Below are 288358 nucleotides of genomic sequence, written 5' to 3'. Positions count from 1 at the left end.
AGTGTTAAGGCAGCTAACAGAGGTGTCTAAAAATGGAAAGAAGGAGAAGAGCTGCCCCAAGGGATCCTTTTTCAAAGCCAGTCAGCATTAATATTTACTTCTTAGAAAGGGCTCTTTACACAATCAGCAAATATGGCCAAATTTAGTCCTATGTGGATTGAAGATGATTCTCTCCCAGGGGGCTCTTCATTAAGAATCTTTAAATATAAAACTGCGAAATCAAATCCAGAAATAAGACAAATAAGCAAATGCAATTAATACCCAGGTATGATGTTAACATTTCCAAGGATTCCTAATAAATATTCAGTACCATTAAATTATTCAAGGAAATCAGTAAAGAAAATATGGCTAGCTAGATTTTAACATTTCACTCTCACTCTTTATTCTAGCTCTTTATTCTAGAGACATCGTAGCTTATATTTTACATTTTCATAATATTTAAAAATAAGAACCTATCAATTGCGGCTCCTGGGTTTAAATTTTTCTATGTAAAAAATAATTTATTCTGAGCCAAATGTAATTTCATATTTTCTAGGTGTAGATTAACCCCAGGAAATTGTGTTCAGATATCACCATTCCATTGCCATCATCCAAAGAATACATCAATATTCAATTAAATGTAAATATAATTAATTTTTTTCCTCCTTCTTTTCCCCACTGGGACACATAAGTAAACTGTTTGAAATGTATTACTGATGGAAATTAAATGTAAATTACTTATTTCTTAATTTATAGAGCCTCCGTGCACTGAAAACTGATCTAGGTCCTGGGGATACAGCCATGAACTTGGTGAAAAACACCCAGTCAGCCTAATAGGGGAGGCTGGTGACAGCCCTGTAAATAAGCAAATGAACAAACAAGACCATTTCAGATGAGTGCTGTGAAGGAAAGGAAATCTGTTCATGGCATAGAGGGTGCCTGAGAATGGGTCAGGGGCAGGGCACAGGGTATTTGGGAAATCAGAGAAGGTGATATTTGGATCAAGACAAGAGAAAGAGTCCACTGTGCAAAGAGGCTGGGGGAAAGCATGGCAGGCAAAGGGAACAGCTAATGCAGGAAAGAGCTTCCTGCGTGCTCATGTGACAGAAAGAAGGCCCGAGGGGCTGGATTGGAGGGCGGCGCTGGTGGAGGGGCCAGTGAAAGATGAGAATCAAGGTGTTAGGCAGGGCCACATTAGGTAGTAAAGATTTGGAGTTTATTCTAAGAGTGAGAAGAAGCCACAGAAAATGACCGCATTGTTTAAAGGTCACTCTGTCTCCTGTGAGGCAAAGGGATGGGCAGGAACAAGTGTGGAAGCAGGGAGACCAGTTAGACTGATGCAGGAGTCTAGGAGAAACACGACGGTGGCCGTAAGCAGAGTGTTGGCAGCGGGGATGATGAGAAGTGTTCGATTTCAAAATATATTTTGGAGATTCAACCCGAAAGACCTGCTGGTAGTTAATTGTATTTTCTTGAACTATTAAGTTCTCAATTGAGACACATTTCCAAGGCTTTTCTGAAACAATTTTAGATCCAACTTCCTTGCCCTCATCTCTCTACTCATACATCTATGCACTCCTTTTAGATCTCAGAAAAATACCTCCCCCCACCAACTCTCTCAAATCATATTTGGTCCAAACGCCTTACCCAGCCATTTGTTCCAGCATGCCGAGTGGGGCTCAGCTGCTACTATGTCTACACATCTAAGGAGTGACTCTCCAGACAGCCTTACTGTGTGTTCTCTCCTACAGGCTCCTAGAGAAATCTCCAAACAGTCACTTCATATTTGTGCATGGCTCTTCACATGCCCGAGACTTCTGCACCATCTGGGGGTCTGCTTAGGCTGCTACAGCAACCCCGATAACATTACCAACACCCAGCTTGATACTAGGGTCTTTATATGCCTCCGCCACTTCACAGAGGGCAAAAGCCTCAGCAGCAGGTTGAACGATATTACCACAGAGGAAACCAGGACATAGACCCAGTCTGCAAATTGTGAAACAATAAGAATTAAGCCAGGTGAAGCTCAACTGGGCCCTTAACCTGTGGCTGCTGCCCCAAGAATGCCCACCACCACTCTTGGTTAAGCATCATAGTTAGAACATGACTCCAGAGCCAGATTTCCTGGAGTCAAATCCAAATGTCACCATGTTTTAGTTGTATGGCCTTGGACAAGACACTTAACTTCTCTGTGCCTCTGTTTCCTCCTCTATAAAGGAGAGAGAATAATAATAACTGCCTCATAATGTGATGATTGAGTGAGTTACTATGTATCAAGTGCTTAGAATGATACCTGGTATAGAACAAGTGCTATGTAAGTATTAGCTCTCACCATCATCATTCTCCTGTCCCCGCTCGCTAATATATCACCTTCGTTTCATGTTTGTACAACAGAAATTCAGCTATATGATCATTGAGCCATTACAGAAAGCCCCCTAGGTAGGTGTCCAGGTCAGCAGGATGTTAGGTGAGTGCATTCTGAGGTCATTACAAGAACAGCTTGGTGGGGCAAAATGATGAGGCAAGTGTCAGAGATACTAAAGAGACACTTAATAAGTTGTGATTAATTTACTCTGAATAATGCATTGAAGTGAAGACATTTTTAAAGCATTTAAATTAAATTATTTACCATTTCGAGGCTCATTTCACTAACTAGCAAGTGTGTGGAGCCTGCTCTTTCCAGTAACTGTGCAGTTTCTCAGAGTTAAGTTCTGCATCTCAAATTCTTGACTTCACTTCACTGTTTTTAGTCACTACAGCCTTTAGGATGTTTACCAGCCAAACTAGGCTAGACTTATCCGTGGTAACAAAAATAAACAAATTTCAGCTGCTCAAAATGATAAAGTTTATTTCTTGTTCATGCTACGAGTCTATCATGGAAGGGACAACAAGGCCCTACTTATTGTAATTATTGAGAACCAGATTGGCAGAGGCTCTGTCTCAACATGCTTCCCTGACTGAAGGGGCAGGGGTGAGGGCATGTGGCAAAACACAGGCTGGCCCTGGAAGCTTCTGCCCAGAAAGGACCCAGCATGCTGCTCATGTTTCCTTGGTCAAAGCAAGTCCTAAGTCGATGTCTGGGCTTAAAAAGAAGAGCGTGTACAATTTTTCTGTGTGGAAGTACCCCAAATCTTTGGAGACAAGCTACCACAGGAGTTAACTGAAAGTAAGAAAACCATCTAAAAGCAACATGAACTATTAATGAAGGGGTTATTTCTCACACAATAAGAAGTCTGGAGGTGGATCAAAGCCCAAGGTGGTAAATCCATCAACTCAGGAAAGTCTCCAGGGACTCACTTTGTTTCCATCTTTCTACTTTACCACCCTCGGGATGGCAGCAATACCTCCCTTCATGGTCACGAGATTCCTACAGTAGTGCTAGCCATCGCATGCAGACCAGCAAAATCCAGAGAAGAACACTAGTATTTCCTCCTATGGGTCAAATATTGAGAAAGTCTTTCCAGAACCCTTACATTACTTTGCTTCCCATTTGCCAGAATAAAATCATATGGCCGTGACTTAGGCAGTCACCGACAAAAAGAATAAAATCACCTCCTGGGATGAGAAAAGGCTTATATTCCCTTTGCACGAACGACTCTGATTTCTGTAAGAAATATGCCACTGAACATAAGAAATCAGGAGACTGTAACCTAGTTTCGCCTAGTATGGTAAGCTCCTTTATTCAGAGGGACCACAGAGTCCCTTCATGAAAAACTTTCATTTGTGCTTACATAATCATTCACAGTGAAATAACCATGGGCAAATAAAGCAAGCAAAACAGGCCTATAATAGGAAGGATCATTTACCTAAGGGTCAGGGAAATAAGAAACTACTTTGGATTGTTATTACATCCATCTCAAAAGAGTCGACCGAAAGAATTCACCACTCCCTTCTTTGTGTCACCCCGGCCCCCAATGACAGCCTAAACATCCTTTCCTCATCATTTTACCTGCCACACTTTATTGCCTGTATCTGTGTACCTGTCTGTCTCCACCTGGAAGACTGTAAGGTCCTTGAAAGATACGGTGTGTTTCATCTATTTATTCCCGTGTGTGATAAAAATAATAGTGAATAACATCAAATGATCACCCACAGTGTACCAGAGCACATTCTAAATTTTAAATGATTTCATTCTTGTAATACTCAAAACTGTCCTATGAGGCATGTGCTATTATTACCTATGTTTTATAGATGAAGAGACAAAGGGTCAAAAGATTAAGTCACTTGACCAAAAGTACACGACTATTAAGTGAGAGTTAGATTTCAAATGCAGGCAGCCTAGCTAGGTTATGCCTAGCACATTTGCCAGACAAATGGATGAATCTAATTTACTTTAACATAAAACACTAAGGTGAGAGAAAACGGAAGTGAAAAACAAGTGATATTGACTTTTATTTATATGTAGAATCTGAAATCAAGTATAATTGACTTAAATTCCCTGAGGATAGAAATCATGTATGTTTCCCTTGCCCAGTGTGTTATCTCTAACTTCTAGTACAGTTCTTGGCACTCAGTGGGTTCTCAAGTATTCTAGGAAGTAGAGGAGGGAGGAAGGGAAAAACTGAGTGAAGGAGGAAGGAAAAGAGGGCAGGAAGAAGGAAGACCGAATGAATAAACACAACTAGTGTCCTTCTCTTGCCCCTTATGTTTTCTATCTTCCCTTCCTCTATTACGTCCATGAGTAACTTGGCTTTTGAAGTCTGCAACGTTTGAGGTAGGATAGGAGAAAGCGTTAGTTTCTAAGTATTAAGTGTTCTGGAAAAGAAGAGTTTACATGCAGCATTGTTACAGAATAGCAAGGCCTTTCTGCTGCCCTATAATTCATTTGGCTTTTGAAACAATGTGTCTTGTGTAAAGTAGACTTTTCATCAAACTGAAACATTTTTTAAGAATTTGGACTTCTGCTTTCTCTTCTAATTGTGTGCTGCTTGAAATGTCAATGCAATGCAGGGATGACAGTTCCCACATGGACATATTGATTTATTTTTAAAAAATCAATGCAAGGCCATAAGCAAATGAACAGCAATAATTAAAGGCCAGGAAATGGCCACTGTCAGCTGATGGATTTATTTCTCCTGCTGTCCCTCCACCAGCAATGTGTTACATTCGATAATAGGCTACAAACATTAAGTGTGATTTTTCTTCTTTCAGCGCCATTGTCATAGGACTCTGTTTTCATAGGTTGCTTCAAACAGCAAGACAAATTTAATATCTAAGATCTAATCCTTAGACTGTAGAGACTCCCCATTCTAGTTTTAATCAGCAAAGTAAAATCATAATGAAATTGAAACATTGCCCTTTGTCACAAGTACATTTTAAGTGTTTTTATTCCTAACGGGTGTCCAAGGTTCTGTGGTTGAGTTTGTTATTTTGATTCCTATCCAAAAGCTAATTTTAAAAAGTGTCTCTCTTTGGTCTAACCTTGAACTAGAACTTGAGTCTTTGAATATCCTGAAATGTTTCCTTTGCTTTTTATTCTCAGACTTTATTCAAATTGTTTTTTTATTAGAGTATTTTTTTTTTCAGGTATCTCCTTCAATTTCAACATATCCAAAAATGAACTCACTGATTTCTCTGGCTTTCACCTCCTGAGTTCTCTTTCTTGATTGAAGGTACCATCATTCACTCTCTGATCCAATCCAACACTTTAGCCACTTTTGATTGTTCTAGCTTTCCCACCTACATTCAGTTAGTTGACAAGTCCATTTATTCATTCTCCAGATCTATCTTTGCCTTTTTATTCTCGTGCTCAGTAACCTAAGTCAGTCCCTCATCATCCCCACCTAGAATATTGCAGTGACCCCCAAACTGGCTTCTATTATTTATCTCTTATCGCTCCAACCCAGTCTTTATATTTCTATTTAATTATTTTCCAAAAGAGAGATGTATTGTATTTCTCCTCTGCTCAGAAACCCACAACGGCTCACTACTGCCGATTTTTAAAAAGCCCAAATTTTTTAACTACATTCAAGACTCTTCTTCAGTTAATCCCAGCCTACTTTAGCAGCAGCATCTCCTATCACTGCCTACCATCGGCGTCATTATCCCCACGCATATATGAATTTCCCCCAGATTTATTATGACATTCCTCAATTCCACTTACCTGGCAAATCCAAATTACCCTTCAAGGCCTAGTTCAAATACCCTTCCTTTTATGGAAACTTCCTTTATCTCTAAATAGATGTATTCACTTCTTCTGTGTTCTCATAGCATTTTGTTTTTATTCTTATCATGCCCCTTGTCTTGAGTCAGGTTCCCAGAAGCTGATCCTGAGAGGAAGATTTGCAGGGAGGTGTTTTATTAAGGAAATGCTTTCAGAAGAGACCCGCAAGTGAGTGAGGGATGTCGGAGAGGGAAAGGAAAGAGACTGAGCAAGGGTGAGTTCTAGAGGGAGTAGACAGCCTACTTCCACAAAGACATCAATTTATGTTCTGCTATAAGGTGAAGGAGCTGAGCTTCCTTACTCCCACACTGAGCAGTCATTGGTTAGGAGCTAAGGTCCCAAACACTTCTGCTCTCTGCACATGTGCATAGTACTTAAGGGCAGCAGAGTCATAGGTTCAGGCCATTGGAAACAAAAGCATATCAGAGCTGATAGAAGGGCACGTGGAAATGGTAAAAGGATCCCCAAGCATCTGAGAGGAGTGTCAGCTACACATCTTAGTCTATAGACTGTCCGTTTCCACCTAAGCATCTCCCAGCCACTAGATGGTGAACTGCTGGAGAGCAAAGACCCCTTCTTAGTCATCCTTATGTCCCTAAGGCATGGAGGTTATCACTTCACATCTGAAAAATGCTTAAATAGCACTTATTGGTTTGAATTAAATACTCCTTTCCTAAATCTTGTGTGACATTTTGCTACTACTAATCATATTGTGGAGATTTTGTTCCCTAACTGGTTTAGTTGTATAATAACAGATATATGGTTTCAAAACCTAAGGTTCAACTTTTCACCTCACACTTTTCTTCCTGGAGTAATAACTTGCTCAGCACATCTCTTCCTAAATTCCAAGACAGGATGCTTGCTCTGTTCAGTCAAGGCTGCCAACTCAAGAAACATTTTTGAAAGATCACAATCAACATCATTGCCAAGAGAAGAAGTTCTTGGCACACAAAGAACCTGGTTCAATATGAGATGCCAGATGGTGATTTCAACTTCAGCTAAATTCCTGCTGAAAATAAAGTGTTTGAACTGCAGATGAGAAAAGCTTCTATGACAAATTTCCAAGTGTTAGAAGCTTCAGAGGGAAATGGCAAGTGTTGATACCACCCTATCCCCCAAAACCACATGCACACATACCATAAAACAACTACCTGCATCTGGTAGCTAAGATTCCCGATTCCCACAAAGATGCCTTTGGTCTTTAAGAAGACTATTGGCCCTGATTTGATTTTTACTAATATTAAAGTGCAAAAACAGAGTCGATTTGATTTTTACTAATATTAAAGTGCAAAAACAGAGTCCAATAACAGCAAATACTATTTAATTGTGTACAGTATTTTTTCAAAGGGTGTGTCCCCTTAGCACTTGCTGTGAGCTTTCTTGGTATCTGGAGGTAGCTCTCTTTCCTATCTGCCAATAATTTCATTATTAAGCCAATTAATAATCAATGTATCTCCCCTCCCTAAATACTTTTAAATTACATGGGATATATGTAAATACAAGCTGATAGTGCTTGGCCCAAGCATCCTTGGATTCTTGACTCACTGGTGCAGGAACTTGAAAGCCCAGGTTGCCTGATTCAAGTCAGGGCAAACACTGAGGTGTAGTGAATGCCCCAGACTCCACTCAGGATTTGGCTGACACTAGGGTTCTGTCCGAAATCGTGCCCTTGCTGGCTTCTCCTCTTCTGTTTACTCTGCCTTGCTCTTCCCGCTTCTCCTCCCCTACCACACCCCCTTGCGGGCTTCTCCTGGGAGCATCTCTTTAATAAAACTCCTGCACACAAATCTTCATCTCAGGGTCCGTTTATGGGGAACTGACCTAAAATTCTGGACAATGGAAAATTCAAGTTATTTTAAGCTAATAGAAGGGCCATTGTTTCTGGAGCATAAAATGTATACACAACTACTTCATCAATCAAGATCTCAGAAGGAAACAGTGGATGAAATCCAATTAGGTACTTGGAGAATAGTTAATAAAAGGACTAATTACAAAGGGGTCAGCTGGGTGCAGAGAAACAAGGATAACACCTGCCCGGAAGCTGTTGTCTGGGATTTTATTACCAATCTTAGGCCACATTGGCAAGAGGAGAGCTAGTGACAGAGTTGTGTGGAGACGGCTATGCGACAGAAGGTATGATCTTAAGATGGTACAGAGACTCCAGCCTACAGAGACCCCATAGGGAGCGAGCTAGGTGAATAACTAACGCCAACCTCATGCTCCTTCCTCCTTCCAGTCTTCCGTCAGTGATTTTGTCAGCTGGACCAAATTAAACACCAGTTTGCAAGGGAGCCCCTTAATGCAGTACATCTAGGTTGACCTCTCAGGAGGAGAAGGGCAGAGAGGACATCTGAGGGAACAAACAGAAGCAATCCAGCACACCTACTTACCTCTCTCTCTCTCTCTCTTTCTCTCTCTCTCTCTCTCTCACACACACACACACACACACACACACACACACACACGCATAGTTTGAGCTGTTCTTGACTTTGACCTGTGACTGGGGACATATAAATAGGGACTAATTTTTTTTTCTCTGCTGACATTTTCTTTTATCTTGTTTGTACTTCTGGGTACCCAGAGAGAGGCTATGTGATATGGGAGAAGAGACCTCAATAATCAAGAATTAGACAAAATACATTTTTATTAAAGTCTGAGTATGGCATCTGGGCATCTCAGCATTAGCCCCCAAACTTCAGTCTTGAAAATGTCATTTTATATAGATTTAAATAGGACTCACAGAGCTCACTGCCATAAGATTTATCGTCATTTGACCTCAATATTTCAATATGAAGAGGCCTAAATTATATCCTTTTAGAACCATGCCTGTTCTCTCTCCATTGATAATGCAATGCTAACCAAAGAGTTATGCTGCTTTCTAATTGCTTTCTCAACAATCCAGGTGCAAAGATACCCTCATTATTCAGTTTACTCCCAAATGTCATTATCAGAAGCAACGCTCGTCCTATTGGTCTCACTTTTCAGTTTTCGACACAATCATTTTCCCTGAATTGAGCTTTGGCTTGGTTCAGGAAGCCCTAGAAAATGTCCAGAGTAGAAGACAAAAAGTCACTCTGTTATTTCAAGGTCTTTGAAATTAATCACAGAAAGCCACATGGGTCCTCAGGACACCAGCGGGAGCTGATGTGAGTGGGATGAAGGATGGAGGATGGAGAAACACTACTCCGACACACCCCTGGGGAACAGGCATTGCACAGCAGTGACTGCCTTCTTGTCTCCAGCCTTCTCTCTGCCGGGTACCCTGCAGAGTCGGATACAGCTGAGTAGAAAGCAGGTAGGCTGCGGGGCAGGCATTAACTCATGGCTCACAGGGGTGTCATTTCTAAGTATTAACATAGTACGTATTGGGCTAGTTTCTTCTGAAATTTTAGTTTTTAAAATACTTTTGGGAGTCTAAAGGTTTTAGAGGGTGGTGATTTTTAAAAATGTTTTTAAACACTGTGTTTCATTCCGAGGTAGCTATTTGCATCACCTACGAACCCTCACAGAAGACAAGTCTTAGGGTGCATGGGCTGAGGCTAGCGGTCTGATGCAGTCACTGTGTGGTCGTTTTGAGCAAGGCACCGAACCCTCCTGAACCCAGGTTCCTCGTCACAACAAGGAAGTGGGGATGATGAAGTTGGAATCTTCTTTTTTTAACATTGCACTGTCTGATACATGTGGCCAGTCTGAATCTAGATGTGCTGCAAATACAAAATACACACCAGATTTCAAAGACTTCCTATGATTACTAATGTAAATTATCTCATTAGTAATTTTTGTATTGATTATATGTTGAAATGATAGGATTTGGGGATATATTGGTTTACATAAAATTAAAAATTTTACTTTTCAAAATTTATCTACTGGAAATTTTTGAATTACACATGTGGCTCACATTATATTATTTTATTATTTACTTATCTATTTCTGGAACTATTTTCACATATGTTTCTGGGTTCCCATTTCTTTTGTGTGTGCATCAAATTCCAGAAGACTTAATCTTGTTTGAAAAAAAAAATGGTACACCATTTTCTAGTCAAAGGTCTTATTTTTTGTTAAGTAAAGATTTCATGTCATGATGGCTAAGTGTGCGGGGAAAGAACACCAATGTTCCTTAAACTAGAATTTAATTTCCTTCTGCTTTGAATGAACTGTGGTGTCAATCTTTGGGCACTTACAGTCTTTAGAACAGTGGAATATTTCTAGATTTCAGCACATGAAAAGAAATAGTTCTAAAAATGACGGTCGGCCTCCCCATCCCCATGCACACATATGCAACATCTCTTCTCCATGTGACTGCCAGGTATTTGGAAAGTACCTAAATGATCAGCTCATGAGCTCCAAAGACACACTTGCTGATGCGCATTATCTACTGGGTCAAATAAAGAACCGTGGACAGAGACAGGGCATCATATATGTCTTTGGGCTGATGATATGGGCAGAAAGAGAAGCAAGGGGAAGTTTTAAAGCATATATGAGCAGAGTGGAAGGAGAGTAGGTTGGGAACATTGAAGGGACATACATGTGCATTGGTCAAGTACAGCCGTGCGTGCTCAGGAGATCTAGGATCTGATATGAAAAGCAAAAAGGCTGAATGACCTGCTCGAGGCGATGTTTTAAGGAAACCACCTGTCTTCTCTGCCATGCTATATGTATGTGTGTCCCCCAGCTGGAGGATCTGATTAGAATCAAATGCCACCTCACATTATACCCTTACTCTCTTGTGTATGAGAGAATGATACATTCTTCAAGGGCAACAGGTAAGAATGAAATGTGGTCTGTAAAGGGTATTAACACAGGGTAAACATTTACATTTTTTTTCCATTTTTCCTTATATTGCATATAATGTAGAATTGGAGCTTGGCTACTATTCCTGTTGCTGTCTTCATTTTTGTTTAACAGAGAAAAGTTCAAGTGATAGGTTCTAAGGTAAGTCCCTGTTTTCTTCCACTGACCTGAGGGGGCTAAAACTATCTTTCACCCTGTGCAACCTAAACTGCGAGCGCATTGTGTTAAATTTCCTACCTTGGTAGGACTGCTCTTGCAAAGCTACACCATACTTCCCCCTCCTTTTTAGGGAGGTTGGAGGTTGAATGTAATTTCTAGTTTCTAACCCCCAGCATTAAACTACACCCCATTCACTCCTCTCAATCAAGAAGAGTATCTTACTTTCAAATTATATAACCATCGCCATTTCTGAACTTCCTCCACAGAGAGTGAGTGACTGCTGCTTCCAACATCTCTGCCCCCAAGAATCACTTCTTTAAACTAATGAGCAGTCTCATCCTTAAGGACTCTTGTACGTTGAAAAGAGATGTTTAGAGAGAAACCTAGGCAGGTGAGGCCACCATGGCAGAGATTAGGTAGAACAAAAACATCTCTTCATTCTTGCCTTCTAAGACTTTTGTCTGTTTAAGTCCCCGGAGAACATTATACTCTTATTTATAAAATGACACCTCTGTAAGTATTCTGGTAACAAGGTAGCTATTGGCTTAACAAACAGTGTCCATGTGTGTTATATAATTATTACTGGTCTGACCTACCATGCATAAAGTACATGAGTGTGGGTGTACACACGGAACATGAACCTCTCCTCTATCTTATTTCCCAGGTGCACCATGTTTAAGGAAGAGAGCTTGGGTTCTAAAATAAGACTGATCTGCTTTATTTTAAAAACAAACAAACAAACAAAAAAACCTTTTATTTTGAAATAACTATAGATTCACATTAAGTTGTAAGAAATAATATAGAGGGATCCTCTAAAGACCCTTTACCCAATTTTTCCCAATACCATGTTGCATAACTGTAGTACACTATCACAACCAGGAAACTGACATTAATACAATCCTAGGGCCGTATTCAAATGTTGCCACATTCACATACACTCATTTGTGTGTGTACTTAGTGCTCTGCAATTTTATCATATGTGATCTGCTTTTGAATCCTATTTCTGCCAAGTACTAGCAAGGTCCTTAACATCTCTAGGGCCCAGTTTCCTCCTCTGCAAAATGAATATACTTATGTCTGCCCCCTAAAGGTGGTGCAAGGATTAGGTCAGATCATTTTTATCGAGTTTCCAGCACCCCGGAATCTCAAACGCTAGTTTTCTTCCTGCCTATCCCTTGTTCTCTCAGTAGCAAGGGAGCTTTCTTCAGTTTCTTGCTGAAACAACCAGACTTGTGGATTATAATAAATCAGGCGGCTCCTTCTTCAAGAGCAACACATTTAACCCTGCAGCTCAGAGAGCCCTGGGTATCTCCCCAGCCCACAGCTGCCGCCGCCTCCAGGCCTGATCTTGGAATCCTGTTTGCATCCTGATCAAAAGGGTAGGGATACGGGAGAGAGAAAGCAGAGAGACTTGGGGAGGCGGGGTGCGGTGGAGACCGAGTGAGGCGGTAAATGTTGAGCAATGGTTGGCCGGAGAACTGCCAGCTCCCAGGAGTTTCTGTCTCTTGTGGCGAGGGACCGAGGTTTGGATGTACCGCAGAAGGCTGGATAGGGAGTGGGAGGGAGCCTATGAGGACAGAGTGGGCAGGTGCGAAAGCTCGTGGGAGGGTTGCATTCGCCCCAAAGGATCGAGAGTCGAGTCTAGAGCCCTTCAGCTCCCCTTGACCCTTCGTGCACTGACAACCAATGAGTGCTCGAGGGCTGAGAAATGAGGCCCGCCTGGGGGCAAGAGAGGCACCAGATGCCCTACCCTAAAGTACCACGGGCTGGAGGGGCGGGGAGGGTCCTTTCCTCCACACCTAGAAGTGGCCGGCCGGGTTTCCTGAGCGTAACCGGGTGTGTGCGGGCGCGTCTGGAAAGAAAGGAACGCGAGCCGGCAGGGGTTCGAAGGGTAGACGCGCCAGCCGCTGCCCGGCGGCGACCCTGGGGCGCTGGCCTCCTCTACCCGCACCCCACAGAGCCCTGGCGTTTCCAAGTTAAAATCTCCCAGGCGACCGCCCCAGTGTCACGCGCCAGCCAAGCTGGAACCGGGCTCCTTCAGGCTCCGACAACCCGAGCAGTTGGGCCTGGGGCGCAGTCCGGGTGGAGGTGGGGGGGGGTGACAGACCCCCCTCGAGCGCCGGGTGGAGGTGGGGAGCGGTGACAGGCCCCCGCGAGCGCCGCGGAGGCGCCCGGCGCTCCTCCCTCCGTGGCCCCTGCGGCGCGGACCGAGGAGGAGGAGCCGCGCCGGGGCCGGCACCGCCCTGGCTCCGCCTCCGCGCGCGGGCCTGGCCTTTCCAACCCGGCGTCCAAAGCTCCGGGTGGCCGCGGCGGAGCCGGGAGCCGAGCGCGCTGGGCGCGGCCGTCCCGCTGCTGCTGCCGCCGCCTGCGAGCCCTGAGCGCGCCCGCAGCCATGGTACCCGCGGCGGCGCCGGGCGCTTAAGCCCCGGGACGCGGTAAGCGAGGATCCCGCACCCGGGACCCTGGCCTTAGCGGAAGCCTCGCTCTGCCCCCGCGCCGTCGGCGGCGCCCTGCGCGCCCGGCACCGCGACAGGCTGGGGCTTCCCCTTCGGGGCCCGGGACCAGGGCGGGAGCTGTCCCCGAGGGCTGGGCTCAGGCAGGGGCTGCAGCGAGGAAGCGGCTGGCTGGGCCGCCGGCCGGGCCGGGACGCTCCCGGGGGACCAGGCGGGGAGGGGGTGGCTTCGGGGGCGGGAGGAGGGGCGGGTCGTGGAGCAGCGGCAGAGGCTGGCGGGGGCGGGCCGGCTCCGCGGAGGACTCGCGCCGTAGCCCCTGGGAGCCGCGCTTTTGTAAAAGCTGGCTCCTTACATATGGAAATGACGCTCGCGCGGGTCCCCACGCTCGTCCTTTTGAAGGACGCCCGCCCAGAACCTCGGCGCCGCCTGCAAAGTATTGTCCCGCTTCTTGTGCCCTAACAAAGCGTCCGCCTTCGCTTTGCAGAGCACTGGAGGCAGGCGGCCGGCCGTACCGGCGCAACGGAGAGGCCGACAGAAGGTAGGCGAGGACGGCGGGCGCCTGGCGGTACAATGGGGTGTCTGAGGTTTCTGCGGGTGAAGTGAGCAGGCCGGTCGGGGCGCATCGGCATCACAAGTTGCCGGGGACGTGGGCTGCGCGTCCGCCCTCCGGCCGCACCGCGGAGCGCAGCCGGGTCTGGGCGCCTCCTCTACCCGCGTGGTCCCAGCCCGCAGCTGCCAGCTAACAGCGGCTACTGTGTGTTCGTCCAGGAGTGGACTTGAGTCCCGGAGGGAGCAGAAAGGGTGGTGGTTCTATTGCCTTGTGCCAGCCAGGCAGACTTATGATTAAGAAGCTGAAGAGAAACCTGTCTGGGGAAACCCGGGGTGTTAGCCTGGGCTGTCTGGGTAGCGGAGAGCTACTCTTAAAGTGGGGATTTTCGAAGGTGTGTGAGATCAATGCTTGTAGAAAGACTTTCTCTGGGCAATTACTACCAAGAAAGAGTTAAGAACAAAATGACACTCGTTAGTTGTCTGAAAGTCTCGATCGCCAGACCAGCAGGATGCAAGTGTGGAGAGTTGCGGGAGAAGCTTTTAGGGTTCCAGAGGCTGGGCTTTTGCAGGCACCAAACCGATCCTTGACAAAAGGACAAAGCTGATGGAAACTGTTCATTGCTGAAAGCTCTTTCTGTGAAGTTGAAAGAGAGAGAAAGAGGAAGAAGCGATCTCCTAGCTTCAGCCCTGCAAATAAAATAGCAGCCGGAAAGGTCGTTCCATAATGTACCTTGTGTCTAGACGACTTATCTATTATGAGGTCTTCGGCTTTCTTTACTTCACTGGAGCAGATCCTCTCCTAGTGTTGAGGGACTCCTGAGATGAGCTTGCCATACAATTCAACTCCCGAATTTATGAAATCAAAACAGATTGTGTGGCTGTCTTTCTGTGACTGACATCATAGCTTTTTAGGATTAGAATCCTAACAATGTCCACTGTAGCACATTGGCTAAGCTCTTGAGACTATCCAAGATTCTCAGTTGGGCTCCCTTGCATACGTTAACATAAATTTATATCTTTACATGTTTCCTGAGGCTTGACAGTCTGTAAGGAAATGTATTTTTTCTGTGTCAGCTTAATTTCATCTTGAATCTTCTCTAGTGACTAACATATTGGTAGCTGACCTGGAATACTGGCAGAGCTTGCTCTGGAGTTTAAGGGGGCTGTGAAAAATCCCAGACTGTGTGTAAAAGTGACATGTCAGGTTGGCTACAAAACCAGTTTGTTGTGGTTTCTTCAGCTGTTGTCAGTGTCCTTAGGGAGGTTAAGTGAACTGCTAGGGAGTTTGTTTGTGTATCTGTTTATTTTTACCTACTCTCTGTTGATTCTGTAGAGAAAAGAATTCCTAACTGCAGTATAGATAAAGGGTAGGAATGAATTATGGATGTTCCAAGTGGGTTGAACATGGGGCAGAGGCAGGAAAAGTCTTTACAGGGGCCAACAGAAAGGAAGCCATCATAGGCACTGTTTTTGCATTAAAATGTCAAGGATCAGTCATTTTAATAGGTACTTGCTCAGAATGTCATGGGTGTCTTTTTTCTTGTTCTTTTTTCATTTTAGATATGTGATGACCCTTAATATCAAAAGATGTTAACTGTCACAGAGGGGGAGAACAGAGCTCCAATGAATTCTGAACAGCCAATCTTAATTTAATAGGCAATATTCTTATCATAAGTCAAATGTTGTTTAAGTAAATTGTTTTTAAATGTCACTGCAAATGACTTTCTAAACTAACATTTCACCAATCTTGATGCTTCCATTTTATGTTGATAATGAAAATACATTCTATCAGGTTTACATTGATAAAGGGTTGGCAAGTTTAGCCAGAGCGTTTTCCAGGGATTCAAACAGCCTAAAGCCTTTTCAGGAGGTTTATTTTTATAGATGCCAATTCATTTGTAAGCCAATAAATTATGTGGTGTGAATTCTGGCTATTGAACTTACATCTGTTGGGCAGGGTCTTGTAGAAAGACTTATTGAAGCTTGCAAAAAGATATTTTTATCCTATTTACAAGTAAAATAGAATTTTTAAAAGATTATGGGAATATGCAAGTGAGCAACTTTGAACTTAGATTGCTTTTTATTGCAACTTATATCAGCAATTAACCATTTATTCCAGCTTTTAGGTGGAAAATTACATATTATGTTCTAAGGCTCACTTCAGAAACAAGGTTTGGAAAATCTTTTGTTTATAGATGCAAAAAGAGAAGCTCTTTTACATCAGGGATCTGTTCTAATAGCTACAGGCATTCTACATTAATTCGAGTTAATATGGCTCAAGAAGCGAGAGTTGTTACAAGCAGGCTCTTTTAAGAAAGTAACAAACAAGCAGCTGTTTTCTGCTTCTGTAATTTCACTTAGTAGCTGATTACAGGTCCTGAACCCAAAGTGGTAGGCTAATGATTTTATTCCTCCAGCTTTCCTAAGTGAATGACTTGATGGGCTAACCCACCTAGCTATCAGGTTTAACAAAAGCTTGACTTTTCTACATCATTTGGGATAGTAAAATACTACAGTTTATTTATGTTTTAGAATAAATTCTAGTGGGTTATCCTTAGTTAAATTAAATTTTATAGTGTAGTTAGCAAAGGTTATTTTCTTTCAAATTTGATGTGACTTTTTCCTTGTGTGTGGTGGCATTTAAGCTTTTGTGTTATATTTTTATATCATGATTTATATTCTTGGTGATATTCTTGTGCTTTTGGTATCTAGCTAGAAGTGAGGTGCTGAGTAGAGAGGAAGCAGTCTGACAGCAATCAGTTTGGACAGCAGTAGTTTTTGGCAGAAACATTCTATATAGATATATAAATGAGGACGATTGGTTTTTCTATTAAGCTTTTGCTAAACAATTTTATTCTTGTCACTATTTCATTTTATACTGAAATTAGTCCAAGATAGTAGGACTGGAAATCTGTGCAGCAAATAAAGTGTGGAAAAAAAGAAGAAACATTTAAATTTGATCATGGGCATTATGGGGCTCTGACTTACCAAAATGGTGAGAGCTGAAGGCGTGAATGAAAAGCTTTGCCAAAGCAGGGTTTATGCCTGTTTATCACTTTAGTTATAAAGTAACAAAATTAGTCACTTGGTGGTCACTGCTTGGTCTGTGGACCTCCAACAGCTATGTCTGAATGCGGATCCAAAAGCATCTATTATAATGCCCAGCGAAAGCGGCTGAGCCAAGAGGGACATCCAGACATTCCTCGTAGCTGTTCAGCTGCTTGACCATCTGGAGGGGAAATAAAAGGCTTGGGCTAGGGGGTCTGGCATTGTGCTTATTTATTATTTGGTTTTCCCTTGCCAGGCTTTGTCCCTTTTTCATTCCCACTGACGGAGAATAGACATCCCCTTTGGCCATGGTGCCATTCTTACAAGCTCTTTTCTATATCTTGGATGCTGGAAAGTTCATAAGTTCATGTATCCACTTCATGCTGGCCTTATGTTGGGGAGTTCATTATTCCAGCTGCACCTCCACCTATCTCTTTTCCAGTCCCAGTTGGCACTGCGATTTCATCATCCCGGGTTGCCGAGTGGAACACAATGACACAAATCAGTAATGGACATCCTTGTCAGGGTCTGCACATGTTGGCAGCCTTGTTTTCAGTTATTTGGAAAGAAAATGCTCCGAATAGTTCTCATTATGAGTGGTTACTGGGTGGTAAATGTTTTGATTAATGGCTCTGTTCATCTGCCTCTTATTTAACCACCCCTAGTAAGAACTCCAAAATATTGCTCACGCACTGGCCCTTTTATTCCAAAGGAGTGGTAAAGGCTTCTGACAGTTTGAGAAGGTGGATGATGAAGGGAGGCCCAGGTTTATGACAGGCTTTATAAAACTAGAATTGTTCTTTGCCATTTAAAGGAAGATTTATCACTCCAACCCAACTTTCTTTATCTCTGAGAAAGATTCCTGCCACTGATGGATGTCATTTAGGCTTTGACTCTGGAAAGCCTTGAACTGTACAGATTAGACATAAAAATGTTTGGAGGAATTAATTTAACAACTGTCAATTCCTAGACTATGCCCATTATTGAAGATATGGGACTCTTCATGATCGTTTTTATATAAAAATTTATTTTTTCCTTCCCTAAATCCTACAGCAGCTTTAGTGAAAGGAGATTACTTATTCTGTGTATCCCTAGTGCCTTGTAGGTTATAATTATTCAATATGTGGATGAAGGGAGGGAGGGAGGGAGGAAGGAACCCCACTACTCCCATTCCAATTTTTGGGAGTTTGTGGCCATCAAGTGTTCCATGGTGGTTTCTAGTAGTTGGTACATGTGGTTAACACATAAAGGTGTAGATAAGTGCTTTGCCAGTAACATTTCAGTTGACCCCATTTATGTGTTCTGTGTACGTGAATAGGATTGAGAGACAGTATGGTTTAAAGTCAGACCAGGCCCCACCCCCATATTAGCGCTGGCCCCTTGGACAAGTTGCTTGATTTTGCCAAGCTCCAATTTCCACATCTTAAATGGTAATATCTCTACTTTAAAGAATGAAGAGGATTAAATGAGATTATATGTGTACACAGCATAGGCCAGAATTAAATGCTTAGAAGTTTAAAAAGAATTTCTTCTGAACCTTCAACTATAGTTCAGTCTTTCGGCTTTTCTTTGACATTAAGTTTATCAATAATCTCCCTTAAAAGATAGAGGAAGCGTTGAACATGATCTCCTGCTATTACCATTTAGTAATGTGTTTTAATATATGTAATATGTCCACCGCCCATTCTGGCATTCTGCAGCTCTCCCTCTGCATCTTTGAAGGCAGACCTATGTATGGCCGATTGACCTGTATAAGTTACCTCTCTTCAGTTTACCCCTCTTTTGTAAGTTGTAGGTATTTTCTTGGTTTTCTCAGTTTCCTTCCTGTATCAGCTTTTCCTAGGATTAGCTCTCTTACTTGCTTGCCATATAACCCTCAGGACAACCCTTCCAGATGGGTATTATTCTTCTCATTCTATAAACCAGGGGACCAGGGATAGTATTTAGTACAGATTCTCCTCCAAAGTTACATCTCATAACAACAAAAACAATGCAGCTGAAGTTTGTGAATCCTTTGGCTCCCTTACTAACTCCCTGAACCAAACTTTAGATAGCTCTCATAGTTCAGTTTGGCAGTGGGTGTTGACTTTCTGCTTCTGCTTGATTATATTTAGAACTGTAAATGTCTTTGAAAAGGGGTTGGATGGGGGAAGTAGAGGTGTGTTTGTGGAAGAAATAGGCATTTCAAAGTCTTCGTATGCTTATTTCTATAGCTCTTATTCAGGTTAAATTTCCACTCAAGGAATCTTCACTCAGTCCACAATGTTGACTGTGTCCTGGTGTGAAAAACACACTGCACTGTACTATGCATTTGGAGGGAGCTAGAAAAGAAATAGAAATTGTGGACCTTGCCTGTAAAGAAATTTATGGCAAATAGGGGGAAAAAAATTCTTGCACATGAAATTACTGATGAACAGTTGGGGGATAATATCAACCAGTAAAAATGCATTCCGTGCCAGAAGAATACTGACAACTTGTCGCCATATGTAACATCTTTTAGATATTTCCTTCCGTACTATCATGTGTTCTACAGGGGTGAGGCGCTGTTTTCCCCTTCCATCAAAAGAATGTTTTCCTAAGTATCTTGGGAAGGATGGAGATGAAATAAAGACATGAAAGAAAAGAAAGCTGCCATAAAATGAAAGAGGCTTGATTTAGTGAAAATACGATGACCTCCCAAAGAGCAGGGCATGTTTAGCTTATCAATTCAAAGCTGTGGATAAGATCGGGATTTCTCAGTGCACTGTGAGTTTTACGGCCCATTTATGTTGCTTTAGATGGACAAATCCTTACCCCTTAAAAATAAATTTAAAAGTTAGAATTCTTTCACTTTTGAGGGGTTTTTTCTGTTTTGTTTTTTGTTTTTTAATATGAAAAATCAAGCAAAAACAGAGTTGCCTGGCTTTTGTAAAGTTGGTTAGATGACAGCTCGGGGGACGGTTAAACTCAGTGAGTCTGAGAGCTATGGCAACCCTGAAGATCTCAGAACACCTTGGGGATTCGCAGATCCCAACTGACAATTAACTTGCAGACTCTAGGTGAATCTCATTAGCCGAGGCTTGGCCTTGTCTAAATTCCCGAGTTTTGTGGCTTTGTTTAACACCTTGGGGTTTCTTTTCTGATGCTTTGATGTTTATATAGCACTCTCAACTTATTTTGAAAACATTTACATGATGATTAGTTAACCCAACAGACCAATTCTGGGAAGGTAGCCAGAGCCAGCAGCACCTTAGTAATAGAAAAACTGATAATTACGAGAAGAGACTTTCTGAGACCAGGAGTCTGGACCAGAACGGTGCCACTTCGTGTTAATGAGTGGCCCCAATAAAAATCGAGCTACACGGTGGAGCTGTTTGAATCCATCTTCTGGGTCCACCTGGTTCTACTGAAACCTTTGGGATGGCCGGGGCCCTATTTTAACTTGTCATGTTTTGAAGAGTTGTCTATGGAAAGAAAGCCAGGCAACCTAGAGCAGCACTGATTTGTTCAGGGCTCTCCTATTTTAACTTCTGGCTGGTTTCAACATTTTAACTTGCGCGTTTCCCATATTGTAATAGTCTGCTTCATGGAAAATCACCTGTAAGTTAGAGTTTTCTGACCAAGAGCTTCGTTTAAAGGTGCTACTTTTAAAAGCGGAATGGTGGTTGTCAGGGGCTGGGAGAGGGGGAAATGGGGAGTTGCCATGCAGTGGGTATAGAGTTTGTCATGCAAGATTAAAGAGTTCTAGAGATTTGCTGTAGAACAATGTGCATATGGTGAACAGTACTGTACTACACACTTAAAATTTTGTTAATAGGGTGGATTTTATGTTATGTGGTTTTTATCACAATGAAAAATTGTGATAAAATAATTGACAAGATGAATTTCTTTAAAGGTACAGCTTTTTATAATCAAGAGCCGTTTTTGAGAGTCATGTTTCATTTGGATGAGGTCACCTTCTCAAGGGCATGTGTCGTATTTGGCTTCTATTGCATCATGATGAAGGTACCTTCAAATGTGCAGGTTTCAGGTTTTCGTTGGAAGACCCAGCACATTAAAAATGAATTATTGTTCAAACAATACACATGATGTACCCAGTATTTTATAATATATATTTTTAGCAAAAATGATTTAGAGAGTTATTGATGACTCCATGTTTTTACGGATCCCATGGAAAATGGAAAAACAGAAAGCCTGGGGTTTGGGTGGGTCACAGAGATGGAAGACAGAATAAACAGATGAACAGAGATGAGATGGTCAATGGTGGAGGTTTCCTGAGATCCTGTATGATTTATATGGCCTGTGACTCCTTCAGACCTCACAGTCTGAAAGGTTAGAGCGGTGTTTTCTCCTTTCTCTAGGCAACTAGGCATTACCTAAACCTCCCTGGGACTAAAACAAGCCTCAGGGAGTATTCTTCCTGTCACACCTCCTGTAATTGCACCAATGAAGTTAATTGAGTTGCTTTTTGAGGAACTTGGGTAAAAGGCATTTGGTCTCATGTAAACAGGGAGGTGGTTTTGTATCAGATGGTTTTGTGCATCGCCTCTTGCTGCAGCCTTCCAGTCTAACAACAGAAGGGGGCATCTAGGCTAAAAGAAGAGAAACCAAACAGCTCATCCAGGCCGGCAGATTACAACATCTGGGCAGGTCGTCTGGAGTTTGCGGACTTGTGTGAGAGCTCTGGCCCTGCAGTCTGTTGCTGCTAACAATTAGCTGATTTAAAAGGACTGGATGTCAGAAGTGGTCTTTCACCATCTGTAAGTCCTGGGCCAGATGAGCTGATAGAGAACGCTCTCAGTTTTGAGTTTGATAGATTGGCTGCTGGCCTGAGGGCCAGGCAGGAGAGGAGGGTGCCTTTCTGCTTAGGAGACTTACTCATTCTGGTAATGTTACCCCACGGTGACCCGACCTCTGAGTGAGCTCCACTGGCCAGGGTCCTGGAGACACCCATGGTCTTACTGGGAGGTGTGCAGTGTTACCTCTCCTGCTGCCCTTCATCAAGATCCTGATCTATCAGCATGAGGGGACCAGGACATACAGAGCATTCCCAAGGGGCTAGCATGGGTGGGGGTTGTGTGCCAAGGGGTGGTGGCAGTAGGACTCTTGGGGCTGCCACAACCTGTTCTTGTCTCTGTCCCACACAGGTGAGCGCTGTGGGCTATGGGATGGATGAGGTGGAGCAGGACCAGCATGAGGCCCGACTCAAGGAGCTGTTTGACAGTTTTGACACAACGGGCACTGGGTCCCTGGGACAGGAGGAACTCACTGACCTTTGCCACGTGTTGAGCTTGGAGGAGGTGGGCCCAGTGCTTCAAGAGACGCTGCTTCAGGACAACCTCTTGGGCAGGGTAAGGCTTGGAGCGAGAGCGCCGGCAGTGGGAAGTGGGGGCAGTTTCTGTTGGGGCGTTGGGGGGTGGGGCAAACCACACGTACTGCAACTTGTTTCTAACATCCTGGCTGTGTGTGCTTCTGGCTCTTAACCTGATAAACAAACAGAACGTAATGGCTGTGCCACAACACTGCAGTTTGCTCAGGTGAGGAGGGCCTGCTGTAATTTGTGCTCTGGAAAGAAGGTGAACACAGCAGCACATCTTTGAGAAAAATAGATAACAAGAAGATGTTTTCCAACTTTTTTCTTGTTCTTTGTGAATCCTTTTATGGACTCCACTTTCATCATTGAGACAGAAGAGAGGAGGCAGATTTCCACTGAGGAAAAGGGAAATGCAGTGAGAAAACTGCCATTTACAGGAAAAGCAGATTGCTGTTATGACTTTTACTCCCAATAAAGCTATTCTTGTGTGTGACTTGTTTCTAGAGTCAGGTATTAATTAAACTCTTCACCCAGGAAATAAGACAAGAGGGTAAGTAAATACAGTGCAGGTTCAATTAAAACCCAGCACAACTTGCTTCTGGCAGGGATGTACATGTGTGCTGATGTTAACTTCTGTGTTGACAACAAATAGTCAAGTTCTCTCCAGAGACTGAGTCACAGATGAGTAAAAAGTGAGAAGGGGTCCTTTTTTTCCTCTTGCTGTTAGTAGGAAAGATATTTGAAGATATTAGGACCTGTTCTCATGATAAGAGCATCATGTGTATGGCTTTGCTTAATTTTTGCTGTTGATATTTCTGAATGGATGAGAGTTAAAAATGAGCAATACTTTTGGAGTTCTATAGCTGTCATTGAAATGATAGTTTTTATCATGTGGTACAAATTGGCAAATTGAGGAAGCAGTCATGAAGCTCAATTTTATGCCAGTGACTGAACTTCCTTTTTTTTTTTTAAATTTCATTTTCATTATTCCTTAGTTGACAAATTGAGTAAGTGACCTTATATACAGTACGTACAATCTATTGGCTCTCTGTGACCTGGACAGAACAAGAGTAGCGATCATCCTGAAATTAATGCACAAAGAATGATATTCTCAGAGGGCTGGTGCCATGAATGTGGTGTTTACTGGGGGCTCACACTTAAAGGAAAAAATTGAGTTTTCGCAAATTCGGGACCATTCTTAGTCACTTTGGGAGCATTAGCTGCTTGTGAACATATGTGATTTCTGAAGAATGCTAAAAATCTTGCTTTGAAAGCACTAGCAATGAGGGATTTGAGGATTAAACTATTTTCTCCTCATGATGCAATGCACTTGTGTTTTTTAGTTCTGCCTCAATCTCAGACACTTTGGGGAGCCAAGAGTAGTGTTTCCCTCTGTGGTCCTCAGAGATCTGAGGCCTTTTGGTGTCTAAGGAATCGTATGAAAGAGTAGATCTCTTTTAATACTTATTAAAGCGTGAGAGGACATAATGCAACTTAAGGTTTCCTGGAGAGACTGTGTCAGAGTCAGTGTAAATATGGAACCCTCTGCTGTAAACAGATCCACCTAGGCAGCAGATTAACAGTTTGCTCTCCAGATGTTGCACACCTTTGCCCTCATTTGGCAAACTAAAAGGGGGAGCAGTTATCGATTGATTTGTTAATAGCTTGACACTACCAAACTGCTTTTTACATTTGCTATTTGCCTCTGAATAATGAATACCTAAGCGGTCTATAGCTTGATATTTACTTAGTGAGCCTGTGATAAAAGTTAAATAGATATGTGCATATTGATTTCATGAGGGAGGTCCCTGGCGATTGTCTTGAGAGCAGTGTTGGCATGAATTAATGCACTACTGTTAAATTTGCATTTTTTATGAAACTGAATTATTCTACTCAGATGAGCACAAAACTTTGCCATATGCTAAGATACTCTCTATATGGCCTATATTTCCTTTTAAATATAATGGAAAAATTCCTTATAAGTCACAGAAGCAATCCAAGTGCTATCACCTTCTTGATATATTGAGTAGGGTCATAGTTGAAAATTATGATTTTTTAATGCCAGTCATTTTTTTCCTCTTTAGATAGTATTTATAAAGAACTTGTAAAGGTTAGCAGTTTGTTTTAATAAAACAGGTGAAAGAAATAGTAGCATGAGAAATCTAAGTAGATCCATGTATTCATTCATTTAACAAATATGTATTATGTGTGTCCTGCATGTCAGATGTTAGCCTTATGGTATGGCTGCAGATTGTTTATGTTCATTGTAAACTAACGTTTCTCATAGAATTGGCTTTTGGATACATTAGTATCCAACAGCTTCCTGGATAGTTATGGTTTTGTTATCTTTTAAATCTTAATGAGTATAGTTTTTAAATAAAACAGAACTTCCCAGTTTACTTTTAATGGAATTGAGCTGAATTAACCATTTTTCCTTAAAAATCAAATAAGATAAAAAGCATTTGTACCCCTCAACTAAGAACATGACCGTTGTCATGTTTTTTTTTTTAATTTTAAAATCCACCTTGAATAACCTATTGTACTTTTTTTCTTAAAATCTAATGTTTTTTTTTTTTTGATAGTTGTTAAGAAAAGTAATATAAATCAACTTGCCTTTTTCATGTATTTTAATCATAGGCCATTTACCCCCAAATTATGTTTAAATTCATCTGTCTAGTCTTGCTTTATAACTTAAAGCCCTATTCCCCTGAGCACAGTGGATACTGTATAAGTGTTTGAAATGCCTAAAGATGTGATCAGTGATTTCAAAGAAAGAGGACATTGCTAGTAGGGATTTCTAACTAGTTTATCAAAGGAGCTCCATCCATATTTTTGTTACAGTTGAGCACCTGTTAGGTGGTGAGATCCCAAGACAAGAGACTTTTAAAGACACTGAAGAACTAGTAGTGTGGTCAGGTAATGGACACGGCAGGTAAATAGTACTGGGAGCAAATACTACAGACATTTAAGAAAGGGAACCATGTTAGCGCTTTTATTTTATCCAAGCAACTGATACCTATTGTAGGTGCTGCCAGTTTTTGTGTCTTTTAAATAAATGTCTCTGTATACCTATCTTTTTTTTTTTTTACTAGAAATCAGGACATAAATATGATAATTTACCTTGGCTTTATTGAAATCTTTAGTTATATCCAGTTTAAAAAATACATTTTCCTTTCCCGTGGAATATACGAGCTTTGACAAAAAACAGCCCCTGAGGTTCTGATGAATTTCCTTGCGATACTCTTTAATATGAATCTGGATGCTGAGGGCCCCAGTGTCCTTGCACTCTTCAGAATCAGAACAAGCCACCTGGTAGCAGAACTCACCATTGGCTTCTGAAGGAGTCCAATAGGTATGTAGACTCCATAGATAATGTGCTATGTGTACTTCAGAAGTCATCAAAGACACCGAAATGTTTTAGTATTAAAATTTGATAACTGTACAAATGTATAATTTAGCTCAGCTTTCCTACATTTCATTTTAAAGTACTTGGGGTTCTTTTATGAATGTCAAGATTAATTTCATATGGAGGATTTTCTTGTTGTTTCCAATTCATTAAAAGCTTTTAAAGATTTTATACATGTTTTAACTATTTGAAAAGTAAATCAGAAATACAGAAGTATTTTCTTGTGGCGATTATTTGGATTTGTTCTCTACGCCTATATCATCAAATAGTGCCTATTTATAGCTACCCTGTGTTGATGCTCCTGTTTTTAATTTTGATCTGAGGCTTATTGAATGCATTGGAGGGAATGTTGAAACATTTCTCATTGCATCTCTTAAATGTCTGAACCTTCACTGTATCTTATTATTTAACCACTGTAGAGTAATTTGAAATAGTGAAGGATATTTTCTGATTCCTATTTTGGTCTCGTTATTTGGGGTGTCTCTCCATCACTCATTTTCTTTTTTCCTTTTTATTTTTTTTCTTTTTTAACTCCTATAGTACCTGGTATTCCTAGGTGGTCTCCCATGCAAAGTACTATCCAGGCCCAAACCTTGCTTAGCTTCCATGATCGGATGAGATCAGGCACGTTCAGGGTGGCATGGCCTAGACTCACTCATTTTCTTTACAACATTCTCATCTGGGGTTGAATTGAATGCCTAAGGGTCTGTGGTTCCCATTTATACACAAGGAGACAGTCTGAGTAAGAAGTTACAAGACTTGTTTCTATTCTGTGTTAACATTTCCTGTTTAAATTCATTGCATAATTGACTTTAGCTTTGCATACTGCAAACCTTCAGTGTTTCAGGCATATTTAGCCTGACTGAAAGCAAGGGCCCAGGGGAAAGTTACGTGGTTATTCTCTTCTACCTACTTTGCTTTCGCCAGAGGAAGAATGGTCAAGAATGCTCATTAGATTTCTAAAATATTCCACTGATACTTTTATGAGTAGCTAGCTTCTTGTGTAAATGAGGGGACTTAAAGTTCTTCAGTGTCCATCTGTATGATGGAGGAACCTGCAACTTGGAAAAGTACAGTGACTTGTCCAAGATCAGGCAACTCATTTGAAGCAGCACCAGAATGGAAACTCAGATTTCTCAGTCCTGGAATGTGGACGCGTGTCTCCATAGCCTCCTCAGACTCCAGTTATGCAAAAGGGAATCTCATTCTCCATCTCTCCTCAACCTACCATCACACTGGGACAGTGTACATTGGCGCAGTTTCTGAAGTCAGACCTGAGTTCATATACTGACTCTTGCCACTTTCTAGCTATATGGGCGTTTTATCTTAAATACTCTAAGCCTTAGTTTCTTCCTTGGTATAATGGGAAAAATAATGCCCTCCTTATAAGACTGTGGTGAGGATTGACTTCGATTGTGTATATCAAAGACATCGTAGAGCCAGGTACACAGTTAACCACCATGTTCTGTATCTCCCTCCATCTCTTGCGCACCTAGAATGGGTCTTCAATTAATAATGGCTTCCCAGTAACAATTTTCTGAGAAATCTCATTGGAGTAGAGAATGGATTTGCTAAAAACTTGTGTGTGGTGATGGTTTGCATCTATTTCCATCCATAGGCAGGGCTCTTTAGATCAGTGTTGGAGCACAACTTCACACAGTTGCTTTAGGTTTTTAGAACCTGCCTTTTTAAATGGCCTTTGCCTCTCTCAGGATTGTCTGCAGTAAATGACTACTAAACTACAATAAGCTAAATGCTTTATTTAGAAGACAACATATCATAACTATGTCTTTCATTATGAAACTGTGTTTTTTGTTCATCTGTCATTTCTCTTTGCATAATGCCACAAACATCATTTTCCTTGACATTGACCTTCTGATGAGTCCATGTTTCTATACCCATTTCAACTAACACAATGTTTTGAATGTTCTCTCATTGATTTCCCTTTGTATTACTAGATATAAACCTCCTAAGTGTAATGACAGTCAGATAGGCCTTTGTCTTATTTAACGAGCTCACTTTATTGAACACTGGCTTGAGCTCTCTTATCTTCGGCCTGTTTGAAGTGCTGCCTGCATACATATGGAAACTGTATGCATTTGATCTCCAAGATTGCACAAGATGATTTTATGCAACGTTAGTTTCTTTATTCTACTTCCTGTTACAGGGTTCTTTTGTGGTTTAAAATAGCATTTGTTTCTTATGTGATGCTTAAATTCTTTTTTTAAAAAGACAAATCATGTCCATAAAAAAAAAAGCATTTATATGAAATTTGGAGAGCAAAGGGATGAGGTAAATTTCTATTAAGTGGTAGTGACACATGACAAAAAATATCAGACTTGACTAGTCTTCCTGTTAATTTAGTTTAAATGTCATGTGTGTTTTCAGTCAGTCATGTAATTTTCCCATTGCTGCAAACTGCCCTTTGAGGCATACAAGATATAGGAATGCTTGTAAAATGAATGGCAGCAATTATTATTCAAATGAGGAGATACCAGCCAGGGTACGCACAGCTGGGAAGCTTGTTACCTTGTGAGATTTAATTGCATCGTATATTTCTGAAGATTTCTAAATTTTAGCATAATACAATAGTAAAACTCCCTTGGAGGAGAAAAATAGTACTTTAAAGATTCCAGTTATTGAACTTCGTGAGCCCACTGATGCATGTTTCTTCACAATAGAGGGCATTTATTAACATTTTGGTTCTGGGTTATGCCCTAAGGGGCTTTTCCGCCACATCAGTATTCATGAGCATTGATGGAAAATAGCAGTCACCTGCCTCTATTAGAGAACTATCTTCTCGAAAGATGTGAAATTTACTGCCGTTTAAAGTGGAGGATCCAGTGTCTATATGCCCTTACACGAAGGAAAATAAAAATCAAATTAAGACTTAAAGCTGCTCTAATATTTTTTTAATTGCGGTTGCATTAATTAATGATATATAAGTATCAAATGTACAGCATTATAATTCACTATTTATATACACTATAGCCTGCTCACCACCAAAAGTCCGTTTTCCATCTGTTACCGTATAATTGACCCCCTTTACCCATTTCACCCTCCCCATACTGCTCCACTTGTTTTGATCAGTTTGCCAGGTTTTTGTTTTTGAATTTTTAGATTTTTTTGTCGTTGTTGGGGAAGAATGGGTTACCTAGAAAGACACCGTTGGATTTTATTTTGAAGAACCTCCAAGTTAATACTCATGTTTAGTCTTTTATAGAATCTTTTTTTCTAAAATATGGTGGATTTAATATAAGTCCATTTTGGAAACCTTCGAGCTCTGCCTGTGAATATCTTGGAGAAGTCAGTTGTCACAAAATGTCCCCATTTTCCTGCCTGCTGGCCGGGTAGGATATGCTCATTTGTCAGAGGCCACTACAAGCCTGTTTTTTCTCACTCAGAATACTTAACCAGATTATACCTTGTAGTTACTAATAAACTTCTTTCCTTCCCTATTCCACCCTCCCACACTCTAGACTCTAGAGTACATTTGATAAACTCCTTGAGGGCAGAGGTTATGTATCTTCTTGATTATTCCCTGAACCCTAGTGGATGGTTTTATACCTAGTGGCTTTGTGTGAAGTTGAGGATTTGACCTTGAGAGGTCAGACCAGGAGTGGAGCAGGCCTGGGGCAGCAGAGCTGCTGGACTTTAATGTGTCCAGTTAGAAGGCCTGGGTTCTCCAAGTAACTCCATCACTTCAAGATGTGTGGCCTTGGGCAAGGCACAGACCTTCTCTGAGCCTCTCTCAACAGTTCTCAGGAGGGGGCCTGCCTTGACCATCTCACATGACTGTTGTGAGAGCCAAATGATCAAATGCCCAGGAGAGAATGAACCTACACTAATACCCCCATCCATCTAGTATTATCCAGGACCCACATCAATAAAATTCTCTAATAACTGGATCTCTTACCCCAATTAGTGTCAGATTTAAAAAACAAAATGTTAACCATTGGGGATTGAAAAAATTTTAATGTTTTGCCCTATCAAAGAGTTATTAAACTTCATAAGGTTGTTCTTGATCATTTAAAATCTTCTTGGTCTTTCACTTATCCTTCTATAAGAATGATACCTTCAGGATTTATTTAGCAGTACATAGAGCCTTGACCCAACATTAAATAACTCCAACATAGTAAGTTTTTGAGTTCATATGCCTTTTTTTATAGTTTAAAAAATAGCTTGTTAAAGTGTTAAAAATTATACTTTATTTTTGTTTGAGGGAGGATAGTTCATGTCTTTCCTCAATCCTAATATGTCAATAGTTAGAGTGCCCTTGTCTTTCGTTTGCTGCTTCTAATCTGTAGAGGATTGGGAGACAGGCTAACGAAGCTTATAATAAGTCAGGTAGAGTGAAAATAAATAACTCCTGAGTTGCATCTGCAGCATTTGCTGTGAGAAGAGAGTGTGGGCTTTATGCCTTCCTCAGCTTTGGACACCACTTGTTTCCCAATTGTCTGCCGTACTCTAGACCACTGAGGTTGAGAGATAAGCAACTTCCACATAAATGAGGATAATACTGTCGTCAAAAGTTGGTGTGTTTGTATGAGACCTGAGTAACCCCTTGAATGTGGCATATAGTAAAGCTTTAGAAGTTGATTAAAATGAACTTCCAGGTTATAGCTGTTTTTGTCACTTTTTAGGGGGAATAAAACTAAGGTACAGAGACCCCTGGGTGATTTTCATATCTAATACTCACTGAATTAAACTGTTAGGATGAAACTCAGAATAACTCTTTCCAGTTATCTCTATCAAAACTTATGCCTTTAGAAGACCCTGCAGAGACCCATGGAAACAAGGATAAAAGATTTGAAAGTCTCGAGGCAAGCACCTCCCTTTTGAAACAGGAGCCCCTTTTTTTGTTCAACTCATAATTGTGGCAAGGAAAGACTTAAGTTTCATTCAGGTCATCTCCATTAATATCTTAACTGAGAGGAGAAACTTAAAGGTGGGGTCCCTAAACAAAGCAGACAGGATCAGTTTCTCCAATGCTGGCCAACTGCACAGATCCTGGAGGCAAAGCAGGCTCCTGGGCCTCCCTGCTGTCGCCCCTCCCCACCGCACCCCCACGCACACACAGCTCCCACTTGGCTTCCTTGGTTACTCTCATGGCCAGTTGCTTTGCTTGGGAATATGGCCCTGTTTCTATGTTAAAGTGATGGGAACAGCTCTGTTACAATACCTGCCAGTAGTATTAACTTACCGTCGCTGAGTACTTCATAAGTGCCAGGAAGCTCTAGGTACTTTATATAAGTCTCATATTATCTCCTTAACACTGCTGTGAGAGTGGTGGTACCATAAATAACCTAAAATACATGCAGTGCTCTTAGCACTGTACCTGCCTGACTCACTGTGACATTTCCTCAGAATTTGTGCTCTATGGCAGCAGAGATCTGTGTCACACTCTTTCACGGCTATATCACCAGGGCCTAGGAAAGTGCCTGGCATACAGCAGGGGCTCAATAAGTATTTGTTGAATGCATCATAAATATCAGTTGTTAGATAGCCCCATTTTTTACAGACGAGCAAACTAAAGCTCAAAGAGGTTTAGTAATTTAGCCAGTTTGCAGAAGGAAGTGAGTGGCTGAGCCAGGGTCAGAACCTGGATTCAAGTGGTTCCAGTGCAGAGCCTGTGCTGCTAACGCTTCCCCACCCTCCCTGAGAGGGAGACCTGATTCTGGTAGGAAGTAGTAAATACCTGCAAGTGCCCCTGAGGGGAAGTGGTGTCTAAACTGGTTGAGAAGATGGCCTTGCCTCAGGAAACTGGAGCGGGAATGCCATGGTACCTGAAACCCACTTCTGACTCTAGGACACAGCAGGACCCAGTCCTCCTCCCTTCCACAGGCTTCTCAGCAGTTAGTCATCTGTGAAACCTAATTAGCACGGCTTACATTTCTACAATCTTTTAACCCTTTCATTGATTGTATAGTTTTGGCTCTTGAGCAGATGCCTCACCTCCCTTGACAGATTTTGTCTTTGGCCCTATAGATTATGCCAACTTTCAGTCTATGTGATCTAAAGGAATATGATTTTGGAATGTGATTCCAATTAATCTAATGTGGTAGGGAAATCACATATACTTTGAGAGAGTATTCTTGTCAGTTGCAAGAATACTCACTTTTATGACATGGAAATCTCAGTGGATTTTTCTTTGCATGGGTAACATTGTATGGTTTCCCCCCTCTATTGTTTAGGTAACTGTTGAGGTTCGTTGCCTTTCTAAATTTAATTTGAAAGCGTTTTTTATCTGTCACCTATATTTAAACTTCTAGGTGATGTTTTGTTATGATACCCAAAGAAACCCAAGACAGCACAAATTACAAATGTAACAACTTTGTATTTACATATGGGCTTCTGTATAAATAGACGCCACATCAAACTAGAATAATGGTGAGAAGAAATATCATCTCTCCCTTCTGCCTCAGGGTGAGATCACATAAATTTACATTATAAAAGAATATACTTGGCCATAAAGAAATCTATTTTACCCCTTTAACGAAATTGATATCTCTATTCTGAGCATTTACTTAAATAAAACTCAGGTTCTTTCCTACTTTAGTTGAGGTAACTGTGTTTTTAAGAATTCAGAAAAATGCTTTCCAAATTCCTTTTATCCTTTGTGTTTGTTATTGATTTCTGCTTGTTTATAGAATCATAGGGGCCTTGGGAGATAAATATTATGTAACTGCCCCAGGCAAGACTATATTCAAGTCATCCTCAGAAGATGAATTACTCCTTTCTGGAATATCTTAAGAGACAAAAGCATCTTTGAGGTATCATTACAATGGATCATTTTTTTGGAAAGTTTTTCCTAATACTCAACCTAATATCTTTCTTTTCTGGGCTTATTCAGATAAGGAAAAGAAGAATTCAAAACATCTTTTTCTGAGATTATAAAAAAGGTTTTGCTATATAGCTTTTCTCTGCAAGGTTGAATAAATATTGACATTAGTGTTTATGACACTGGGATGTCAAAAATAATTAGCCCATTTCCCTTTAGTGCTTTAGAGAAATTAAGAAAAAATAAGGAACAAAAGCAGGTTATGACTTACTTCAAGACTCTCAGGATGCTAAAAATAGTTCTGGTACTTTGTATGTAGATGGATTTGTTTCCTTAAGATTGTGGAAACTATTTTGAATTTATTTTTAATTCCTTATTTTTAGGTACATTTTGACCAATTTAAAGAAGCATTAATACTTCTCTTGTCTAGAACTCTATCAAATGAAGAACATTTTCAAGAACCAGGTAAGGACACTAACTTGTCTTCTCTACATTCCCCTTTAAAAGTTGTACAAGGAAGAATTTGGGGACCTTGAAGCATGTCTATGAAAAATTTCGGACACTGCCTTTCACAGATTGAACAGTTATTTTCAGTGACTTGTCTTTTGATATTATCATAAAAGCCTTGCAGCTGTTGAACACTAAAATGAGACTTCCCTCCAACAACAGTGAATTATGGAAGAAATAATTGGATTGTTCCTAGGCGATATGTCAGGTGGTGTGGTGATAACTCACTCCTAAATGAGTAGAGTGAGGCTGAATGATACTTCCTTTATCCTTATTTCCTGTGGACATGGAAGGATGGGAATTGGGGGTAATTTTGGCCGATAAAAGAAGGGTGGCCTACCTATCTAGAGATTATTTTATTCAGTCCTATTGAGTGGATAACCCTCTGCTGTAGGTATTACCACATTATATTATAACTGTTTATCTCCCCCTCTCAAGTGATAGTTCTGAGGACCATGTGGTTCAATTTTTGTATTTCCAGGGCCTAGCACAATGCTTAACACATAGTAAGTATTCAATGAATGTTATGACTTTAATATACTTCATTGATTTTTTAGAGATACCATAGATTATAAAACACATTATTATTTTATGTATCTCTAAAAAATTGTTGCAAGTTATGGTAAAATGTCATTTATTATAAGATATCCTAATTTCAGTGTTCAAATCTAGGTTTGTTTGTGTGTATGTGTCTTCAAATTGATGAAATCTGGTAAATATTTAAGGGGACATCTAGACACTTTTGAGATTTGTATTGCATTTATCACATCAGTAGTTGTCAGGCTAAGGCTAGGTATTGACTATAAAGGGGCATGACGGAATTTTGGGGGTGATGAAACCATTTAAAATATTGAGTGTGGTGGTAGTTCCATATTTTATGAGTTTTTTCAACCCATAAAATTGTGTACTGAAAGGGTGAAATTTACTCTGTAAATTATACCTGTCTTTAGAAGAAAAAGATCAAAAATATAGTCCAGTTTTTGAGACTGAGGAGAAATCATTAATATTTTGTCGCTACAAGGAGTCATTCAATGTGACCTATTTAGATGAAGCACAGATGGGAACTCATTTCTTACACTCACTGGTGATCCAGTTCTTCATTGCGCCTTCTAAAATGCTCCAGGTTTGTGGCATATGTATGCATTCTGTGTTTAGCACTGTTTGGATTCTGGATTGAATCTCCCTCTTTTTTGCCTATGGTGGCCACCCCTAGGAAGATCATTGTCAACTCTGAGTCTTGCCAGTGCTCTTGGAAGCCGACATGAGCCTGGGAGGGAGGTTATTGCCGTCTTAAGATTTTCTAGACTAACATTAGAATTTCTGTAGCTGCCTACTGCTGGAATATAGACTTGTTCTTATGGGGGGTCTCACATTTTTTTGATGCTTTTCCTTATTTAAGGTTGTCTGTTATGTTGAAATCAATAGTGCAAGATCTAAGGACCCTGAAAAGAGCTATGGTGACATCACCACGTTTAGTTAACGTGAACATAGGAAATATAAGCATAAGTTCCATGGTCTTTTGTAGGCTGATAATGTGCTTTGATGTGGGTTTGGAAGGGGCAGTCCTGCCACTATGTCTACATAATCCTTTTGCTGCCCTTCAAAACCTGTACTGTCACCTGCCAGAAAGTTGTCATAATATACAGATTTATGGTGACCACAAATGTGAAGGGTGCGCCCTAGAGTTGTACAATATTGAGACTTAAATAATGGCACGAGGACATAGACAATGGCTGACTGAGCTTGGTAACAGCTAGGAAGTAACGTTTATGAATCTGGCTCCAGATGGTGGTTTCAGAGTTATGTGTGTCCCTCACTGCTATGCAGGCCCAAACCATAATTTGGACAAGTCTTCTGAGACAACACGCAGAAGGGATTTTTATAGTTTTGCTGTGTGCTTCATCCTTTGGGTAGGCTGGAGCAAACCTTTGTTATAGAGCTGCCCTAAATCCATGTAATGAAGCAGCAGCATACTTATCATAGCATTTCATCTTGCATTTATGTCACATCCCTGATGTTTGGTCTGGCAGGATAAAATCTAGGATTGAGCCTGTGCCTTAAGTGTTTTATCTAATAGGAGGCAGTGAGTCAGCCCTTCCTCCCACGTTCCCTTCTTTGTTCCCGACCTTCTCTGTTTTTTCTTTTTCCCATCTCTGGCCCTTTCAGTTATGTCTGGGGATCATGCAGTTCTTTCTGCTTGACTGTTCCCCCACTCACTCTAAAATGTGACTCCACCTGCACAGGCTGACTGGCTTGGCTGGCAAGAGACAGAAAGAAGGGTCAGGATTCAAATGCAGTATATCAAGAGGCCACCCAAGTTTATTCTCTCCTTCCCCTTTATGAAAATGACTATCCCTTAAGTCATAGACCATATCATTGTCAGGCTGGAGAGGACTCTGCCATTTTATCCATGAGCTACCTGAGGCCTGAAGAGAGACATAGCTTACTTGAAGTCTCACAGATAGTGACAGAGGAGGGTGCAGATGCTGTATCACCAAGGGATGTGATGCAAGGAGCCTGTAGTATAAGGTTGTTAACCTTCAGATGGATGAGCTAGAGGCAACCAGTCCTCAGTCAGTGCAGCCTGGCCAGAAAGATGCTGACAAGTGGCTAGAGGCAGCAGGAAGGAGTGAATAAGAACAAGTTTCACCTGGTCATTAGTGACAGGCCTGTGTCCTCAGCATTATTTGGCTGTTCAGCACATAATTCATCTTCTACTGTAAGGGGCCAGGGCTGTGCTATTTTTGTCTTGCCTTTTGAAATCAGTGGGTCTCCTAGACTTTGAGAGAGAAGATTACCTTTAAATTATGGAAGGTGACTGAAAACATAGGCAGGCCATAGGGCATGGCCTTAGAAACTGAATAGGTCATGAGCTGATGTTTTATAACATCTAGGATTTTTATACATTTAAAATACTGGCTGCTCTACCAGATCATAATATAGAAAAGCCAGCTTGATATGGTAGAAAGAGCCTTGAGCCAGGAGTTAGGAAATCCATCTCTGCCCTTCTAATTGGGTGGCCGTATGTGTTATAACCTCTGTGGCCTTTGATCACCTCGCAGTAAAAGTGGTTGTACTAGAAAATACTTAAAATCTGTTCATCTCCAAGATTTCATTGTGATGTCTCCTAATATCTAAATGACATTATCTAATTTTATGAAAAAACTTGGTTTTCTGTAAAATCTTACCTAACATAAATTGACACCAAAGTTTTGCTTGCTAGAGACACATGACATGCTCTCATAGTCCCCTAATAAAAGGCAGTTATATATAAAAAATACAAAAACAAAGCTATAATAGGATTTGAGAGGAGATGAAATTAACTCATTTCCATAGTCTTGGGTTCTACCATTTATAATTTCTCTGAGGTAAAGTTTCTTTATTTTGAAAATTAGGGGATATGGACTAGATTGTTTTCATCATCTTTTTAACTCTGATATTTATGATTCTAAATCTTAGGCAAGTGTTTTCTTTAAAAAGCAAAAATAACAACAATAACAAAAATACAATGAGAAACCCTGAAATTCACGTAAGGTCCAAAAAATGGATTTGAGTGGTAGGGAAATCCTTTGTAAATTCCAACCTGATTAATATTGCCCATGGCATAACTCCCTCATATCTACATGTACAATTTAATTTTTAAATTGTTTTCCTGGAATAAGTGAGGGGCAACAACTTAATTATTAGTCATTTATTCAATTTGCTGCAGCCTTGGATGATAGGATTTTTGTGATGGAAATGCTGGCACATGCTCTAAGCTACGTGGCATCCACATGCAGTTCGGATCTGCTCCCCAGAGATTTTGTCCTCGTTTCATGCATCTGGCATTAGAGTTCTGTTCTGTAGTCAATGCTAACATAATGCAGGTAGCCCTTTTTTTCCTGATATAGTTAATGTGGACTATCTTTTCTTTGTTAATCTGGCTAGGGAAAACTCGGATTTGCAAAAGCCAAATCACTAGAAAAATAAGACTAGGCATGGTTTTTGGTGCAGATGATTGGAGGTTTTTTTTTTTTTTGTAATAAGCATTCCTAACTCCAGGAACCACCCTACTTTTTCCCCCCCTCTTTCCTTCCCCCCTCTTTCCACCCCTGACCTATGGATATTGTTGTTTCTCCTTAAGAACTGGATCTCTGAAGGCAGGGCGTCTCCTCCCACATGCTGGTAGTGTGCTTCTGGGGCCTGGTGCACCCGGGGCCTGGCGCACCCAGGGTATGGTCCGTGGCTCCACCTGGGGCACGAACCCAGGACCTTCTGTAAAGCAGACGTGCCAACCACTACACTATGGAGCTGCCCTGGAACCACCCTAGTTTTCATTTTTTTCCCTATATTTTGAGGCAGCTATAAATATAGTAAACAGATAGCTATCTTTTCATTCACTCAGGAGATGTGCATTGAAGTGGTTCCTATGGACAGGCATTGGGCTAGATCCTGAATTGCAGTGATTGAAGATGGATGTTTGCAACTTCAGAAGCCTTAGGCCAGGCACTCCTGCTTTTAGGAGTTATTATACACAGATGGCCCAACAGGCGTGTTCCGTTGTTCTCTCTTTTTATCTGAGTAAGATAAGTAAGCACTTAGTCTCCTAATCCTTTGGTATCTATGAGATGTTGACAGTGAGGAGCAGAACTTTTCTCTCTAAAAGCAAAATAAAACCACTACCACTATCACCAGTACCAACAAAAGAGGGTGTGAGGAGTCAGCGCAGGAATTCGAGGGGAATTGAAAACTCATACCCACTGGTGGTCAGGTAACATGGTAGGACCTTTCTGGAATGACATAAAAACAATAATCACCAAAAACTATAAAAATGCCTTCGGGTAATGAATGCCACTTGGATTTTATGCTATAGAAATAATTATGATGCGCACGAAAATAGATCTCGGAAGCTAAGCAGGGTCAGGCTTGGTTAGTACTTAGATGGGAGACCACCTAGGCAGACCAGGTGCTATAGGTGTAAAAAATTAAAAAATAAGGGATTGTAAACTGACAAGGTCCTTGCAATCTGTCAGTCAGCCAAGGGTTGCCTCACCTTAAACAAACAAACAAATACATAAATAATAAAATATGAAAAAATATGTATCAAGCATAAGTATTTGGCAATGTATTGATTAGGCAAATTATAATGTATCTGAAATTAAAGGTTAAACAGCTATTAAACTGTGCTATAGAAGAATACTTATGATGATTTTACTAAGGATAAAAAGGCAGTCTTTAAAAATGTATATGTGCAGAAAAAATACTCATGTTATTTAAAACTAAATAGGACTGGTGAGAATTTTGATAATGAAACAGTTTACTCATGAGTTCTGATGTAAGTTTATTTCAACTGCAGTGTATGAGAAGATTTCCGAACAGGCTGTGAAGTCGCTCATTTTCTGCAGAGAGTGTTAGAGAATTGGTATGTCCCTCTTACTTCAGCCCATTGGCGAAGGGAAAGGAGATTACAAGGAAAAGGGAAGGAGGGCAAGAATGAGATGGAGGAAGCTCTAGTTTCTGAGATGACAGACTGGATAACGTCATTGTGTGTGTGACTGCCACTAACCTTACCCACCACAAAGAATGAGCTTAAGGCAATTTGCTGTGGGATTTGAGTGCTGTGAGACTCTCTGGCTTTGTTCTGCTGCGGGGCCCCATGTGGGTGCCTCTCCCTGGTGTGCTGGCTCCTCCCAGGAGCAAGCTGGAGAAGCAGTCAGTGTTATTATCAACTCAAAGAGTTTTTCCTTTTGACTGATCTTTAGCTGCCTTAGGGCTTAGATAGACTGGAGTCAGACCAGTCAGCTCTGGAGGTTGCCTTCCTTAGGGTGCTAACCGTCCCCTGAAAACTCCCTCCCAGGCTAGGTTATTCTGAGCCACCCCCAGTACCTTTGTGTTCGGAAGAAGCTGGTAGGAGCTGAAGTAGAGACAACTAAAATTCTGTCATTGCATCCAGGGAGGACCTGAAAGCTCCAACTGAACATGTGCATCAGGAGAGAGGAGTAGTTGGGAGCAATGTGACATCGCCCCAGAGGCAGCTGCCTTGGAAGGGCTGTGCACATGCGAATGTGGGGTGATGACCTTGCCTGCTGACACCTCCCGCAGAGGCAGGGAGCATACTGGGGGCAGAGAATGGCTGATCACGTTGGAAGGCTTTCCTGATGTCTTTTTTTATGTTGTTCATTCTCTCTTGGCCTCTCTTCTCTCCTTCCCTCCTTCGGACATCCCTCTCCTCGCCACCTTTCTTCTTTCCACCACTCCAGCTCACCTTTACACTCCTGGCCTCCTTGCTCCCACCCCACACTCTTCCTTACCTCTTGGTCCCCTCACCAGTCTGTTCCTCCCGGTCCCCCTCCACAGGCCTCTGGGTCTGTGCCCATCTTCTGTTCCCCACCCTCCATCTCTCTCCTGGTGTCTCTCCCCTCCCCCCAGCCTCTCCCTCCCTCTCAGTCTTGATCTCCCCTTCGATTCTTTCTCTCCCTTTTCTCTTCTGGAGAATCAGGCGAGTTTGTGCTCTTGCTGCGGAATCCTGTGTAAGGGCACCGTCAGAGAAGGCAGGGACATGGGGATAAGCGGTGGGCCGGTGGTGCTTACATGCTGCCTAGGGAAGCTAACGAGGTTCTTGTCATGAGATTTGCACGTGCTTCGTTTTTGACTCCATCTTATTTTCAGATGGATTCTGGGAATCTTGTGAGCTCAGCAGAACTATAGTTTGGAGAGCCTCAGATTGGCGGTGCCCCTGTGCTGAGGTCCTTTGAAAGGGGATGCTGTCTGGGGAATTTTCCAGGCTGACTAAATGGGGTAGGAATGGAAGCAGAAAACAAGGCTTTGCATGAGCAATTCCAAAATAAAGATATCAGGACCATAAAGGCAGGGCTTTCTTTTTCATCATGGAAATATCCTCAGGTCATTTTTGGGAACTGGGAAATTTGATTCAAAAATGATAAAATATTCATTATTCCTCAGCAGGTACAGCATAATGACAGGTGTTCATTAAATGTGAGCCTAATACTGGAGTGCACCTTTGAAACTCTCCTTTAACTTCCCACATAGATGCTGTGGATACCACTTCCCTCCCAGTCTAAGCTTAGATTTTTTGCAAAGAAAGCATTGATTGAATAAATAATATTTAGGTTTCAGGTAACTCTTTCAGTTTCCTCTTGGGTTCTCGTTGCTTTGTCTGTGGCCATCAGGAGAGCTCAATGTTCCAAATGGCAATCTGCATCACACTGGTGGCTGCCATCAGTCCCTAGGAGAGAGTTACTCATGCCCAGTTAGAGTCGGGGAAGGAAGGGAGTTGGGAGAGGTATGGGGAGGGTGCAGGTCAGTTGTTTTCCTTGCCTGCAGCTGGCTTATCTCCTTAGTGGTCATTCTCACTGACATTGCATTTCAGTTTTCCTTTTATTGTACCTGTAAGGCCTTCTGGTCATGAGTCCTACACATGTATGTTGGTTCATCCTGATTCTGGAAGGTGAACATTGTTACAGTTCTGGAGTTGGGACAGATGAGATTCAGAATAAAGAATATGGTATCTGAGCATCCAAATTTTGTTTAATTTCTAAGGCTGAAAGGAATTTGTTTTGTTTTGTTTTGTTTTTATCTTTTGAATTTTAATTAGATTTTTCTTTTTTTGACTATTGGCTCTATAGAGACGGTTATTTGCTTCTGTATGACCCTAGCAGTCTTTAGAAAATCGAATCAAACCAAGCTTTTTTGTTTATGGACTAAAGCTTAGATCATTCAAACTAGATCAGGTAGAGCTGCCTCTAAGCCACCTTAGTATGATTGGTGTACCTCATAATAAGCTCTCCAGAAATGGGGTCCAAGACTTCTCTAAGCGGGAGTCTTGTCTGATTTCCTTCAAAGCCCATTTTTATTTTTATGTAGTGATGACAGATAGGAGAAACAGAAAATGGGAAAGAAGGGAAAATAACTCAGAAGCTTGACAATCTAGGTAGAATCATAACTATATGTTCAAGGAAATAAAACCCTGACAGCACAGCAGCTCTTTATATTTTGTTCGTTTCATTGACATTTCACATCTCTCCTTGGAGCTCGTGACTAGAGCAGTTACTTACATTATAGAAAGCTGTGTGATGTAAGTTATTTTATTTCTTAATCAAATGACTCCGTATTATCTGGCACAGATCAGATTGTTCCAGTATGAAACCCTGAAATATGTAACTTACATCTGGATGCTCTCGTAAAGTAAACTGCCTCCGCCGCGGTTTTGCAAGTGTTCATTCGGCATGGTAAGGAAAGGGGTCTGGCATTCGTTAATTTGGATGTGTAAGAGTGTCTTAAAATTTCCACCGTGGCCTCCTGCTTAGTGGACTGCTGCTGTGGACTTCTAAAGGCCTGATTGAGAATGACAAGGAGAATCGCAGTTTTCAGATAGTAAACATAGCAATGGCTGTTGACTATGTATGTTCTCTCTGGACCTCCTTACTTTTGCTGTCTTTTTTTTTTTTTTTCTTGTTATGTAAGTACAATGATGCTGATGTTCCAAATAGGAGAGGGACATGTGAGTGTGTAAGTCAAAGAAGTAACTGTTTTTAATTGGTGTGATTAGTCTAATTCTTTACTGATCACATGGACGATTTGGGACATTCAACATGAGGAAACCTGAATACCCATTCGCCCTTTGTGTGTGCTAATATCTTTATTCCAAAAAGACGATACAGTTTAATAAATTTCTCTAGAAATTTAATTTGCGATATATGTACATTCTGTGAAAGGTGTTCACTTAAAAGTTTGTTCAAAATTAGTTACAATAAAATGTAATTTAAAAATTTCTAAGTTCTTGGCAATGCAAAAATACGCAATAAATCAACGGGAACCCCACAGGGCCCCTGATGGTTCACAGTCTATTACCTTCCATTGCTTAGAAAAAGAGCTGTTTCAAATCCACCACTATTCCCTACACGGCATGGGGTATTTAGTGAAAAATAGCTAGGGAACCATTTCATCCACAGGTGGGTTTTGGATTAAATCGCAGTGAAATTTTTAAGGTGATTGCTCTGTCCCACTGCTCCTTTTCCTCTGAAAAAGTGCAGCGTGCATCAAGACCTCCTCCGCCACTGCCCTCTCCAGACCACGGCTGTGTTCCCATACTGGGAAAATCCCATGTTCCATTTTCTGGTGTTATAAGTTTTCCTTTTAATCTTTTCCAAGCCCCCATCATCATTAATGGTGTATCTTGTTGTCTGCTGGTAAAATGTAAGAATATGTCATAAATTAAGGATGGTTCTGCATTGCCTCTTATCTGACTAGCATCTGTGAGTGTCAGCTGCCAACAAGTAGCTCGGGTGTCTGGGCCACTCCTGAATACTCACAAGCTGACACACTCTCTTCTGATAAAAGGTACCTTCAAATATGCATGTAATTTTCACTATAAATTTTGTATGCTTAAATACTTTCCGTAAGAGAATCGCTCGACCTAATACAATGACTTGGCTGGGACTTTTAAAAAGCTGGTTATAAATATCGCTAGAAATTATAGAGCAAGCATAAATACTTCACTCTGAGCTTTGCTGAGCATTTTCAGGATGCATCTGACCACATCTGTGAAATCTGAACTTATACCAGAGGAAGGGCAATGAGGCGAGGAGAGGCAAAGTATGTCACTGTCATCCCAGGAAAACTACCAAGTGACGTGGTTTCAGTGATGATAAAGCAAGGATTTTGTCCTTTTAGTTCTTATCTAATCAACCACCCTCATTTTGTTGGTATGTGTGCATACCTCACCTAAAAATCTACGTGTCTGAGTTCAGACATATCTTGTTGGATTGTGTTCAAACAGCACACATATTATGTTCTCCAGAGAGACAGTGTGTCTGTGTGGATGATAAGAATCAAAGTGTTGCTGGCCTTTTGCCTGTTAATAGAATATTTTATTCTCCTAATTCTGTGCAAGGTGCTAAAAAAAAAAAAAAAAAAATCTGTATCCATGAAGCCATTTGCATAGAGTGAAGTATTTATTTTATTGCTTTAAAGCTATCCGTGGTAGACGGCTTAGTGGCAGTGGTGATGGTGGTGGAAACAGTGGTGGTGGTGGAGGTGGCCAGTGTCGACCCTGCGGCACGTTATGTCAGAATGCTGCAGTCCTTTAAGGTCAAAGGATGACTCTCCTTATGCACAATTCTTTTTATTCTGTACAGCACTGAAGCTCATGAAGTAGGAAAAAACATAATATACCATTTTTCTTAATGCAGTTTCGCATTTGCTATTTTATTCCACAGCTTTTAATTTTATAATGAGCTCTTGATGCCAGGTCGCATATAAGCGATGCGCTGTCATTCATTGATTAGGATCCGCCGTGTCAGTTTCTTTGTTCTGTCATCCTGTTTATCTGATAGATCAGAAAGTGGGATGGTTAACAAAGGAGTCACTGAGGTACGAGGGGTGTGTTTCAAACTAATTGGTGTGAACACTAACTTTACAGTGCTGATACGGTGTGTGTTTTATCATGATTTTCTAAGACTTCCCCCAGTGTGTCTCCTTGTTAGTGTGATGGCATCCTTTCCCTTTCTCTGCAACACACTAGCTTGAAAAACAGAAGAATAAATAAGACCCCTTGCTTTGTCCTGTTCTTAATTCTGCGCTTTTAAGTCAAATCCCTCCCCGATGACATTGACTCTCTCCCCTCATGTACAGAGATACACTCGGGGTGTTGTAAATCATTCAGGATTAGAAGCTGTGCTCTGCATCTGACCTGATGGCTCACATACGCCCACGTCCACCACAACTGGCAAATGGTGACGGTTTATTCTGGGGCTGATATAAGAGGCTGTGTCTGACGGCTGTGAGTGTCAGCTAGGGGCTGAGATCGTCATGTAATGTGGCCTCAACTCTTGTCTCTTTGCACAGACTGCTCACTAGAAGCTCAGCCCAAATATGTTAGAGGTGGGAAGCGTTACGGACGAAGGTCCCTACCTGAGTTTCAAGAATCCGTGGAGGAGTTTGCAGAGGTAACAGTGATTGAACCATTAGATGAAGAAGCACGGCCTTCACACATCCCAGCTGGTGACCACAATGAGGTAAGGACTCAGACAGGCACATCCATCTGGACTGCATCACGGATTCCCACATCACTGTGGTGTAGAGACGGGAGAACTGAGGGAGTTTATGGCTTTTCTAAGTTACCATCTACTTGCTAATCTTGTTTCTTGGTTTTTTTGGATACATATGGCTAGTTTTTCTATTGTTTGAATGTTTTCATCTCTGTTTCAACTTTGAGAGAGCTCACATTTCTAGGCATGCTTTATGTTTACACATTTTTGGATTCTTTTTTTTTTTTTTTTCAGATAATCTGGGGTCTGCCACTTATAGGTCTTCTTAGAAGTAGATCTCTCCTCCATGGCCCTGTCATTTTTAATTGTGTGAAAAGCCACCTGCCCCACTCCCCCAACTATAAAACAGCGTCTGTGACAGGTAGGAAGTGAAAGCAGCGCGTTTAGGCATTTTAGGAACCGGCATCTTATCTTTTGTGGTGGAGTCAAGCAGCTTTAAAACTTGATTCTTGTTGCAGCAACTCAGCAGTTGCCACAGTTCTTCTTACTGGTTCCATGACACCCAGGCACATCCGGCTCTCCAGCAATCAGAGGTTCGCCTGCCTCACTCATCTCCCTGCTTTTCATTTTACACGTTGCCATTATGTACCAATAAAGGAGAAGCAGTAACATTTTCTTTATTCTTTCTTTATGGCTCATTTACCAGCATGCCATTTATAGAACATGATGGAAAATGCCATGCTGAGCAAGCTCTAAATATGTCTTGCGCATCCCAGCCCAGACTAGGGATGCAAATATTTCAGATACCAATATAAACTGGGAAAGCGACAGAGTGCCTCAACTTTCTCAATGTTGTCTGTAGATTGTAGGTTGATTGGAGGTATGCATGTATATGTGTGTGTGCGTGCGTGTACGCCTGCATTGCCATCTAACATCCATGTTCAGCATACTAAAATCTACAGAAAGTTTGCTTCAGTAATTCCCCCAGAAATCAGACATCTAGCATCGTCAACTTTCCAGAATACCTACAAACTCAAAGGTAACTAGAAAGAGCCCAAGGACGGAACAGAAATGAAACCTGCCATAAGTATTGCAGTTTAGAAGACATGTACCTGGTCTGTCATTCAGGAGTTCGTACCATTTTTTAAATAAAAGCAATGCCTGGTCTCACCCCAGCAGTGACAGAGCAGTGTCAGAAATGTGAGCCAGAAGAGAGGAAGAAAAGCAGCTAGAGAACAGAGAGAAACCACGAAAATGGTGCAAGAGTAGCGTGGGAGAGAAGTAACAGCTGAAAAGAGAGAAGGCCATGAGAAGCAAGACGGAAACGCTGCCTAGAACATCACATCGCTGGGGGCCAGTCGGCCTGAGGCAGAGGCTATTTCCTGTCTTACTTCACTTGGTTTCAGACTCTTTCCTGGGTCCATCAGAGAACGAATTTGCATACTTTGGTTATTGCAGTATTCATAATATTTATCTTGCTCTCAGGAAGGCTGTCATTTTATTACAGAAAGCCTGTTTGGTAGCCTTGACTTGTAACCCTGTGGAATGTATCCAAGATACTTCTCTATGAATAAAATGATGAAAACATGTCTCAACACTTTCAGAGGCAAGCTTTTGTTATTTGGAGAACACTTTTAAGTCTGGTGTCTCCCTTCTCCAACTATTTTTACTACCCGAGGCATTATTATTTGGTGCTAAGAAATTAAATGATTACTTATTTTTCGCTCAGGTAGTTTGTAGTTGCCATCTGAGGATACTTGGGCAGAACTGATTTTGTTGCTGGCAGCATATTTCTTATATCCTTGTTTTATCTGACTACCAGTGAGATTTACTGTTAAAAAGTGAGACTTTGGTTTTATGTCTAAAGATAAGAGTTGAGGCCTGAGTGGGCAAAATCTTGCTGCTTGTATCTGACCAAAAGGGTACATTGGGAGAATCGTTTCATACTTGAGCTTCCTTAACTCCTCCAGAACCTCTCAGGTATGACCTTTTGATGCTAAATATTGAAGCTTTTGCATTCAGCTGCCCACCATCAGTAGAATAGCTACTGGAGGCCTGGAGAGGGTCATTTCTCTTGTTGTCTGTTTCCCTGGAAGACTTCTCCCAACTCAACATTGATAGTCTGTTATATCCCACCCCAGAAAGCCTACAGAAGTACCAGCTGCCATTTTTTTACTCTGTCTTTTTAAATTACTGATGGCGGACTCAAACCAAAGCTCATCCAGCTCCTTTCTTGCTGAAAAATGAAGTGTTTGTCAGCTGAATTGAGCCTGTCAGTTTTCAAACCAATTCATCACTTTGAAAAATTAATAGCTTCACATGTGACACTTTTGATGTTCCTGTCGGCAGTAAGAAGGGCCAATCCCAGCTTTGTACAGTAACCGTGGTCGTAGGTCACACTCACGGATACATAGTCTAGTGGCATAGTTTAATCAACGTGTCAGTCTTATTGCCTGCTGCTGGGTCAGGATAGCAGTCCTGTTTCCGGGCCAGTTTCCATAGTAGCCTTAGCCATTTAGGGACACTCAGTTGGCTAACAGAAGTTTATGCTCTGGGCAGCATAGGCTTGTGCTAGAAATATCCCTGTCCCTTCTGCAGAAGCTGTTTAGGTCTCATCAGAGTACTGGATAACCTTCCGTATTCTAAGGTTGTCCCATATGGGGACTGTGGGGAAGAAAAATTTCTCAATGATCTGTGACATTTATTCTTAACTTTTAAAGAGTTCAGAATCTGTCAGGAGTTCTTTATGGTACTGTTGGCTGCTGCTTCTCCCTTTTGGTGCCTGGGGCCCTTTTGTCTGCTGCCCTTGGCATTAAGAATTTATTTCTTGGGTGTGTTTGTTACTAGTGGCTCATACTTCATCTCAGTGCCACTGGGCAATATTGAAGGAGGGAGCAGGGCTGGGTCTCTCCCTGGCATGAGTATTTCATAAAGGTCAGATGAAGAGCTGGAGATAGGCCTTCTTGGTTTTGATTGTGGGTTTCCTTTGACTCCTGGATCTTGGCTCAAGGGAAGGTAGAATTCCTAGCCTGCCTGTGGGCTGCAGTTTCTCCTGCTCTCAGACATGCCTGCCTTTTTCTAAAGTAACTTTAGAGTTTTTGATAAAGACAAAAAGACCTGTACCTGTTATAAGAAGTTACATGGAGGAGAAATCTGGCTGTTGCTATCCAACAGGAGACTAATTTTAGCTCTAGGGTGAATCAAACAGTATTTACCCGAGGACTTGGGGAGGGGTGGGCAATGGAATGAAAGGGTGTCACAGGCACCTGTAAAAGCGGTCCTCAGGGTGGCTCCCTTCCTTCTAGGAACTCATCCTGTAGGGATATGGAAGCAAACAGTCATCTGAAGGGATAAAACAATGATTCCCTCCCCCCTTTCTCTCTAGGGTTATGCCATAATAGGGGAGTTGCTATAGCTTGACAATTCATCCCGATGCTCCTGGGATAGGAGTTCAAAATGTTTTCCTGCATCTTTCTTTGTGAAGCTTTCTCCTATACATATAATGAAAGTTATAGGTAATTCTTAGTAGTCATGCCTCTTTGCAGTCTACCTGTTACTCCACTGTTTGCCTCCCACCCAAGAAGACATAGGTAGAAATGCAGGCAAGTGGGAATGATGCTATTACAGAAATTGTTTTCTGGCAACTAAATTTATTTTTAATGTGAGTCGTATGTGAAGCTTCAGGCTACATTAGTTACAGTGACTTGGGATTCCTCTCATGACTGTCTTGTACACCATTGTGATCTGGTGCCTTGGGTGAGACCCCACATCATAGCTATGGGGTAATGAACGCTCCACCACCATGCCTCATCCCCTGAATAGGATATATGAGAATAAACCTTGTTATAAGGTGTTTTTGATTGTGTTCTACTTTTGTTTCAGTTCACATATATTAGAGCCCTAATATAAATTGTAAACATTTAATTAGTTTCCATCCTACCCTTCCCTCCAGCTTTATTCAGGCAATTTTATTCTTTCTTTTTAAAACAGAAGATATCTAACCTAGCTAGTAAGCATGCCTCCCCTCCCAAGTTTAGTTTACAAGCCAATAAAGTCATTCCATAGGCAAAGGCCACTGTAATCTTGCTAAATTTTCCACATTTAAATGTGTATTACAGAACTTCACTTGGAAACCCTGAAGCAGGATGTGCTAATTCACAAGTGACAGGTGGATTCCACTATCAGGCCGAAAAGTGCATCTACCTTCCAATTTAGTGTGTTTATCTGGCAAATGGATCCCTTGGGAGTCTGACCTCTCATTCTGTGTGGTATTGAAAGGAAAGTGATTTTTCTTTTTTCATGGGATCATTTTCGCTCAAAGCAATTCAACTAGACATTCTATTCTGAATTAATCCCAACCAACAAAGGGCACATTCTTGATTCCAGCATAAGGTGTGATTACTGAGAAGGTTTTGGTTGTCATTGTTTTTGCTATACTTCATTAAGAGACAGAAGTGAGGTTTTAGATTCCAGAGAGTCCATTTTTCCCCTTTCATATGCATATCTGTAGTGCCTGCTGAACTGACCTTGGATTTTATGCTCATGTTTCTTCTAAGGGTAGGTGGAAGGGGGCAGAAAAACAAAACGCTCTCAATTCTATTTTGTAATACTCAGACTTGGTAGGAAAGGTTGTTCAATTAATACAGTTGGGGCAGGGCCACTTTGCTTTCTGCCCTCGTTGAAAACAGGGGACACCTTGTTAACTGTTTTCCTCCATAGGGAATAAATGGGATCTAGTAAGATTCTTATCAAGAGCAAGAGGCTTTAAACAATTATTTCTTCAGCTGTAGACAATAATAGCGTAAGCCAAAACCAGACAGTTTAAGTGAGGACCTGAGAGAAAAGCTAAAGCCAACTGCTGCATTCGCTCAGGAATAGACAAGCAAATCAAGTCTTTGTGTTGGGACTCCGGGTGTAACGGAAGAAAGTGGTAGTTTAAAAATTTTTTTAAAATGCTGATTTTACTATCCTGCATAAAATCATAGATGCATAACACTGCAGTTAAACTTTATGAATTATTTGTTCACATTGAATAGAGTAAATATTTAATTCCGGAGCAAACTTCTTAATACTGAGAGAAGTTGTGCTAAGAAATTTTGTATTTGAAATGTACCCATTTTCCCATTACTCTCATTACATATTTTGTTCTAGTCTTTGACTTTGACAAAGTACTTAAGCAGTTTCCCTACTATTACCATTTATTTCCATCAAATAAAATGATATCATCAGGATGCATTCTTTATTAATGGAATGCCAGTCTTTCCCTTTGTATTTCTTAAGTCTTATTAGATCATCTGGCTGTTCCCAGAGATGAAACACTCTTTTGAGATGCAATTGTAGATCACTTGAAAGTGATATAAAGAAGCCCCTTCAAAGGTAATAAGATGTCTCTTTTTGTAACACAGCCTCAGCTTTCAGAATTGAAGGCTTTCAGGTTTTGCTGTTCTGGTAGGTCATCCAGACTTGGTCCCAAAGGGAATTCCCCTGGAGTCAGCCCCCACCCCTACCTCCTTCCAGGTCAACAGTTACTAATATTTATTTTTTAACTAGGAAATAAACAGACAAATCAACAATCAACAAGTCATTTTTAATGATAATAGTAACATTTTCCAACTATACCATTAAGTGTTTTCCAAATAGAAAAGCCTCATTCCCTGTCCCTTGGGAGCAACTCTGATGAGCAAGATGCCATGAGCAGATCTTAAAAAAAAAAAAAAAAAATTCCTTTCCTTTAAGGACTTTAAAATCCATGAACCAAAACCAGTCCCTAACCTTAGTGAAAGAGGCTAAAGGCTCAAACTCTTTTAAATTCAACATTTCTTTACACTGGCAGTACTGAAGTCTTTTTGACAGTATTTTAAAAGTCATACCTTAATTCCTGTTATCACCAGTATATGCTTGTAACCTTTCATTGCTTTTAAAGATAAAGGAACTGATTTGCATTCTTGAGACAGCCCTGCAAGCGAGCAGCTTGTCCCTGGGTTCAGAATAGATTGAGAGCTGGGCAGTCAGGCGCTCTCCACTGCCCGCTCTGCCTTCAAAGGCAGGACAGCAGGAAATGAACCAAAGTCCCAGGCAGTGTGTCCCTGCAGAAACAGTAGCCAGCCCTCCTAGCCACACTTAGTGTCCAGTACTTGGCCCAGAGTGCGAGTTTTGTAAATGTTGGGAACTCAGTTAAAGACGCCATAGATGCTGTTTTTAAAAGTCTTAACAGTTTCGATCATAAGCATTCTCCTAAACTGATTTTGTTCTTTTTTTTTCCTTTCCTTTTTTTTTTTTTTTAGGGACTTACTTGCTTAGCTAAGTATGCTGCTCTTGTAAAATGAACACTATGGCTCAGTTTGTTTAGGGAGCTTTGTTATTCTAGTAAATTTCCTTCCTCTTCTCTCTGGGCTTCTAAGCTTTCCCTTTTCAAAAAAAAAAATATCCGTTTAAGGCTGCTGAGATCAGCTCAGCAACCTCTGCTGGGAAAGAATAGCCCCGAGTATGCCCCCATAATCGTTTTAATTAGCCGTACATTCTGCAGGGCACAAGGTCTGCACTGGAGCAGATGGCTGGTGGAGGCTATGACTGGGCTATTGTGGGCAGGGGCCGCGCCAGGCCTGCAGGCTGCAGATGCTGGCCTAGCCTTGGGGCTGGAAGCCTGGGAGCCAAGAGTCTCGGGCCATCTGCTTTGTAGTCCAGCGAAGCAGGTGTCCCTCCAAAGAAAGCATTCCTGAAAGTAGTGTAGCCTGTGCGACCCACGTGTACAGAGCACCCTTGTCCAGCTGTAGGACAACCAGAGAGCTGGCCACGATGACTGGCGTAACACTGAGATGTACAGCTCAACAAGGCGGGTGCGGGAGATCCTTTTATCTGCTTGAGGGGATGGTGGCTGCCTCTGTAGTAGCCATTTTGGGGTCAAGCAACCTCTGACCCTCTGTCCCCTCTCAGTGGGGCTGTTGGCCAGCACATTTGGCCTGGTATTGTGGCTATGCAGGCAGCTCCTGCCTGCCATGGCCACCCAGAGGACTCTGTCCACTGTGAGGAGGGGCCCTGGGGAGGTCTTGCTCCTAAGCTGAGTCAAAAGTTGATTTATTTAGCATAACTACCATGCTCAAAGCTGTAATTTCTTTTCATTTTTTTTAACATTTTGTTTATTTTTTGATTTTTTTTAATGGTGACATAGGTTAAAGAAATTCAATAAGTTTCAGCTGTGCACTTTAATAGTAAGGCATATATGTGTTTACAGTGTGCTCACGTCCCAGAGTTAGAGTTCTTTCTGTCACCATTCAAAGCTGTAACTTCTGCAAGTCTCTTCTAGGTTTGTTTTTAAAGCTGGTCCTGGTCTGTCTGCTGTTTCTTTCCTCTATCTGCCCTTGCCCTAGTTTTGAACACCCAGGTCATGGGAATAATAATTGTTGTATGTGTTTACTGGCATTCAGCACTTAATTTGTAGCAGTTTTTGTTTTAAGTACTTTTCAAATATTAGCAGGCCCTCTTAGGTAGGCATTGCTATTCACTTACTCATGAGGAAACTGAGGTACATTGGGAGTTAAGTAACTTGCCCAAGGTTGCGCAGCCAGTAAGGGGCGGAGCTGAAATTGAACTTGGTGAGTCTGACTCTGGAGTCCAAATCCCTAACCACATCATTGTTCTGGCTGAAGTTATAATAGCAATAGCTAACAATTCCTAAGTGTCGGGCATATGCTTTCATGTCCCCATGAGGTGAACATCCCCACCTCACAGATGAAGTAAGGTAATGAGGGGTCACACGAAGTGGCACAGCCAGATCTAACCCAGACAGCTTTGCCAGACCCTCAAGCTCACGCATGCCACTGAATTTTGCTGCCAGAGTTGGGAGTAACTAAAGCCCCACAGAATGATTTTTTAAATATTTATTAATATCAATTATTTCTCCCGTGTGAGGCCACATAAGATTTCGAGGGCAGAAATTAAAAATCCATTTTCATGGATTATGCTGAGAACACATCCCAGCAATTGTTCCTCCCTTTCTCCCACGCTTTCCCAGAGATATTTGTGATTATCTCCTTTCCAGTGCTCATGGCTGATCCGTGTCCAAAGGCCACCTGCCAGGTTTTCACCCCTCCGCGTTAACCAACAGCAATTAAACGACCTTGTTCCAGAATGATGCCTCCTTTTATTGGCGTAGTTGCAGTAGCCAAATGATCTAATCCCCCAACCTTCTAACCTGCCTTTCCCTCTCTCTCCTCCTGCTTTTTAATTGGAACTACTGGCTCCAGGCAGTGAGAATAAAAGTAAATGAGCTGTGAATGAATTGAATTCGCACCCCCCCATTGTAATTTAATAACAAATATTCTGCCACCATGTGCTTACCTCTCTCTTTATCTGGATGGCAAACTCCATCTCCAGTTGAGGTGGTCTTCGAATGAAAATGTAGCCATTAATATAAGCTTGCTTCTCCTGGTTGGATCTGTGTTTCTTACACAGGGCCATGGGAGAAATGCTTGGGAAGTTGTTACCCCTAAAGATTTTAAAACGAGTTATCTCTTACCTCACTACCCCTTGCCTTCATTGTTTGTGTGAAATCCTTTAAGCTGCTAGTGCTGCCTGGGGTTTAGAAGATTGTGCCGTTCCTGATGCCACTGGGTTAGGCTGTCTCAAGACAGCCTCTTTTGGATCATTGTGGTCACAGTCCCCAAAGTAGGTCTCAGATGAATGTCCCTGGACTTTCCACACTCTGCTAAGCTTAGGAGGCATTGGCATCAGCAGCTTTCACCCTCCTGGAGAGCAGCACCTGGGCTTCCTACCAAGCCTCCTCTATCTGTTACAGGTCACAGGTCACAGGTCACAGTGCTGGAGGGCATAGCAGACATTGCAGTGGTTTACCAAAGGGAGAGAACTTCCCCCTTCCCCACACCCCCAAGTCACAGGAAATTCTTTAGTGAGAATTCGAGGGCAGGCGGGCAAAAACAAATAGCAAAGCTGTACCTATTTATATTGTATAAACAGCATTTATAACAGTAAAAAAAATAAAATTGTTCCCCATATTCCTTCAACCAAATGCATCTGTTTTATGATCTCTGTTTCCTTCCAGTTTTTGTCTAATTGTATAAATATTTTTGTTAGCGGTAGTCATAGTGTAGATAGCATTTTTGTTATTGTCTTTCTTTTAACATTTCATAAGATGTGTTTCCATGCTCCTATATGGTTTTATAATTATACTTTTAATGACTATGTTAGGGTGTATCGTTATACTTTTATACTCCATTGTTGACTATTTACATTGTTTTCAATACCCATTAAAATGCTAAATGTAGATATTTATGGATACGTTTTTATTTCTTTGATTGTCTTGCCATCGGAAATCATGAAATTATTGGGTCAAAGACTATGACTATATTTATGGCTTTTGATACATTAAGCCATTTTCTTTACTAAAAGGATAATATCCATTTACATTGCTACCAATAACATAGTTAATAGTTTTAAATCATAACTTGATGGTAATAGCAGTTATATCTTAAATACTTAGCTAATTTAATGGGAACAAAATGATTCCTTGGTTTTCATTTGATTACTGTTTAAATGAACCTTTCCCCATATTTGTTTAATTGTGTTGCCTCTTATGCGAATTGTCTGTTTGTGTTCTTTGCATATTTGCTGGGGACTTGGCATTTTTCTTACAGATTTATATGAATAACTGATACCTCCCCAAGGCCACGCAGATTGATGCTTTAAATTTAAACGTGGTAATGAAAGAAAGTCTGCCAACATAAATTTTGATATGTGCTACATAAACACATGTCCAATAAAAATAATACATTTCACAGTGCTTATTGTGTGCCAGGCACAATTCTAAGCGTTCTACTCAGCTCTGTGAAATACGTATTACTTTATTCCCATTTTAGAGATAGAGAAACTGAGGCAAAAGAGGTTAAGAAACTGGTCCAAACCTAACCTGGTCAGTAAGCCAGGATTCCGAGCCTGGCGGTCTGGCTCCCACATCTGTGCTGTAACACCCACACTTGAGCTCTTATTAGTCAGGGATGAGAATTAGGCAGCAGGGAAGTACTGCTCTTGGGAGTGACTCTGACACATGCACCCAGTCCCAGAGACTTGTCGGAGACAGTATATTGTAGCTTCTTGCTCCTCTGAACTAATTGCTCACTGTTTTAAATAAATTGAGAAGTGAGCAAATGTAAAAAATAAACTTTTATGTAGCAAGATACACACCTTGTTATTTTAGGAATTGTTACCAAGGATTTTTTTAAAGGTGTGTGTGTGCATTTTTCCAACTGTATCCCAGCAGAGGCTCCCTTTATTGTTGGGGCCCAGTGATACCTGTTCTCCAGCCTTTTCTCCTGTCAGTTTGTGCTCTTAAAAATTATCCCCCACTTGCGATTTGGTAGGTTTTATTTTGACCAAATGGTTCTCAGATCATAGAAACCTATTTTATTTGTTTTAGGTGGATTTAATGGATTTCATTTTAGGATTTATCAAACTTATACACTGAATAATCAATTTCCACAGTTGGGGGTGCCAAAATAATACGAACATTTAAATCATTTGCTCTGTTGGATGAGAAAATAAAGATGAAAGGACAGACAGACAGGATGCTTTTATTAGTGGCCCTTTATTGATTTAAAACTTTTTATATGTATATAAAAAAAAAACAATTGAATTCTACCTAGAAAGAATAATGTACGAAAATATGTGGAGGACTAGTTACTCCACTTCCCTCCCACTTCCTCCATGCCTTATACATCCTCCAGGTTTGAAATATGTTTTTATGTGGAAACGTGGGCTGATAAAATTGTAATCACAAACAAGGAAAAATCACACCGCACTAATTCAGTTTCCACGGGTACCATGTATATTAGTGACTTTCAGTGGTAGTCTGAATGAGTTGTAGTGAATTTATGTATTTCGAGTTACGGCCTTTTATACCATTTCTGTATGGCAAGAATCCATCTCAGCGTTGTCAGTTTGTGTTTTCTGTTTAGTGTGACAAAACTTGGTGAACTCCTTGAACTGGTGCTATCTTTTTTTTTTTTTTTTTTTTTTTTTTTATGCCTACAGCACCTGGTATTCCTAGGTCATCTCTTCATTCAAGTACTAACCAGGCCTGACCCTGGTTAGGTTCTGAGATCAGACGAAATCAGGCTTGTTCAGGCTAGCATGGCCATAGACTATGTTTCTAAGTAAAATAAAGAACTATGAAATCCTGGTGGACAGTTATCCTTCAGTGAAGACGAGGGGACAAGCATAAGTGAGTGTGGAGGGGAACAGAGCAGATGTGCTTAGGGTGCCTGAAAGAGGTACTTCAGCCCATATCAACGAGAACAAGCTACTGAACGTCAACATTTAATTTAAGAATTTTAGGTGGCACACCATTCTGCCTTGAGGAATCTAAGCTCCGGAGATGGGAGCTAACTAGGCTCATTTTCCTGTTGAGTTTATTTCAGGATTCTAAGAAATCAGTTTATCTTGTACATCACAGAGAATGGGCTGGTTATTTGTTGTCAAAGGCAGCTTCATTCATAAAGTTGGGTCTTTGCTGAAACAGCCACTGGGTTTTGAATGGGGGCTTACACCTTTTCTCAACAGAGTTTCCTACGATGGTTGCAGAACCTGCCAACAGGAACCATCAGGCAGCTCGCTGGCAAGGCCAAAGGCCACTGCAGACCTACTTGTTGCCATTGGTTGAAGCAGAGCTTTGCCATGCTTGGTCAGTGGAGCAAGGCATGAGTGTTGGTTCTGACTTATGCCCTTGCCTGGTTGTCTTTATGCACCGAGTGCTTTTGTGCACAACTCTATGCTGTGACTCAAAAGATACAGTAGTAACATTGCAGATAAGGAGGCAAAATGGCCCTGTTCAGATACGTTTCACTGCTTTTAATGTAATTTACCAGCAATATATATTTTAACTTGAGCTTTTTAGCCTACCTATTTTGGGCTGCATCTCAGTCTCCTCACTGTGTCACAAACACACTAGGCTTATTTTTGCCTCCATTCTTCAGCAAATAGTAACTTCTCCTTTGTTTTCACTTAACTATCTCTTGCTCATCCTTCAGTTCTCGGTTTAGACAGTCTTTCAGAAAGTCTGCTCTGATCTCCCAAGTCTGGAGGAGCCCATTTAGATATCCTCATAACACCTTGAACTTCCCCATTGTAGCACTTAATATATATTTTAATATCGTACTTCCGGTTTTCTTTTGCCTGTACATCTTCATTAAGGTGTAAAGCTCTCGAGGCAAAAAATGTTTGTCTTGTTTATAGTTGTATTCCAAAGATGTAGCATAATACTTGGCACCCAGTAAACATTTATTGAAGAATAAATTTGTAAATGCATGCCTATGAACCCTTGTTGGTTAATGTATTCTGAATATTTGGCTCTGGCTTAATTCTGTTGGTGGTGATTGGTGTTGCTGATGAGTAAGTGACCTCCAATCCTTGGTGAAACACTCCAGAAGGTTCTGTGGTGTTTCTTAGGAGTCTCCTCTCAATTGGCTAGTTGACTGAGGAGAAAGCACTAGAGGGTTCTGCCTCATGTGATTCACTCAGATGATGATTTCAGAGCCAGAGAGTGATCTGGTCTTGAAAAAACTGAATAAGCTCTAAAGCACAGTAACCTTTTTCTCTTGCCTTCTCTAGCCCTGGAAGATGCAACACAGTGAGGAGTATGAAGCAGAAGGTAGGAACTGAGTGCGTGTCGGGCCTGCCTGGGAGCAAGTGCTGCCGTTCACAGGGCACTTTCCACACCTGCCTTCCTGCTTCTCTAAGCCTTTCTGTCATGCATGCCCGCTGGGAAGTCACTTTTAAGCAAATTTTAAAAATTAATTCCCAATTGATAGCTTGTAGTTTTGAAATCCTAACATTTAACATGCAAGATATGGGAACTAAGGTGTAGAATTTCACTTATGGGTTAATTACTTTCTTGTATAGACTTTAAAATTAATCTGCGAACAGTCCTAAATTAAATAGTGACCTATCTCTTGACAGATTTTTAGATGTATTTAAGCATCAAAACACGTTGATCTTTTGGCCAGCAGATGGCACTGTTGTTCAACTGACAGAACCTCAGCTGGCTTCACAGCCCACCCTGGGTTAACTGTACTTAAGTACACTTAATTACATGTTCTCTAGGTCTCCAACCTGCAAAGACACAGTAGTAATGGGCTTAATTTCTTTGATAAATAACAGGGGTAGTACTAAATGCTCTTCCTAACCCTCCAATGTTCTTCCATCCAAACAAAATTGTGCCAGTAATTATCTCATGTTTATATAAAGACTTTACAGAATCTCTAATAGGTGAGTGGAGAATTTAACTAGAACTGAGAACTTTTAATACAAGACAAATAAATTTTGATGTGTAGTTTTAAATATGTAGTTTGATCCTTACGTTTTCAAAAAGAACTTATTCTTAATAGAAAGCTAATTAGTAACTCGCAGCTTGCAACCATTTACTCTTTCACATTGGATTGTTTGCCCATCAGAATAGTCGTATGTGCAAAGATTTGGGAACAGGTTAGTCTTGGGACTTTTATGATTATTTTATGATATTTATCATGAAACTCTCAATAAAAGCAGTCCTAGTGTTTAGATGGAAAGAAAATGGAGATAATACAGTCTGGTAGCTCTAGCTGGGGCAGGGTGTATAAAGCTCTTTGGAACGCCTCTCGGCTAGCCTTCTCTTCTGATCGCACAAAAGCCTAAACCTGTGCATGTTTTCACTTGGAATAAAACAGGACTAGAACCTTGGCATCATTGAGCAGGAGGTATTTCTTACACGGGTATGACTGCCAATGAACAAAAAGTGCCTGTCTGCACTAGTAGCGGCCAAAGGACCAATGGTTCCATTTCATTTGAACTTCAGAATCAAATCAAAAAGTGGAATCAACATGTATAGTCTTTGTCTTACAGTATTTGCTTTCAGAAAGCACAATTTTCTTTGAGAATAGGTATCTCTCTGCAATCTGTTTGGAGACAACACATTATAAGCTTTTATTTCAGGCCAGTTAAGATTTTGGAACCCAGATGACTTGAATGCCTCCCAAAGTGGGTCTTCCCCTCCCCAAGACTGGATAGAAGAGAAACTGCAGGAGGTTTGTGAAGATTTGGGGATTACCCGTGATGGTCACCTTAACCGAAAGAAGCTGGTCTCCATCTGCGAGCAGTATGGTTTGCAGAATGTCGATGGAGAGGTAAGCCTTGCATTATGTTTTTATTCAGGAATACTAATCATGATGAAAGATAAACTGGACCCAGGTTAGGGACAGCCATCTTTTTCGGCTTCCTGCAGTGTGTTATAGAGACTCCATTCTCTTTCGTTTCCCTAGGAAGTCAGCCACAAAGATTGTCTTTCAGGAGCTCATGTTGTGCTCTAGGAAATAAATATTTGCAGTAGCTGACACTTACGGAGTCCATACCGTGTGCTCCTCAGTGTGCTAAACACTTTACGCCACATTATCATCAGACACTAGCTCAGTGCAGCCATAATGTCAGATAAATTTGTAGACGTGGCATGCACAGATGTGAATGTGAGAAAGGCATACAGGAAGGATTAAACATTTGAGTCGAGGGAATATTTTGAAGGCTGGGCTGATGAGTAGGTTTTTCAGCAGACTAAGTAATGTGTAGGAAAAACTGACTTGCCGAGGATGATCTGGGCTTCTTTTGTGGGACATATTGGTGTAAAGAGAGCCTCTGGTTAGGAGCCATTTCAATATTTTGGTCATGAGGAAATGAAGAGGGTAGGCTGGTGGTTTTAAAGGTATGCAGAAGTGTTGTGAAGGAGCTCCCAAAAAACTCTTGCTTGGTAAGATTCTGACCTTTATGTGATCTGAAAAATTAAGAGGGGAACAGGTAGAACTGGGAACATGAGTAATCATAAAACATAAAAATGTAAATAATTCCAAGATATGTCTTTCAAAGAGCTGAAAATAAGAATTGGAGGGATTTAGAGGTTACAGCTATAGTTGTAGCTTTGGGAATCTTTGATTGCAATATTTGAAAACATGCTATCTGTTTGTTCAGGGAATAGGCAGTATTGTTTTCCTAAGTCAGAAAGAGATTTATCATTAGAAGTTTCTAAGTAGCCTGGCTTGCAGAAAAGCTCACCCCCACCACCCCTTTCTTCCTTGTATATGTGACCACTATATACCCTTTGATTACCTTTTTAATGGCTCCGTGGTAATTTACTTTTCAGTGGTGGTTTTTGAGTCATAAAATTAAATACATCATTCTAAATTATAAACCAGTGCAGTATGTAGAACCTTGGGTGGTTTTTGCCAAGAAATATTGCACAAACTTGGATTATTTATCTAAGAACAGCCTTTGGAATAAACTGTAGCCATATGCAGGGAATTGCATCTTTTGTGGTACAGTTTTCAGAATCTGGGAAAAGAATTAGCATATTTAGTTGTTTTCCTCTGCTCTGAGGATGAGTAAAAGGTTGCTTATTAAATATTGCATTTACTTAGTATTTCCGCCCCACCCCCAAATCGTGAAATACTATAGCACTTAGTATTACTAGCACTAGACCACAGAGCAGTTAAAAGTTCAAGATGATCTCATCAACATATACTTTGAAACCTTAGAATTTTACAACCGAAAGCAATTTTAGATTTAGTCGGCCCCTTATTTTACAGAGATCACTGCTGCTTGTTGCCATTACCAGGAAGGGGCTATAGCTAGTACTCTGCTTTCCAGACACGAAAACATCTATAGGGCAGGGATGACACACTGTCCCCAGCTGCCAAATGTAGCCCAAAGGCTATTTTATGTGGCCTGCCCAACGTTTAAAAATTGAGCTTTTTGCTGCACTTTTTAATACCAGGAGATTTTTCTAAAGATCAGAAGATTTGGCTCCATTTTGCTGGCAGTGAGAAGCGCCTAGCTCCTTGGACAGGACATGCAGTTCCCAGCTTTAAATGACATTACTTTCTAATGTCTCAAGACGATCCTGCCCCATTTATTTATATCACCTGCCTGGCCTCTCTGGCTATTTGGGTTCGTGGTGCCTGTTCTGGTGCATCGTTTTGCAACTTACACACTAGGGAATCAACCGTCGAAAGACCTGGCTAATGTATTGTGAGGAGTAAGAATGTCCTCTGGGTTCTAGATTAGGCCCCTGCAAGGCTGCAAGGGGTGTGGCTCCCCAGTTGCCCATTTAACTTACGTTCTTTCAGCCCAACCCTGCTCTCATCTACCTTCTTCTGAATCCACATCCTTTTTATTCACCACTTGCCTACTTCCCCATGTGCAATAATTGGCAGCATTCACTTGCTCTGCCACTTTGAATAGATGAGGTGATGGGTATTTAGGCTGTCTGGAAGTTATGCATCAGTTTGTCCGGGGTCACCAAGCCAAATGGTGTAGAGCTAAGGTTAGAGTCAAAATATGCTTGTTAACTTCAGTCAGCATACCTGGCTTTTATTGTGACTTCTGGTTTGATGATCCTGAAAGCCTAGTCCTCTACGAAAGTGTTCTTATGGTTGAAAAGAGTGAGACCAAGAAGCTAAGGGATCTTAGCAACCTCAGAATCTTGCCCAGAATCTTTCATTGGTTTCATCACACAATTCTCTATTAGGAACTCTTGCTTCTGCCAAAGATTTCCACTCTTTAGAATAGTTTTCTTGTTTTAGCCTCCTCTCCAGAGGAAGTGGTATAAAAATAAGAATAGAAACAGATGTTTCCTATTAGATATGATTTTTTTAAATAAAAAAAGCATTTGAGATAAAACAAATGCCTCAAGCACTTACATGAGGAATAAAATCAACAATTCTGAGATGACTCGAATCCTAGCAATAGTCCAGACTTATGAAATGAATATTGAAAATTTGAAGATGTATTACCAAGAGGCCTTTGTTACAATGGACCCAATTAACTGTAGGCTCTAAGGCAGCAAGAGTAAATTTGTTTCCTTATTACTTAGCAGCATGGGCATCACCTGAGAGCTTGTTAGAAATGCAGAATCTCAGGCCCCACCCCTAGATTTAACTGTTTCAGAGTCTGCATTTTAACAAGGTCCTCATCTGATTTTTGTTTGGTACATTGGAATCATGCCTCTATAGAAAAATGTTAGCCCTCCAAATAAAAGAGGGATCTGACTGCCAGGAGGAAAGAGGTCTTTGCCTTCCCCGTTTTGTAGTGTTAGTGATTCATCTGCTTTATTCTCCTGCCCATTCCTCTGTTGTGCTAGGGAACAAACCATCTCCTAGGCAAGCCTCTAGAAGGGACTGTAGTCCAGTCTCCCCTTCCCCAGTTATACGTTGATTACTGTCAGAGGGTACAAAATAGCCAGGCAAAGTTCCCTTCTCTTTACCTCTCCTGGAATCCTTCTATTGTACATTCACAAAATCCTTCATATCCAGTCTTCATTTCTCCTACACTAAAGCATTAAAATAGAAACACAAAACACAACAATATTGTTCCAAGTAACAGTCCAAATCCCAAGTCACAGGTTTCAGACCCAAACTCTTACATCATTGCAGTCTGTCCCAGACCAAATTCTGCTGTGCTGACATACTAATTTCAAAAATTCAATATAAGTGCAATATCATATGGAGTCATCACAGTATACTAGCTCAATAAATGTCCAACTAATTTTTACTGTTACAACATCAGAAACTATATGTTTATATTTTTTTAGTAATGTCTTAATTTGTGATGATAAAGTATGGTAATGTTAAAGATTACCTGTTCTAAGAGAGTGAGTAAAAGAGAAAAACAGTTAATTGCTAGATTAATGTTTAAAGATCATGAAGCTGTTGAAATGGACTTTTGTTTAGTATGTGTGAAGTGGAAAGACATGTTACTGGAAAGGAAAATAAATTCATTCAGTGGAATGAGAATAAAGGGTCATGTTATATTTTTGGGATCAACTGTGGTGTCAATTTCTATCGGCCAGATGTGTACTTTGGGCCTTCTGCATTTTTGAGTGAAATATTTTAAATATATGATTACCCTTCTCTAGATGCTCGAGGAAGTCTTCCATAATCTTGATCCTGATGGTACAATGAGTGTAGAAGATTTTTTCTATGGCTTGTTCAAAAATGGAAAATCCCTTACACCATCAGCATCTACTCCATATAGACAATTGAAAAGGCACCTCTCCATGCAGGTAAGAAATACACAGGAAGTGATTTCTTTGTGAGTAGAAGTTAAGCCTATGGAGTAATTTCCAATGACTTAATCTGTTGTCTGAAGGAAAATACTAAGGACAAAGAGTGAAGCAAGAGAAGAATAAGACAGACAGACTAAACCATTGGGAAGGGAAAGTTGGGTTTCCAGGAATGACCATAAATTACAGAGTGGGGAGACCACTGACTGCTCCTTAACGCCATCAGAAGAAGAAACCTGGTGTTAGGTAGAGACACGTCTCGTTTATGTCAGTGAACTCTCTACCAGACCAGCTGTTCTTGATAAGCTTTGCATTCTTGACTCACTTGGGGAAAGGGGATCAAAGGGGCTACATGACTTTTTTCTAGCAGCGTAAATTAGGGAAACATGCCTTCTGCTCCTTGTGGTCGAGACAGACTAATTTTAGTCTTGACCAAAATCTTGTCGAAATGCCTGAGCTTGCTCAAATTTCTTTCTTCTTCCAGTCTTTTGATGAGAGCGGTCGACGTACTACAACCCCATCTGCGAAGACGGGTACCATTGGCTTTCGGGTCTTCTCCTGCCTGGATGATGGGATGGGCTACGCATCAGTGGAGAGAATACTTGACACCTGGCAGGAAGAGGGCATTGAGAACAGCCAGGAGATCCTGAAGGTGTGGCAGCTCACGTGGGAGAAAAATGAGGAATTGGGGAAGGGTTGAGGAGAAAATCCAGTTTTTTTGGAGACCATGACTTGATTTGATTTCTCCTTAATTCTTCTAATCACAATATCTCAGAGATAAGAGGTAGCTTTTCCTACTCCCTTTAATCAGGAGTCAGTTGCTAACTACTTTCCATTTTTTTAATCCCTGAATTATTGACAAGGGAGATGCTCTTAACTGGTCTCCGGCTGGTAAAGATTAGAATCATACCATTGCATTTATTTATAAAGTGCCAGATAGCATTAAGAAAAAAAAAAAAAAAAAAAAAAACAGGCAAATAACCATCTTATGGTTTTCTTAAAGAAAACTTACGTTCTGGATTGAAGGCTGTTCCTTAGCAATCACTAAAAAAATGTAATCACTCATCTTCTAGAATATAAATTCAGTTCTCTAAGTTCATTAACTCACATTTTCTGCTTTCAGAGTATAGAACTTGTGATTGTCTTGAACTCGTTTTGATTTATAGGCCTTGGATTTTAGTCTTGATGGAAACGTCAACTTGACAGAATTGACGCTGGCTCTTGAAAATGAACTTTTGGTTACCAAGAATGGCATTCACCAGGCGGCACTGGCCAGCTTTAAAGCCGAGATCCGGCATTTACTGTGAGTTGAGGGGAAGGTTCACCTGCTCCATTTCCTTTTCTACTTGTCCGGCAAGTCATCCAGATGCCTGTGATATACATTTTTATTCTGTATGCAAATATGGCTATCATCTTTCTATTGTGAAAATAAGATAAGAGCTTAGATTTGCATGTAGGTTTTTGAAGGGAGCTGTGGAATGAATGCCTTTTGTTTTGGAAGGGTTTTGGTTGTCTTGGTTTTATGTTTGTATCGAAGCAAGCCAGTTGAGAGCTTTTGGGGGCCTACTCGTTGCTTAGAAACAGTTTCCCATTAACTTGGTTTATTTCTGATTCTAGAGAGCGAGTCGATCAGGTGGTCAGAGAAAAAGAGAAGCTACGGTCAGATCTGGACAAAGCTGAGAAGCTTAAGTCTCTAATGGCCTCAGAGGTGGATGATCACCACGCGGCCATAGAGCGGCGGAACGAGTACAACCTCAGGTGCGACTGGTAGGACCAAGTCCCACCTTTCCTCCCACCTGGCCCAAGGTAGTGGGGCTCAGCCGGCCTGCCTGCTTGGCCTCACTTGGCTGGAGTGACTTAAGTGTGGTTAAGCCTAAAGGAAAGCAGACTACACTAGATACCTTCTCAAATTGTTTCCCATCTCTGCCTCTGTGTTTCCATTTTTGGTGGATCCACAGAGGGATCTCTGCAGGATCTGACAGCAGCTTGTTGGTCTTTCATCCTCACAGGAAACTGGATGAAGAGTACAAGGAGCGCATAGCAGCCTTAAAACATGAGCTCCGAAAGGAGAGAGAGCAGATCATGCAACAGGTGGGCAAGCAGCGATTGGAACTTGAGCAGGAAGTTGAAAAGGCAAAAACAGAAGAGAACTATATCCGGGACCGCCTTGCCCTCTCTTTAAAGGTAATCATCCTATTAGTTCTGTGGTCTGTGTCCTGGTGGGGATACCACATGGAAAACCACAGCTCTTTAATAGGGAAGGTCTGCACAGAGCCCAGTCCAAGGATTCCTGTAAGTTTGCCCAGTTGAGTCATGACCCTGACATGGCAGAGCCCCTGCTGGAATCTAGAGTTCAGGGATATCCAGACTTCTGGTTTGCAAACAGCGTTGATTACCGTATCTTGTTCTTCCCTCCTGAAGTTGCACTGGGTCCTTAGGGCTGTTTGGCACTTGGTTGATGCCCTCTCCCTTCCCTGCCCTCCTTGCACTCCTTACTGTTAGCAAATGACCTAGTCTCCACTTTGCTTCTCTGCTTCCAAATGTGCCTTTTCCTTTAAATATCCTCCTCTCCTTTCCTGTGCCTCATAAAGGAAGTGATCCTTCTCTTTACTGGACTATGACACCAGATAATACGGTACAGTGTAGTCTAGAGATGGGGGGCAGAGGGTTCTGGACTCACACTGCTTGATTCCAATCTGGATACCACTGCTTACTGGAAAACCTTGATCAAGGTACCCAAACCTGTTTCCTAATGTGCAAAATGGGCACTACTATAATAACTACCCCATAGTATAGATATAGGGATTAAATAAAATGCTACATATACAGTGTCTGGAAAGTAATAGGTACATATGGAATATTCACTGTTGTTGAGATTGTGAAAGGTTCCCAAAACTCCACACATCAAAAACTGAGCAAAATTCTCACTTCCTAACAATCAAACTACTTCCTCTCCTGAATTTTCTCCCTAATCAGTCTCATCACCATGTGCTGTTAAGTCACAGAAGCTAAAATCCTCAGTCTTCCTCACTCATCAGTCTTTAAAAGTCCTCTTGATGTTCTGAAATGCCTCTCAGATTTATCCACTTCCTCTTCATTTCCACAGGCTCTGAATAGATTCAGAATTCATCACAGTTTCTCAATGGACTTAATGTGCAGCCTTTCTTCTAGCTATCCAACCTCCCTAGCCACCAGAGTCACCTTACTAAAGGACACTTACGGTCATGCTGTTACCCATTGTAAAAGTGCAGTGTGGTAGCACTGAAGGCCCCTGAAACGGCCCTTGTCCTCATACCTTTCTAAACTCAGGAACTGCCGGCAACCTCCAGTGTCAAGTCTCCAACCCCGCTGCACTTGCCATCAGCTCTCACAGTCCCTCAGTGGGCTTTAATGCTCCTTCATTGCTTTCTTCAACACTGCAGGCTAAATTACTTCTTTGTTCCTGTTTCACTTATTCTTTTCTTGCCAGAGGTAGCATATTTTCTATGGTGTCATAGATAATCGTATCTGTTCCTGTTTCCCCCACAGTCTGACTGTGTGTGCCCTGTGGTCAGGAGCAGAGTTCGTGTCTAGAGCACCAGCTCAGGCCCGATACACCAATATTGCTCCCCATTGTTTTGACATCTAAATTTAGACATACTTTGAAAGGTTAGAGTTGTAGAATTGGCATTTTGGGGGAAGGTCGTATTTTTTTAAAATGCTTCAAGCACATTCTTTTTTACTCCATATTGCTGTGTGAGGGTGTGAAATAGAATGTATTAACATGTATTGGCTCTATATTCTTTTGGCAAAATATGCTTTGAAAATAATATTCTTCCAATCAGCCTTTAACATTGGAATAGAAAATATGTCAGATGGCACATTTTTAACAAATGTAGGTAGAAATTTAATAAGTATTATGTATACAGAAAAAAAAACATATTTTGTGGACATCAGTTGAGGTGTTATTATAGTAATTTAAATATACCAATTATAAAAACTCTATGTGTAGTTTTTACATCTTTAAACCAAAATAAAATTGTAAATTAAATATAAATTAAGCTGTAACATTACTAAATGAAAAGTTATTTTAGATTTATTCTACATTTTATAGTTTTTCTGACTTCTCTTTTGCTGTGATCTGAACCATATATTCAGTAGCCAGTTTTCTTTCATTTGACATTATGTTGAGAAAGTTTTTTTGTGTCATCGAATTTTCTAATGCAGTGCTGTCCAATAGAAATATAATGCGAGCCATATATGTAATTTAAAATTTTCAAATAGCCACATTAAAAGGTAGAAAGAAGCAAGTGAAATTAATTTTAAAACATTTTATTTAATCCAGTATCTAAAAACATTAACAATGACATGTAATCATACACAAAAAAGTATTATTGAGCTATTTTGTATTTTCGTACTAATTCTTAGAAATCTGGCATTTTATACTTCCAGCGCGTCTCAATTTATGCTGTGCGTATTTCAAGTGCTTAATATCCACATGTGACTACTAGTGGCAACATATGGGAGAGCTCAGTTCTATAAGATCAGAAATAAGGAGGAGGCCGACTTCTGGGTTATAAGATGAATTGTCAGTTTTCTTTTATATTTACTTTTGTCTAATCTGAAACTTTCAGATTAAACAGATTTTCCCAATCTAGAGCACTGATTTATGCCTCGTATAAAATGGTACAACCATTTGCTTATTTCTTTCATCTGTGCCTATTTAATTTCCCCAAATTTCTTCAGGAAAACAGTCGTCTAGAAAACGAGCTGCTGGAAAATGCCGAGAAGTTGGCAGAGTATGAAAATATGACAAACAAACTTCAGCAAAATTTGGAAAATGTGTTAGCAGAAAAGGTAAATCCGTTTAGATTTGATTTCCTGATATGCAGCCCGAAGTATAGTTTACTCGAAAGAGCAGAAGCAATGACACCAAGAAAATGTCTCTTTGGACATGATTTAGGTGGCTAAAGGAAGCAGTAATTTTTGCGGGGATGTAATTTAAGAGGTTGGATGTGAGGGAAACGTTGCCTGGCACTGAGAAATGATCCCGGCCTTCGTTGAACACATCACTCTAGTATGTTCTTCCCATCATCCAGTTGGTAGTGTTTCTGCTTAAATGTCACATTCTTGTCATACTCAGGAGACTGGATGAATACCAGAAACTGGGGCCTTTGGTATGTTAGAGGTCAAAGAAGGACCCTTGGGAAAAATGACAGCGTTTCTCTTTTACTTTTCTAGTTTGGTGACCTCGATCCCAGCAGTGCTGAATTCTTTCTGCAAGAAGAGAGGCTGGCACAGATGAGAAGCGAATATGAGCAGCAGTGCAGGGTGAGTGACTGAAGAGGACTGAGTAAGTGGGGGGGCGCCTGGCTTCAAATCCTGCTTCGCCATTAACATCAACTGGCTGTGTAACCAGGATTAAGTCACTTAATCTGTGGGCACCAATTCTTCATCTATAAGATGGTAAAAATAATAGCGTTGTTGTGAGGATTCAGTGAGTGAGTATATGTGGAGTGCTTAGAGCAGAGCCTGGGACATAGGAAGCACTCAACCCAAATTTTGGCTCTTAATATAATAATCCTAAAATATTAGGAAACCACACAAACTGCATTTAAATCTCATCTAGGTCAGAAATCACTAGTGCTTAGAGGAAAATATTGTTTCATTCTGATGTGCTTATTTCAAAATTAGCCTTTCCTGCTTGATTATTACAGACCTAATCTGATATAATTTGCTTTTGTCTCGTGGGTTGTTTTTTTCCTGAATACATTACTTCATTTACGAAATGCAAATGAAGCAGAAACCACACAAATCTTTAGCTAATAAAACATTACAAATTCCTACCAGAAGAGACAAAAAGTGCTTATATAAATAATAGCAATCTTTGATTTTTTTAAAAAAGTAACTCTCCTAAGCTTGGGAGTTTGAATTTTTTCCCTTAACCCACAAATACTTGTTTATTTTAACAAGGTAAGTATAACTGAGTTCTAACTGCTTTAGATGAACATGGTATTTGTGCAGAAATGAGGAAAATATCACCCTCTATGGGGTTGCTCATAGTGTGCCTTCCCAAGAAATATATATGCACATTTTGAGTAAAGAAATGAAACATTTATGCCACTTTTGCAATTAAGTTCAGCTCTTATCAAGTAGATGCATTTTCTTTATATGTCTTTAAAGTTAATAATAATGTCATAGTATTATCTGTCAGCTCTACCCTCCAAAAATTCCCCAAATCCGTCCACTTATTTATTTTTTTAAACAGCTTTTCATACTTATACAATTCACCCATTTAACGTGTTCAATTCATTTTTTTTTTTTTTAGGATATTCACAGATCTGTGTAACCATTACCATAATCAGTTTTAGAACATTTAATCACTGAAAAAGAAACTCACTCCACTTAGCTGTATTCTTTCCCATGACTCCAGCCCTAGGCAACTAATAATCTACATTCCGAATCTATAGATTTGTCTATTCTTTATATTTTTATATAGATGGAATTATACAATACATGGTTCTTTGTAACTGGCTTCCTTAATTTAGTATAATGTTTTCAAGGCCATCCATGTCATAGCACATATCAGTACTTCATTTTTTTCAGTTACTGAATAATATTCCATTATACAACTATACCACATTTTATTTATTCATTCATTAGTTGATGGACATTTGTTTTGAATGTTATGAATAATGCTGCTGTGAACATTTGTGTGCAAGTTTTTGTATGGACATATGCATGCGCATACCTAGGAGTGGAATTACTGGGTCAGATGCTCACCGTATGTTTAACTTTTTGAGGAATTGCCAGACTTTTTCTAAGAGGTTTGCACCATTTTACATTCCTACCACTGTGAGAGTTCCTATTTCTCCACACCCTTTCCAATATTTTATAGTTTGTCTTTTTTATTTTAGCCGTCCTAGCAGGTGTGAGGTGGTATCTCATTTGATTTGCATTTCCCTAATGGCTGGCTAATGATGTCCAGTATCTTTTCATTTGTTAATTGGTATATCTTTTTTGGAGAAATGTCAATTCAGATCCTTTGCCTAATATTTAAAAGGGTTATTTGTCTTTTTATCTTGGAGTTATAATCTTTATATCTTCTAGTTACAAGTGCCTTATCTGATACATAATTCACAAAAACTTTTCTCCCATTCTGTGGGTTATCTTTACTTTCTTGATGGTATCCTTTGAAGCACAAAAGATTTTAATTTCGATGATGTCTAGTTTATCTTGTTGCTCGTGCTTTTGGTGTCACACCCAAGACTCGTGTTGGTTTTTAAACTGCAGGTATTACAAGACCAAGTGGATGAACTCCAGTCCGAGCTGGAAGAGTATCGTACACAAGGCAGAGTTTTCAGAAACCCCGTGAAGAACTCGCTGTCGGAAGACCTTGATGTTAACAGCGGTGGCCTTGAGCCTGACCAAGGCAAGCCGTTCAGACACGGTCTTTTCAGAGTTTCTACCTTTGACTTTCTTTTTAGAACCATGGTTGAATGTAAAATTGAAAAACTTTGGCATCCAAAAAGAAAAAAGACTGGCAATACTATTTTCTTCAGCTATTTCACTTGTGGTCTGTTTTTTTCATTGGTCCTTGAAGTCTTTAAGAGAATATTTCCATCTGAGTTTTATATGAATCAACGAACGAATGGAACAATCAAACCACAAGGATATTTGCTTTAAAAAAAAACAAAAAACAAAAAACTGGCCGCAAATCTGATAATCTAGGCCTTGAAAGTGTTAGAGTTCAGCAGAGCTACTGCTGAATCCTCCCTTTCTAGAAGAGTGCCTAACGGGCACAATGACATTTTTGGAGAACAAGCTAGCCAGAAACCACAGTATTTGGTTTTCTTATGATGTCTGTGCTACATGTCTGCACTGCTCCTGCAAATAACAAGTAAGATAAGTAAGTGTTGGTTGCCTCTGCCTTTAAGGAAGATTTTAAGTGGCGAGGTTGGAAGGCAGAGTTGTTGGGGAACTTTCTGCATCCTTTGTCAACTCTCTTCCTCCCTCCTGGGCTCCTGCCTCTTTCCTCTAGTGTGTTGAGTTCGAATTTGGGCTCATAATAAATTCTCCTTTTATAGTTTTGTCTTCTGGTGCTTGTTGCAGGAGTACAGGTTCTTGAAAGGGTTGCTTATTCTTCTGCTCAACTATTTATTTTAGAATAAATAAGGGATTGAGGCAGGGACAAGAAGAAGCCTTAAGACTTTCCTTCTGATTCTAAGTCTATAGCCTTACTGTAGTGTAAGGATGGAGCCCAAGTGATGATACGATACATTTCAAAAGCTTTTCTGAACTTTTCCATAGATGACCAAGTATTGGGGGTTCTCCTCATGGGTACATGATGCAGCACTTGGGCTAGTATACACCCCAAGTGTCACTTCTCAGTTAGGAATGTCCCAAGTGACATATGAAGCAAGAGCTCAAAGCAAAACTGCTAATTCAGATGCCAGACTTGTGCCCTTTCTTCCATCCGCCTGTGTACCCCCACATGAAAAATTGTTTGCATCCCCTGTCTTAAGAGATTTCTATATAGTAACAGACATAATCATTTGGTCTGTGTACTAGCTCAGCCCCCAACTTAACACTTTACATTTCAGTGTCCAGCAATCATCATGGGCAGTTGCAAAGGTGAGCTCATATGGATGAGTTGAAAAATTTTGCCCAAACTGTTTATTTCTGTGTTCCTAACCTATGCCCTACTTGTTTTGTCGACTGAAAAATAATATCGGCTAAGTGTTTCATCACCAAAAAGGATTTATTCAAGGAAAAGAAAGAGTTGCAATCCAGTGCATGCAGACATGGTGAGACACGTGCATACAATGGCCTGCGTGCCAAGGGGGAGAAGTATTTATATAAAGGAAAAAGAAGTCAGGGGAAGGGGAAGTTAGAACCATAGAGCTTTATTATAAACATAGAGTTCTTCCTGTGGGGTTCTCATGATTATGTAGAGTGTGAGAACTCCTCCCATCAGCTTTAGCTTCTCCTGTAGAGCCTCCCAACAGATTATGTTCATTTTGAAGTCCCAGTCAATCTTTATCGGTATCTAAAAAATTTTAGCCGATAATTTAAGATTAAGTTACCCCTGAACTACAGGAAATTAATTTTACAATACTGAGTCTTCGGTAATGTTGAGTGCTGGGTTGGATATCTTGACCCATGAAATTAACACCTCAAGGCATATCAGGAAGTAGGCTGGTTATTCATTCTCCTGCCACATTGCTCCTCTGCCAATTTCTTGCTCAGGATTTGTTGGATGAATAGAAGGCTGGCTGGTTTGACCAAACTTCCTCACTCCACAGAATTTTCACTAGGAGGAGATCATGTTTAAGCAACGGTTTCCATATCTACCCACCCACCTACTGTTTAAAAAGATGGATTCAGTCAAGGTTTGGTTTACTGCCATCCATGAAAGAATCTGCTCACCTTCATTTTTTCTTATTTTCCCTACTGCTTGAAAACCAAAGAGACGACTTTTGGCTTCATTTGTTTCTTGGTAGATCTCATCTGTGGCAGTTTAGGCTGCGAATTATTTCTTTGTAAAACTGATGCCCCTCTTCAGATGCCAGTTGTATTATTGAAAGGTCAGGGTCAACAGATGTTGTGTATTTTCAGGGCTTGGTTCTGAAGAATGCAATCCACTGAATATGAGCATCGAGGCGGAACTGGTCATCGAACAGATGAAAGAACATCATCACAGGGACTTGTGTCGCCTAAGACTGGAGCTTGAAGATAAAGTATGTCCTTCTTATCAGTCCTGTTCTCTGATTTCTCTAAGGTCTGACAAGGTTTTGTATGTAGGACATTCTCAGTTCTTTTTTTCTCATAGAACAAACAGCACTGTCTGTCTGTATGTTTCCTCTTGTGTCTTACCAGCTGCTTGGAAACCCACTTCCTTAGGATGGTTTCATAGGCCAAAGACAAGGCCTTATCCTCGTTGGAACCTGAAGGCCATTACATTATTTCCACATTGTTAAAAAAATTAATAAAATGCAAAAAAACTCTTTGATATAGTTTTAATTCCTACATAAGGTACAAGTTCCGAATCTTGGCCTCCAAAACCCTTTCCCTTGTCACTTCAACTTATTTTTCTATTTTTCTCTTTTACCCTTCCTCTGTTACCTTATCCTCTAGCCAAACCAGGTAGTTTGCTGTTTCTTATCAGACTGTCTTCTTTTGCTCATGGTATTATATGTTATTACCTCTTTCTACCTCTTGAAAGTCTACTTATCCTTCAGAGTTCATATCAAATGTTACCTCTTGCATGAACCAATTCCTGAATTTCTGCTGACCAATGTGATTTTTCTGTCTTTTCAATCCCCTGGTTACATTGTAGCTCTTTTTTCTATATCTTTTATATTTTTTATTCTGCCTCGTAGTATACATGTTTGTATTTGCCATAACCATGTCAAGACCGGTTTCTCCTTAATGGCAGGGACTATGCCTTACCACCTTGTGTCCCCACGAGGCCTGATAGGTGTTCAGTAAACACATGAATTTAATTAAGTTTGTTAAGACCCTAAGTTCGCAGTTGGAGAGGATGCCTGGGGAGACGAACGGTATCTCTGTGACAGTCTGGTCAGTTTTAATAGTTGTTCAGAAACTAATAAGATTCAGCTAAGTTCAGATAAAGGAAAGCAAACCGTGCTTGACTTACTATATCTTAGTTAATGTGTTTTCCAGTTGTTACTTTAAAACAAAATGGGAAAACTGAGGAATATCTTGTAGGAAAAAAGGACTTCTTCCCCATCACACTTCTGTGGCCTCAGGTCGAGTAACACTGTGGTGGTTTGGCTCTCTGACCTTAGGTGCACCACTATGAAAAGCAGCTAGATGAAACCAAGGTCGCCTGTGAAAAGGAGCAGGAGAACATGAAGCAGAAGTATGAGAATGAAGTGCACATTTTGGAGAAACAAATAAGTGACCTTACAAAGGAAATCGCAGAACTTCAGGGCCAGGCAGTAGTACTCAAGGAGGCACAGCATATGACTACCTGCAGACACAAGGAGGAGCAAAGGCAACTGCAGACCAAGTGGGATGAGGAGAAGGCTCTCCTTCAGGAGAAGCTGAGGATGGAACATGAGATGGAGCTCAAGGAGAGGCTGAAGCAGGCGGAGGAAAGCTTTGACCGTGAGAGGGAAAGACTTACTCAGAACGGCGCCTGGACAGAAGAGAGGGTGAGAGGCTTGACTCAGGAACTGGAGCAGCTTCACCAGGAGCAGCTGAAAAGCCTGGTGGAGAAGCACACTCTTGAGAAAGAGAAGTTGCAAAAACAGCTCTTGGAACAACACCAAAGGGAACTTCAGGAGGGCAGGTAAGAAAATGGGGGAAATGGAGCCACCTGCGGTGCCGTCCTGCGGGGACACTCAGAGTTCCAGTCAGTTAAAGAGACTGATAAATCGGAAGGCGCAGTAGCCCATTGATTGATTAGATCCTTTTTTTAGTTTTTAAACATGTTTTGCCATTGTTCAGACATAAGCCTATCTTGTAGTTATTGAAACTTTTTTTTTTTAAAGAGTAAATTATGTCTTATATCTTACTTGTATCTTTTAAGTTTACACATAAGAATGAGATTCACAAATGTGGTTTCTTCCTACTTCAGTCCTGTTGTTTTTTAAGAAAATGTATTTATAAGCTAGGTTCTGGGCAAAGGTACATTTTCTCCCAGAGTTATAAAACTGCTTTGTGCTTACCTTACTCATATAAAATCTCAGGTACATTTGAGGGCTTTGGCGCTTCATACTCTGATGAACTCAGTGCTACTTCATTAAACAAGAAGCAAAAACATAATGAATTTGTTAATATGTGTGGTTTATATGATGACTGTTCTCCAATGTGTACTTAATTAAAAGAATTTTATATTTTTCCCAAGTTGGGGGTTGTGTCAATATGCATTTGGTCATTTAATGTGAAATATCAGTTGAAGTTTTTGGTTAAAGAAGTACAAATTAGTAGTTGATAGATGGTCACAGGGATGGGGAGCATGGTATAGGGATTGCAGTCAGCAGTAATGTAGTGGCTATGTGTAGAGCCAGAGGGAAGATAGAGTAATCAGTGGGATAATTTCATAAATTATATAAATGTCTAACCAATGTACTGTGTTCTTGAATTAAAAAAATCCAAAACCAAATATACCTAGGAGCATGCAAAAGAATTTGGTTTCTAAATTTTCCTTCTAAATGCAGAGAGAGGTAAGTACTAAGTCTTTTAAATGAATTATGTCTACCAGTCTTGGCTCTCAGAAATGAGACCTCTTCTCAGTAATAATGAATCACATAGGGATTAAGTGAAAATCATTTTTAGAAAGTATTAAATTGTTGGCTTGGCAGCTTCTTCTATGCATGGGAAATGTTTTTTGTTTGCTTCTGGGATTGATGGCAGTTTTAGTAATGTTGTATGTTGACCACATTTAGGGAAAAAATGGAAACTGAGTGTAATAGAAGAACGTATCAGATAGAAGCCCAGTTTCAGGCTGATTGTCAGAAAGTCACTGAGAGATGCGAAAATGCTCTGCAGAGCCTTGAGGGGCATTACCGCCAAGAGCTGAGGGAGCTCCTGGAGCAGCAGCACGAGGAGAGATCCCAGTGGGAGTTCGAGAAGGACGAGCTCACCCAGGAGTGTGCAGAAGCCCAGGAGCAGCTCAAAGAGACTCTCCAAAGAGAGAAAGCGACTTCTCTGGCCCTGACCCAGGAGAGGGAAATGCTGGAGAAAACGTACAAAGAACATTTGGATAGCATGGTTGTTGAGAGAGAGCGGCTACTCAAAGACCTGGAAGATCTAAGACATGTGTCTGAAAGTCAGCAAAGTCTACTGTCCAACCAGATACTTGAGTTGAAAAGCAGTCATGAAAGAGAGCTGAAGGACCGTGAGCAGGTCCTGTGCCAGGCAGGCATCTCAGAGCAGCTGGCCAACCAGCATCTCGAAAGGCTAGAAATGGAACGTGACCAGGAGAGGCAGGAAATGATGTCCAAGCTTCTGGTCATGGAGAGTGTCCACAAAGTGACCTGTGAGAAAGCAGATCGAGACAGAGCTGAGATGAGCATGGAAATCTCCCGGCTTCAAAATAAAATCAAGGAAATGCAGCAAGTGGCATCTTCTCCCTCTAGGCTTCAGAATGGCTGCCAGGAAATAGGAGGGGAGGAGGCAGAAGGGAGTGGAGCCATGTCCTTGCTGCAGCAAGGAGAGCAGCTGTTGGAAGAGAATGGAGATGTCCTCTTAAGCCTGCAGAGAGCTCACGAACGAGCAGTGAAGGAAAATGTGAAAATGGCTGCTGAAATTTCTAGATTGCAACAAAGGCTGCAAAAATTAGAGCCAGGGTCAGTAATGTCTTCCTGTTTAGATGAGCCAGCTACTGGATTTTTCAGAAATTCTGTAGAACAAACGGAGCCATTTTTACAGCAAAATCGAATGAAGCAAGTAGAAGGTGTAAACATGCGGCATGTCCCAAGTGACCTGCAAGACGAGGAGGCCCAGGATCTGGGAAGTACAGGGACCAGTTCTGGTCAGAGACAGGAAGTCAAAATAGAGGACTCTGAAGCATCTATGGAGAGTTTTTCCGAGCTTGAAAATAGTGAGGCGACCAGGACTGAAACCTGGGACCTAAAGAATCAGATCTGTCAACTTCAGGAACAACTAAAGATCTTACGTGCAGACTGTGATCGAGCTTCTGAAAAGAAACGAGACTTGCTTTTTGACGTTTCTGTGCTAAAAAAGAAATTAAATGCACTTGAGAGAATCCCTGAGCCTTCTCCCAAATATAAATTATTATATGAAGATGCCAATAGGGAAAATGACTGTCTCCAGGAAGAGCTGAGAGTGGTGGAGGCACGTTACGATGAAGCACTAGAAAACAACAAAGAACTCACTTCAGAAGTTTTCAGATTACAGGATGAGCTAAAGAAAGTTGAAGAAGTAACCGAAACATTTCTTAGCCTGGAAAAGAGTTATGATGAGGTCAAAAGAGAAAACGAGGAATTGCATGTTCTGGTTTTGAGACTTCAAGACAAGATTGAGAAGCTGCAAGGAAGAGCAGTGATACAGTGTGACTGCTTCTCATTATGGGAAGCCCACTTAGAGAACCTGGACGTCAAACCTGCTGAAAAGGTACTTGAACTAAATCAGACACTGGAAGAGTGTGTGCCAAAGGTTATGAATGTACAGCATATTATAGAAGAACATTATCAAGAAAACCAGTACCTTGAGCAGGAGAACACACAGATGCTGGAAAAAGTAAAAGCACATGAAATCTCCTGGTTACGCAGAATAATCCGGACACATCAAGAAAAGCCTGGAGAACAGAACCAAATTATGCTGGAGGAAAACACTGCTCTCCTAGGCCTTCAGAACAAACATTTTCAGCGTCAGGCCATGATAGCAGAGTTAGCACTGGAGAAAAAAAAGCTGCAGGAGCTGACTAGAAAGTTGAGGGAGAAAGTCACTAATTTAGTTAAGCAAAAGGATTTACCTTCTCAAGGAGGAAAGGAGGAAGAGCTGAAGGCAATGATGCATGACTTGCAGATCACATGCAGTGAGATGCAGCAAAAAGTTGAACTTCTGAGGTAATGTATATATATAAATTCTAAAGTTCACAGAATCCCACAGGGCACCTGGCCAAATCTAACTTCCGCTGCTTGCTGTACCTAGAGAAACTAACCTGTTAGTCTTCAAGAAGAGAGCAGTACTTTAGATTTCCTTCTGCTTCTGCATTGTATTAACAAATAGAATAACCTTGCCTAGGAGGCATTCCCTTCCTCTGTAGGAATTAAATGTCATTTGGGATGTGAAAGTTCATAACGGGGAGTATTTGCTGTTTAACCATGTGCATCATCAACGTATGTCAGGTCTTTGACTCTTTTCTAGCACATTTGGATAGGATTTTTTTTGTTTTGTTTTGTTTTGTTTTTGCTATTAGTATTTTCCTCATTTTGATGAAAGATGTTATATGAGAATGAATGCCTTTTGTGTATTATTAACTTGCTTGGTAGAAAACTCTTACTAATATAGGACAAATGTGTTTTGTGGCTTATAGTTTTTCCTCATATCACTCGAACTACATGCTGATAATGGAAATTTATCTTAGAACATACCATTTTATTGAGGAGCTGTCAGAGCCTAAGAAGTGTGCTTAAAAATAAAGACAAAAATGAAAATACTTGAACCAATGCTCACTTGTCTTTATAAAATATGATTACAGTAGTCTTCTAGCAAATCCAGTTAAAAAAAAAACTTGTAAAATATTACATCATGTCTGAAATATCTTAATGATATGAAACAAAATAATTTATTCTGGATGGAGTTTTTCCTCTTCTTACTTCAGACCATTTTTAGTTCTAAAAGTCAGCATACAAGTGAGATGGAAAAAATCAAAGTAAACATTACTGTGTATATTTCAGTGTGGCCCTTTTATTTATGTAATGAATTTTCTTTCTCTAAGGTACCCTGGGCCCTAAAACTAAAGCTAATACAATTTAGTAATATCGCTCTTGTCTATTTGAAGCAAGTAGGACTTGAGACTTAGATAAATTATTTGCTCAAAACAGTATTATTCAGCCACCAGAGTGGGTGTCACATCTCCATTCCTATCTCCACACTTCCCTTAACGTCTTTTAGTGAAATTCTTGCTTCCCAAAAGAAATGAGTCAATATGTCATAGCTTGATTTCCAAGTACTAAGAGACAACTAATTTAGACTTCTCTTTTTAACTGGCATGCAATACTTGTTTCATTGGAAGATACTAGAAAGTATTTTCCAAAGATGCCAGATGACTGCTTTCTTGTAACTATTTTTTTTTTAAATCTCTGTACTTCAGATATGAATCTGAGAAGCTTCAAGAGGAAAATTCTATTTTGAGAAATGAAATTACTACTTTAAATGAAGAAGATAGCATTTCTAACCTGCAATTGGAGAAATTAAATGGATCTCAGGAAGAAATGTGGTAAGATATGTACTTAAATTTTCCTAAGGCATTTTTGCAAGAACTAAAACTATTTTACCTGAACTTTTAAAGCCAAATTCTAAGTATATTTTCATTGTCCCTTTAGGCAAAAAATAGAAACTATACAACAGGAAAAAGCTGCAGTTCAGAAGATGGTTGAAAATTTAAAGAAACAGGTAAGGAGATATACTTAATATTTCCCAGTGTCTTTTAATTCTGAAATTCTTTTTTTTTTAATTTGAAATTTACAAATTTACAGGGCATGCTACTGGAATAACATGTAGCTAATGATAGTAGGATTGTAAATCTGGAGTTTCAAAATGAAAACTCAGCTCATGCTGATTCCACACTAGGTTTCTACTTTTTTGTGGATATAGTAATGTATATATTATTTCTAGATTCCGAGTGCTTAATGCAAGCTTTACAATCAGGGGGAATGGGGAGATGATACCTCTAAAACCAAATTTGTGTAATACTTGCTCTATCCCTCAAGTAGTTTCAATGATTAGCTTCTTCCTCTTTCCTCACCATGATTGAAAGCAGAAAATTAAGGGCAGAATTCACAGATATAGAATACCAGTTAATTGGTATATCTTTTCACAGAATTGTTATTCATTCAGATAGTTGTGCCATTCAATTCCCAATTTATATAATCTCACAACATGCGGTTTTGCAGGGGAAAGCCATTTAATCTGTCTGAAACAGTCAAAAGACAAGGACGTCTTGGGATAAGAATACTTTGAATACTTATAAGAGACAAGGTGTTAACATCCAAAATATATTTTCTACACTTGGAAACAAATGGCAAAAGCCAGTTGAAAAATTAACAATTGATATGAATGGTCAAGTCACAGGAAAAAAGAATACAACAAATAAAAAGATGGTTAACCTCATTAGTTATTTGGAAAGTGCAAATTAAATGAGTTTTTTTTTCATCTGTCAGATTAGCAAAAATTAAAGGTTGATATCATGTGGTATTAAAAGAAAAAAAAGGGTGAGTAAATGAATGTACTCATACCTTGTTGATAGGACTATGAATTGGTAGCACTGTGAGGAAGACATTTGGGGGCTATCTATCAAAACAGTAATGTATATGCATACCTTCTAACCCTGCAGCCCCACTTCTAAAAATAATATTCCTAAATACAAAATGCTACCATGTGTAAATGAATTTTCCAAAAGACTGTTTTGTTTCTTTATAATTAGATTCAATACATTATGGAACATCTTGATACATGGAATACCCTATAGCTACTAAAAAATATAGCATGTGGTGGTTTCTAAATGCACTGACTTGGAAAGATAAGAGTCTGTTAGATACTGTAAGTGAAAAAAGCAGACTGTCCAGACATCTGAAATGATTCGCATTTTTGTTGTAAAGAAGAAAGAAATCTCAATGTGTATATGGGTTTCGCGTATGCATAGAACATAACCTGGAGGGATACGTACGTATCCAGCTGTGAACAGTGGCTACCAGTGTGGGGTGGGAATGGACTTCTTCATACACATTGACTGTGTAATTTATAATAATTACTAGGCATTATTTCCGTTAGTGTGTGTGTGTGTAACTTTACATATAAGGGGGAAAGCAATTAGTCTCGAAATCTGTTTTTTGGCAGAAGTAAGGATAACTAGTTTTTAAAACTTATTTCAATTTTAATTAGATTTCAGAACTGAAAACCAAAAACCAACAGTTGGATTCGGAAAATATGGATCTTAGCCAAAAGAACTCTCAAAATCAAAAAGAACTGCAAGAACTTAGTCAACGTCTGGCAGAAGTGCTCTGCCAGAAGGATCAAGAGCCAGGACGCAGCACATCTGAGGAATGGGAAGAAGAAAAGTGTAACCTGAAAGAAGAACTGGAGCACTGCAAAGCGCAGGTGCAGTTTGTAGCCACCGTACAGCCTCTTTGGAGGCGATCCCAAGAAATAAATGTTTATGTTAAGTTTTTCGTACATAAAGTCTTAATAATTAGAATAGTACCAGCACATGAATAGACAGATAAGTGGAACAGAAAGTCTAGTACAACTGGAAACTTTCTAAATAATAAAGATAGCCTCTCAAATCATTGGGGCAAAGATGGGACTTTTTAATAAGTGGTGCCTGGACAACCGAGTAGACATCTGGAAATAGATTACATTAGATCCACGTCTTATACCATATGTAAAGATAAATTCTAAATGGATTGCGAGGCTAAATATAAAAAACAAAACTATACAAGTCCTAGAAGAAAACATGGATGAATTCATCTTTAGCTTTGATAGAGAGAAAGATTGTCTAACTATGACTCATAAACCAGAGGCAAAAAGAGAAAAAATTCAATTAAAAAAATTTTCATGGCAAAAAAAATAAAGTCAAAAAAACAATTTACAAACTGGGAGAAAATATTTACATCATGTAGGGCTAATATCCCTATTATATAAGAAACTCTTAAAAAATCAAAGGACTTAGGACCAAAATCTGATAGCAAAATGGAGAAAACACATGAACAAATAATCCACCAAAAAAAAAAAAAGATTAAAATGGCCTTCAAACCTATGAAAAAAATGTTCAAAATCACTCCTAATGAGAGAAATACAAATAGAAACAACACTAATATGTTATTTCTATCCTATGAGATCGGCAATAATTTATAAATATGACAACATTTTGTTGACAGGGCTTTGGGGAAATGCACTTTCATACATTGCTGGTGGGGATGTAAACTCATTATCTATCTTGAGTGAAATTTGGCTGAACCTAACAAAATTACATATGAATTTACCTTTCGTCCCAGCAATCCCACTTCTAGGAGTTTATCCTAAAGATACACTTTCAAAAATATGAAAATTCTTGCATCATTGTTTGTAATTGTAAAATGTTAGAAATAACCTAGATGCTCATACAAAAGAGAGTGGTTGGATAAATGTGATGGGGATAGCCCCACTATGTAGTAGCACTATGAAGCTTTAAAAAAAAAAAAAGATATAAAAAGAATGAGAAAGAACTCGATTGATATGAAATGATTTCCAGGACATACTGTTAAGTGATAAAAGAAAATCTCAAAAGATTATCTAAGAGTGTCTATAGTATGCCTCTATCCATGTAAGAAAGAAAGGGACATTAGAAAATACACATATATCTGCTCATTTGTGTAAAAGAAATAGAGGAATGATAAGCCAGAAACTAAAGAGAAGGTTACCTGTAGTGAGTGGGTAGAAAAGGGATGGAGAGAGGAATGGAAACGTGGTAGAAGGGATCGTGAAGGGAGTGACACTCCTGAGTATATCTCTTCACATAGCTCTGATTCTTAGAGCCATAGTAATGTTTCACATACTCTTCACATACCCCCAAAATGAACACACAATTAAAACCAATCAAGATGTGGGGGGATACAAAAATGGAACACAAACTAATCAATTAACATAACTATTATAAATGGATAACATAACCACAATAAAGAAGAATTAAGTCATTTGCAAATTAGTTATCTTGATTCTAGGGCTAGTCAGTAAGTGAGTTTCTCATGGGGGTACAGGTTAGTAATTTTGAAACTACTTTGTGTATACTAGAATTGAACAAATAAGTAAACATATTGTGGACTATAAGAACTGAGTGTCTCACTATTGGAGAAGGAAGTTGTAAGTAGAGAAGTGGGGAAGGCTAATATGAACCCTCTGATGTTGGGTTGGCATTCAAGATATTAGTATAAACTCATGTTTCTTAGTATATATACGGATGAATAAAGATACAGATGTGTATATGTAGATGGTGTGCACTGATCTTGGTTTCTGTCTACTATAAAAGGAACCAGGGCTCCTAGGAAGAACGATTCTAAGGCTAGGACAAGGAAAATTCAAGATGAGCCTGGAATATTTCATGGTGCCAGAAAGAAAAAAGTACTCAAGAAGAGATGGCATGTTGAAAGGACACAGGTCGCAAACTGAAGGAGCTCCTAATGGCCAAAGCTGGAACAATTTCATCAACTAAATAATCATAGTCTAGCATAAAAGTTACAAAGTAAATATAGAATACAATAAATATCTATGGATCCATACTGATATAAAAAACCGAATAAGTAAATAAATGGAGGAGAAACACTGTCTTCCTTACAGTAGAATTTCAGTTAATAAATGTAGAAGGAAATAAGGAAATAGAAAGTCATTATCAGGCAAACTCTAGAGTAATAAATTTTATAGACATTGATAGACACTAAAATTAATAAGCAAAAGTTTAAGGAGAAATATGATTTGCATAGTCTCGAAGTATGTCCCCCAAGAGAAAGATAGTAACTTTACAGTGGAGAAACCTGCAAAAACTACCCTAGAAATCACATTTATGCTATTTAAATGGAAAGTCTACTAAAGATAGTTTTAGTTCCATTGAGTATAAGCATGGTCATGAAACAGTGTGGTATTGAATTTGTACTAGTGTGTCCTTAATGCTGTCTTTTGTGAACCCAGTAAGTTTCCCCAGGATAAATGAATATGTATATTATTTGACTTTTACATTTTTTTTCCTAGTCCTCCACTTTAATGTCTTCTCTGGAAGCAGAACTTTCTGAAGTTAAAATACAGACTCATATTGTGGAACAGGAAAACCTTCTTCTCAAAGATGAACTAGAGAAAATGAAACAAGTAAGACTGCTGCTTAAGAAGAGTTCAGGGGAAGGGGACTCATAGGACAATGTGTGCCTGATAGTCTGGCTTTTCTGGCTATCAAATATCCTTTTACTGACTTTTGTCAACTAGCCTGTTGCCTTGTAAAGTTGAGGACTTGCAGTACAAGTCTATATGGGCAAAGGAGAAAGGTCTTTTATTAAACCAAGGCCCAAGTATTTTAACATATATTTCCTACATCCTTCTCACTTGTTTAGATTTGTAAGGTATGCCAAATTTGTTGCCAATTGAAGACAAGATTCAACCCTTGAAGGCTATTTTGTCATACTATTAGCAATACTAAATGTAAAAGAATTTAAGATAGGAAGTTGAAAGTTGGCAATAAAAGCATAATGATAATAAAGAATAGAAAATTTGAAAGCCAAGTGAAGTGGAAGGAAATTTTAAATGTATGAATTGTGGGAAAGATTTAAGAAGTGTAAGAAATAATCAGTCTCTTTAAAGCAGTGTTTGGGGGAAGTGGAGGTTGTTCCCCTGACCCTCAGATGTTTAGCAAAGTCTAGGGACATTTTTGATTTTCAGAACTGGTGTAGGGTAGGGCCGCTGCTGGAATCTAATAGATAAAGCCAGAGATGCTGTTAATTAAAGTGCACAGGACAGTCCCCCAAACAAAAAAATTATCTGACCCAAAATGTCAATAGTGCTACGGTTGACGCTGAAAAGGAACAACAAAAAAAGTCTTTGGTTTGTCTTGATTCCATAAATGGAGATGAGGAAGCTGTTGTGTCCACACTAGCAACATTTTACTCAGGAAGTCAATTTAGGCATCACTGATTATTTTACTTTTAAACTCTCCCTTGTGTTGATACGTCATACTTGGTTCATGCCAATTCTATTGTCTTGACGGAGATTTTTTTTTTTAATTTTTTTCTAATTAAAAAAAGCTCAAAGAAAATCTATTGTGCTACTGTACACAAGTTAAATTGATGACAGGATGGCAGTATATTATTTTACCCTGAAGCGAAAAAGAAAGCTAGAACCATTATTTAACAATGTCTGTCTGGTTGCAGCTATCTGAGCAGACATTTTCAGCAGTCAGTTGGAGAATGGAAAGAAGCTAGCAAGGAACATTTTGTTAAAGTTAATTATAGTCTGCTAGAGTTTATATGTCCTCTGAAATATCTATTGGTAGAGAACTAGTAGTAGCCACGAAAATGACCTGTTTATAAATATCTCTTTATAAATACAGCCATGAGATGTGATGGGGGCTTGTTTGTTTATCTCTTAACAGCTGCACAAAGGTCCCGATCTCTCTGACTTACAGCAAAAAATTTCTAGTGTTCTAAGATACAATGAAAGACTACTGAAAGAAAAGGAAGCTCTAAGTGAAGAATTAAATAGCCGTGTTGATAAGGTAGTAAAAACAAGACTTCTTACCATTATTTTACAGTGTGTACCATAATGAACATTTCCCTACGAACAATGCTACGTGAGCCTCCTGTGTTAGCCTAATTGTTACTAAATCCCCTAGAATAGCATTCAATGGGCATTATGTTATTAACTACAGCAAGATAAAGTTTGCCTCATTTTAATAAATAACCATGCCACTTAATATATGTCAAATATATCATTGTTCTATTTACATGTAATACAAATATCATTATTTTATTTAATAATCTGAGGTCTATTACATAGACAAACACTTTTTTTCTATTGTATTTTCCCCAGCAAATCCAAAGCACTGCTTTTGTCCAACCTGCCTTAATAGGCATTTTGTGTTTTCCTATCAGGGTACCCTCTTTTGAGATTTCTAATTGCTTTCCAGTCCACCATGTCTCTCACCTATAAAATATGAGGCAATGAGAAAGAAAGAGACTCCTCAAAATTAAAGGTAGAAAAAAGGAGTCAGTCAGGAAACTTTTATCTTGCTCTGCTCCCCCATGTAAATAGATGAGACATGATCTTTTCAGCATAAGTGGAGGCATGTAAATTGAGGCTAGATATGATTGCAAAAAGTACCTGTTACCTCTTTTCTTTTCCTGAAACAGTTGGCAAAATCCAGTCTTTTAGAGCACAGAATTGCAACTATGAAGCAAGAACAGAAGTCTTGGGAACACCAGAGTGAAAGCTTAAAGTCGCAGCTAGTGGCTTCACAGGAAAAGGTACGTGGACAATTCTTGTTTCATCTACACGGTTAATATTTTCCTATATCTTCCAACAGAACTCCCAGTGGAAAGAATGTTCCAGGTGGAAGTGGCCTAAGAAGGCTCAGAATGATTCAATTTGACTAATATATGATACATCATTATAGTATGGTGAAATAATTTGAATAGTTTCCTCAAAGTTCATTATTATGAGATTATCTCATCATCATGAGATTACTTATTAATGAAAGCTTGAGAACAGTGTGTAAAAAGGACTCCTTGTTCCTAATTTAGAAATAGGATTTCTAAAGCAGGTCCATGCGCTATTATAAAGACTTCTGACAATATTTTTTTTACAAACTTAATTTTTTTTAATTGAAATAATAGAGACATTTGCATGGAGTGAGGTTCTACAAGTACATATTTTTATTTTCAGCTAAGAGGTTCTTTATAAACACCACAGGCTAAAACATAATTTGCATAAAATTAGATAGAACCATCTTTTGTGATGTCAGTGGTACTCATTGGTCCTGTAAGATGTCATTTGGTAATATACCAGATGACTATATCGGCAATACTTTGCCCTAGGTAGAGTTCATAATTATCCTAAATAAAATTCAACATCCTGTAAATATGCATAGCATACTGGGTTTCCACAGAGCTACTGTAAAGAGCTGGATAGAATAAGAAGAAACAGAAGAGACCGTGGTGTTCTCTTGTCCTAGTTCATTCATACCAGGACATTCTGTAGGTGAGACCATGACGATTTGGGTCACAGCATAAGACTGTTCTCCTGATTCAGGTTCAGAGTTTAGAGGACACCCTACAGAATGTAAACCAGCAAATGTCCCGGATTAAATCTGACCTACAAGTGACTCAGCAGGAAAAGGAAGCTTTAAAACAAGAAGTAATGTCTTTACATAAGCAACTTCAGAATACTGGTGACAAGGTAATTTTCTTTTTTTATTGAAGTATAACCTATCATAAAAGTAGGCATTAATTCAATTATTCTCTCTTGGTGATACTTTTCTTTTTTACTGTTTTTTGGGGGTTTTTGTTGTTTTTTTTTTTTTAATAAAGTAGTTGTTTCCATTTTTAAAAATTACTTCTGAGCTGACATTTTTCTCAGGATGAGATTGTAACTTTCTTTTTCATGTTTTGGCTTAAAAAGCAAAAGGCTTATTTAGTAGTGCCACCTTTTTTTTTTTTTTACTTTTTAAAGCATTTTTCAGGATCCAAAAAATCACTTTGGTAGCTTCAAGCATATTCCTGTGTTCAGGCTTCAATTACATGGACAATATGTGCTCTGGAGTCTAAAAAAGGATATGATTGCATATGTGAAAATGAAAGTAGAACTTAGCTTGTGAAAGCTTTTCAAATTAGCAGTGCATTTCAGAGTCCCCTCTGTGACCTCCATTAACAAAAAGAGCAGTTATCTCTGTTCAAAGCATATCTTCATAAGAATGAAGCAATTAAGTGCATAGAGACTGCTGGCCTTAATTAAGGCCAGCAGTCTCTATGCACTTGGGCCCTGTATGGAACTGAGACTTGCCCTATAGTCACCTTTGCTGTTAGACTTGATGGGGCTGTTTTGCCAAAGACCATTTTAAACAAAGAATTTGCAAACCTTTTTTTAAATTAAACTCCGATAATGTTTTATCGATAACTATATATACCTACACTCACTCCCATTAGAAAATAAAGGTGAAGGTCAAAAGATACTTACTAAGAATTGCTGTCATTAAGTAATATAATGACTATGTGTAGAGCCGGAGGGAAGATAGTGTAATCAGGAGGATCGATCCATAAACTATATACATGTCTAACCAATGTACTGTATACTTGAAACTAATAATAAAAAATTTTTTTAAAAATCACTGCCATTAGGTAAATATGACAAAGTAGAAATCAGCTTGTTTGTAAGGTTTCACTCTGTAATTCTCTCTTAAGAACTGGGCCCTAGGAGTAGCCACCCACACATCAGGATTCTATAACCAGGAGCAAAATCTGTCTTGGGACAAGTTGGATCATCTGAGGAATGAGGAACAGCAGTTGCTTTGGCAAGAAAATGAGAGACTCCAAACTGGGGTACAGAACACCAGAGCGGAACTAACACACTCCAGGGAGAAGGTAGTTTGAAAAGTTGCACATGGTGGCGTATGTTTGAAAATGCTTAGTTTGATGTGAAAATGAACGTTTGATATGATTGAAATGGTCCTCAGGTATGGATTTGAGAATTCTGCTATGGCAGACTTATTTTAAGAATGTATAATTTATCTTTTCCTTTATTTCATTTTATCCTGATAGGTTTATACAATATTTTTCATTTTGTTTAAGCAGTTCTGTATTAAAATCTGTGATTTTAACCCTTATATCCAAAACATAGACTCATGGAAATTATGTTAACTATATCTTCCTCATTCAAATAGTCTATCCACCAAGATTAATAGTACAAAAATGGCAAAACTAGACTCAAATCTTGGTCTAACTCCTTGTAAGAGAAAAGGTACCCCCTTTTAAAGGTTACTTCAATGTTTAGAGGTTAGAATGGCCTTTTAAAGATTATATTTAAAATTTTCAAGGTTAGAATGGTCTTCCAACCACGAAACTGACATTTAAATTCTTTACCTCTGCTAAGTAGTCAACCAGCCATGTTTAACTTAAATACGTCTTTCAAGGAGGAACTCTCTCAAGAGCCACAGATATTCATTTAGAACATCTACTCTGCCTGAAACTCGGTTGTCACTGAAGCTGCAGTATTGAACAAGACAGATATGGTCGCTGTCCTCATGGAACTTGGTTGATGTAAAATGTTGTTTCAGGTGTGAACAGTCCAATACAAAGTCGATGGGCCTGTCACCTCATTCACTCCTAAAAGTTATGCTTAGGTAACAGCAAAAGTGCTTAGGACTGTTTTCTTGACTCCTAGTCGTTTGGTAGAGCCAGAAGTCCCCTTCTTCCCTGACTGTTTCTTACAGTGTTAGGTTTTTAGACCTAACCAGACCCAAACTGGATTTACCTAGAAAGTATCTTTTGAAATCCAAAAAAGTAGGCTTTAAGAACTGGCAGACTTGACTGGAGAGAAAAAAAAAAAAAATGTTTTTAATGCAGTACCCAAGCACTGAATAAAACTTTTACTTATGTTCCCTGTTTTTCCTGGCTGGATGATTATATTAGCATTTCTTCCTCATACATTTGTTCTTGTTAGGTTCGTCATCTGGAATCCAGCCTTCTTCCCAAGCACCAAAAACCTCTAAACTCATCAGGTACTTTCAAGCCCACAGAGCAGGAGAAGTTGAGCTTAAAGAGAGAATGTGAACAGTTTCAAAAGGAACGATCTCCTACTAACAGAAAGGTAAGTTTTCAAGAGTTTATACCATGTGTCCATGTTCTGATTACGTGTCCCAAAATGTGTGTTTCTTCCCCTGTGTGCTTCCAAAGAAATGACTACATTGGCAGAATTTGGTTCTTTCTTGTACTATACTATGCTTTTGTGTCTTGTCAAAACAGTGTCATACTTCTTTTTGATTGAGTGATAGTTGAAAAGGAGCAATTAACTTTAAGCTTTCATAAAGAAGACGGTTCATTATCTTCATTAATATTACAAAGCCTTATAATTTAGTAAAATATATAGGGCTTGAATATTGGAACATCTTAAGATCTGTATTATCTATTGATGTATAACAAATTAAAACAACAAACATTTGTTGTCCTACAGTTTCTGTGGGTAGGAATTCAGAAGCAGCTTAGTTGAGTAGTTCTGGCTCAGAGTCTCACGTGAAGTTGCCATCCAGATATCAGCTGAGGCTGGATTCATCTGAAGGCTTCACTGGAACTAGTGGATCCACTTCCAGGTTCATTCATAAAACTGTTAGGAGGAGGCTTTTCTTGCTGGCTGTTGGAGGCCTAAGCTCCTGACCACCTGGGCCTTTTCTCAGGATGTGGCAGTGAGTGAGAGAGAGATCCTGAAAGAGCTAGCAGAAGCTGTTGTTCCTTTTATAAGCTAATCCCAGAAATGACACACCATCATTTCTGCTGTATTCTACTGATCACACAGACTAACCCTGGTATAGTGTGGGAGGGGACCACGCACAGGTGTGAAGACCAAAGGAGGAAGTCATCGGGGACTATATGGGAGGTTAAACCTCTGTAGCACAGTTCAGTTTGCTTTCCATGTTTGGTTCCACGAAGAGTTCTAGACCAGTGTTACTCTGGGAGTTCGAATTTTCAGTTATCTTCCTCTTATAATTGTGGTTCGTTCATCTGGGGAAAATGATGAACTGCCATTTACTTTGTTATAAAAATTTTATTGAAAATGTTTTTAAGGTTGTGAGTTATGATGACCTCTGGCAGTGAGAAGACTGGGTGTGCTCTAAAGCTGAAATGTCATTTAATTTTAGGTACATTCAAGTAAACTTTTCAAGGAAGACTATGGGTTCCATTCAGCTGCTCACAAAGGGAAAAGTCTAATGATAGGTCTTAGAATAACAGTGAACTTAAATGTACCTGGAGAGATTACACTTCATTTAACAATACTTGCTATTCTCCTTCAGTCCCTTTTGATAGAAGCAAAAATCAACTTTTTAGAATAGTGTCGTGTTTTCTACTTAGCAATATTCTGAATCCCAGTGTTCTCTAGCTCATTACTCTTCATGTAATAGAGAATTCCAAAACTTGGATATTCATAAAATCTTCCAATTTCATCTCTAAAATGGAGAGGGGAGTTATAGAAGTCAGGTTTTATGCACTCCCAGTTTCAAACCTTTTAACTTTGCCTTAAGACAGTGCTTTTCCCACTGCAGATCCATAGTAGATCATGAAATCGATTTTGTGAAACATTAGCATTTTTTATTAATAAATGGCTCATCATAAGGATAAGTATTATTTCATGAGTTTTCTTTCATTGATATGTATTTATAACTGATTATGCATATATATGTACACGTGGATGTAGGTATATTGTCCGGGTTATGAGATAAAACGTATTTCATACAATGAGTGGCATCAAAGTTGGAAAGCCAACTGCCTTAAGTTATCTATCCTACCTAGGAAGACCATGTGCTGTAGGCATAAAAAATAAAAAAATAAGGGATCTTAAGCTGACAAGGTCCTTGCAATCTGTGAGGTCAACCAAGGGTTGCCTCGCCTTAAAAAAAAAAAAAAAGTTATCTGTTCTATGTGAGGAGTGGTGATTAAAACTAGGTTACTTAGATATAATCAATGCACTGAATTTTTAAAAAATACTTTATTTTTCAATTGCAGTTGACATACAATATTAGTTTCAGGTGTACAACATGTCTAATAGTGATTAGACATTTATATACCTTACAAAGTGATCATCCCGGTAAGTTTAGTACTCATCCAACACCACACATAGTTATTACAATATATTGACTATATTCTCTAAGCTGTAATTTACATCCCTGTGACTACTTTTATAACTGGCAATTTGTACATTTTAGTCGCTTTCCCTTTTTCATCCATCCCCCTCCCATCTGGCTACCATCAAAATGTTCTCTGGATCTGAGTCTGTTTCTGTTTTGTTTGTTCATTTATTGTTTTTTAGATTCCACATATAAGTGAAATCATATGGTATTTGTCTTTCTCTGACTTATTTTACTTAGCATAATGCCCCCTGGGTCCAACCATGTTATCACAAATGGCTAGATTTTATTGTTTTTAATGGCCAAGTAATATTCCAATTAATGCACACATTATATCGTTTGTTTTCTTTGGAGGAATGAACTCAGCTTTTTTCCAAGATTTGTGATTTCTGACTAGCATCAATTTGCTGTAATAAAGTAGAGGAACTCCATTTGGGGTTTTTGTTTGTTTGTTTTTGTGTTTTAAAGGAAATTTTTTGTCTTTTAACAGGTCTGTCAGATGAATTCCCTTGAACGAGAATTAGAAACTATTCATTTGGAAACGGAAGGCCTGAAAAAGAAACAAGTAAAACTGGATGAGCAGCTAATGGAGGTAAGCTTTGAAGCAAATGGCCTTGGCTATGGAGAAGATTTTAATCCATGAATGAGGCATTTGTTGGGAGAGACTAGCACAGCACTGAATTTGTATCAGAAAAAAAGTGAAATGTAAGTGAAATGCTGCCAGGCTGAATTTTTTGGCCTATCTAACTGAATTTAATGGGCATTTTAGCTTAATTACTAGTCATAGGAATTCATACTGCTTCACAGCAGAAGAAATAATGTCAATTACCCTAAAATATAAGGACCTGTATATCAGCAAATTCAAGTGGCAGGGACTCTGTCCAAACCGAATGGAGGTCCGAAGCCCTCTTGCCATTGCTATGGTTTATAACAGTTTCTTGACACCTCCTATATTGGATAGTGTTTTATCAGTATGATCGCTCTCTAACAGCCTCTTCAGTCAGGAAATCTGTGCAGGGCATTTGAGAGCATTACTATCGAGAAGTTTAACGCTCAAGTGTTGCCACTGTTTATTACATTAGTAAACTCAGCACTGCCTTGTGAGAGGTACGTCTGTTAAATATAAAAATGGATTTATAAAATTTGTTAACTTAAAAACTGGGGTTCAGTTTACTAGATTGCTTTCTGAATACTGAGAACAATTATAGGCTGTAAAATAATATACAAATCCTTAATAAGTTATAATTTCATTGAGGTATTTTGCTTTGGGTAGATGAAAATATTAATCCACTAATGGTTAGTGAACTGGATAGAAAATGTCTTTTGTGCTCTGAAAAGTACTATGTATACAAATATTTTTAAGCCAGAATTATAGGAAGAAAAATATTTAAATATTTTCTTTCATGAAGCTGGGGATATGCAACGATAGCTTTACATAGATACTTGGATTTTAAATGTGAAATATTGGCAAATATATCACATTGACATTTAAATGACCAGTGAGGTTTTGTCACTTTTATGTTCTCTGATTTATCCACTAATAGGGAGATTCTTGAAACTCTAAATTGTGAAATCCAAACCATTTTTTTCCTCTGTCAGTATATAATAAAGGTGATCAAAACCTTGAGCTGTGTTTAGATGTAGATATGTTCTTCTGATGAAATAATTATAAACTGTAATGAATAAGATATCAGTCTAAGCCTGACATGTCTAATAACAAATTGAAAAGTAACAGGGTATTCTTAATTGCTGCTAGATCCTCTCCAGATACTGCCAACAACCAATTCTCTCAGCTGCTCTTGCTGGCCTCAAAAGCCTCCTTACTTCTAGCCCTACTTTAGGTTATTAGCAATCATAAGCAATTTCCCCTCATTTTCTCCCTGGTCCAGTAGTAAATATTTGCTAATAGATGAAGGAAATTGAGTTTCTTGGCACTAGAGCTAAATAAAGAAAAACCATGAATTTTCATTTGGAATGCTGAAAAGAACATCTTACACTATTCTTACAAAACTTTCTTTAGGAAATAAGACTGAGCTACTAACTCTGTATAAATCTATACAAATTGGATTCTATAGCAGTCTTACTGAAATATAATTCACATACTATACAATTCACCTATTTAAAGTGTACAGTTCAATGGTTTTGGGGATGTTACATTAATTTTAAAAATTGTAAATATTCATAAAATTTGCCATTTTATGTATTTTAAGTGTACAATTCAGTGGCATTAATTATATTTACAATACTCTACAACCATCACCACCTACTTCTAAAACTTTTTCATCACCCCAAACAGAAACAATAACCACTAAGCAAAAATCCTCCTTCACACCAGCCCTACAAATTGGATTTTTATTTATGTTATCTATAGATTAGGCCAATTTGGGAGGTGTATAGTGGTTTTTCACACCATTCTTTTGTGTCCAGCTCACCCGAGGGAAGATACATTCCTCTCATTCTGCCAGGGATTCTCTCAGGTTTGCATATGGGGCAGGGGACAGGCAGGGAGATGTTCCTACATCAGAATCTTTGGGTCAAGGAATTTAAGAAAAGCTTTCTGGGTGATTCTGATATAATGTATGCATTCCCTTGGAGGAAGGAGCCTCTTCTTGCCCCTCTATGACAATTTAAAAGCCATTGATCTGATAGAATACATATCCCTACCCCAATGTAAGTAAAGATCTCAAATTACTCGACTAGGAAATGGAAGAATTCGACTCCTACTCCAGGGCTTTTTCAATTATATGAGGCAATGTTCTATAAACAATTCATTTTGAACATTCAAAAAAAAAGGGTTACAGACTATATCAGTAGCTCTCAAGTCTGCCTATGATAGCCAATAGTTCAGACACTTGAACAACAAAGTTGTTATTGTTTATATTCTGCATCTGCAAATGGCAAGGTATTTAACTTGAGAGCCATTCCATACTGGACCAGGAATCTTCTAAATAATTATATTGGGATGAGTGGAGATAAAGGTGCCAAAGCTTACAAACCAACCAAATTACAATACCTGAGGAAGGGGTCTTAGGATTAAAGCCATATTTTAATATCTGTAAAATTTATATACAGAAATGTAAATGTTGATCTTTTATAAGTTCTTACTGACTAGAGCACACATATTCAAATATATAATATACTCAATTTGTACTGTTCTTTCTCTTTTTGTAACTCATACTTTTCTTCTTTTTATAACTCCTGTAATTTTCTTTTGTTTTGTTTTGTCTGTGGCTAACCTGTACCTAGAATTCTGTGGTTGGAACTAGCAGAGAAGGGTGCAGTTCTCTGCCTGAGATAGTGTGTGAAGGTAGAACATCCTCTTTCAATGAATTTCATAGCATGGAGACATCTCATTAAACTCCTTGTTCATATAACCATTTCTATTGACTATAACAGTTAATAATTACTTAAGGTAAGAGCCAATATTCATTTTCATATGGAATATGTCTTTTTTCACTTATATCAGGATTTTCCTCAATATTTAAAACTCAGTATTTGAAGACCTGTGTGAAGAAAATCATCCCACTGATATAAAATCATGGGATCATAATTCTCCATATACTTTATTCCTGAAAATAAAGTGACCAGTTTTCAAAATCTATAACAAATATTTCAAAATGGGAAATGGCCCATCTCAGAAATTTATATTTAAGGAAATGGATAGTGGCTCTGAAGCTTCATGACAACATTTAATTATAGTTGTATCCTAGAGAACCTTTTTCCCTTCTCACAAGCCTGTAGGTACCTCTTCTTGAGTTTTGTACTTGGTCACATTTGTTGCATGCCTTCCATTGAGCCCTGTGTCTGCCGAATGTGTTGACAAATGTGAACTGGCATGCTTCACTGGCCAGATGCAATGCATTCTCCTTTTTCCTCTCTCCGGCTTTGATTGGCCTATGATACACATTCCATTTCCTCATTGTCTTGAATGAATACTTCTATTCCATGTACTTCATTTCCCAGATGTTCTGGGGTATCACCAGATATCACCTGATGCCCCAGAATTGCGTGCTATTTAAGAGAACGACATTGATAAACGTTGAAAATTTTGTAGATGCAAGACGAGATTCTTTGAAAAAAAATTCAGCCTTTTGCCTATTCCAACCCTGATGGTGGTGGTTTTTTAAAGAGAAATAATCAAATGTTCTAATGTCAGGAAAAATGAAGTGGAATTCATATTGTGTACCTCATACCCTACAGTTAAAGAGTGAGAAAGCACGTTATCAGTGAGTCATAGGCTTCATTACTTTCTGGTTGACACTTTGAAGAGCAGCTCTGTGATTGAAGGCACTGTAGCTGACCAGGGCTTTGCCCTTGTCCTCCAGATGCAGCACCTGAAGTCCACTGTGATGCTTAGCCCGTCCCCTCATGCTTGGGATCTGCAGCTGCTCCAGCAGCAAGCCTGTCCAATGGTGCCCAGGGAGCAGTTTCTGCAGCTTCAACACCAGCTGTTGCAGGCAGAGAGGATAAACCAGCTCCTGCAGGAGGAACTTGAAAATAGGACCTCCGAAACCAACACACCACAGGTATGTTTCTCCTCTAAGAGTAAACTCAGAATACCTGATTTAATTTTACCTGTTTATTTAAAATTATACCAGTTTAAAAGTGGGACTAGAGAACATAAATCTTCTGTCAGAGTTACACTGTACCTGTATTACAAATCTACAGAACTACAGTGGCTTTTTTGTTTTGTTTTTGTTTTTTTGCAGTGCTGTTTTTGAAATCTCAGCTTCCAAGCTGAGTAATTAAATGTTCTGGGTCTCCTTTGCACATTCATAATGATAAAGTATCAGGATCACTTGAGCTTAGTGCACAATTAATTTAATATTTTTGCTTAATACCAAAAATATTATAGAATTCAAGTGCAACTCTAGGATATACATTAATAACAAAGCATCTTGAGTTTTCCTGTACCAGAGGGCTGCAGCCTGCTGAGAGTTCCATGGAATTCACAATTGGGGACTTTTCACAATTAAAGAACTCTTTTTAGTTGACGTAATAGTTCACTTTGCGTTTTTCAAACTACATCATTTAAAAAATTATTTTTAAGAAAATAAAGATATTCCTCCCCTTCCCTTTGAATTAGCATTGTCTCAGCTCACTACCAGGCACAAGTTTATACTATCTAGGTTTTCAAATAGTTGTTTCTCTTTAGTGCTTCATTCATAATCATCCTTTTTCAGAAGTCTCTTAACTCTTTGGTCTTGCCTATATTTAGTTTATTCAGAATTAGAAATAAAATTTTTAAAATAGTTTGTAGAATTCTAAATTCTTTCTGGCTTGGACGCTCTTCTGTTTTCAAATACCCAACTCTTTTAATGTAATCCCCTCAAAGTGGCTTTGCGAAGTCACATCAACACTGTAGTGATGGACCAGAGCAGTTCTCTTTTCCTCTCCTAGTAGATAGCTCTGCTGTCGTGACATACTTCTGTCATCTTTTTTTCTGTCGCTTTTTAAAAACTCTAATCCTTTGTTCCCATTGGAATACAGTGAATTTTAAAAAGATTTAACTTCATTTTACAAAAGTCTATATAGTATTTATTGACTCTGGGGAAACATGATTTCTTTAAGGATAAGAAATTAATAAGTTGATAAGTCACTTAAAATATAGATTCTGACAGAATAATACTTTAAATTCTAAACAGTAAGGCATATAAGAGATAACTAGAATTCATTTAGTATTTAAAAAGCCATTTTAGTTAGACATCACATCCTACATTACAGGTGTCATTTCAAGAAGTTTCATTCCATTCTCTAGGACAGAATGGACAGCTCTGAAAAGATGAAGCCTGGCCCTGGCCACTTCAGAAGCACTATCTTGTGTGTGCAGTGTTTTGTGCGCCACATGGCAAAATTTCCAACAAAACTTAAAATTTTGTCTTTTGTGCTTTAAAATCTGTCTTCAGAAGCTTCTTACCTTCTACTTCAATTTCTAAATATTAAAATTAAGTTCTTGAATTAAAATAGTAAAGATAGGCTGTTGGAGAGAGGTTTCAAACCTTCATTACAGAATTATAAAACCAGGATCTCAATCTTTAATGAACATTTTAAACCAAATGATTAGGCTAAGATTCTGCTCTTTGCTTTCTCATACACTATTTCCAAAGCATGTTCTTCTCAACCCACCCACCAATGTTTTAAGAAGAGATATCCCATTACTCCATTTACTACAGGATTAAGTAGACAAAAAAGGTTAAGATTTTTGTACCAAAAAAATAATTCCTCCAGTCAGATGGCAGGGTGGACTACTTATTACTCTCACTAGAATGCCCCTACAGGCTCTCCTGTTCCTGGTAACTGAACTGACACCAATTTTAAGATTATTAGAAATCTGCACGTTGTCTTTGTGTGTGGAGTGATGTGATTTCTTCTGCCTTGTGTTGCTTTGCTTGCACATGTGGTGTTAATGTGTGTGCTTAAGAGTTGTTTGCATTATAAATGTGTGATTTAGACTCCCCCCAAAAAACAATCTGGACATCAGGGTGAAGTGTACCACTTGCCTTCTTTCTCTAGGCCTTGCTACCGGAGCAGCGAGCAGTGCATGCAGATTCCTACAGAAGGATTGGGCACCTGTGAAAACTGGGCTGCTATTGATGGCATTTCTTACCATGACAGATACTCAAATGCACACACTCACACATACTACACAGAGACATACACTGAAAAATGTTTTGGAATCAAGTGCTCTTTTAAGTTATGACAACAGTGATGATAATGATGCCTTTGCAGTATTATGTCTCTTATTTATTTATGTAGAAATGACAGATTTTGTGAATAGAACTCACAGATTTCAGCTTGTTACAAATAATTTTATTTATACCGTTTAAAGAATGTGGATTTGAGATTCTTGAAAGGATGTATTCTATATATTTTCTCATTCCATATGTTGTAACTATTTTTAATAAAAGGTACTACTTTTATATATGGAATATGAAGAAAATCAGAGTTATTTATACTGTTTTGTAGAAGATGTACAATACTTTTTTGACAGGAAAAAGGAAAATTTTGATGAAACAATAAAATAAATTTTAAATATATGACTGCCTTTGTTTTCCCTCTTTCCCAGCCTTGTGCCATATACCATGTTCATTGAATTAATTACCTGTTATTGTGGAGGGTTTGTTTTGATTTGTTGTTTTAAGGCAAATGGAAGTCAGGCATTTTTCATTTTATGTTTGAACTTTATATCTTTTAAAATGTAGGATTTTTTTAATGCTAGATATTCTCAAGGCCTTATTTCTTGAATGTATTTTTTACAATTTTTATCTTCAAATTAGTCACGTATTTAGTTGTTTATGTTTGAATAAATGCTATTATTTAATAACCAAACAAATGTTGGCTTTCAACTCATGTTTGGTCATTCCGCGAGCTTTTTAAAGGATGCCTTTTTGAGAATATTTTTAAAGGCAGGTTATGCCATCAGCCATTTGCTTAAACACTTGAAAAACCTCTTAAAATCCGAAATTCCTTACGTGGACATTTTGGTGGACTTTAGGGAGGGACAGTCATTTGCGCTCTAAATCTCTCTCTTGGTCCGTCTGTTCTCCCAAACCCATATAATCCTTAATCTGTCAACTGGTGTGTGATGTGAGGAGAAGCTAGGGCTCCTTTCTGCCCTAGCTTTTTTCATCTAGGAGTTGTTTGTGGGGAGAATATTTTTAATTTTAAATCTGTTCTAACAGCAAACCCATCCTCCAATCCAGATGTTTGCTTCACATTGACAAGTCAGACCGGGAAACAGATGAATAGAATAATTGGCAGGAAGAGGCTGATTATCATGAGGAAAGAAATACGAACACGCTCACAGTAATCAGGCATTTCAAAAAAAATTCAGAGGCACCTATTGCAAGCCGATTGGAAATATTAGGCAATCTTGAACAAACTCAGTTTCTGTTTTGTCATTGAGAAGCCCACAGTATTGCAAAGACCCAAGTCGTAATTTACGTTAATACCTATTTTACTAGACGGGCACACAGGTATTAAATTATGGGTTTTAAGAATTTTGCTTTATCTCAGGGGAAGATAGTAACACAGGTAAGTTTTTTTTTTAATCTTTGGTTCTTTCTCTGATGGGTTTACTTTTCTAACATGCACAACCCATGCAGAACTCCCATTTCATCAGAAATCCACCATTCCTGTTACAGAGGCAAACATTTGCTGTCCTTTCTCTAGGCATCTTAGGGGGAAAATAAACTACTAGTGTTTTCTTTTCAGTGTGGCATGATTTTCAAATGATAATACTTTCTTTTTCTTCCCTTCAGGAAAACCAGGAACAACTGGTAACTGTCATGGAGGAACGAATGATTGAAGTTGAACAGAAATTGAAACTGGTGAAAAGGCTTCTTCAGGAGAAAGTGAATCAGCTCAAAGAACAAGTGAGCCTCCCAGGTCATCTCTACCCACCCACCTCACAGTCTACTTTTAACTCCAATTTTACATTCCTTTATTGCCATTAATTTTTGTTGTCTAATAAAGGCAAATTCTATGAATGTACAGGAGAATTTAGGATTCACTCTCCCCATACCACTTCAAAAATTATGTGTTATACATTATTTTTTTCAAAGTTCTTATAAGGTACATTATTCATCCACAATTTTTAAAAAATGTATTTGTTAACAGTGACTCAGGTTTTTGTGTGTTGGTTTTTTTTGGTTTTTTTAGGCCCAACACAGGAAATATCTCTAGTTAAATAAGCAGAAAATTTATATTGGTAAAAAATTGTAAGATGTTAAGTAGAACTTTAGCTTTCATGTTTGTAACAGCTATGACAACCTCAAAAAGTACTTTATGACTATAACCAGACTCAAAAGGCTATGCTTTGAATTAGAACCCACACCCTGAATTCCAAGACTGCTAAGCATCTTGAACCTTTTCACCTGCTGGGGGCAGGTGTAGCCTATTTAGAATTTATATGTTCATCCACTGAAGAGATATGCAAAAGGGAATACTTTCTAGGAAAGTTTTATAGCTTTTCTGGAAACTGAGATTGAGTTGAACTGATGGGAATAGGAGGGAGGAAATTGCCGCACCTTGTTTTCTAGATACTTTAAATTTAAGAATACTCTCAAGAGAGGGTCTTAACACAGAGGTAGATTGTAACTTTCTTTTGCCCTACATCTTAATACACAGAATGGAAAAAAAAAGGTCCCCTACAATAAGCATTTATTGGATCAGTCCTTTCATTCATTTATTCAACACATAGTTACTGTGTACCATGTACTGTTCTAAGCATTAGAACAGCTAACAAAAAAATCTCTGTGTGCATTGTAGTTCATTTACAAAGTACTGAGCACTTGGCTAGATAGTAGTTTTCAGAATTAAAGGAAATGGGGTCTACTCTGTTTTCAGTAGAGGAGAACACTAGAAATACTTGATCCAGCCCCCAGGAGTTTAAAGAAGGTTTCCTGAAGGCCTCTTAACGCTAGTATTGAGGGTCGAGTAAGATTTTAACAAAGTGAAGAAATATGGGAAGGGCATTTTAGGCTATGGAAACATCATGGAGTTATGACAGCATATGGGCGGGACATCTACAAACAGTGGCATTAATAGTTTGGCATAACTCTGTCCTGAAAGAAGCAGAAGAAACTAGAGAGAGAGGAGCTAGCAGTAGAAAGCCTTATATATGGAGCCATGGAGTTTGAATTTCATTCTGTAGGTAATAAAGAGCCATCAAAGTGTCTTCTAAGGAAAGGAAGGAAGGGAGGGAGGAAGAAAAAGTTATATTACAACAGTTCCAAAGAAAGAAGGTTACTATGTTATACTTGCCAGTCATATAGGTTTGGGGCTTCTATAGTCTTTATCATTGCCCTGTGAAATGCTAATAAATTAAACACTCGTCAGTTCTCTATCCCTATAAACATTTATACTTTCAGATGCCCTGCTTGAAATTGGATGTAAAATGAAGAGTTAATGAGAGAAGTGGGATCAGAAGATATTAACAGTAGCAATAATAAAATCATCCCAAAGCCACTGACAAGTTTTCCCACCTTAACCTAGATTATATATTCTGACCACAAAGATTAGACTATATCTTCTAGACAAGGCTCTAAGCAAAAGAGGAAGAGTTAAGGAAGAGTAACTGCCCAAATCTTATCTCTTTGTTATAATACATGAGCCAATTTTTTTAAATAATCAGGAGGTTGCATCTGTTAAAAACAGAGTTAAACACAGTCACACCCTATACCTCAGAAACTGGTTATAAAAGTATTTTGATATTTTTAGAGAATGAATAAAAGAATAATACCTAATTTATTTGGGGAAAAAACTTTTATTTTTGAACCCTCAAATATCTATTTGTTCTTTTCATCAGTGACTTCTAAACATATTATGCCAAGAAACAGCTTGAAATAAGTGGATTTGCTCCACTTGTATCTTTGATGCCAGTCTGATGTTTTAAAGCTTTATTGTAAAATAAAAGAATATAATTGATAGAACCCATTCGCCTTTATTAAAAAAAACTGTCCTTATGTCAGACTTCAAAGAATTATGGAAATGGAGTCAAGATGTTTTTGGTTCTGTTTCTAGCTCTGCAAGAATACTAAAGCAGATGCGATGGTGAAGGATTTGTATGTTGAAAATGCCCAGTTGTTGAAAGCTCTGGAAATGACTGAACAGCGACAAAAAACAGCAGAAAAGAAAAATTACCTCCTAGAAGAGAAGATTGCCAGCCTCAGTAATATAGTCAGGAATCTGACACCAGCACCATTGATTTCTACACCTCCCTTGAGGTCATAGCAAAGCCAAAGGATACATTCGTATTTGCGCACTTTACTTAAATGGATGGAACATTTCAGTAGGTTCTCTCAACATTTTTTTTTAATTTAAAAACCTTTAATAGATTAAAGCTAAGCCTAACCTAAAACTGCCAGCAATATAATTGGAGTCTTCATTCATTGTAATGAGTTTTCCTAAATGGACTCTAATGGGAGTTGCAAACAAATATTCACATATTTTACTGTTTGAATTATTCCCAAGTTTTGAATTTTCAAAAAATATTTTAATAGCCACCAAGAAGGTGGATATTGAAAACAATTCAAGAACCTTAAAACTCCAGTTGTGAATGAGTTTTTAAAACTAATTATGTACAAATCGCTCTAAATTCCAGATATTTTAAGTTTGAGATCTGTCATTTTGATGTTTATTTTAAACCCAATGTGTGTCTTCTTACACACTTAAATATGGAAAAATCATTCTGTTTCTAATAGTTTGGTTCTTTGAGTTAATTGGTAGACTATTTGGTAACAGAAACTGGGCTCAATAACCATTGAGGTTAGAAAAGCCAGAGTTCATAGAACTCTACCTTCTAACACCTGTAACCACTCTTGATGTAATACGGATATAAAACTAGTTTACTCAACTGGACTGTTAACTAATGTTGAAACTTAACTTTCTTTAAACAGCCTTTTTGTCCCCTTGTAAGTTTTCATTTGGGAGCGTGTCTTCTAACAATGGATAAAGCCACATTCTTATAGCATTTGAACTATACGAAAAGCATTGAACAAACCACTTTGAAGTAAACAGCTACTCTTAGGAGTAAGCACACCATGTAGTTTTCTCTCTAAAGTATTAGAGTTCATGAACTTACATTTGGGGTTGCCTCAAGAACTCAGGGAATGATACTTTAACTGTCTTCCTGAAACACTGTAGGGCCTCTAAGAATTTGAAATGTATAAATCATATGATCTTATTTATTTGTCTTATATTTAGAACTGTAGTAGAATTTTTATTTCTAAACCTTTAGTGACTGTAATCTTCTGAAAAAAGGGCCTTGATTAAAGAGTTAAAAGCTTCTTCTAACTTATAGAAGAATTATTATCATTTGCTCGTTTGTGTAAATAGGTCAGAATTTCCATACTTCCTGTTCTTCCCCACATCAAATATGATAAGAAGTTTTTACTGTGATAAGCATTGCCATGCCATTCTGTGGTAAAGGAGTGCCGAACAGGATTTCTCATTCAGTCTCAAGATCAGAACTACATAGAACAGTAAACATTTTAGATTGGATAACTTTGTATCCCACAGGGAAAATCTAGTTGTAGCCTATATTAGCCAGGTATTTATTTTTGTGGGAGAGCAATTAGATTTTAAAAAATTCACTTTGGTGTATCCAAGGAAGGCCAAACCCATCAATTTATAAGAGGTATAACAGCAAAATCAAACTTTTTATAGACAGAAACAAAAGATGAAGCAAACTGCCTGAGAAGTCACATAATGTCAGAAACTCAATCTCAACAAAATATTACTAGTAAATGCAACTACTTTTACAGCATTGGATTTAACAGTCTTTTTCACTTAAAACTGAGTAGGCCTAGGCTAAGCTAAATATCTGCAGTGTACTTAGGTGATATGCTTCAAGTTACTCAAGGTTATTGACATCAGAACTGAACACCAAGCACATTTCTCAAATAGCTGACTTAGCATGTTATCACAAGTGGTGTTTTTCATTTTTTACATTATAAAAACTATAGGTTAATTTGTTTATTTCTTATAAATCTGTATTTATATGTATATAAAATGCTGTACAATGAATGTGAATATGACTCTGGAAAGTTTTAGACTATATTTAGAATCCCTTTATCCAAAATCAAAATGCTGCTCAAATGAAAGTTAATTTAACCAACATCTAGGTGCTTAATTCCTTGTTTTACACTTATAAGATTGGGAAAAAGATCAATGTGAGAAATATATAGTTACCTTAAATTTATACATTTGTGCAGCAGTTTATTTTTGTAAAGGAGTTTATAGTGGGAATTTAACTGGCAATCTATAATATTGCTTATAGCTTTTAAAAGGCCTTTAAAAGAGATTAAACTATTAAGTGTTTAGATTTTGCTTTCAGACTTTATTATAGCCCTCTTTAAAATCACAAAGTATTATTTTATAAGTGTTTGTAGCTGCTTGTTTATAAAAAGCACTGGTTAAACTTTCTTTCGATTTCCTAAGAACAGTTATTTAAATTGTCTTTAAAAAGATAGGCTCGTCATGTCACAAAGTTTGCCTTTGTGACCATACATTGCACTAAGAGGAAAATACAGAGTAGTAAAACCTAAATTTTTCTAGTTTGCGTTCTTCTGCTTTTTAGAAGCCTGGGCACTTAAGCCCAAATTTCTGAAGGGAGAGTAGAGGGGAGGGGTAGAACAACCACACTTCTTTATTTTTCTAAAACTCTTGATAAATCCAAGTTTTAAAAACTATTTTAAATGCATATCCTTCCCAGAAGCTTCAAATGAATTGCTTATGTATTTGATCTTAAACATATTTTACATAAATAGATCAAGTCCTAGGCTTTCAAGGTATAGGACGAGCTGTTACAGGCCTAGTATTTCAATAATGTACCAACACCCAGGCAGGTATTATTGTAAGAAACTTTTTCTGGAGAATGAGTAAGACTTTATGGTGGATTTTAACATATAAGAATGAATTTTTTTATTTTTGTAACTTCTTTATTTTCTGAGTGAAGGAAAAGAGAAGTATGTTGCTATTGTCAGCATCTTAAAGGTATTCCCAATCAAGGCAAGTACTGGTTTTGAACGGATTACGTGTAATGACTCATTAGAATGATAATTATACAAGTAAGCCAAAAACCAAGTCAAAGCCTAATAACCAAAGCATTCTACATTTAAAACTTATTCGCTATATCATGTTTGAACCTATTTGAACATCTTAGCATTGTAAAACAGTTTTGATTTTATGGCATGTAGATAGCTGTTTAATATTAAATCCAAGTTAGCTTTTCGTTTCTCAGCTTTTCCAAAAGATATGTTAAATTTATTCTTATGGGAAGACATTATCACTGCATGATTTAAGGGAACATTGATTTTGTGAAGGAAAACTTGAGTTCATATAAAGCCATCTCTAGGATTCTTCTCAGATAAAGATTAATGTGTATGTATGTATTTATATTGATTTTATATATTTCACCTTAGCCATTCTATCCTAGAAAGATTTTAATGTGAGCTCAAAGTGTAAATAAATTACTTTGCAAACATGGCTCTTGTTTTCTATATACCCTGAACTTTTATAAACAGTTGCAGTGTATTTATCATTGGTATTTAGAGTGAAAACATCAAAATTTTGCACTAAAAATTCTACAAATGCAGAATCTCAGCCCTAACTCCAGACCTAATGAATCAGATTATGCATTTTTAAAATGACCCCCCAAATGATCCATATGTGATTTGAAGCACTGGTACTCCATTTCTGTCACAGAATTGATGCTTTCACACCAGCTAGTTTATGTTTCCTGTCTTTGATGTGGTTCATAATTTACTTCTAGAATCCTGATTTAATCAGGCAAGGCCCTGCTTGAGATTTGGGGTGCTTCAGAGGTGGCTTTATTTCACTTTGCCACCTTTATGGATGACTCAGACTTTTTTACTTGAGCAGCTTGTGAAGGATGAGCTATGTACAGTTAAAGACACAAAAGTTAACCTGAAAACATTAATATGCTGAATACTGAAATGTAAAATAGAAATGTTGGCCAAGTTAGACCCATCTCATTAGCCTTGTTTTATTTTCAGATCTTTTATACCAACTTCACGCTACCTTTATGAAGTAAGAATTACTATTATCCCCATTTTACAGATAAGAAAAGTGCAAAATTGTGACTTACTCAAGGCCGTATGGCCTGCTACGTAGGAGACTTAGGACCCAAAGCTCAGGTTTGTCCGTATTAATATGTTGCAACACGTATCAATTTCTACTTCTGGCAAACAATATCTAATCAATGTAGATTGAATAACTACTATGTGCACTACACTCTAAAGAAAAATATAAAACATTCCTGACTTTCTGTTTATGATTTGATTGGGCTAGACTAGTAAAATTTATGCAAAAATTTTAGGAAAAAATACATTCATACATTCAGGAGCCCCAAAGGGCTGTAGAGAACAGATATTTCTCTTAAAGGGCTCAGGCGGTGACTCACTTTCCCCAAGGCCCAGTACAAAAGCAGGAGCTTGCAAGTGCTTAGACTGCATATGAAGGAAATTCATTTGCTAATCTTAAAGCATCTACCAGGAGGGCATGAGCCTATTGAGATTCTCTCCAGGGATGTGGGTGCTGGTGGGCACATTTTTGCACTCTCCCCTACCTTGCTAGTACCTGCAGGTATTCCTGGGCCCAGCATTCTCCCACTGCCCAGCAAAAGCCAACAAGTGCAAGTTAGCCCTGCACTCTTTCTTGGTGCCATGAAAGCCAGTTGGAGCATGAAGTCCACACAGGGGATGCTCTATGATCTCTTGGGTATGGTACCCAGGGGAGTTTTTGTCTCTGGTTCGCACAGGACTTTAACAATTGGAGATACAGTCTATGGCCATGCCGCCCTGAACGTGCCCAATCTCACTATTATTGTGCTCTCCCTCAGCCTCTTAAAGCATCTACCAGAGGGATGTGAGCCTCTTGAGATTGTCTCCAGGGATGTGAGTGCTGGGGGGCACATTTTGCACTAGGGCTCACCAGTACATTTCAGAAAGGATCATAATACTTGTCTAAAGCCCCGATTTTTGCAACTGTCACTCAAGGAACAACTCTGGATCACCTGGTCTGGAGGCCAGCAAGGTTTATTGCAGCCCCATGAGATTATATATATTTACATATTTTAAAAGCTACTGCCTGAGAGTCTATCTTCCGATTAGCCTAAAACTAGGTGCTGACTGAGATTCCAGCAAAAGCAACTCTGAAAGGGAAGTTCATAGAACTACAGGCCTACTTCAAGAAACAAGAATCTCAAATAAACAATCTAACATCACATCTACAGGAACCATAAAAGAACCAAAAAATCCCAAAGTTAGTAGAAAGAAAGAAATAACAAAGATCAGAGCACAAATAAGTGAACAAGACTAAAAAGACAACAGAAAAGATCCGTGAAACTAAGACCTGGTTCTTTGAAAAGACAAAATTGGCATACATTTTGTTAGATTCACCAAGAAAAAAATAGAGGGCTTAAATAAATAAAATTGGAAATAAAAGGTAAAGTTACAACTGATAAGCAGAAATACAAAGGACAACAGACTAATATGAACAATTATACGCCAACAAATTGGACAACCAAGCAGAAACAGGTAAATTCCTAGAGTCATACTCTTCAAACACTGAATCATGAAGAACTGGAAACTCTTAATAAACCAATAAATAGTAAGGAGATTGAATAAGTAATCAAAAACCCCGTAACAAACAAAAGTCTAAGACTGTATAGCTTCACTGGTGAATTATACTAAACATTTAAAGAAGATCTAATACCTTCTCATCTCAAACTCTTCCAAAAATTTGAAGAGGAGAGAATGCTTCCAAACTCATCTTATTAGGCTAGCATTACCCTGTTACCAAAACCAGATAAGGACACTACAAGAAAACAAAATTACAGTCCAAAATCTCTAATGAACATAAATGCAAAATCCTCAACAAAATATTAGCAAACCAATCTAACAATACATTCAAAGAATCATAAAACATGATCAAGTGAGACTTATTCAAGGGATACAAGAATGGTTTAACATCTCCAAGTCAATCAATGTGATACACATTAACGCAATGAAGAAAAAAATTATATCATCTCAAAAAACACCGAAAAAGCATTTGACAAAATTCAACATCCATTTATGATAAAAACTCTCAACAAAGGTATAGATGCAACATACCTCTACATAATAAAGGCCTTATATGAGAGCTAACATCATCCTCATTGGTGAAAAGCTGAAAACTTTTCCTCTAAGATCAGGAACAAGAGAAGGATACCCACTCTTGCCACTTTTATTCAACATAGTATTGGAAGTCCTGGCCAAAAAAATTAGGCAACAAAAAGAAATCAAAGGTATCCAAATTGGAAATGAAGAAGTAAAAGTGTATTTGCAAATGACATGATTTGACCCACCAAAAAAACTGTTAAAACTAATAAACAAATTGAGTAAACTGGCAGGGTACAACATCAACACACAAAAATCTGTTGCATTTCTGTACACTAACAATGGGCCATCAGAAGGAGAAATTAAGAAAACTATCCCATTTATAATTATATCAAAAATAATAAAACACCTAGGAATAAATTTAACCAAGGAACTGAAAGACTTGTATAGTGAAAACTATAAGACATTGATGAAAAAAAGTTAGACACAAATAAGTGGAAAGCTATTCCATACTCAGGAACTGGAAGAATTAATACTGTTACAATATTCACATTACCCAAATCTGTACATTCAATGCAATCTTTATCAAAATCCCAATGGCATTTTTCACAGGAATATAACGAGCAATCCTAAATTTGTATGGAACCACAAAACTATGAACAGCCAAAAAATCTTGAGAAAGAGGAACAAAGCTGGAAGTATCATTCTCTCTGATTTCAAACTATATTACAAAGCTATAGTAATCAAAACAGTATGGTGTTGGCATTAAAAAAAGACACATAGGTCAATGGAACAGGATAGACAGCCAGAAATAAACTTACCCATATATGGTCAATTAATTTATAACAAAGGAAGCAAGACTATACAACCTGGAAAGGAAAGTCTCTAAATGGTTTTGGGAAAACTGCACAGCCAGATGCAAAAGAATGCAACTGTGCTACTATCTTACACCATACACAAAAACTAAAACTGGATTAAAGACTAGACTGCAAGACCCAAACCCATAAAACTTCTAGAAGAAAACTTAAGAGGTAAGCTCCTTGACATCTGTGTTAGTGGTGATTTTTTGGATCTAACTCCAAAAACAAAGGCAACAAAAGCAAAAATAAACAAGTGGGACTACATCAAACTAAAAAGCTTCTGCATAGCAAAGGAACCAACAAAATGAAAAGGCAACCTATTAAGAGGAAGAAAATATTTACAAGTCATATATCTGATAAGGGGTTAATATCCAAAATATATAAAGAACTCATAGAACTCAATTAACAACAACAACAAAAAATGGGCAGAGAATCTGAACATTTTTCCAAAGAAGACATACAGATGGCCAATAGGTACATGAAAAAATGCTTAACATCACTAATTATCAGAGAAATGCAAATCAAAACCACACTTTCTTGTTAGTGTGCCAAATAGCACCCAACCATTATTTCCAAGTCACAATTCCAAATTTTTAAAGAATCTGATTGACCAGGTGGGGAGGTGGGGGATGGGGGGGGGTCTTTCCATAATTCAATCAATTATGGCGTGTAAGAGTCAGGGTCTTGGGATACAAGCTGCAGAGGCCACCACATGAGAGAGAATACTCTCATAGATAAGTGCTTAGCAGTTAGTGAGGGAGATTTGGGCTAAAGATGTGTAGGCAGTGGATAAAAGTGGCTTTAAGTGTAGGATTTCAAAGACAGATTTTCCTGTTTGCTCACATTTTCATTGGAGTATACTGCTATTCAAAGATAAGCACCATGTTAAAATGCCACCTAATGAGTCACTAACTATTGCTTGTTATTCCTACCTTTTGTCCTTGTCCACTGTCCCACTCTTTTGTCCTGATCCCTACACATTCTCCAGCTATCACATATAGAGTTTGATCAGGGTGTCTGTCCAGTCACAGTGGGTATAATAAATGTAACCCTCCATATCCAACTGAAGCAGCACAATCTTATAGCTACTTATTTAAAATACTTCAAGAGAAGGCAAAAAACAAAGGTCTTAAAATATATTAAGAAGATTTAAATTTCGTATTAAGATCGTGCTTAAAAGAAATTCTATTGAACTTTTTCCTTTTATTTTTCCTATCTTCCTTTCCTCTCTTAGACTGGTGTAGGAGCCCTTCCAATACGCTTGCATAAGCACCTTGTGCATTTCCAGGTGAAGCAGGTACCACTCTGTATAACTGCCTACTGACTTGTCTGATCTCCATTAGACTCAGATCTTTTCAGACAAGAACTAGTGTCTAATTGATCATGATATTCCTCATTCTCAACTCAATGCCTGAAACAAAATTGGTACTCAATTAATATTTATTATATGGATGGAAGAGTATATACATTTCTATTTTGAGTTTCTCATCCTGTGATGGCACGCATATACATAAAATGATTAGCATATGTACTAATGATGTTCATCTCAGTCTTCTCTTTATTAAAGGATATGTTTTTAAAATGTATTAGCAAGGAATTGAGGACAATTTTCCAAGTAATTTAAGAAAAATAATCTTCCAGCACAATAAAAATCAAGTGTTGTATTCCAGAAGTTGAAAGAGTACATTTCCTTTTCAGGCCCATAAATCACAATCTAATTATTCTGACAATAAATAATACAAATTCATGACATTTATTCAGATTAATGGTTTGTAAACATTGTGTAACAAGCTAAATATCACTTTTTCTATAGAAAAGGACAAAATTCTAGCAGATTTTTTTTTGCTAGAGATGCTTGACTTATCTCACACAATGTTATAATTGTTTAATTTTTGCTACTCAATAAGTTGCAATATTCTCATTTTTCTGATAAAGCAAAAACTTAAAATCTGGTTCATGATCTGATTGCATGTAGTGGGGTAAGCCTCTGCCTCTAGGTTTGTGCTTGACACGATTTAAATGTTTTCCTTCAATAAACTGTTACCCACCTGCTTGAACCTAAAAATCTAATAATAAAAGAACACCAAGGCTCTTTATTTTTATACTCCTGTTCATTAGACATGTAGTTTAAAATGGAGGTAGTTATGGGCTAGGGCCACTTGAAAACAATCCATTATAATTTTCTCCCCAAACAGAAATAACTTTGCATCTTTCTAAATTCAAAGATACATATTTTAAAAGATTAAGATTTGTAAAAAGAGCATATAAAAAAAGTAAACATTACCTCAAATCCTACCACCCAGTGGTAGCCATTGTTAATATTTCTGCAGCCAGAGAAAAAGACATATCACAGAGAGGAAAAAAGGATGACAAAAGATTTTCACTAGAAAGACTGCAAGCAAGAAGATATTAGAATAACATTTATAAAGTACTGAAATATGGGGATCAAATATATGATAGCTGAAGGAAACTGGACTTTGGGTGGTGATCACACAATAGAATATATAGATGTCAAATGATAATGTACACCTAAAAATTATATGATTGTATTAACCAATGTTACCCCCAATAAACTTAATAAAAAAATTAAAATAAAATAAAAAACACTGAAATATAATAAAACTGCTAGCCTAGAATTCTTTATCCTATGAAATAAAAACAAAAAAAATTGTTTTAAAAAAACCCAAAAAGTGAAATAAGGACTTTTCTAGACATAAGCAAGCTTTAATAGTACATCACCAGTAAAGCTGCACTATAAGAAGTGTTAAAGGAAATTGTTTACAAAGATAGAAAATGATACTAACTAGAAAAGAAATCTGGATCTAAACAAAAAAAAATAAAGAGCACTGAAAATGCTAACTACATGGGCAAATGTATTTTTTTTTCTCTTGGTGGCAAATTCAGTAGCTTTAACAATATAAATCTAACAGTTTTGTAAGTCAGAAGTCTAATGCAGTTCTCATTGGGCTAAAATCAAGGTATAGGCAGGGTGCATTCCTTTCTAGAGTCTTTAGGAGAGAATCTATTTATCTTTTCCAGCTTATAGAGGTCACCAACATTTTTTGGCTCATGGCCCTACTCTTTCATCTTCAAAGTAGGCAGCATTTAAATTCTCTGACTCTTTCCCCATACTCACATCTTCCTTTGGTTACAGCTGGAAAAAAGCTACCTGCTGTTAAGGACTTCTGTGATTAAATTGGGCCTAGCTGAATAATCCAGGATACTTTCCCCATCTCAATATCCTTAAACCAATCATGTTTTCAGAGTTCCTTTTGCATATAAAAAGTAGCATTCACAAATTCTGATTATTAAGATATGGACACCTTTGAGGGACTATTAGTCTGTCTACCACAGATATAGAAGACTTGAACACTACCAAATGCATATGAAACATTTACCAACATAGACAAGTTCTGGGCCATAAAACAAGTCTCAATACATTTAAAGGGAGTCAAGTCATATAAAATACATTCTCTTTTAAAGGGATTTTACCAAGTAAGACAAACTCCCAAAACTCAATGTTAAATAAACCCAAAGATTTGAACGAGTACCAAATAAAATATAAGAATGGCAAATAAGCACATGAAAAAAAATTCAACATCATTAGTTATTAGAGAAAAGCTAATTAAAACCACAATGAGATACTATTAAGTCCTTATTAGAATGGCTAATAAGAAACAACTGAACAAAGCAAGTATGAGTGAGGATGATAAGACTGTAAAATGGTGCGACTACTTTGGAAAACATTTTTTCAGTTTCTTACACAGTTAAAAATATACCTACCACATTACCCAGTCATTGCTTTCCTAAGCATTTAACCAAGAGATATAAAAGCACATGTTCATACAAAGGCATGTACATGAATGTTTATGCAGCCTTATTAATAATGACCAAAACCTCAAAACAATCCAAACATCCATCGATAGATGAATGGATAAACAAATTGTGGCATAGCTATACTATTCCAATGAAAAGGACTATGTTATTGAACATACAACAACATAGATGAGTCCTAAAATAATTATTTCGAGTAAAAGAAACAACAGAATAAAAGTACAGACTGTATAATTTCACTTACATAAACTTCAAGCACCTGGAAGGGAATCTATAGTGATATAAAACAGACAAGATGGAAATTTGGAATGAGTAGAAAGGGGAAATACAAAAGGAAACAAGGAAACTTTTTTTGGTGATGGCTATGTTAATTATCCTAATTGTAGTGATGGTTTCTCAGGTTTTATAGTGTCAAAACTTATGCAACTGTATACTTTAAACAGGTGCATTTTATTGTAAAACAATTTTACCTCAATAAAGCCATTAAGAAAAAAATGAAAGGGTAACCTGATGGAAATTTGCATTAGAACGCAGGTGGAAAAAGAATGAGGAAGAATGTGTTAATTATGATCTGTGTTCAAGTGTCTGCATATTAATCTATATAGTGTGATATTCCTATCCCTTTCCTATAATTTTTTCCCAATTGCTTCTCTCATTTTGCTAACAGAATTGCATATCGGATTGCCCTTTTACCATTAGCTATAGCGGATTCCTGATATCTTTACACCTACTGCTTGGTGCTGTTCATTTTTTAATTCCAAAACACATACTATGACACTCAACCTAACTCAGAGGGCTCAGAGTGGAATTTAAATATTTCTTTTAAAAAAATCGGTAAAATTATTCTTCAGTGCCTTCTTAACTGAAATTCATCAACATTGTTAATATATACTTTTGTGGATCTATCAGGTTCAGGCTATATGAGATGAAAACAGAGGTAGAGTACATATTTTATACCCTAGAAAAGTTAACAGACTATATGAAAAAGGATATAGACATTAAAAAGTAAAGATTAAACAGAGACATTCATATACTGCTAACGAGAAATTTGGTAATCTACTTGTAAGCTCTTTGTGTTAATTTCCTGATGTAACAAATCATCACAAATTTAGTAGTATAAAACAACACAAATTTATTACTTACATTTCTAGAATTTAGAAGTTCAAAATCAGTCAGACTGGGCTAAAGTCCAGATGTCAGCGGAATGGTTACTTCTGGAAGCTCTGAAGGGAAATTGTCCTTGACTTTTTCAGCTTCTGGAAGCTACCTGTATTCATTAACTCATGGCACCTTCTTCACGTTACAGCAAACTCTTGCTTCTATCATCATAAAGCCTATTCTTACAAGGACTCTTGCAATCACATTGGACCCACCTGGAAAAATCCAAAATAATCACCCCATCCTGAGATTCTCAACTTAATCACATATGCAAAGTCCCTTTTACCATGTTAACGTATTCACAATGCTTCTCCATTATCTGGACCAGCCTATACATGGATCTTCATATTATACTCAGTAGTGTCAATGGTTCAAATATTATTAATATTACCATTAGAATTCAACAAATTTGGGATTAGATGGGAGCAGTTTTTATGTGAGAGATGTTGTGTTTGTTTATGGGGTAAGAGAAATAGAGACAGCAAAGAAAGTAGGTTGAAATTCCTTTTTATTTTCCTACATTCTCAGTCATCCTAATTCCAAATCAGAAATATCATCATAATTGTCACTGGAAAGATCAATGATACTATAATTAAGAAAATTGTCTTGATTACCAGGTATGATCATTCAGTTCTGTAAACTAATGCATGTGATATCCATGCCATGGCATGCAAGTCTATACACGCTCTAAATTTGGAGGAGTCTATTATGGAAATGCTGAGGTTAAATTTGTTTAGAGGCCTATTATCGCTGCGACTTTAACAGTGAAGCACATCAGCAAAATACAATATTTGAATGTTACTACCAAGTGATTTGAAATAGAAGTTCCAAATAGAACTTCTCAGTAGAAGTTCTAGCAATCCAGATGTCTCCGAGCAATTCATGAATCATAAGAAAACTGTTATTTTTATGCCACTTATTATTATCTATTCCTCTTCCTTTTCTACTGATTCCTGGGACATTTCCTTTACCCTTTTCAATGGCCCATAGTTTTGTTTTGTTTTGTTTTTTTGTTGTTGGTTTTTTTTTTTTTTTTTTTGCCATATTCCATATCTTCTGACATGCCACCTTCACATTACTTCTTTAATTCCACCACTTCCGCTTCTACTCTACCACTGTTTAATGTGGTCTCACCTGGTAATTTATCATTTAAAACTCTTGAAATTCCTCTCTGACCACAACCTCCAGTTCATGCCCTCCCATTTCCTCACTCCACTGAATCTGTTCTTTGTCTACATTGTTATTTCTAGTCCTCAATCCTGATCAGTATGAGATAAACAGCATCACCAGCCAAAGACAAAGAATCTGGATATTTAACGTTCCGTTCAGACCTGCCTTGACTAAAAGCATGATTTGGGTTAAGTTTTTAAAGATATTAAGCTATTTAAAGTAAAATCTTTTTAAGTTGTAATGACATGGGAAAACATAAGGCAAAGTCTAAGTTTTTTAAAAACCTAATTCTCACAATTATTTAGACTTTTCTGTATTAAAATGTATTTAATGCTTACCACCAATCCATTTCGACGACTACTCCAATCCCGAGATTTAAATCTTGACTACTCTCTGGTTTGTTGGATTTTATCCTCAAGTATATATTTTCAGAAGAGCCTACAATACTGTAGTCTCCCAAGTTTTTCATGTTTCATTGCCTTTCATTTTCCCATGAATCTTTAGCTTTTATCCTAATTTGTTCCAATTTGTACAGATTTCTTAAATTCCATCTTTCCTAGGTACTTCCTTCTGGAGCCCTCTTAAATCCAATTCCAATATCACTGCATTCCAGCTATACAGCTGTGGAACTGAAACTTAAATTCATTACTCTCCTGAGTTACATTATTTCTTTAATCCCTATTTTTCTATTTTTGTTTTGTTTGTTCTTTGTGTGTAAGAATTTTTTCTCTCATTTTGTTAGAATTTATCTTCCAATAATTTACTAGAACGGGACGTGTGGGAAGTATACTTTCCGAGTTCCTTCATATACGAAAATATCTCTTCTCCCCTTGCTTTTGATTGATAATTTGGGTGGATATGGAATTATAAAATGAAATCGATTTCCTCCATTTGTTTGAAGGCATTGTTCTGTTATCTTATAAGCAGTCCTTGTTGATAATGAAAAATTGGATGCTAGTCTGATTCTTATTCCTTTATAATTGGCCTTTGCTTTTAATGTAGGGAGAAGGTAAGAGAACTAAAATGTTAAATCAAGCTATATTCAGAGACTGCAACATGCTATTCAGCTCTGCAGCCAGGCCAGGAGGACACTCGCAGAACAAAGGAAGATTTCTGCTGGGATTGCTAACAACCCATTCCCCACACCTGTGAAAGGGAAACAGGAAAAACAGTCTTTCAGTGGCTGCCCTACACAAAATAAAATTATTCATTTCTTATGGCTGAAATCATGGGGAACTTAGCTGGGAACTGCTGGTAGGCCTTCACGCTACATATTCTTCCCCTTCCTCTTCCTCACTGTATGTCCATATCGAAGGAAATGGGTAAAGGTAAACAAAGTCTTTAAACTGTAATTCGCAAGAACTAAAGAATAATATGTAAACCAAATTCCCAGAACACTGGGGATGCCTCTCAGTGCCTTCACTCTCACCGTCCCTCTCAGTATCTTTCTCTCAGTATTCTTTACTCTTTACTCTGTCTCTCTCACTGTCTACGTCTTACGTAGGCTCTCCCACTCTCTGCCTCTGAGAGGAGACCACACTCTGTCTGTGGAGTGTTACACCTTTTATAATAAACTTTCCTTTTGACTCTAACTTTGGCATGTGGGTTGAAGTCTTTCTACACGCTGCCAAAGAACCCTCTTCTTTTCTCAGTGCAGGGCTTGGTCTTCTCCCACAAGGGGAAATTTGCCCTGTCCTGCACTTAAAGGGAAGGTTTTATAATCTTCCCTTTATCCTTGATCTGAAATTTCACAATGTCATATTGAGACATGGATCTTTCTTCATTAATTTTGAGGGGCACTTGAGATATTCTTTCAACTGAGAAATTCCTTTCCTTCATCTCTGAAAAAATATCTTGTATTACTTCTTGATGATGTTCTCTCCATTCTCTCTATTATCTTTTTAGAAACAAACCACTACTTGAGAATCTATGTGAGGGATCAGGGCCCATTGCCTGGCAGACTTCCCCATGAAGAGTTGGTTGTTTTGTTCCAGCACCTACAAATGTTAGAATGCTAAGACCTTTGTTTTGAGGCCATTTGATTTCTCCAGAAAAGAACACTAATGTCCCCTTTCTGCGGGATAGGTGCCTAGCTGCCTGAAATTCTGGGGGCGGGAGAATAGGAGAGTTTTGAGTTATAATTAACGGCTACTTTCAACTCCATATTTCTTTCCTACCTTCCTTAACTAAGCCAGATCCTTATGAGCCCTCTGCCTCTCCTAGGTCTTTGGCTGTATGTGCTTTCTCAAGCATTTTAGGCTGTGGCTTCCTCTGTGCTGCTTCATTGGCTCTCTTCATCTCCTTTCCACCTCACCTAAATCTCAACACTCTCTAGTGGAAATTCACTGATGTCATGTCTATTGATTGGCCCATATTTTGTTCTCATAATTGTGAGCTTATTCCCTATTTATCTTCCATTGTCAATTAAATAAAGTTCCAGGAGAGAGAGGAGATACATTTACATGGCCAGTCTCCATATAGAACAGGACATTTTCTTTTCCCCCCTTAATCCTTTGCGTTCTGGTTCTGATGCCAGACAGGGAAAATTTCCCCACATGAGGGGAGATCAAGCCTTGCACTGAGAGAAGAGGCTCCTTTGGTGAGTGTAGAAAGAATTCAACATGCACACCAAAGTTGGGGTCAAAAGGAAAGTTTATTAAAGAAAGGAAAATGCAGACTAGAGAAAGCAAAGACAAAAACCCAAGACAAGGGAAAAATCCCCAAAGCTGTGTGTGTGGGGGGGGGGAGATCTAGTTTATATATCATTCTTTAGTTTCTATGAGTTATAAGGACTTTGTTTACCCATTTCCTTTAATATGGGCATACAGTGAGGAAGGGGAAGGAAAAGGGTATGTAGTGTGAAAGGGTAAGAATATGTAGTGTGAAAAGCCTGCTGGCAGTTTCCAGCCTTTAATCCAGAGGTTCCCTGTGGTTTAGCCATAGGAAATGAATTATTTTATTTTGTGTAGGGTAGCCACTTAAAGACTCTGTTTTTCCAGTTTCCCCTTCACTGACATGAGAAATGGATTGTTAGCAATCCCAGCAGAAATCTTCCTTTGTTCTGCAGGTTTACAACTGGCCTGGCTGCAGGACTGATCAGCATATTGCAGTCTCTGAATATAGCTTGATTTAACATTTTAGTTCTCCTGCCTCCTCCCTACATTAGTTCTGACTGACAGAACTCTAAACTGCTGTCTTGAAAGTATTTCAAACAAATACATTTTTCATTTCCTTCTCCTTAAATCACGTTTACCTTGCACCCTAAGGCTAAAGGCTTAATGTCTCAGATAAAGGGGTCAATTTGATGCAGGACAGGACGAATGCCCCCAAGTAAGGACTTAAGTCCTGCACCTAGTGAAGGAGAGAGGCTTCAGTGTTGCCAGAACAGCTGGCCTGGCCCAGACCCTGCCTTCTTAATGGCCTCTGGCTGGTCTGGCGTGTGTGCACGCTGCTGGGGAAAGTGGAAGGGAGGGGGAGGGCGCGCATGCCCACAGGAGACCAAGCGGTGACCCCTGGTTTGCTGACAGGGAGGTGGCAGTGTGAGCTTAGCCAGAAAGTCTAAACTGAGGGTGTGGTCCTCTGCCTGCAAAAGGGAGATGGCGTGCAAGCCCATCATGGTTCCAGCCCAACACAAAACGTGTAGGGCCCCATCGCCATGCTACAATACAGAAGGAGGAAGGGTAAAAGGCGGCTCGCTTCTCTGGGGCAAAGGCTACCTTGAAGTCCCGCACTACTTGGACGAAGACAGAGGAAACCCAGTGCAGTCAGGCGGTGGCCCAGCCCAGCTCCAAGCCATTAGGGTTTTCTCTGGAGATTGTAATGGCGTCTTAAAGCCAATCCAGAAATGAAAATAGGACAGACAGGGGACGATGAGGTTGGAGAGTTTGGCCTGGGCATCTACGTGTCCCCGCTACTAGTTTCCGCTACAGAGGGGAGGGGTCAAGGAAAGGGCTAAGGGGCTTTTACCCGGGCTAGCTCCTGCAGCCCACAGCTTCCCCTCCCTTCAAGTGAGCCCCCAGGGAAAATGAAAGCAAGGTGCTGAAAGGAAGGGAAGGAAGACTACTCGGCATCTCACCAGTTCTGTTGCTATGCAATCTTAATTTGGAGTCGGGTGTGCGGGTGTGCGTTCCTCAGCAGGTCTTCTTCGCCATTCCCATGGAGGTGCCAAGTTTCTAGGAAGTTAGTGGAAGAGAGGTAGGAAAGACACACAGGACCGGTGGACTCCTGCTCAATTAGAGAGCTGAGTTCTACCAACCATATCCCTGGAACGCTGTTCAACAGTTGCCCAAGGCCGCTTGATCTATATGGCTTGGGAAAAATTTCCCACTTTCTAAAAAAGAGGGGAGCCATGGTATACTTGGCTGGACCAAGTCTGTCCTTTGATGCCTTTGTGGTTAGTCAGGAAAGATGATGCAGGATGGAGCGAATCTCCCTGAGTGGGGACTCAAGTCCTGCACCCAGGGAGGGTCCTTGACTGTGCTCAAGAAATAATTCAAGTGCATGCTAGAACTAGAGTCAAAGGAAAGTTTGTTGAATTCAGTTTATATGCCCTTCTTAGCTTCTATGAATTACAGTTTAAAGAGTTTGTTTACCTATTTCCCTTTGATGGTATGGGTCTGTAGTGTGAAAGACATGGGTCTGCAGTATTAAAGATATGTTCTAAAGGTTCCCAACGGTCTGGCCACAGAGAATGAATGATTGAGTTTATTTTGCTTAGGGTTCAACTTAAATAATGTTTTGCCTTCGCAGTATCGTTATGGGTATATGGTTTGTTAGTAATCCCAGCAGGAATCTTCCTTTGTTCTTTAGATTTCTGACAGCACATCACAGTGTCTACATACAGCTTGGTTTAACATCCAGTTCTCATGCCTCCTCCCTATATCAAGTAGAGCCTTCAAGAAAGCAGTCCAAAAGATAGGGAAGAGATGATATGGAGTAAGTTCCTAGAAGACATGACCTGGAAGTAGAAAGTTTTGACAGGGAGAAGAAATACTGAGCAGAGAGAGTAGATCCCAGGCTGGAGTAAGAGTTAAAAGGCTTGTGAAATCCATCCCAACGGCTATTGAGAAACTTTTTGGGAATTATTGAGAATATTTTATCCCAATTCTCATTAGGGACTCATCTTTGCAGAGGGGCTCTGCATCAGCATGGATTAGCCATAGCAAAAGAGAAATAGTGGCATGGCTTATTTAGGAAGATGGAGTAGAGATGATGTTTCTGAGTATCCCTTGGCTCCCATGTGGTGTAGAAGGGATGCAGGTGTTTCCACATTAGATATACATCAGATATAATGAGAGCCCTCAATAAATTTTTACTGAGTTCCCGAAAAAAAAAAAAAATCTTACCATAAACCAAGTAAAAATTGGTGATTGCAAAGAGTAGGTAAAAGTTAAGTTAAAAGTGTCTAAAGTTAAAGCCCAATTTTGGAAGAAAAGTAAAAGTTTCTAAGGCCAGGGAGACAAAGATACAGAAGACCTATTAGGATAGCCAACTGAAGTCAAAGGCTAGCATTGCCAAGAATAAAAGACTCACTTTGGCTAGGTGTCAAGGTCTCCGAGGACCTCTAAATTCTGGCAATAACAGTATATAGGAAGAAGAGCTAAGCTAAGGGACACCCAGTTTCCCAGCTTGACTCCTTTTAATCAGACTTGTGATACTATTTCTCGACATTACTATGTAATCTATGTTACAGGGGTAGGGATAATTCACAGAGAAGTTTGATAACCCACCTTAGTTGTTAATATTAAGCATTTGTATTTTCAGAGCTGTGTACACATCACACATCCTTATTCTTCTTAAGAAACATCTAAAGCTTCTGCCTAAAAGGACACTGAGGATTGTATCCTCCCAGATTTTAAGAGCAAAACTTAGGAGGCTTGAAGAGCCCTAGATTCTACCACAATTATTATTTCCTCCTGAGACAAAAAAGTTTATCTTGTTACATGACCAAGAAGAGCAGATTAGAGAGTAGAAGCTTCTCTCCTTTTTATTTTTATTTTTTTGAAGAAGCTCCATACATAGGGTTATTTCTTGAACAATCCTTTGTTAGATAACTAGGCCATTAAAATTTTACATAACTCTTGCTAGAGAAAGTAAAAATGGCATAAGAATCTTGGCTCTCTTTGAAAGTAGCAGTCAGGCATGAAACTTTATTTTATCCTAATGATGACTTTATATAATACTAATAGGTCAACACTTTCTTTAACATTTTTTTTTTAGTGAAAACATAGCAATAAAGATAAATATTTTTAAAGAAAAGAAATCACCTATATGTCAATTTTCTTACTAGGGTAACTTATTTTTGTATATTTCTTTCTGCCTATGTGACAACTCTGTAGGGCTGAAAGACAATTTGGAATTGGAATAGTCTAATATCTCTATTTTCGGATGAGAAACCTAAGACCCAGAGAGTTATGAGGTTAACTCAGATTAACACTTCATTGCCTCCTTTAAAAATTTTTTAATGTTAAATTTAAAAAAAGTTGTTGATAAGACATGAGTAACTCCCTCATGGTTGATTTTCTTCACTGAGAATGCAACTGCAAGGGGAAAAAAACATCTATTATGTAATACGCTATTAGCCTTACCAAAAGCAATGTCTGGAGAATTATAGCTATAAAATCTGGATTCCTTAATAAAAACTCTCAGAAGTCCAGGAATTTCTAGAAAACAGATGTGAATTCAAAGCATCTATATATAAGGATTTGGATTCAAAGTTCACACATTGCTGTGCATTGCTACTGCTGATGCTGCCTGCAGATTGTTGATTCTGGAATGCACCCTCCTTGATAAAAAGGCAGATTATAGCTCTTGTAAAGAGCACCTAATTGAGGCTTTCTCTCTGCTGTAATTCAAAGAATTAAAATAGCATTGAAAAGGGGAGTACTTTACACGGAACATGGATGGCTTTCAAAACAACTGTGTTAGAAACACATTAGTAGAATTCTTAATGCGCTGTAGCAGAAAAAGGCCCAAAATGCAAATAGAACACTCCAGTTCTGAGACTAGTCTGCTGCTAACTAGAAATATAATCTGAGGCAAACATTTAATTTTTCTAGTTTTGTTTCCACATCAATAAAATGAGGTTAGCCTAGCTGATTACAGAATTCTTTTTCAACTATAAAATTCTATGATTCTTTCCCCCACGAATGGGAAAGGTATCTTGTATTTCAGTCTGTGGGAAAACCCCAGGTGTGAAGAGCTGGCTTTATTTAACATCCCAGTATCCTTTTGTTCTCTTATCCTTGTGAGGTAAACCCTGGGCAGAAACCTGGCACTTTGTTGGCACCTCATTCCCTCCTTCATCTCCCGCTTTCATCCCTTTGTGTAACAAAATCTTATTGTCTCTTCATTTATATTTCATTATTCTTTGTTCTCCATCCATACTCCCGACAGTTTAGTATCTGAGCCATAGGAACAAGTAACTGCTTTTCTATATTCCATTCAAAGTATAAACCTGCTATTCTATTGAACTCCATTCTGTTCTATTAAGACTTAGATACCCACGCTCATTCTTGAGTTCTCTCTCACACTCTGTACTCAATTTGTCAGCAAATGCTGTTGGCTGTCTTGATAATATGTCCAAAATCTAACCACTTCTGATCATCTCCACTGCTATTACTCTGGTCAGCCCAGCAATACCTTCTGACTGATCTTTCTTTTACTGTTGTTCCCAGTCTGTTCTCAACACAGTATCCAGCGTGACCCTATTAAAACATTACATTAGATTGTGCTCATAGTGAAATTTCTTACAATGACCTACAGAGCCCTAGGTGCCCTAGCCATTGTTACTTATCCAACTTCATTTCCCACTACTCTCCTCCTCTGCTCTAGCTACAAAGACCTTCTTTACTTCCAGGCTGCTAAAAATATGGTGACTTGCAGTGACTTTGCACTTGCTGTTTCTTATGCCTGAAATATACTTCCTCCAGATAGCTGCATTGTCAATTTTCTTATTTTGTCACTTAACTCCAGTCTCCTCTGGTCATTCTATCACACTGCCTAAAATCGCAGGCTTTTTCTTGCTGTATTTTCACTTCAGCACTTATCACTATGTGACACAGTATATTTTACTTATTTTCCTTCTTTATTGTTGTTCTTCCCACAAGAGTAAGGATTCTTGTGTTTTGTTTATTGATATACCCCAAGCACGCAAAACAGTGCCTAGCATAATAGGTGCTCAGTAAATTTTTGTTAGTTACTGCATGAATTGTGAGAACTCTGTACCTAGGGATGCAAAGATGGAAACAGACATTAAATAAGATGTCTTGTTTGTTCACAGTGAAACAAGATTTGACTATCATCCTAATCTTGTGTAGTAAAAAATTCCTTGCTTGCTAGTTTGACACCTCTTATGTTTTGATCTCAGGGAAAGCATTCTCCATTCTGACAGACTTGTCACTAAGGCTGGATCCCATCTTGTTTTCCAAATCTTACCCTTTACATTTGACAGCTCTAAGTTATATAGATATAAGGTCTATTTTAGATTTAAAATTCCAGGTCTTGCCTTTTAATGCTCAAATCTCTAAGATTGTAATATTTAAATCCAAGACAAAGTATGTGGCTACTAAGTTTAACGAGGGCAATTAAATATGCCAACGTCAAATTTATCTAAAGAGGTGGTAGAAACTCTATTTTAATAGTTTTTCTTCCTCCGTTTTCCCCCCTTCATCAGAAGGACGCACTCCCTGGCACACAGGAGATTACAGATTTATATTTGTTTAATTAGTGTTGGGCAGATGGATGTTTTAAACAGAAGCATCTAGAATTTTTTGGTGCTGTTCTAACTTGGGTGGGGATTGTGGTCCTTAAACTCGAAGCATTCTGCATTACAAGGAACCTGAATTACCAGCCCAAGAAACTCTAAGAGGGACGGACATCCACACTCAAGATGATGACGGGAACGCGTCTCGGGGAGCGTCACCGGCTCCCTCAAGGTCCTGAGGGAAAAAAATCAGTAGGAAGAAGGGACTCCACTGAGTGAGCTCGCGACGACTCCCGCGCTCAGTCTGGCCGGCTTTATCCTTGCGGTTCCCCGTCCTCGGAACCTGCCTCTCGCCGAGGAAGCGCGAAGGGGCCGCTGCTCCTTGGGGCAGACTGCGGGACCCGTTAGCCGGGAGACCAGGGCCGCGTCCGGCAGCCGGAGCCGCGCCTCGGAGCCAAGGGTGGGGGAGGGGCGGCGGCGCGCCCGCGAGGCGTCGAGTTTCCCAGAATTCCCAGCGGCCGCGGCGAAAGTTTACGGGACGTAGGCGGCGGCGGGGGCTGCGGCGGTAGCGGTAGCGGTTACTAGGCGGCCCGCGGCGTACCATGGCCCTGGCCGGGCGTTCCCGACCTCTCCTCACGGAGTCCTCGGGCAGCGTCGCGGACCGGGAAGACTTCCGGGGAGGAACTGACAAGGGACAGAGCGGCGACCGGCGCGCTTAGCGCCCCGAACATGCAGCAGTCCCTGCGGGCGACCCCGGGCTGCGGAGAGGCGGCGGCGGCGGCTCAGGAGGGAAGGAGGCGGCGGCGGCGGCGGAGGCTCAGGAGGGAAGGAGGCGGCGGCGCCGGCGGAGGTGGCGGCGGGGACTGCCGGCGCCCGGCGCGGAGCCCTAGGGAGGCTGCTTGGCGCGGCCTGGGGCCTCGTCGACCAGGATGCTGTCCCGAAAGAAAACCAAAAACGAAGTGTCTAAGCCTGCCGAGGTGCAGGGGAAGTACATGAAGAAAGAGACTTCGCCTCTGCTGCGGAGTAAGTGTCGGGCGGGGCGCACCCATACCTGTCCCGGGCGGCCGCCGCTCCCCGCGCCTTTTCATTCCTATTGGTCTCTGTGAAATCGTTTTTTATTTTTTTAATTTCATTTTGTCTGAACTCTTGTTTGATATTTAAAACCAATTAAGAGTAAGAAACTTATATTAGCCACCCCCCCCCCCGTCTCCCTGTGGGCTCCCTAAAAATAACAACAAACTTCCCTGTCTCCTTACGGCATTGTTGGTTTTACTGGAATAAAGAGGCTCTTTAGGAAACAAACTACTGATTCCCTGAAGCTGTAGGAGTAAAAGTGATTAGACTGGGGCTCACTTTTTCTTCTAGCACGTCGAGGTATACCTTGTATTTGCAGACATTGCGTGTGTCACTCGTCTGTGCTGAAAGTTGTGCGAATTCTTGGATAGAATCCCTTAGCTCTGCTGCTGAATGCAGACACGAGGAGGTGAAAACTGACCCTCGCTATTGTAGCCGCTACCCAAAGCCTCATCAATCTTAGATCTCAGAGTAAAGAATCCCAAATCTTGTGTATTTGGTCCTATTCATGAGAAGTTCTTCAAATAAGATCTTCGAAGATTCCAAAAAGGCAAAGTACTCAAAATGATTTCTATCATATTTCAAGGGGAATTACTTAAATAAAATTTTTTAACTATAATAAGATGTATTTCTATCCCCGATCCCCGCACTTTTCTTCTTTTGAGTTTAAGTATTTGGCTCTGGTTTTCCAGCTGAATATTTTGAATTTTTAATTCTTGCTGTGTGTTCAGATCATTTGTGAGGTAAGGAACTGACATTCTGGTACTCATACTGCCTGCTGGCCCTTTGTGTAAGTTTCCTTCTTGGAAGCTTGTAGTACCCTTGTGACTTAAGCATTACCTCATATTATAATTGGGAAAACTGCTCATAGAGATTCCTAGTATTTGTCCAAGATCACACAGAAAGGGGTGGAGAGCATGTTTTTCCATTATAACCACATCATCAGCTTTCCACATTTATCCTTGTGTTTGAAGTGCTTTCTTACAGAACAGCAAAATAGATCAGATGAGTACATCAGTAACCTGAAACTTGATTTTTAAACCTTGTATTAATAGTTCATTTTTTAGTTACACATTCTCTTATGTTTTTGGCTAAGTTTGTGATTTTTGCAGTTTGCTGCAAATAAAGTTATTAAACATTGCTTGAAATCATGAAATATGTTTGCCTTACTTTTAAGCAAATAACTTGATATGGTGTTTTCTTCCAGTTTCACCAAATGTCAAGCCTTGTTTATTTGAATATTAATTTCTGTCTAGAGTTTGCTTCTGAAGCTTATCGAGTGTTTTCTTATATTGTTTACATAATTCATAAAAATGGTCTCCAAATCCAGTTTTCTTCATTTTTAAAGGGTATTTTTGCTTTTTAACTAGGAATGTCTAAGCTGTTTAAATTCTGTATTCTAAAGCACTATATCCTGAACTGCATTGTTCTACTGTTCTGTTTTGGATTATAATTACTTGTTCTTAAAGGAGCCATACTTTCAGGCTTGGAGGGTTTTATTTATTTATTTATTTATTTATTTATTTATTTAATTTTATTAATTTCAAGTATGCAGTACATTGGTTAGATATTTATATAGTTTATAAAATGATCCCCCTAATTGCTCTTTTTCTCCTCTTGCTCTCCACCTAGCCAATGTATTAATACTAACTGCATTCCTTATGCCGTGCTCCTCATCCCCATGACCATCTATCAACTACTGATTTGTACTTCTCTAACTCATCACCTTATTCTCCCAATCCTCCACCATCCTCCCCTCTGTCTGTCGCCAGATTGTCCTCTATATTTGTGAGTCTATTTTTGATTAGTTTGTGCTTGTTGTTCCTTAGATTCCACATATAAGTGAAATCATATGGTATTTATCTTTCTCTGACTTATTTTACTCAGCATAATAACCTCTAGGTCCATCTACCTTGTTACAAATGATAGGATTTCATTTTTTTTAATGGCTGAGTAATATTCCATTGTATATATGAACCATAACTCCTTTATCCGATCATCTGTTGATGAGCATTTAGATTGCTTCCACATCTTGGCTATTGTAAATTGTGCTGCCATGAATATAGGGGTGCATAGATCTTTATGAATTATTGTTTTGCTTTTCTTTGGATAAATACCCAGAAGTGCAATTGCTGGGTCAAAAGTTATATCCATTTTTAATTTTTTGAGAAACATCCAGACTGTTTTCCATAGTGGCTGTACTAATTTGCAATCCCACTAACAGTGCATGAGGGTTCCCTTTTCTCCAAATCCTCACCAACACTTGTTCTTTGATTTATTGATAGGCGTTAGGTGATATCTCATTGTGGTTTTAATTTGCATTTTTCTGATAATTAGTGCCCTCAGCATCTTTTCATATGTCTATTGGCCATCTGTATTTCCTCTTTGGAGAAATATCTGTTCAAGTCTTCTATTTTTAAATAGGATTGTTTTTTCATTGTTGACAGGCTTGGTGGTTTTTGAACTAATTCAACATTTGTGTGCCTTTGTGAAATGAGATCTTTTAATTTTTTTCATTTACATAGCTAAATTTTTGGCTTTCCAGCTTTTGATCACTGTACTAGTGCTACATAATTCCAGGAGTAGGAAGATGAGGTTAATAATTTAAAAATCTTTTTAAGAAGATCTACCTTTACATGTTTGGTAATAGCATTATGTTGTTTTTATTTTTGAAATTGTGTTTGCTTGAAGAAGGATTTGGGGCAATTTCAAAAATGAAGTGAAATCAACAAAATTAAAATCTTAAATTATGTTGGTAACTTCATTAGATTGTTTCTTATTTTTACATTTAATCATGAATATTTTATTAATATGTATTTCATAATTAAGTTTATTAATGTTTCATTATATTATGTATGGTAATATGTGTAATGCATTTGATTCTACACATTCATACAAATTATAAAAACATTTGAATGGGAAAATATTGATCATCCTCAACTTTCAAATGCCCAAGTACTATCTTAAATCAAAAGTTTTAATTGCGTTTTTTTAAGTCCATTGAAATTTTGTATTTTGGGGCGATAGATATAAATAAACAACTTTTAAAAAGCATATTTATTAATTACTAAAGTGGTCATTTTATTCTTCGTTTTATTATAGATCTCATGCCTTCATTCATCCGGCACGGTCCAACCATTCCAAGACGAACTGATATCTGTCTTCCAGAGTCAAGCTCTAATGCCTTTTCAGCTTCTGGAGATGGAATAGTTTCAAGAAACCACAGTTTCCTTAGAACTCCAATTCAAAGAACACCTCATGAAATAATGAGAAGAGAAAGCAACAGATTATCTGCACCTTCTTATCTTGCCAGGAGTCTAGCAGATGTCCCTAGGGAATATGGCTCTTCTCAGTCATTTTTAACAGAAGTTAATTTTGCTGTTGAAAATGGAGACTCTGGTTCCCGATATTATTATTCAGATAATTATTTTGATGGTCAGAGAAGGCGCCCACTTGGAGATCGTACACATGAAGACTATAGATATTATGAATACAACCATGAGCTCTTCCAAAGAATGTCACAGAATCAGGGGAGGCATGCTTCAGGTAACTTAAAATTAGAACTATTACATTAGTTTAGATTCATTAACACTTAATTTACAAGGTACTCTTTTCTAGATTTTCTTGGGAAGCCAACAGATATTCCTAGAGAAATACTTCTTTATTTTGCCAGGCTTGCTAAGCCAGCTTGCAAATAATCATTAACCTACACTGAGTGAAAGAATTTTGTGTCCATTAATTTTAACTCATTTTATAAAAACTTGGTATTTATTTTGACTGTTAATACTGTGAACCTTGAAAACCTAGATAATTTAATGTCTGTGGTTGGATTGAACCTAGATTTAGGTTTGATAGAAAGGGAAGGTTAGGGTTTCAGAGAACCTGGATTTAAACCTGGGAAAGGCAAGGCGCATAGGTAAGAATTGGGCGTGGTAGGTAATATTATGGGCAGCTAGCTACAACATTACTTAGCTAGAAACTACAGTTTCTCTTAACAAATCATAGTTCAATAATTAGTTCCCAATTTGATCCAAAAGACTTACTGTGAAATGATTAATTGCATATTAAGCATGTCTTTTTATTCTATTTTGTAATGGGCAAAAACATTAGCCATATAATTTTTTTAAAATCTGCTTTCCATATTTGCTGGAGATTCTTGTACAAGTTGCAAAAGAGAGAGGAGCAATGCATTTCTGCTCTATTCCTGAAGTACCAGAATACACCAGATAAACTGAAGCAAGCCGAAAATTAAACTTTTTCATTAGATTATTTTTTTCCTGTAAATTATAGGCTTTAAATTTTGGCAGATTAAAATTTAAAAAATACATGAGACATTTACATTTTAGCTCCCAAAATTTCATACACGGTGACTTAAAACCAGTTGGAGCGTGAGGGTTTTGAGTGTAGAAAATGTTTAGTATGAATCATATTTCTAGCATTTTCCCTTACATTCTTGGTACTCCTTTCTGGTACCTTATTTGGGGGAACAAAACCAATGTATATAAAATAATCACAGAATAGTTTGTATACTTTGTGGTATTGACAGTAAGTTTAATAGGGAGTCAGAGAGATAGGGTAAGCTGGAATACTTAGAGAATGATTTGTGGACGAGGTAGGACTTCATTGTGCTTTGAGCTTGGACTTTAATGGGACAGAGGAGAAGGGCATTTTAGGTGGAAGATTGGGAATAGCCCAGTGAAAACAGAGTAGACATGTTGTAAATCCAAGGAACTTTATAGTTCTACCTAGTTTGAAGAAATAAGATGTAAAGTGGAATGAAGATTTGTGGTCCAGCAACAAGCTGTAGGATTTAAATTTGAGTTAAGTAAAACCATTGTAGATTTCAGAAAGAAGTAATTTAGGAAAGCACTATTTAGAGATTAGTTAACTAGTTGTACATAGGATGTACTACTATAGAAAAGAGGACTGCAGGTACTGGTTGTATTGGAAAGGAAAGGGCAAATCTATGACATTTTTGAAGAAAAATGAGAATTATGGGTTTGGGAGAGTAAATCACTAAAGCTTTGAAAATTGAGGAATAGTGTTAAATAGTTGGTAAGAGCAACTTTGTGAAAGTCAACGGAGTCTCATTGGGACATTGTAGAGGAAAGGTTTTCTAGGCATAGAAATAACTAATGAGCATAAGTGAGTAGCTTTAATTTTTACAGAACTTCTAGGTTAAAGGATTAGATAATTGTATACTTCAGTGTTTGTTTTGGCTATTTCAGATATCTTGTTTTAAACCTCAGAAATCTTTTTCCAACCAAAATAGTAAGTTTAGCTCATTTATATTCTTTTAGAGTAGTATCTGCTTATTATAGGAAATTTTCAAAATGCAGACAAGTACCCATCATAGCAGCGATTCTTAATATTTTAGTTATTTCCTTCATCTTTTTCCCCACAACATTCTTTTTTTAATATTATTGTAATTGAAATCTGTGACGTTTCGTATCCCTGCATTTTACTTGAATTAGTTTCTTAATATGATATTTATGTGTAGTTTCAGTGACTCTAATCTTTCATTTGGTTCATGTTCGATGGTTAATATTTTATGTTAATGAGGACTGTCATGACCTAGGTTGGGGACATTGGAAAAGGGGAGAAGTAGGACACATTTGCATTGATGAGATTTGGCCTAATGGGGTTTGAGGGATGAGGAAAAAGGGAGTCTTATAGGATTAGCACAGCACCTGGCTAGATAGGAGGAGCTCCAAAAATAAGTGGTTGAATACGTAGATGAATCCAGAGATATCAAGTCTGAAGTCTTAAGACAGTTTTGGTAGCTGAAGGTTAGCAGGTATAGCTTATAATAACAACAGTCTGTTTATGATTAATACAGATTGTTCTTTGCACTCACTTTTCCCATGTATGTTTATATCACAAACATCACTGATAGCTCATTAACACTTTTCTGCCTGAATAAAAGTATGAAAAATTAGTAATGTCGAAATCCTGTTTTAAATTTCTGATTTGCAAAATATCATTGAGAAAATACTTCAAGAACTAAATTTCTACTGATCTCTTAGGAGCAGTCTGACAGTTTTTGTAAGTCTAACGACAGACTTTAAAACAATTTTCCAATCACTAGAAATAAATATAAGTTACTTGGTTACTTTTTTCAAATTAAAGAATGTCATTTTTAAAAAAGATTTGCTTTTATTACAGAAGTTATACATGCTTGAGAAATTTACTTAACATTGACTTATATTGGGGCAATAAGATGTAATGTTTGACCTTTTAGGAAAAACCTGCTTTGAAGGAGTCTCTTAGGTTGCAGGGAAGAATTAATAACCAATTATTAACCAAACAGAAAAGCCTAAAAAATCTGAATGTGAGACAATAGCAAGAAACTTCTTGAATTCATTTTGAAAAGATTTGAGACATTATATTTTTAAAGTTATGCTAGAGAGAGTTCAAAGAAGTTGAATGAATTAAAAGGAAAAAATAAATATGTGGGTGGGTAAGGATGTGCTATAAACAGATTTACTTTCATAAGCTTTAAATTTTGATTGCTGTTAATAATGTAATAAGTATTAAAAAGTATGGAAGGAAATGGTTTTGTAATGGGTTAACAAAGTTAATAATTCCTGCCTATTATTATTAAGACTTTGCAGAAACACCTATCTCAGGGGTTAACTTCATCTTACTGTATTTGGCAGAAGCACAAAAACAAATTGTATTATATCTCAAAGGGTTTTAGGGTCTAGCAAGTTCTACCTTTAACTGTGAAATCTGACCTTTAATATTTTGGCCTGCTTATCAGCCAGGCACTTAACTGTATGTGCCAAAGGAAGGGAATCCTGCTGTTAACAGGAAGTCTTTAGTTAGAATACTAAAGGCAGATTGAATTCCTTTGTTTTGCACTTAAGTAACTTAGTTTTATACAGTTTTAAGCAACATACTTTGAAAACTCATTTTTAAAGACAACTAAAGACGTCAAGTTATAAAACTTAAAACGGAAAGTGTCAGGCTTGGGAAAAAAGTGGAATTAAAAAAAAAATTCGTTTACTCCAGGATATGCATAAATATTTAATCATCTTTTGAGGAGGGGTTAATAATCTTTAGGGATACAACCTTATTTGTATTATTGCCAAGGAGACAGTTGTCTTGCTTCATTACTTAGACCTCTCAATCAATATATCTTGATTATAACATGGGCTATAATTGTTTAGTATTACCTCTGTAGACCTTTATTAGAGGTCCAGATTCCATTTTGGTCTTTGTAGCCACTACAAAATTAGGAAACTAGAATTTTTGAGCCTTGTCTGTAAGGGCAGATCTCACAGATATCTGCCTGGTTATCTGAGATTAAGTTCTTTCGAGACATGTCTACTGAAAGCTTGGTAGACAAAATAATGCTTTAGTTATGTCTTTGGGAAATTATGTGTTTAGCTTATGAATATTGTACTGTATTTTATGTAAATGGAAGGTGTGCATTTAGTTCTGCAAATGGAAGTTATTTTGACTCAGAAACAAGTTCTCATTTTCCACTGATCGAGTTTAAAATTGGTAGCTTGCTTTTTCTTAATTGGTGGCAGTCATATTTTTCTTTGAAGAATTACAGATGCTCTTTTGTTGCTAATATTACATGGTTAGTAATATTGTCATTCGACCTTATACCATCTGTGTGGCCTTTGGTAAAATGACTTACTTGAACCTTGGTCTCCTCGTATGTATATTGGTAGTGATTCTGTTACCTCATAAGAGCTATTTTGACTATGACATAGTGCATATGGAAAGGGCCAGGGATGGAGTAGACACTCATAATTGTTAGTGTTCACCTGTTTTAGAAATGTATCTTTCTTCCCAAAAGGTACTTGAGCAAGAATGATTTTGTTTTCTTTTTTGAATTTTCCTTTTTACCACAATACTTATAGGTGGTCCTGTGAACATTATATTGCATCAGTTCCAGAGACATATAATGACTGATTTCTCTTGTGATGTTTAAATTGATCATGGGATTAAACGTCAGCCCCGTTCATCCATCATGAAGTTCTCTTTCAGCCTTTTACTTACTGATTTGGCAGCCATTAATGATCATTAGCTAGACCCAGGATTTCATTAGGTATTGCAAATGATGATACTTTAATACTGTCATTTCTTCTTTATTAGTTGAAATTCTGTAATGAAGAACTTTCCCTTATCAATTACTTGGTTGCTGTTGATAGAATAAATGCTAGATCTTTCCTTTTGTTTACTTTTGTTTCAGAATAATGAATTGATACCCCAGCCACCTCCTAAGGTAACCAGTGAGTTTATGTTTTATTATCTTTATGAACTCAGGGATTTTTCAAAAATAAACTCTAACTTTATATGAATTTCATCAGTTTTTTCATTAATGTCCATATTCTGTTCCAGGATGCAATCCAGAGTAACACATTGAATTTAGTTGTTATGCCTCCTTAGTGTTCTTTGGTTTATGACAATTTCTTAGTCTTTTCTTGTTTTTCATGACCTTGACAGTTTTGAGGACTGCATGTTTGTCCTTCCAGTTTTTGTCTTCATCTTTCTTGTCTCTATTGTCGTATCTCGTCTTTTGATTTCTTGCTTTTTGTGGTCCTTCTTCAGAGAGTCGATTGCTTCATTCTTTTTTCCCTCTTAATTTATGGCAGAATATTTAGTTGCATTTTTTTTTCTCTGCTTTAGGACAACATTTTTCTGCACGTTCTCTTTAATAAATTCTATACTTTTTGCTTTAATTTTTTTTAATAGAATTAATGTTACATGCTGTTCTTATTACACATTATTGAGTAAGTTGGGTTTTCCTGTGGTAGTTATTTGAAATTTGCTCTTGTGTTTTCTGGAGAGTAGAGGGTTGAGGAAGGAAAAATAAATTACCAGGGTAGTGTTTGGGCCTAGCTAGTTTTTCACAATGCTCTATTCTTATTTTCATTCCATTCTTTGGTGTTCTCAGCTACTTTTGACAATTCTTCCATGTATATTAGACCTAGGAATTATACTACTCTCTGTTTTTTAATTGAAATTTTTATCGAGATAATTGTAAATTCAAATGCAGTTTTAAGAAATAATGCAGAAATCCCCTATACACTTTCTTCAGTTCCTTCCATTAATCCACCCATCAAATTCAGATTTCCCCAGTTTTACTCGGACTCGTGTGTGTGTATTGTTTTATACTTTTATCACATAAAGTTATGTGTGCACCATGACATTTAAGACTCTGAACAGTTCTAGCATCACAAGAATCCTTTCTGTTGCCCTCTTATAACCACATCCACTTCCTTTCCCAACCTTGGCAAGCAACCACTAATCTTTTCTCCACTTCTAAAATTTTGTCATTTCAAAAATATTTTATAGATGGAATCATACAGTATGTAACCTTGTGAAATAGATTGCTTTATTTCACTCAGCATAATTCCCCAGAGATTCATGCAAGTCGTTATATATATTAGTAGTTCCTCTTTTTCTATTGCTGAATAATACTCCATGGTATAATTTACCATGTTTAACCCATTCAGTGGTTGAAGGTCTAGACTGTTTCCAGTTTGGGGCTATTGTAAATAAAGCTGCCAAGAACATTTGTGTATGTTTTTTTTCTTTTTTTTTATGAACATATGTTTTTATTTCTCTGGGATAAGTGCCTAAGAGTGTACTTTTTGGTTGTATGGCAATCGCAGGTTTAGTTTTATAGGAAACTGCACCTTGTTTTTCAGAGTGATTGTATCATTTTACTTTCCTAACAGCAGTGTGTATGAGTGATGTGGTGTCTTTACATCATCACTAGCATTTGGTATTATCACTGTTATTTTAGTCATTCTGTTAAGATGTGTAGTGATATTTCATTGTTTTCATTTAATTTTTCCGGTAGCTAATGATGTCAGACTTCTTTTTGTAAACTTATTTGTCATTTATGTATTCTATTTGGTGATATGTCTTTTACCCATTTTCTAATTGAATTGTGTTTTCATTGTTTAGTTTCGAATGTTTTTTATAAATTTTAGATACTAGTCCTTTGTTGGATATGTGGTTTGCACATATTTTCTCCCAGTCTGTAGCTCATCTTTTCATTATCTTCACGTGGACTTTAACAGAGCAAAAGTGTTTAACTTTGCTAAAATCCATTTTATAAATTTTTCCTTTTATGGATTATGCTCGTTTTGTTTTGTTTTGTTTTAGGCGAGGCAACCCTTGGTTGACCTCACAGATTGCAAGGACCTTGTTAGTTTACAATCCCTTATTTTTTACTTACTTACTTGCTATTTATTTATTTATTTTATTTTATTTTTTGCACCTACAGCACCTGGTCTTCCTAGGTGGTCTCCCATTCAAGTACTTAACCAGGCCCAACCCCACTTAGCTTCAAAGATCAGACGGGATTGGCCTTGTTCAGGGTGGTATGGCTGTAGACTGGATTGTGCTTTTAGTATCAAGTCTAAGCACTCTTGGCCTAGTCCTAGATCCCAAAGATTTTCTCTTGTATATCTTTTTAAACAATTTTGTAGTTTTATCTTTTATATTTATGTGTAATCCATTTGAGTCAATTCTTACGTAAGATCAGGGTTTATTTTTTTTTGCCTATGAATGTCCAGTTGCACCAGCACCCTTTGTTGAAAAGGGCATTTCCTCCATTGAGTTACTTTCACACTTGTTTTGTCTCACATTAGTTAAGCATTTGTATGAGTCTATTTTTACATTCTCTGTGCAGTTTCATTGATCTATGCACCTTTCCTCCACTAATAGCACACTGTCTTCATAGTGTAGTTTATTTATTGGACACAACTGTATGCTCTGTTGTACAGACACTGTTATAGATGTTTATGAGCAAAGCAAAGATTTCTGTTTTGTGTGTGTCTTCCATTCTTGTGGAATAAGAAAGATGATAAACAAAATATATAAGATAGTAAATTTGAAGGTTAAATGACACCAGAAAAAGTAGAATAGTGTAAGTGAAATCTGGGGAGATGTAGATTGCAGTTTGTAGTAAGAGAAAGACGTTTCATTGAAATGATTGAGAAAAGACTTGAAAAGGGTGGGAGAGTGAGCCAAGCAAATAGATATCTGAAAGAAGAGTATTCTAGGGAGAATGAATAGCCAGTGCCTGCCATGTTTGCAAGGAGGCTTGCTTAGTTGGAATGGAGTGGACTGCAGGGATAGAAAAGTAGCAGCTTAGTTCACAGAGGAATGGAGAACTGCTCGTCATAGGGCCTCATATCAGTTATCTCTTGTTAAAGCAACAGGAAAAAACTCATACTAAGCTTAGCGTATCATTAAACTATAGACTTGTAACTAAATCTTGTTTTAAGCTATGAGTTTAGGGAATAAAAATACATAGCCAACGTCCCCCTCCCCCACCCCCAAATAACATATGGTAAACAACTTTTAAAAAATATAGAGTTCTATGAATTTAAATGTATGTATAGATGCACGTCATGCCAACACAATTAGTTTATAGAACGTTTCCATCACCCACCAAAATGCCCTCCTTACTGTTTGTAGTCAACCCCTACTTTCAACCCTAGTTCCTGCCAACCACAATTTTCTGTTCAAGTAGTTTTGCCTTTGTAGTAATTTCATATTGATGGATTTATACAATATATAGCCATTTGAGACTAGCTCCTTTTACTCAGCATGATGCCTTTGAGATTCATCCATGTTCTTGTTGCATGTATCAATAGTTATTTCCTTTTTACTCCTGGGTAGATTCTATTATATGGTTATACTACAGTTTATCTATTCTCTTCAAGATGACATGTGTTTCCACTTTGGGGCATTTATGAATATAGCCACTATAAACATTCACATGCAGGTTTTTGTGTAAAGATGAATTTTCATTTCTCTAGGTTAAATACTTGGGAATAGAATTGCTGCATCATATGGAAAGCATATGTTTAACTTTACGAGACACTGCTGAACTGTTTTCCAAAGTGGCTGTAACATTCCGCATTCCCACCAGCAACATACGAGAGTTCCAGTTTCTCCATATCCTCATCAAAACTTGTATTCTTAGGGTTATTTTTTTCTTTTTTTGGCCATTTGCATAGATGTGTACTATCATTTCATGTGATTTTAATTTGCATTTTCCTGATGGTTAATAGAATATTGAGCATTTTTTAATGTGCTCATTTACTATCTATGTATCTTTTTTGGTGAAATGCCTATTTAAATCTTGTGCCCATTTGTTAAAAAATTCAGTTTTCTTAATGTTGAGTTTTGAGAATTCTTTATGTATTCTAAAGTCCTTTGTCTACTATGTGATTTGCAAATATTTTCTCCCAGTCTATAGCTTAATTTTATTTCTCTTAACGTTGTCTTTCACAGAGCAAATGTTTTTAATTCACATGAAGTTGTTTATCAATACTTTTATGGGTTATACTTTCAGTATCTTGATTAAGAACGATTTGCGTAAGCAAAAGGTCACAAAAATTTATCTTACTTTTTCTTCCTTTCTTCTTTTTTTTTTAAAGCCTACAGCATCTGGTATTTCTAGGTGGTCTCCCATCCAAGTACTAACCAGGCCTGACTCTGCCTAGCTTCCAAGATCAGACGAGATGGGGGGTGCGTTCAGGGTGGCATAGCCGTAGACTTACTTTTTCTTTTAAAAATTTTATAGTTTTATGTTTTACACGTGATACACGATCCAGCTTGAGTTCATTTTTATATAAGGTGGGAAGTATAAGTTGTAATTTTTTTACATATGGATGTCTAGTTGTTTCAGTATCATTTGTTGATAAAAACTGTCTTTTCTCCATCGAGTTGCTTTTTCACCGTTGTCAAAAATCAATTAACCATATGTGTGTAGTGTATTTCTGAATTCTCTATTCTATTGATCTGTTTGTCCTTTTGACAGTACGACACTGTCTTGATTTTATATCTTTATAGTAAGTCTTAAAATCACGTAGTGTAAGTCCTTCAACTTTGTTCTTCCTATTTAATTTGTTTTGGCTTTTCTGGTTCTTTCGCCTTTTCATGTACATTATAGAGTCTGCTTGTCTATATCTACATAAAACTTCAATGGCATTTGATTGGAATTACCTTAAACCTAAAAATTATTTTAGGAAGAATTGACACCTTAACTATTTCGAGTCTTCCAATCCATAAACATAGTAGGGCATCTTTTATTTTTTTCATCAGTGTTTTGTAATTTTCAGCATACAGATCTTGCACATATTTCGTTAGGCTTATTTGTAAATGTTTGATTATTTCGGAGCCATTAAAAGTGGTATAAGTAGTTAAATGTTCTCAATTGTTGTTAGTATATAGATACTTAATTGATTTTTGAATGTTAACCTTATACCCTGCCACCTTGATAAATGTACTTAATAGTACTAGGATACAGCCAGCTTATTTTTAAGAAATTGTAAACTGGGAATAGTTTTACAAATTCATTTTTGCTGTTTTAGAAGAAATGTCAAATCTTAAATCTTGGATGAGATGAAATTTTCTTTTCCTCACTTTTCCTTTAGCAGTGTACATACTTAAGTAGCTTTACTGGTAGTTAAATGTTTGTATGGCCTGGTGATGGAGGCCTCAACCAAACGCCCTAATTTTAAAGAGAGAGACTACTTTCTCCCTCTTTCTGTAATTAAATAATAGTAATACTAGCTAGTTTTATGACAAATTTTATTTATAATGATAAAATCATGAATTTTAACAAGAGTATAATCAGGATAGTTAATTTTATAACTTTCTCAAATAACATTATTTTAGTTTTGAATAATTGTTCTATTTCTCTTTTTTCTCCTCAGGTATTGGAAGAGTTGCTGCTACATCTTTAGGAAATTTAACCAACCATGGTTCTGAAGATTTACCCCTTCCTCCTGGCTGGTCTGTGGACTGGACAATGAGAGGGAGAAAATATTATATAGATCACAACACAAATACAACTCATTGGAGCCATCCTCTTGAGCGAGAAGGACTTCCTCCAGGATGGGAGCGAGTTGAGTCATCAGAATTTGGAACTTATTATGTAGATCACACAAATAAGAAGGCTCAATATCGGCATCCCTGTGCTCCTAGGTATCTACTTTTTTTTCTAAGTTTTTGTTTTGAGATTGTCCGATGTTAGATTTTGAGCTCATATTTTCATCAAAGAGAAAGGCATCCTGAAGTTTGATATTTGAGAGCTGTATTTTTCAAAATTTATGATACTTTTCTCTGGACTTATATTTAGTAATGAATCACTTTATAATTTAAAGGAAAAAAAAACTCTCTTTAAACAACCTCAAAAACAAGGTAGTATTCTTATGATCAGTTTCTGCTTTAATGTGCCAGGAAGTTTTTGCTATAGATACCTAAAAATTGAAATAAATAAAACATCTGTCTCTTTACATTTAAATTCCTATAAATAATACAGACCTACCTCCTAAAGTGTCAAAATATACTTTTGAATTGTAACATCTTGGTGTTTTTATTCAATTTCAGACATTTTATGTTTTATTTCTTACAGTTGCCAGGCAAGAAAGTGAAAATTGGAACTACACAAAACATCCCAGATCTGTTTAAATGTAGCTGGTGATCCTTTGGGCTACCTTGATTGATGCTGGGCTTATCAGCAGATCTCACTTATGGCCAGACTTCTAGCCCCCTGAATACTGTAGCTAGATGTCACATGTGGCTACTGAGCACTTGAAATGTGATTGATCCAAATTGAGATGCGCTGTAAATGTGAAATAAACACTGGATTTCAAAGTACATAAAAAATCTAGTAGTTTAGTAATGAAGTTGCAAATGTTTACAGCTAACTACATTGAGGTTTCAAGAACTGAACCATAAGATTAAAAATGGATAGAATATTATCAGCATGTTAATTGATGTTATTTAGTATCATCCAACATAATACAAATCTTTGGTTATAGTAGACATTGGCATTTTTAATCATTAAAATCATTACAAAAATACATTGTAATATTCTCACCTATTGTGTTGTTTTAATCATTTTACATATTTGGATTAATTCAACTTTGAAAAGCAGTTTTTTTCTAGTGATTTTATTTAGTGACAATGTTCATTGAAAAACTGAGGTTGTCTTCCCTTCAAAAGAACCAAATCAACTGTTTTGCCCATGGCGGGCTCTGCCCCCTTCACCTATTCTTTACCATCTCAGGCAAGCCAATGCCTCCCTAGCCTCCATTGTCAGGACTGTGACATGAGGATAATTCAGAGTCCCTTTCCCTACCCAGTCATAATCCCCACTCTAGAGCAAGGATGAGTCCCACTTAGTCCTGCTGGGTCCCTAGCACCCAACACAGAGTTGGGCACATAGTGGAAACATAGCAGATGTTTTTTGAATGAATGAATGGAGTGGGTAAAATGTGTTTACAGAGGTGGCAGAGGACTTTGTAGTGTAGACAACCAGATTCGAGAGTATGTCGAGCTTACTTTTCTGTTCATCATCATTAACCTTACATTATTAGAGAATTTTTATAGTTTACAAAGCATTTTCATAATTTGTTTTCTCAGCAAATCTGTAGAAATTAAACAAGAGAAAATAAACACTTCCCTTAAATTCATATAGTTAGGTAGTATTAATACCTATTTTGATTTTCTATATTATGTTAGCCCATATACAGAACTCTTGATTTATATTAGCTCTTTTAATCCTGAGAACAGTCATTTTTTGTATGAATTTATTCCATTTTACAGATTAGGAGGCTGAAGCTTAGAGAAGTAAAGCAGTTTTGCCTACATTCATACAATTTCCAAGTGGCCAAACTGAGGTTAAAATCCCCCTGGCATAATCTTCAAAACCTCAGTTTCTCCCTACCCCTAATTGTGCTATCAAGGAATGTTTTATTTTGTACCTACTTATTATGAAAGAAGAATTGAAGATAAAATTCAATGCCATTTGCATTTTGATTTTTAAATTGTTAACCACAGTCTAACACTTATTTAATTCCAGTTTAGTATTGCAATGACCTTTTATGATACACACAGAAATCTTAATGTGGGAGACAGGCCTTTCCCGTTTTGCCTCCAAGACTGGAATAGACCATTTTGGCCTCCTAGAATTCAGTCTTTAGCTTTCAGGTGGTTCAGTGCTCTCCTTACCATTTTCCCATGTAACAGCCCCCTTCCTGCTTTGCTGTTCTCTCCTTCCCCCACGCCCCAACAGACACACGCGATTAGAATTAATTAAAAGCATAATCTTTTTTTTTTTAAGTCTGGTTTAAAATAGATTCTGATCAATTCTAATCACATATGCTTTCTTAAGGTGGTAAAAACAAAGGAAATACTACAATTAATGTGGATATTTCAAGCACAGTCATTCCTACTGTATTATGTATTCTAAACCCCCTTTTCAGCCTTAAGGAGAAAGAAAATATCCATTGTCATTTTGAGAGAAACTCAATCTTTCCAACATAAATGTACAGGTTATTGCTAGTAAACTAGAATTTGTGATTCTAGTTTTAAGCCTCTGTGTAAAGGTTACAACTTAGCTCCAACTTTTTATAGCCTCCTTAGAAGTCATCCTTGAAAAGAATAAATACCAACCAGAAGAAATCTCTTAAAAATATGTAAGGATTTACCTTAAGTTTATATTCATCACTAGTGACCTACTAATTTCCAAGAGAAAGTATATTTTAATTCCCCTACAGTATGATTTTTTTTAAAAAAAAGCTAGACCTTTATGGTTTTTTAGGTGATAGAAGGAATTGTTTGGGCAAGAGGCTCATTGGAAAATGCTTAAATATTATTCTTTATAATTTCTTGTTTAGATTTAGAGCCTTTATCCTAATGAATGTCGTTTCTTCTTAGTGTACCTCGGTATGATCAACCTCCTCCTGTCACATACCAGCCACAACAAACTGAGAGAAATCAGTCCCTTCTGGTACCTGCAAATCCGTATCATACCGCAGAAATTCCTGACTGGCTTCAGGTTTATGCTCGAGCTCCTGTGAAGTAAGTGAATTTACAGCACAAATTTTTGGTAAGGGGTGAGTGGAAAACTGAATGGAGTCTCTGGGCTGCTTAATCCATCCAGCACCATGTTTTTCTGTTAATAATTTTGGGCTTCTAAAATATATATTTTTCTAAGTAATATTTTATTTAAAGAAAGGATATCATAGCTTTTAAAGTTTGAAAATCATTGATTGGAAATATATTCTGTAAACATTTATTGAATCTTTATTTCGTGTGCAGACATGTAACTTAGGGATACAGTAAGACGCTTACATTCTCATAGGGGGAGATTGAGTTGTAAATCAATGATACAACACCTTGTGATAAAAGTGAGGACCCAAGTAAGTCCTAGTTTCATGAGTGAAACAAGGCAGGACAGAACGGTGTTGAGGAAGTTGTACAGGTATTATCTGCAAGTTCTGGGATAAGACGACCTATATTTACTGATACTTTTTAGCTGTATAACCCTGGTCAGGGTGTTTAACTTAGTTTTGTCTTCTGTAAATTGAGGATTATAATAATACCTACTTTTAAGGTTATTAAGAATTCAATAAAATAATGCATCTAAAGTATTTATCACAGTGCTTTGCATATTGACAGACTTAGTAAATGATGATTATTATTGGGGATGGAGGTATAGAATAGTGGTTAAGATCGTTCAGGAAGGAAACTGAGTGCGATCTTTGGCTCTGTCACCTACTTACCGAATGACCTTGTGCAAGTTACTGAATTTAGATATTGTGTTTTTCCTCTCCTGAAACATGGGGATAATAATCTTGCCTGCCTTTCTTGGTGTGATGAGATTTAAAAGTGATCATACATTTTAAAGCATATGGCACTGTGGCTGCCATATATAAGCTCTTAGTAATGGTTTCTTACTATAATGAGGGGAGCAAGACAAGCTGCACCTGAGAGGAAAATACATGCAATAGTTTTTAACCCATTTCCCCCCAAAATACAGGCCGGCAGTACTTGCGGCTGCAGCATTTTACCTCAGTATAACTCCTGGATTATAGTCCTAACCTTAACCCCAAAGTGTGCCACAAAATATCTCACTTTTATACTCTAGTATAGTGACAGTCCTTGGAAACAAATGACATCGTTCTATTTATAGCATTGTTTTTAGTAGTGGTATTCCCATTTACAAAACAGTAATTCTTGATCTCCGAAAATGTCAAGTCCTAGAAAATGTAGCATTCCTACGCATGATGTTCACATTGTTACTTCGTTCTTGAATAGTTGTTAGCCGAAGATTCATTTAATGAATCCGATTTATGTATACATTTCTGTTACATTAAGATTAGAGACAAGTTCTGTTTAGAAATAATTCCAAGAATAGTTTTTATTTTTATTTTCACACTGAAAACTTGTCTTATTTGCTTCAGCCTCGAAGAGCCTGTGTTTACGTAAAATTAACGGTGGCAGCGCGCTGCATTTTTTTTTCTAAATGGGAAAAGGGTTAAAGATAGTTATGAGTTCGCCAGTCCCTCAGAGCACTGTGGTATGGATTTTATTTTATTCCTGTTGCTTGGTGATCCTGCAGTGTCCTTGACCTAGCTCTACATGTAGGTGGAAAGAAAGAGTGGGCATACTTTTATAGGGGGCAGGTGTAGGGGACTGGAGCTGGGAAAAGCAGCACTTTTGGCTTCTAAGATAGCATCCACTGGGGTGTGAACACATTTTTTGGTAGCATTACAGAATTGATGTTGGCATAGGTGGGTTATTTGTAAGTGGTATTTGAATAGAATACTGCCCGAGGAAAAACAGAAGAGATGCTATAAGCATAGCCTACTGGAGTGGTTTACAGCTTATTTTCTGAATGCCTTACCTGTATATTTATAGTATGGTGGCTAAAAGTTGAACTTGGAGAAGCAGATTATTTGGCTAGGGGAAGAATGGAATTTTTTATTTTTATTTTTTTTTAAGAGAAAAGCAGGCATGTTGTGATGTATTATAGGCAAAAGGAAAGTAACTGTATAGAAACAGCAGGGGCAAGAATTTGGAATGGAAATTGGTGCATCGCATACTTTTCTCATCTGTGGTCTTATAGTGCTTTTTCTTCTTTGCAAAGGATTTTCTCTAATTATTCTGGTTTTGTTGCTTCTATCATAATTCTATTCTTGATGCTAAATACTGTGATTGGGAAGTCAGGAAATTATCTGTAGCTTTTTCTCCTTTTTTTAAAAAAACTTGAATGCTTACACAGAATATTTGTTTTAAAAACAAGTGTGATATCTGCCAATTTATTCTTCTCTCTTTCCTTACTAGAGTGTACAGAGGTGATAAATGAGCTTTAACATTCTCGTAGATTACCCCCTGGCATAAATTTAAGCATCTTGAGTCAGTAGACGTCGCTGAAATGCCCCTTAGCTGTGGAATTTAGACCCTGGAAGATTAAGATTTTTTTCTTTAGGAATTATGAATTTGTTTCAAGCAATAAGTAAAATCTTAAGCTACATGAATGGCAGAGGTTCTAGAATATACCTTACAACTGTTTCTTTGTGGAGGCTAACTGAGTATATTTCTTGCAGTATTTCCCCAATTTATGTTGGCAAGTGGTTGCAGTTTCCCACTGAAGAGAATATAAAGCTATCAGGTATAGCTATTATTTGCAGCACTCATTCAGTAATTAAATTAGTAAAATTGAGATCCAACAAAATATGTTTACCTTATAGTTTTGCGTATTGTGCTCCTGATTTTTCTGGTACATATCTCGAAGTTATACAGAAATGTACGTCAGTGTTCCAAGCAGAGTACGAGGCCCATACTTGGCTGCTCAGTATTTGTTTACTGTTTCCCTTTTGTAAAAACTTTTTAAAATTTATATTAGACAAGTAATCCTTTGGGAATAAGATGATACATGAATTATCAAACAAAGGATCTTTGGTTAGAATAATTATTAAAAATAAATTTACTAGAATTTATAATCAAAGCTTCTTACTATGTCTCCTCTAAAATATGATTTGAGAAGTATAACTTCAGTATCATATAGATGTATACCTTGCTCTAGCTCAGGTACTATGTCTAGTCTTAGTAGATAGTAACATTCAAAGCTATTACTTTGAAGCATCTGGGTCCATAGTTCTCTGACTTTTTGATCTTTTATTTACTAAACAATTTTGCAAGAGATATATAGCCTCTTTTAGTTTTTTCAGCTGCAAAACGAAAAAATTGGATTAGAGTGCTGTCTTTAGGTGTCTTTCAGTTCAAAGAGTAAATTACTGCTTTAGTAGTTTGTGGCATACTCAGTATGTGATCTCCCTACCATTGAAGAAGGCCTTTTCAATTACATCTATGATTTTATATGGATCTTTCACCACATTGTGGAGTCTTCTGCAGTCCACTTTTTCTCATTTTGAAAAGAGCTTATTCCTTCCTTTCTGCTTTTTTTTTTTTTTTTTTAATATTGTACACCCAGCCTCAGAAAAACTCAACCCATGAATGATGGTTCCTCTTCATTCCTCTTTCAGTTTAGTTCCTTGTTTGCTGGAGCGAACAGCATTCCTCAAAAAACTCTATCAGCACTAATAACACAAATAACTTTGCTGATTTTTATGTATTGTTGTTTGCAGGTATGATGTGGTCTAAAGTATTAAGTTCCTGACAGTTAACTTTGGATGTACTTATGAATAGCATAGAATGTATCTTCTGAAATTATAGAACCACAGTGGTTTGAAATCTTTTTTTTTATATAGTCGTGTTAATATTAGAATAATTGATGCTTAAAAGAAATGGGTATTTTTTAACTTAAATTGAAAATAATATTAGTAGTTTTCTCCTTTCTCTAAAAAATAATATAAACAGCACTTAATAACTCAGTTATTTTTAATTACAGCTTGATATTTATAAAAATAGACCAGTTTATTGCTATAAATACATATTTATATGTGTGTTCTGAACATTGGTATGGTTGTGTTTTAAAACAGATATGACCACATTCTGAAGTGGGAACTCTTCCAGCTAGCTGACCTGGATACATACCAGGGAATGTTAAAGTTGCTTTTCATGAAAGAACTGGAACAGATTGTCAAAATGTATGAAGCATACAGACAGGCTCTTCTCACAGAGTTGGAAAACCGCAAGCAGAGGCAGCAGTGGTATGCCCAGCAACATGGCAAGAATTTTTAAGTTAATTTTTAAAAAATAAAATTTAAGTTTTATAAGGGCTTTAAAATATTTTCACAGAAAAAGGCTGCAAACAAGTTCTTTGGTTAATAAAGGCAGCTTACTTTTTGGAAATAATAAAATTCTAATTTTACATGTATTTTGTTATCAAAAATACTCTTATTGAGCAAAAAAAAAAAATGAGTATCATTTTAAGAGCCATCATGGCAAACACTTCTAAATCCTGCATGTTAGGAACTGCTTTGAATATTCTCAATGGAGACAAATGCAGCAATTTCCTGTTTATAACCAGATATTAAATAGGAAATGATCAGTTGGTAAACTCTTACAATACCAGTACCTTTCTTTAAAAAACAAAATGAAATATAACCTATGCAGTATTTAAGAAAAGATGTTTACTGCTTTAGTGTGGAACATTGTCTGGAATCAGATGGTTTAAATTGTTACTATTGTGTATAGTTCAAAAGATAAAATAAGATTTGGGACCTTTTTTGTGATAATTTTTTATATATAATTTATGGGGTTCTCTTCCCCCCAAAATGTAAAGAACTCTTTAAAATGTGTGTTGAGAAAGTATTTTATGGTATGAAAGATAGAAAGGCCTGTAATCTTTCAAGAATAAATTTAGGCATAAATTTATTAGCCTGTGCACAGCACTCAAAGTTGCTAACCTTACACCCTTACTTTCAGCCAGAGAGCTCTTACAGTATGTACGATCATGGCCCTATTGAGACAGTAGAGGGTTGATGACAGCATAGCATGCTGCCATCCTAACAGACTGGGTTGAGCTGCCAAAAATGACAATCAGGGATTCATTAAGAAGTCTTGCCAATAAATTGATTTTACATATCTTTTATCCTATAGGAGTTTGTCACAGAATTTTAGAACCCAGTATTTCCATCCCAATTTTTTTCCTTTTGGTTTAATGGTTATTAAGACATTGTTCATAATTGGTGTAGTACATTTGATTGCAGACAAATCTTTGGCATTTATAGCCTATAAGTCTCCAGAATTCTGTAAACTTCAACATTAGTTGAAGTAGCTCTTCGGTTATATTTACATGTCTTGTAAATATGTAAATACATTTTTAGTTTAGGTAACCTTCCAAAATACAAAGCACTCCCAGTTAGATAACGGCGAATTTGAATTGTTGATAAAATGTTGGAAATCTTAAATGTTTGATTTTATACAATAAGCTTATTAAATATATTTTTGTGGAAACTAAATGTGTCGTGTTTGAGTCCATGTTTTATACATAGTGCTATCAATATTCGATTTTTCCATTCAGAAGATACATAGGCAAAGAAAAGGGGTAGTGAAAAATGAAAATAAGCTAGTAGAATTTTATCAGAGAGGAAAGATATTTTGCAAGGTATATGATCAAACTTTTCTAAGATTTAAGTTTACATATTTTATGAACTCATATACTCTTCTATCTTAATTATTCTTTTCTGTTACTCCTTATTTTATATTACTGTAAGGTATAGCCATTTCTAAGAAAGTTAGAAATAACTGTTTTAGAGCTCCCAAACAAGAAGCATTACTTTTCTTTTTTCATTACCACACTTTTTTTTCTCTTAAAGCTATGCTCAGTGAAATTCCACTCAAGATTTTAGTAATTAGAAATACAATATAGATTCACTGGTTTAAGATGACTGGAAGGTACCTAGAAGGGATTAGCATACATTTTTAAAATGGAAACCAAAATTTGTAATGGGGGTGAACATTAAAGAAAATGCATTTTGAGTTAAAAAAAATAACTTTTATCATTTCTATATCAATATCTCCCAAACAGTTCCAAATTTAGTAAGCATTTGTCTTTAATCATAGGAACCAGAGTAAACTTTTAATAGTTCACATGTTAAAAGAATAAACCTATGAATGATACATTTCTTTGTGTACCAAATGGAAAAAATATACAATGCAATGAAACTCAAATACATATACAAAGTGATTTTTTTGTGCATTTTTGATTGAAGTTTATATTCTATATTAAATCATAATATAAAAGAAGCAATATATAGTTTTTGATAAAGCAACTGAAAAACTCAATTATCTTTAAAAATAAGAGCTCATGGTGTATATGTGAGATGATATAGATTGAATCAAGCCTGTTGAGTTATGATGCTATACTTTAACAAGCAACTATGAAATTTTAAAATTCTTCTGTAGAAATTAAATGAGCATATCCAACATGGGGTAATATTACTACATGGTTTAATTATAACCCAGTAGTAGAATTTAGTAAATTCAAGCAGAACACATGTACTGTCATCATAAATAGACAAATACTTTAAATTATAACAGCATCTTTGAAGACAAAGTCAGGAAACTGTACATGTTAACAAAATGATATAACCATGCATACATAATACATCTTAAACACTGAAGTAAAAGAACTAAACCCTTTTGCAGTCTTCAGAGGTGTTTGGTATTTTACTCTGTTCTGGTGGAAGCACTTGGAATGTTTGCATGGAGACATAAAACAATATTTAACTGACGGTCATGCACCTGTATTTTTTAAAATCTGGATTAAATTTTCTTCTTTTCTGATTGTTCAGTAGATTCTGACTTTGGTGCAGGAAAAGCTTGATGATACAGATGTCTGTGGGTTGCTGCTGCACTGTAAAGCTTGTATAAAGCCTAGAAATGCAAGAATCCAGATTATGAAACATTTTATTAAACACAGCTGTGTAAAATTTTTCCTTTTAGTATAATTAGTTTATAGTATGATATAAAATTTAGTATGCTAAGTTTGGTATCTAGCATTATATAGCATATGAATGAAGAACTAACATCTTAGAACTCAAAAGTATTTTCAACTTTCCAGTGTGACTACTTTTGTGGATTGATCTTTGTAGTAGATATTTTATTCTCAGACTGTTTCCTTTTACCTTTCACACTTCTTGGAGCAGAGCTCCAGGGCTGTGTTGAGAACACATATTATGAATATTACCAGTTTTAAAGGAATTATAGAAGCTCGTAACTTTTGACTGCCAGTAGCTACTTTATTATATATAGTTAGACTACTCGTTACCAGGTCTTTATAGGTTTTTCAGAATGCGACCACTTTTATTCTCCATTATTTCCTGATATGGTCATGCAAATGAGCACATATGTTGTCCCTTCCCCCTGCCACACTGGGGATCCCTCACTTAAATGTTCTCTTACCTTATTTCCATTAATTAGTTCATATCTTGCAAAACCTTATTCAGAAACATTACCTCAAAAAGCCTTTCCTTATTAAAACTCTCTTGTTCTTTGTGCCTGTTTAAGTGTCTGAATCATAGAAATTTTTACATACTGGTTTATATTAGTGTTCATAAATATTTTTACGTTCTTTTTTCCTCCCTTAGCTATTGTCTAAGATTCATTCCCTTCTCTGACGTTCACAAAATGAACACTTGGTTAAGACCAACTTAGGTAATTCTGGAGTCTGTAAAAAGTCCGAATATTTTTAAAAGCTGGATATTCTTTAGTAATTGATTCTCAGGAAATTCCAGTAATTTTCATCTTTTTGAGTACATATGGCTATTTTGATTTTCTTAAGTTTGGTACCATCGTTTCTATGAATGCATAGTGGTGTAACATGGTATTATCTTAGTTCTATTTATATTCTGATTCTAACATTCAGTTTAACACTGTTCTTTCAAACTCTTCGATATTTTCTAATGTTTGATTTACAAAGTTAAAATTTGTTTTTACTTTAGTGAATTTGTTTTACTGAATTTTACATAAAGTAATTCCTTATTAACTTGTAAATATTAAATGTATCGTAGTATTTTTGATTAGAGGGCATAATCCAGTTACATGTAACAGCAGACATGAGGAAAAAATTAGGTTCTTCAAGATCAGTTTTGCTTCCTGAGGACAATGGCCTAAATTATCTCCAGAGATAATTTTTCTTATGTAACAAGTGATTCCTTCCTGGAAGCTCAGATTATTTCCTCAGATACAGAGATCTGCACATGTGGAAAGTGATAGAATGGTAGGAGAAATGCCCATTTACAGGGCATGTCTGAAGCATGCCCAGAAGGTTACACTGCATGCTGACTGGATCCTGTTTAAAGTGTACAGGTAACTGTTACTCAAAAGGCCAAGTTAAAAACAACATTTAAAGGTTTTAGTGTCAATAAATACTCTCCAGTAGTTATGTTTTCACAAGATTTATAACTACTTGTTTCACTCTTCAGTAGAGAAAAATGCATGTTAGAGCTTAAGAATTTTGAAATTTTCTACACATTTAGCAAACCATAGATAAAATATTCATGATATTCAGTTCTCGTGTTTCATATTCAGATCAAATTACATGATGTCTGGAATAAAATATTTTAAAATCATTTTAAAAATTCACAAAATTGTAAATGCTAGGAGAGCACAGGCACAGGGGTCACTAAAGAGTTTCTAATCTACATTTATACAACCTTTAATGGCTGGTCTGCTTATAAAATAAGAATATAATGTTAATGTTTATAAATATAATGTTTATAAAATATGTTTATAAAAATAACGTTTATAAATAGAATTCTTAATTTAAAAAATTTAACTTACCTCATTTGTACTTCCCTGTGGCAAAGGCAATTTAAAAGGGAGAAAAGAAACGTATATATCCTGCTTCAGTAATAGCATTATAATATTCAGCTTTGTTTACAATATTAATTTGTGAGCATTTAAGAACAAATAGTCCTATAGATTTTTTTTTTCTGTTTAGATTACATATTTTATATGAACCTTTTGAAGAGCCCACCTATATATCCCTTATAGGTTTCAACATCATATTCTAGGAGAACTTTGGAATTTACTTCAAGCAGCCCTCAAATCTTTTGAGGTTGAGGAGCTATTTGAGACAGTGGCTCAAAGGATCCAGTTTTTAATTCATTTCCTATGGCGCTACCATTAGTTTATCACAACTAGATTTTCAAAGGTACATGGTAAATCGATTAACCATTACAATTGTTTTAAAGAGAATTGTAGCTACTATTTGCTACCTCAGACCATAATGTTCTAAAGTCTTAACTCCAAAATTTTGTGAAGAATCTCAACTTTAGCTTCACTAAATTCCCCTAAATTTTCATAAGGTAACTGAAGACACTTCCAGAATGACATAGGTAGTTATTGGTCTAGGTGTCTCTCCTGTCCATAATCAATTATTTGAACAATGGACAATGGTGACCCTGACTCCCTAGGTTATGGTTAATTGGACCATAAAGTACAGCTGACCTATGTGCAGCTGATCTAGAGACTGACCTGGACTCATGGCCTGGTGTAAATGTCTAGTTCAAATAGAGATAATCTGAAGCAATCAGATACTGCTTTTAGGAGTTTATACTAAAAGAGACAATGATACGACTTATGATACCAGTTTGTATGTGCTACCCCAAACCAATGCTAGTCAGATGATAGATTATAAGTATGAAGTAAGGTTAATATATAATCAAGTTACGATCAGCTAAATAAACTTGTTTCTTACACTTAATGGCTTTAACTTTTAGGATAAGAAAAAGTAAAAACACTGCCTAATCCATGTGTTTTGAAAAATATTGAAATATTAACTGGAAAAGAGTTGTGCAGGACTTCATATACTGTTTTACAGTTAGTTGTATCTGGCCATCTTGACAGATTCTGAAATTCTTGAAAACTGGGCCCCAAATATGTTCATTTGTATATTTCTAACATCTACATAGTGTCTGGTACATAGATGGCATTCAAATGTGTGCTGAATTTAGTTGGAGAGAATTAAAAGTGTTCCTACCTGGTCCCACAAGGCTGCAGCCACCTGGTCTATTACAGCTCCCAGCTCTCGATATTCTCCGGAGTACCGGATATATGCCCAGGTGCACAGGGTGATAAGGGTCAGTCCCATTATCATATTACATAGGCTAGCTATGATGTCCAAACCAATGAATCCTGTCACACCAGCAATCACATATGTGATAAAGATGACCACAAACAGTGTGGCTGGAGTACGAGCTGCATGGAAGATATTTTTGCTATCATTGTGCTTGATATACTGGATGTAAAGTTCATCTATTTCACTCTCCAACTGCTGCAGGTAACGCCGGCTAAATTCCTCCCCACCCATCTTCTTCACCCCTCGGAATAGCTTCACAGATTCTTCCTTAAGCTCCAGATGTTTGGTCTGAAGGTCATTAGGGGCCAGAAATGGTTTGTCACCACCACAAATCTGTATCAGATGGAGAAGTATTATTTATGCGGTGCAAAGGAAAATTAGGAACTGTATCAAAATTTTTCACTTAGCTAAATTTGTTAGCATACATTGATAATCAGAAGGAACCTGCATCTATCTTTTATCAACCTGCATCTTTGCATAGTTCATATTTATCAGGCATGACTATAAATGGGACTGGTACTTTATGGTTGACTTATTTAAAGTCATTCTTAATTTTTATTTTCTTTTTGACATGGGAAAGAATATCCCAACAATTCAAGTTCCTCAAGGAGAAAAGGCATGACACAAAGTGAACTGCAAACTGAGTGCATTCACAGAATGAATCCAAATTCAAGAAAGCTAGTCCATCTATGAAATTTTTTCTAACTGCACTGAAGTAAATTTGACCAATAAAGTTTAAAATAATAAGCAATGCTATAAAGCTCTAAAATAAAATTGTTAAAAACATTTTCTTTGGCAGTTTCACTGATTTTTGTTTCAATGGAGCCCATTCAGTATTTTCTTCAAAAGACTAAATGGAAACTAAATGTTCCTGGACCACATTTTCATTTTTTTTTTTTTTCAAAAGTTACAAGGGAATTCTCAGTTACTTATACCATTCACTTCAGTTATTTAAGTACATAAAGGATACTCTTATTCTAACTACCCTTTAGTTATGTCAGAAACATCATTTCGTATACTATATTTCCCTTGATTCTAATGGTCCATCAATTTTGAATGTAACTTTGATTTTATAACATTTTCAGGGGAAAAAAAAGGCCCTATCACACATTAGTAGATATATATAATAATTATGAGATGCATCCTAATTAAGAAATTTAAGAGGAAATATGGTATGTAGAAATATTGGCCTTTGAGATTTAATTTGTTTTCCCTAATGTTTTTAAATTTCAGATAGAAATATTGGAATTGTGGAATGTAGGGAGATATAGTGGAGAGGCAGCATATGTTATTTTAGCCAATAGATTTTAAATTTGTGGGAAGATCTGGCAAAAACAAAGCAAATGAAAAATGTGTCTATTATAGAGATAACATTTAAAATATTTAAAGTTGTGCATACATAGTGTTCTTTGTTTTTAAAATATTTTAAGAAGACAATAAATATAAATGTGATATACACAGGCTGAGAAAGAAGTCAAAGCCACCCTTTGCATATGTATACTATATAACTTGGAATTAAAAAAGAATGAGTTCATGGAAGAAATACTGATTTTATTTAAAACGTCATTTAAAATATTATTTCTTACCTCTTCCATTTTTTTGTTGTATGTATCCTTGGCAGTTGCCACGGCCGCTAAGTTGTTAGCTTCTGCTGTGGCCTTTGGACAAAGTACAAAATATGATGTAAAATGGAATTCATGTTTATTAAAGTTCCACAGGCATTTCTCATTTTTGAGCATCATGTATAAGAAATGTGCGAGAACTCACAGTCATCAAATAATTTGAAAATGTTGAAATATTTTCACTGCATTTTTAAAACTTAGCGAAACTAAAATTTCAAAATGCATGATACATAGAAATTTACTCAATAAACCATAGTTCTAAAATGAATTTTCATTTGGAAGATTTTTCCTCTTAAAAATATTTTTAAGCCTCTTATCAAATGTAGGGGGAGGGAATCTATAAATTCAAACACATGGGAAATTTTATATATCTATTTATATCTATATCTATAGATATATGTGTGTGTGTGTGTATACACATACAGAGAGGGAGGGAGGGAGGGAAAGAGATAGACTGTCAAGTTTAGGGACTGCTACTGATAGAACAATGTATCACTGATAACAAGAAGGGAGTATTAAAGAACTTAAAAAAATGTTTGAATAATTGAAGAAAAAGCTAGTTTCTCCTTTTTAAGTGTTCATGTGGAGAGACCATTTGTTTAAAACCTGGGCTTGCTTTTCTACTTGTTACATGTGTGAATCTAAATCATAGTATGAGTCTGTTTTTTAAACAATAATACAAGTGTTTGTATCTCGGCACAAGTGAGGCTGGTATATGTGTATGTGAAAGTGTTTAGCTGAACACCCAATGGGCAGTTACTAGACAAATAATCTAATAAGTCATTCTGTCCACTACTTTTATATGGCTAACTTCAGACAGCCAGATTGGAGCAGATCTTTTGCTTAGCATAGCATAAAGCTAAGGAAAGCTTAGTTTTAATAAGTATGTTTTAAAGTGTCATGCCTCCTGATTAATAAATACCTGTAACATGGATTTGGGATGTGGTAATTCTTCACCTTGATAGATCTTTATGTAAGCCTAAAAAGAAAAAAAGAAAAAGACTCATGTTCAAGTAATTCCATTCACTATTTCTCTAATTATGTTAAACTATTTTAAGATCTAAGGTCTTGACAGTTCAAAAATATAAGGTCTTGGCAGTTTCAGAAACTATCTACTTTTTCTCATACTTTAATTCCTCCTTAGTTCTTGTTCCCTTTTCCTGAAATGCCCTTTTCACACATTTCCACTTGCCAATACTACTCTTCTTAAACGCTATCTCACTTCTACCTCCTTTAAAACTTTCTCAGATCCCTCTGCTGGGAGTAACTAACTTCCTTTCTTTTTCAGTTACCCACAGGAATTTGTACCTGCTGTTTTCATAAGCTTTATGGAACAGATTTGTGTAAGGGGCCCGAATCTCCTACTAAATTGTAAGCTTCTCCACAGTGTTATGCACAGTAAGAAATTTTAGATAAATAACATGTCATTTATTGCTGAGAGTGATGAATGAAGGTAAGTAATCACACGGCAGGTATGTGGCTGCATTTTGAATATTTTAAAAATTGATATTTTAGTCCTTGGAGCATCAATACACAAATTAGATTGATAACTGAAATCCTCCACTACATATATGTGGATTGGTTTTAAAAAAAGAAAAATGTTTTATTCAGTGCTACCTGAGGAAAACAGGTAAATGCAAATTTAAAGTAATTCCACTGCAAATTGGCTCTTGGTGTAGAAGACAGAAAATGTGGAAGTATTTTCTGCAATAGGAAGGCAATGTATAGCCCTTTGGAAATATTCAGTATAGGTCATGACTGAGGATTATGTGGTATGGACCCTGGGAAACACCCACCCCCTCCAAAAAATAGACTCAACTTTTAGATACATCAAAATATATTTCCCTCAAGAAAAGGGAAGAGTAAAGTTACCTCGAGGATTTTTCCTAACAATTTCAGAAAGTTAGTTTCTCTTGGGAATCTAATAATTTTTTTATTTTTATGGAGTCCTCATACCTTTGCCCCCATATTATGGAGTCTATAATTTTTGCAGTAGTTTCAAATAGTAACTGCCTTCCAAAACATGTCAAATCTAAGTACTCACAAATGCACTAGAAATGAGAGTGATACCTTGAAGTACTCCACCAGACCTCGGCAGGTGATTTTGTTCCCATTGATCTCTTTAATATCTAGGCTCTCAGGACTAAGTAGCCAAGGAATGAGTATTTTCAAGTTTTTGATGAATTCATCATCTATTTCTACAAGTGAAAGCAAATTCATCATTATTTTAAAAATTCTATCCACTCTTCCATGCTGTACAATAAAACATCCTTTGATTTTCTCCATTTCTTCCTCCGTGATAAAGCCATTATTCACTTTCCCATCATCTAAACTCCTGAAACCCACTTTTCCCAGGGTGAATGATTCTCATTGCCCAAACTTCTACTGCTAGTCTTTCTAATCTCCACTTTAATTACACAGTTATCTTCTATATATAAAACAGCTTTTTTTTTGTTTTAGGCACAGCAACCCTTGGTTGACCTCACAGATTGCAAAGATTGACCTTGTCAGCTTACGATCCCTCATTATTTATTTGTTTGTTTGTTTGTTTAAGTTTTTTTTACGCCTACAGCTCCTCGTCTTCCTAGGTGGTCTCCCATCCAAGTACTAACCAGGCCCGACTCTGCTTAACTTCCAAGATCAGAGGGGATCAGGCTTGTTCAGGGTAGCATGGCCGTAGACTAAACCAGCTTTCTTGATATTAAATATTAGACAAATAATTTACACCCCATTCACATAACCATTTCACATATTCTGATGTAAGTCTTGTTTGTGGTTTCATATACATAGGCTCATAAATTGGGAAAAAGCCAGATATTTACTGGCTGAAAAGATGTATTCAGAAAATGTATCCCCAAATTGTTCTGTGTTGGTGTGCTCACTTTGTGAAAAGTATATAGAACTCGGTATAGCCATGGTAACAAGAACACGAGTTCAAAAAGATAGTGATGATGATGATGATGCTACCCCTAGTGGTGAAACTCAGCAACACAAAATAGCTTGGCAAGAAAAGGCATGGAGGCCTAACAGTGAGCATATCAGAGGAAGTCTGAATTATTTACCCATTATGTTTGTCACAAGTGATTACACATAACCTATGTTACAGATTTATCAAAGTAACACAGAAAATATATCATCAGGGAAGTCTTTTGTACACATTGATAATTCTTTAAATCATTATTTCAAAACAAACAAAAAAATACACATAATACATGTAAAAAGTAAGATATGTCCAAAGACTTGATAGTTAAGTAAATGCAGTAACTGCCTATAATTTTTAAAAATCTGAATTTCAGCAGAGTCACTTGAGATTTCATGGTTTGGGATTGGTGATTTCTGAGGTCTTAAGGATAAACATGAAGACCTTATGATTGTGTTTGTACTTTTCCTGTTTGTTTTTACAGTCTCAATATACACTGAAATACTAGTTTACGTAAGAATTCATGTTTCTCTTCTCTTGCTTGCTACTTTTATGACATGCCTTAGCATGACATATTTTACTTCATGTTTTGTACAGCTTTGAAATTTTGGTGCCCTATGTTTATATCTACCTGTATGGGAGATGGAAATAGAATTATAGAAGTATAAAATTGGAATGGAATAAGATACACTTAAATATCTAATGTGTCAGTAATTGTGGTAATTATTAAAGTAACCTGCATATTTGGTTAAAAATGTGTCCCGAAGATGGCATTAGCCATGGTCTAACTTTCTTTTCAGAGACCAATGCCAGGCATTCCACTTTTAGATTCAGAAAATGTGAATAATATATTCATAACATACACCAATGGTGAGCTCTTGCTAACATTATTAGTTGAACACAGTAAATACATGACCGAGAACATCTGTAGACCATTCAGATCTATTTGTCGAAGTGTACTAATCAGTTCTGGCTCACTACAAGTGTTCGATTAATATGTGTGGGTGGTTGATCATTCAGGATAATGTCTTGTTTTCATCATTTCCTGCCACAAGAGTAAAATCCTCCTAGGAATTCAAGGGCTAGGCCAAAGTGGTTATCTGTCAATAAAATTAAGAACATGATACATACTTTAAAATAATGCTGCAGGGCAGATGTACTAGTTAGCGCTGCTCTACAAATTAATCAAGGAAGATGCTCTCTTGGGATTCCTTGACTCTCATAAGTCACTAGCAACAGCTTTTTAAAAATAGTCACCTCGCGATGATACTTAGTTATGCTTTTTCAAGTCTTAATTGGAACTGGTAAGGACGTAGCTCCAGAATTTATGGTGTGGTTACTTGGTCATTCTACTTGGGGCACTATCACACTGAGCAACCTCATGCAAAAGGTAACTCATTGTAAATTAAGAGATTGGACTTGCTATGCTAGGGGAGGTATTCAGTAGGCACTTGGTAAGAACTAGTTGAATGTAGCATGAATGGATGTGATTCAATACTTCTGATTCTTTTGATTTCCTATGTGGAAAGCTATTAAATTAAGCCCCATTAAATATGATCATAGTATTGTAAGTTTTAAATAACACTGGAAATAGTAAGATAAGTTCAATAATGTGAGGGGTCATGAAAAAATAGTAATTATAATGATCACTACTATTGATAAGAACTTGAAAGCTATTTCTATAAGTATGTAAAAAGTGTATGAGAAACTATTATCAAAAAACAATTTTTGCACCATTTTTTATTTAGAGACATTTCTTCCCCAGAGGCAAGCACTCAGATGCCAGCCCTCTGGAGAACAGCATGGCCAGTAGGCAAGACATCCTAGACAGAAATCACACCAAAGTATAAGATTCAGGATGGGATGGAAAAACAGTGTAGACAACAAAATATCAAAACTGCCCAAGGAGAAACTGAGACAATGCAGAATATTTCCACACACGGAGGGATTCTGCAACAGTCCTACAAAGCCTCATCAAAATGGAACTTTTGATGGGAAATTGAAGCTGCCTTTCATCGCTCTTTCTCTCAGGTTAGCCACTCTGGTAAACTTCAAACTTATGGGTAACTGTAAACCAACTGTGTACGTCAAAATATGTTTAGATGTAAGTAAAATCTGATGGGGAACAAATCTGTTAAAAAGTGGACTTCTCTATCTGCATGATTTGTCTTACACTCTCTTTCTGAGATCTTTCATTCCAAAAGGTATCAGTTAACTTAATAACTATAGCTGTATACTACAGGAATGGAAGAAGCAAGAGTACTTATTTTTTATTTATTTTTTTTAATGCCTACAGCACCTAGTCTTCCTAGGTGGTCCCCCATCCAGGTCTGACCCTGCTTAGCAGACAAGATCAGACAGGAATGGGCTTGTTCAGAGTGGCATGGCCATAGACACCAGACTACTTTTTTGTCCTAATAAAGGGCTGTTGTTGAAAACCTGCCCCTCCTTTGCTTCTTTATGGCTCTCCCAGCTCCAAAGAAGAAAGAGAGGCCTTGTGGGAACCTTCTTTTTATGTAATTTACTCAAAACACATTGAAGCCATTAGGTAACTACACAGTATTAAGAGGTCTGTGTGCTCACCAGTGGGTTGGAATTTGTAAGTGATAGGATCCTGGAATCCATGTATTAATAGCCTACTTTTATTTGTCTATTGTATAAGAGTAAGATAATCTAAAAATGTATAAAAAACAATGCTGATGATTGAGAAATTTGAAATTCAATCTATGATACTAACTGCCATAGTTAAATATAAGGTATCTGAGAATAAATGTGTGGATACAGAGGAAAACATAGCTTTGCTTTTCAAACCAATTCCATAAAACTGGATACAAGTTATGTTGTCCTTTTTTTAAAAAGTAACTTTAAAGACCTTTGAGAAAAATTGTGCTGAAAAGCTTATGTCTCATCACCCCTGGCACAATGCAGAAAGGCTACAGTAAATTAACCAAATGTTTGAACTCAGTGATGTACTCAATACTAGGCAAACAAGTAAAAAAAAAAGTCAGAAATGTCTTTATACTACCTTGTATAACTACAAAGCAAATATCTAAAGACTTGGTGATTATCCACTAGAAGAGATTAACTTCTGTTTCCCCAGACCCCTACCCTCCACCCTCTTCTTCTTCTTCTTGTTCTTTTTTTTTTTTTTTTTTTAAAGTTGAGTTCTTTGGAATCTTAAATCATTAGACATGCCTCTGTTTAAGAGAGAATTACATACTCTTAGTATATATGCTATTGAAAAACAAACACTCTAATGCTTTGGTTTTTTAAAAAACTACTCCTTGTCCAGAAGAGAATTTCATTTTTAGTGAGGCTTTTAATAATTTGTAATTAAATTCTTTTGTAGCAGTATTAAAGAGCTAGAATTTAGCACTATGCAATATTTCAATCTCTAAGTCTGTAACTTAATACGACATCCCAATTACACAGGTATCTATTTTCCCCTTAATTTAAATAAGAAAAATTAAACAGGAAGATGTTAAGGAGCTTTTCTCAATGCGTACAGATGAGTAGGGACCTCTGTGAGCGAGGGTTACTGCCTCCTGGGTGAATGCAGGATTTGTACATACTCAGCAACTGTAGAATCCCACGGTTCACCAAGGAAGCACTCTACCATCAGCCCAGGATTCCCAATTTTCCTGACAATTTCTATGCATCAGCCCCACATCAGTCGATGAACTAAAACAGAAGTCATAAGCCCAGCGGATAAAATGACATTTTAATAATCAGACAAAAGTGATGTAAATGTGTTCACTAAAAGACAGACAAACCTTTCAGTTTTCCATCAAAGTTTGGGTTGGTAGCTACTTTTAAGCCAGGATGAGGTAGCAGAAAACAGGAAATTTTGGTGAAACAGGAATGGATGTGTTTTCGAACATTCTGTAGTTCTTCATGCTGGTTCCCTGAGACCTGCAGTAGTAAATCGTTCTGAAGTTTAAACTTCTTTCAACATAAATTTAACTGCAAAGAATTCTGTGGGAATTTATATTTGCTATGTCAGTCTGGTTCCACAACAGTAAAATAGACATGACAGGGCTTATACTAAAGAAAGAATAAAGTCTTGGGTGAATCTGCCACACAGCCCTATCTCACTATAGCATACATATGGCATTATTATTACAATGAACAAATATCTATTCTTATGCTAACTCAGTTATACCTTTCCATTGTTTAATACAAATTAGTCGGGTTTTACTGTAGCTAGTTCCTAAAAATTCCAATTTTAATTCAAAGTACTCACAGGAGATATGAACAGATCATAAGGTATTTCTACCTTCTTTTCAGTAGATAACTCAAGACAGCTTCTTGTTACCTAGTAGGTATACATTTAAATTCTAGAAAGGCACCTAAATAGTTGCCTTTTATCTATAAGCTTAATTGCCCTCTTTTTTTCCCACATCTATTTGACAGTTAATAGTACAAACTACCCTAGAAGTAACGATAAACCTTAAAGGAAGTTAAGAGATCCCGACTATAAAGGAACTTCTTTTCACTTTTTTCCCCCAGATTTCTCAGTAGTTATTTGATAATGTAAACAATTCATTCAATATTGAACTGTCATGACATAGAAAATGGAAAGTCTTCTAATTTCACTTTCTGTGTAGTAGAAAAATGTTCTAAGATTGGCTTTGAGGCTTTCAAAATTAGGTATTTCAGTTAAATTAACTTTTACACCTTTATTAAAACATGAATCCAGATATTGTTTTGTTGGTCTTTAACTAATTGAATTCTTCAAATTAAGTTTGTTTTGGGGAATAAATTATTGTTTTATAGATAGCTACAAAAGAACTCTTAACTGTATCATAATAATTGATAATATTTGAAAATTATAATTCTAAAACTATTTTATTAAAATCTTAGTTTGTTCATATAGATACTATGAGGGTCAAATGAGACTGTGAATACTGAGTATCTATTCAGCAAAGCATTCAACAAAAATGAATTTCGATTAGTACTTGTGAAATTTCATGTTCCTAAATATCTAACAAACCTTGAGGCGTTTTTCCAAGAATTTGGAACCACCATCAGATCCATATGAAAATTCATATGGGAAACTCCAGTCTCGAACAAGAAATATCAGACTCTAAGAAATAAGAAGAAAGGATTGATAAGGAAACTCTAAGTTGTCTTTGTTTTTTTTTTTTAATTTTATTTTATTATTAGTTTCAAGTATACAGTACATTGGTTATTTATATAATTTATAAAATGATCCCCACCTCCCTGTTTTTTAATTGAAATTAATTTAAAAATATTATTGTCATTTGAATATTTTTTACATCATGGAATTAAAAGCAAACATAAAAACTTTGAAAGTTTCCAAGTAGTCTCTCCCCTATTAGATCATCCTCCTATTTCCATTAAGTGAAAATAGAAAGATACCCAAAAACTGACTATAGTTACATAGTGCCATTCAGCCAGTTTAAGAGCATCACTGTCTCTCATCACTCGGTGGGGTGCCTTCATCTTGGTGGTTTTTGAACAGCTTTTTATGAAGATCAAGGTTTTATTTGAGGAAAGTTTTCTCCTATTATCTCTTAAATATTTTTCCTCTATTACATTTGTCCCTTTCTCTTCATTAGGGGCTCTCATTACACATACATGGTATGCAGAGGGGTGGGAATCCAGGTTTTGTGATGCCAGAAGTTTATACAATCTGTGGGGGGAGGGCTCAATAAGAAAATAACACAAAACTGGGTTTGAAAGTGAATATTTATTTATAATGAGAAAAATAAATTACAAATTCAGAAAAGCTGACAAATACCACCCCTCTTTCATACACACACTCCAGAAAAATAACTAACATATTTTTGTAATACTTTTTTTCCTACAATTTTTGGCTGCAAAGGATTTGATCACTTCAAATGATGATTTTGAAATATTTTTCTGTGAGAAAGCTAATTCAGTCTTTCCTCTAACAAGGCAAAATTTTTATTTTAAATGTTTTTTTAATTATTGATAGTTCAGAAATGTTAGATTCACAATTTATTTGTATTGTCATGTACATTTTTAGTTTCCTCATCTGTGAAATATGAATAATAATAGAACATACCTCATAGGACTGGTAATATATACGAACATTTAGAACAGTGGCTGACACATAGTTAGCACTGTTAGCTATTTGATTTTTATTTTAATAGCCACTCAATATTTTAGCACATGGATAGACATTAGTTTATTTTGCCATTCTCTTAGATGTTTTCCAGTTTTTCCACATTTCTAAGAAATGTACTCATAATCATCCTTGAAACTGGATATTTGTTCACATCCAGAAGGATTTTATAAGGGACTGTGTTTCCCAAATTAGAACAACCATTAGAATTATTTGGGAGGCTTTTACAAGTACGGAATTCTTGGGCCCCGTCCCAGACCTATTGAAATCAATGTAATAGTAGCTTTCATTTATTGAATGTCTATTATATTCCAACCATAATACCAGGAATTGTACACATGGTATTTCATGCATTCCTACAACAGCCCCAAGAGATAGGTTATATTCTTTTCAGAAGAGATTATAAGAACTACTTCCACTCTCAACGGACATAAGTAACTTGCCCAAAGTCACACAGGCAGAGATGGAAGAGCTAGCTAGCACTTAAAGTTTGGTCTTACTTCAAAATCCCTGCTGCAATGTACTTCAAAGTTAAGTATAAAACACATAGTTTACAATTTGAGGGCCAATTAAAGCATGCTTTTGTAAATTAGATTAAGACATAATATAGGAAATTGAGAAAAATTAGAATATTTTAATGAAATTACCTATCTTTAAATGATCTTTTTATTTCTTCTGAATTCCTAACTGAATCTTTCAGTTTTGCCCATTAAAAATTGTTATGTCTTTTAATTCTCTTTTAATCTACAGGTTCCTCTTCCACCTGTTTTCTTCCCTTACAGTGCATCTGCTGAAGAAACTAGGAATTTGACCTGTAGAATTTCCATAAACCGGACCTTGCTAATTGCATTTCCATGGGGCAGTTCACCATGTTCTTTTGTCCTCTGGATTTCCTGCAAATTAGCAGCTGGATACAGATGCTTGATCTGACTCAGGTTTTATTTCTTTGGCAAGACTATAGGAAGCAGAGTGTCTTTTCATCTCTCCTTTGGTGAAGTTATGTCATCTTTGCTTATCTGATGCTCATTCAATAATTTCTAATTCAGGGCTCACAGGAACAATGTTTTTTGCATTCTTACATCTTGGTAACAATTTGTGTCCTTTCTTCTTAAAAATCAAGTTTGCTGGATATAAAATCCTTGACTAACATCTTCTTTCCTTAAGTGGAGCCCCTCCTCTGTGTGTGTGTGTGTGTGTGTGTGTGTGTGTGTGTGTGTGTGTGTTTTGTGGAGTCTTGTGAGAAAAGCACAGATTCTTATGGAGAAGAGAATTTAAAAATACCTATATTGGACAGAGACTCAGGGACATGGACAATGGACTAGTGGTTACCAGAGGGTAGGGAGTGCGTGAGGATGGGGGAGGTAGATGGGGTAAAGGAGATCAAATATAGGGGGATAGGGGGAGGGTGAAGTGGGTAAAGGGGATCAAATATATGGTAGCTGAAGGAAATCGAACTTTGGGTGGTAATCACACAATATAATATATAGATGTCAAATTATAATGTACACCTAAAAATTATATAATTGTATTAACCAACGTTACCCCAATAAGCTTAATAAAAAATATCTATATATAAGGATAAAAACAAATAAGTAAAATAAAATAAAAAGACCTATATCTACCATCTAAATAGGTGCCTAATTTTGTCAACAATTTTGTCAAAATAAAACATAATAATTTGTATTCAGAACATTTATACCCAAAACATGTATTTTGAAAATAGAGGTTAGCTAGGAAGCAATTTTTTGCAAAATAGAAGTTCATGAACCAGAATAAATGAAACCAAGTATGTGGACTTGGCTATATTTTGCATTTTTCTTAGGCAATTTTAGTCTCATTTCTTGGTCTTTTTTCACTGGGCATCTTCTCAAGACAACATGAGGACCAGGTATAGGATCAAATATGAAGTCTTATTTTTTCAACAGCAATCTATATTCTACCTATCTATAGTGTCAAATCCCCAAGTTCCCTGCCTTATGCTCCCATCCAGTGATATGCCGGTAAACTGGCTCTCTCAACAACAAAATGTCTTGATATGTAGCCATTGACAATTTCTGTGGTACAAATATGCCCACTGTGACTGAGTCCAACCTACTAACTGTTTAATAATTGGCTTACATAATTCCTGAATATTTATTAATTAGCTCTCACGAACTGCTATGAGTTAGCTCAGCACACCCACTGGCCCCATTTCCTCCCAAGATAGTATGCATGCTTGTATTACATTTATCATGTAAGGATTTCTATGAATCTCAGTCCTTATTTCAAAAGCCATCAGTTTTCCACACTGCTGAATCTTGATTTATTCATACATATAGGTAGAGATAAAAATCAAGAATATGAATTACTCTAATTTTCTCAGATACAAATATTTGAAGTCATAAATACTTTTTTAAATGAATTAAATCCAATCAGGCAACTGGAGCAAATGATGGACCTGTTCTGTGTATATCCTACAAATAATCACATATATTTTTTGAATCATGAAAAACATGATTTAGTCTTTATTAACTTCCCTTTAGAGACTATATCTGTTAGAAAATTATTCAAAATGAGTGTTATATCCCTACTATGAGGAATAGTGAAAAAATATCAAATGCTCAACAAGTGGGAAATGGCTATACAAATTATGACATATTAATATGGTAATAAAATACACAGCTATTAATATTACAAATATATGGAATATAGAAATATGTGTTTTATGTTGGTTATAGGGATGACATAGGTTGACATCAGTATCAGTGAATTTTCTGGAGGAAGAGGATAGAAGTGGTTAACTGCTAAGAAAGCTTGCTAAATTAATTGAACTTTTATTTTGGAATTTTTTCTCTTTATGCTCTTTCCAATTTAAATGTGAAATATTCTGCTGCTATTTAAATGCTCTGATATTTAAATGTATATTTGCATTTTATCTTTTAATTTCATGATGTGTAATAATTTTGAATTTGGTTGCTTTAGTCTTAAATATTATTAAATATCTTTGGAAGCCACTTTTGCTACTTAATGAGTTTCATATTTCAATTTCAGACACTTGGATTTACAAGTCCAAAACTGTTTTAGGAGTCACAGTTAACTCATTCAGTCAAAACTTTTTGGCATTATGACATTTCATAATGCCAACAGTTTACCAACAAGTAATGATCTCTTAAAGTTTTTTCTATTGTTTGTTTTCAGGTTTTATTTATTTATTTTTTAACCCAAAGCAGTAACTCTATCTATTAATTGACTGATCTATCTATCTGAGCACTGATTGATCTCTTTTGGTTTTAGCATATCTGGCAAAGAAAGAAGCAGTAACACTTGCTGATAAGACTTAACATTCCTTTCTAGAATTTACAATGGAGTTCTCTAGTCTATGACAATGGGTCCTAAGAGTAACAAATACAGAGAAGAGAAAAATCAAGGCAAATAGCATAATTACCATACAACACTTCAACTATCAATCTGGCAAATGATTAAAAAAAAAAATGACAGAATCTAGTAGACACTGTAAACTATGTAGATGACTGTAAGCAGAAACTGGTTTATTCTACCTCGCCTCCTCTCCCCATCCCCTTCCCCAGACCTAATGGAAGAGGTTCATACTCCTTATCTCTCTGAGCAAAGGCCCCTTTTTGCTTTATCATATTTTTCCCAGATTCCCAACCCATTCCTTAACTGTGTATGTAGAATGTTTTAAATAATCATAAATAATACCATGTTATTGATCTCAAACATTTGCTGCTTAATTCAGTATGAATTCTAACACGTTATTCATGCTACTCTATATATTTCTGGTTCACTGCCATTGGATATCGCAAAATATTCCAGTGTACGCTTTTCACCATATTTTAAGCATCCATTCTTTTAGTGATGGACACCAAAGTTGCTTCCAACTTCCCACTGCTACTTTATCAATGCTCCAATGAACATTCTTCCAGACTTCCCCTGCTCCACGGAATGGCTGCTTCAATCTGCACTTTCACCAAAAGTCCTGGTGTTCTCATGTATCCAAATCCTAGCTATCATTTGCTGTTAATCCCGTGTTTTTCTTTTTGCTTACATAATGAGCATAAAGTGGTACCCCATTTTAATTTTTACCTGATTGTCAATAAGATTGACATCCTTAAAAATGTGCTAGCCATTCAGGTTTCCTTTCTATGAATTGTCTATGCATCCTTTGCCTATTTTTTTAAATTATAAGTTTAATTTATCATTTTTGAATGTTTTGCTTTTTTTAAGACCAATTTTTAGTGCAATTTTAGGTTTACAATAAAACTGAAAGGAAAGTACAGAGATTTGGTATGTACTATCTGTCTCTTTATCAACATCACTCACCAGAATGATATTGATGCCATTTTTTTTTACCAAGAATGAACCTATACGAACATAACCACTCAAAATCCATAGTTGACCTAAGGTTCACTCTTACTATGGGTTTGGACAATGGGCTCATTTACTCTGAGGGAAGCCTGTTGGGAGCAGCCCTATGGAAAGGTCCATGTGACAAGGAATTGAAGCCTCCTGCCAACAGCCATGTGAGTGAGACTGGAAGTGGAAATGGACTCTCAATCTTCAGAGAATGTCTCCCTGGCCAGCTGCTTGAACATGACCTCATGAGACTCTTAGCCAAAACCACCTAGGCTAAGTCACTCCAGATTACTGACTCTCAAAAACTGTGTAAGACAGTAAATGTTTATATTTTAGGATGATTTGTTATGACAATAGATAATATAGTTCATTTTAAATTATTTGCCATCTGAGTCATTAATTCTACTTTGCTTTTTATCAGTTGTTTGGATTCCTTCTGTGCTCAAATTCCCCTCAGTGCATGATCCATCTTGGCTGATGATGTGTATCTGCAGGGAGGGGATCAATTATAGGGCTTAGCTTGAGCCCCCTCTAATAAGCCTAGGCTGAAGTCATCATGCTTCAGGTGGACAGTCTTGGGCATTTAAATCTGTGCCTCCTCCAGGTAATTGTTTTCAAGGGCTATTTGACTTAGTTATAATCTCTTGGTTCTTGATATAAAAGAGGGACAGGGGAAGAAGGGACCACTGCCTGCTTATACCACCTAATCTGAGCTCAGATATTGCCCTGATGTTATCCTGCTGCCCCCAGCAAAGGCTGAGCTGGTTGCTATTCCGATACTCAGTGGAGCATGTAATGGTTCATGCACATCAATGTGTAAGGAAGAAAAGACCCCCCCCCCCCCGCCAAACTGGCCCCTCTCAATATCCTGTCTCTGGTGCTCAGCAGCTTTTGCTGGGGCTTGCACCCATCTTCTATTGTTTCAGGAGACTTGTTTGTTTGCTTTTAGGTTTAATGTTTGACAATTTCTTTTGGTCTCTATGATATCTCTAGGGTTGGGTTCAAGGGAGAAAAGCTGATATTTTTGCAGAAACCGAAATCTCATTCCTCTTTTTATTTCCTCACTTCTTCTTTTTTTTAAAATAATTTGTTAAATTTTTATTTCTCCACTTTTATCTCTTCCTTGCATCAAGTAACATTAAATAGGTATTCAATCATGCTTCTTAAATGAAATAAAGAAAAAGAGAAAGAAACATGATCCTCTCAATTAATTAAAATACCTGCTTATGGTCTTCAGGAAAATCTAATAAGAATTTAACATCATTTTACCCCAACTCACCTGAAATGGCTTCAGGAATGTTTCTTCCATTGCCAGCCTGCCATACTCAGTGAAAAGCTAGAAGGAAAACCATGCACATGTGCACATGCCCCCACACACACACGTGCACATGCACGCACGCATGTGTGCACGCACGCGCGCACACACACACACACACACACACACACACACAGAAAACTTGAGTATCTGCAAAGTCTCACTTCTGGGCTTTCTTCCATTCAGATTTTCCCCCTAGCTGTAACATAGTATTATATTATTACAATTAAAACAATCATTTTAAGGAACTAAGTATTAGATAAAACAGAGCTATAAAAATTAGATATTTTAAAATTATGATAAAGTATATTTTAAAAATAAAGTTCTATTTTAAAGCTAACACCTTTTGCATCTAGAATATTGAACAATTTTTTGTAGGGAAGATGGGGAGAGAGAAACATGTTAAACGACCTTTCAAAGTAGAACTTGCATAATTAGGCCAGAGAGCCATAAACTATTTAGTATATATTTACAAAAATTATTGCCTGAGGAATCTTGATGACACATGGCCTGGATTAGTACAAAGGCACACAGGCATTTGGATTAAAAAGTGAAAAATCAAATATACTGCTGTTTCTTATTTTTTATTGCTCCCAATTGAGAGGTACCATAGCAGTTTTTGTGTTGCCAGAAATGTAAGGTTTTGGAAAACATAAACCTGAGGGGGTGAGTGCGACTGGGCCTGTGGTGAGAATTTCATTCAAAGCGGCCGAGTGGGTTTCCCCACACGTACACAGAAAATGCTACTTCATACACAAGAATAACAAGTCATAGTGGCTTCTCAAAGCTGAGAAAGAATGCTGACACAGAGGATTTGCACCCCTGACCTGTTTCGAGTAGCTTCCATAATACCACACTTCCTTTGCTGTGGGAGCTATGGGAATCTAGAAAGCAAAGGGTAATTACTAGGCATTTTATTAAAGTGATTAAATAAAAGTCTGGAATATCATATCTCAAAGGCAGCTGGTCCAGGGATTAGACACTCTCATTAGAATCATTTACTAACAGTCTTTTGTGAGGAAAATTGGGATATTCTTATTTATGGGAAAATGATCTCAAAAAAGATAATTTACTCAACATCAAAGTCCAAAAATCAGTCCTTTTTAGGAAATCCTTAAACTGGTATTGAACAGTTCCATGTCGTTAACTTGGAATGTAATTGGCTAGGTTATGACACGAGCCTGGAGAAGTAATTGTACTAATTATAAGAAACATCTAACAATTATTTGGCATACTTCTTATTTGTCATAAATGGTCAGTATGATGTACAAAAAATATATTTGGGAGTAATGCTTGGTGTGAATTCAAAGGATATTTTCAATATCACAGATTACCCTGCTTATATCATCCTTTGCAATCTGTTAAATTTGCATGTGGCTCTTATTGCCAAGATAAAATAATATATTGAAAGCAAAATTTTCTATAAAATATACAGAGGGAAACTATCAGAGAAACAATTGATTTTTGCTATGTAACCAAGCATAACATGAATTGAAAGCAGGAAGTGTCACAGAGTTATGAACTGCCTTTAAGACATATCTAACCTTTTACTTACTTGAGATTTAAATAGTTTGGAGGGTAGGAGCCCAGTCAGATGACCACATTTGTATTACTGCTCTACGACTAATTAACCACATGAATTTAAACAAGTAATTTATTTCTTCCTACCAAATTTTCCTCATGTACAAAATATGAAGTATAAATTAGGTGTTACTGAGGTCTCTTTCAGGTCTAAAACAGAATTCTTTGAGTTATCTATCATCAGGTAGCCCCTCATAGTTCTTAGGTATAAAATGGTCCACAGGAAAAAAATCTGGCATACAACCGATATTAAACTAACGATTATTAAATTCCTAACCTTAAGACTTCAACTTCATATTTTGGGTCATTATTAAATCTAAAATTCTTTTTCCACTCTAATTTGCCACATATTTTCACACACACAGGGCTGACAGCAAGTAGATTTCAGAAGCAAAGGAATTTACAAACTGAATTAGAAAGGACATAAACATACAAGGCTGGAACAAGAAACCTGAAAATAGGACACCTCCATTTGGTTATGTTTCCAAGCCTTTCTGAATTGTGAAGTTTTCTAAGTAAAAGAAGCCCCAACAAAATCCTGAAGTTCTGCTATACATGCAAAACTTTTGAGCTATCTATGCTCAAAAGATTATGACATATTGAAAAAGAACATAAATATTATTACCTGGAGGTGCTGAAGATCATCCTCCTGGACATTTTGAGATAAGTTATATACCTTGATTAAGAAATAAAGTTAAAATGAGAAAATAATTAGCATCATCCTAAGTATTTACTTTGTTATTCTCTACCTTTCTAAATATCAGTTGTCACAAACTTGAACTCTTACACACATTCTTGTACAATGATATTTATAAGACCTTATGAGAGGAGGAAAAGAATCTTGAGAGATAACAATGTACAATGATCATAAAATTGTTCTAGAAATGCAACAGCCACCTGCTCTGGAGGCAAGATATTAAAATTACTTTATGAACCTCTTCTGACAATCAGTCAGCAAAATACTCCCTCTTACAAGCACATGAAAGTAATGGCAATTTAAATCTGAATAACCTATACATAAAATTGTCTTGAAAAATTATGTTGACTCCTTCACAGTTTCTTATCTTAGTTATGTCTATAGACAGTTTCATTATATGGAAGTTAGGTTCTGAAGATCATGCTCATGCCTTTATACATATGCATTATTACTTCGAGAACAGAGTACTGTATTAAGGTGACATTTTTAGAGGGGGATAGATATCAGTAACATCAAAGAAAAGTTAAGGATGTGTGTATTTTTATGTACTAATACAAATAGTATACTTTGTGTACCTATTTAAATAACATATCGCCTCTCAGATAATAACAGTCATTACCAAGGACTTAGATTTTTCAGTGAAAATAGTCAATGTCTTTAGGTAAAACATAAATAGTAAATAATACATATTGAAAAGGCAAAGTCAATCTGGTTTTAATTGGCTTGTATTAACAGCTTATATTTATGAAGAAATTAGATATTAAGTCAGTATTTTAAAGGCTCATTCATTTAAGAACGTATACTGTTAAAAGCCAGTCAATCATAGGTTATAATCATGGCATTTTATCTTAAAGTCCTTTATAAAAAAAAAAAATTCAGTCTTCCTTCTATCTACCTTCTCCTAACCACATGAGATGCCCTCATTGCTGGTTCACTAGCTCCATTCTCTCTATTTGCTTATCATTTCAACCTTGATTTACTCATCCTAACCACTTTGCTTTTTCTATCTTTTTAAACTATCTTACCTTTCTCTAATGGTCTGTTTCTTGCCTACTATCTCTTCTTTCCAGTAAAAAGAAAATATTTTAAATTTGTCTTTAAATCTTTTATGCTTTGTGTTCTATGGTTATAGTAAAACTCCCAAGGACATTTGGGACAACTTTTAAAGTCTATAATAACCTCAAAAACAATAGTTTAAAAAAGATAGAGAAAGAAAAAGGAAGGGAAGGTAAAAATTTTATAAGATATTTACTTTCTTAAATGTATGTTAAGATGTTTCTACTAGCTATTTAAATAAAATTTTGCATTTATAAATCTTGCTTCATTAAATATAATTTATAATAAGTGGTCCCAATGCATCTCCACACATTATAAGATTTAATACCAGGAAATTTATTGCAGGCTTTAAACAGAAAAATATTATCAATAATATCGTGAATCTACTTTCTGATGAAAGTAGGCAATTTGAAAACTAATCAGAAATTGCATTACAGTAACAAAAACAATTCTACTCTTATAGCAATCATAAACACTGGTATGCAAATTGAGCCAAATAATATATATGATTTAACATTTCAGTTGTTTGTTCCATTCCCACACATATGTAGAAATATACATATTCATATTTTTAGGTAAAGAAACATCTATCAAAATGGATTTGTTTTATTCCATACCTGTATTGAGCTGATCATTGTGCTAAGGGCAAATACTGTGGCCGAATCTCTCAAAGTTGACTGACTATCAAAGGTTCCCTGAGTATCCATCAATAGCACTGCAACCTACAGGCAAGTAGAATGCATTATTGATAGTTTATAAAACTTGTATAGTATTAGGGTTACCACAAAATTAACACCATAAGAACTAAAGTAAACCATTAATAATGAACACTTTATATTTTACATGTGCCAAGAATGCCACAGAAAATAAAAAATATTAATTAGCTATCGAATACTGTAATGATTACTTTTTACTGGTAATCCAACATAACAGAAACAGCACTGAAGCAAAGCATATATGTTAGCTTGCTGATCTACTTTTCTATAGTCTCTGTGATTTTGCCTACCCTGAGCACTAAAAAGGTTAATAGGGAACATGCAATAAAATGCTACCCACTTTCTTTTTAAAATTCATGTCAAATAGCCAAAAATTAGTTTTCAAAATAGTATTTTTGAAAGAATGGTAATTGTTTCAAGTGAAAAATCTATTTTCTTTAAGAAGTTCACATCATACCTTTTTACCATCAGGTTTATTGATAAGGAAGACCTCACTCCATATCTGGATTCCCGTGGTCTCTCTTTCAGACCCACCTCTCCATGAAAAACCAGTCAATGGTTCATTGTAATCTCCAACCCAATCGACTGATTCCTATAAATTAAGAAAATCTATGATACAGAACTGAATATGTGGTATAGTATTTTCCATTCATCCATTCCATTTTGTATCCCTCTCCACTCTAGTCAAAAGGAAACGAATATGCACATCTATTGTATTGATACAATTTATTTATTCATCCAAAAAGTAATTACAGAGAAGCAACCATCTGCTACATTTTATGCTAAGTCTTGCCACACAAAGATATTCTAGACTGGAGGAAGCTCATAGCTTACCAGGGAGACAGACATACTAACAAACCATTAAAATGCAATATATGCACAACAAAATGGGAGTATATATTGGGCATAAATGGAAGCGTAGGAAAAGAAATAACTAACTCTTGATCAGGTAAGACTTCATAGGAGAGGCAATGTTTCAGCTAAGACTTGAAGGATGCTTAGAAATTTTCCAGGTAAGCAAACTTGGGGAGGGCATTCCAAAAATAAATAAATAAAGATATGAGAGAGCATATTATATCAGAATAAAAACAATAATATAAACAACTGCTTTGGTATTAGGGGAGGAGGGAGTGAAGAGCAGGAGAGGCACCTAGTAGTAGGTGCAAGAAAACAAAAACAAAACAAATCTGTTATACTTTAATATGAGCAAATGCTATTTAACACAAGCAACATGATGAGTGTTATTATTTCACTCTAATGTTTATTTAACAGTTAAAACTATGAATATGCCTAAAACTGTATAACCCCAAATAATGTATACTAATTTTGTTCATTTAATTTTCCTGTATTAAGTAGCATATTAATGTTGGCATGCTAGAAATAATGATAAGAGTTTTGCTTGTTTTCAAAGCCTGTGAAGTATTTTAGTAGTTCTGTTATTGATTTGTTTGAACTGATGCTAGAGATGGATGTTAAAATTGACATTACAAAATTGTTCAAAAATAACCCAACTATAAAAGATCAATCTAAAATGGATAATTACAGTACAGATACATACTACAAAGTTTCTTTGTGTAGTGTGTCTATTCTACTTCTTTTGCATCAGAATTATTAGGGGGAAAAGAGTAGAAAAAATACTGGTATGCTCTCCACTCTCAAACCTCTGTTCCTCAACTCTAATCTCCTATTTATCCTATGCTTTTGGTTTATCTTAGATACCTTTAAAATCTCATTTCTGTGACATACTGTTGTCTCAAGTGTCATGGCACTGTTGGTTGCTTCTGGGGGTAGGGTAAGGGGGAGAACTGAGTAGGAAAAGATAAGAGAGAACTTTCTTGGGTAAAGGCAAAATATACTTGATAGGGGTTGAGGCTACACAGGTATATGCATTTTCCAAAACAAAACAAAACAAAATAAAACAAAACAAAACAAAACAAAACACAGTGTACACGTGAGATCTGTGCATGTTACTATATGTAAATTTTACAACAAAAGAAAAAACTAAATAAATACTGAAGTATTTAGTAATAATACATATTGAAATATTTACAGGGGAAGAAGACTGATGTCAGCAATTTACTTTGAAATGAGAGACAAAAACAGGGTGGAATTATAGATGGAATAGCTGGAGACACAAACTATAAAGCAAAAGTATTATTAATGGTAGAATCTAGGCAGTGGATACTCAGGTGTTCACTGTAAAATTATTTTAACTTTGTCGCATGCTTGAAAATGTCATAATAAATATCAGGGGAAATGATTATGATAAAAAAAGTTATGACAAGTTATTTAACATTTTAAACATTATAATCATATCATTATAAAGTATCTATCTTTAGAAAAATTTTTAAAAGTTATGTTCCAAGGGAAATGTAGTGAGATGGCTTCAGACAAAAGTGGCCTATGTAGTTTGGTGCCCAAAGTACAAGTAGGAATGATTACACTATAGCATTTATTAACTAGTTCATATTTAGGGTACATAATAATAGAAATGGAAATATTGGACACTATTAAATAAAACACAAAGTGACAGAAGTATAGAAACAAGAAAACATTAAAGCACTTCTTACATACCTGGTTGTACATGTATCTCAACATGAAGTCCATTAGGAATGATTTTCCTTTTCTAAATGCTCCAGCAACAGATACAGCAACGACCTCCTTGTCCCTGACAGCCTCTGAGAGAAGGATTCGATTTAGTGCAGTTTCATCTAACTCAAAGGAATGGTCGTCTTTGACAATGAGGACTTGGACTGGTCCTGCCTTTTTCACTGGCTCCTCCTCTTCTGAGCTCCATTCATATGTCTTTTCTGAAAACCCACCTGCTGAATACAACAGCAATTTATTTAGCTAATCATTTCAAAATACCAAGAAATGTATATATACTTCCCAACTCTCAAACATCTGAAACAGGAGCACAGTAGGATTAGAAATACTCATTTTAGTGAACTACATTAATGTCATTTACACAATATCTCAGAAGATTTACATTTGTTTTTTTCTGATCATGTAACCAAGTCAAACAGAATTTTATTTTCGAAAAAGCTCTAAGTCAGTGTAGAGATCTCTACAGAGTGACAATGAAAATCAAAGCAAAGGACTCTACTATTGGAGCAGAGGAATAAAGTGACTTTAGTTGACACTTTCTTCATCTCTTAAGAATAAATTTAGTTATTCACATGAAAGGGCCTTCCAACACTTTTTAAGCTGAATATACATAGGAAGAAATACATAAGAGTACTTGGAATCACATATGTTTGAATTTGGAATAAATCTCTAAAGCACCTCATTCAGGTCCTTCCAACGCATGCCTCCTATCTAAAAAATCCTAGACTCTTGTCTAAAATTATAGCTCATAGCAATGGAAGTTACAGATAATTAAACTGGTTAGGGCCAGATTACAGAGGATCTTCAAATCTATAGAAAAGAGGTCTGCAAATAATTCAATTAAAAAATAAGAAAGTTTTGAAAGTTACTTTATGTAGAGATCTTACAAAAAAGCTGTGTGACCCTAGGAAATTACTAAACCACTCAATTTCTTCATCTGGAAAATGAAAATTACTAATATTACCTATTTAATAGGGCTGTTGTAAAGATTAAGGGAATTACTATACATGAAGTGCTGAGAACAGCGCTCATAAAGATTAGCTATCGTTGTCATCACCATCACCACTACCTTGGAACTACTGATTGAATTAGATATTCCTGGAAAAAATTCAGCATACTTTTTATAAAAAATTTGTTGTGTGTGTGTGTGTGCACACTTCCATGTTTTTGGGGTTTTCTATTAAATGATCAGAAATGCTATTTTTGACAGAGGTCACCTTTTAGAAGTCATCCTCAATAATATACAAGAATTTGGGAACCTACACCTTGGCACTTGTGCTATATTACAAAACAACCTCAATGTGTCAAGTGACACATTCTTATATCTACTGCCTTTGTAATATAACTTTGTAATGTCCTCCCACTTTGACTCTGGCATCAGCCACATGATTTGCTCTAGCAGACATGCCTCTGCCATTCACCATGAAAATATTCCTAGACTTGTCTGTTACAGAAAGAGAGACACTTGGAACAGGGGCAAACTGTCCAGTCCCAGTTAAACCCTACAGCAAGCTGACCCCCAGCCATGTAAGGGAGCCAAGTCAAGATGAAGAGAGTAACCTAACAACCATTTCAATATGTGATCAATAAATGTTTATTGTTCTATGCCCCTGAGATTTTGTGATTGTTTATCATGCAGCATAATGGGCAATAAACAACTGATACAACCTATACAACCCCTTGCTTTAGAAAGGCAGTACAGTATAGTGGTTAAAAACACAAGTTCTGGAACCAGATTGCTGAGATTTGAAAGAAGGCTTCACCATTTCCCAGTTGAGTAAACTTAGGCAAGTTGTTTAATTTCTCTGTGTCTATCTCAGAAAGTTGTTCTAAATTAATATATGCATATAACACACTTTATAACAGTAGCTGGTACATAGTAAACACTATCAGTATTATTATAGATTTAGGAAACTAAAGCCAAGATGTAACCGATTTTGCCTAAGAAAAGGAAATAGAATTTCTGTATCAGACAATCTATCATGGATGCTTTCTTGTGTTATTTATCTATTCCTTTTAATATTCTAGAAAAGTATTTATTATTATCTGTATTTCTGACACATGAGAAAATTAAGAATTGGATTAAGTAACTTTCCCAAGATCATACCACTAGGAAGTGAGATATCCAAGTCTACATAGTTAGCAACTGTGAATAGACCCCAGGTATATAAGTTTCATCCAGACCTTACTATTTATAATATTCTGACTCTTCAGTGGAAATCAAACAACTCTTGGACAACACATAAATGAGCTTGTTTGTTTTGTATCAGAAGAACAGAAAGTCAAAACATTTACCAATTAATTCCTTAGATCAGATAAATGACCTAACCTTAAATAATGCTGACCTCAAATCAATCCTTAATGTTAACGTTTGAAACGAACTGGACTCTTAAATAACCTTTCATCTAAGTTTGTGAAAATATACTTAAATAGACATTTGGTAAGTTGTAACTAAAGAAAAACAAGGCAATTGTATATCTTGGTATACTTTTATGTGAGTCATCAGAACACATTGATATATATATATATGTGTGTGTGTGTGTGTGTATATATATATATATACACACATATATATACACACAAATATATATGTAACATTTATAACTTTATATATTGCTGTTCATCTATAAAGTAGTGCTATTTAAATACTGCACATCTAACATGCAATTTAGTTTTTCAATAATAAAGACAGCTATATACCAATACTTTCTGAACAATAGTATAAAGCATCTAGAGACATCAGAACCATTGCCTAGAGCCATGAATCAGAGTTGTTCTCTCTGCAAAGTTAAAAAGAATGAATTTTATATTCAATAGATTATAGCTTTTATGTTGCCAGATCACAGATGCTGGAGTTAGCCTTTGTTTAAATCCCAGCTTCACAACTTACACATATATGAAGTTGTGGAAATTATTTAACCTCCCCATGGCTCACTATCCTGTGTCCAAAAAATGAGATTAAAAATCGCACATACATCAGAGAAACTTTGTTATAATTAAATGAAATAATGTTCATTAAATGAAGACCAAAGAGCCTGACAAATATAGTAAGTGTTCTGTGTTTATCGATACATGAATGGATAAGCAAAATGTGGTATACACATACTATAGAATGTTATTCAACCTCAAAAAGAAAGAAAATTCTCATATACGCTACAACGTGGATTAACCTTGAGGGCATTATGCTAAGTGAATTAAGACAGTTATGAAAAGACAAATACAGTAGTGTATGACTTCATTTATATAAGATACTTAGAGCAGTCAACATTATAGAAAGAGAAAGCAGAATGGCAGTTGCCAGAGCCTGGGAGGAGGAGGGAATGGGACTTAGTGTTTCATGGATATACATGTTTTGTTAGATGAAAATAGTTCTGGGGATGGATGTGGTGATGTCTGTACATGGATGTACTTAATATTACTGAACCGTACACTTAAAAATGGTTAAGATGGTAAATTTTATGTTATGTGTATTTTCCCATAATAAAAAAAATGAGAAAAAGAGGCATGTAAAATTTTAAACCAAATATTATAGGAGAATATTTTATAACTTTGAGATAGGGCAGGATTTCTTAAAATATAAAGAGCACAAACCATAAAGGAAAATATTAAATTGACTACATTAAATATAAAACTTCTGTTTATTAAAATGTACCATCAAGAGAGCAGTCATATCACAAAGTGGCAAAATATATATGTAAGACAAATCACCAACAAAGGTCTTATATCAAAATATTTAAGAACTTATACAAAGCAAAAAAAAAAAAAAAGATAACTTAATAAAAAATTAGTAAAAGGCAAACAGGTACAGTTTAGTAAATATGAATGACTAATAAATATATGAAAATATACTCATACCTAATTGGTAATTGGTAAAATGCAGATTTAAACCATAAATATCATTTTGTGCCTATTATAATACCAAGTACTTTGTGGAAAAATGCATACTCTAGACTCCATTTATATTTGGTTCTTAAAAATGTAAAATGAAATTATGCATTATATATAATATTAGATACATATTACATTTACCTATTAAAATTATCAGGAAATGAGAAACACCAGATTTATGAAAGTATTTATCTTTGGAGAGGGATTAAGAAGAGGTGGCCACTAAAGTGGGGCACAGAAACAATTTCTAAATATTGATAAAGTATATTTCTTCAGCTTGGAGGGGGGATACAGGTGCTTACTATTCTTTTCAAAACTCAACATCTATGTCTTATTTGTATTTTGTAAACAGATATTTTCATAAGAATTTTTTATATAAAAAAGCAAGAGCCTCTAAATTTAAAAATACCCCAACATTTTTAATGACTAAAAGTAACTCACAGTAGATCATTTCCCTGATGATAATTTTCCTGACAATCATGGGTTCCACTTATAGTTTAATCACTAGTTTTAAAGATAATGAAGGCTTCGGAGTTTGAAATAGAGCAAAGCTATAACCTAGGAGACATCAAGACGAGGTGTAAGCAGATACAAAGTATAAAAACATATATATCTATGGGAAAAAAAATGTATTTCATGAAGATGTAGGGAAGGCAAATTAAATTAGAAAAATAGGGAGGGGAGTGTCTGTAGGGAAGTACATGCATTACCCATTAGAAAATTTATTTTGTTTCGTAAGGAATAGATATTTAGAAACTGAGGCAAGTAAAAAGAAACAAATAGCCTCATTTCATGAAAAATAGAGTACATCCAATAAAAAGAAAGATCAAGAAGTAACTATACTATACTCAAGATTATTTTTACATTCTTCCAAAGAAGATAAACGAATGGTCAACAGGTACATGAAAAGATGATGCTTAACATCACTAGTCATTAAGGAAATTAAGAAAATGCAAATTAAAACAATAAGACACCACCTTACAAGGTAAGAGATAACAGTGCTGTCATGGATATGGAGAAAAGGGAACCCTGTGCACTGTCATGAGATTGTAAATTGGTACAGCCACTATGAAAAACAATATGGAGGTTCCTCAAAAAAATTAAAAGTAGAACTAGTTAAAAATATGATCCAGCAATTTCACTTCTGGGAATATATCCAATAGAAATGAAAACACTAACCTGAGAAAGATATCTGCACCCCCATGTTCACAGAAGCATTATTTATAATAGTTGAGACACAGAAACAACAACATAAGTATCCACGGATAGATGAATAGATTAAAAAGTTGTGATATATATGTATATGTATGCGTATCTATCTATGTATCTACCTATGTATCTATCTATGTATTTATGTATCTATGTATCTATGTATCTATCTATGTATGTATCTATCTATCTATCTATCTATCTATCTATCTACTTATCTATCTATCCTCACACACATACATATACACACACATTCGCAATAGAATATTATTTAACAATAGAAAACAAGGAAATTCTACCATTTGGAACAACACGGATGGACCCTAAAGGCATTATGCTAAATTAAATAAGTCAGAGAAAGACAAACACTATATGATCTCATTTATATGTGGAATCTAACCAACTAACCAACCAACCAACAAATCAATAAAACCAGCAAATTAATAGAAAAAGAGATCAGATTTGTGGTTACCAGAGGTGAGGGGTGGGAGTAGGAGGAATTGGAGGAAGGGGGTCAAAAGGTACAAATTTCTAGTTATAAGATAAATAAGTACTAGGGATGTTATGTACAACATGATCACTGTATTTAACACTGTTGTATGATATTAAGTGAAGTTAAAAGAGTAGATCCCAAGAGCTCTCATCACAAGGATAATTTTTTTATTCTCTTATTTTATCTAAATGAGATGATAGATATTAAATAAACCTATGTGGTAATCATTACGCTATATGTAAATCAAACCATCATACTATATACCTTAAACTTCTATAGTGATGAATGTCAATTATTTCTTAATACAACTGGAAAAAAGAAAAAAGAATAGTTTTTAATCTTTCCTCAAAAAACAAAAACAGAAACCTAAAAATTAATTCTCAACAAATGCCTTTAAAAAAAATAGACATTTACTACATTCACTGTGAAGCTAAGATAGTTTGTTATTTTTTTTTTTAAGGGCAGGAAAGGCTGACATTTTAGAGTAAATATTATTTTTCTAAAACAATATTGCACTGGCATTTACTGTTACGTTGTAGAAAACTCAAATTCCCATGCGGTATCCCAAATTTTTAAGCAACTGTAATTAACAAAAACGATAAACAAAAAAGGGTGCACTTCTGTTTTGTTTCTGGTAGTTCTTAAGCTCTAAGTCCAACTCTGAAAACTGCTTTTTGGCCTACTGCTTCTGATATTCATCTGTCCTCTTTATTTTCCACACTAACACATTCTCTGCCTTCTTTTCTAGTTCAAGGTGATCAAATTTATAGAGCCTTGCTTTCTTATGTCAGCTTAAGCCTAGACAGACTTGTTGTGGCACCTTTTGGCATACTAATTTAGTTCCTTGTCCTTATCACATTGACTGGGGAAGCAAATAACTCTAAATTTAAATTCTAGGTCTATAACTGATAAATTATGGAACTTCTAGCAAGTTACTCATGCTCTCTGAGTATCAGATTCAGTAGATAATAACACCTACTTTTAAAGAACTGACTTCTAAATGCTTAAATTTATTCAAACATTTAGTTCAGTGTAGATTTAGGTACGGGTAGTAAGATTCTCAGTTCTACTTACAAACCTGCTTCCCAGTTGTATTCCTGAGTATAATCCTCAAATACCATCCCCGACTCTGGGTATTAGAAGAGATGCTTTTCTGCTTTCTACCCTCCAGGACCCTTGTAGGACCTAACAGGTCACTGACTATTCAGGTAATAATAATATGTCCTTATCTGAATTTTAGGTCTCTTGTACAGATTTTAAAATATCTCTCTTGCCCTTTTCTTGGAAATAACTCTATATGCCAATTCTGGATAGTCTACCTTTGCCCTCTGCCTTTTGCTTTCTTACATGTCTGAAAAAAAATTTATTTAGGTAGATGATAAAGTCAGTCTTTTATAAACTGACACTGAGGGTTTTTTTTGTATCTGAGACCTCTGACATCTCTGAGGGCCTGTTCTCTCCATTCCCCTTACACCATTCTCCATTGTCTTATAAAACATTCCATAGTATCATGATATACAAAATAAATGATAAGATGATCTCAAGTTCTAATCTTAGTCCTCTAACTTACTAAATATATGACTTTCGTCAAGTTATTTAACCTACCTAGACTCAGTTTTTTCATTTACAAAATAGCGAACATGTCCTGCCAACTTAAGAGGCTAAAGATCACATGCAATACTGTAGGTGAATGTGCCTCCACAAACTGTAGTTCTATACAACGCAGAGGTATTATCCATTTAACGAAGAGGCAGTATAGAAGAGCATAAAGATAAAAGAAACTGAATTTAAAAAGCCAGAGTTTAAAACCCTGGCTGTATCATTTACCTTTTAATATGTTAAATTGAGGATTATAGTACCTAACTCATTGATATCAGCTCAATGATGTTAGCTATTACTGTTATTATTAAATGTCCACTATGTGTTAAGCATTCTACTAGGTGCTGGTAATAAAATGGAATCAAATATGGCTAACACTTTGCCAAAACCTCTATCTCTTACTTACCATGCTATGTTTCCTAAGGCATTTATATCATATATTCTTTACAGCAAAGAAAAATTTGAGTAGGAAAGCATTTTCATAGAACATCAAGATAAGACCCTGCAATTCCACTACTTCTTTTCTGTGAAAAATTCCAGTGAACATATAGTTAACTCTGGTATTTCTTTTCCTAATTCATCATTTGAGTTGAAATTCTCTTGATGACTTCTGGGTGAACTGTCTGAGATACGTTTCTATCAAATATGAATAATCTAATATAGTATTTTTGAAAACAGCATCCAAAGACCACCTGCTTCTCAATTGCTCTAAAATGCTACTTAAAAGGGAGAGTCCTAGGCCCTATTTCAGACCTATTGATTCAAAAGCTCTGGCTGGAAAATGTGAGAATCTGCATTTCTCATAAATTCCCAATGTGATTTTTATGCAAATCCCATTTTAGAACCACATTACCAAGACAAAAAACTTCCACTACACAAGAAATCTGTAACCAAAGGAAATACTGAAGAACAATGATCCAAAGTTTCATGAAGGATAAAAATTTTAATCTTAAAAATTTTTTCACATGTCTATCTCTTAACAGAGTAGAGTCAACAATGCATGGGGATCAAGACCAAATTGACCTGAACATATATACCTTAACCGTGAGTGTTCAAGAAATTATTATTCTAGAGGCCAAGGGGAGGGGTGGAAAGGAAACACTTCGAAAAAGGTTATTCAGATTTCAGAGGAAGGAAAGAAAAGAGCATTATTGCAATACTCACACCTACTAAGATGGGGGGTTTAGTGATTTCAGAAAATAGGAACACTTTCTCATAAGAGCTCCCTGTTTAACTCTACGTCTACTACAAACCTTGGATAATCTCTCAAATGTAAACATTTTGTACTGGGAGTTAAGTTTGTCTTGTGACCAATCAGAAACAAGGAAAAAAAATCAGACTTTTAATAAAAGTAAACCAAAATAACTAATTAAAATTAAAATTGATACCTCTGGGTCTAATAGACAGTTATAGAAAAGATCTCACTGAGACATGGAAGAGAAGCAAGGAACTCTGAACATCGAGTGGGCTTAAACTTTCTAAACAATCATTCAAAGCTAATGAAGACAATATATTTCTACCCACCAAGCCACAGCAGCCTGAGTTCTGCTCTGGTTCAGATAATAAAATTCCGGAAAAGGCTTAAGTTCCTACGATGGTAGTGAGTTTAGCACTATGACTTGAAGAAACTGAGAGCTCAAGGCTGAAAAAGACGCCCAGCCTGCTCCCACTAATTGTCCTGAACCAAGTCTGAAGCAGCAGAGCGGGCGGGGCTGCGATTTCTCCTGCATCATTGCGCTCTCTCTTCTCCGCCTGCGTGAGCGCCGCCCACCCACTCGCGGCGTGAACACACTGGGCCTAGCCTCTCCTTTCCCCTCCCCTCCGCCTGGTGCTGAATCATGAGCCCAATATCTCCAAAAGGTAAAAATCAAAGAACAATGCCACCCGTAGGGCTGGCCTGAATAGGGCCAGGTCGGGGTGGGGCGGAAGGCTGGAAATCACAACTTTGCTTCCCTTCTTCCCAAATTCCCCACCCCAACCCCCAAATTAAAATCAGTACTGCAGCGCTGGGGGACTTCCAAGCGGGCGCCCCTTCTCCTGGGTTGTTCGGTTCTGCCAGGCTTTCACCGGGCCCAGCGTGCTCCGTCTCATTGTTCCAGCACCGCCTGCCCCGCCGGGAGCCCGCGCGCTGCCAAGCAGGCGAGCTTGCAGCTCCCCGGGAAGCGGGGGTTGGGAATCCCCGACTCCTCGCCCCTCTTGGCCGACTAACAACAGCCCCCCTGGCCACCCTTGTCGCCTTTCTGCCAATCTATTGCTAAAGCGGAACCAGTGAGTCCCTGGGAGGCCGGCGGTGGGTGCTGTCCAAATGCTGGGAGGAGGCAGACTAAGGGGGGCGGGGAAGAACCCGGAGGCTCCGGCCTGTGCGAGGCTGCAGCCCTCGCCCACAGGACGATTCTGGTTACGCGGGTACCACTCGGCCATGGTTCCTCTGGCCCGATAGGGAGCATCTCGGCCGTAGCCATCTCCCAGCCCTGGATGCTGGCGCCGAGCAGTCTTTGGCCCTCCTCGCCTCCAGAAGCAGAAAGTAGAGGGCCAGTCCCCGTGCAGGCTGCAGAAGTCACCATATACTACTCACCCCAACTGTTTCTGTCTCTGCGGTTCTTGGCCATGGTGGTCCAGGAACCCGTGGCGGTGAGGCGCAGTCACTGCGCTCGGTCTTCAACCCGGCCGCAGGTTGCTGACTGTGGGAGGCTCTGCCTGCGCTGGGCGCAGTTCTCTCACACTCTGAGGATGTTGCTGTGGCGCTGGTGGAAAGGAGCGGGGAGGAAAAGGGAGGAGAAAACGGATGAACCAAGCTCAGCATCACAAGCCCGAGTTCACACAAATACCAGCGTCACACCCTCCCTACCTCAGCCCACCCCCAGAGCGTGAAGACAGTGGCCAAAGATGTAATGCAACATTTTCAATGAAAAACACACACAAAAATCAACAGTACCCCCTCCCATACACTCTCAAAGAATTTAACAGCATTATCTAGTCACAGAAATATACAAAGCAATATACTACATTAATATAGATATAAAAAATATCTGTTTTCTAGAGCAGTTACATATTAGTATAAACATGCTGGCAACATCTAATCTCTAAAGCTAAGGAAGTTAAAATAATCTGCATTTATCTACCAGGCACCATTTTCTCTTCATTTTAAAATCAAGGTCATGTTAGTAAAGAGGGTATCATGCATTTTTGTACTGGTATACTGAACAGGCCTGCCTTTCAAATTTACGATAGCAAAATGACATCAAGATCAAGATAAATGAAGGCTGAAGATTCATCATAAACTGTAACTAAATGTCTAGCAGCAGTCCGGACCGATAATCCCTTTTAGGTGAGTCCCATTAAAAAAAGAATACAGTAGATGCCACAGAAACAATTCTACACAAGAGGGCTGGGTTGATTTGCACTAGAGAAGATTCCACATGTGGAGCTACATAATGACTGTCATCGACATCCGATTAAATTTTTAATAATCTGTAGACATTTTCTAAAACTAATTTGGCATGTGCCAAACAGATGAGTTAAACGGGAAAGACTCAATTGTTCAGAACTTTAATGGTGGCACTAATTTCTGTAATTCTCCACTGACAAAATTTAATTTTGATTTTCTACTTTGGCACAGGGGAGGGATTAGCTGAGGAGGTTTCACTTGGCCTTTCCAATAATAATAGCTCTTACTTCACATAAACCAAAAGTAGGGATTCTGCTACTCGATGTAGCTATTTCCACATACCTCTTGGGACTGGAAAAGTAACCCCACACAGGTCTTCAGACCCACTGTACCCACTATGAAATGGACCTCTATCAAGACTGCATTTGACTTTCCTAGGTCTCAACTCCGATCTTTGGAATTCTGGTAGTATTCTGAGATTGGAAGGATTAGTATTCGGGGCCAATATTTATTAACCTCTAGAGGTGTGAGGATTCCCCATTCCTCAATTCACAATCACCCTGGTAAAAGGTCACAAGTTCCTCTGGGACTACCTGTTTATACCTGGCCACACTGCAGGATCCTTCTTCAAAGGAACCTGGCATCTTTGTCAATTAAGGGACTCTGGGTTTCTGAATTGGCTTTAGTAAAGGAATTAGGTGAATCTCCATTATGGTGACTTCAGTTAGGTTTCTGCTCATCAGATATAAAATTTTTCTGCTTATATATTAATGGTTCCATTAATTCTTAGAGACTTGGTGATCATAGGCCACCACCAAAGATCCATGCAGTCAAAGACCCTGATTATCACTTCTTCCTGAAGGTTAACATGGAGATTGTGTTGACTGTGTATTTAACAGTTAAGAATTTTCCACCTGGCCTCTACCAGGGTCTCAGTATTCCAGCTGAAATCATGGATCCTGATTTGACTTCATTGTGGCATTCCCATCATCATCTCCAACCAACTGAGAACACCCGCCAAAGATTTTTTCAAGGATATCTGTGACTCCTTACACAATACCTTGATAAAAGTAAATTTCGTGGGCTCTCCTAGGGATGGTATGGATACAGCATGACTAAGCACATAACAGAGCAAGTCTAACATTCCCATCTCCATGAATCTTCACATTCCTTCCACTACAGTATGTGAGGGAAGTTCTGGCATTTCAGCATATAGACTACCAGCTTCTAGTAACCAATTTAGAAGGACTACCAGCTACTCAAGTCAATAAATCACATCTGAATCACACGTAAGTATTTGGCAACATGCTATAATTTCTTCGGTGCATAAGCTGTCTCCTCCAAGAACAGATCTTGTCCGTCTTTATCAAGGCTATGCTGAAATCTAACTCTTGTTCAGAGTTCTCAACCTCATTCATATCTGCCCAGATGCCCCATTTCAGGTAGCAGGGTCCCAGTACATCTCTACTAGTGCTCTTACCACAGCATAACCGATCTAGGTCTCATATTCAATTGATATCATAACTGTGGAGGCTTTACCGTTAGGCCCTGGGCTTGATCTTCAGCTGTATTTGCCCTGCAGCTACAAGAGATAAGTTTCTTCCAAGATGCCAAAGAAGCTTTCTCATTTTCTACTCCTGCCTTAAGTTGGAATTGAAGGCTCCCTATTTGTCTTTTTTCCCATGTATTCTCACAGAAGCAATCAGCAAATGACACCACAATTTTAGTAATCATCACTACCAAAGCACTTAAGTGCTAGAGATTGATCTTCCAATGCTGTGCTCTCCATAACGTGCCACTACTGATAGTTATTCGAGTAATTGTGATGCCACTCTATGCTATGGAATACCATTGTTCCATTTTCTGTGGCAAGTAGTTATACCAGTAATCATCAGATATGGAACACCATCCCAGAAAGCAACGGTTTCTTTCCTGAGGCTACTTCCCATTCACCTACCTATCAGTGTTCTGGCAAGAAAGAGCACAGAAAGAGAATCTAATGAAAGGACTATTTATAAAAATGAGGACAGGGTTAAAGGAATCAACAGGAGATAGAGAAGCACTCTGAGACTAGAAACAGTGGGAAGCCATTACCATCCTTGCCCTAAAGGGGTAAGGAAAAAGAACTTATTAGAATCCTACAAGAGCTATGTAGCTGTAGGATAAGGCAGTATGGTTTCTCAGAATACTAGTCTATATGAGGTGTAAGCAAACTTTAGGCGCCCCTCCTAAACATTATGTCCATGTGTTATGTGGAAATTGAAAAGGAACAACATAAGATTACCTGTAATTTGTATCTTTTCTTAGTTACTGAATTTGCAGGCAAGACCGATTTGTGAGTTGAATACAGAAAATATGATATAAATTCACTTCGAAACCACCATGGAGATCAGGGTAATAGAAATAGCATTTGAACATATCAGAAGAGCAATTCAATTTGGATAAAAAAGGAATGTGCACTGTCTTCCTCAACTCTTCTTTTTAAAACTCCCATGGTAATGACCTGATACTGGTTCTGAATGAGGTACATGTTTTACTGCTATCCAAAACAAAATAGCATTCTCCTATATGTACTTTGAGAACATGGTTTTTGGCTCAACAGATAACTGGACCTAATTACATGTACAGTTTAAGATTAACCATTTGACAATCCAAATCATAATTATGGCAGATGGCTTCTGACGTTTAATTAATTTATATTTAACAAAACTATAGAGCAGTCAACTCGATCACAGTTAGTTACATTTTGCAGCTAGTTTATGTTGGAAGACTCATCAGGAGCTTATATTGCTTAAACCTATATTTTCCATAGACTAAAATTAGTGTCCTCATGCTTCTTTCTTTCACACTTGAGGGTTTTAATTAGCCATTCTGTCTTGACTGGTAAATTGTGACCCCTCTCTACATAGAAGTTAAAAATTTTTACATACCCAATTTTTTAAAATTCGGTCTTGGCTAAAGTTGATACCAGAGGTTACAGCTTGCAATTAGCATTTTACTAAACAACTTTGAAAAAATGGAGAAAATACTATAAAACCAGAACGACTATTATAGGTTGTTATGAAAATTATAAGAAAAGCTGAAATAAATTTACATGTCAGATATTATGAAGACACTAAGAAAATAAGATAATAAAATTTGGATGAAGGGCCTCTTAAGCCATATTTAATCTTATTCCATTCCTTGTCATTATAAAATTGGGTAGTTTGTAAGGAATTCTCCTGTTAGCTACATATTTTAAAATTATTATTGTATAACCTCCAACCTTGAAAGTATTACTTAATTGTTTAGGATGTAAAATTAAATTTATGTACTGCATGTTTCTTTTATGAAACTTGAATTTGAATTTCTTTACCAACCATGTAATATTTAACCACTAGTTATGACTTACCAACCTTATTAAAATAACTCAACCAGTAAGTATGAAAAAATCCTTACGATTCTTTTGGAGGTAGTATAAAGTGAATGCTTTTCCCTTTGCATCAATTGTGGTGCAAGTAAAATAATGATTATAGCAGACATGTTTTTTTAACCACCAAGTAGAATCACGACTTTTTCCATGCTATCCACCTCTGAGTTGATGGTCAAGGCATATGGATCTTCCATTACTGGCAACATAAAATATCTGTACTCCAGGGTCTCATTGAGGCCTATGACTTCAATTTTTTTATTGCTTAATTGTGTTTCAAGAATAACATGCAAGAAGGATTATCAGACGGACATTTATCTTTGTTTCAAACTGGGAATTCAAAGTTTCCACTTTATGAAGACTCATGAGGTAAATTTTTCTGAAATCTTAGTATCAGGAAAAAAAATGTGCCTCTCTTTTCATCAATTGGTTCATTGTGATCTCAAAAACACTATAAAACCCTCTGCTTTGGCTAATTTGTTATATTGTTCTGGTGTCCTATTTTTCCTCTATTTAACATCATACCTATTTCCTCATTTACTTATTTTTGTTTTGTGTTATAGTATATCTATAACTATACGATACCTCAAATTCTCTGGAATAATGCGGGAATAAGTAGGAATAAATATATTTCAGACTAGAGAAAGGATCAATGCTTGTAGGGTCACAGCAAAGAAAAAAGAATCTATGACAGTAAACAAGTACTAGGATACCAATAGAACATTTGAAAAGATTTTGAGTCATTGAAGCCAAAAGTATGTGCCCACCAAAACAAGTGCCAAGAAGCTTTGAAAGAAGGAACTGTTCTTCAACAATTTTTTCAATGCAGCAAACACATAGGCTTTGTCCATAGAGCATGTAAGTCTGAGCTTACTTATGTTCCCTAAATAAGTACCCTTTGTTCATGGAGCACAAGAAAATACATATATTCCCTATCCTGTAAAGGTGTGAATTTAACCTCTCGATCATACAATTGATTACAATGATCAACAACAGAAAGCGTATTGCCCAAGAACAGAATTGAATTGGATGTTCGAAGCCGCAAGTCAACATCTGCGACTTGCTCTTTTGTGATTTTTCAGTCACTAAATGCACTGAGTGTTTCTGGCTTTTCTGTTCAAAACCCCTACTGGACTCTAGAAATAACTTTGCCAGTATACATAAACCCAGCAACTTCTACCTTCAGAACACGACTGGAACCGAAATTGCAAACCAGCTTGTGAAATATCAGCCAAATTACTTCCCTGAATTTCTGTTTGATATTCTGTGCATTATGAAGTATTTTAAAATCTTTTATATTTGCTAGCCCTCTTTATAATCCTGTAAAACGCTTTATAAACACTTTCTTGGATGTCAAATGTAAACCTTATCCTCCTCAAGTTGCAGATAAGGATACTGAGATATTGCCAAATATGACGTCTTGTCCCAGATTACAAACTCACGAAGTGGTAGAACCAGAACCAGGTTGTGGTCCCTGACTTTGTTTTAGCTTCTGCAGAACTCTTGATCCAATTAAAGGGGCAATACCTGCGGTGAGATACCGCATGTGTCCAACATGAATAAGTGCCATTGAGACTTCCTAGGAATTCGAGCTTTCAGAAATGTCTCGGATAAACTCAGTAGAAGACAGGTTGTGCAGGTGTGCAGTGCAGCCTTAAACTGGTACCACTGGGAATGGTTTGCAAAACAGGAAGGTGCAGTAGGGTGTGCCACGGCTTAGTTAACCTGGCACTCCTCCACCTCCTTCCCTGGCGCCCCACTGCCAGGTTACTTCTGGCCCAGTGCCCTCAACATACCTTTTCCGTGAGAGGCCTGCGTTGCCATCGCCCTCGTGCCCACCCTTCTCCCTTTACCCGTCACCGAGTTTACCTGACGAATCTGGGGGCGGTTTAGCGGAGGCCGGCCGGCCCACGAATGCCCAGGGGCGTCCCTAATCTCTGCGAGTGGGTAGCAGAGCCGGGGCCAAGGAAGGGCGCACCCTGCCGGGGGGGTTCAGTGGCCCGGCCGGGAGGCTGTCGTGTCCCGATCAGGCCTCAGGGCGGCACTCTGGTCCCGCAGCCGGCGCGCTCGAGCAGCTGGGCGCCGACCCACGCTGGCCGGGAACGTGTTTCCCGGTGACGCAGCCCCGGTTGGGGAACGTGGTGCGGCGGCAGCGGCAGTGGCGACCGTACGCGCCTCCGCCGCCTGCAAGGGGACGTGCGGTGCAGCGGGAGGCGGTGGCGCCAGGCTTGGAGCGACGGGCGGGCGCTGGGAAGTAGGACGCAGGCGCTGGCAAGCAGGACGCAGGCGCCCGCTAGGAAGTAGGTCCCGGGCGCGGTGCTCAACAAAGAGCTGGGCCGCCCCGCGCAGGTACCGAGCTTGCCCCGGGCCCCCGCGGGCTGAGAGGCTGGGCCGAACAGTTGGCGGGCGGCCGGGGACGGGCCAGGACCGCGGCCGGAACGGGGCTGCTAGGCGCCGGGGACCCTTCCTGGCCCGTTTCTCCGGTGGGGCGGAAGGGAAGGGGCTGGGCCGCTCGGGGTCGTAGCCCGCCGCGCTGAATCGCCTTTGCTTGTCCCTCGTGCAGGCCGAGTTGCGGGCAGAGGCTCCATGTTGGGAAGTGGTGCCACTCGTTCTCGTTAGCGGGAATCGGGGTGCCGCGGGCAGAGTCGGTGGGGGCCGGGCGCTGAGCGAAGATGGAGGCCCCGCTGCGGCCTGCCGCGGACATCCTGAGGCGGAACCCGCAGCAGGACTACGAACTTGTCCAGAGGGTCGGTAGCGGCACCTACGGGGACGTCTATAAGGTGAGGCAAGCTGGATATTGGCCCCGAGCCGAGCTCTTTTCCTGCGGTTGGCTGGCTCCCGGGAAATAGGGCTACTTTCTGGCGAAGTATGAGGAGGGGGAATGATGCTTTTATTGTTGCATCTTGGAAATGAAGCGGCCGGGGTTCCTTTACTCCGTTCAAAACACCCTGTACATTGCTTGCTCAAATCGATACCAAGGAACAGAACTAACCACACCTTTGCAAACCAACGTTGTATTTTGTGTGGTATAAAGGCATTTTAACGCTATTTATGGTATTGAAGGGAGTTCGAATCTGGTTATGGAGTTCCTCTTGAGGATGTTCTAGTCTTAGCATGAAAAAATATTTCGTGGAAGATGTGGACAGGACAGAATATTGACATTCCGACATTTGCATTTTTTAAAAAGAAAACCTAAAATGGATGAACTTGATTTAAAAAGTGATATGAACCCCTTTCTCTGAATTTTAACTGTACACAATCTAATCCTGGGTCATAATGACGTGTGCACAAACATTATCCTATGTAGAAAGATGCTTTTCCTGGCAGAAATTTAATCATTTGTATCTGGTCGATAGTTTTTTTCTACTTTTAGCAGTTCCTCTCACAGAGATGTATAACATCCCATGACCAAAAGTGGGTAAGAGCTGCTGTCTTTTTTATTGTGCTCTTTTGCATTATTTGAGACAAATCATGAGGGTGAGTTACTCTTAATTTGGGATTTAAGAAAACATAGAGAAGAAACCCAATTTCCTAAGTCCATTGAGTTCTTCAAGGAGGAAGGAGGTTGTTTCAGATTGCCTTATGCTTTTCCTTTTCTGTTCCAAAAAGGAGCATTAATGCAACTCACGTGGGTATATTAAGGGACATTTCCTTGATTTTGCAACAGCTTTGTTTATTGGATTCAATCATGGTATATATCTATTATTCCCAACAAAATTCCTGCATGTAGCTAAAAGTGCCTTGTGTGTCATAAGGGGGATTAACCAGTAGATTCAAGTGGGGTATGTTGTTTTGCACAGGTGGAAGGAAAACATTCTTCCTACTTTTCTGCTTTTGTTTAGTATCCTCCTCTCTGTTAGCAGTTCAAGGTGGTGGTATGACAACTCTAGCACTGTTGGATCCTCATGGGATGGACTGTAATGGGCAGGCTTTCTATTCATTAAACAGACATTTGAATCTTACGTGCTAGGCACTGTTATAGATAAGGCATGTTGAATCGTGAGGTAGGTCCCAGCTCTTGCCTTGTATACTTTTGAACTCAAAGTGGATAATTATAACAGAATCCTCTTTTTCTTTATGTAGAATCTGAGGTAGTTAACTCTTAACTGTTTTGCCATGAATTAACCACTTTGTGAAATGCTCTTTAAAACATTGAAATTGCTGTTCACGTTCTCAGTCTTATTTTTCACTTATCTTTGTCTTATGATTCAGTATGTATATACTGTTTTTCCCACAAAAATCCCAAGATCTCGACCTTTTTTTCTTGATAAATATAACAACTAAAGCAACTATCAGGAGCTGGATTTTATTCTTGCCGGGGAAAGCAAAGAGTTATATTAAAGGGGCAGCTCATACTTCTTTCACTCTGGTGCCTCCTTTTCCTACAGCTCGCAAACAGAGGGTTAGGGACCGAATATTTATTATATACCACCATCATCACCACCTCTCCCCATGACCCTCTTCCCTCACATTTAGCCGTATACTCATTCTACACTAGGCTAGCCTCTGATTCCCAAACATCTTCAACTCCGGTTCCTTGCCTTCTGTTTTCCCTTGTTCTAATTACTTGGAATCACCTCTCACCCCCATTTTCACCTTTTGCTATCCTATCTGTCCATAAAAGCCTTACTCAAATGTTCCTCCAGGAAGCCCGAGAGACCCCATTCCTGCCATCTCTCCAACCTTATCTACTGCTCTTCCTTTTCCTTCATTCTATTCTAACCATACTGACCTTCTTACTCTTCCTTAAACAAAATAAGCATCTTCCCACCTTTGGGCTTTTGTTCTTGATATTCCGTTTGCTTAGAATGTCTTTCCTCAGACAGCCACATGGCTTGCTTCCTTCTTTCCTTGCTTTTACACCCTCTCCATCTCCCCCCTCCCCCCATTTTATTTTTTCCTTTGCACTTATCACCATTTAGCATGATGTTTTACTTATTTATTTTTTTTATCTGTCCCAGTCCACTAACATACTACATAAGGGCAGGAGTTTATCTATTTCATTCACTGCTCTATGTCTGACAGAACCTAGAAATGTGTCTGTCACAGAGTAAGTGCTTTCTAAAAATGTGATGAATGAATATCAGTAATTCTACCAACTAGTTCTGTGGGCATAGGCTTTTGCATATGCTTTTGACATAACAACACTAAGTTAACATTTAATACTCTATATTCCTGTAATGCCTATTATGATAGCCTACATGTGTACTTTTATTACACATTTCAATTATTTGAGTTCTCTAGGAAAAATGTTTCTGGAAAACTATTTTATAGCATATCCATTTTCAACACTCTGATTCCTACAGAATTTTGTCATTCTATATTTACTCCTTAATATTCCTAAAAACATGTACCATTCAGCTGTAGTGCTGAAGTTTTTAAGCTCAGAGCAGTTAGAGTAATTTTACTATTATCACTGTGTTTCTGATGAGCTGAACACCCTACGTAGTTTTAGAAGTATTTCCAATCAATGATATAAACTAATAAAATAATTACAATGAAGAATAATGAAGGTAAATTAGTTGCTGTTCTAATCAGATATTATCCCTACATTTATTATGTTTGAGGTATCTTTTTAAGCAGGAGCTTTAAAAGGACTACAGCTTTGAGATTCTTTGTAAATTATTTTTATGTTCTTCAAAACCATAGATCCCTTCTGATGTTCCTGTCTTTCCTGAGAATCTCCTAGAGGAGAGAGATCAATCTTAAACTGGCTATTCTTTGGCAGAAAGAAGAATGTAAAGATTCATTTAGATAAATGGGGTAATCATTGGGGGTGAGAGCAAGAAGTGGTTGAACGGAAAGAAACACAAAAGAGAAGAAATTTGGTTGAAGATGAATGAAGGATGAAATTTCAACTGAGCAAATTTTGTTTGTAATTACTGTTAATTTTTAAATGTGTTAACAGGAAAAGGAAGTGTGGAGATTTAGTTTCTCTACTACCTTCTGTCTACAGTGATCTAGACAATTGTGATATCACAGTACAAGATATTTAGGTTGTCGTTATCCAAATATTTGTACCAGAATTGTTCCCAGCCTAGATTGTAGGGTTCTAAGAACCATTTTTACCTTTCAAGGGGTTCTAAATTTAGAGTGAACAATCCCATGTATTTTTTTTCCTAATCGGTTTTGCTTTTTGTAGTTGTTTATGCAAATGTAACACGTTTAGCTCCAGGAGGACAGGAACAAAGGTGTGTCTTGCTCATCACTGTATAATAGCAGACAGATAGATGCTCAAAAAAATATTTGTTGAATGACTGTAGTTGTAGAAAATTACTCAGGTAAATATTGTTAATGATTTAGTATAGTTTTTTTTCCTAAATGTTTTTAAATTAATATGTTTCTAAAAATGGCTTTTATAAAATTGGGATCATGGTGTATCTCTTTTTTTCTACTTGATTGGAACAACATTTAAATTAAATATTCTTCAAAAATATCATTTTAAAGGATCCATTGAACAAACCCCCCATTTAGTCATTCTAAGTTTCATATTTCTTGTTTTCGATTAAAATTTTTTTAATTATCAATAATCTTATAATTTGTGTAGAAAATTTTGCTATGCAATCTTATCAATTCTATGGATTCCTCTGGATGCCGATGAACTGGGTCCACTGCCCTTTCTTTCTCTCCCCCAAGGCCGAAGTCACAATTCTGGAATGGGTTCAGACATTTTGATGCATATTCCAAGATTCCATTATATAGAGACAGAGCTTGATACATCACAACTCTTCTATAAGCATTCATTTATTCAAGAAATATTTATTGATTGCCAACTGTTTGTTAGGATATGAGGATGCAAACAAGAGAAAATACACCATCAACAAGGAACATAATTTAGCCAAGAAAACAGACATGTAAACAATCATAATATGATAAGTGCCGTAGTAGAAGTGAAAGAAACGCCCAGCCGTGTCTTTATTGGGGATTGGGGAAGGGAGGAGAGGGGAGAGAACTATCATTTGAACCAGGGAAAATTAACAGAGGAGGAAGCATTAACTAGATTTTAGAAGAATGCAGGGCAATTTCCAGGTGGACAAGATGGGAAAGATATTCCGTGCTGTGGGAATAGTATGCAAACACCTGGTGACTTGAGAAATCATGTTTTGAGGGATATGCATCTGCATTCCAGATTCAGTGTTACCAAACCTGGCAGAGATTTCATAGATGGAGAACACAGCAATTTTCTGGCATAAAAGGACCAGATAATGGATAACATGTCATGTCAGAGAATTTGGACTTCTTCCTGTAAAATGAAGAAACACTTTAGGAGGAAATCTTTCATGATGTAGAGGAGGAATTAGACAATGTTCCTGGAAGTAAAAGTACCAAGTTACCTAATAATCCAGATGAAAATTTATGCAAGTCTAAATTTAGGCACTGGTACTGGAGATGAATCGAAGGGATGTATTTGAGTCATGTTTAGAAGATGATCAAAATTCTGTGGTGATTGAAGGTGGGAAAACAGGTTATCAGTGACATTTAGAATTTCTGGCTTGAGTGACTACATTGGTGCTATCAAAAGAATTAGGAAATACAAAAAGTATGAGGTCCGGATCTTATGTTTGGTTTTTGACATGTGGCATTGCATAAGTGGATATGTCTAATGGATCAACAGTTTCCAACCTTTTTGGCATCAGGGACCAGTGCTGCTATGAGAATCTGATGCCTGATGATCTGAGGTAGAGCTGAGGCGGTGATGCTAGTGCTGGGGAACGGCTGCAAATGCAGATGAAGCTTTGGTTGCTTGCCAGCATCTCCTGCTGTGTGGCCTGGTTCCTTAAAGGCCACAGACCAATACTGGTCTGCAGCCTGGGGATTGGGGACTGCTGTAATAGATGATAGCTCTGGCCTTGAGAGATCTGGTCTGGGGATACAGGTTTGGGAGTCATCATCACATTATGGGGTGGTACCTGTGAAGTATAGGTGAGGTCACCCAGGAGAGTTTGTAGGAGAGTCGAGGAAAGTCTGTAGTGTTAGAATAGCAGAAGAAAATAACATATTGAAGGCAGCTGAGAAGAAACAAAGAGGTCTGAGGAAGTTCTTTTCATAGAAATCAGAGGAGTTTCAGAAGTTCATCTTAAAATAAATAAGTAATTAAAAAAAGCCCATCTTTGTCATCTGTATCCATTCTTACTGCCTTCCACTCTCACTGCAGTGAGGAAAATGTATTGATATTCCAAAAAAAAAATAAATCTGAGGTTTCATGTTATTCCCCTTTTAGTCTCTTTGTCCATGAAATAAAATCTTAGGATAATATGCCTTTTAAGCCCCTGAAACTAGCCATATTGAACTTCTTTCAGTTCTTTATATGCACTCTCTTCTCTGTCTTTCAGGTTTTTTGCAGGTACTATTTCCTTTTCCTGGAACACTCTTCCTCTTCTCTTTCATTTGTTTCTCTTCTATTTTTTGGCTTCCTTTTTAAACACCACATTTTTAGGGAGGCCTGTTCTGTCCCTTAGATAAGGTCCTATGTATCTGTTGTATGATTTTTACCATAATACTCATCATTCATCACTCATCGTTGTTGCTGTCAGTCTTCTCCTCTACTCAGAGTGCATGAGAACCAGGGACCTTGTGCTTACCACTGAATCAGGTAGCCTGCATAATGCCTAGTGCATAGTATGTGTTCAATAAACATGTTTTGAAGGAGTGATCATCATAGTGGTCATGTAAGTAAAAAGTTGAAGTGGTTTATCAAGAGCAAAAGAGTCGAGGTGTGATTGGTAAATAAGGAAGTAGAGGGAATGTAGATCACTCCTTGAAGCACCTAGGCTGTGAAGAGAAAAAATGATACAAATGTTTCTGGTTTTTTCCTTTCATTGAAACTGATTACAACTTTCAGTTATTAATCTTTAAATTTGTCTTATCACCCAAGTGGCCAGGAGTGTTGCTGAGTTTAGAGAAGAAAATCAGAAAAAGAATTTAGGAAGAACTGAGAATTTAGAAAGGAGATTAAAGGCAGAAAGTTCAGATGGGATTTTTAGGAACCAAGATAGGGGATAAATTTAAAAATTCATTTCTTCCTTTTCTTCTCTGATGTGAAGCCTCCAATGAATGATTTCCAGCCCCAGTAGTTCCCATCTGAGTATAGTTAGGATGAGGCATTGTGATGAATGGGGAACTGGGATGGAGCAGGGGGCGACAGGGTGAAAAAGAATATTTAACATTCAACCAGTATTTATAGGACTCTTATGTGCTAGACACTGTTCTAGGGCCCTGGGATACATCAGCGAACAAAGTAGAGAAAGATTTTGTTGTCATGAATCTTACATTCTAGTGGGGGGAGAGAGATAATAAGCAATAAGTTATATGCTATATTAGGAGGTGATCAAGATGTGGAAAGAAGAAAAAGTTGAACAGGTTAAGGGTGATCAGGTTGGCAGGGTGGGATAGGGGAAACAGGTTAGGAAATTATAAAAGGGATGGTCAGGGTAGTCCTCATTGAGAAGGTCAAAGTTGAGCAAAGGCTTGAGGAAAGTGAGGGAGTTAGTCAAGTGGATATGTGGGTAATCGGAGGAAGTCTTAAATATCTATTTTACCGAATCACTTGAAACCTATATCTATAGCTAACTTGTAAGCTTAGGGTCAGGATTTAGAACTAAGACACAATGATTGTCATCATCACATTTCATTGGCCGGTGCATGAATACAGGTCATTGATATTTTAATTAAATTAAGGTCGGCAGCTTGGTGTAGGTTACCCTTGCCTGTGTCATTTTTTTTAAAAGCATGATTTTGTAAACAAAGGATATGTAGCTGCTTCTACTATGTTAATAAAAATAAAGTCTGTCAACGTACCTAATGGCCCCAGATCTGAAGATGATAGAGAATGGATGTATATGCTACTTGTTATTTCTCTGACATTTGATCTCAAAACATCATCCACATTTTTTTTTTCAGTAACATAGTTTAATAGTTTAACTGTGAATATGTTATCATTTCTGTGTCCTGATAGTCTGACATGAGAGACTGTTGGGTCTTCCTATTAGGGTGAGAGAGAATTAATAACTTGGAAAAATAGGTTAACAGCAGAAAATAAGGACTGTGCTTCAAAAATTTTATATGGAGTTACTTTTTTAAATTAAGCTAGTGGATATCTTATCAAAAGTTATTTGATTAGATGTTATGTTAAATATTGTATAAGGTTACAGTGAAAATAAAACCTCTTACTAGGATGAATTGTTATTATAGATATTTACTATTTCATAAATCATCTGGTTAAACTCTTATTTAGTATTTTTCTTACTGTGCAGAAGTAAGCTTTTTTTTGGGACAGCCTAGAAAAAGAACATGGTTCTGAAGGTGGATGAGAAGCTCTGTATCATGGCTGGAAGCAAATTATTTAAAAACTTCTTTTTACTTTCATAGAAATATTGTAAAAACTATAAAAGAAGTCTTTAAAATATTTAAACTTGGTGAAGATAGACATAAAACAGTGCCATCATTGGCACAGGTACATAAATTCTAGTTCTCACATTGACTTATGGATGCAGCCTCGGCCTTAGGTTTATAATACATCTAGTATTCTAGCTATTTTTATTTACATAAGCTTAGCATTTTCACTTTAACCATCATTTACGATGGTTTCGATGGAGACAAATGGGTTAGAATGCAGATTGACATAAATTTCTTATTCTAGTTTTGCTTTCAAAATTTATAAAAGTACCACTTCTGAACCTTAAATTGTGGTTTAAAGATCAAATCTACAGGAAGAGAAACATGATTCTTATTATAACAAATGATACTTGTGGTTTCAGCGCTTTCTTGTCAATTTGAGAACTTAGTCCAAGATCAGATAAATTGGAGGAGGCACTTTCACTTGGCAGTTTTGGATTATTTGAGTATTTGTACATGTTTGAGTGTTATTAGAAGACTATTGTGTTCCAGTTATATGAAGTACTATTTAAATTAGAAAGAGTAGATAACTCTCTGAAAAGGGCAAGATGAATTTAGGTCTAATATAACTCTATTTCTGTAACATATCATAATTTCCCACTGAGATTTTGAGATGAGGTGGGAAACCAGGCTGATGGCCTGGTCTGTCCTTGAGGTGTTTGAGTTTATGAGTCATACTGGCCCCACCTTCCAACATTTTTATAAAAATGAAATAGGATTGAAATGACTAAGGGTGACTAACGTTTATTTAGCTCTTTCATAATCAGTATGTTATTTGTTTCTCACAATAATCCTATGAGGTAGATAGGACAGATAAATTATCATCTCTAGTTTACCCAAGAAGAAACTTACTATTTGCCTTAGATCTCACTGTTAATAGCTGGCACTATGAGGACTTGAATCCAGACCTTCTGACTCTGTAATCTGTTCTTTCCACTATAACAAGCTGCCTTAGGACTGCATCCTTGAATTCATTGCCGTACACCTAGCCCTAAACACATTGCCTGGAACATAATAAGCTCTATACACATTGTGGTCAGATGATCAGATGAGACTTGGCAGCCTCATGCCTCTGCTGAGAGGTGGGAGATTTTTTTGGACCAATTTGAATATACATATAAGGTTCAGGTCTCAGCACCAATTTTTAGAGGCACTTTTTTCTAGTTATCCTCCTGGTTATTACTCTTAACTTCGTGTTTTCCAAATCTGAGCCCAGGCTTGATTTGCCTTTACTATAGAGATGACTTAGCTCATAGCCACCCTACATTATAATTAACTTAAAAGAGAAACTCCTTTTTCTTGGTTGTTGGACACCCTTCCTGCTGTGCCTTCTGTTGCTCTCATTTTGTTAGAACTTTAGACTTAAGGTTACTGGTACCTAGATTAACTGAGTCCCATAAACTAGATTCTGTGATGCTATTATAAATTAAAGTAAACAAAATGCTAGTTATTTCAAGCAGATAGAATAGCCTGCCTTCTGTAACATTTGCTAATTTCTTCAGTTTGCCTGGCCTAATTTAAGGTAAAACGGCTGCCTGAGGAGGATGTGACTTTCACCTTTGTCCTGTGACCAGTATGTTACTTCTCACACACATGCACCCCGTTTTTTAGGTGCTCTTTGTCTTCTTCCCCCTCTTTTATAACCATTCATCTTACCCATATTGGGAGGAGCCAATGTGAGCATGACTTAATATATTTTAGTAGACATAACTTTCAATAAATTACTTATAACGTTTTGCATTTTAAGGTTTTTAGCTCTCATCCTAATTGTAATAGACTGTGGAGACGCTTGGGTTTCTTACCATTCCCCCTAGCCACCCCCTCAATCCCCAGGAATAATTTCCTGTTACTCTTTCTGTAGTATCATAGATTGATGGGGAGGATTTGCCTTCCTGTTTTGCCTCTCTTTTCCTTGCCTCGGCATAGATAGACTTCTTTTCTACCTTTTATCTTTAAAATATGTTTTAAGTAATATGTGTTCATTTCAAAAAAATTTGATATAGGAATAAATAAACAATTACTTGTATTTCTTTTACCAAAATATAAGCATTGTTGCATATATCTTTCTAGACTTTTAAAAACTATATATTAAGGACATAGACATAACTCATAATGTATATTATAGATAAGTATATATAATCATTACATATAATATGTATTCTATAGTATATATATTTGATAATGTACTTTTTTGTTTAGCAACATATCACAAATCACTTTTCATGTCAGTAAATATATACATGTAATATTCGTGTATTATTTCCTTGTATTGTATGATTTTTAATCCTTATTGTTGAACAGATTGTTTCCAGTATTTCCCTGTTATAAGCAAAGATGTGATCAGTATCCTTGAACAGATTACTTTCTCATATCCTTAATTATTTAAGTAAATTTCTAGAATTAGATTTTCTAAGTTATTTTAACCCACTATTGGTGGGTTCAATTTTTGGGGAAAATAACTGGTCAAAATTCACTAAAACCTTAAGTCAGACTCTTTCCTTCACCATTAAGATCTCCAGATAATTAATTCAATTTAAGTAATCCTCTGGAAGGAACTCGTTTTTCAATAAAAATTAATCTGTTAGGAAGGGGTTAGAAAAACTCTTTTCAGAAAGAATAAGTTTTATAACAGACTAAGGTTTTAGTGTGTCCTGAGCTATGTGTCACATGGTCAGATTTGGGGTCACCCTAACAGGAAGGCTTCAGGCCCTGGATACGTCTGCCTGGTGGTGGGACAGCCTCCTGCCGTGGAAGAGGGAGCGCCTCTGCAGACCTGTGTAACTGAAAGACAGCTGGGAAATAACTTGCTCCACAGAGGACCTCCCACACATGCATTTATCCCTCACCCTAGTCTTGACAAATGGTCTTTTAACTTATTTAACTAATAAGGACATACCGTATTTAGAAGCAGTTTATTTTTAAAACTTTCCTGTAATGATCTAAAATCTGTCCTATTGAAACTCAAACAGGGTATATTCATCTTTGCAATTCTTTGCTGTCACTCTACCAATACTGTGCTCATACCTTAAGTATCTGGTGCATAAAAAGTACTCAATGAATAAATGTTAAAATTATGAATGACTAATCTTTACTTTAAATTTTTCATGTGAAAGGGGTGCCATAAGTGGCTCCCCCTTATCATATTTTGTTCACATAAATTTGATAATCGTATGGGAAGTGATTTCCCTGAAATTTATATAACAACTTATATGGTATATAATATATGTAGTGTTTATAAACTTCCTTTTCACCAACAGTATTTTCAATAGAAGTAAAATGAAGCACTTTAATTTTCTCTTGTCAGAGAATAAAGTATTGCATTCAGTTTTGAGCATAACACTTACAACATTTATTTTTAAATTTTAAAAAATAACTTTATAGAAATTTAAAAAGTGAAAAGCCACCTGTAATGTCATGAATCTAATATTTTAACTACTATCATTTTTGTTGGACTTCAAACTTTGAGCACATAGTCAAAGTAAATAGCAACTACAGTGGTGGGAAGGGACTGGAATCTCTATGTGGCATGTTGAAGAAAGTAGCATGTTTCATCCATAGCTAGAAGGGAGCTTTTATATTTTCTCTGAGCAGGATTAAAATTAGAACCTAGGCCCTCTGGCTGCCATAAGAACTTAGTAAGTACTTATTGAGTAAATTAATGAATTTAGGTATCTGAAATTTTATCACAGGAGGAGGAGGAGTATACTAAATCAATATTATCTCACAACTAAAACTGGGACTACTAAGGAGAAAGTAGATTTTGCATATCATAAAAAAAGGCTTTATACAACTAAAGTTATCTTTAAAATGAATGTATTAAGTTGACCAAATGATCTCTATAGACTAAGTAGAAGAGAATTGCTTTTTAGAAAGAAGATTGAATTAGATGATCTCTAAGTTTCTCCAAACTGGAATTCTAATAGAAGACTGTCATGGGAATAGTTTTAGTTTAGTTCTGTCTATTTTCTCTATTCTTTAAATATGAGTAATTTTTTAAGATTTTGTTCTTGACTCTTATGACTCTACATACTCTCTTAAGTAATCTCATCTACCTGCCTGGATTCAATAATGTTGATGATGCCCAAATATATATCCAATCTAGATTAACTGTTGAGCTTCAGGAGCTGTCTATTAAGTGGTTTATAGGATATCACCAGTTAGTTTTTCATAGGAACCTAAAATTTAAATATGTCTAAATCTGAGTCCCTTTTCTATGCCCCTTCATTGTCCTCCCCCTTCCCATAAAATGTGTCCATCTTCCTGTGATTGTCATCTTAGTGAGTGAGATCACACTTTATACTCAGTTGTACAATTCAAAAACTAAGGTTATCCTCGATTTGCTATTTCTTTGCATTTCACATTAAGTAGTTTACCAATTTCTAACGGAGACAAGCTTGGACTAGAGTATAACAGAAGAGGCAGAGTGAAGTGAATGGATTTGTTTTTTTTTAAGTCATCAGGATTTGCTGATCATATATCAAATGTGAAGAATGTGAAGGAAAGAAATGGAGAATGACCTTGGGTTTTGAATTTAAGCAACTGGACAAATGCTGTAAATTTTATTTAAATTGGGAACATGTAAGGATGAATGGATTTGTGGAACAGGGGATAGACCAAGCATTCTATGTTAAGGTTGAGATGCTTATCACGTTTCCATGGATTTAGGAGTCTGAAGCTTAGTGAAGAGAGGTTTGTCCTAGAGGTGGTTGTTAAGGGAGAATGTTAGATGAAGAAAAGGTGAAATTCTATCATCAGTCAAGATAGGTAAAAGAGGAGGGAGTAACAAAGAGACTGAGGCATTATCGAGGGGTTGAAGACAGGAGTAAAATAGCCCTTATCTTATGAAGAGTGGAAAATCAAACCTACTGGAGAAGCTTAGTTTGAGATTTTTGTTGATTGGAAAATAAGACCAGTTAGCATGATTTTGTAATTTTTTTCCCATTTGATACCAGTATGGAATTGGTGCATAATTGGGTTTAATCAGATTAGGATTTTGCCAGGCTAATATCATAGAGGGAAAAAGAGATAAGGAAGTTAAGGATGTTTGCAAAAGGGTGATTATAAATTGAGTGATGGACCATGGAATGCCAATAGTTAAAAGGATGTGAGGAATTGAGAGGTAATTGGTAGTCATAGGGGAATGCATTGGGTAGCTGAAGAATTGGTGGAATGGAAGGACTAGAGTAAGTGAGATTGGAGGTTATGATCAGGAAGTACAGTGTTTGAAATGAAAATTTAGTTAGGTTAAGGAATGAGAAGTCAGAGAGGAGATCTAGATGTTGAAGTCTCTAAGAATAATAAGAGAGAAGTGGAGAGGAAGACGGTGAGCCAGGGGCCATAAAGTCTTACATGAACAAGGATGGGTAACCAAAGAGTTAGTAGGTGATAGCTACTAGAGGGTGGTGGGTGATAGTCTGTGCTGAGGTTCACAAGATCTCACCATCCCCTCCTTACACTCTTATGTTCCCTAATACAAGATAATGTTACTTTAAAATATTTTCTTCTTTTTACTTTGTATGGAATTCTGCCATTATCCCTTACGCCATACTCGTCCCAAGAAATCTCATCAAGTCTCAGCTTAGATTTACTTCTTCCTGGAAACTTCTCCAGTCAACCTTTACTAGACTCAGAACCCTGCTCAGTTGTCTTGTATCATCTTTGAGAACATTTCTCACACTGTATTGTATTTACTGTTCAGTTCTCTGTCTCTCCAACTGATAAAAGCTCTCCAAAGACAAGGACTGTTTTGTTTCATTACATCCTCAGTATCAACAACAATGCCTGGCACATAGTAAGTATTTGGTATTATTTGTTGAATGAATGAACAAATGTTCCATACAGAAGTCAGGTATAGAGGTTTTACAGCCTATAACATAATTGAGTGGTCACTTCTTTTATGGACAAACCAGCTACTTTGCATTCCTACTGACCTTACAGGTGCTATGTTGCCACGTTTATATTGAAGTTCATAGTCTTTAATCTTGGATGCATAATTCTGACTCAGAGGAGCAATCACTGGCCACCAGAGATTGTTTGTTAAATATTGAAACGTCTGGATTGCTTTTGGAGGAAGGGGGCATATTTAAAGTTGATGCCCCCAGTTGGCTTCATGGAAAAGTTTTGTGACACTAGAAAGAAGTTAAAGGGGGATAGGATGAAGGGCCTAATGTGAAGAACAGAAAAGTGGTATATAAGAGCTGACCTCATTTATCTTCGTGGTGCCCATCTTGGTTGCCATAGTTTTCAAAAGACTGTCATTACTTGCCAGTTTCATTTTTTACCCTAATTTAACAAAATTATCTTGTAACTTCACGGCTATTGAGATGTATTGTACATTAAGTCATATCTTCTTATTCTTTGTTGAAAATGTGTAGGTGAAATGTATAGACATAAAACCTTTCCTTTAATTGTCACATTAAAAATTTCACAGTATGTGGGAAAGTTCATGGCTAATAAAACTGGCAACTAGATAATATTGTTAAAATAGAAAATGGCTTAGTTAGAAAGATAAACATCTTTAACTTTTTTTCTTGGTGCAAGTGGAAATCTAAGGGTAACTTTTTACTATGAATTTAAAAATCCAAGATAGGAGAGCTTGAGTCAGAATACTTCTCCAGTAGTAAATTGACTTGGAAGTATTACGAGATTAAAGGGAAATGCATTGGCAATGAGAATAGAAACTTAATTTAACTGAAAAGACTTTTTATGGATTTTATGGTGACATGGACCACATTTATTATTAGTTTATTTTTCCACTCAGTAACTTCAATTCCTGATGAATATGAGTTAAATAAGAGATTTACTATAGTAAAATATTTTGTTAGATTTTGAGTGTTTAGTATACTCTTAAGTCCAAATATTAGTGTATACCAATAACCTACTAAAATAAATAGGAATCAGAAATATATTTAGATCCTTTTTGTAGAAGTGCTGTGGTACTTCTACTAGTTCCTTCTGTAAGCATATAATGCGGATTCTTCAAATTCTTGCGCGTTACAGTTAAAAATAAAAATTTGAGAATATCATAGTTATCTTGTTGCAGGGAAATGTTGAGTTTCAAAAACCAATATTACATATGACTGCTTTGGATTTTAGTTGAAATTGTATAGTTAAATTTCTGAAAGATTTCTCTTCAGTAAATTGGATCTGTGAAGTCTCTGTTTAGAAGATCTTTTTTTTTCTGAAAGCCTCTTTTCCTTTCATTATAAAAGAGCCTGGTACTGGTTTCTGTTTTTAAAATCCAGCTGGAAAATTACAGAATATGAACATTTGCCCATCAGTTCTTCATTTGGAGAGAACAGAACTATGTCTTCAAAATGGAGACTGACAGTTAAGTATTTTTCCTATCAATGGGAGTTACAGCTTATAGTATTTTCTTTGCTTTTTACTTAACTACATTTAATATATTTTGACCTATGCACTGTGTAGCTGAATTTTAAAACACAAAATATTCTGTGATTGTTGTTCAGATCCTCTAATTATTTGTTTCTTTCTGAACCCCTCAGAATCTCTAAAAAAAAATCAAGTTGTCCTTGGTTCCTGCATTTCCCGTTGGCTCTATTAAATTGAAACAGAACATATGTGTATTGATTCTAATTACAAATGCGTCTGAAAGTATACACTTAAAATAATTGTGTATATATATTCTATTAAAATAATAGGTAATTTTTAGTACAGTATTAGATTTACAAAATAATTTAGCAAATAAAACATAGAGTGAACAAAATAATTCAGCAAATAATACATAGAGTGAACATCCACACCCCTGTACACAGTTTCCCCTTTTATTAACATCTTGCATTAGTGTGGTACATTTATTACAATTGAACCAATATTGACATATTATTATTATAGTCCAGTTTACATTAACGTTCACTCTTTGTATTGTACAGTTCTGTAGGTTTTGACATACATAATGACTCGTACCCACCATATTAAAGTTTCATTTCATCACCCTAGAAATTCCCTGTGCTTCACCTATTCATCATTCTCTGCTCAAACCTCTGGCATTGTTCTTTTTGCTCTCTCTATAGTTTTGCCTTTTCCAGAACATCATGTAATTGGAATCATAGTATGTAGCCTTTTCAAACTGGCTTTTTTCACTTAACAATATGCATTTGGAGTTCCTATATATCTTTCATGGCATGATAGCTCATTTCTTTTTATCACTGAATAATATTTCACTGTATGTATATACCACAGTTTATCTGTTTACCTATTGAAGAACATCTTGATTGCTCCAATTTTGGAAAATTATGAATAAAGCCTGCTATAAACATTCTTGTGTAGGTTTTTGTGTAGACATCAGTTTTTAACTTAATGGGGTAAATGCCTGGAAGTGGGAAATTGCTGTATTATATGGTAAGACTATTTAGCTTTGTAAGAAACTGTCAAACTATCAGTATATGTGTGATTAAGAATCAAACTAAATGTCCGGAAGGATATACTTTAATACTGTTAACAAGAGTTACCTCAGGAAGATGAGATTAGGAGGGAGGGAGACTGTCATCTTTTACTTATATTATTTGAATTTTTAAAAACAAAATATTTTGTAATTTTTTACGAGTAAATTTTTTCTCAGATGCTTTAAATTTATAGTAATAAGAATTGAAAATGAATCACCATAAATGAAAATTAATAGACCATTTAAAACAGTATATTGTGAGTTTCATAGCAGTTCTGAGTTGTAGAGGATTTTATTTATTTATTTTTTAAGTAGAGAGAGAAATAACCTTCCTATAATCATCATCCAATCATGCCCAGAGCTAAGAAGAGAACATACTTAATCTAGCCTTGGGATATTAGGCAAGACTTCTTGGAGGAGGTGATACCTAAATTGCATTCTAAAGGATGGTCTAAATTAACTAGGCTAAGGGGGCAAGGAGGAGGGCACGGGAAGGAAAAGGTATCAGAATGAGGACAGTTTTCAAACTAGAGACCAAGTCATTTGCTCCTGATTAATCTGACTGAAACTGGAATTGTTCCAAACTCTCAGAGAAGCATATTAGATCTTTACATGTTGTTGGCCCTTGTTAGATAATCTATAATTGGGAAGTATAGACTCATATGTTCTGTTTTCCAGTGACTAGCGGAGTGCATTGTCCTAATGCCTGTTTTGCTTGGAATTAGTGAATACCCAGAAGATACTTTGTTGATGGAGATGTGTCAACATCTTTCTCTTTCACATGAGTTAAACATTACACTCCTTACCTGAATTTTAGAACCTTGAGTAGTTCAACTGTCACCGTTTGTGAGTGTACATACGTGTTACTTTATTGTGCCATCTGTGTCTCTTATACTTAAATCTTTCTTCTCAATGTGTAATTTCCTCACTGTGTCCACAAATGTTTTTCTGTTTTCAAGGATTCCAGTGAATTTTTTTAAAATATCACTTAGGGGAATGGCAAAACCAGGAAATGTACCAACATTTAGGGGTAGAAGTGGCTATGTTCAACTCTGACATTATTTCTTTAAGACTTTAAATGTGTAAGAGTTCACATTCTGTTACATTGAAATCATCATAGAAAATAACTGTTAGTTTAATGTAAAAGGTGCTTAGTACATTACTTCGTAAGTTATTTTTCAACAGAAGTAACTCCTGAGATCTGTTAAATATTATGCATTAATACTTTAGTACCTGTTGCATTTTTTTTTTAAACTTTATTTACAAAAACTAGCAATGGAGGAGTATAGGAGATGGGTTCAAGAGATATTTAACAGGTGGAATAACAGAATTTGCAGACTGGTTGCTTATGGACTTGAATAAGTCCTCAGCTAGTTCATGTCCACATGAGCCTGTTGCATTTAAAAGAAAAAGAGAATTCTAATATGAAAGATCCAGTGAAACCTTGACTTTAGAATTCTATTCTTGGATTCCGAGACTCTTGCCCCTGTCAGCAGAATGGCCTTGGCAGGCCAGTCACTTCACTAAACTAAGACTATATGGTTTTAAATAAATAGAATTAAGTAATGAATATGAAAGTTCCTTCAAACTATAAAGCTTTACAAATATAATTGCCATCACTGTTACAGAATTTGTCTTCTAACACATATCTTATTACCCACCGAACAAGATCCCCAGGAGGTCAATTACTTTTTCTGTAACTTCTAGCTATGTTTTCTGTATGTCAGTCTCACTGGTTTTTGAAGTACTGAGCAGTAGACAGCCTAACTCTATATACACATAGCTTTTTAAACTCAAGAGAGGTCGAAATGCTGAAAGATTTTAGCAATTGGGACAAGACCTGAAGCTAACAGTTCTTTTGTCCAAGGTCAAGAAAGAGGAGAGGGTAGGAATGGTGTGAAACTTTTGGCTGGCTGTTCTCATTTCTCTAAATATGTTAGTGATTGGGGGAGGGGTATCTGTCGGTGGGAGGAATTAAAATGTCTGTTCTCTCTTCCTGAGACCTCTCCTTTCCCTTTTTACCAGAACAGATGAGGAAAATGTGAACTTCGCATGTGACCTTTGCTGTAGAACAGTCCTTTTTTTCCTTCTTCCTGTTTGTGACTTTACCTCTGTATTTTTCTCCTCCATTCTATTCTTTTTCTCACTCTCTGTATGTATCCCATCTGAGATTGTCTTCCTACATTCTTTGTCATTCTTCTTTTTATTCCGTTCCCTTTTTCTTTTCTTGTTTCCTATGGTAACATGATTTATTTAATCCAGCAAACTAGTATAACCATACTTTTCAGTTTTATCGTGTACTCCTGCCAAGTATTAAAGTTCACATTCAAATCTAATTTAGTTAGTGGTAGATGTTGTAAACTATTAAATTGTGTTTCTACATATGGGGTGCCCTGGGTACAGTGAAAATGAGTGCTCATATCAACAATGACAGTATAATAATGGTACAGTGCTTTTAGGCTCTTTAGACAGTATATGTTTGTTGATGGCCTTCAATGTTCATATTCATACCTGTTACCTAGTAATTTCATACTTTACAAACCACTTAAAAGAAATCTTAAATAATGAAAAAACTATAACTACCCCCTCCCTTATGCACACCCATGGGATAGCTTGACATATACCCATAGCGACAGAAGAAGAATGGGGGACATGACTGTCAGTTCTTTGCCTCTGCCAAGCCCTGGCTTTGACAGTTTTGGAGAGAGAGAAGGGGACTTAGGGGTTAGCATGGAAGTAAGAGACGGGAGGGGTGGCAGGGAAGGCATGGACTTCAGATAGCAGGAGCAGGAAGGCCTGGAGCAGAGACCCTGGATTTCCAGCTCTGACAGGCAACTTCTGGGAAAGAGATGGGCCTAGCAGTAAGGGAGGATGACTATAAGGTCTATTACATAGTCATTTAAAATTATGTATAGCATGGAAAAACATAACTTTAAAAACAATAAAAATTTGTATCTATAATGGTACATGTCAGATTTAGATTTAATATCCAGGTTGGCGAGAGTATAAATTCACATAATTTATTTTAGAGCAATATGACAATATATCCATTTTAAATACACATACCTTTTGACCTAACAATTTTTCTTGTAGATTGCCTTACTGATAAACTGATTGAGCTAAAATATTTGCAATGGTAATCAATGCCACACTAATTATACTAAGTCTGCCCATAATATTTTGTTAAGTGGCAAATAGTTTTTCTTTTAGGAATTTATCTGAAGAAAATAATTCAGGCTGTAGATAGATAAAAAGCTAAGATATATTTATCCCTGTGTTTATAGTTACAAAATATTAAAATCCTGAATGTCCAACAATAGCAGATTAATTAAATAAATTATATATTCCATCATTGGAAAATTAAATGACTTCGTAAATCATGTAGAAAACCGATGGCATCATTCTCTTCTACGACGCATACACACACACTTCGTGTACACATGGGCGCGTACATGCCCAGAGAGGCCAGAAAAGGAAACACACATACTAAATGTTAACTCTTTTCTTCTGGGTAATAAGATAGAGATGGTTTGGTTTTTTATTTCCCTTTAATAACCTATGACTATATTTATAAAGTATATAAAAACCATGAGTATTTTTTCCTTGCTTTTCTTTTTTTAAATTTATTGAGGTAACATTGGTTAATAACCATAGAGAAATTTCAGGTGTACATTATAATTTGACATCGTATGCTCTATTGCAGGCTCACCACTCCTAGGCTAGTTTCTTCATATTTTTTTTTAACAGTAGGGCATACATATATTTACACTATGTGTTCACCTTCCATAGTTAGATTTTTTCCTGTCACCACGTTATTTGACCCCCTTTATCCCGTCTAACTCTTCCCTCCCCTCACCCCTTACCATTTGGTAAACCACTAGTCCATTGTCCATGTCTATGAGTCTCTGTTTGTCCTGTTCGTTTGTTGCTTTTGGGTTTATGTCCCACATAAAAGTGATATCATGTGATTTTCAACTTTTTCTATCTGGATTATTTCGCTTAGCATGACTATCTCGAGGTCCATTCATGGCAATATTTCATCTCTTCTTATGGCTGAGTCTTATTCCATTTTATATATGTACCACAGCTTCTTTATCCAATCATCTATTGTAGGGCACTTTGTTTGCTTCCATGTCCTGGCCACTGTGAATAAGGCCGCTGTGAACATCGGTGTGCAAATATCTTTTCAGATATGGGTTTTCAAGTCTTTGGGGTAAATGCTCAGTAGAAGGATCATATTTTTTTTTAATTAAAAATATTAACTCAAGTATAAGAAAAGACTCGGAGGAAGTATACCAATGTTTTAAACAGTAGCTGCTTTTGAGTGGTAAACTAAAGATAATTTTTTTTGTGTGTATTTTTTTTCTATTATTTTTCTTTAATGGAAAATTAGTATGCTTATTGAAATAAAGACATTTTTTTTAGCTTTGTTAAAAACGTGATTGAGAAGCAATTAACATAGTACCAAGTAAGTTTTATATAGATAACAAACTTTTAAAACATTTTATTTTCATTTTCATTTTAGGCCAGAAATATACATACGGGAGAGCTGGCTGCAGTAAAAATTATCAAATTGGAGCCTGGTATGTATTAAAACTCTCAAGACAGTTTTTGAACACTTTTCTTGTGCAGTTCATAAATATAGGACTTACAAGCATTTACCATACATATTTCCTTTCTTGTTTCCCTTCTTTCAAAAGAAATCTTTATATGTTGTCAGAGCACTAGGATATCTCAAATATGATTAGATTAAATTGCATTGGAAGTTTTTAGTTAGATACAAGTTCGATATAATAGTTTTGTTGCTAAATAAAATTTGAAATATGCACATTCAAAAATTGGAAGACAAATCAACAGTGTTAAATTTTCTTTTAAGGTTATAGTGATTTTAATATTAATTTAATATTAACTTTTTTGAGAGTTTGATTAGGAAAGTATTCATTGATTTTTGGGGGGGATATTCAGTAATATTTGGGATAATGACATTTTATATTTCAGCTGTTCTCTGGCTGGTTGATTTAGGTTCAGTAATTCTTGTCTTAGCCTAATGCTTATTTATCTAACACTTCTTTCTGTCAGAAGACTGTTTTGAAACATACTAAGTAGTTTGCTTTGAAAACAAAACTATAAAACTTGAAACAATTTTATTAGCTTGATATTCTAAAAGTTTCTTTTTTTTCTTAATAATGGAATCTTTTTAAAAAAGTATTAGAATCGATGTTAGGCTCAGGTTTACTGCAAAGAATAGAAAATTCAGAAACGTGTAAAGAAGGAAATTAAAATAATTCATTATTTTACCACTCAGAATTATTATTGCCTTTTGGTGTATTTCCTTCCATTTTACTCCTATGTAAACACTTTACAAAGTTAACATATACTGCATACACTTTATGCTGTCTCCCACCAACATTACGTAAAGGACATATCCTAGGTCAGTAAATATTCTTTTTTTTACTGAGGCATAATTGACATTAAACATTATGTTAGTTTCAGGTATACAACATAATGATTCAATATTTGCATATACTGTGAAAAGATCACAATAAGCCTAGTTAATATCGGTCGCCATGCATTTACAGTTTTTTTTCTTTATGGTGAGAACTTTTAAGATGTACTTTCTTAGCAACTCTCAAATATGCAGTACAATATTATTAACTGTATTCACCATGCTATACATTATATCCCCATGACTTATTTATTTTATAGGAAGAAGTTCCTACTTTTGTATCTCTTCACCCGTTTTACCCACCTCCCCATCCCATCACTTTCAGTTCGCTCTCTGTATTAATGAGCTTGTTTGTTTGTTTTTTAGATTCCACATATATATATAGGTAGATCTGTTGCATTTTTAACAACTTCCTCAAGGCACATCTATATTGTTGCAGCTCAGTTTCTAATGAGAGCAGTAGTAGCTTTCTTTTCCTCCAAGTTTTTTTTTACTGTAGTAAAATACACATAACATAAAATTTACCATTGAAACCATTTTTAAGTGTACAGTTCACTGGTATAAAATACATTCATAATGTTGTGATACACATTACCACCATCCATCTCCAGAACACTTTTCATCTTGCTTGTAAAACTGAAATTTTGTTTCTAGTAAGCAATAACTTTCCATTCCCCTCTTCCCCCTAGTCCCTGGCAACCACCATCTATTTCCCATCTCTTGTGATATATATAGTATTTGTCTTTCTGTGACTGATTTATTTCACTTAGCATAATGTCCTTAAGGTTCATCCGTGTTGTCACATATGTCAGAATTTCCTTCCTTTTCAAGGTTGAATAATGTTCCATTGTATGTATATCCCACATTTTACTTATCCATTCATCTGTTGATGGACACTTGCTTCCACATCTTAGCTATTATAAACACTGCTGCTATAAACATGAGCATTCTTTAAGACCTTGCTTTCATTCTTTTGAGTATATACCTAGAAATGGAATTGTTAGATCATACGGTAATTCTATTTTTAATTTTTTGAGGGGCTACCATACTATTCTCCATAATGGCTGTACAATTTTACATTCCTTCCAATGGTGTCCAAGGGTTCCAGTTTCTCCAACACTTGTTATTTTTGTTTTGTTTGTTAAAGCAGCCATCCTAATGGGTTTATAGTTTTATTTGCATTTCCCTAATGAGTAGTTATGTCGAATATCTTTTCATGTATTTATTGGCCATTTGTATATCTGCTTTGGAGAAATGTGTATTCAAGTCCTTTGTCCATTCTTGAATTGGATTGTTTGTTTTTTGTCGTTGAGTTTAAAAATTATGTAGATATATTCTAGATATTAATCACTTATCAGACATGTAATTTGTATATATTTTATTCTGTGGGTTGCCTTTTTGTTGTTAGTAGGTTTTTTGATTCACAACATTTTTAAATTTTCATGAAGTATTCAATTTGTTGATTTTTTTCTTTTGTTGTCTGTCCTTTTGGTGTCATACTAAAGATAAGAGTTATCATTTTAGGTCTTACATTGAAATCTTTGATCCATTTTGAGTTAATTTTTTATATGGTGTTAGGTAAAGGTCCAATTTCATTCTTTTGCTTCTGGATATCCAGTTTTCAACAATTTCTTGAAAAGACTGTCCTTTCTCCTTTGAATGGTCTTAGCACATTTATCGAAAATTATTCGACCATCTAAGCAAGGTTTTTTTCTGGGCTCTTCTGTTTACCGATTACATATGTCTTTATACTACTATTAATACTGTTGTGATATTCTAGCTCTGTTCTTCTTTGTCAAGGTTCTTTTGGCTGTTGAGGGTCTCTTGAGTGTCCATGTAAATTTTAGGATTTATTTTTCTAGTTTTCAAAAGATGTCATTGGAATGAGGAGTAGTAACTTTTGATCAGATAGATGAATGGTTGATGATCTGTTTATTTGCTGCTTTATAAATTTAAACATGTAGAGTAATTGTGTGACCATAATTAGGCAAACAGTTTCTTAATCTGAGCAGTTAAAATGGTTTTATATTTCAAATATAATATTTTGATTATTATGTGTATGATTCATTAGAAAGATGCTACTGAGGTAGCATATACTTCAACACTTTAAGAATAAGCCTTCTGATGTAGCATAGTATCCTTTTTTCCTAGATAACAGAAATTGTTATAATAATACTCTTTTAGAGTCCCCTTAAGTTCCACCTAATAATTTTGCAGTTCTTACCAACAGAGCTCAAGGATTCCAATTTTTTCACATCCTTGCCAACACTTGTTTTTTTTTCTGTTTCCTAATGGATGTGAAGGGGTAGTATCTCACTGTAGCTTTTTTTTTTCCATTTAATTCCCTCCTCCCTCCCCCCAAATTTTCATCCTTGACCTATGGATGTTGCTGTTTCCCCTTAAGAACTGGATTTCCGAAGGCGGAGCGTCTCCTCCCACATGCTCATGATGTGCACCCAGGGCCTGGGCACCTCCAGGGCCTGGCACCCCAGGCGTACTCAGGGGGCCTGGCGCACCCCAGTGCCAGGCACACCTGGAGTATGGTCTGTGGCTCCGCCTTGGGCACAAACCCAGGACCTTCGGCATGTAAAGCAGAGGTGCTAACTACTACACTGTGGAGCCACCCCCTCATTGTAGTTTTTATTTTCATTTCCCCCATAGAATGATCTCCAAAATGTCACTATCACAAATTAAAGGAACATAACTAAGCAAGCATTTGCTTTCCTGGAGGAGTCACTTGAGCAAATATTCAAGTTATGTTCAAGGGACAGTTATAGTCCAGAAAAAGAATGGACTGGGTTTGGAGAGGAAAGAAAGATGTTTATCCTCTGCCTTGTTATAGCACCATTTCACTGTTTTGACTTGAGGGTCTGGCCTGCTTATGATTATAGTTCATATAATGAATTAATGAGTATATTTTTAAAATCCTACAATTCTGAATTCTCAATAAACCATAAAAAGTAAAATATATCATTATGCGATCCTATTATTTAACACATAAGGATTAATTTCTGGGACCATAAATTAAGCCTCTTTGAAAGGTCGGAATTTCTTACTGCCTTGCTTTGTAAAAGCTGCTGACTTTGAGTTCATTCATACAGAAAGATTGACTAATGTTTAAAATCTTTCTCCCAAAAGAATAATATAGAGGTTTAGTAAATGCTTGATGATTTATATTAGCATTTCACCATTTTTATATTCTGTTAATTGTCTATACTTGCGTTCTGCACAATTCTGTCAGGTTATTTGCCTTTTATGTTACTGATTTTTAAAGCCATATGCACTTTGAGAATAATGATTTCATATGTTTTAAGTTGTCCCCAGTTTGTCTTCTTTCTTCATACTCAGCTTATGGTACTTTTCTGTTTGAAAGTTGGTTTTTTTTCTTTTTTCATTTTAGATAAATTTGCTCCTATGTCTATTCCTCTCTTTCTCATACTTAAACCTTTTCTACTAGGAGGTTCTAAAACTATTTAACTCTAATTTGTTCTTGTTTTTTCCTTTTTTTCCTTCCAACATTCAGGTATTCCATTAGGCGCAATTTTGTTCTAAGGGGTGAAGGAGAGCTCTAGGTCTATTCAAATTGTTAGACAGTTTTCCAAAGCTGTTTACTATAAACTCTGTCTTTTATTCATAGATTCAAAATGCCTCAATTGTCATAAACTTATTTTCCGTGTAAGCATGAGTTTTATTTTCTGTTTCAGTGTATTTTTTTCTCTCCTATTTGTAATTTAGTATATTCTGTTTTTGATTACTCTTAACTTTTCATTGCATTTTATAATCTTCATTGCTTTTACTTTTCAGTTATTTCCTTTCTGTTTTTATAATTTTAATTTTTTTCCTAAGAGAACTTTAAAATCAAAGAAAAAAAAGCTTGCGAGATTAATTTAGAAGACTTGGCATATTGACAGTAATAAGGATTTTTTGTTATTCAGGCCTTCAGGAAAATACAGCTTTTGCCATGTAAATTTTCATATTTATGATTTTTTTGCTATTGTGAATGGCACTTTTTCCCCCTCTTAAACTTTCTATTTGGTTACTGTTGATATTTATGTAAGTCATTGATTTAATTTAATTTATTTTCTTTCTGGCAATTTTACAGAATTCATATTTTTCTGATAGTTTTTTCAGTTAATTTTTCATAATTTTTCTGATAGAATTATTACTTTCAGTGTTCTTTGATTCCCTTTTTGCATTGAATATAATGTTGTCTAACATTGATATTGCCAGTCTACCTTTTTTTTGTTTACATTTATATAACATATAACAAATAGGGAGAGCTACTATGCTTGGGCCTAATACTTTACTTTAATTCTTCCTGTTTTTTTTTTAATCTTTCATTAGTTTTTAGGTGTTTCTCTTAGGTGTTTCTTTTTTTAGTAAATGGGTCTATCACTATGTTATAGTTTAATGAGATATTTGATCTTCTGTTCTTGTGGGCTTTTATTTCTTATTCTTAATGTTTTTCGAAGGTTTAAAAAATTATGGCTAGAAGTTTATTTTTATTACTAATAATTTGAAAGGAACAGCCTATAATTTTATCAGAGGATGGCTTGTAAGACTTTGAATAATATACTTAAATTCGTGTTTTTGATTTATTAACTTGAAGAAACAGTCATTGATTTCCAGGATTTAAAAATGTTGAACTTTGCATATTTATACTCCCCATGCCTCTTCAGCTCTTTTTCATCAATTTTGAGACATTTGTTTATGTGGGGGGCGGTTAGCCTCAAACTTTTTGATTGTACTGGGACATAAGTGTGTGTTAGTCTGCATATTTTTTATTTTAAGAATTATAATGTATGACATAGGGAATTCAGTCAGCATTAATGTAATGGCTAGGTGTAGAGCCAGAGGAGAGAAAAAGCAATCAGGGGGATCATTTTATAAGCTATATAAATGTCTAACCAATGTACTGTATACTTGAAACTAACAATAACAATTTTTTTTTTATCCATCCCCCCCCCCCCCCACACACACACACACTTTCTCCTGGTTGCCATTTCCCTTTAAGAACTGGATCTGTGAAGGCAGGGCATCTCCTCCCATGTGCTTGCAGCACGTACCCCAGGGCCTGGCACACCAGGGGGGCCTGGCGCACCTGGGGTATGGACTGTAGCTCCACTAAGGCTTGAATCCAGGACTTTATGTGTGTAAAGCAGACATGCTAACCACTACTCTGGAATCACCCCAATAACAATTTTTTAAAAAGTATTTTGTCTGGTGCCATGTCCTTGCCATTCTGACTTATTTTGTATCAGCTATTGATAGGTTGGATCATATAGGTATTAGGAATAATATATATTAAATCCACAAATTGATTATTCTTCCCAAACCTGCTCCTCCCTCAATCCTCTCCATTTTGCCAAGCAGTTACTAGGCTTTGCCCTTGACTTCTTTCTTTAATTTGCACTCCAGAGTCAGTCAGCAAGTTCCTTCAACTCCATATCCAAAACATGTCCTGCATCCAAGTACTTCTCTTTATTGCCATCTCCACCCTTCTTGTGTATCTATTTCCTCTCCCATACCTCCCATCTGCCACCATCTAGTTTCTACAACGCTACCAGAGTGATCTTTTTGAAAAACAAATCATAGTGCTCTCCTGCTTAAACCTTTGTGGAGCTTCCAAACCCACTTAGAATGATATTCAGACCTTCAGCCCTGCTTATAAAATCCTACATGATCTGCTCTACTTCTTTTGTGTTCATCGTATATCTTTTCAAATTCTCTGCCTCTATTTTCTTTTTATTTAAGCAGTATGAGATTAAACTAGCCTTTCCATTCTTTCTCAAGTACCGTTTTTTGTGATATTTGCTCAGAAGACTCTTGGTCATACTTTCTATACACACACACATATATATGTGTATTTGTTTAAGGTCTGTCTCTCTCTCTCCTAGAATGCAAGATCCATGAAAACAGTGATTTGTCTTCATGTTATATTTCAACACTTGGAACACAATAGGCACATAGCGGGTACTCGATAAAACAGTCTTTGTACAAGTGAATATTATAAATGCCTTTGAATAAGAATGACTAATTGACTAGGTATAAAATTATTGCTCACACATTTTTCTACCACTCAAAAAATCTATAGACATTTACTCCCTTGAATATTGTTAGAGAAAACTGTAAGGCAGGCCTGATAATTTTCATCTTATAGGTGCTTCTGCCTGATTTCAGCACCAATATAGTATATCTTCTCTAAGCTGTGATGTTCAGCAAGTAAGACCTTAATATTTATTTTATTTTTAGATTTTAATCCATGGTTAATAATAATTATAATTTTAAAAATTAGTAAGGAGCAACTGTAAAATTAGTTACCTGAGAAATAAGCTTTCCTTATAGTTTAAATATATACTTTTCAGTAAATAGTTTCATTCATTTTCATCCTCTCTGCTTTAGAATTTGAGAAATTGATCATCCATTAAGTGATTGATTTTATTCATTTGCATTGTTTCATTACATTGTATATCTGTTTTCTTTTTTCTTTTTTTTGCCTTAAAAAATTCTTTTTTCTATACAACCATAGATTTTTATACTATGATTTTTTTTAGCATTTTCAGTAAAGCCAGAGGTGATGGCGTTTTTCACATTTCTGAAACAGACTTAAAGAAATGTTTAGGTCAAAAATATGATGGTATGTTAAAGAATTTTCCCAACATGTGGTTCAGATACTTCAGATAATTCTGGAGACAGATATATTTCAGAAATGAATTCTTAACTATATTCTGCAGCTTTTTAAAAAATTACACTAAAGCCAATGTAATACAGAAGTGTTTCCTTGTATTGATTTAACAGATGAACTGGTTTAGAGTTGTATTTAGACATGAGAAGATAATTATTTGCCAATATGACTTAGAAAAAGCCTTTCGTCTGACAAAATATAAACAAGATGTTTTAAGTGAATGAAATAGCAGCTGTAAACTTAATACTTTTCACCCCAGTTAAAAATAGATTATTAAAGTATATAGTAATTGTAGAGTCCTGAATTTTAGTCTGTATGTACCGACTTGCCCCTGGAAATTTAATTTAATTTAATTATATTTAAAATTTTACTGAAAAACAAATTGTTTTTCAGGCTTTTCCTAATACTCATAAAAATTCTAAAGTGAACATTAGAGTTAAAAATAAAAATAGATTAGCACGGAGAATTATTTTTATAATTCACCATAAAAATAATTGAAAAAGAAATGAATCAGCTTTCTTTCCTATGTTGCCTATTTTTTTCTTTTCTTTAAATAAATTTTTTTATTTAAATTAGTTTCAAGTATGCAGTACATTAGTTAAACATCTATAATGTTCATAAAACGATCCCCCCAATTGCTCCCTCCCTCCCCTGGCCCTTCGCTTAGCATCATATTAATGCTAACTACATTTCCTCTACTTTTGTTGGTCTTCATATACATAGGCAAATGATGATTTTCAAGAATGATTTATCTCATTTTAATAGTAGATACTTACGAAATTTAGGCAACATCTTACGAATGTTGACATTCAAATAGTGGGCTTACCAGTGATTAGTATTGAAAATAAACAATAGCAGTGATACCATTTTTATTTTTAGTTGCATTTTCCATCTCTTTGTCAGGCATCAGAACTGCCCGAGAAAAGCAGGCAGGTATTTTGATGATGTTTGTCACCATGTTTTCCTGTCTGTGTCTGAATTTCAGCCTGCCCTCTAACTCATTTTGCAGATGTTCATTTTGCTCAAACAAGTCTGTAGCTAGTGGCAGCCGACAGCAGAACAGGAACATGATTCTTGGGAAAGTAAATCATCAGAATCCTATTTTGTCTTCCCTTTTCTTCTCTCCTTCCATCTTCCCTCTTTTATTGTGAAATGGTATGATAGTATTTTAAAGTTATGCAAATTATAGTTTAGTGAAAACTGTGAGTTTTGCTAACTGGGATGGAATTTATCAAAATCATCACCCAGAGTGATTAATGCAGTACACTTTTGTTTCCTTGCTTGTTTTAAAAAATGCTAAATTGAAATATCCATAAAATAGTTGAGTATGTTTAAATAAAATAACAAGTTAAATATATTTCATTAATGTAGACAGTTTTTAAAATAGGTAAGAATCTTTAAATATCTGAATAGATGTGTGAAACCTTTCTCAGTTGTTTTGTAATACCTCATCTTGTTTCCTGGAACTATAAGCAGAGAAAGTAGAGTAAATTTTTAATAAGTCAAGAAATCTATAAAGATTTAAACAGCCATTAGTTTGCCTTGTTAATATTTTTGAAAGAAATCTCCAGGTAGGAGTTTGGGCCAAATAGGACAAATGTCAGCTATTCTGGTTAAGTGCTATCTCCTTGCTTTTCAGTATTTACTTCTGTTTATAAAATCTAATAATCTTGATTTTTAAAAAATAGTCTGTAAAGTAAAATATTGGCACCCTATCTTCACTATTTGGAAAGTTCAAGTCTGAATTAGTAGAAAATGTTAATTTTCTACAGATCACCACCAAAAATGTCCTTTTATTGTTTTTAAATAATAGATACAGAAAACTAGTAAAGGCTAAAGAGACATTTTCTACTATTTAATAGGTAAAAATCACTTGTAATGCTAGGGTCTTTTGTTTCTGTTAGATGCAAATTTGCTTTTGAACACAAAATAAAATTGAAATTAAGATATTTTTTATTACTAAATAATAAAAAAGATGAACTTCAATGTTAGGTTCTAAATTAATTTAAAACTGTTAAGCGAGTTTTCAGAATCTAAGATAGGCATCCCAAAGAAAATGTTTTGTTAGAAGTGACTGTTCTATTTATGGTCTATATTTATTTTGTTTAATGGAAAAATTTCGTATTTTCTAAGTGCTAGCCAAAACTGTCAAATTGACAAGATTACTACCATAGTGTCACTATATTTTATTTCTAGCTTACCCAGATAAAAATCCTTTTGGGGTCCCAGCATTTTGCAGGGCGATAACTCTTCACCTAGAATGGATCTTAGATTTTGTCTCCTATCCTTTGTGCCTTATGTGAAGAACATAAAAGGCAAGTCACAATTTTATTTGGTTCAAAATAGTTTCCTCAAGATTTGAGCCCACCTCTCTAAGGTCCGGCCTATTTCTCTAGGTTTTAGCATCTATTATTCCTTACTTTCTTACAAGATAATCTAATCTCTCAGTTTCCTCATCTATGTATGAGTATATAGTAAAACTGCAGAGGATTATTTTGAGAAAAAAGTTAATATTTCTAAGATCATATTATGTGCCATATAAGTATCTGTTATTATCTCTACTACACTGTGATATTTTTAAAAATTTACTGCAATAAAAAATAATTTAAAATGACATGAATGTAGCCTAATTTATCTAACCACTTCAGTACAGTTGGATGTTCAAGTTTAAAAATACACTTTTTAAGTATGTTTTAAAAATAAAAATGCAGAAACTTAAAATTTTTGATATCATATACAATACAAAAAGTAGATCTTTAAATGAATATTTGCAATATCAAGCAATGGTAAAAGCCTTTTGTACTAATAAGTACTAAATACATTTCTAAAGTTCATATAATCAATGCTAAAAATAGATACAAAGGGAATCCTGATTTTACTGTACAACTAATTAGGCATTTTTCAGAAAACCAATTAGTCCAGTGCTCACTATTGTCAGGTAATTTTCAAATGTCCATGAAAATATAGTGACACTATGGTAGCAGTCTGTACTTTGCATCTCTGTAACTGTATTTATAACTGCCAGTGATGCTGAATGTATTTTCATGTGTCTATTTGCCATCTGTATGTCCTCTTTGGAGAAATGTCTATTCGTGTTCTTTTGCCTATTTCCCCCCCGCCCAACATTTCACCACATATATTTCTTATGCAGTCTAAGCTGAGAATGCCATGTAAATGGTTCACTGTGAAATGTAGCAGTTTAATTTTTCTCCATTCGGAATAAGAAACAAAACTGTATGATCTCATTTCTATTAACTTTTGAAGGTTTATAACAGTTAAGGTATTTTTGCTTCTATGTATAAATGTTAAAAATACCATTTTTTTCCTCACAAAATATAAAAGCAACCAATTTCATTGTTGAGTAAAACTAAACACTGAGATTCTTGTTTAAATTAGTCCAAAGTAGCATGCAGGTACTTAGTTGTAGGCTGCTGCTCTGACACCATGATAAACCAAAGGGAAAGGTTGGGTCTGGTTTTGTTTTGGTTTTCTTTTCAATATCCAGTGCTCATGGATTAAGTTCTGGAAGAGTTCCGTTATAAGGCAGGGATCTGTTTGGATTCCACCACAAATATGCTCCTTGCATTGGATGCTGGAGGCTGAGGCACATTTTACTGGACCCATGTCGACTACCATTTTTAATAGTCATCAAGGTCAAAAAATTTGTGGTCTCCTCCTTGGTATTAAATTCCCTGGAAATCAACTCAGTAACACAAGATACCTCCAGTTTCACCAAATTCGTTCACCAACTGGGATCCTTCTTGTAACTTATCTGTGAAAATTTACAAATTTTTACAGTTGTTAGCAAATCATTCCAGCAGGGGCATCCTCTCAATTAGTTCATGTTCTTGTCCTGTCGCTTTGTGAGATGAGATTTATCCTTTCGTCCTGGAGTTAGAGAATTTTCTCTTCCGTGCTTTGCCCTGCCCATTTTTTAATCAGATTTTTTTTTTTTTATGTTAAGCTGTATGAGTTCTTTATACGTATTTTGCATATTAACCCCTTATTGAACATATCATTTGCAGATATTTTCTCCTATCCAGTAGATTGCCTTTTTGTTGTATTAATGGTTTCCTTTTTGGTACAAAAGGTTTTTAGGTTGATATAGTCCCATTTATTTATTTTTGCTTTTGACTTTACCCTAGGAGACATATTCAAAAAAATATTGGTAAGACAATTGTTGAAGAGTTTATTGACTTTTTTTTTCTAGGAGTTTTATGGTTTCGGGTCTTACATTTAAGTCTCTAATCTATATTGAGTTTATTTTCGTAAGCATTGTAATATAGCTTACTATCAGACAACATCATACTTCCAATTTTGTTCTTTTTCAATATTGCTTTGGCTATTTGGGGTCTTCTTGGGTTTCAATATAAATTTTAGGATTATTTGTTCTAGTTCTGTGAAAAGTGCATTGGTATTTTGATAGGGATTTTATTGAATCTGTAGACTGCTTTGGGTAGTGTGGACATGTTAACAATGTTAGTTCTTCCTACCATGAGCTCAATGTATTCTCCCATTTATGTGTGTCATCTTCAGTTGCTTCCTTTAGTGTCTTAATAGTTTTAACTTCCTTGGTTAAATTTATTCTTAGGTATTTAATTTTTTGGATGCAATTGTAAATGAGATTGTTTTCTTAATTTCTCTTTCTGATAGTTTATTTTTGATGTATAAAAATGCAACCCATTTCTGAATATTTTGTATCTTGCTACTTTACCAAATTCGTTTATTAGTTCTAAGATTTTTTTTGGTAGAATCTGTGGAGTTCTCTATATATAGTATTGTGTTATCCGCAAACAATGTCAGTAAATATTGCTTGTTTTGAATTGGAGTCACACTATGTTTGTGGCTTTACAAGCCTTGATTTTTTAGTTGCAGATGTCGTGTAAGACAGTGGTCCCCAACCTTTTTGGCAGCAGGGACCGGTGCTCCTATGAGGAGAATCCGATCGATGCCTGATGATCTGAGGTGGAGCTGAGGCGGTGATGCTAGCATTGGGGAGCGGCTGCAAATACAGATGAGGCTTCGCTCTCTTGCCCACCGCTCACCTCCTGCTGTGCGGCCCAGTTCTTAAGGTCACAGACCACTACCAGTCCACAGCCTGGGAGTTGGGGACCCCTGTTGTAAGGTAGTATACCTAGTAGAAACTAATGTAGTCTCTCACCTTTAACTCAAGCTTCCGAGAATTCCTGCAAATAAAGTTCCAAGAAATAAGAGCTCTGAATCAAAAATCACAAAAGACACAAGGAATAAAGGTGCCTTGAGCAAAAACCAGCAGAACCAACAGGACAGACCCATGAAGACATCAGATTTTGGAATTATATATTCTATATATTGATTAGACCAATAAAAGAATGATTTGAAATTATCGAGGAAAAAGAAACTTGTTAAAGATAAGCAGATTTGAAAAAATAACCAAATTGATCTTCCAAAAGTGAAAAATAGTTACAGATTTAAAATTTAGTATATGTAACAACTTAGACATAGCTGAAGAGGGAATGAAGAAACTGTGCAAAATATAGCATAGAGAAGCAAAGAGATAAAAAATATGAAAGAATATAAAATACGTGAAGACAGAGTGAAAAGATCTAACAGATCTCATCGGGGTAGAGATACAATTGGGCAAAGGCAATATTTGAAGTATTTATGTTGAAATTTTTTTCAGAATTGATAGAAAAACCAAATATTTAAGAACAAATAAAAAGAAACGCACATGTGTATGAATAGTAGTAAAACTGAAGAATACTAAAAACAAATGACCATTAAATCAGCTAGAGAAGGAAGACATTAAGTACAGAGAAAAGACAATGTATTAAGACTTAAGAGTAGCTTATCAAAATTATGAAGAGAAAGAATACAGTGAATATTTTCAAAGAGCTGAAAGAAAAGGACTGTCAATGAAAATACATTTCAGTAATGAAGCTTAAATAAAGGCATTTTCAGACAAATTAATAGTATATGGTACCGGTAGACCCACACTAAAGCAAAGTCTAAAACATCAAAAAAAGGAATGTGATCCCAGATGGTGAGGTGGGTTTGAAAAAAGTAAGGAAAAGCAAATAAAATGATAACTATGAATAAATCTTTTTGAAAAGACAACATACCTTTGTGAATTAATGAAGACAGCGTTTTGTGAGGCTCTGGAAAAGAACTAAAATTCTGGCCTACAAAAGCATGTGAGTTGGGAAGAGGTAATAGAGTTAAAGCATTCCAAGATTATTTTATTGTTTAAGAGTATAATGAAGATATGACTTATGTGTAGCCTTTACTGAGGGAAGTTCTCTTGACAACATGTCCTATTCCCACTCAAAGAGGTGTTTTTTCCTCTTTCCATCCAGATATTTTTTATATACCACTCTGCATACATCTGTTTTGGATGGCCTCCATTGATCCCCTTCTATTAGCAGACTATTAAGAAATAATTTTTTTTTCTTACTCTTTAGAAACTATTTGGTACATGCTGAAGTAAAGTTTTAATTATGGTGCACTTTTAAAGGTATATGTAATCATTTATGTAATACATGTTTTCCAAATTTATAAATAAAAGCTAGATTTTCTTCATTGATTTTTACTCAGATATTTATTGTTGGAAAATTGTACCCTTATTTGGTTTATCTAATTCTTTAAAATTATTAGCATACTATATTCTTTAACTGAATGATTATCAACTAACATTTATATGAAAGGACTGTTGAAAAGAGTACCGAAGTGATTATAAATTTGTCGTGCATTAAACTACATATATATAGAAATCACATCTGTAATGATTGATTCTTCGAAAGGTGTTTTATGACATGCAGAAAATATTTAAGGCTTTATTTTGACTCTGAATTGAAAATTGGAAATATAGATTGGAAAAAATATCTCTGATTTGTATGAGATGTTTGTTTGAAGACCTCATTTCTTAGTTTTTCCTTCTTAGCCTTGTATGTTTTTCTAAGATGACTTTAAGTTAGAGCCAGAGCCTATCTGGACACCACTGGTTTTGAACATGGAGTTGCTTTAGGTTCATTTTGTAATGGTCAAAAAACCATTACAAACCAGTGTCTAACAATGATGTCCTAATAAGGAACACTTTTGTTTGAATCTTTCTCGTCTCCAATATATAGTAATATTGCTGTTGCATTTATTCTGTGCCTAACATTGTATTCAATGCTCTACATATATCACCTTTCTCACAATATTCTTAACTGAGGAAATCACATAACAGAAACATGGGGGACATGAGAATTTGTTACAAAAATGGCCAGCAGCTTGGTATTAGTAAAATGTAGAGAATGCTTAGGAAAGTGGTAGATAAGGAAACTAAATAGGTAGAATTAATCCAGATGCTACTGAACAGATTCAGCTGTAGCTCAGAAGGGCTATGTTGTCCAAGTTACATTGCTAGTGAATGGCCATGTCAGAATTGAATCCAGGTATGTCTTAACTTCTACATTATATTGCCTTTATATAATACACATGCAATCATTTTATCTCAATTCACAAGCTCCTTTTACTGAAATTAAACACTATTTCTATTTAAAAGGAAGTTTGGTGGTGACAGTATTATTTTAGGTAGTATTCCTATCATCATAAAATTTCCATAAATAACCAATATTTCATTTTAATATAGAATTTTCTATTTGAATAACTCAAACAGCTTTGTGATAGACAAATTGGAAAATGCAAATAAGAAAAGAAGCAAAATTACTTTTAATTTTACCACCCAGACATAAACATTAGTTTTTGATATATTTTTCCTATATACATATATACTTACATAATTATATAAAATACCTCTTTTGACTTAGTATATCATGAACATATTTTCATGTTAAAACATGTTTTATCTAGATTGTAATATCTATAACTGTACCATAAGTTATTTAACCATTCTTTCATTATTAAGTCACACCCTAGGGAACATCCATCTCTGCATATCTAAAGAAAAAAATTTTTGAAATGAAATTATGAGCTCAAAGATTTTCTATAAAGCTTCTGGCTTTATAGAAGGAATGTACCTGTTTCATTCCCATTGAAGTATTAAGAATGTCTAATTCCTCATCTCTAATGTTTATCAAATATTTATTGTAAAGTTTTCCTTCCTTCTTTCTCATATATAGAGACTCAAAATATAACATGGTGACCAAGTTATTATCATTTTGTTTTTCAGGAGATGATTTTTCTTTGATTCAACAAGAAATTTTTATGGTTAAAGAATGTAAACATTGCAATATTGTTGCCTACTTTGGGAGTTATCTCAGGTAAAAAACAAAAGCATCTGTTTCTCTTTGTATGTTATATTTCTTTGCTACCACTCTCCCTCCCTTCATGTCAGTGCTGTTGAGGCATATAATTTTTTTTCCCCGCCTACAGCACCTGGTCTTCCTAGGTGGTCTCCCATCCAAGTACTAACCAGGCCCGACCCTGCTTAGCTTCTGAGTTCAGACAGGCATGTTCAGGGTGGCATGGACGTAGACTCATATAAATAAATTTTTTTAATTATGTTTTCTAAAGTTCTAAAATTTTTCAGGTTTCTTATGGGTTTTTGTAATATTAATAGTGACACCTCCATTTATGCAGTTATGCCTTATCTGGCAACCTTAATGAAATATTATGAATGTGATTACAAGTAAGTGTTTTAGCTTATAAAAGTGATAATATTCTAAATCTTATAAGATGGAAACAAAGCTGAAGTTAATATGCTTTCTATATCTTGAAAAAGAGATTGCAGGGCAGTTTCCTGTTACGTTCTGTAATCCATCCTAAATCCTGGTATGCTGAAGAGTGAAGGCTTCAGGGTATGTCAGTGATTGAGAATTACTAGCTAATATAATTTTCTTTCTCTTTCATATTAGTCGGGAAAAACTATGGATTTGTATGGAATACTGTGGTGGTGGATCACTTCAGGATATTTATCATGGTACTGTTAATTTGTCTTTATATTTTAAAACTAACTTTGACTTTAATGATTGTTATTTGATATGTCTAGTTAACCAGGGATATTAACAGGTAGATTTACTATTTTACATTCTTCTATTCTGGAATATTGCATAAAAGAAATCAAAATTTAATTTTTTGTTGGTTATTCAGTTAAATTTACTGGAACTTGAACTGAGAAATTCAAGAATACTTGAAAAGTCCAAATTTTACTTTATAGATGTAGTCTTTAGGAAAGTATTTTACCTATAAATGTACCTGTCTGAGCTTTCTTGTAAATAAGAATTGGAAGGAGAGGGATAACTCTCACGTAAAAGGAAATTACATATCTATCTTAATAATTTAACCTGCTAACTAGGAAAGCAATTTAGTTGCTATAATATTTCTGTATTAAAAAATACATATTTTTTAAAATATGGAATATTTAGCATTCTTTTAATTTAGGCAGTTTTTTGAGTTGGATATGATTTTAACCCATAATAGTATTTAGAAATAGTTCTTATTTTAGCTCTACAGTTTAGCTTCCAATTTGTTTTGTTGACAATTTTCATAATTTCTAGAGTTTATAAGACTAAGCATAGATTCCATAAAATACCTTTAATTTAACTGGATATGGGATAATAAAACTCCCATTGTACTATGCATTGGATAATTTATTAAGAATCATGTATTTTTAAACATTTAAGAAGTATTTTTAAACATTCTATGCTGAAATCTTTATATTGACAGTCTTATCAAATTTCATGCAGTTTATAAATTTACAAGTGCAATTTACTAATGCAGCCATAGTAGAGGTAAAAATAAGTGCTATTCCAGTTTAAATAGTATTTGTAGCTTATAGAAATTGAATTTTTTAAATGTCAACCAATAGAGCATTGGTTAAATATACACTGCATCTATAATACGGAATGTGATGAAGCACTTAAAAAGATGAAGTATCTCCATTTATATTGACCTGGGTATATCTCTCCAAGGCCTTTTTTAAATGGAAAAAATGAATCATGAAAAAATATGTATAGCATAATTGATCACACTGAGACTTTTTAAAATTATATTTTTAAAAGTATGCCTATGAATGTAAATGTACAGCAAAATAAAATACATATCAATTTAATAAGTCATTAATTGAAGTGGGACTCATAAGTAAAAGTTTAAATTATAATGAAAATGTATTGCTGTATCATTTGATTATAAATTAATAAAAATAATAATTATCTAATTTGTAATAATTATATAACCTGTGACAGAAAAGTTGTGACCAATGTCTAAACTCTGGTCACTGCCTCTTTTTATTTAAAATAATATTTAATGCCATATAAATATTACAAATATACAAAATATACAGTTTTTAAAGCAAGAACTAATTTCATTTTATAAAAGAAAATTCTCTATTGCTTTGTCTTTTATTTTCTTATATACCATACTAGAATGACTGTTCTTTTATACTCTGTTGTTAATTCTAAAGAAGTATTTGTAGAAAATAGCTCTTCGCCACTTGATTTAAAAGTTTTTTCAATGATTTTATGAAGAATTATCTTTTATATAGTTTTTATATAATAATTATAATTTTTCTCCATTCACACTTTTATAGGGTTAGAACTCAAGAATATGGATAAATAAAACTAGATAACATTTTTCACTACCTATTTTAAACTTTAATTGTTTTAAGGCATTAATTTTATCTCTTCATGAAATTTCTACTTTCCATTATTAAAACTTGATATTTGTTTAATTAAATTGAATCTAAGAATTATCCATTTCTGAAAATAGTATATTAGATAGCATAGTAATCAAGAACAGCTACACTTATAATAAACTGTTAATAGAATAAGTGGCTTTCCTTCTTTTACTACTATTCCATCGAGTTACTAAGAATCAAAATTTTATCTACCTGAGTAGGTATAGAGAGTACGTGAGCAAAATATGCTGTAAAATATATCTCTCAAGATTACCTGATTTAGTTTCACTGTCAGTAAATAGCCACCCCAGATTTCAAATATTCTCTCATGGTATTGGACATATTTCCAAAGCCTCTGATTGGGTACTTATATTTTATATTTCATAATAGGGAGAGAGCTGGTTGTCAGAAGTGATCTTCTTACTTTTTAAATTCTTAGATAAGGTACTAGATCAAGCTTTCCTGTTCTGATACCTACAGTAAAGAATTATATTAAAGAAATAATATGTTGACCTTTTAAAAAGTATATGATGCCTTTTAGTACATTTCAACAATTGACTTCTATATGGTTCTCTACATCTTCGTATAGCCGTATTTAATTATACATGTTTTTCTGATTTCTCGAATTTATTTTGAAAAATTGTTCAGGATTGAGAGCATGTCCAATGCTTTCTTTAGAACATCCTGTGTTGCCTAGTTACGTGCCTTGCACATAATGGGTGCCTAATATTTTCACTGACCAAAGTTGGAGGAAATCTTCCAATTTTAAAGTACATTTCTAATTCTCATCCTTATTTTTTTTGTTGTTTCCTGATTATAAGAATAATTTATGCTTATGATGAGGTCATCCAGTGATGTATATAGAAGACATTTTATAATAGTTTGTCATTTTAAAAGTAAACTTTTTAATCTGTTGTATTAAAATGTGTAACAGTGCAGTTTTTTTCTTTCTAGTTACTGGACCATTATCAGAATTGCAAATAGCCTATGTATGCAGAGAAACTCTACAGGTACTACATTTGCTGCTACAGCTAGAAAGGAAGTTCTAGTTTCATAATTGAAAACTATAAAATGGTGATCTGCCCAAAAGAATAAGAGTAAACCAGATTTTTGTTAAGTTCTCATATTGTAATTCTGTAAGCCTAGTTATTTCTTTGGTAAATGAGTCACAGAAATTCATTTAAGCTGATGCTGGTATACACAGTCTTTTGCCATTTTTCATACACACACACACACACACACACACAGTCTTTTGCCATTTTTCTCCAAAAGAGAATAAATTAGCATAACAACCCAGAATATTATCTGGAAATTCTAGTTCTGTGATATTAATATGAGTCATTGATAGTAAAATTTTTTTCTAAGTTTGTTAAACGTGGTACGAAGCGGAGGTTACTTTATTTTAGATCTTTGAGAGCTTTTAATATGTTAGAGTTGGTTGTGACTCTTAAGTAGGAGTATAGAGTGTGCAACATTTCTCCCAATTTATTTTTTCAGTGCCCTGATAGACTACTCACTGAGAAAATTAGCAGTTAACAATTTTATTCATATACTTAATATGTTTAAATGTAAGAAGAATTAAGTAATAGTACTTATGTTTTTATTTTTTATTTTTGGTAATTTACAACCGATAATTGTTAATTGATGCTTCTATCCCTCACTACACTTCCTAGATTGTGTAGTTTGTTTAGCAGTGAGATTGACATTTTGTATGTCCTTCCCTATTTTAGAAACTAGGAAATTGACCTGATGTAAGAGAAAGCTCTAGTCATTTTGAGTAGAGTTGGTTTCCACATTCTTTAAAAGACATGCCATGCCAAATCCTATTTTTAGATGTATGAAAATAAATCATCTCCCCCATATCTCTGTGTGTGTGTATTTCTATAATATTCAGATAGAAATCTACTCTTTGTATCCACATAAAATGCATACACTCATAGCAGAGAATTATTGACAGATTAGTTTTCTTTGTATCTTAGTTTGCAAAGTTCATTGCTTCTATAAGTAATAGAGTACTGAATGGAAGTAAAAAAAAAAAAAAAAGGAAAAAATCGAGTTTGCATTCTGGCGCTGTTGTATGACTATAATGTCTTCTATACGTCTAGTTCCCAGAGTGTAAAATGAGTCTTTTTGGAAGGGATGTCCTCCAGATTAGTTCTAATTTAAAAATTCTATTATGCCGAGAAACTTCCACATCTGTGTCTGCCAACAAATGAATGGATAAAGTGTGCTACGTTTATGTGTATGAACGCGTGCGCGCACGCATACACACACACACACAGAGGAATGTTATTCAACTATAAAAAAGAAGAGAATCCTCTCATTTGTGACAACACAGATGAAGCTGGGGGACATTATGCTAAGTGAAATAAGCCAGCCACAGAAAGACAAATACTGTATGATCTCACTTATATATAGAATCTAACAAAGTTGAATTCACAGATGCAGAAAGTAGAATGGTGGTTACCAGGGACTGGGTAAAGGCAGGGAAGAGAAATGGGGAGATGTTGGTCGAAGAGTATAAAGTCGAAGTCATATATGTTAATTGATTACTGATGATAACTGTAATTAATAATGCTGTACTGAATACTGAAAATTTGCTAAGAGGATAGATTCAGGTGCTCTCATCACAAAAAAAGAAAAAAAAACAAACTATCTGAGGAGATGATATGATATGTTAACCACTTTGATGCAAGTAATCATTTCACTATATGTATATCAAATAGTCATGTTGTACACCTTAAGTATATATAATTTTATTAAAATTAAAAAAAAAAACAGGGCAGAGATTGTTAGAATGGAAAAAGACAAGACCCAACTAGATGCTACCTATAAGAAAATACTTACATAAAGACACAAATAGGTCAAAAATAAAAGGAAATAAAAAGATACACCATACTATTCAAAACAAAGCCAGACTGGCCATATTAATATCAGAGAAAGTAGACTTCAGAGCAAAGACTATTACTAAATAAGGTCATTTTATCAAAAGACATAACAACGCTAAATGTTTATGCCCCCTACCTAATAGCATAGCTTCAAAATAAATGCACAAAACCCTGCAAAAACTGTAAGGAGAAATAGATTAATACACAATTATAGTCAGATATTTCAGTCCCCTTCACAGTAATTTTGCAGAACAAATAGGTAGAAAATCAGTAAGGATATGGAAGATTTGAATAACACAATCAACCAACCTAACCTTACTGATGTTTTAATCCAACTGAGATATGTGTGCTTTTTCAAGTGCCCACAGAGCATTTACTAAGAGACCACATATGTCTCAATACATTTAAAATGAGTCAAAGAATACAAACTATATTCTCTGACCACATGCAATTAAATTAGAAATCAATTAACAAATATTTCTGGAATGTCCAAAATATGTGGAAACTAAGTAAAGCACTATTAAGTAACCCATGGGTCAAGGGAGAAATCAAAAGAGAAATTAAAAAGTACTTTGAACAAATAAAATGAAAATACAACACATCAAAATCTGGGATGCCGCTAAGACAGTACTTAGAAGGAAGTTTATAGCACCAAAGAGATGTTTAACCTCTTTTGGAAAGGAAGAAAAATCTGAAATCAATATTTTCAACTTCCACTTTAAGAAACTAGAAAAAGATGAGCAAATTAAACCCAAAGTAAAAATAATGAATGTCTGAGTGGAAATGAATTCAATAGAAAGCAAAACACATGAGAAAATCAATGAAACTTAAATCTGATTCTTCAAGATAAATAAAAGGGATAAACCGCTAGCCATATTTATCAGAAAAAATAAAAAGAGAAGACAAATTACCAGTATTATGACAGAATCTACAATTATTAAAAGGGTAACAAAGATATTTGATACCCAAGAAATGTTATGAACAGCTTTATGCCGATAAAGCCTGCAACTTAGATGAAATGGACAATTTCCTTGAGAGAGACACACTACCAAAACTCAATTAGAAATTGTCTGAATAGGCTACCTCTATTCCTGCACATAAATTTCCAAGCTAGATGATGTTAATTATAAATTCTATCAAACATTTGAAGAAGAAATAATGCTAATTTTATACAAATTTTTCTAGAAAATTGAAAAATAGAGAATTCCTCTCAAATCATTCTATGCTCTGAAGCCAAAATCAGACATTACAAGATAACAAAAAAACAAACTAATATCCTTCATAAATGTAGATGCAGAAATTAAAAAGGGAGGTAATAAGTTAACAAAGGCAGTCCAACATTATATAAAAAAGATCTTGAACAAGCTGGTTTATCCTAGAATACAATGTTGATTAACATTCAAAAATCATGTCAAATAATTGACCATATTAGCAAACAAAAGAAAACCTCACATGATCATCTAGACACAGAAGAAACATTTAGCAAAACCAACATTCATTTGTGATAAGTAGTTCAGTGGAGCAGAACAGAAAGTCCATATGGATTACTGATTTTCAAATGAAGGTGTAAAGACAACTAAGTAGAGAAAGGATAGGCTTTTCAATACATGGTACTGGACTAATCGGATATCCATATGCAAACAAATGAACCTCAAGCCATATTTCACATCATGCATAAAAATTTCATAGATCTAAACATAAAACCTAAAACTAGAAATTCTAGAAGAAAATAGAGGAGAAAATTTTGCAGTTGAGTTAAGCAAAGCCTTTTCAGACATAACATGAAAAACGTAATCCATTAAAGAAAAACTTGGTACATTAGACTTCATCTAAATTAAAAGCCCTCCTCTTCAAGAGGCACTGTTAATAAAATAAAAGAACAAGCTGCCAACTAAAAGAAATTTGCAAACTATATATCTGATCAAGGACTTGTATCCAGAGTATATAAAGAACTCTCAAAACTCAACAACATAATAAAAAAATGGACAAAAGATTGAACAGGCACTTCACCAAAGAAAAGATATGGATGACAGGTCATGGAAAAAGATGCTCAACATCATTAGTTATTTGAAAATGTGTGTTAAAACCAAAACCAAAGTGACATACCACTACACGCCAATTAGAATGGCTAAAATTGAAAAGACTCAAGACTGACTTTAGGAAGGTTGGTGAAGATGTGGATCAACTGGAATTCTCATACACTGCTGGTTTCAGTGTAAAATGGTACAGCTGCTTTAGAAAATAGTTTGGCAGTCAACAGTAATTTAACTTGTATGATCCAGCCATTATACTGCTGGGTATTTATTTACCCAAGAGGAAAAAATCATATGACTGCACATGAATTTTTATAGTAGCTTTACCTATAATAACCAAAAACTGGAAACAGCCCAATACTCCAAATGTCTGTCAACAGGTAAATGGATAAACAAATTTTGATATATTCGTACAATGGATCTTCCACTCAGTGATAAAGAATAAACTATTGATATTAACAAGGAAATGTTACATTAATTATTGTAAATGAAAGATGCAGACAAAAAAAGAATACACAGGATGGTTTTGTTTACAAAAATCTATAGAAAATTAAAAGATGATCTATAATGACAGAAGGCACATCAGCATCAATGACTGCTAATATCACTAAAAGACAGCCAGACATTGTATAATTCCTCATGGACATCAGTACCAGCCGAACGATGTCTCCTTTTCAAGAGATCTGAATTTCGGTTGCATAGAATTCTTCTTCCAGGTTTCCAAGTATTAATAATTCCAGCCGCTTCCCACCACCCTTCCCCAACCCCGAGTCCTAGAGTTGGCACCAGCTTCCTACAGTTGCTGCTGCTGTAATACCTTAGTGCTCTCTTTGTGCCTTTTTAGTCCTATTGTTCAAATAACTCTTGTTGTTTCAGTCTCCTGACTGGACTCTGACTGATATAGCGCCCCCATGAACTAATTTTGCAAAATAATTCAATCGAATTTCATCAAGGCTCTAGATTTAAGTGTTTATTTAGTAATAATACAGGGTATCAGAGGAACATACTAAACAACATCATTAGGATGTAACTGCACAAGATAAACAGCACTTTAACAAAAACTTATGAGGAGTCACGTCAACAAATTACAGTATATAAACCTTGTTTGGATCGCACTTAAGCAATTGCAAACATTGGGCATTTGATAATATTAAAGAATTATTCATTATGAGGGCATAATTATGTCATTGTGGTTATATACTTTTTATAAAGTCACTGCCTTAGTGAATGAAATTGTATGAAATCTGGGACTTCCAAATAATGTGGTGGAGGGGGAGTGCGTGGCACGTGAGAGTCAAGATGAAACAAGATTGGCCGTGATTTCACAGTTGATAAGTCTAGGTGATAGATAGGTACATAAGGGTTCATTATATTGTTACTCAGCTTTTATATGTAAAGTTTCCTTGTTTGTTTGTTTGTTTTTAATGAAGAAAAAGCAGATCAGTGTTTGTGGGAAGAACTTTTGGGAACAATGATTATGTTCATTATCTTGAATGTGATGATGGTGTTATAGTAAAATATTTCAGATTTTTACCAGAAAATGAATTTGAAATCTTATAGTAAACATAGATTAATAAAGAGTAACTCATGTAGGCCTCCCTCAACCCTCCAAAAAAAAGATAGTTCCATTTTTCTTAGCCAATAAGAATTCAAGAACATTTAGGTGTCGATTTGCAGTTTTTCTAATGCTCCTTTTTTTTTTTTTTTAACTTCAGGGTCTTGCCTATTTGCATACTAAAGGCAAAATGCATAGAGATATAAAAGTAAGTTTATTTAATATGTTTAAATTGATAACTTTATTGGAATTTTTGATGCTAACTAAATAGTATTTGTATTTTTGTTTTAGGGTGCAAATATTTTATTGACAGATCATGGTGATATAAAATTAGGTATGTTATTTTAAGTTCGTAATATTTTTTTACAAATTAAAAAAGTTTTTAATGAAAATTAACATTATACAAGTTTAATGTTCATGTCAAGAGCCACAATAGTGTTCATCTTTTGACTCGGTAGTTTTACTTCTTAGATTCAGTTTAAAGAAATTAATCCTAAAGATGAAAATTCCATACACACAAGTATTGATCATAACATTATTTATAACAGAAAAAAATGACAGCATAGGTCTAACAATAGAAAAAGTGTTAAGCTGTGATAAATCCACTTAAGGAACATTATTCAGTCATCAAAATTAATATTTAAGAAGAGAAGAGTAAGAGTAAAATCCCCTGGTCTGTTAAGTGACAAAAATGAAATGTGTGTGTATTTAGTTTTTACAACCATGTTAACAATAAAAGGTTTATGCATAGGAAAAGGGACTTGTTTTAAATAGCACCAAATAGCAGCCTAGTTGTGTTAGAATGCAAGGAATCTAAATGGGTGTTTTATTTTTCGCTTTTTTTCCCCCAAATTAAATGTGCTTGTATTCAAAATATTTTTAACTTTGTTCTTAATGAAGTATGTTTTCATTCTAGTAAAATGCCAATCAATTATTGTCTTTTAATTAATATACTATAAACCAAGTAAGAAGGGATTTAGATATTCAATTTACATACATTTCCTTAGCACTGTTATCTGAATTATTAATAATGCCATGCCTAATGGTAAAACTTAGAAATTTTAGTGGTTTTATTAAAAAGAACTAAAATTTTTTGTTCTATTTCCCCCCACCAGCTGACTTTGGTGTAGCTGCAAAAATAACAGCTACCATTGCAAAGAGAAAATCTTTCATTGGCACACCTTATTGGTAAGACATTATTAACATTGAATTTTATTGTTTTCATTTCTTCAAGATTAGTTTTCAGTATTGATACCTAGTAATACAGTTGATATTTGACTGAAAGTATGAAGATTGCATACTCCTCGAGGCTATCATAGTTCTGTTGGGGTTAGGGAACTTTGCTACTCATTTTCATTGGTCAGCTTTCCTTTTGTTAAAGTGCTAATAATTCCTACTATCTCTAGGGTGTTGTGTTAAGATGACTCATAGATCTGGATTTTCAAAAGAAAGATTCATATGACAATCTCTTGTCATTTTGTTACCCACCCCCCCCCCTTTTTTTTTTTGTTATTGCTTTTAATCTAGGACTTCCACTTTCTGGTTGTTAAAACTTACACATCCTACCCTACCATTAGTCTTCACCAGCCACTTTAATGCACCCTACCAATTACTGACAAATAATCTTTCTAAAACACTGTTTTCATTAATGAAGAAAGATCATTGAAATATAAAGCTTAGTAATAAACCTTAATAGTGTAAAATCATTTAGTGAATATTATAAACAGTTAAATATTATAAACATTTAAAGTTCATCTGAAAGGTTGAATTCTTTATTACTTGGAAAGAAATTTAAAGTAGCTCCTTATACTAATTTCAAAATAAATTTTGTAGTTAAATATAAAAGTGAAATGAAAAGAAATATCAGTAACTGCTTTGAGAGATCAATAAACCTTTCTTGGCATAAAAGCATAACCCATGAAAGGGAAAAATTGATAGATTCAACTACATAAAAATTTAAAGCTACTATATATATGTCCACCATCTTAAAAGTAAAAGGCAAGTAGCAAGCCAAGAAATAGTGGCTAAAATATAACAAACTAGATTTTAATATTGTTAATATTAAGTTCTTAATAAACCAATAGGAGTGTTTTCTTGGATGCAGAGTTATTTAAATAATGCATATAAGACATTGTAAAATATGAAAAATATTTCCCCCAATGATGACCAAAAATGCAAATTAAGTAAACAAAGACATTGTTTTCTATCAAATTGGAAAATATTTGGAATCATGGGTAATACCTATCACTATCACTAAATATCTGACAATGAAAATGAAAATTGGTAGAATAATTTTGAATGATAATTTAGCAATAATGTTTTTTAAAAACCTTAAACAATGTTTATGTTCTTTAGTCTCAATTCTACTTGTATTAATTTATCAGAAAGACATATAGATTTCTGTATGAGGAGCTTTATCAGAATGCTTAAATAATGAAAAATTGAGGGAAAATGTATATACAACAGGAATTATTTAAGGAAATTATGTATAGTCATTCAAATCAATGGAATAAGTTGTTGGTATTAAAAATTGTGTTGTAAAAGATGTACGGTCAGTGGATAGGCTCATGATATAATGTTAATTATACAAGAGAGATTAAAAGTAGCATATGTAATATAATACCATTTTATAGAGGATATATGTGCGTTTAAAATTTATGGATGAAAATATGTGAAATAGTAGCTCTTGGGTAGAATAATGTTTTAACTTGTTCTATATTTTTTCACATATTCCCAGTTCTCTTCAGTCAATGCATTATCACTTAACAACAGAAATAAGGCCCCAATAAATAGCACATAAATAAAATTAAAACATACATAAGTTAGATTACCTATAAAATTTATTTCATCGCCTGCCTATTTCCCTCCTCGGTCTCTTTCTGTGACTATCTCCCCCCCGCCGTCCCCCCCCCCCGACTTGTGAACACTCTTCTCTAGTCAAAATTATTAGTTTTTTTTGTACTCTGACTATTCCAGATACTATTTATTACTTCCTCGTATATCTCTGTCTTTTGTGTTTATCTTAAGTCCTGCCCTGTCTGAAGAGTGGCATACACTCTGCCTTTCTTCACTCATGACAGACAAATTGGTCACAGCTCTGTTTTCTGTTGAGCCAGGAAGTGCAACAGCCCTGGCCAACTTGGTGCTGCAGTTAGCCACCACTGACCGATTCTAGTGGGCAGAGGATGTGAAACCCATATGCTTTCTCTGGGTTCCAGCTCAGCTTCTTTCCTCTCTGAAACTTGCCTTCAGTCATCTTGCTCCATGGTGATTATTTTCTTCTCTTTGCTCCTTTACTTGTTATTATGTATTAGTACTTGCTTTATAGCATGTACATTTGTTGGCATTTTAGTATAAGTATTTTATATGCTTAACCACACTTAACGTTGAAAGACATTGAATGATATAACTGTTTGTAACCTAAGTGAATATAAAAGCAACTTCTGCCTTATATTCAATATAAATATAAATTAATTTTAAAATAGTGAAGATTAAAAAAATAAAAGAATATTTCCCCTGAGCAGTATCATCTATGCTTTATAACTTCAGATGCTATCATAATACACTACTGACCCCCAAATAGATAACTCAGACTCAGCTGCTCAGTTGACCTTCAGTCTTGTATGTATTCAACAGTTGTCTGAGAATAGCTCTACTTGGATATCCACAAACATTTTATTCTCAAATCAGTCTCTTTAGTCAACAACCTATTTTATTCTGTCCCTTCTGCCACGGCCTTTGAAAAATCCTTTATTTTTTTTCCCTTGTACTTTTGAAATAGTCTTCTAACTTGTCTACCCAACTCTGATTTCCCCTTTTTTCACACTATCTTTTGTGTTGCCATGAGTTTCAGATCAAATTTATCCCCATAATTATTTTTTCATTTCCATGATAAAGTCTAAATTTCCTTACCTAATCAGTAGGCCATCATTATCTAGCCCCACCTCGAAGGTTCATTTTCCAAATACTATTGACTCTCTCAAACTATCTATGGTGAATGACCTTTTTGAAACTTCCTGTCCATCATAGACTAATACTTGGGTAAAATAAATGAAAAATAAAATACTCAAAAAAATTGTGTATTTGGATGAGAGTAAATGCTTACTCTCAATTTCTGTCCTTGTCACAGACTGGTAACAAACAATTTATGCCCCGTATCAGTCTGTAGATCATACAGTGAGTAGCACTGTGGTGTCACCTCTCTGTGTTCAGTGCTCTCTCCCTATCTCCCTGCATTTATACTTTTTTCCTCTGACTAAAATGTCCATACTCCCCATCCCCTTAGCTCCCTGCTAATTCATTCTTTAGGTCTCATCTCCTTTGACATTCATGGGGATTTAATGTTATTCCTCCCCTTCTTCCCTGTGTTGTATATATAACAAGATACACAGAACAGAAACTAAAGTAAAACAGCACGATTTTTCCTCAGAATACTAGTATTTAGAGGAGAGGATTCAAGATGAATTTAAAGAGTGTGTGTCTTTGTGTATGTACATGATCTTTATAAGTCTTTCCTAGTAAAGCGTCTTCTTTCCTTGTGAACACCTCTCAGCCTCTTTTCCCCCACAAGAAGTCTAGTGAGTATCACAAAAGTAGCAGATTTTATATCATTTTTTAAAAATAAAAATGGTATATTTGCTGATTCCTTCTAGGATGGCCCCAGAAGTTGCAGCAGTAGAAAAGAATGGTGGCTACAACCAACTGTGTGATATCTGGGCAGTGGGAATAACAGCAATTGAACTTGGAGAGCTTCAACCACCTATGTTTGACCTTCATCCAATGAGGTGTTCTCACTATTTACAATTATGCACTTATTAATAAGGTCTTCTGGGAGAATGAAATACTGATAACTTAGGTATTCCAGACTCATTTTCAAGTATGTTAAAATAGTGAAAGTGTTGTAAGGGATTTTAGGATAATCTCTTAAAACCTTCTCTCTTGTGTTGCTGTTCCTAAGACAACAGGGAATAATTGTCTATACTGTCTGAAGCTTTTCTATAAAACAATTTCCCTTAATAATCATATTAGGATATAGCAGTTATCATTTTAAAAGTCTTTATTTAAAGTCTTTCCATTCATTTTTCCATCAACTGAACTTTTTTCTTCTTTTGTCCTAAGTGGAATTATGAATAAAGATAGAATGCAGATGAGATTTTATTTCTTTTCTCATTTGATTATTATTATTTTTACTTTAGGGATGATGAAGAGGTAGCTATGCTTCGTATAGTAATCATTTACATTTTAGGATATATTGTCTTTCAGGAAAAAAATTTGAGAGCTTTTAAAAGGTTTTTAATATTTTCAAGGAAAAGATAAATTGGGCTAAAATTTAAACTTTTAAAATAAACACTGTAAAGTCAAAAAGAAAATCAACAGAGTAGGAAACTTGTTCCCCTAACAGGTGATAGATTAAGTGCAGACCTTTAGGAAAATAATAGACATTATTTGTATGGGCCATCCCATGTTTTAGCGATTCCACTGCTTAGAAAATTATACCTAGGAAATAATTCAAGGAAAAAAAACAAGCTATGAATTATCCATTTCAGGATAACAGAGAAAAAATCTAAATGTCCACTATTTGGTGAATTGTCAAGCAAATTATCAGTAAGAACATCTGTTACATATGTGTAAACTAAAGGAGCATGGAAAATAGATTATAAGTGAAAAAAGCCGAACATAATATTACCTAATACAATGACGTAGTAATCAGTTAACATTTAGGTAAAGACTAAAAAGAAGAGCAGAAAATTTTAAATAATGTCTTAAGGTGGTAGGAACATAGACCTTTTTTTCTTTTTCAGTTTTCCTTTATATATGAATCATTTAATTTTTAAAAAGAGGCAGTATCTTTGGTATTAAAAATAAAAGACTAAGGAGTTTGTTTAGAAACCTAGAAAGGCTTTATAGGAAATAAATAGAGCATTTTAGAACTTTCTTCTTAAATCCTCCATTCTTCTACCCTCATAGCCCATAGAAAATGTATCGAAGGAAGATTCATAGAGAAAATTTTCTTGTAGGTTGATTTCTGTATTGTTCATAACAAGAGAATGTGGAAAATTATTGTCTAAAAAGGAAAACAGACTAGTAGGTGGATATGATTTGCCTATATACCCAAAATAATTGTAGAGGCAAATCTTGGGTTAAACATACAACTTAATGTTAGATGTGTGTAACAGAATAATAATATACACTTATGTAGCCTTGCACTTAAATTATAGTACTAGTTATGTAACTGCATGGTAATAAAACCCTTCTCTAACTTTTGTTACCTTTGCTTTGTGAATAAGAGCTTGTTTGAAATTTAAAGATCTTCACAGCCAGGGAAAATTTTCCATAGGCTATTCAAAATATAAAGAACTTCATTTCCATATTTCATACCAGTTTTTATTGGTGCCTCCAATATATGGTAATCTTATATAAACTTAATACAAAATATTCAGATTATTAGATGTAATGATAAAAGTATTTTGGTATTGATCTTTAACCGAAGTTTTAATTTCAGGGCCCTCTTCTTAATGTCAAAAAGTAATTTTCAACCACCGAAACTAAAGGACAAAACAAAATGGTAAGTTAAATAATAGATAGCTTTGTAGAATTTAATGGTTGATAGGGACACAGGTTCAGATCTCTTATTTCATAATTTCTACATGATGAAACTAAAGCTCAGGCAGTAAACAGTTTACCAGAAGTTACGCATCTAATTTACTTGCAGAGCTATGGCAAGGATCTAGGTTTTTCTGGTTGGTGTTCCTTCATGATGTACTGCTCTCATAAAACTCTGATCATTTTCTTAAGTGTTAGCAGTTTGGTTAGCAGAGGTGTGGCAAGGAAAGGATTGGAAGTAAATACGTAAAAATTTTGGAGATTCATATTTTTTTAATTAATTACATGTTGATTTTCATGGAAAGGTTTCCCAGACACCATGACACTTAAAATCAATCCTTATTGACTTTTCACTTTTCTCTACCTTACTTTCTTAATATTCAAAAAAGTTATTACTTATTTTCATCCTACTGTCTTCTTTTTTGTACAAAGTAAAGCAATGTGGTTCATATGAACATCTTTAATTAGATGGTAAAAATAGAAATTTATTTTTCTGGTAATGTCTTCCCATATATTTTATAGAAGAAACTATAGAAATAAGTTTCCAAGTTCTTTTTTTTTTTTTAATTTTTATTTATTATTATTATTTATGCCTACAGCACCTGGTCTTCCTAGGTGGTCTCCCATTCAAGTACTAACCAGGCCCGACCCTACTTAGCTTCTGAGATCAGGCATCGGGCTTAGTCAGGGTGGCATGGCTATAGACCATGGACTATGGCTACACTGGGGTGTGAACTCAAGTCCTTCTGTGTGTAAAGCAGATATGCTAACTGCTGCACTATGGAACCATGTCCTCCAAGTTCTTAAATTCAGTAATTCTTCATGTAGAGTACATAGATCTCTTTGGGGTTTATGGCCTCCAGGATTCTATATATATGTATATTTATTTTGGGGGGGAGACAGATTATATCTTATTTCAGATCCTAAGAGGCCCATTCCCAAAACAGGTTCAAAACTACTGTTTTATTTTTTATGAGCCTGTCTGTGCGTGGTATTATTTAGGAGCCAGACCGTTCTGGGGATGATGCCAGGAGCGAAAGGCAAATCACACTATGGAAATAAAAGACTTTATGTTCTACTGCTGGCTGTATTATTTTGTATTGACATGGGTTTCTTCCTATTCCTTGTTACTCCAAGTTCCTAAGCAACTGAAACTGGAGGGCTTTATGGCAGGAATGACTGAATGTTAGCTATAACAACTGAATTCACAGTCAGATTCCAGAGCAGTCATTACCATTGGAGTACCTTCCCCAGTCTCAGGTACTATATGACTCCACGTTATCTCCTCCACAAGTCACCAAATATACTACAGTGATTTGATTTCTCTGAAGAGAACTGCTGTATGGTTACTGTCATTGGTAATGACTAAAGTTATTCTCTTTGGTTCTTGCCCATTCCAGTAGAATCTTGGCAATAGTGTAAATACCCCTCTTTGCTATTAATAATCAAAAATCAAAACATGGTTCTTTTAATTTATGTCCTTCTGTTTTCCCCACTTCATCAATGCAGGTAGCAGGAAAATTCTTCTGGTTGCTAAGAAAAACTCTTGCCCTGGTTTATGAGAGAGTTAGTGACCTTTTAAGGGTTTTAAATAATTTCTTACATTACCTCCATGCCATCAAACTTTTTTGATATAGTAAAACTTTACATATTATGTAAATTAGACAATAAGGAAAGGTCATTTAATTCTTAAATTTAATTCTTAAAACACAAGATTATAAATCCTATAAATGATACACATACATGTTTCTACTTTTTAGTGTATTTTTTAGAGTTTGTATATTACCATTCTGTTAACTAATTGCGTTTTACTTAAGAGATGAAACTGACACATGTTTTCAAGGAATATACTGTGCTTTGGGTTTAGTTTTTTGGCTTATATAGAGTTAAAAGACATAAGGAAAAAATTATATTTCAGACTTTCTGACTATTTGTAAGTTAATTTTATTTAACACCAAAAACTAATATAAGTGAAATATTTTATACATATCTCTTTTTATTTGAAGGTCATCAACATTCCACAATTTTGTCAAAATAGCACTAACCAAAAACCCCAAAAAAAGACCAACTGCTGAAAGACTTCTGACTGTAAGTCATTGATATTATAGGGGAATTTTTTTTAATAGTTGTGCATTAATTAGGCATATCACTGAAACAAAAGATTTAGGTTTTTTAATTTTAAAATGTTACCGATCTCTCACAGCAAGAGTCAGCAGACTTTCTGTAAAGAGTCAGAAAGTAAATATTTTAAGCTTTGTGGGCCATACAGTCTCTGTTCCAACTACTCAGTTTGGTCATTGTAGCACAATAGCAGCCATATACAGTACACAGGAAGGGATATGGCTTTAATACCCAATAAAATTTTATTTACGAAGAGAAACAGTGCACCAGATTTTGTTCATGAACTGTACTTTGCCAACCCCTGCCTTAAAGAAACTTAAAAATGTTGCTGTCATTTAAAATTAATTGCTTTTCTTGGCTTCTAATGTGAATTTATAGAATGTTCTGTATATGTGTTTGTAAAATACTTTTATAGTAGAAAAGTCAGTGGTTACAGCAATCTAAGAATGTTTTTTAAATGTCATAAAATTTTTGTGTCTGTAAATTAATGTGATTTTACTTAATTAAATGTTTGCTTTTTTCTTATAACAACGTAATGAATATCATTGTTATAGCCACAGTTGTAATTTTACAACCTAGTATATTCATGTTATAAACTTACCCCACAAAGTGTCCTTAATTTTATAACATATAATTACAGATTCTCTAATATTTTTACTAATTCATTGTCTAATTTATTTGTATTAGTAGGCTCCCATAAGCTTGTGTCTGATAGTTCTGAATGGAAAAGTACAAATAGCATCTTTACAACTCATAGATGTAAAAGCATACTCATGAAGTTGTTTTGTTTCGTTTTTATTTAGCACACTTTTGTAGGGCAGCCGGGTCTTTCCAGGGCCCTAGCCGTTGAACTATTAGACAAAGTGAACAATCCAGACAACCATGCACATTATACTGAAGGAGATGACGACGACTTTGAGGTAAAGAGTGTTTGCAACCTAATATTTGAAAATAAATGTTTAATGTGGCCTTGGAGTTTGTTTTCTGTGTCAGTCTTGTAGTTAAACCCACAGATTTGGCTACAAAGATTAATTAGCAAAGTAAACTACACTTATCCTGCATATAATTACCAGTTGATGCTTGTTTTTTAATTTTGGCATAATACACATAGCATGATCATTTCTTAATCCTAGTTCTTTCCAGAAATTTATAGTTTCTATATTATAATGATCAATAACAATATAAATAATTTTTAAAATTAAGTTGAGGCTCCTATAGAAATTTTATTCTTTCCAATACTTGTTCCGAATTATTATATAATTACACATAGAGCTATTCATAACTGTGCTTGCCTTCTCTGAAAATAATTGTCTCTGAAAATATTGTAGAATTATTTTTTGACTATATGTCATATTTAACAATACTTATTGGCAGGTACCTATTTCTGCCTATATATAACACAACTATTTTTTTCACTAGTGTCTCTTCCTTTTCTTTTATTATTCCTTTTTATTTTTGTGTTTCTCTGAATCTATTTCTTTTTATGCTTTTATTTTTATAGCTCTAGCTTCACTTCTGGCAAGACTATAGAACTAAACTTTATGTGTTATTACTTATCGAAGGAAATTTTCTACTTCATGTTCTTAAGTTTTAAATTATACCACCTAAGTGTCATGAAAACTGCTAACACTCATTGGGTAGTCATTGTGTACCAAGTATTAGGCCAAGTAATTTCCATGTTAACTCATCTAATACTCAGAATAGTCTTTTGCAATAGGTACTATACCTATCCTCATTTTACAAATGATAAAATGAAGAAGAAAGAATCACATGGCTAGTAAGTAGTCTAACCAAGATTTGAATCTAGGCAAACTAACTTTAAGGCCTACTCACTTAATTAATACACCATTTTTATGTATTTACTTAATAGAAATGTCATAGAACAATCTTTGAAAACATCATTGCTTAGGATATAGCGTAGTCTTATCATGTACTAAAATGTATGTCATGTACTCAGTGACTCTTTTGTTAAATGTTTAATGAATTTGAATTGAAAATGTTAAATAAAGCAGCCATACATAGATTTTTTTTCCTATTTAAATCATCATTTGCAGACTTGTGATAATTAATAAGATTTTAATCTCCTAAAAATTAAAAAATTATTTAAATTGTTTTAGCTTAAATTTAGAATAGGCTATTACTTGATTCCCCAATTAGTCTTTCACTGGTTATAGAAATAACCAAACTCTTTTATTCCCTCACACCATTTTGCTGGGTTTTGCAAATCCTCTCTACCTTCTGAGTTCTCTATTTCTGTTTAATAATATTATTATACTTTTCAACCCTTGAAATATAAAACCTTATTCCAGGCAGTTGGAAATACAATGGTGTATGAGAGTTGATACTGTCCTTTCCTTAAAAGAACTTATGGTATGATCTCAAAGGAGATTCAGAAATGCAAACAAATAATTTATAAGTGTGATACCTGTTATAGACTGGAAATATCAGGTGCTATGGAGGCATATCATAGGGGCAAGGAAGGACTCACTGTAAAAGTCATATGTAAGCTGAAAAGCTGAAGGATAAATCGGAATTAGAGGAAGAGAGCAGGCAAAAGGTGTTTTAAGCAGCAGGAATAATTTCATGTGTAAAAGCCTGATGATAAGAGAGAAGATAGTGTACTTGAGGAACTAAAGATAAGTTAGTCTGGTTAGAGCAGAAACAAGGAAGGAAGTAGTTGGAGATAAAGTTACAGGACTAGACATGAGCCATTTTAAACCATGTTTAAAATTTTGACTTTAGCCTAAGGGCAGTAGAACTCATTAAAGAATAAGGGTGTTAACTAATAAGATATGCATCTTTTCAAAGATCTCTTTGACTCAGAATGGTGATTCCATTCCAGAAAACCTTTTAAGAGGATATTGAAGTTATCCAGGATAGAGACAGTGGTGTTATAGATTAGTATGATAGAGCAAGGATAGAGAAAAGTGGTCTAATTCAAGAATTATATGAGAGAGTTGGTGACTGGATGAAGAAATGAGGGGCGGAGGATAAGAAAAGGATTACTCCAGATTTTGACGTGAACATTCGGATGGATATAAAAGTGCCATTTATTGAGTTAGGAATACTAGAGTAAAATCAGATTTGGTAAGAAGATGAGTTCAGTTTTATTTATGCTAATTTTGATGTTGCACAGGACTTCCAAATAGAGAAGACTCATAAGGAGTTAGAGCTATGTGGTTGTACCTTGGGAAGAAAAGTTTGGACTAAAGATACAAATTTGAGAGGTATTAGACATAGATGTAGTTGATACCGTAAAGGTTAAGTGATCACTCAAAAAGAAGTGTGTAAAATGAAAAAAGAAGAGAGCCTAGAACAGCATCCTGAGATTTCTCCCAAAATTTAAGAATCAGGTAGGCTAAGGGGAATGACAAAGAATTGATAAAGAACATTAAGGAGGAAGATTTCAGTGAGAATACTGCCTAGAAGTTAAGAAATTTTTGGATTTAGGTGTTCACATTTGATTACTTTAAAAAGGTAATTTGAAAATATTTGAGATGAAACTAGATTGAAATGGTTTGAAAGATAAAGTATAGTAATTCATTTATGAAATTTAGTTGGGAAACTGAGGGGTAGGATACAGCAATAGCTGGAGGGAAATGATTTGGTGGGGGATTGATTGATGATTGTTTTTTATGTGGGGCAAAAAAGTTTGAACAGTATTAAATGCTCACGAAAAGGATCCAATAGATAGAGATAGAAGAATCACGAGAAGCAAGATGAATTGGCAAAGTACCTGAGAGGAAGGAGAGGCTGGGATCTAGGTTTTGAAGAGGGACTTGATCTAAGACTAAAGAAACACTTCTCTTGCATTAGAGAGGGTGGTTAAGAGTGTAGCTGACAGTTTTTTTCTATTTGATGTCTTCTATTTTCTCTGTAAAGTGGCAAAGTCATTTTCCAAAAGTGCGAAGGAAAATAGGTGGGTTTGAAGAGTGGAGAAGGTATGTGGAGGAGAATGAATGGGTTAAATGACTAGAAAAGTGTTGTGGGAAAAAGTTGAAGATTCAGATGAGATGAATTTTCAGTATGTTCTGCTGTGTAATTTTCCTCCAGCAGTGATTAGTACCCCAGATGTAAACACACAAGCAGCTGGTTTAATTCATCCACGATTGTCATTTTGGCTTGCCAGTGTACTGAAGGAGTGTGGGGCAAAGGGAATTTAGGGTATTAGCAAGAGATTGCTTGAAATTATGGACCACCAGATATAATCTGAATAGGAAGAAAAATGTAAATAGGAGAAATGCTGATGGAGTGTGAGAAAGTAATGGATGGATGGGCTTGAGATTCCAGTGTGAACATTAAAAAAGTGTAATGGGAATAAATAAGTGTAAGCTCAAGGGATGAGAAATTTGTAGTGTAGTTTGAATTTGTGTATTGGAGCTGATGACAAGGTCCAGGGTGTGATCTTAGGAGCAGAGAGAGTATTGAAGTATGGGAGAATGTCTTTGGAGATGAGATCAGAAAACTTAAGTCTAGAACAAGTCTGTTGGTATAATGGTGGGTTTGAAGTAGAGAAAAAAAACATGAGTCACTGTCTGAGTCATCAGTGAATGAGAGTCATCAAAAGTTTGATAGATGGGGGTTGAGCTGAAGGCATAATTTCAAAAGAATCAGGAACTTATGAAACTGGGTGGAAGTAATAAGCTTCTCACTTTATTTACTATAATATTCTTCCTCAGTCTCTCAGCATCCAGTATTTCTCCCAACCTCCCCCCCCCCCCCATGCTCTTGTATCAGATTAATCTTAAAGCCATTTCTGGTGATACCATTCCCTTTCTATAAAATCTCCAAAAAACACCTTTTCTAAGGAAATAGAATTGAGAGGCCTGGCCTAACACTCGGAGCCTTTCTCATCTTCAGTCTGTGTTTCCAGCTTTGTTATCTCTTCATTAAAACCAAATATAACCAATTCCAATTCCCCTAAATACACTACAGTTTCCTTTCCTTCTTGCTTCACTTTGTTTATTTCCTTCCTACTGTTGTGAATGCATTTCCCACATTACTGCACAGCCAATATCTACTTGTCCTTCAAGGCCCCAGATCAGATTACAGCTCTTATCATGAAGAACTTCTATACGCCTTCAGGTGGAAGTCATTTCTCCATCCTCTGGGCATTAATAGTAATCTTCTTAATAACGGCACCTACTGTTTTCTAATCTTATAAGTATTTGTGTGTCTTATCTTCCTGGAATATAAGCTCTTTGAAGAAGTCTTATCTTTGAATCTCTTCAATATTTTATATAGTATAGACATGGAATAAGTAAATAAACTTTTAAAGTATCTTAGTGTTCATTGTATTTTTTTGTTTGTCCTATAATTTACCTTATTAGCAGGTAGTCATGTTTGTCAACTAGTGAACATTCAATTAAAAAGAGAAAGTTTGACCTTTTAACTTTGTCATTGAAATTTTTTATGCTTACATCCATAGCCCCATGCAATCATTCGTCATACCATAAGATCTACAAACAGGAATGCCAGAGCTGAACGGACAGCTTCAGAAATAAATTGTATGTATTTGGTATATATTTTCATTTGGTGGTTTTGGAGGATTAAGCTGGGTGCTCTTGTGGGTTTTATGGAATAATGAAATCTCAAGCTAACAGAGGCTATATGCTTTAACGTATCAGAATACCTTTAAAATGAAGATTGCTTTTCTGGTTTGTAAGGAATTCCCTTGATTTACAATAAACAGATTTTATTTTCTAATTATAAAGGTAATATAAGTCCATTGCAGAAAATTTGTAAGAGGAAAAAAATAGAAAATCATCATTGCCTATAACCACATCACCCAGTACCAACCCACAGATAATATTTTGCTGAATTTCCTTCATGTTTTCCATGTATATTTCTACATGGCTGATTTGTAATATACATAAAATTTTACTTAACATATTCAGAAGTATTTTCCACATATTAGCCTGCCCTTTATAACCATATGTTTGATGGTTGCATCTTTCATTTCTTGTTTGCTAATTTCAACATCTGTGTCATCTCTGAATCTGTTTCTGATTGTTTTTATCAGCTGGTTATGGTTTCTATTTTCCCATTTCTTCTCTATGAGTTTATCGTATTTTGGATATTGTGATAACAACATTGAGTGTCTGGATTGTGTTCTCTTTATTTAAAGAGTATTTTAAAGAGTTAGTTAACTGATAGGTCAACTTGATCATTTCAAAGTGTGTGTTGGGTTTCACTAGCATATTTAGGTAGGTCTTTTCTCTGGGTAGAAAACCAGGTATCCTAGTATTGTTTGATCACCAGGATCTACATTTAGCTCACAGCACTATTAATCTCTTTTCTGTCAAACTTGGCTTTGGTCATGGGAAATTTAGTATCAACCAAAGCTTTATGGGGACTTCTTAGCATATTTCTAGAGCTCCTTTATTCAGCTTTCTCATTTCTGGTGTTCTGCCCTTCAAATTCCCACTGCCCGAGAGCCTCAAACTCCATTCTTTGTTTCCAGCGCACACTGAGACTGTCACTCTCTCTTTGGGTTTCACTTCCTTGTGCCCTATTTTGGAAAATGCCTTTAGGTAAAAATCCAGGGTAAATGTGGATCTTACCACTCTGTATTTCCCTTTCTCAAACCTTGTGGTATCTATCTGCCTTATCCATTGCCTCAAAATAGTTGCTTCATATGGTTTGTACACACACTTATTTGTGTTACATATATGTAGTTTCTGGCAGAACAGTAAGTCTAATTCCAGTTATCTCATTATGGTTAGAACCTGTATTATCTTTTGAAGATAAATGAGGATTATATAATAGAAAACTTCTCACCTATGTATTTTCATAGGCCATAGAGATGCACCCAAAGGTATTGCCAGGATTTTCTTTCAAATGAAATAACTTGGGTCCAGTCTACTACACAAAACAATGGCATTGAAGGCTCTGGCATGCTGTACAGTGAGTCATGACTGCAGTAACTTTAGGCTAGTCAGAATTTGATTTCTTTTAAAGGAATACTTTGCCTGCATGTTAAAACAAAACATCTTAAATATTTATACTAGTATAAACGAAATCTCTCAGTTTATTTTCAGACACTGAAACTGATACATTAGATGTTGTTCATATTTTACTATATCTTTAATCCAAATTTATGAAACTAATTTTCTTTAGGAACTTTTTTGTCTTGAAATTTACTAGATACATAATTCTTACTATTTTAAAAATGAGACTTTCTTTTCTGTATTTAGACTTTTTATAGTTCATCTATAAACCTGCTTGTCAGTATTTCTAGTTGTGACCAAAAAAAAAAGAAAACCCCAAAAGCTTTAACTTCTCTCTGTCTCAAATGAGTGAAATGGTTCTTTGTGACTTAATAGTAGTGGTTCTTGAATTAAGATGTTTTTAAATTATATTAAGAAATAAAGTATTAATGAACAAGGGGCTTTTGTTTTAGGTTATTTTAGAAAAGTAGATACTATATTTTATGGAATGTCTTCCAGTATTTTATTATAAATGTTACGGCATACTATTTTTGTTTAAGGTAATGAATTATGTACATACTTCATATTTCTTTATAAATCTTGTTTTTAGGGATAAGGGCAACTGGATGTTTTGAAAGTGGTTTTTAAATGTATTTAGTTTGCCAGGATTATAATTAGGAATCTTGCATCTCTGTGATGCAAATGTATTTTAATTTTTTTTGGTCTTTTGGTCATTTTAGATTTTAGAATTTTATGATTCTCTATAAGTAGGTAATAATTCATCATTTTCTCTGTTTTAGAATAGTTCATATAAAGCAAGTACTCTGAGTATTTGTAATAATTCTAAAGTCAGTCTGAGTAGGCCAGATAAAATGAACATTTAGCAAAATATTAGATTCTTGAATACCATTGTAATACTGTAACATTTAATTTGACAAATATCATTTGTATTGTTTTGTATTTTTTAGATAATTATAGGTAATTTATGAGGGGTTCATCCCTGCCATAAAGTTGTAGCTTAAATTAGCTCTCAAAACAGACACTGCAACTTAGAGAAAATTCTTAAAGTGTTTTGTTAGTAATCTACTTTTAATTAATTTTTAAAAATCTGTTGTACACCAAAAATGCTATTTAATTTTCTGACTTCAACTGAGAATTAAGTAGAGTTGTTAAGATACGTAATTGCTACTTTATTTGGGTAAGCATTAAGAAAGGGGTACTCTTGTAACAAAATAAGAGATAATTTCTTTCCTTCCTTTCTTCCTTCTCCTTACCCCAGTATACATGCTTCTTATTACATTTCCGAGATTAACACTTTAAAATAGTCTGTGAATATCTGTTACCTATTTTGCAGTTGACAAATTACAATTTGAACCTCCTCTGAGAAAAGAAACAGAAGCACGGGATGAAATGGTAGGAATTATGACTTTAAAGTATTTTACACATTAAAATTTGAGAAAACTTATAATTAGGTTACTTTGACTAGGGTACAATGTGTAATATACCATTTTAACCATTCATTTCGACCTTTCTGAAACTTTTACATGAAGTTAAGTACTGTATATGGAATTTGATACTCATCTCTAAGCTCTTGGAATCTTTTTCTTGTTGATTCTAATAGGTTTGTAGTACATTTTTGCATCGCTTTACTATTTTTAATAGTTATTTGTTAATATTTGTTAATTTTTTAACCATTGCTCTTATTCTGAGAGTACTGTTTGCTTACCCCTTTCCTATCTGAAAGGAAAGAAGTAATAGAGCAAGATGTTAGGGTCAGCCTAGATGTTATCTTAATCTACTTTATGCTTAAGATTTAGTAAAAACTATAGTTTCTAAGGTAATTATCTTCTGTTAATGGATCTCTTCATCTTTAACTTTTGGAAGTAGTGCTCTTCTTACTATATTTATTGCTGTATAATAAACTCTCAATGTCCATGCTAGTAGGAAAAAATAGTAGCACCAATAACACGATAAAATGATGATATGCTGCTTAGTTCTCCATGCTAGTGGAGTAGTGATGCAGATAATTCAAGATCAGGTTTTTCTGTTCTGCTTTGGAATATACTAGCATATTGGTAAAGAGGGCTTGTCACACTTGAAGCTATATTTAGTAAGTTTATGGAATGTCTTAAGTTTTAGTCAACTGATAATGAGTCATTGACCTAATATGTTCAAATGACAGCAAATCTAGCTGGAGATTAAAAATTGATTGAAACCCAAGGTGATTAACAATTATGACATGGAATGTTTTTTTGAATAAAGTAAAATTATTAATATCTTTTATAAAATAACATTTTAATCTCTTATTTTTTACCTTCTCAGGGAGTATCATCAGACCCAAACTTTGTATTTCAGTGGAATCCTTTTGTTGATGGTGCAAATACTGGAAAGTAAGTTGTTTACTAATATAATAACTTTATTTTACTTGATCATGTAAGAGCAGTATTGGGGGAAGTGATTTATCTTGATAAGCTTTAATTTTCATTCTTAAAACAATTGTACTATGCCTCTTCTCAGTGTAAAGGCATCATGTGTTGATCCTTAAGGGTTTTGAGTTTTGTTTTTTAAGTTAGAATATAGTTTATGTAATATTAATATACTGAAAGATGAGCCACATGATGTCATGGGAAAAAATACTTTAGTAGGAATCAGAAAGCCACAATAATTTCATCTTCGCAATCTAGTTACTTCATATTCTAGACCTGTCTTCCCTCAGCAGTTAAGTGACAGGGATGGCCTAGCCGAGTTGTTCTAAACCTATTTGTGCACTGCACTGTCTAGAGAGCTTTTTGGAAATACAGATTTCTGGGCCCCCACATTAGGCCTATAAGCCACATCTGGCCCACTGCCTATTTTTTACACAGCCCACAAACTAGAATGGTGCTTACATTTTTTAATGATTGAAAGAAAATCAAAAGAACAGATGATATTTTGTTACATATGAAAATTATGCGAAGTTTAACTTTCAGTGTCCATAAGTGAAGGTATGTTGGAACACAGCCATGCTCATTAATTTATATATTCTCTATGGCTACTTTCACGCTACAACAAAAGCGTTAAGCAGTTATGACCATAGTATGGTTTGGAAAGCCTACAATATTTATCGTCTGGCCCTTTATAGAAAAAGTTTCCCAACCCTTTCTATAAAATAATAGTCTTTGGGACTGAATCTAAGAATCCTGAAGGCTTCCCAAGTGATTGCGGTGACTGTGATAAAAGTATGGAATCAGTAGGCTATATCAGCTATGTTCAAACTTTGATGTACCTGGAGGTTCACCTGGAGAGCTTGTTGAAATGCAGATTCTGATTAGGTAGATCTAGAAGTTAGATCTATCTAACTTTGTAAAAGTTTCCAGTTAATGCCAGTGTTGCTGGGTCTGCGGACACCACTTGGGCTAACAAAGGGCTTGATCATATGGCCATTTGAATCTGTGGTTCACTATGGGTTCCAACTCTAAAATTCTGACTCTGTTTTTTACTAAGTTTAATTTAGTTTTTATTACATATTAAGTGTAGCAAAGCATAACCATAAAGTAAAAAGTCTTTGTGTTTGTTCACTGTATAAAAATATCTATTTTATAGTTATACAATTTGACAGAATGAGGTCTTAGGTCTTCTGATAGATTTTAAAAATACCATGTACTGTGATCTAATTGTGTTTTCTGACTCTTGATTATAAAGATTTCAACACACATTGAATAATGTCTCTATTATGATCATTTATCACCATCTAAATTGCATTTTTGTCTTTCTATTAGATCGACCTCAAAACGGGCAGTACCACCTCCCCTACCTCCTAAGGTGAGCTACTTAAAGATTTTAAACAATAAATCCTAGTTTTTAAAAACAAAACAAAAATAAAAATAAATCCTTGTTTAAAAAATAATTAAATTTAAAAATAATTTTATTAAATTTATTCAAAACTATCTTAAATATATTTTTGATAAATATAATTGTCTTCAAGGGGGGTGTATGAATGTGTAAAATATATTAAAGGAGATTTCATAACAAATACAGTGTTTTAATAACTATTAGCAAAGACAAAAATAGGTTATTACTCATTTGAGAAAATACTTGGCTACTTGAAGAGGGGAGTTCGTCATTTACAAAATCCTCATTTACTACAATTTGACATTTCGGTGGTCATACTTCATTAAGCGAATTTCTTTGCTTGTTTCTAGATATTGAAATTTTATGCATTGTTTACATAATTTATTAGTTATAATTTATCATTTGGGAGTTAGGGTTGATTAAAAATCACATGGCAAATTCGTGGTTGTGTTGGGACAGTAACTCAGCTCTTGCTTACTTTGCTTACTTTGCCCAGTAAATTGAACTATATAAAGAAAGAAAAAAAAGCATATCCTCCTCCCCTTGAAGTCTTTGATGTATAAAGATAATGAAGTGTTACTGTTTTATATCCAAATTTATTGAAGTACTTTTGTGTCTTGTTATCACTAGCCAAGGATAAACAGTTACCCTGAAGATAACCTCCTAGATGAAGAAAAATCATCAACCATAAAACGTTGCCCTGATTCAGAGAACAGAGCTCCCCAAGTTCTCAGAAGACAGAGTAGCCCAAGTTGTGTTCCTGTAGCCGAGACATCCTCTATTGGTATGTCTAGCAGTATTAGCAGCCCTGGAGCTAGGTACTGTGATCTGGGTAAATAAATCAAAGTAAATACTGAGAAGAAAGCCATCTTGTTCATAATAAAGAATGTCTTTTTTTTTTTTAGTCAATCTTAGTGTTTAAAGCGTTGTGAAAATTCTTTAAAATGCCACATGGGTAGGCTATAGATTAAGTCCAATTCAATCCTAATTTGATCCTTCACTAAATATCTGGAAAGATGAATGGATGTTCCTGACTTCCAGAAGTTCATGATCTATAGCAGAAGTTCATGATCTATAGCAGAAGTTATACCCACATACACGTTAGATAAGACAAGTTTGTATAAGTGTCTCCTACAGTAATCGACTATATGTAATAAAGATGAGAGATTTCTGAGGGAGGTAAGGATTTAAGGACGAAAGGAGGTAGGCCTTGCAGAGTATTAAAGGGCTTGACGAGCCTTTAGTAGGACAAGGCAGTGCCTACAGGCACTCTTGGAGATCAAGAAAAAATGAACAAATAACACTGAAGCAGGAAAATATGAATTGTGTTGGAAATACAATCTAGTATGGGAGAAATGTGGGCTTTTAAAGGGTACTTACTGGGAAATAGAACTAAAAAAATATATTGAAGTTCAGTTAGGAGAGGCCCTGAATATCAACATCGATGTGTCAGATTTTATTTTTCTCACAATATGAAAAGACATTTGTTTTCTTGTGTTAAGACCACTGCTAAATATGCTATGCTACCACTATAGAACTCAGAGAAATGCCCCAAAGATACTTTAACTTGTATGACAGTAGTGAATATTTCCTAGTAAGAAATTATCCAAGTAGAAAACAAGTATTAAGGGAAAGGAAAAATTATTTTTCAAGGAAAGAACTTATTTGTATGGTCATTCAACTTTTAACCATGATTCTCTTTAGGAAATGGCGATGGTATTTCAAAACTGATGAGTGAAAATACAGAAGGGTCAGCACAAGCACCACAGTTACCACGAAAAAAGGACAAGCGAGATTTCCCTGTAGGTATAACAGGCATTTGGTAATTAGTTGTAACTAGTACTGTATTTATTATACAAGGAGCATAGTTCGTTTAATTAAAGAATTTGAATAACTGAATTTCTAAATGTATAAAGTTAGTACTAAGGTTTAAGAGGTCTTATATTGTTAAAATTATTTTTTCCCCATAGAAACCAGTCATCAATGGCCTCCCACCCACCCCAAAAGTGCTGGTAAGGAATATTTCTATGTGAACTACTTGCCAATTTTTATCTCTTTAGAAGCAGCAGAAGATTGTATATGTGCTATCAAATATCTTGCTCCAATGAAAGGAAAGATATATAAATACAAAGGCATTAAATGCATTTGGATGTACCTTATACCCAGATTTGAGCGAGTTGGGTTGAATTTGGAGTTTCACCTTTTATAAACACAGGCAGTTGGGTTTTCATATTAGCCTACAAAAGCCAATTTAATTTTAATGCGATGATATTAATAGTACTGTGTCCTCTTTGTTTTGTGAGTTAAATATCTTTCTTCCCCTGAAGCCATTTTCACACTGAACTATACACTATGAAAAAGAACAGGGAAGCTTATGTTAATTCTTGTCCTCTGGCCCTTCAGTAGAACTGATGTGTAAGGTGGTTTAGCCAATCATATGAATAGGATGCTTTATAAATTGTACCTTTTTATTCATGAAAAGTCTAATGTATGACTATTAGTCTTTTTGTATGTTATCACTATTAAGGATTTATACTGCAGTTATAAGCACCATAGTACTACTCAATAAAATCATTTGTTTCACATTATTAAGTGTTAATCCTAAACATAAGTAGTTACTTAAAATTCCTAGACGGTATCATTGATGTATATAGATGTTTTGATTAATTGGATATTTTTGTGCCAAAATGATTACACAAGGAAAGACTCTTGGTAGAAGGGATTAGATTACATCAAAATATGATTTTTTTTTTTTTGTAATGAAGCCATGAGTATATGCAAATAAGAGTCAGTTTAGTATTTCATAATAATCTTGGCTATTTTCTAAGTATATAATCTTATTTAATCAAATAAGTCATTTTTTTTTCTTTATAATTAAGATGGGAGCTTGTTTTTCCAAAGTTTTTGATGGTTGCCCTTTGAAAATTAATTGTGCAACATCCTGGATACATCCTGATACAAAAGGTAAAATTTTGAACTTTTATATCTCCAATAAAATATTTGTTTATCATAAAGGATATTTATGATCAGTGACCTTAGGTTGTTTATTTTAAAAAAATATGACTTAGAGACTAAAAATAGTGTAGGTATCTGCAGCAACCTAAGTAGGTAAGTAGAGTTTTGGTTTAAGGCATTAGAATTTAAAAGTGTACAGAAACTGTTCCCGAAATAAGGAGGCCAAGGAGACATCAGTTTCTGGTTAAAGGAGGAAACCAAAATGATATTACAACTGATTACAATCATAATTTGGATTTTCTTTTATATAAAAAGACATTACTAAGACAGTTGATAATTTCAATAAGTAAAGTCAGTAGATTAGATAATATTATCATTTCAGTGTTGATTTCCTGGTTTTGATCATGGTACTTTGGTTATATAAAACTTTTTTCTTTCTCTTTGAGACATAAGCACCGAAGTATTTAGAAGTAAAGAGACATTGTGCTTGTAACTTATCTGAAACAAAAAACAAAAAAGTTCAGAAGGCAAAAAAAATATGTGTATGGAGAGAGAAAAGATAAAGCCAAAGTAATAAATGTTAACACATGTGAAATCTGTGTGTGTGATATTCAGGAATTCTTTGTACTATTATAACTTTTATATAAGTCTAAAATGATGGCCAATACAATTTATTTTTAAAAATTTAGACTATATTTTTAAAGTGAGGAAGCAATACATAGAGGCAAAAATTTGGAATCAAATAGATCTGAGTTTGAATTCCTGCTCTGTCATTACTCTGACTCCAAAAGATACTTAACACCTCTGGTTCTCAATGCAATCATTTATAACAGACGAACTCTTAGTGCAACTCGCCTTATTGCAAGGAAGCAAGGAGCTTACCTGGGGGTCTGACGATTAGCAAGCAGAGGTTAGGCAATAGAGAGTGTTCACGAAATGTTTGTTTCCACTCGATATATTAATTCTTAATTCATTAATAAATTTTATTAATTGATATAAGGTCATATAAATTATCTGTTTTAAATGCCACTTATTACAAAGTCTACCAGAAAAAAATATTTTTAACAGTAAGGAAATGGTTTCTTGTGTGTTTGTAAATTTTCATTTAGATATAATTTTAGACTTACGGAGAAAAAAATAGTGCAAGAAACTCTTGTATACTCAAAATCATCCATTGCTTCTATTTTGCTCCCTTTGTTTTACTATTCTCTATGTGTACATTTTTTTGCTGAATCACTTGAGAATGAGTTGAAGACATGCTCCTCTTCTGCTTATACTTCAGCTCGTATTTCCTAGAAATAAGAATCATCTCTTATATAACCATAGTACAATTTTAAAGATCAGGAAATTTATCATTGATACAATACTATTCTTTGTTCTACACTCCTTTTTCCATATCACATTTAGCTACCATGTCTCCTTACTTCTTCATCAAGCTTTCTTTCTCTTGATCTTAACATTTTTGAGGCTACTTATTATTGTAGAATGTCCCTTTGTTGGCTTTGGCTAATGAGTCCTCATGCTCAGATCAGGTTATTTTAGCAGGAGTGTCTCTGAAGTGTTATCATGCTCATCTCAGTGCATCACATCAGGAGGCACATGGTATCAGCTTGTCCAAATACTAGTAATGTCAACATTGACCAATAGGTTAGGGTGGTGTTCACTAGCTTTCTCCTAGTAACTGTCGAGTTACCATTGTTCCCAATGAATAAGTAATTACTTAAATAATTAATTTACCAAACTAATCAATAAGTACTTAGTGTGGTGATATATTGAGACTATATTAAATATCCTCTTGAGCATCACACTTTCACCAACTAGTTTTAGCATCTGTTGACAATTCATTGACATCTTTTGACAATTTCTCTTCCCCATTTAGTTTTATCAGTTTGAACTTATGAATTCTTTTTCTATTTAGAGAGATACAATCTATCACTTGTTGTTTATTTTAGCACTTAAATTGTCAGAATCTTTGAGCAGTGGGCGCTCCTATGTTTGTTTGATATGTCCTTATCATTTTTTGAGCACTTCCTTACTATCTGGCACAGCAAGATTTCTAGGCTCATTTATACTTTCCTTGCCCCAGAATAGGAATCAGTTTTTTCTCTAAGAAGCCCTATGTTTTTGTTTTTGTTTTTAAGTGGAAAATAATATTTAGAAACCAAGATTTAGTGTGCTCATGATTTCTGGCACGTCATAATTTACAACTTCTACTTATAGTTTTTTGTACAAAGAGTATTTGAGATGTCTGGCAAAAATATATAGCTATAATAAAAACTCTTGAGATACAAAAATTATGTTCAAAAGGATTCTATAACAAGATAAAGCCAGAGTGAGTTAGTAACAAAGACTATATCTACTTTTAAAAATAAGATAAGAATTGGGGAAAGAGGTAAAGAAGGTGGCATGGATTTTAGAAAATAATTTTTCTTTGCATGGTTGGGTGGCTATGTAACCCTAATGCCATTAAAACATAGAGCCATTATTTTAGTGAATGATTTCAGAAAACGATAGTAAATTTTGGTGACTTCTCTCAACTATTTTAGATCAATACATTATTTTTGGAACCGAAGATGGTATTTATACATTGAATCTCAATGAACTACATGAGGCAACGATGGAACAGGTAGGAGTTTTAACTTAAAATTAGTTTGGATAAATTGAGTAAAAAAAAAATCTTAAATTTAAATCAATGTATATGGGCCTCAGTTTTAATTTTTATGATTTAAATATTTAAAGGGGTGAAATAATACTTTTTACATGTTCTTGTTAAAAGGTTTTTCTGTAAGATTTTGGTGATTTTCTGAAAAATAGAAAGTAGTTAGTTTTATACTGTTTCAGACTGTTAGAATCTGGAAGTTAAGGGGTAAGGGAATGAAAATTAGAGTTTTAATTATCTTTTTTTCTTTATAGTTATTTCCACGAAAATGTACTTGGCTCTATGTTATCAATAATACTTTAATGTCATTATCAGGTATGTATATGATAAAAATAATGTGGAAAATAAGTCATAGACTAGCAGAAAAATGAGATTTTAGTATGCATTGTTTTTAAATGTTATTTTTTGACTCCAGGTAACTATAGTATAGTAACTTTGAGACTTGCACATGCTTCTAGAAACTTTGAGAAGTGACCCTGTCTTCAATTTAGTTAGCACTTCTCAAACCTGCCCAGAGTCCAGACATCTGAGAAATGTCACAGCGATTGTCACCTGAAGCCATCTACTACCGCTCAGCTGCCCCCAGTGTCACTAACATCATTCCTGCCTTCTTTTGAGAATTAACAGTTGAAGGGAAAGAAGTAGAGGGTCTAACTGCTTTCTTTCTCTGTGATCTTGAACAAGCCACCCTCAGCCTCAGTTTTCTTTCTTTTTTTTTTTTTAATAATTTATTTATTTTTCAATTACAGTTGGCATACAACCTTATAGCAGTTTCAGGTGTACAACATAATGATTAGACACATAACTTACAAAGTGATCACCCCCATAAATCTAGTACCCATCTGACAAGATTCAGTTATTACACTATTAATGACCATATTCCTTATCTATACCTTACATCCCCATAACTATTTTGTAACTACCAGTTTGTACTTTTTAATCTCTTCCTCCCATTACCCACTCCTCAGTCCCCCCATCTCGCAGCCATCAAAACACTCTCTGTATCCGTGAGTGTTTCTGCCCGGCCTGTTCATTCACCTTGTTTTTTAGATCCCACATATAAGTGAAATCACATGGTACTTGTCCTTCTCCATCTGACCCAGCACAGTACCCTCCAGGTCCATCCATGTTGTCTATTTTCTTAATTGTAAAATGAGGATGGTAACAATAAACAGCCTCATGAGGTTGCTGTAAGGATTAGATATGATGATATCCAGAGTGCTTGGTAAACTCTGAAGACTGGTACAAATGTTTCCTGGTAGAATTCATGTTATTACGGGCCACATAATAACCATCTTAGACCAATGCTTTAAAGTCTTAAAAACAAATGGGTTCAAGAGGAAACTATTCTAATTTTGTTTTTATGATTTTCTTTTTATGGTTGTTGTTTGGGGTGGATTTGTGGGTGTTGTTTTAGTCTTTTTAAAAAAATTCTTACCCTACCAAAACTTATTTTTTTTACATTTTAGCTCTCAAGTGGTTACCTAGAGATTTATTACTTGCTTTCATTCTGATAGTAGAGTACAAGATAATTATTGGACGTGGTTCTATAGTGTAGCAGTTAGCATGTCTGCTTTACACGCAGAAGGTCCTGGGTTTGTGCCCCAGAGCAGCCAGGTTCTGTGGTCTGCGGCCATGCCACCCTGCACAAGCCCGATCTCTGATCTTGTGATAAGCAGCATCAGGCCTGGTTAATACTTGGATGGGAGACCACTTAGGAAGACCAGGTGCTGTAAGCATAAACAAATTTAAAAAAAAAAAGATAGTTATTTTGCCCTGTCCCTTACATAATTCTAATGCTATTAACTATTAAAATAGCACTATCACTTACTCAACTTTGAATAATTAAATAATTTCAGTATATCTAAAATTTTTTCAGTTATTTTGTTTGATACTCTGTCATGTTCTGTATCTCAGTAGATGATGTGAGGATTTTATCCCTGCTCTATTTACAGTACTATCATGCTCCTCAGTGTTAAGTGTACCTTTACGCTACTTATGCTTTTAAACCATCAGTGTTGATGACATTCTTACTTGCTGATACATAAATCATATGAATTGTGGCCTAATTTAAAAACTGTTATTTTCATAAGTTTAATTGTTTGTATGTATAGGTAACTTGAACTCTTCCATAACCATTGCCTAATGAGAGATTCTTTAGCAACTTACATATTTGAGTGGATGACTGTTTTCACAAAGAGCATGTTATTTGATCATGCATATACGGCTTCTGAAAAGCTGAGGTCCTCAAAAGAGCAGTTAAACTCTTTGATTTGAATTATGCTTCCCCCCAGTTTTTTTACTTTTACTTAACGCTATTATGTTATCGTTATTATGAAATATTAGTTATTATGAAAATAAATTTAAATTCAGTTCTGTTTCAGTTCTGTAAGATCACTTTCTTCCAACTTACTGCTTTTGCTTTTTTCCATACTCATACCTGTCTTTAGAAATAAGCTTAAGAACCACACAGTTATTTATGAAATAACTCCAGAAAAACAGAGGAAGGTTAATGTATAAATTATTTTTTTCTATACCATAGTAAAATAATCCATAAAACTGAATATAGATAGCAGAGCTTAATAGGAGAAAATGTTGTTCTGCATAAAGGTCTGTAGTTTCGTGGGCATGTGCACATACATGTACATGTGAGTTTAGCTGCCTAATTAGACAGAATGTTTCCATTCTAAAAAAAATACAGAGAATTATTTTGAGATGAAACAATATATTAAGTTTTCTAATACCAAAATGATAAATACTGTTTTGTGTTGTTATAGTACCATATCACGTATAATAAGGAGTCAGAAGATGTTTTCCATATGTCCCCATTCTTAACACAGCTATGATTTTGATTATATGGAAGTAATAGAATTACTTAATAATAGAATAATATTGCTGTTATCCTTGTATTATGGCATATAATATTAGTGTGCTTTACTTAGTATTTCAATCTGTTATAAAGACTTAATTCTCAATCACTTTTAATCTAAGGTAATTTGATAAATTATAGATAATAGATCTATCCCAGAAAATAATTTAATATAGTTTTATAGAATTTTCCATATTATACTAAAATAATCAGATGCACATCATTGTAACTCAGGTTATCATACAGCCATGAATGACAATTTCTTTTTCTTTCTGGCTTCATTAAAATTTGCATATATTCTGCCCAGATCATCTGTCAGTCAAAATATACCTAATTTGTGTTTTAAAAAACATAATTGTCTATTTTAAAATTCATTTTAATTATTATCATTCAATATTATTAACTTGCTTTTTTTGTTTGTGTTTTTCTATTTTGCTTGGCTTCTTGAACATCTCTGGACTCCTCATTTTAGAAGGTAATTATGTTTTCTTTTGCTTGAAACTTATATTTCTCTGCTGTATATGATTCTAATAAAAGTAACATGTTTCTCTTTTATAGGCAAAACCTTTCAACTCTACTCTCATAATCTTATAGCTTTGTTTGAACAAGCCAAAAAACCAGGATTAGCTGCCCATATTCAAACTCATAGGTTTCCAGACCGCATTCTACCAAGGTACAAAATATTTTGCTTCCGTAAGGGGAGAGAGGAGTTAGTGTTTATTTTTAAAACAGCCAGTATGCCTTGTCCACTAAAAAACTTCCTTTGTCTTAATTTTGAAAGATAGTTCATACTAAAATACATGTCATCTATATTTCGAAAGATTAGCGTTTCCTTGACTGTCCATGAGAATCACCTGTATAAGTTTTATAATACAGATCCCCAGGCTCTGCCTCAGTCCTATAAAATCAGATACTTCGGAGTCACAGTCCAAGACAGGGTTTTTTTTTAAGCTCTTTGACTGATTCTGATGTAACTGATTCACAGATCACTGTTTGGTTTCCAAACACTGCTGTAGAGTACATTTACATTGTCCTATGTTTTCAGAAAGTTCGCTTTAACCACAAAGATTCCTGATACTAAAGGCTGCCACAAATGTTGCATAGGTGAGTAAATGCTATTTCTCAAACTGGATGGTTAGCACTTTGAACATCTTTAAAATGGTGTCAAATGTCTTATAGCATCAAATCGGAAAGAAGTTAGGCTTTATATTTGTTTTTAATAAGGCGTTAAGGAGCCCTTGAAGCACAAGAATGTATAGAGGAACATGGCGTAAAAATGCTTGGAGATAATAGTCTTAATGCTTTCTCACAGCATAGCGTCCCTAGAGATTTTTAACCATAGTCCCTGAGGCTGTATCTCTGCTAATATACTAGTTTTCATATATTTAACACTTACCATTTATTTATTTAACAGTTACTGCTTAGTGTTTTATGAATATTATTATTACAGGAGCTTGGCCAACTATGAAGTTAAGGGAAACAGTTCACACAAGACCACCCTCAGGTTAAAAAATTCTCTAGAAGGACTCACAAAACTCAGTGAAAGTGGTTATATGCATGGTTATGGTTTATTACGGGGAAAGGATATAGATTAAAATCAGCCAGAGGAAGAACAGTGTAGGACAGAGTCAGGGAAAAGTACAGTGTAGAGTTTCTATTGTCCTCTCCCCATGGAGTAATGGACAGCATTATTTATCTGGCAGTGATTTGTGATAGTACATACAGAGCATTGCCAGCCAGGGAGGATTACTCCAGCATCATTGTCCAGAGTTTTTATTTGGGCTCCATCACACAGGCATAATTGATTGCCCACAGGGCTTATCTCAATATCCAGCCCCTGTAGGGGGCAACTGATACTGCATGACCCAAAGCCCCTACCTTAAATCACACCGTTGGTCTTTCTGGCATGACCATCCCCTACTTAGACTATCCAAAGTTGCCAACCCTCACCCTAATATATTATATTGTTAGACTATCCAGTGACTCAAAATCCCAGGCAAAATAAGACACTTCTATCAGCTATGACATTCCTGAGGCTTAGAGAGTACCTCCCAGAAGGGAGTACAAAGTCCAGACCTCTTGAGGGGGAAGGTTAAGTTCTGTACTACAATTATCTCACTTAACCCTAAAACGACCCATGATACTTGTTATGTCACTAGAGAGTAACAGAACTTGGGAACAGACCCAGTTCATGACTTCAGATCTTGTGCTCCTAATTTCTTGTTTATTCTTTTTAATCAGTGAGCTTATACATTGATTTTTATGATTCCACAGCATACTCTTTAGTTATGAGCAAATTTCATGAGCATTTTTCTAGGGAGAATCAGGTTCATATCTGTTACCAGATAGATTCCCAAGATCTATGACTCAAGGAAGGTCTAGAAGCTTATAATCTAAGCTATAAATTTATATTTAGATAGAGCTCACTGCAGATAACTACTTAATCCTTATTGATAGGAGTCAAATTGAGGAGAAGGGAAGACCAATATGAGTTTTTGTAGATTTGAGTCAAGGAAGTTACATTTTTAGTAAGATGTAAAATAGTTATTTTCACCTTTTCTTAAGTACACAGCTATTAACTACTATACCATAAATTAAATCATAGATTTCATTTGCTTCCTAGACCTTCTTGTCCAAATTATCTCTTTTGGTCAATTTACTTAAGAAGCAGCTTTTTAGATTGCATACTAGTGTAGGTGTTTTAGTGCTTAAAATACTGTTCTTGTAAAAAGTTCCTATGTTAAGAACCTAATATATTAAATATGTTTAGGAGTAAATGTATATAATTTAACTATAAGATAAGAAAGTAAGAAAGGGTAACAGAGCCAAAAAAAAAAAAGACATCATCTTTCCTTTTTCTACCTACTTTTTACATCCTGGTGAAGAGAAACAATAATTTTCCTTTATCAGCTAAATAATTGCTTTACATAGTTCTTCCATCCATGGAAGGTCATATTTCATTGCTTTTTGTTTTTTTCCCCATGTGTAGTAGCACTGCCTTTATAAAGAAAGCTGAGTTAGTTTTTAGGTGAATATAGCTTTTCACTAAGCTAATTACATTTTCATATAAAGGTATTCATTATTTTGAGTGTGTCTTTTATTTTATTTTCTTCCAGTCAGAAACCCTTATACAGGACATAAATACCTCTGTGGCGCTTTACAGTCTGGAATTGTTTTACTTCAGTGGTATGAGCCAATGCAGAAATTCATGTTGATAAAGGTATATATTACTTTCTTTACATTTTTCTTCTTTAGAAAACACTAGTGTGTAACTGAAGCTAAATTTTTAAGATTCTGTTGCTACTATCAAGGATTAGTATGTTTATAATTATTTATATGTCTTTATTTGGTTTAGGGATTTGTTTCCCGCGAGATTTCCTCTTTACCTTATGTCAGTAAACTTCCGGAAGTATCACAGCCATAAAGATCAATATGGCCAATTCTCTAAAATACATTTTTAGATAAAACTCATCCTTATGATCATTTCAGAGGTAGTCCTTTTTTGGAATTCAATCAAGAAAAAGCCTTTCCATTGACTTATTCAACAGCAGTATGACCAAAGAGATTGTTTCTAAATTATACTTGTTGTTTATTTTTTGCAGCACTTTGATTTTCCTTTGCCAAGCCCTTTGAATGTTTTTGAAATGCTGGTAATACCAGAACAAGAATACCCTATGGTGTGTGTAGCTATTAGCAAGGGCACCGAATCAAATCAGGTGGTTCAGTTTGAGACAATCAATTTGAACTCAGCATCTTCATGGTTTACAGAAATTGGCGCAGGTAAGTGTTTTTACCTTATGTTAAAATATTGATGCTTTTGCAGAATGGTTTCAACCACTGGTCAAGTTCAAGCAAAGACTTATAGGACATAGTTTCCCAATTAAGCCCAGAGGTGCCTGTGCCTATAGCTTGTGATCTCTATTGGCCTGAGGCAATTGGATACAAATTATTTTACCTAGGAAAATTTTAATTATTTCTGACATTTAAAGGTCTTAATTGTTCCGTGTTAATCTTTGACTTATTACATAAAAATTAAGTTTTAAAAATACTTTTCAAATATTACCAGCTTCTCAAGTGAAGAGATTTACTTTTTTCCTTTATCAATTCCCTCCATCCCCCCCCCCCACAAACACACACACACACACACACACACACACACTTCTTAGAGTCAATGAATTCAAGTGCTTTTGATGTGTGACCTGCAAGTTGTACCATTTAAAGATACAGGGACATATCTCAGTACTTTCTGAGAATGGTTTGTCAGCTTAGAATTTTATCAAAAGTGCCTTAGCGAAAGTTTTGAAAAGGCTGGGAAATTTATTCTCAAACTTTAAAATTAGAACAAGTCAATTATTTTTTAAATCTACATAATAAGTGAAATGAAGGAGGGGTCTTCATTTTGCTAATTTGCTGTTTGTTGTGTTAGGATATTATTTGATCATTTGTAACCCCAAGTTTATGAAGCCATTTTTACATATGAAGTCAAGCAAGCTTTAGTTATAACTATTTCATTACTGACCACTGTTACATTCCTTATCACCATGTGAAGAAGTCTGTTGTAAGTATCTTAAATTTGATGGTTCTTATTAAATATCTTTAGCTTTCAATCATTTATAGGCTAAATTACAAGAACTCTACAACCCAGCTAATGAAGTTAATGGAGAACCACTAATCTTACTTTCAGAATAAAAATCAGGATGAACTAGTGGTATCCTGATAAATGGTTAACAACAGGTTCTTGGGGTACAGAGAAGCCTGGTTTGTTAGCCGTTGTGTGTTTCTGTCATATAAATACTCCCACCACAGCCAATTTCAAACTACCAACCCGATGTCATCTAGTTCACAAAATTCCTGAAAATTTAATTCAGTACAAGCCAGTTACAGCGTGTACTAGACTATTTCACTCTTATGAACCAAGTCATAATTTCCAGTACAATAAAATGGGAATGTATTCTGTGTTCTACCGCCACCTGTACCCCACGTTTCTTTCTAATTTAATACTAGTTTAATACTTTTGGTTGAGTTATATGCATACCTTCCTAGTATAGCTAACAGAGGTGCAAATTACATTGTTTTATTATCATGAAATATAAACAGCCCAAATAGAAATGTATTCCTATTACGTAGTTACTGCCAAGTGTAAGGGTTATAGATCAATTTATTTAAAAATCAAAATAATTTCCAGCCGACAGCCCAACTTTTTTTTTTTTTTGCTGGTTAGTATATAATAGTAAAGAGGGAGTCATTTCATAATATTATCTAATGTGTGCTTGTAACTTTCTTTTGTACGATGTATTAGGAGGTTACAATGCTCAAGGCTAGACATTGAGTCCTCTTGTGAAATTTGGAGAGGGAAAGATGAGGGGTTTCTTATTGTTTGTTTTTTATGCCTAAGCAATACAGTTTCACCCACTTACAACATTTTTTAGACTAAAACTAAAGCAGTGGCAGAAATACTTCCTGAGGAGAGCCAGGACTCTGCCTGAGGGTACTCATCCAAATCACCCTCAAGCAAAGGTCATCCTTATTAGGCTTCTCCATTTTCACAAATGATTGTTAATCTTCCTCCCAGCTATGTTCATTGTTGAGGCCCTGCCTTGAATTGGCAACAATCCTAACAGTTAGAATGAACTCCTGTTCCAAGACTCTTAGTCCGATTTATTATTGCATATCTTTTATCTCCAAGGATGCGGCCTAGCATATCTTCAGCACTCAATATTTGTGGAATAAATACATGAACATAAATTTGCAGAGAAAAACTATTTTTGGAGTGTTGCCTGAGGGACCAACAGTTTATCAATCCTGTAGATCTGAATTTTTCACTATGTATGAGCTTTGGAAGTTTTCAAAAAGCACCTCAAAATAATATATATGTTTATGTTCAAATATATAGTTTTTAATGGGCAGATTCATGGTTTTACCAAAGAAAAGTAGTTAAGAATGACAGCTCTAAATAATCTAAAATCTTTTCTTAGATTCAGCTAGAACAATTATGCAATCAGTGCCTAAAACATTTTTAGTAAAACAAAAAATGTTTTGCAAAATATTATTACATCTATTAGCAGATGTTAAAAGAAACAGCCCTGCAAATATCAGCAAAGCTATGAAAAGTTGCTTCCTTCAAAGATATTGTTGACAATAATGTTATTTGTTATTCAATGTCCTCTTTAAAAAGTAACGCCCACCTACACACAACCCCCCCATACCCTCACCACCACGACGAAAATTTCTCTGATCACAGTTTCATTAATCCTTTTGCATTTTCTGAATTACTGTTTTTATCTCAGGGATGTCCCTAACTAATCTTGTTTCCATCATCCCATTGGCTACTGTAAAGTGCAGAGCAAAGTATAGTCATTGTATAGCATGCGTTTTACTTTCTTTCCCATATTTACCCTTTGCTTCATTTTATTTTTGTAACTCACCTTTCTAGAACTAGATATTAATTAACTGTAATATTGAACTTTTCTTAACTCAGTTAGTCATGCTTAAGACTTTACATTTGTTCTAAATTGACGTACATATATCTGAGAAGATAACAAACATATTATGAAATATAATTTCTGTGTTAAATTTCAAAGACCAATTTTAAGTCACAGGAAAAGTCAGAATTTGTGTTCTTTTCTAAGCTCCAGTTTTTAAAGGGTGTTGTTGTAACCTTGTTTTCTTTTTCCCTCCCAAGGCAGCCAACAGTTAGATTCCATTCATGTAACACAGTTGGAGAGAGATACCGTTTTAGTGTGTTTAGATAGTAAGTACTCTTTCAAAGTTTATTCCGTCATATTACTTGATATAACAGGTCTTTTCATGGAAGTGATTCTATTAAACTATAATTCAAAATTTTCTCTTTTTTCACTTTAAATGGCCCGTTTTATTGATGAAAAACCTAAATTGGCATAGGTGTAGTTAAATAGTAATGAATTGATTTGTCAGTACTATTTGTGACTTTTTTCTTTATTTGACCTTCTTGAGAACATTATATTAGAACAGTTTGCTATAACCTCGGGGTAAAATTATATATAAAACTCTTCTGTATAAAATTCTGTGTAAAACTATTCTGAGATTTTTTTTTTTCAAAACTCATTGTAATTAGTGAAAAAATAGAAGGTATACAGTCATGTACCGTTTAAAAACTGGAATACTAAATTCTGCAAAATGCATTGATAGGCAATTTTGTCATTGTGCAGACATCATAAAATGCACTTACACAAACCTAGATGGTATAGCCTACTACACATCTAGGCTCTATGACATAGCCTATTATTCCTAGGCTATAAGCTTGTACAGTGTGTACTATGCAACATGAGATTAAATCAAGCACAAGAGAAAATGATACAATCAAGAGACACCGTAAACATGAGATGAGTGTAGCTGCTGCCAGCATAATATGGCATGCTGTTTTACAGAAAATGGTTTTTTTAGTAAGTAGAAAGAGTAAAATAACAATAAAATGTATAGTAAATACATATACCACTAACGTAGTTATTTATTATTATCAAGTATAATGTACTATACATAGTTGTATGTGCTACACTTTTATGCGACTGGCAGCACAGTAGGTTTGTTTATTCTGCCATCACCATAAACATGTGAGTAATGTGTGGCACTATAGCATTATGATGGCTACATCTCTAGGCAAAAGGAATTTTTCAGCTCCATTATAATTTTATGGGACTGCCATCATATATGGGGTCTGCCATTGACCAAATCTTCATTATGTGGCACATAACTCTACTACTATGGTCTCTCAAGAGTCGTATAACATGAACTTTGGGATCGTATCAGAGCGAGGTTTTAATATACAGATAGATTTGACATCTTCATCTGCTAGCTATGATTCTGTTGATACAGGAAGAGATATTATTAACGGAAGTGTGTTATACTGTAAGCAGTAGAGAAGCAGGAAAAAACTTAATAGGTATTGTTTCAGTTTTACAAACAACGTACTCTGGTTCTTAAAACCTACCTTATTTTTATGCAGTGAATCCTGCAAGTTGAAATTCACCCAAACTTGGAATTATATTTGAAATTGGCAATTTTTGCCATGTTTGATTCATTCCAGAATTTTTTAAATTACTGAACCTTGCCCGTAAGTGTTCAGTGTGATTTTTTAAATTGTTCTGCTACTGAATTTGCCTGTGTTTCTGTCCTAATTTCTAATCTCTAAGGGTTCCTTAGTGGATCTACCTTATAAAAACATAAAGATCATCTAATATTATAGATAAGTAAACCAAAAACGAAAGTCATTCACCCATCATTCTTTTTTTAAGTATTTGATTGTTTGACTACCAATAAGATTGGACTGTTATTCAATTACCTGTGAATTTGATAAATTCTTTTTACCCAGACAAGTAGAAAGTTCTGTACTGATTAACCAAATAATTAGATAATCAGAATTTAATTTTAATAGTGTTAAAGCTTTAATGTTAAATCTTTAATACCTTCTGAGTCATCCAAGGAAAATAAATTGTGCTTAGCTTTCATTTTGATGATTTATGTATTTTATCAAAAAATGTTTTAAAACCTCTGATTAACTAAGCTTCCATTTCCCAGTTATTCAAGGTAAATGGAAAGTTGACTTTCTTGAATTTTTTTTTTTTTAAGGAATAGTGTCAGACTTCAAAAATGAGTTATCAACTACGTAGTATAAATTGGTTATAGTAAGCAGGAGTGGAGCTTGAAATTACAAATCATGTTAGATGAGAAGGCAGTGCAGAAAGAAAAGCTATCTTCCAAGTCCGAGTTAAGATGTTTATATTAAAAAACAAATAGATGAAAGGGAAATAGAATTATGTATAGTCCTATCCCAGAGTTTACTTACAAAGAACTGGTGACTCTCGTGAGCTATTTGTTGCCCCTCTGTACAGTAGTTCTCAGTACTAAAGTTATGACAGCAAATATTTCTTATCATACGTTATTCAGTTCTCATTGTACCAACCTAGCCACTTTTTAAAAAATATTGTACTTTTTAAAAAATGAGAACGTAGCTATTCAATATATACTATATAAAGAAAAAAAATAGCAGTGGAATCGCCATTTACTAAAGGAGGAACTCATTCTATATGTTATAAAACATATTAATGATATTTTTCCACTGTGCATGCTTGAATCAAGATAAATGGTTGAACTTTATTAAAAATATTGTTCTTTATCCATGTAAAATCCATATATCAAGTTATATGTATTTTAACAGATTTGAATTTCCAGTCTTGACATGTTTTTTCTTTTTTTTTTTTTTTTTTGAGAATTTGTAAAAATTGTTAATCTACAAGGAAAATTAAAATCAAGTAAGAAACTGGCCTCTGAGCTAACTTTTGATTTTCGCATTGAATCTGTAGGTAAGTCCTTTTTTGAAATAATGCTATCAGAATACTTGGTTTTTTGTTCATTCTGTACCTAGGGTTGTCTAGCACTGTCTCATAAAAGTTTCTGTAATATAGAAATGTTCTCTGTGCTCATAAATGCAGTAGTCATTAACCATACCTATTAAATACTTGTGCTGTATTTTAGTTTTCATTTTTTAAATTAATTTAAATTTTAATGTAAATAGCCACATGTGGCTTGTTGCTATCTATTGGACAGTACAGGTCTAGATCATAATAAATCTTTTATTATTGTTCCCTGAATATTTAAGACTTGCTATCATTTTTTAAATTTCTGTTTATTATTCCCTTTGCTGCATCAAGTGAATTATACTTCTTTCAATTCTTTCTAAATCGTGAAGGTATTTGTGTGATATGATTAATGATATTAGATATGCTGTAGTCCTTTGTTGGTAAAATTCTGCTTGGTGTATGTCGAAGGTTATTGCATTTAGGCCTATTTCTTTGTAAGTAACTACTTTTCTACAGGACTTGGAAATTAATGTGCCATTTTAATTTGCTTCCTTGTCAATGGGTGTTTTACTCTTTAACACTCATCGATGTTAAAGTAAAAAGTAAAGTATTGTATTTTGTTATTGTTTGCATCCTCGTTGATTATATGTCAGTATTTTTCCCTAGGCGTGATAGAAAAGTATAGAATTAAATGTATATATACTTTTAAATACGTGTTTCTCATTATTTAGACAGTTTTTTCTAATTTTAATATTTTAATAGTTTCTCAACTGGAGTTTTGCCCTGTCGCAAAATACGTTCACCCCTCTGTGTAAAATTTTACATAGAATAATTGCTTACAATTGCAAGATCTAATTTATTGAAGCAGAAAACCTAAACCTTCTGTAGCTGCCAGGACAAAAGGAACTTTGGAACTAGTTTCTTCTTTTACTTCTTTATGTCCTGGTTTTTGCATGCCAGTTTCTAAGATTTAATATTTTCAGTAGAGATTCTGCCATTAAGATCTTTAGTTCCTCTTCATTTAAACTGAAACACACTGGTACTTCAGCTTTTTCTTACGTGCCAATTTTTATAGGGGATTTTAATTTTTACACAAAAGTTTGTTCTTTCTAGGCTACCATCTCTCCTTGCCATTGAACCTTGGAAAAATTACAAGGCTCCTCCTGGGTAAAAAGAGTCCCTTTAAATAACCTTTTAAAAATAAAATGAGTAACTGGGTTTTGTATTCATTCCAGTTTGTGAAACTCATGTGATACTGTTATTGTAAAATACTTTTATTTTTATTGAGCAAAATTATGTTTTGAAGACATTCTTAACTTTTGTTTACTGAGTCAGTATTCTAGTAAAAAATATAGCAATTCTCAATCGCTTTCCCACTTAACCTTTACTAGCATAGGGCATATGGCTAACTCTGCAGCAATCAAATGCGTCCTCTCCCTCATTCTTTCTTCCTTACTCACTGCACTTTAATTACTTGAGCCCCTTGCCAGGAAGGGCCCAGAGGGTCTAAAATGTGCCATTTTAGAGGGGCTCTGGCATGCCATGTAGGGCCATACTGTAGGATCATTGTTGCTCCCGAAATCCGAAGCTATTATGAAAGTGGTCAAACTTGACTCAAATCTGTGAATCCACATGTGAGCATTGGGGTCTGCAGGCAGGGCAAAGGCCCAGGGAGGGATGCACTAGATGTCCAAGGAAGCTGGAGCTTGGGACTGCAGCATGAGTGCTATAATTGAGAGCCCCTCTGAATAAGAATTGGCTCTAAGATTATAAATATTCAGTGTGTGGTTAAATTTTAGATTGTGAGATAGGTTTTTTTTTTCCACTTTGTAACAGGGAAAGTATGAACATAAATAAAAGATGCTTTCTTAATAGCTGTTTCTAATTATATGATGATATTTAAATAACAATGTTTTTATCCAAAAATCCAATTGTGTATGTTATTATTTTATTTACCTAAGACAAAAGATAGTATATGAAAGAAATATTAATATGCTGATACCAACTCATCAGGAGTTAACCTATCTTTAAATAAATGCCTTTTGTATATATCTTTATGTCTTTGAAAACTTGCATGACCCTGCCTCAATAAATTATTTGAACTTAGGCATGGCTTAGCCACAAAAATGTTGGGAACTAATGGTCTAGACAGTGGAATTTTGCACCAAGCACTTGGGCAACCTTACATTATCATTTATTAAAAACAGTTAAGGAAAATGTGTAATGAATCACTCTGTGCTTTATTTTAGTTTCAGTTCTCCCTTATCTTTTTTAGTATGCCTTCAAGACAGTGTGTTAGCTTTCTGGAAACATGGAATGCAGGGTAAAAGCTTCAAATCAGATGAGGTAAGGTTTCTCAAATTACCTTCAGTGATTCTTACAAAAGATTTTAAATGTTGAAATGTTTATTTTTCTCTGAATGCACATTACTGTGTTTAGTCTCTTTAATGATATGAACTGGTAGAGCAAAATTGCCAGTATTATTCCATCAGATGTTCAGTTTTTTATTTATTGTGTAATTCTCAGTGGCCACAAGGAATTGTCAAACATGAGTTTACATAATTCTTTTAATTTGTAATTTGTAGATATAGTTGCTAAACTTGCCTAAATTTAATAAGCCTTTTCCATCACCTAGAAATGTATAACTTCTTTTAAAATATTGTATTTAAAATTCTAAATTACTGTGTATTGGATAACAGGACTAAGGAAAATCTAAGAAAATTATTTTAGTATATGTGTTACTGAAACGAGCACAAACCCTTAAGAAAATTAACTCATTCAGTAAATATTTGAGTACTAACAACATGTAAGATATTATTATTATAGTACCATAAGGCATAATGAAGTATGATTATAAATAATTTCAAGCCCTTATAACTGTGTTCTTGGCACTTTACAAATATTAGCTTATTTAAGGCTAATAATCCAGTGATGTTAGGTACTATTCAGATTCCTATTTTTATAGGCAGAGTAGTTAAGTAACTTGCCCATAGCTAGGTAGGAGGATTTGAAGAGTTTCCAAAAATCACTTTTAGCTGAGATAATCAGGATGCAGAAGATAGAACTTGGGCTCCCACCTTGAGAGATGAGTCCTAATAGTTAAGACAATACTAACAGAGACATTTCTGTGTAATTTTTGTATACAATGGCCTTACAAACTTGTGGACTTACTTTCAAGCTTAAAGTTGTCTCTCTGAATTACCTTTAGTTTTATTCATACTCTTACTCATATGTAACTGAATGTTTCTATCTCTTACATGAATGAGGAATTAGAAAGCTTCCAAGGGAAGATGACATAAATCTACTGTCTTTAAATATATCATTTTATCTAGTTATTGGCCCAGGTCACTAAGTGTCACCAGGTCCCTGCAGAAAACAAGTGACTGAGTGAGGAATGTAAGAAGGAGAGGGGCAAAAAGCCAACAAGGGCACATTAATAAACTGGTTCCCACTATGGGCAACCAGACCTTAATCCCGTGCCGACTGCTGAGGGATAGTATAGAACACACCTCAGAACTGATTCATTTGAAGGTGAGGAATCTAATTTATAAACCAGCTGTTATCCCTGTTGGTTAATGGCTGCCCCCAGGGATGTAAACTTTGCACGCTTTGGTGTGTAGTGCCTGCGCATGGCTGAGTGCCTTCCACAGCTTTGGAGAAGACAGCAGAGGGACATTGGCACATGGGACGTCCATCACAGCTGTGCTGAAATCTATGCTGTGATAGGAAGAAAAGAGCGAGGACTCTGCAGACCAGCAAACCTGTGTTCAAGTCTTGGGTCTACCAATTCTTTGACCTTAAGCAAGTTACTTAACCTCTCTGAGCTTTAGTTTTTTTCTCCAGCAATAAGGGAATCATAATACGTACCACAAATAATAATTCTGAGGAAAGTACCTGACTCATAACAGGTGTTGCATAAATGTTGTTTTATTTTTATTAATAGACAGTCAAAAAATACTTCTTCCTGAAATTTATTGTATTTGAGGCATTAACTATCAGAAATTATCACTCTATTTAATAATTACTCTATCTAAATGATTTTTCAATTATTACTTAAATAATACTAAGGTATCACTGATAGGTATTTTCTCTCATAGGTTACCCAGGAGATTTCAGATGAAACAAGAGTTTTCCGCTTATTAGGATCAGACAGGTAATAGTGTGATTGTCGTAATTACCAAAGGTGTTTGGTGGTTGTGTTGTTAATTATGCTGTCAGCTCATGATTGTGTTTCAAACAGAACTCTTAGAAGGTTTTTCAGCATCTTTGAGAAATTTCCCTGTACCTTCATTGAGAGAGAGAATATTTTAGTCAATTAAGCAGTCTTTTGAGGAGCATCATTCTAGAGATGGTGATTGGTGATACTCAGCCAAGACAAAATGTGTTAACATAGGTGTTTATATCCCTAGTACCATGACATATTTCAGGTTCCTTTGTTTTCATCATTTCTTTCTAGCATGTTACCTACCTTCTATTAACTGTTACTATTTAAATCCAACAAAATATACACCTCCTTACATTTGCTTTCATATCAGAATATTTTCAACTCGGTTTCTGATATCAGTCTAAATTAGAGGGAATTATGTCTCTGTGATAAAAATGAAAGACAGATTCCAACCCATGCCATTTTATGAAAATATTTAGTAGCTTTTGTTCCCCAAAATTTATATCACCTACCTCTACAGCTAATAAAATACCCATTCCTTCCTATTTTTTCACCGAAAGTTATTGCTGCAACAATTGTCTATAGTAATATCCATTAGTCCCAAGGCAAGGATTGAGAACCTCTGGTCTTCAAATTCATTATAGTCACAAAGTAAGTAATTGCTTAAATATTAGACACTTAAGGAAGGGAGGTGGTGTGGAGTTAGGACCCCATAAAAATTGTAAGAAGACATTTGTAAGGAGAAAAGAGGTTTTTTGAAAAATGGCAGCTACCTTAGTGAATAGGAAAGGTAAGCCCACAGAGCATGGCAACTTAGTAACTAGTCCTGCAAAAGAGAAAGGATTGAGGATCACCTGGGTAAAGACCCTAGAATAGGAGGGTCTTTACTTCTCCATGAAGGGCAGACAAAAAAATTGTGGATCATCCAGTGATCCTGGCACAAAAAGCACTTTAACAAGTCATAGTATGAGAGAGTTCTGCTTAATAGAGGATAGGTGTCAGAAGCCATTTCTCGTAGTTATTTGTTTCCTTCCATTCCTACCTCCAGAATTTTCTCCTTCAACTATTTTCTTTTTCTTTCTCTGTTCTCTGTCATGATCGGCCCCCAAAACTACTGTTTTTTTAGATCATTGCCTTGTTCTGGTTTTCTTACTTGGGCATCTTCTTGATTTAAGATATATGCCTTAACCAAAGTTTTTATTTTCTCTTAATTTTTAAAGTGGTTTTAAATTTTCTATTGTTTAAATAGAGATATTTATATCTAGAAGACAAACCTTAAGTACGTCAAAATATTAATGGTTAACCGTGGGCAGTGGGCAGTTATATTATAGGTATTTTTATTTTCCCCTTCTTTTCTGTAATATATAATATAAAGTATAAACTACTTTATTGTTTTCATTACAAAAGTAATAATATGCTAGTTGTAGAAAATTCATATGCTAGAAAAAAAGATGCAATTTATGTATTTATACAATTTTGCCTTCTAGACTTTTTTCTCTGCATGGGTATATTATTTTTTATTCTGTTCTCATGCCCATCAACTACAGTGTTAATCCTATGGTATAGCGCTCTACTGATTTTTCTTCATTTGGTCCTTCGAACTCCTTCCCTGCCCATGTTCCATGGACAATGGACATAGGCCCCATTTCATAGTTTAACTATTTTTTTTTTCAAATACCTTGAAGAACGATTTATATGCGTGTCTCTTAGGAATCCTGTTTTATTCTCTCAGTTCTTCTTCTACCTTCTTGTTGGTGTATATTCGAAAGCTTTTTATACCTTTCGTTGGTATATATGAGTAAGCCAATTTGTTTTTCGATGGAATAAGACAGCGAGACTGTCCTGGGATGTTTTCAATGTTTTATGTTTATCAACTCATCAGTTCTTCGGCAGTTTTGTTTTTAAGCCATGAAGTGTAAAGCTGTGATCTTTATGTAATCTTATGAGAATGTGAGCAATGATATTCATTCCTGGTTTGCTGTCAGTATTTGAAGCATGGAGTCTCTGGTTTTTCTCTTACATAAACCTTTTCTTTTGGTTTAATTGCAGGGTTGTCGTTTTGGAAAGTAGGCCAACAGAAAATCCTACTGCACACAGCAATCTCTACATTTTGGCAGGACATGAAAATAGTTACTAAGCAACAGAAACTGATCTGAAATGACAGGAAAATGAATATACTCCATTGAAAGCAAAAATGTCTTAAGGAAATTCAGTATAAACTACACTATTATTTGCTTTAATTGTTATGGGTTATATCTCAAATGATCTGTACTTTAAGGTAGAATTCAATATTTTCTGTAGCTGGAAACAGCTATTTTATCTCTTGCCACTGTGTGGTGGTTATATCAAGTTTGCTTAATAAAAGCTATGAGATAAATAGTCCTTATAGTTCCAGGAAATACAGTCTTTAAAAAAAAATGTTTGTAACAAGGGTGCCATGATATTTTTAAGTAACAACTCACATGATTATCTTCAAAGAGATAAATTTAGTGACAATTTTCTCATTTTATACCATGTTTTATTCTTTTTTAATGAACATAATTTGATAAAGAAATTATCAAATAAGCCTATCACTTTTACTTTGGCCATTCTGTATGTTTTTGTAAAATAGAATATTTAATCTTTATTTATTAATCTCTTGCTGGAGTGGTGTAATGTATCTAACTTTTAGCAAAGGAGGGTTGCAGAGCAGCTTAAATTTTTTTTATAATGTATAAAAATTTTGTTTACCTTTTAAGAGTAGTACTTTAAAGGGTTAAAGACATTTGTGTTTGGAGGTTCAGTACATACATACAATTTTGTTTAACACAAGTATTTTATAATACAATATTATCCGGAATTGCCTTAAAGGGAGTTTTGTGTTTTCAACTACGAATAGTTTTAGGGAGTTATACAGAAAATATTGATGATGGTTGAAATATTGTTAGAAGAGGTGTCTAGGTGTGACTACCATGTGTATGTATTCTTGACAAGCAGTATAATATACCTGTGATTCTTTTTTACATTAGGGATAATGCATAAAAAATTAATCTTCATATATATTATTATCCCTAATGTGGGGGGGGGAGTGTTTAGCTGCCCACAGTATGTATTTTACTCATACCATACCAGAGGGGGAACTGTAAAGCAGCTACACGTGTAATCTTGGGGTTTTCACTTACGTAGGTATTCATTTTGAGTAGGTTTAAGAAAAAAAATTTTAATGAAATTGAATTCCTGATGGATAGTATAAATATTATAAAACCAGTATTCTAAAAATAAGAAAGACTAAAGCCATTTTTGAGTTTGCTTCTCTTTTGCTATTGTTAGTATTCAAATTAAAGTGTCACACTGGTAGCTGTTGCCTGAATGCCTTTATGAGAACAGTTAGTTAGCATTGAGCTGATGAACAAGATGGTTAGCAATAGCAAACTATAGATTCATTTTGAGCAGTAACTTAAGAGGAAAAGAGTGTAACCTTCTCAATTTGGTCTTTAGCAGTTCTGTAAAATAGGTAGTATCATCATCTCCATTTTTCAGATGAGGAAATAAGGGATTAACAAGGTTAAGAAACTTACCCAATTCACACAGCAAGTTAGTGGTTGAGCCAGACCATGAGTCTTGTGACTCTATTCTTTTCACTATGCAATATGCAGACAATAAAATGTTATGCAAATAAAGTATTGTCCTTTAAAAACGTACATATGATTTTGGGAAGTGTGTGGCTGTTTATTTGGGGCATGTTAAATGGGACCTCTGGACTAAAGGGCACTGGATATAATAGATGGCAGTGTTCCATACTTAAAACAGGAAATATTTACATACTGGATACAAAAACCAGTATCCTCCTTCTCTCACTGAATCCTGGCAGCCAGATCTTCCCACCCTAACAATATTAGAAGAGACTTCTCTGTGCAGTCTGGCCACGCAGAAAGACCTAAATAAATCCTGACATCAAAGGTGTCCTCGCTAAACTGCCCAGCTAGATAACTCTACAGTGAAAATCAGAGTTGACAAGTGCACCCTCCCATGCATCCAGAGCTTGCAGTTAGTTTTCTAGTCCTCTGCTATTATACATGATTAAACAACCAGGATTTATAAAACATCTGAGGAAAGCCTCTAATATGAAAGAGAAAAAAAATAATTGGGGGAGAAAAGCACTTAGAGGAAACAGACTATACAGGATGAAGAAAAATCAAAAGAAAAAATATATTCAGAAGGATGTTCCAACTATGAAACAAGAGTAGGAGACTGGAAAAAAAGCTTTCAAAAAACAAAAAGACCTTTTAAAAAATATGATAGCATAACTGAATAATTTAACAGAAATTTTAGAATATGAAGTTGAACTTTCTCAGAAAATCAAACAGGAATGGAAATATTGTAGAAAAAAAGGTTAAGAAAATTATTATAGGCCAGGAGGCCCAATATCCACAATCTTCCAGTGATCCAAAATGAACAGAAAAAATTAGTAGAGCATTTCAATAAATTTTTCCAGTACTGAACTTAAGATTCTAGATTGAAAGAATGCAGTGGATGAAGAGGCAGGAAAAAAAAAAGTACTCCAAGGCAATCATTATGAAATTTCAGGGACACTGGGGTCAAAGAGAAGATCTGCTGTTTCCAAAGAAAAAAATGGGAGGTCAAATACCAAGGAATAAGAATCGGAATAGCTTCAAATTTCAACAGAAACAGTGCCTTCAAAATTCAGAAAGAAATTTTCAACCTAAAATTCTGGATCCAAATAAACTATTAACCAAAACTACGAGTAAAATGAAAACATTTTTAGTTGTATAGGATCTCAAAAACTTAACCTCCCACAAGAGTCTTTCTCAAGAACTTAATAGAAGATGTGTTTCGTAAAAATAAGGGCATTAACCCAGCAAAATGAAGACAAGGCACTGAAAATGGGATCCAACACAGGAGATAAATGAAGGAAATCCTCAGGTGATGGGTGATGGTGATGGGATGTCCAAGGATGACACTATACCAGGCATAGAAGATAAATTGAAGCATAGCTGAAGGTTCTGGAGAGACTTTCGGAAAGATCAATAAACAACTGATGCATCTCAGTATCTTAAGAGTTTGACAACTAGCAGAGCAAGAGGTTCCTCCTAAAACAGCCTGAGAAAAGAACATGGATAACATTTACTTTAGAGACCAAGAAAATAGGACTGTCAGGGACTTGTGATATTGAAATGGAGAAAGGGGAAGGCAATACAAGGATGCAGTTGAGGTCAGTGCTGAGTAGACAATAGCAACTTGAATCCACCAGGTCTTCTGATAGCTCCCACAATTCTCTCTTAAAAGACAAGTGGGTGGAACATTCACCTACAGACTTTCAGTCCTCACTGGTTGAGTTGCTGCAACTTATACTTGGGCCAAGTAGGTTCCTTAAATATTTGAAGGTCCTGAGGCAGAAAATTGAAAGAATATGAGATAAATATGAGCTTAAACTATCCACTACCTCTGTGGCTGAAAGCAGAAGTAGGCGGAAGGGATTTTCTTTAAGCCCCCAGGGTTCAATCAGTGATCATATTTTATTTTTTTCTAAGCAAAAACATCTAAAATGAAATCAAACAAAAAACTGGCAGTTATTAACTCCAGGAAAGCAAAATGTTGTATTAGAAAAATAAACTATGACCAGTGGTTGAATAGTGTAATAATTGTTAACAGCAAATATTAATCTAATCAAAATTGCAGCATATTGGGAGAGGACATGATGTTTTGGAGGCGAGTTAGAAAAGTTATCTAAATCATCTTCCACAGTGGGAAATCAGTGGATAGTACCTAAAAATTAAAAATCAAGAATTGGCTTATTCAGTGACAAGAAAAATAATCTGCTAGAAGAAGGAAAAGTTGTGTTGTTGGAGAGACAAGGAGAGTCATGCTTTTTTTGGTGACAAACCTTATAGGACTAATTGGTTATGTATATGTCTACATTTGGTTAATGCAAAAGAAAATTTTAACTTCAAGAAAACATGTTTATTACATGACAGCATGTATAAACATAAAACAAGTGCAGCTTCTTATACTATACCTTAGAGTAGGCAAATCAATATTAATCGATTATAGCTAATCTATGCATAATGTAGAATGCTAGAAAGTAATAGGAGGCAGAGGAAGCTAAATCCAGAAAGTCTTGTGAGAAAGTGTTTTCATCAAACTACGATTTTTTGGCAAAGCCTCCTATTCAGCCTTCTTTCCCACTACCCCACCAGTCAGCCTGGAATACTGGCACACAGAGGCCGCGATCACTCCACCTTCATTGCTTGACTCATAATGTCTCTCCCATCCTGAAACTGATTTTTCGCCAAAAATTTAAATCCTTTACTTCACTCAAAGCACAGTTCAAGCCATAACTTTTACATGACAGCTCTAGCTGCTTAACCCAGACTTTCTGGTTTTCAGAATTTCTAAAGCACATGGAGGTGACACGTTTCAGTGTAACAATTGTCACATACCAGCCAGACCACTTAGCACTTGCCTTAAACAACTCACTCAACATGTCTAGGCCTCCATCTCTTTATCTGCTAATTAGAAATAATGGCCACTTCATGTGGGTGTTAGGAGAATTAAGTAAGCTGTATATTAAAGTTTCTTGCTCATGGTTAGAAAAAAAAGTTGGATCCTTTATTTTTCACCAAGTAGTTCATTAAGGGCATAAAGGGAACATTTTCATTCTTTGCTCCTTTCAGTATGTTACACATTGATGGTCTTTTATCATGGGGCTTTTGTATTCTGCTTTTTTCAAGTTCCTTATGTGCTTTTTCATTAGAGAAATTACTGATATCTTGTGTCTAAGATCCAAAAAACTCCATACCCACCCTAGCAGAAGTCATGTTAGGTTTTAGTGAGAATTTTAAACTGTCCCTAATGGTTCTTACTTAGGAGAAGAGTAAGAAACATTTGTTAAAAATCTAGATTGACATTAGGAATGAGTCAAAAATTTTTAATCTCACCACTTATTATTCATTGTACTGGAGGTCCTAGTCAGTTCAATAAACCAAGAAAACTAAAAAAAAGAAATGAAAAGATTAAAGATTTGGAAAGGAATAAAAATGCCTATTTGCAAATAAACAAATTAAAAATGAATTTGGAAACACAGCTGGATGCACTCTACATAAATAACAATTACATACATACACTTGCAATAAAAATTGAAATTTTAAAAGGATACCATTTACAATATAGGAAACCATCAAAGACCTAAGAAGTAATAAATGAGTACAAGATCTCTATACTTAAAACTAGAAAACATCACTAAATTTTTAAAAAAGACCTAAATAAATGGCAGATGATGCCATGTTAATGAGTTCAAAGATATGATATTGTAAAGATGTCCGTTGATTTAATTAAAGATTCATTGTGATCCCAGAAGGTATTTAATGGAAATTGACAAGCTAATTCTAAAATTACATAAAATGCAAAGGGCCAGGAATAGTCTAGGCAATCTTGAATATGAAAACCAAACCTAGGAGTCTTAGGCTACCAGAGTTCTGATAAAGCTACCACAGTAGTTAAGATAGTGTGACATTGGCATGCAGACAGACAAATACAATTAGGAGTCCAGAAACAGACCCATACTTAGTCACCTCACGTATAACACACTGCAGTAAAGTGACGGAAAATACAGCCCTTTCAATAAATTTTATTGAAGATAATGGATAATCAAATGAATCAACTACACAATAAATGAAATACCAAATAGGTTGTAAATAATTTAAAATATATAAAACCACAGCTTTTTAAAGAAAACATCACGAACTTGGGGTAAGCAAATTAAGCCTTTGACTATAAAAGAAAAAGTTGATATGATGAGCTTAATTAAAATTCATATGCTTTGTTCATCTAAGGACACCTTTGCAAGAATGAGAAGATAAGCCATAGAATGGAAAAGAGGCTTGCATTACATCTGTCTACAAAAGACCTACCTAGAAGATAAAAAGAACTAAACAAAAAAGGCAAATAACCCAATAGAAAAATGTCCAAAAGATTTTGAACAGGCATGCCGCAAAAGGTAACATTCCAGTAGTCAAATATGATTTCAACTTTCTTGGTTATCAGAGAAATGCAAATTCAACAATGCCATACTTTCACACACCCACCAAAATGGCTAAAATGAACAAGACAAATATTGGTGAGATAGCGAAGAAATGGGTGCTTGCTAGTTGGAATGTAAAACAGTGCAACACTTTGGAAGACAGTTGGGCAGTTTCTTAAAAATGTAAACATCTATTATATGACCCAGCAATTCCACTTCTAGGTACCCGCCCAAGAGAAAACATGTCCGTACAAACACTTGTATGCAAATGTCAATAGCAGCATTACTCATAATAACCAGAAAGTGGAAGGAACCGAAATATTCACCAACTGGTAAATGGATTAACAAAATGTCATATTCATGCTTTATAATACCATTCAGCAAGAATCCATTCCAGTTAGGTTGGACCAACTGGAGCCACTCAGGGGAGAATGCACAGTAGAAGGAAAACAAACTTCCTTCTCGTTTCTTGCCCTTCCTTAACCAGAGGTTCTACCTAACTCCAGCTTCTTTGAGCCCTTTCAAAACCAGCCTTCTGATGCATCTTCAGCAGTGGCCAGGCAGCAGCCCCTCCTCAGCAGTCAGAGCACCCATATTGTGGGTCTTCTCTGCGCCCACACATTGTAGTAACCCCAAACTTTACTCCTTTGTTCCTCTAAGAAAGCTTTACCAATGTCATCTGAACACTCTAGACATTTATTGTGCATCCATGATTCACATTATATTAAAAGCTAAATCTTGTCTTCTCAACTTGAAACGTGTGTGAATGTGTGTGTTAGATTTACACATATGCACTTTCCTTTATCAAACTGTCTCTACTTAAGATTGTAATCGTGGAACCAAACTACAGAAAACTTGAATTGTTAGCCTTTCCATATATAATTCCAACATGCAAATAATTTAAAGTAATACATACGCCACACTTTATACTTGCTTGTGTTAAGAATTGCCACACTATTCTAATTATTTATATTTCTGTCTTCCACTCTGGAATTAATGCCTGAGGAAAGGCCTATATGTGTAATTCAACTTGGTACCTACACTATGTCACAGGAAATTGTTCCTCACTAAATAATTAATTTCCATTACTGTCATTATCACTGAGTACAAACAGGGACAAAGAATCTTTTTCCTGTGAATTCATACCTTACTTGTGGCATTACTCGTACCAATATACCAATGTGGTATTGTATAGAGAACATATTCTTATAATTTCTGAACATTCTTCTTTGGACTGAATTAGGGAAATGAATAGCAGGGAGTGACTAATACCCTAAAGGCTTCTCCTAGTGCCAGAACTAGCATTTATTCAAGAGATTTTAATTAGCTATGTACTATGTACCAGACAGTATATTTTTATACTATTTCTGTCAGACCTAGGCAAAATGAAGCTATGGCACTCATGGTAGGTCAAAGATATGAGTAAAGTAGATTATAAAACTAAAGAATGGAATATAGAAAGGAAATTACACTTCAGTCAGCAGTAGAAGTCTAGGTATATATATCCTATCCATATCAGGAGAGAATTTCAAAACACTTAAGCAATCTACGAAATCCTATCTGCCACTCACTCCATAATGGTTTTTAATGAGTCCCATCTTCTAGTAGTCATAAATATTACATTGTGTGTATTTTACTATTTAAAAAGTGGAGCGTATCAAATGCTTGAATGGATACGGAGCAACTGAAACTCTCATATATTGCTGATGAGAATGCAAAATGGTACAGCCATTTTGAAAAACCATATGTCAGTACCTTAGAAAATTAAACATTTATTTACCATCTAATCGAGCCATTTCTAGGTATTTACCAGAGAAAAATAAACAGACATGCTCACAGAAAAACTTATTCACAGCCAGGAGCCAGGGATGGGGAAAAGGCAACAAGTAGCTTGACTTTATCGATGTGAACATCCAGTTGTTATATTGTATAACAGATTTGCAGGATGCTATCATTGGAAGAAACTGAGTAAAGATCTTATGAGATCTCTGTAATTCCTTACAACTACATGTGAATCTATAATTACCTCAAAATAAAAAGGTTAATTTAAAAAAAAACTAAAAAACATTTCAGACCAATGCAGGAAGTAATTTTTCTAGTTCCACACAGTCGAAAAAGGGTAGAACCCAGCTAGGAACCCAAGTCTGACTTGCCTTACATCACATGCTGTCTGTCCCCATTCTTAAAGATTGTCCCATGAGCGGCCAGCAGCAGGATGTGGTGGAAAGAGGGGGGTGGGAAACACGGGCTTCCCAAACAGACTCCTAGGAGTATTGCTTAGAACTCTCTGTGGCTAGAAAGAAGATGATTTTCCTTGATCGTTAGGTCTTGGGTGAACCTGTAAGTTTACATATGTCTTCATTAAAGTATGGAATACATTTTACTAATAAATGAAATTCCCATCCGAACAGAGAAATTAGTATACTGAGATTATTACTAACATGACGATAATAACAATGAGAGCTAATGTGGACATAGCGCTCATTTAATCTTCACAACAGCTTTAAGAAGTAACTAATTTCTATGTTGCAGCTGCCACAAATGAAGCATAGGGAGGTCGAGTAACTTGCTCTGGTTCTAGATGGTTCATTAGCAGGGCTGGATTTGATCCTGGGTAGTCTGGCTCTAGAACTCATGCTCTTAACTGGGAAAATCAGATCAGATGATATTGTAGAAAAATAAATATGTTGCTGTTTAAGGTGAAGAATCACTTACTGTTTGGAATGAATATCGTTTAAATGAATATTTTTTACAAGAACCTACACACTAATATCTCACTACCAGTCTTTGAAGATGAGCCATTCCTGTGAAAACTATTTACAACAATAGATTTTCTGCCTGTGGTTGTAACTATGACCTTTGTGGCATGCATGCAGCTAAAAGATGATCTTATGAAATTATTTAGATCTTTTGGTCAATAGACGCCTAAAAACTCAATGGTTGACATGGGAAATGTATCTAGGGTGCCAGAGGTTTCTGTTTGTACAAAGAGTTGTTTAGATACCAATGAATACGCATCACAAAGTTTCTTTAAAGGAAGGAAAAGTTGAGAGGACTTGTAGTATTAATTAACAACGTTCAAGAAATGGATTATTTCTAAAATAATCTGTATGAAAAGAAATCTCACTAAAGTGAAGAATATTCTTTAAATCAAATAATTCATTTTTCTTGTTCTTTTCTCCTTCTTTCCTCATCTTGTCACGCGCATGAATGTTCCTGGTTTGATATTAAAGCAGGTTTATATTTCTTTAACCACACAATTAGAGCTGTCTAATTTGAAGCCACAGTGTGGTACAAAGAGTACAACTGAGAAATGAGACCCAGGTTTTTACGCCTGTTTGTTGCTCAGAACAAATTTATTTTTTGACTCTCGATGAGTCATTTAAATTTCCTGTATCTGT

The 288358-nt window shown here is 36.1% G+C and overlaps 4 protein-coding genes and 5 pseudogenes across 17 annotated transcripts; 3 read left to right on the top strand and 6 right to left on the bottom strand.

The window, feature by feature from the left end:
* The first annotated feature begins 13361 nt into the window (after positions 1-13361).
* Positions 13362-102043, top strand: NIN (ninein). Of its 9 annotated transcripts, XR_004956186.1 has the most exons (32): positions 13382-13527; positions 14030-14083; positions 22269-22472; positions 33006-33087; positions 43975-44144; positions 56736-56775; positions 58095-58285; positions 62059-62205; positions 62690-62857; positions 63372-63508; positions 63823-63963; positions 64215-64389; positions 66931-67041; positions 67426-67515; positions 69478-69616; positions 71803-71924; positions 72996-73501; positions 74601-76745; positions 77996-78121; positions 78228-78297; positions 79786-80001; positions 82624-82737; positions 84011-84133; positions 84768-84881; positions 85666-85812; positions 86814-86993; positions 88072-88218; positions 90738-90839; positions 93494-93554; positions 94573-94773; positions 98509-98622; positions 100772-102043. XR_004956186.1 is itself a non-coding variant. In XM_016145801.2 (31 exons), the coding sequence occupies exons 3-31, from the start codon at positions 22290-22292 to the stop codon at positions 100979-100981; spliced, it is 6411 nt and encodes a 2136-aa protein (XP_016001287.2). In that variant the 5' UTR covers positions 13362-13527; positions 14030-14083; positions 22269-22289; the 3' UTR covers positions 100982-102043. The 9 variants fall into 9 exon arrangements, 8 of the variants coding, with proteins under 8 accessions (XP_016001287.2, XP_036094109.1, XP_016001293.2 ...); XM_016145801.2 differs by lacking the exon at positions 93494-93554 and having other exon boundaries at positions 13362-13527; XM_036238216.1 differs by lacking the exon at positions 93494-93554 and having other exon boundaries at positions 13362-13527; positions 98509-98635; positions 100772-100913.
* Positions 102044-123114: 21071 nt separating this feature from the next.
* SAV1 (salvador family WW domain containing protein 1) lies at positions 123115-145877 on the top strand. Its single transcript, XM_016145798.2, has 5 exons — positions 123115-123618; positions 126772-127215; positions 137373-137643; positions 140383-140526; positions 144453-145877. The coding sequence occupies exons 1-5, from the start codon at positions 123525-123527 to the stop codon at positions 144652-144654; spliced, it is 1155 nt and encodes a 384-aa protein (XP_016001284.1). The 5' UTR covers positions 123115-123524; the 3' UTR covers positions 144655-145877.
* Positions 133916-134035, bottom strand: LOC118601345 (annotated as a pseudogene).
* On the bottom strand, positions 136090-136210 carry LOC118600790 (annotated as a pseudogene).
* Positions 145878-146602: 725 nt separating the features above from the next.
* On the bottom strand, positions 146603-189480 carry ATL1 (atlastin GTPase 1). 5 transcript variants are annotated; one of them, XM_016145792.2, is made up of 15 exons: positions 189337-189480; positions 183246-183414; positions 173449-173699; positions 171332-171466; positions 170776-170880; positions 169031-169081; positions 166789-166845; positions 160038-160130; positions 158818-158956; positions 154195-154322; positions 153047-153103; positions 152089-152160; positions 150404-150835; positions 149203-149217; positions 146603-147294 (listed from the first exon to the last, which is right to left on the bottom strand). In XM_016145792.2, the coding sequence occupies exons 2-15, from the start codon at positions 183277-183279 to the stop codon at positions 147184-147186; spliced, it is 1680 nt and encodes a 559-aa protein (XP_016001278.1). In that variant the 5' UTR covers positions 183280-183414; positions 189337-189480; the 3' UTR covers positions 146603-147183. The 5 variants fall into 5 exon arrangements, with proteins under 5 accessions (XP_016001278.1, XP_036074073.1, XP_016001277.1 ...); XM_036218180.1 differs by lacking the exon at positions 149203-149217 and having other exon boundaries at positions 173449-173696; XM_016145791.2 differs by lacking the exon at positions 189337-189480 and having other exon boundaries at positions 183246-183466.
* On the bottom strand, positions 154688-154806 carry LOC118601386 (annotated as a pseudogene).
* A 146-nt stretch (positions 189481-189626) lies between the features above and the next one.
* On the top strand, positions 189627-280617 carry MAP4K5 (mitogen-activated protein kinase kinase kinase kinase 5). 2 transcript variants are annotated; one of them, XM_016145789.2, is made up of 33 exons: positions 189627-189767; positions 190031-190247; positions 210792-210849; positions 226550-226640; positions 227235-227299; positions 229949-230004; positions 235631-235678; positions 235762-235804; positions 236586-236658; positions 240123-240254; positions 241973-242035; positions 244080-244161; positions 244998-245114; positions 249623-249701; positions 252478-252536; positions 253446-253513; positions 254882-254924; positions 255585-255738; positions 256659-256756; positions 256925-256966; positions 257834-257918; positions 260456-260535; positions 260823-260883; positions 262154-262156; positions 263996-264110; positions 264483-264541; positions 266554-266657; positions 267040-267217; positions 270120-270188; positions 272683-272775; positions 275048-275118; positions 276870-276925; positions 278987-280617. In XM_016145789.2, the coding sequence occupies exons 2-33, from the start codon at positions 190140-190142 to the stop codon at positions 279072-279074; spliced, it is 2541 nt and encodes an 846-aa protein (XP_016001275.1). In that variant the 5' UTR covers positions 189627-189767; positions 190031-190139; the 3' UTR covers positions 279075-280617. The 2 variants fall into 2 exon arrangements, with proteins under 2 accessions (XP_016001275.1, XP_016001274.1); XM_016145788.2 differs by having other exon boundaries at positions 189663-189816.
* Positions 226744-226856, bottom strand: LOC118601505 (annotated as a pseudogene).
* Positions 242664-242779, bottom strand: LOC118600662 (annotated as a pseudogene).
* Positions 280618-288358: the final 7741 nt, after the last annotated feature.

This window comes from Rousettus aegyptiacus, unplaced genomic scaffold, assembly GCF_014176215.1.
Source record: "Rousettus aegyptiacus isolate mRouAeg1 unplaced genomic scaffold, mRouAeg1.p scaffold_m13_p_3, whole genome shotgun sequence".
Lineage (NCBI taxonomy): Eukaryota > Metazoa > Chordata > Mammalia > Chiroptera > Pteropodidae > Rousettus > Rousettus aegyptiacus.
Note: the sequence above shows the minus strand (reverse complement) of the source record. Positions and strands in the feature narration are given on the sequence as shown.

Bases quoted from the DNA above. Each gene is read 5' to 3' on its own strand.
- NIN (XM_016145801.2), top strand. From the start codon at position 22,290: ATGGATGAGGTGGAGCAGGACCAGCATGAGGCCCGACTCAAGGAGCTG. The intron at 76,746-77,995 runs GTAATGTATATA...TCTGTACTTCAG, and splicing joins CAAAAAGTTGAACTTCTGAG to ATATGAATCTGAGAAGCTTC. The intron at 84,882-85,665 runs GTACGTGGACAA...CTCCTGATTCAG, and splicing joins TAGTGGCTTCACAGGAAAAG to GTTCAGAGTTTAGAGGACAC.
- SAV1 (XM_016145798.2), top strand. From the start codon at position 123,525: ATGCTGTCCCGAAAGAAAACCAAAAACGAAGTGTCTAAGCCTGCCGAG. The intron at 137,644-140,382 runs GTATCTACTTTT...GTTTCTTCTTAG, and splicing joins CGGCATCCCTGTGCTCCTAG to TGTACCTCGGTATGATCAAC. The intron at 140,527-144,452 runs GTAAGTGAATTT...GTTTTAAAACAG, and splicing joins TATGCTCGAGCTCCTGTGAA to ATATGACCACATTCTGAAGT.
- ATL1 (XM_016145792.2), bottom strand. From the start codon at position 183,279: ATGGCCAAGAACCGCAGAGACAGAAACAGTTGGG. The intron at 173,700-183,245 runs GTGAGTAGTATA...TGTTGTATTCAG, and splicing joins CAGAGACAGAAACAGTTGGG to CAGGTGGGTTTTCAGAAAAG. The intron at 169,082-170,775 runs GTATGGAATAAA...TTCTTAATCAAG, and splicing joins CAATGATCAGCTCAATACAG to GTATATAACTTATCTCAAAA.
- MAP4K5 (XM_016145789.2), top strand. From the start codon at position 190,140: ATGGAGGCCCCGCTGCGGCCTGCCGCGGACATCCTGAGGCGGAACCCG. The intron at 235,679-235,761 runs GTAAGTTTATTT...TTTTTGTTTTAG, and splicing joins AAATGCATAGAGATATAAAA to GGTGCAAATATTTTATTGAC. The intron at 255,739-256,658 runs GTATGTCTAGCA...GATTCTCTTTAG, and splicing joins AGCCGAGACATCCTCTATTG to GAAATGGCGATGGTATTTCA.